A 287,437-nucleotide genomic window follows, 5' to 3' on the forward strand; every position below is an offset into this window, starting at 1 on the left:
TAAATGCCAACTCTGGTCTTGCAACTGTTTCAGTGGACTTTGACATACCATTCAGAGAAAGCAGGAAACATTTCTGTGGGCATTTCAATCCCTTTGCTGTTTCCTTTTGAATAGATGGCACAGTGTTGTCAGTTAAAATGGAAGCAGGAAAGCTAAAATTCCTGCTGGAGGCAAACCTAAATTTGAAATCATCTATTCTAAAAGTTGCTAGAAGCATTTGATATCAGTGTTGTCGTATTGGAGCGTTAAATCTTGGTGCAGCAAGACAATTTGATCTCTTTAACTGACACTCTGATAGCATTGCTCTGGACTATAGCACAGCCTATGCTAGTTTACCAAGTAGGGATACACATGTTAGCACACCTTAAAAATTCTATACAAGCACAAACAGAACAGATTTCCGTGCATTAATAAAAGTTGTAATGTATATTAAAATGTTTTATTACAACAAGTATCTGAAAAGAGCCACCCAAAAATCAAGACATGTTTTGTCAGTAGGCATCTGATTACCAAGAGCTTAAGGCAGGTGGGCAGCATTCTCCTCTCGCTGCGACATTAGAGAAATTCTGTGCAAGGCAGAAATTGAACAAACTCCCCTGGGAAGAGAGAGAAGGGACTGTTCTCTGCCAGCAATACAGACAGGCAGCAGTAGGCAAAGCTAGTACAGCTGTGTGGATAATGAATGACTCCATAGGTCCAATCTATTTCCTGCGTCATAAAACTCAGATAAGCATCAGTGTCCAAAGACTTGGGCTGCTCTTGCAAGACCGAGACCAGTCCAGGATTCTGAGCATTGTACATCTTACGCTTGGTACCAAAAGAGTAGTCCCACTTTGCACCAACATTGCAAGTGAAAGCGGATGCATCCTTTTGCTTTCTAAGCTTCTGAAAGAAAGACGGCCCCATAAGCACGTGCGCCCTTCTCCAACAAAGACATTGCAAAATGTCTTGCATGCCAAAATGTACGCTTAGCGTGCAAAGCTGGTCGCTCAGCTTATAGTTTCAGTTGCACATGTAATTTAATGTAATAATTGGAAACTAATTGGTATCAACGATAAATCACTGGCTATGATAGATCGTAATTGGCAATACCTAGCAGTTACCTGCACAATAGTTCATGCCCGAAGTCCATCACCGGGGGGAGGGGGGGAGGGACCTGGGAGGGGCACTGGCAGGTCAGGGGCACGCCCAGCACGTAAGCGCACAGGTTACAGAACACTAACATTTAGAGGCCTCACACCAGCCACTGAGCTAGTAAGCGCTTGTGTCATTCCAGAAGGATAACAGCACAAGGAATTACTGCTCGGCGCACATCGCCCCGATACCTAACATAGGCGATCTGTGATGATGTAATCGATGCAGATGCTGCCATGTGGAACTTCCATTCCTTTCTGCAATAACTGAATTAAAAAGAACGAATCCCTTTAAATAGAGCAGTCACACCATTCAGAAACTGCACTGCCATGTTACTATACAGTAATTCTGTAAATTTTCACCTGGAAAAGGTTCAAAAGTCGTTAAGGAGGAGTGTAAGCCTTACTGCCACTGAACAATGTACTGTGGTCCTCAATGGATTAGATTTTTAATCACAGAGAAGAACAAAATAAAGATGACAAAGAGTGGACTCCATCTGGTAATTAGAAAATCCATCCCACATTCTTTCATGAGTCCATGCTGCAGGATGTACCGGCTACAGGATCTGAAGAAGCACTGTCGACCATCAGGCTTTTGCGGCTTCCAAATACTTTTTGCACTGCAACAGAAACAAGTAGAGAATCAAGGACTGAATGGCGGGATGGAGAGGAGGGTGCCTCTAGGGGAGGGAACAGCATCGTCACTGTAATGGCCCTTACCCGCAGCAACACTGCTTATATCCCAGACTCTGAGTCCTTCTCTCTGGCCCCCAAAGGCGTACACAAAAGGTAAGTCAGGGCAGCAGGCACTGCAGAAAAGAACGCTCTGTAAAAGAAACACAAAACAGAGAAGGGCATTAACCTCATGTAATGGACTGCCCAACCATGAGGTAGATTCAAAGGGCTTTACCTTTTATGCAGATTTTGTTTATGCAGGTTTTGTTTATGCAGATTTTGTTCACAAGTTTTACCTGACCAAACCTCAAGACAATTACAATTTCAAATTTGTCAAATAACTCTTAAAAAGACACAATTATTTGACAAATTTGTAACCCAAGCTTCCTAATAGCTTTTTAAATAGTACATGTATTGTGTACATTCTAGAGATTGATGTATATTCGTTGCATGTTCAGCCTTATCTGCTGTGAACTGCCTAGAACCATTCGTGGTCTGGCGGTATATAAGAATAAATGATTATTATTAATAATACAAATGAAGCTTTGGAGTAATATGTACGAGAGTGTAGTACACAAAGGCAATTGCAGAGAAACACAGAAGAAACGATGGCGTTTGCAAGGGTCCTAGAGCTCATGAAGGAGTGGAAAGCACCAGACTCCAGGGAGAGGTTGGACTATTCAGGAATGCTTAACCCAGGCAAGGCACCACCTACGTAATTCCCCTATGTTTTATCCCTTCTTCGTTCTCTTTCCTTCCTATATTGATTGTAATTCCTCCCTTTACTTTCCTCTCTCTCTCAGTAAGTCAGTGTTTCCCCCAATAATTGTTTGTCTCCCCTATTTTTTATTGTACATTGCTTTGAAATTCTGAAAAGTGATTTTATCAAATTTTAAATAAACTTGGACTAGTTCCACAGTGCAGTAATGCAGACGCTCCATTATAAAATGTGAATCATCACTGTATGTGAAGGAAACCCCCCCCAAAGTAATGTGCTTGATATGTGTCAAAACCAGACATATCGTGGTGTCACTTTACCATTTTCATGTCTCGAGAATGCACCAAACTTGGTCTGTCTCCCAGAATGTCCCAAACCTTCACATGTTTGTCTGCAGAGCAGGTAACAAGGCATCCCTGGATTTGACTACTTAACTCCAGTCCTAGCAAAACAGATGGGAAAGATCCATTAGCTCTTATTCACCGTTATATGCAGGTGTCTCTGCCTGACACAGGATCTAAGCTCTGGCCTAGACCCTCACAGCTCTGCTTCTCTATCTGAATATACAAGACTCGAGGCATCATATCAAACCCTAGATTACATTAGAGTTGTCTCAAATAGCTCCCTACAAAGACAGCCCAAATGGTAACAAAACTCTTACATCAGTCTTTGAAAGAGTGAAATCTTCAATTGGCATTTAAAAACTATAGTTCAGTCAACATTTTTCTCTCTAGGGTAATCTGCTCCATTAGTCTGACGTAACCCTACTGAAGCCAGCCTTAAATCCCTTTCCTTCCATGGCCTGGGAAGGTTTATAGATATGAATTCTAGTTGAAAGGTATTGCACAGCACCTTAAATATTGTGTGCAATTCTGGACAAAAGAACTAAAAAAGGAAAAGACAGACGACGACAGTGTAGCAAGTCAGAAAGAAATATCTAATATAATAAAGCCCTAAGCGCGCATGCGCACTCCCACCTGCGTGCTCCCGTTTTCCATGAGCTGTAGGGACCCGCAGGTAGGAGTGCACATGCGTGTGGCAGTGCGAAGCCTGTCTGATGCGGCGGCTCTTGCAGTCTCAAGGATGTGAACTAGCCAGGGCAACGTCAGTGGGCACATGAACGGACTTTAATTGCTGCCTCCCAGGCTTCTCCTCCTGCTCCAGCTGGGCCCGCTTAAAAAAAAACAAAAACAAAAACCCAGAGCTCGCTTCGGGTCTGGCAAGGGCTGCGAGTCCTGAAACCTTCCGATTCTAGCAGCGTCTGCAGCACTCTACACACGCTGCTTTGGGGCCTTCTATTGAAGGCCCTGAAGCAGCAGTGTGTAGAGTGCTGCAGACGCTGCTGGAATCGGAAGATTAGGCGGGACTGCAGGAAGGGGGGGGCGGTAAGGGACTAAGGGAGCCGGCCAGACCGCGGGAAGGGAAAGGGGGGGGGTAGGGGAAACGCTGCTGCTGCACAGGGAAGTGGTGTGGGGGGAGGGAAATGGAGGGGGAGGGAATCCTGCTGTGGCTGCTGCACAGGGAAGTGGTGGGAGAGAAATGCTGCTGCATAGGAGGCAGGGAGAGAGACAGATAGAAAGAAAAGAAGAAAGACACAGGGACAGGGAGAGACACAGAAAGACAGACAAAGGGGGCCAGGGAGAGAGACAGACAGCGGGAGGGAGAGAGAGACAGAAATAAAGACACACAGACATATATTCTAGCACCCGTTAATGTAACGGGCTAAAATACTAGTGTAAAGAATAAAAAGACAAAAAAAATAGAAGAATTAGAAAAGAGGATAAAGGGAAGTTTGAACAGGCTGGGACTCTTCAGCTTTGAAAAGAGACAGGTAGGAAGATATGACAAATGTCAATAACATCATAACTGGAATGGATAAATGCAAGCTGAGTATTGGTCTTTCAGGAATGACAGACTAGAAGACAGTTCCTTTAAAACAAATACCAGAAACTATTTTTTTTTTTCAAATCAATGCACAATTAAATTCTGGAATTCATTACCAGGGGATGTGATAAAAGCATATTGTGTAACTGGGTTTAAAAAAGATTTGGACAAGTTCTGGATGAAAATGCTGTAAACCATTACTAAGGTAGGTTTGAGGAAGCAAGCATCATGAAATTTCGCTACTTTAAGAAGCAGGTAGGGGAGGCAAAGATCTGCTGACAAAAAGGTACAGTCAGATGGAGCAGTTCAAATGTTTTGAGTTTCTATATAAACATAAAACCATTTACAAATCTATAAAATTAGAGACCCATCTGTGGACAGATCAACATATAAAAACAAACAAACAAAATATATATATATATATATATAAATTATAAAAACAAATTTATACAAATAAAAAATTAAATTTTAAGACAAAACAGAAATGAACACCAATACTAAATCAATTTTGTAAATGCATGTAAAAAATTCAGAAAGATGTAACCCATCAATAAATATCTAACACAATGCATCCACTTTTGTAATTTTGCATTTAAATGAAGGAAAAAAACCTCAGTAAAAAAAAACAAACCATGAATATAAGAACAAATATAAAATGAGAAAACAGAGCAAAGATAGTCATGAGAATTAAAGGTCAAGTGAATATGTACATGGAGGGTATCAAAATGCTTCGTGGGAACAGAGTCCAATCAGGCTTCTTGGGATCCCATTTCTATGAATATGTCCAACGTGTGGGGGCTAAAAATAATAAGAACCCATGTATTTGCATTTGGAATGCATGTCTGTGAGAGATTGTAGCACTACCACAATGGTTCAACAAGGAAATCTCGGATCTCATTAAAAAGAAAAAAGAAGCATTTATCACCTACAAACATCTTGGGAAAAAGGAGGCAAAAGAAGACTATCTGGCCAGATCTAAGGCTGTCAAACAGGCAGTCAGGGAAGCCAAACTTCGAATAGAGGAAGATCTAGCACAGAACATTAAAAAAGGGGACAAATCCTTTTTCAGGTACATTAGCGACAGGAAGAGAAACAAAAATGGGATAGAACGCCTTAGGCAATCAGACGGAAACTACGCAGATTCTGATACTACCAAGGCAGAACTGCTAAACGAATACTTCTGCTCAGTATTCATCTGTGAAGCACTGGGAGCTGGTCCACAACTACAGATAAGAGACAGCCAAAATGACCTGTTTCATGATTACGAGTTTACACCCAGTAGCGTCTACCACGAACTTTCAAGACTCAAAGTAGACAAAGCCATGGGACCAGACAATCTACACCCCAGGGTACTCAGAGAGCTGAGTGAAGTTCTGGCTGAACCACTATCCGTGCTCTTCAATCTTTCCATGCGCACGGGAAAAGTACCCCTAGACTGGAAAACAGCTAACGTAATTCCACTCCACAAAAAGGGCTGCAGAACAGAGACAGAAAATTACAGACTGGTGAGTCTTACATCCATAGTGTGCAAACTCATGGAAACACTGATCAAACAGAATCTTGACAAAATTCTAGACGAAGAAAATTTACGTGATCCACACCAACACGGATTTACCAGGGGAAGGTCCTGCCAAACTAATCTGATTGACTTCTTTGACTGGGTGACCAGTCATCTGGATGCCGGGGAGTCCCTGGACGTGATATATTTGGACTTCAGCAAAGCTTTTGATAGCGTCCCACACCGCAGGCTGTTGAACAAACTAAAATCAATGGGATTAGGGGATACATTCACTAAATGGGTAAGGGATTGGCTAGATGGTAGGCTTCAGAGGGTGATGGTAAACGGTACCCCCTCCAAAACGTCAGCAGTGACGAGTGGAGTACCTCAGGGCTCCGTCTTAGGGCCGATTCTATTCAATTTATTCATAGGAGATTTGACCCAAGGGCTTAGAGGAAAGGTATCACTGTTTGCCGACGACGCCAAACTATGCAACATAGTAGACAAAAGCAGTGTACCTGACTTTATGACGCAGGACCTACGGCAGCTGGAACAGTGGTCATCAACTTGGTAGCTAGGCTTCAATGCTAAAAAATGTAAAGTAATGCACCTAGACAAAAAAAATCCACACAGAACTTACACACTAAATGGTGAAACCTTGTCCAGGACCACGGTGGAACGTGATTTAGGAGCGATCATTAGCAATGATATGAAGGCTGCCATTCATGTGGAGAAGGCTTCGTCCAAGGCAAGACAAATGATAGGCTGCATCCGTAGGGGTTTTGTCAGCAGAAAACCTGAAGTCATAATGCCACTGTACAGATCCATGGTGAGACCTCATCTCGAGTATTGTGTTCAATTCTGGAGACCACACTACCGGAAAGATGTGTTGAGAGTTGAGTCGGTTCAGCGAATGGCTACCAGGATGGTCTTGGGGCTCAGGGATCTCACATATGAAGAAAGGTTAAAAAAACTGCGGATGTACTCACTGGAGGAGCGAAGAGAGAGGGGGGACATGATTGAGACCTTTAAATATATCACGGGGCGTATAGAGGTGAAAGATGATATCTTCAGTCTTACAGGGCCCTCGGTAACCAGAGGACACTCGCTGAAAATCAGGGGAGGGAAATTTCAAGGTGATGCTAGGAAGTACTTCTTCACCGAAAGGGTGGTCGATCATTGGAACGAGCTGCCTCAGCAGGTGATTGAGGCCAACAGCGTGTCAGATTTTAAGAGAAAATGGGATATTCATGTGGGATCTATAGGGGAGTAAGAATCAGGGAGTGGGTCATTGGTATGGGCAGACTCGATGGGCTATGGCCCTTTTCTGCCGTCAATTTCTATGTTTCTATGTTTCTACCCGTTTATAGAAAGTCGTCAATTTCTCCTTCCAAACTCAACTTTCTAGATACCACAGTTTCCATCAACAATGGCTATATACAAACTTCTATACACAGGAAACTTGAAGACAGATGCAGCTTCCTCCACAACTCCAGCTTCCACATACAAAAAGAATCCATTATACACAGCCAAGCTGTATAATACCACCATATTTTCTCTGACCCAAAAGACAGAGAAACACCTCAAAACCCTGACTGAATCTTTCAAACAAAAAGGATACAACTCCAAAATCATTTCCAAGAATACTGCCTCCTCTTCTGAAATACCCAGAGAAAACCTACTGCAGTACAATGGCAAGACAACCACAAAATGAATCACCCTGATAGTGACATACAATCCAGAGCTGGAAAACAGAGAAAATTATAAGACCTACAACCTTTACTCCAGGAGGATGAATTACTGGTAGAAATAGCCCCAGCTCCACCCATGCTAGCTTTCCAACAGCCACTTAATCTGAAACAAAAACTATTAAAAAAAACCCCAAACAAACCCCCAAAACAAACTCCCAACATAAGTTCACAAAATGCCCATGCAATATACTAAAGTGAAAACTTTGCAAAAACATTTCACAGGACCTCATGGTCTCTCACATGGGAAAAACATTCCGCATAAGGGGTCCTTCATATGCTCATCTTCCAATGTGGTATATATCATTTGATGCAAAAAGTGTAAAGAAGGATGCTAGACTGGAGAAACAAGCCAGATGGAAAAGACTAGGATCAATTTACACAGATATCATATTAAAAATTGCAATGACAACCAGGATATCAGCTCTGTTGGACAACACTTTAGAAAACCAGAACACTGCATCAATGATTTTATGGTGAGACTACTAAAAGGGGCCAATCAGGTCTTAGGATTAGTAGGGATGGGTGGACCCACTATGCCTAAGGCCTGATTGGTCCAGGCTTCTAGAGCCTGGGCCCATCAGGCCTTAGATTTAGCGGGGATGGGCCGGGAAGGGGCGGGCCCGTCTCATTTCCACGAGGCGGGCCCGTCGGCTGGACGGCAGCAAGACACATCCAGCCGACCAACATGTAAAGGTTATTTGGGGGAGGGAGGTTAGTTTTGGGGAGGGGGGTTGTCAGGCTTTCTGGCAGGAGGATTGGGCATCCTCCTGCCCGCGATTACCAGTTTGGGGGGGAGGGGAGTTCCAGGGGGGTTCCGGCAGGAGGACTGGGCATCCTCCTGTTGGCGATGGGACAGGTGGCCGCGACTGCGGCCGCTATACTTATTGCAGCAGGGAGATCCCTTGCTGCCATAAGTATAGCGACCGCGTCTACTTACAATTTAGACCAGCATTTTGCTGGCCTACATTTTAAGCGTCTCTTCCTCTACTAGGGAGACACGTAGGGCCGCCTAGGTTCGCCTAAGGCCCTTAGGCGAGCTTAGGCATCTTGCGGGTCTCCCTAGGTTCCCGGAGGCGCCTTCAATATAGGCGGCCTGCCTGGGGAGCATTTTTTTTAAAAACATGCATCCCGATTGGCTGATTAGACAGCTGTAGGACGCCTACAGCTGCCTAAAATCGGGACGCACTTTGGAGAATCAGGCCCTAAGTGCCCAATAGAACTTAGCGTGACTTAGCACGGCTTTTTCTTATGCTAACATCGGGGATCCTGAGTGACTTCTGACTACATAAGCAAACAAATCAAACCAATAACTCACCAGATATTTCTCCATCGTGTGCCTTCAGTGTGAATAGTGGCTTATCTGAGCGGGCATCAAGACAGTACAGGAAGCCATCCTCTGTGCTAGCCTGAGATTAATCACAGTCAGAGTACACGTTAATAAAGAAGAAAAGGGACCCGGTGGAAAGGCAGAAAGAGCCACACCTTTAAGAGACATATCCCAGAGACAACTGAATGTTGAAGACAAGGATGGAAAAGTACAGGGAACACCTACCAACAGATTACATGGAGAGAAATGGTTCCATGCAACTCGCTCCACCTGCCCACTGAATCTCCAACGGCGATGGTTTCCCTGAGGGTTTCGGCAGTCATACAGGATGGCAGACCTAAGAGCAAATCCAAAAGTTCATTCGCATTGAAAGTCATCACCAAAGAAATCAAGCAAATGAATAGTGAGCAAGCTAAACAAACAAGGATGGGGAGGAAAGTGGGGGCACAGCAGCAGAGGAGAGTGAGCTTGCAGATGAGAACCAGGCCCAAAACATTGGGTACCAGGAGAGGAGAATTCAAATTTCAACCCAGGTATGGAGGGAGGTGGTCTTCTTGCATTGCCAATGGTGAGATTTTCTGTAGATGACAAGCCAGGAGTCCTATGATGACTTTTGCATCTTCAATCAATAATAGAATATTTTTCATTTTTCGCATTTGACCAAACACTAAAATATGCCATTTAGTACAGCTCTAATAAGAATCCATTTACAGTGTCTTATGCGCAAAAATGTTATGCAATTACTGTGTAATGAAAACCAAGGCACTAACTCAATCTAATTTGAATGAAGAATACTCTCATATACCAGTCAGTTTCAGCAAGACGTTACCTCACTGCTTTGCCAAACTTCATTCAGTACAGTTAAACGTTATTTTTAGTTCCTTAGCGGGCCACCACGCACTCAACTCATTTCATTGTGCGGGGCTTTATGCACCCTTTCGTCACTGGACCCATAAATTTTGTATGCGTTTTTATAAATATTAATTTTACCTTCATTTATTTAAATATAAATATGCTAAAAGTACTTAGCTTATATTAGATGCTAGTCGGGAGGGTAGAAACATCAGTCATCCAACATGTTTCGCCCGTCACAGGGCTTTATCAAGGCAAGGGAGAGGGAGCCTTGATAAAGCCCTGTGACGGGCGAAACATGTTGGATGACTGATGAGTGGGAGGGAGCCTTGATAAAGCCCTGTGACGGGCGAAACATGTTGGATGACTGATGAGTGGGAGAGGGAGCCTTGATAAAGCCCTGTGACGGGCGAAACATGTTGGATGACTGATGAGTGGGAGGGAGCCTTGATAAAGCCCTGTGACGGGCGAAACATGTTGGATGACTGATGAGTGGGAGAGGGAGCCTTGATAAAGCCCTGTGACGGGCGAAACATGTTGGATGACTGATGAGTGGGAGAGGGAGCCTTGATAAAGCCCTGTGACGGGCGAAACATGTTGGATGACTGATGAGTGGGAGAGGGAGCCTTGATAAAGCCCTGTGACGGGCGAAACATGTTGGATGACTGATGAGTGGGAGAGGGAGCCTTGATAAAGCCCTGTGACGGGCGAAACATGTTGGATGACTGATGTTTCTACCCTCCCGACTAGTGTCTAATATAAGCTAAGTACTTTTAGCATATTTATATTTAAATAAATGAAGGTAAAATTTATATTTATAAAAACGCATTCAAAATTTATGGGTCCAGTGACGAAAGGGTGCATAAAGCCCCGCACAATGAAATGAGTTGAGTGCGTGGTGGCCCGCTAAGGAACTAAAAATAACGTTTAACTGTACTGAATGAAGTTTGGCAAAGCAGTGAGGTAACGTCTTGCTGAAACTGACTGGTATATGAAATTACTGTGTGCATGTTTAATATGACTGCTGCAGACTTAGAAAATCCTTACTGTACCTGGATGTACCAGTATTTGGTTGCACAAGCAGTCAGTGGGTTGGGCCACAAATTCACTTTGTGTCTCTGGTTTTCAATAGTTTTTTGGGGGTTTGGGATCTGAGTTTGTATATTAGTATGTATAATCTGCTTTCATCATAGACAGAGTAGAAATGTTAAATAAATAACTGAAAAGGTTTCCGCCAAATCACTTTCCTTTGGATAACAAACAGGACAATTGGGTCAGGGTGTGTGGATGGAAAGGAATCCTTAATGTATATTCCTTACTTATCATAGGATCCAGAGACCAGAGTCTGGGGCTCAAATGGATGAAACTTTAGCGTTTGAACCTGAAAAATGATAAGAAATTCATGACATGAGGTTTATTCCACACTCACCAACACGAACGGGAGAGATTCAGGATGGGGAAGCAGAAACGTGTCTCACTAGGCTATGTACCGGGGGTTTGCTTAGGGAGGACACACAGATGGTGAGGCCACTAGCAGTATGGGATACAGTGCCCGGGCAGGTTTGAGAAGGAGAAAAGGATGGAGAGAAAACTGTGAGTCTTGCTATGGAATGGGGGAGGGGAGTATCTTTGAAAGGAGGCAGAGAATAATGGGAATGAACCTGCCAGGAGGTAGGGAAAGAGGGGGGGGGGGCAGCCACAGCCAGGAGAAAGCTGAGGGCATCAGATCATGGTCTTATCACAGGGGAATTCTACACAAGAAATTGCAGATATAGAGAAAAATAGACTTTTTTTTTTTTAATTTCTTTATTCTTTTTCAAACTTACATCAAGTGCACAAAAAGAACAACATGAAATACTATCGTACAACACTTGAACATCATACATTATATTCTTAATATGTAAATTAATTAAAAACCCTCCCATCTTTCTATACAATCATTAGAACTATCATATTCCTTCAAAATTTCAATTTCGCTACATCTTATCTTCCAATCCCCCTACCCCCCCTATGTATATTATCAAAGAAAAATGATGCCTATTCACTACAAAAATCAACCATCGGTCTCCATATCTTAAAAAAAAATTTATAACTTCCTTTCTGTATTGCAATTGCTCTTTCCATCTTGTAAATATGACACAGGGAATTCCACCAAAACGTAAGAATTTTACTTTTTTTTTTTTTTTTTAACAGAATTCCCCAAGTTTCTGAAGGTGACATCCTCCAAGCTGCATGGGGGAGGGCAAGCGAGGGGTGAGGTACAGAATGCGACACCCCCAGGCGGTAGAAGGTAGATGTCAAGGGTGAGGTAGAAAAGGTTAACATCCCCTACTGTGTGGGGGGGGAAGCATCATGTTAGAGATGAGGTACAGAAGGTGACACCCCCAGGCTGCTGGGTAAAGGTCTAAGCCCTGAAAAAGGAGAAGCAGAGGTGTTCAGTAGCAAGAAATAGCATCATGAAGTCAGCAAACCTTGTCTTTGTGCAGTGCTATGTCTGCAGCTGGTCTTCCCAAACTCATGTCCCAGAGGATGATACTGCTGTCGGCTGAAGCACTGGCCAATACATTCCTGATACACAGAGAAAAAGGACAAAAAATGCATTTCACAATGGATGCTTGTAGAGAACACTGAAGATGCTGGTCCTTGTTCTATATCAATCACATTAACACGGTTCTCCTACTCATGCCAAGTCGGACGCTGCTTTTTCAAAGTCAGCTTCCTGTTTATGAACACGTTACCTCCTGTAACAGGAGCAAATCAAATTGTTAAAAGTTCAAAGTTGCCTTTAATGTCATAGTCAGACATTAAATTTCTTTTTTGGGGGACAACAGCTAACATGAGTGGACCCTCCCCTCCCAACATAAAAAATTAAAAACACCCTGCCAGCTAAAGCACAACAGTCAATGGCACCATAAGCATGCCCGCAAGCCACAGCAGCCGAGCGCGCATGCTTAAGAGACGCATAGTAAGGATCACTGTCTAATGCTGAAAGTTTACAAAATCCAATGCCTGGGTGTCCTCGCAGCTCCGAGAACCAGGCGGCTGGTATTCAACCGGCAGCTTTGGCTCTGAATATCTGGTTATTTTTGAGCCAGTTAACACAAAGCCACTTAAGTCAATATTGAGCGCCTACGTGGCCGTGGATTAGTGCATAAAGATAGGACAGACATAGGCGGTTCCATTTGCACACTGAACTTGGCCACTTAAGGGCCGAAAATCATCACTTAAGCGGAAAAGTGTTGACTCTGCTTCCAGAATTTCACCATCACAGCCGGCTTCGTTAGGTGCCAACTGCAAATTTCAGCAGCACTTAGTGGCTAGCCCAGACCAAGCGATGTCATTGGTCAGTGGTTGGCCAAATTGCTTTGAATATCATCTGGCAAGGTACCAGAGTTAGATTGAAGTATTTCCCCAGAGTACTCGATTACTATTCAATGTATTGTAAACAGATTCATAAGAACATAAGCAATGCCTCCGCTGGGTCAGACCTGAGGTCCATCATGCCCAGCAGTCCGCACACGCAGCGGCCCAACAGGTCCAGGTCCTTTATCTATACCCCTCTATCCCCTTTTCCAGCAGGAAATTGTCCAATCCATTCTTGAACCCCAGTACCGTACGCTGCTCTATTATACCCTCTGGAAGCGCATTCCAGGAGTCCACCACACGTTGGGTAAAGAAGAACTTCCTAGCATTCGTTTTGAATCTGTCCCCTTTCAACTTTTTCAAATGCCCTCTTGTTCTTTTATTTTTCAAAAGTTTGAAGAATCTGTCCCTCTCCATTCTCTCTATGCCTTTCATGATCTTGTAAGTCTCTATCATATCCCCTCTAAGTCTTGTCTTCTCCAGGGAAAAGAGTCCCAGTTTCTCTAATCTCTCAGCGTATGAAAGAATCTCCAATGTTAGTGTTCCCGCTAAGGTGCGCTGGCCTGCGCTCGCGCACAAAATATTACATCGCAGCGCAAAGTTTCTCTTCACAGCGCACACACGCGTCGCAAAGGTAAGGGGAGGTAAGGTAAGGGGACGCATTGGGGGGATTGCACTTCCCCACAATTGCCATGCTTCGGTTCCTCTTCTTCCTTCCTTCCTCCCCCCCCCCCCCGCGGGACCCTGCGGCACCATCAACTCTTACTCCCTCTAATGTCGGCCCTCCCCCTTTGGATCGCTATTATTTTAAATGTTATAGCCGCGGAGCTGTATCCATCAGTGGAGATGTCTAACCTCGGCCTGCCCCGGAACTCTTACTGCAACAGTGACTTCCTGTTCCTGCCTAGACGGGCGGCTGCTGCAGTAAGAGTTCCGGGGCAGGCCGAGGTTAGACATCTCCACTGATGGATACAGCTCCGCGGCTATAACATTTAAAATAATAGCGATCCAAAGGGGGAGGGGAGAAGGTGCGAGGAAGTCTGGAGCTGCAGGGCCGACATTAGAGGGAGTAAGAGTTGATGGTGCCGCAGGGTCCCGCGGGGGGGGGGGGGGAGGAAGGAAGGAAGAAGAGGAACCGAAGCATGGCAATTGTGGGGAAGTGTAGAGCTGCAGGGAAGAGTGTTGCGGTACCCAGCTGGAGGGAGAAGGAAGATGAGGGAGGGAATTAAAGGAGATGCCAGGGCTTGGAGCATAGGAGGAAGGTATGCCAGTCTAAGGGAAAAGGAAGGGGGAGATGTGAGAGCATGGAGGGGGAGCGAAAGATGGAAGAAAAGGAAAGGAGAGAGATGCCAGAGAATCAGGGAAGGGGAGATACCAGACTATGAGGAGAGGTGTGGGAGAGGGAAGGCGAGGAGAGAGATGCCAGACCAATGGGGTGAAAGGAGAGATGGAAGGGGGAGGCATACAGTTTCTGGAAGGGGCATAGAAGGAGAGAAGATGCCATATAGGGGAAGAGAGACGGCAGACAGTGAATGGAAGGAAGAGAGTTACAAGAAGATGAGGAAAGGAGAAACCACAGAAGACAAAGGTAGAAAAAAATTTCTATTTATTTATTGCTTTAGGAGACATGTGTCACTGTTTCTGTGAAGCATTGTATGCAGAGTCCAGCTTCTTGCTGGTTCAATTTAACCTTTGTCTATGTATTTTTATTTTATCCCCCCTTTTACAAAACTGTGAAGCGTTTTTAGCACCAGCCTTGGTGGTAGCAGCTCTGATGCTCAGAATTTTATGAGCATCAGAGCTGTTACCTCCGTAGCTAAAATCCACACTACAGTTTTGTAAAAGAGGGAGGGGTTAGTTTGTGATTACATATTCCTTACTAGGCGAAGGTGTTTTCTGTGTTCTGTGTGTTCGAAAGACATGGTTTTCTGTTAGGATTGACGGTGTAGGATTGATCTGTGCTGGTCTGGCTTGTTTAGTTTTACAATGGGTGTATTGATGTACTGCTCACTGCAATATGTAAGATGCTGCCTTTTCCTAGGTACTCATGTGTGACGTGTGGTTTGTTACTAAAAATCATGTTTTTCTTACAGATGGGGGGGGGGTGCCAAAAAATGATGGGCCCCGGATGTTACCAGAAAGCTGGCGTAGCAAAAACTTCTAAGTTTTGAGTATTTAACCCTCCCACAATCTCACGGGCACTCGTTTCAAGTTTATTGAGATTTTGATTTAAACGCAATATCAAATATTTTCAATGCGTATAACAAAAATAAATTTGGGGAAATAAATAAAACCATTTGAACCAGTGTTCCCGCTAAGCTGCGCTGGCGTGCGCTGGCGCACAAAATATTACATCGCAGCGCACACGTTTCTCGTCACAGCGCACGATCGGAAGAGGTGTACGGCAGATGGCAGGGCGGCGAGAGGAGAATCGGGCGAGTTGGCTCATAACTTGCTGGCGCCCGATATTTTTGGCTCACGGTGAAAAATGTTTGCTCACAACACCCGCCCGCTTAGAGGGAACACTGATCTCCATACCTTTTATCAGATGTGTCGCTCTCCTCTGAACCCTCTCGAGTAACGCCATATCCTTCTTAAGGTACGGCGACCAATATTGGACTCCAGATGCGGACACACCATCGCCCGATACAATGGCAGGATAACTTCTTTTGTTCTGATTGTAATACTCTTCTTGATTATATCTAGCATTCTATTTGCTCTCTTAGCAGCCGCTGCGCACTGTGCCGTCGGCTTCATTGTCATGTCCACCATTACCCCCAAGTCCCTTTCTTGGGTACTCTCATTCAATAACATCCCCCCCCCCCCCACTGTATAGTTGTACCTCGGGTTTCTGCTTCCCACGTGTAATACTTTACATTTCTCTACATTGAACTTCATCTGCCATCTCGTCGCCCACTCCCCTAATTTGTTCAGGTCCCTTTGTAAATCTTCGCAGTCCTCTTTAGTCCGAGCTCCACTAAATAGTTTGGTGTTCTCTGCAAATTTTATTATCTCACACTTCGTCCCTGTTTCTAGATCATTTATAAATATATTAAATAGCAGCGGCCCGAGCACCGACCCCTGCGGAACACCACTTGTGACCCTCCTCCAGTCCGAGTAGTGGCCCTTCACTCCTACCCTCTGTTTCCTACCCGCCAACCAGTTTCTGATCCGTCAGTGTATGTCTCCTTCCACCCCATGGTTCTTCAGTTTCCGAAGTAAGCGTTCATGGGGTACCTTGTCAAAGGTTTTTTGGAAATCTAGATATATGATGTCTATGGGGGTCTCCTCTGTCCATCTGTTTGTTAATTCCTTCAAAGAAGTGCAATAGGTCCGTTAGGCACGATCTCCCCTTGCAGAAACCATGTTGGCTGGTTATCAGAAGTTTGTTTCTTTCAAAATGTTCATCGATGTTGTCTTTTATCAGTGCTTCCGCCATTTTCTCCAGAAACGAGGTCAGACTCACCGGTCTGTAGTTTCCTGGGTTACCTTTTGATCCCTTCATGAAAAGGTGGTTTATAATTCCCAATAAATAATAAATGAATAAAATAAATAATTATGAGGAGATTAAGCCAATTAGCAATCAATATCAAATCAATGCTATGACAATGCAATTTGTTCCTGGGCAGGAGATGACCAATGTGCTTGTGGTTTTCAGTTCCCCACTAAAAGAGTAATTTATGATGAGCTATTCCACGCCTCATTTTGGTATGTCTTGGCTGAGTCAAACAGTCCTGGAGGATCTCTCGTGTAGCCTTTGACTAGTGCTCCAGAAAAAGCCAGATGCAAGGTTACCGTTAAAACGATACTGTAAATGCTTCAGGCACTGCTATACGCTGCAAATTAAGTTGCATTATTTTGTTATTCTTTAAATGAGAGAAATCGTTCCAAATATTTTTACCTGATCAGTTTGTTCCACGAAAGGTCAAGAACAGCATCTGAGTGGCCCTCGGGTGTGCCCTCTGCACCTGCGTCCTGTGAACAGATAGAGAAAAGACCTTAGGGAATAGAGAATGACACGGTGACAAAATTCATCACCGTTCCCGTCCCCGCGGATAACTGCGGTAAACCATCTTCATGTCATTTTTTAAGGAGAGAGGGAAGAATCAGAGTATGAATGGCCACAACCACTGACCCGCAAGCTTTGCTTTGAAGAATGCTGGTGTAGAAGGACTGAGGCTGAAATAGACACTAAAAAATGACATGGGATTATTTCCCGCGGTTATCCGCGGGGACGGGGACGGTGATGAATTTTGTCACCGTGTCATTCTCTATTAGGGATCATGCGACATTTCTAGCCAGCCTTCTGCAGTCCAGTATAAAGTCAGATGGATCACAGGTTGCATTAGCCAACATGGCTGCAGCTCTGCTGGCTTTGATAATAAAGATACAGTCCAATTTCACCCCGTCTAAAGATCTTCATTGGTGACCAATTCACGCTAGAAGCTGTTTAAGATTCTCCTCATAACGTACAAAGTACCACATTCAGATCTCCCCCATTATCCTTCCACCCTATTAACTCCCCGTCAGCTTCTTTTGCAATGTATTCTCAGATGCGAATCAGTCACCTCTGCTTCTTCCCGCCCACCGTCACCTGGATGTAAATTCCCTACTGAAATTTTCACCTACTGAAATTCCCAAAACCACCAGCCAAAAAAAAACCTTTGTATTTGCCCAAGCTTTGGAGATTTGTGAAGCGACTCTAAGGAAGGAATCTATCAACATTTTCTCTCTCCCCCAAAATGTAAGTTCCACATGTATTCTCTCTCTCAAATTATTTTAAATTGTTGTCCTTCAGGCCTAAAGGCTTTATTCAAATGGGAAAATAACCTAAACGAAGCTAAAAATATCATCAAGGCATTTTTTTTGTCTTATAAGGGCCCCCATTCACCCTACGGGTAGGTTCCCAGATGCTCTTCCCATCCTTCTCCAGAACATTTCTTATGGTACCAGTATGATTCTTAGTAAATCGGAGCCATGTGACGCCAAAACTACCCCACTATTCTTGTGAGATTTTGAGATCTACTTAGGAGTTTGGCCAGTGCACAGCACAGAGTTGCCAAGAATTGTGAAAGCCCAAAAGAAAACAGACTATCTGCTCTGGATATGGTATGAGATGAGAGCACACCTCTAGTGAAGGTGAGAAGACATCAAGCTGGGGTGGGGGGGAAGGAGGGAGAGCCTGGTTGAAAGGGACAAGTTGTCGAATGCCAGCTAGGGGTTAAAAAGCACATTTGGGGAAGTGTGGTAAAAAGAGACCACATTACAGCTACTCATATTTGCTTCACGTCTGTTTGAATCAGACTACATGTTGAATTGAACTGAAATACCAGCCAAAAACAAATACAACCTGATCAGCAGCCATATGAGAATAAGATTTCCAAATCCTAGAGGGATCAAATCCAAAACTATTCAAGTTTCAAGTTTATTTAAAATTTCTTATACTGCCTAATCAAACCTTCTAGGCGGTGTAGAAAATCGTTAAAAACATTTGTTAGCTAGAATACAGTTTGAAAAGACAAAACATCATCAGGAATAATAATGACTTTCAGAGACATATAAAAACATTAACAAAAGGGAAAGAAGGGCTGGAGAAAGAAAACATGTAAGGAAAAAAACGATTAGGAGGGATGCTGATGGGAAAATGCTTCTAGGTTCTAGGTCATCCTTAAAAGGACTGGCCCCTCCCTTCGCCTAAAAGCCCTTGTTTTGGACTTTGGGACTTAGGCTTTTTTTAGGTTGATTATATGGTGTAAGTTTAGACGTAGTGGTGGTCTGGGCGTTCAAACAGCTGAACGTAGAGGCAGGCCATTATCAAAAAACTTCCTTTTGGACGTTTGTTTTGATAATGGACATTTTCCCTGCTTCTACTTTCAACATTTAAGGCCTTAGGTCAAAAAGGGACTTGGACGGGTTTTTTTTATTATGCCCCTCCACCTATTTGGAAAATACCTAACTCCCTTCCCACTAAACAGGCAATGATCACCAGATACCAAACAAGAAGGGGGGAGACATAATCGAGACGTTCAAATATGTCACAGGCTGTATCGAGGTGGAAGAGGATCTCTTTTTCCTTAAAGGACCCACGGCAACAAGAGGGCATCGGTTGAAAATCAGGAGTGGGAAATTTATGGCGACACCAGAAAATATTTCTTCACCGAAAGGGTGGCTGATCGCTGGAATAATCTTCCACAACAGGTAATTGAGGCAAGCAGCGTGCCAGATTTTAAGAAAAGATGGGATTGGCATGTGGGATCTCTTCATGGAGGTAGTTAGGGGGTGGGCCATTAGTGTGGGCAGACTAGATGGGCCGTGGCCCTTTTCTGCCGTCATGTTCTATGTTTCTAAACCATCTCTCCTATCTCGATAGATGACCAAGCTCCCTACAAACCAGGAAAGTGACACCTATACCAGAATCCATAATATCAAAATTATAACATCAGAAATAGCCAATCATTTCTCCAAACCACATGCCATAATCATATGCCACATGGACACAACCAATTCATCTGTGTGAAGAACCCTAATGAAGTAATATGATCCCTGGCCAGGCTCTTCCTAATTGTAAATCACATTGAACTCCTTCTGGGGCATATTAACGATCCATAAATACTAATGTAATGTAATATTACACTTTTTATTGGAACCTAAACAGAATGCACTGATTTGCTTTCTAAATAGGAAAACGCCATTCACCTTGCTTTTTTTCTTCTTCTTTTTGGTTTTCTTGTTGCCAAGTGAAAAAACTGGCTCCAAGCAGTCCACTAAATCCAGGTCCCAAATGTCGATAACTGGAGTCATGTTACCAACAGCCACATAGTTACCTGCCACAGAAGGAGAGACCAATTCAACAGGCTTCATAGCTGGTCTGGGTTTCTTTATCCACAATAAATACAATCAGATAGCCTAGAATCTAAACAAGTTTGTGGCCCTGATGTGTCACTAGGCCAAAATAGCATTTCACATTTCGCCCACATGGTCACCTCTGTTCACTGAGCACACAATGAGATGGGATCACGTTTGCCCATTGCTACTTCAATTGTATGTATTTCAAAATCTTATACTTCACAAATGTGAATGGCTTTTTACCTCTGTATGACAGCTAGATTGTAAATGGCAGGACGAATTATATTGCTTGATACGACCGTCTTCTGCTGCTCACGATTTTAAAATAGAACCATCAACTGGATTCCTTTAAAGCAGGGGATCTCAACCCAGTCAGGTTTTCAGGATACCTACTATGAATATGCATGAGAAAGTTGCATGCACTATTTCCATTGTATGCAAATCTCTCTCGTGCATATTTATTAAGGGAACCCTAAAACCTGACTGGATGATTTTGTCCCGAGGACCGATTTGAGCAACCCTGCTTTAAGGCTTATGATTCCCACATTTCAGAAGGCCACCCAACCTCCTAAGAGTGTCTTCTCCTGTCTCACCCACCACAAGTTCTGCACCCCAGTCGATCGGTATTGCCTGCCATCAGATACCTGAGACTTCCTCCGGATTGGGATCAAAGTTCAGCCACTCCACACATAAGGGGTACGCAGGCAAGAGGATGTCATGATGTACGTAAAATGAGTCCTCTTCATGATTATAAACTAGGAGGAGAGAAATTTCAGTCCATTACAGGTAAATACAATGTGTCTGTCACCTTGTACATAGATCACAATCACCCTCTCTCTTCCATTATCTATTATGTTGCAATGTTATGTTTAAGGCTTCTAGTTAGATTCAGCTTAGGCCTTATATTCAATTAGAAATTCAGCTAATAAACACTGATTAATTAGCCCTGATGGAAAACAAGTGTTTTTTGGATAAACACCAGTTCTTTTTCACCCCTTTTCCAGGCTCGTTTCACATCCTTCACTTAGTTTGTGTCCCTTTTCTTCACTAACTCCTCTAAATGACACAAATGTACACAGCAACAATATCCATGGTGCAAAAATGCTGGAAAATAACCAGGAATTTACAGGGGACAATATTCAGCAGACAGCGTTTCTTTATTTAGTGCCAGGCCCTACTGCATTGCAAACCCATTCCATTTATCTGTGGGATTTCTACAAAATCATAGAAGCAGGAAAAAATGAAACCAGAGAAAGACCATGTGGCCTATCTAGTCTGTTTGTCCATACCATCCACTATCCCTTCTTCTCCCTCAGACACCCTTGTCCCAAGCTTTCTTGAGTTTAGAACATATAATTTTATTTGTATACTGCAATACAGCGTGAAGTTCGATGAGGTTAACAGGAATCCTCTATCTTATCTCCCATCTCCCGCCTTTCCTCCAAAGTATACAGATTGAGATCTTTAAGTCCATCCTCATATGCATATACTATGACAAAGACCACTGACCATTTTGGTAGCCACTGTCTGAACTGACTCCATCCTTTTCATATCTTTTTGAAGGTGCGGTCTCCAGAATTGTACACAGTGCTCTAAATGAAGTCTCAGCAAAGACTTCTAGAGAGACTTTATGACCTCTTAAGGTCATTCCAAGCTCTCTTTATGCACAAGGACAGAGGGAACCAACACCACAGCAACGAAAGGAGATGTTCGCTACAGAATGACACAGGGACACATTTTCCCCTGTCCCCAAGGAAACTCATTTTCCCGTCCTGCGAGTTCTTTTCCTGTCCCTGCCCCATTCCTGCAAGCTCTGTCCTCATCTGCACAAGCCTTAAACACTTTAAAATCGTAAGTGTTTGAGGCTTGTGTGGTTAAGGCAGAGCTTACAGCGATAAAACTCAAGGGGGCAGGGACAAATTTGTCCCCTTGTCTTTTTCTAATTTGGACCACAAGGCAGGAGGAAGCAAGCAAACAAGTTGTATCAAGTTTCTTAAGATGCTTCAAGTCACCTTCCCTTGCCACAGCTCTCTCTGCCACACCAACTCACCATGCACCTCCAGGTTGCAATGGTCCTTCTCAGTCCTTCCACAAACCACCAAGTTATCACTGGGTTTGATGAAAAAATCTTCACGTTCATATTGATCCTAACAAGGGAAAAGTTGTTGAGAACCACAAAGATGTCATCCATTTCCTAACGCTTCCCCAACTGAAACACCAGCTTCTCTCTAGTAACTTTGCAACATTTCTACATCATTTACCAAAGCAGGAACTCAAAACATGGTTGATCAAGCAGATACATGCAGTTATTGCATTTCTATACAAAAATGACACTAAAGAGTTGGGAGAACGCCTGCTCATCTGGGGGTCAAACAATTCTCCAAAGTTTTTACAGAAGGGGATGAAAACTGGCATTGGCAAAAACCAGTGAAAAGGAAGTTGAAAACTGGCCACATTGGATGGGGAACAGAAGGGGTTCCAGAGGGAAAAAAGCCCCCTCCCCCTCCCAAAAATGGCCCACTGCATTTCAATAGGCAAAATTCCAGCTTTCAGCAGCACAGAACTAAGTTAAGGTCAAATGCAGTAGCGACAGAATTTGCTTCTGTCTCTACCCTCTCCACCCCCCCAAAACCACCCCTTCAAACTAACTCCCAGGTCATCAGAACCCCCTCCCAAACTCTACCCCCATAAATCTTTCAGCAATCTAAAATTCCCCTCCCCCCACAGACACAACACATGCACAGCACAGACAAAAACACATACAAACACACAAAAACTAGGCTTTTTTTCTCCTCCCTTTCTGCGCTCTGTCACATCCTTTCTTATTGAAATTTTAGATTATATACTGCCTTGATTTTATTTGAAAGGCAGTATAACTAGTGTGAAATAAACCTAAAGCTAAATAATTCATTATTGGTTATGGAAAATGAATTTATTCATTCTGATCCATATTTCCTTTGTCATTGTTTAATTGTATTATGAAAACTAATGACTGAAAACAACTTCCCTATGAAGAACGGCCAAAACAGCTAGGGCTCTTCAGCTTGGTAGGAGAGATGGCTGAGGGGAGATATGATAAGAGGACTATAAAATACTGAGTACAGTGGAATGGGTAGACATGAAATCACTTCTGCTTACTCTTTCCAAATATACAAGGACTAGAGGGCATGCAATGAAGCTACTAAGTAATAAATTTAAAACAAATTGGAGAAAATAATTCACTCAACGTGTAACTAAACACTGGAATTCATTGCCAGAAAATGTGATAAAAGCAGTTAGCTTAGCAGGGTTAAAAAAAAAGACAACCCCCCCCCCCCCCCCCCCCCGTTTGGATAATTTCCTAAAAGTCCATAAGCCATTTATTAAGTTATTAAGATGGACTTGGGAATATTCACTGCTTATTTCTAGGATAAGCAACATAAAATCAGTTTTAACTCTTTTGGGATCTTGCCAGGTACTTGTGATCTGGATTGGTTACTACTGGAAAAAGGATACTGGGCTTAAAGGACCTTCAGTCTGTCCCAGTATGGCAACTCTTATGTTCTGCCTCAGTGTGGCCTTTTCTTATGTTCTCATATTCTCTGCCACCACACTAGGCGTCAATGTACAAGCAAAGAGGCTGCAATAAGTGTTATGAGGGAAATATTAGTGCTATCTCCTGATCATTTCTTGGTCAGACAATTTGTATACATATCCACAAAGTGGTGAAAAGGAAAAACAGGTAATGTACAAAAGAGAACAAAACACTATGAGAAGCAGATCTTCAGTGCAGCATCTGGTCACTGGCTGATCTACTTTCCTTCTCTTGTCCATCTACTTTGGTATGAGAATGTTCTCTGTACATTCAGGAGAAGCAATGAAAGATGCATTTCTGTACGTACTGTATCTTTCAGAGTGATATATGGGTCATGTTCATTGTTGCCATATACAGTGAGGCCTGCCAAGCTGTCGCCAAGTCTCGCAGCATCTGTAAGAAAGGAAAAGTTACTCAGAAGTAAAGGATATTTCTTCACACAACGTACAATTAAACTCTGGAATTCAATGCTGGAGAATGTGGCGAAATCATTTAGCTTAGCGGGGTTTAAAAAAGGCTTGGTTAACTTCCTAAAAGAGAAGTCCATAAGCCATTACTGAATGGACTTGGGGAAATCCTATAAACTCCTATCCCAGCCTACAAAACTCCTGATTCAGAGAAATTTACTGCCCTCTCCCCAGAGAGAAATTCACTACTCTCCCCCCACCCCACCAATATAATAAAGAAATTCACTGCACCAGATCCATCCTCTTCATCGTAATTCTCCAAATCGTATTCTGCAAGTTCTCGAGAGTTTGGCTGATCTTCCTCTTCCTCCAAGGAAGCACCTGTCTCAGCTGCCGCACATGTGTCATCCTCCAACACTCCACTATCTCCGCCTTCGTCATTTCCTTCATCATCGTCGTCATCAACTGCTCTACAGTGTAGACACATCCCTGCATAGATTACTTTAACATCTCATCCAACATTGCCAAGCACAAAGTCTCTTAGTAAGGCTCACAGGGAAGATAACAGAAGGAGAGCGTTCTGTAAGCATGAACAGTGCTGAGACTACATTCCTGGTACAGTTGAAAAAAACTAGCTACAACATGAAGAGAAGCAGTACAGACGTCTCTCATACACACAGAGAGAGTGGTGCAACCCTACACAGACAGACGCTGCCCTGCCACACTGAGGGGGGCAGCCATGCCAGCTTCACATACACTATCAGAGCAAATGTCTCCTCACATATACTCCAGTTACACTATAGATCTTAGAGCAGCACTACATGTGACCCCGACACACACAAGAACATTCCCTTCCTCCCCCCCCCCAAAAAAAAAACCAACACCACACACCCCTTTGCAGCTTTTCCAGTTATCCCAGCTGAGACCTGGCACCACCAGAAAACCAGAACCAGTCAATTATATTACCTGTCCTGTTACAGTTAAATCATTTGCATTCCACTATTGCCAACAAATAGTTCATAGTGGATTACAGTATATACAAAGAACTAGCAGTCCCCCACCCCCCCTTTACAAAGGCGTTTATCGCAGCGGGCTGTGGAAATCGCTCCAATGTTCATAGGGATTCAATGGGCGGAGTGTTTGCCACAAGGCAGTTGCTAACATGGGTAGATTAATTAAACTAGTATATAAATAATGGGATAATGTCTTATTTATGAACTACTAAGATTGAATTTCTAAAAAAAAAGTTTTGAGTGTTTTTACAAAAAATGGTAAGAATTAGTATAGAAGAGCAACTAAAATGGTTAAGGGGCTGGAGGAGTTTCCGTACAGCGAGAGATTGAAGAAACTGAGCCTCTTCTCCCTTGAAAAGAGGAGTCTGAGAGGGGACATGATCGAAACGTTCAAGATAATGAAGAGAATAGACTTAGTAGATAAAGACAGACTGTTCACCCTTTCCAAGGTAGGGAGAACGAGAGGGCACTCTCTCAAGCTGAAAGGGGATCGATTCCTTACAAACGTAAGGAAGTTCTTCTTCACCCAGAGAGTGCTGGAAAACTGGAACGCTCTTCCGGAGTATGTTATAGGGGAAAACACCCTCAAGGGATTCAAGACAGAGTTAGACAAGTTCCTGCTGAGCCAGAACGTACGCAGGTAAGGCTAGTCTCAGTTAGGACACTGGTCTTTGACCTAAGGGCCACCGCGGGAGCGGACTGCTGGGCACGATGGACCACTGGTCTGACCCAGCATCAGCAATTCTTATGTTCTTATGCATTTGAATTGGCAAAATTGACCATACAGAGGCAGCCTGATAAGGAAAGGAGATAGTAAACAACCTTTTAGATACAATTCCCTTTAAACTGGAGAATCGTAATGTTAAAGTACATTATAATATTACAAATGTTTCCAGAGAAGTTCACAAAATAAGCCATATAAATAAGAACAATCACAGTACAAGGAAAACTCACTCCAACAATATAACCCCTGGACAAATCCAAACCGCCTCCTAAGCGGTGCGCTCTCTTCAAGACTAACCTGAGCTTCTCTTTCGCTTCACAGATCAGTCGCTTCAGTTCCTCTTTGCTCAGTTCCACCTACAAATGTAAAAAAAAAAAAAAAATTCTCTCACCTACTACCAACTTTCAAAGACAAACGTGCGAGCGAGTTTACCCAGCAACAAGTTTGCTGGCAACACCAAAAAATGGTTGTACATGGTACATTTCACAGAACTCTGCTTACTTTAATTCCTTTTGTGAAATAAAACCCGACTCCTCCCTATGACAGACCTGAATTGATGCCTCCCAGCCTTCTCCCTTACTCTCCACCCCCCCCCCCACCACGATCATGTGAAGCTATTTCAGCTTCTTCCTCCTCTTCTGTCACTCAGCTTTTGAATGCTGATTTGAATCAAATGGCTATACCAGGACCCACAAGGTTCACCCAACAAACAAAGAGAAGGTAGGTCAGAGCTTAAACAGAATGCAAGAAAACCCCCGTGTCCCACTTCCTGTGACACTGCCCCAGGAAAAGCCTTGCTGGAGGTTAAACAGATTCCTTTCCAATCTCATCTCACCTTATCTGGAGACTGTTTAGCAATTCCTTGCTGCACCCAGCACACACAGGTAATCTGACAGCTCATGGTCCCTCGATGTCAACGTACCAAGTGCAGAATCTAAGTCAGAGAAAGAATAGTAATTTCCCCGATATCGTTAGCTGGTTATAGATTGCACACAAATCCTGTATCACTAGAGGTTTCTGTTTGTGTGTTAGGGTCCGTGGAGATAGCATATGGCTCACTTCCTGCCCTCACATTTATTATCCTCAGGCTCTTACTCATACATACAAGTAGGGGTGTCAAACTCAAATCCTGAGGGGCTGGAAACCTGTCAAGTTTCAGGAGATCCCTAATAAATATGCATCAGTTAGATGCATGTACTGCCTCTATTGAAAGACGATTTCTCAGTACAGATACTCTGAAAATGTAAATTGCAGTCATCCTACAGTAACTGTACTCAGAAACTTGCCTGGTTAGTGAACTGAATAAAACCTGGCTCCACCCAGGCACTAAGCGGATAGAACCATGGCACTCTGTGCTGAAATTCAGCAGCTCTATCTGGTTAAATGCTGCTGATATTAAGCGGTACAGCTGGTTGGCAGAATTTACCCAATTAGGATTCATTCCAACCAGTTAAATCCCATTGAATATCTAATACAACAGGTTTTAGCAGTCTGTTGGAAATGAGCAGAGAAAGAGATAAGAGTCAAAGACGACCCAAGTGTACAAGCTGAGATGCTGGACCGAGAAACAGAGGGAAGAGAGAGATGCTGTTCATATACAGAGAAAGGAGAAAGGAGGCAGAGAGATACTGCATTACTGGGAGGGAAATTGAAAGACTGTTACCCTCTATATATTTCAGTAACCTTTCACAAGAGAAAATCTTGTTACATGAAAAACAGAAGGAAACAATTTTAAGAAATAAAGTTAAAACAATAACGTAAATCTCTAACCCTTTCTTAGACCTCAATAAGAAGGGAGTGGACATACCACAATATTGGAGACATTTAAGGCATAGATAAAGGAAAAGCAACAGTGCGAGTAAATAAGCTCTTCATTTATATTCTATTTCCCAATCCTTAATGATGGTCTGGATAAAAAAAGGTATTTGTATGTGAAAGAGGTACTTGGTATTCTGTTTATACAGAGTTTCTGTGTAGAGATCTGTAGTTCTACTTGTTCTGTTTTATCTGTAGTAGGTGCTTTAGGAGAGGCACCAAGGCTGGCCCATTGCAGAGAATGAAATTCACCACCACAATGAGCAACAAAACCTCTCCACTACCAAACAAACCCTGAAAATAATCCAGAATCAAACGTCACAGAACAATAGTACTGATCCCTAAGATTTGAATGCCAACAATAGGCAGCATTACAAATATTGCAGCCCAAGTGGCACTACAACTGCCTGGTCTCGCCTAATGGCTTGGCTGGCCCTCAGGGGACAAACCCCAAAACTTCCCAGCTGCTAAAAAGGACAACCAGCAAAGCCTAAGCACCACTTGCAGAAAAAGTCAAAGCATGTGCTAGAAAGTGATAAGGAAGGAGAGAAATATTACTAAGAAGTTCTTTGCACGTCCAGAGCCCGTAAGTCCTCGAGCAGAAGCAACGCGGAGAAGAACCCCGAGTGAGGCTTGGAACGCCAGGAGCGATGCCATTGGAGCACTAGAAGGAGGCTTCAAATACACTGACAGACACTATTGGAGCACCAAAATGAGGCTTAGAATGGCCCGAGAAAGGCTTGAATGAGGCTTAAAAAAGGCTATCGGATCACCAGAGAGAGATTTGAAACTACTGAAAACACCACCAGAGTGAGGCTTGGTAAGAACTTGGAAATAAAGCTATTGGAGTACCAGAATGAGACTTAAAAGAGGCTATTGGAGCACCAGAGTGAGGCTTGAAACCAAGAGGTTATTGGACTACTAGAGTGAGGCTAAGAATTCACTTAAAAGAGGCTATTGGGGCACCAGAGTGAGGCTTGCAACCACTGAAAATATTGGAGCACTAGAATGAGGCTTAGAAATTACTTAACAGAAGCTATTGGATTAACCAGAATGAGGTTTGGAATGCACTTAAAAGAGGCTATTGGAGCACCAGAGTGAGGCTTGCACCCATTGGACTACTAGAGTGAGGCTAAGAATTCACTGAAAAGAAGCTATTGGAGCACCAGAATGAAGCTTAAAAGACGCTATTGGATCACCAGAGTGAGGCATGCAATCCATTGAGAGAAGTGACCTGCTCAGGTAAGAGTGTTCATTTGTTGATTCATTTTTAACTCTTTTTATTAAATTTTGAAAATATAGATATATTTATTTCATGTGTATTTCCCAACAATAGAAATGTATCATTTCAGAATATCTTGACCATTACTGATACTTATTCCTGATTTCTATATGAAGTATTGGTGGTGAGAAGGAAAGATTATGGGGTAGTTAAAGAATGCCCTGCTTTATATTTATTGTCATTGTTTATCAAAAGCAAGATACATTGTAGCTAAAAAATGGAAAAGTAACTCTTCTCCTTTCCAGTGGCAAAGCTATGGGTGGGCACAGGCCCGCCCAGTGGCTTCACCATACTCCCTTCTTCCCCGCAACAATCTGCTTTCCTGTCTCTGGTCCCCATCTCTCCCTGGTATACCTTACATTTCTCTACACCCCTAGGCCCACCCCCAGCCAGCATGCGTAGACACATGACGTCACCATGTTGCATCTGTGCATGCCCCTTCCCAGTGTGATTTTGATGGGAAGCTTTTCAAAACCCGGACAAAGTGTCAGGTTTTGAAAAGATGTCCAGACCCCCAGTTATGTCCTCGAAAAGGTTCCAAGCCTACCTCTACCACATCCTGTCAACCAGGAAGCAGGAAGTGACAAGGGTACGATCTACCTCTTTGTAACTCTATACTGCTAACCGCCTTTGTAATCCTTTGCCAAGTTATGTTGTAGCTCACTGACTTTGGTCAGTTGTACCTCTTTTGTAAACCGCATAGAACCAAAAGGCTTATGTGATATATAAATAAAAATTTATGTTATGAGCAAGGGCATGATGTGGCAGCGGGAAGCCTGTAGGTGTCAGGGATGCATGTAGGGTACAATGGAGAGGGATGAGGTTCAGAGATAGGAGGGCAGATGCAATAAAGGAAAGATGCTGGATAGGGCAAAAACATTTTTTTAAATATCTCCAAGGGGGGGGGGCATCCAAAATACTGGATCTGGCTATGCCACTGCTCCTTCCATGGCTATGTCAACTCTCTGAAATCTATATGATGGAAAATATTTACTTATCAAATGAAAAAGAAAATGGAGAAATTCTGTTCTATATGGCTACCTTCTGAAAAATACTTGGCAAAATGAACATCTCACCTTGTTTAGAAATACTTAAACTGCCTATACTGTAAGCATGTTAACATTTACTTCAAGGTTGATAATGAAGAATAACGTGAAAGGGAGGGAAATTTACACTCGTATGAATAATTTCTCAAGAGATTCCAAACTTTTTCATTGAGACAATCTTTTTCTTACATTGCACGTTTTGCTTTAACTATAAAAAATCTTGGTTTTATCTTGAAGATAACATATTACCTATAAACTTCATACAGGGCAGCTTTTTACCAGCAGGTTTTGTTGCCTGTTAGTTATTAACCCAAACTATTTTTTCTAACTTCATCAATGTTTTGTTGTACAGTATCATGTTACAAAATTTAAATAAAATGTTTTGCAAACAAACAAAACAATAGCCCAGTTTGGTGGGAAATACGCCAGACTGGCAGCACTGATACCAGCTCCACAGAAAACAAACCAATGAAGGTCTATCTAAGTGTGGAGGGTAGTGTCTCAGAGTACCACTCAAGGGATCATAGTGGCTGTCACCTTTAGTTTGTGTGGTAATGGTTATCTTTCATTGACACTCACTACTCTATCGTAAATAACTTTGTTACTCTTAAATAATTAATCTTATTTTATTATCAAAACTTTTCAGACTAATACATTAATTTGATTTTTGTATTAAAACATTTTTTTGTGTGTGAAAAAAAAAAAATCAAGATGGCGTCGGAAGTGGACGCCTGAGAGGGGAGCTCCGTACCTTGTCCGGTCGACGCTGCCTGATAGTCTTCCCCGGTTGGGAGACATGGGGAAGAGAAAGGGAGCCTCCGTTATATCCCTCCAGCGGCGGTAGCCCATCAGCGTTTGGTCCAAACAACGATTGCAGAGGCTTTTTCCTGCTCGGATGACTCAGCATTGCCTAACTCGGGGGAGAGCCCGACTCGGGTGAACCCGTGCAAACAGGAAGGGCGTCATTGAGCCTGGAGCAGCGGACAACACCACCCCAACCCGGAAGCAGAGTAGAATCCTCTGATCCCGGCTTAGGAGGGAGCCAAGCACATGTCTCATCAGGAGAACAAGAGCAGGGAGAAGTTCAACAAAGACCCAGCACCAGTGTAGAGGTGAGAGGTGCTTCGGGAGGGTCCATCTTACTATTCGGGGTGTTGGAAAAGCCCGCAAAGAAAGACTTGGAGGCACTATGGCAAGCCATATCAGTTATGGATGCTAATCTAAAGTTATCTTTTTCTACATTATCAACTGACTATGGGACTATCTTTTCCAAAGTAGAACAACAGGGATTGACTATTACTCAAATAAAAGAAAAAGTAGAGAAGCAGGAGACAAAACTCTCTGAAATGAAGCAGATAGAGTTTGAACTGCTAAAAGGAAAGATCATATATTTCTAGGAAAATGGAGAGTTTTGAAAACCAATTGAGAAAAAATAACCTGAGACTTTTAAATTTTCCTAAATCTCCTCTGATTTCTCCTACAGAGAAGTATTATGCATTCCACCAGAAAATTTACCTCCTATTGTTAAGAGTAAATTACCTTCAGATTAAAAATCCTGTAGGAGTTTCTACTCCTAATGAGAATCAAGGAGATAAAGGGGTGGACATGGATTTAACAACTTTTTTGGAGAGCTCGTTGGAGGTTGTAACAGAAAGGAGAACCCTGGTAGTTACCTTAGCTTTGGAAAGTGATAGGGAATATATATTCCGACTGTATTTCCGCTATTTAAATGATCAGTTTTTGGGTTCTAAAATTCGTATATTTCCAGATATGTCTCAAAAGTCCCAAAGGCGGAGAAAGGAATTCTTGGCATTGAGGCCAAGAATCCTGGCCTTGGGAGGAATATTTTTGTTAAAGTTTCCGGTAAAATGTTTTGTTACTTATCAAACAAAGAATATCCCTTTTTTTTTTTAACCCAAACAGCTGATAGAATTTATTGAATCAAAGGAGAAATGATGCGTAACTTGCTTTACCGGCTTTAGGTAATGAAGAGTATTACCGCTTCCTTATAAGTTAATTTTCATTAAGGGTTAATTACCTGTTGATTTTCTCTTATAATATTGTGGACTAAATAATCAAATATTATCATTTCCTTATTATGATTTGTTTCTAAGGTGAACTATTTGATCTCTGTTCTAGTTATATTATGCTTGATTGTAAAATTAAGAAGTTATAAATAACTAAAATTTTAAAAAAACATTTTTTGTGTACTTTTTTGAGTTTTTATTTATTTTTGTGCCTTTTGTTTTCTATAAACCACCCCTTAAATCATGCCATTTGATGGGGAATTCATTTCCCTCGTGTCTGTTTTTAGCAGAGAACCTGGGAACTTGTTAAGGGCTTTGGGAACATTCCAAGAATCCGACTACAAGGCCCTGAGGAAGCCGCCCAGTGCGGTGAAACGGGGCCCATCGGTATTATCTATGTCAGCCATTTTTGGGTGAAAATGCAGGGCCTTTAGCGAAAACACGGAGCAAAGATAAGTAAAATCGCTCTTTTTGTATGTTGAAAATAATCAGTAGTTTGTATGTGAGGCAGCAAAATAGCTGATCCCCGATACGATTTACGGGGTGGTTTGAAGAAAACAAAAGGCACAAAAATAAATAAAAGCTCAAAAAAGTATACAAAAAAATTTTAATACAAAAAACAAATTAATTTATTAGTCAGAAAAGTTTTGATAAAAAAATAAGATTAATTATTTAAGAGTAACAAAGTTATTTATGATAGAGTAGTAAGGAGTGTGTGTGTGTGTGGGTGTCAATGAAAGATAACCATTAGCACACAAAGTAAGGGTGAAAGCCGGTTCATAGACAGTAACGCGGAAGACAAAAGGCACGCGCCGACAACTGAGCGCAAGAAGGAGGTGCGCGCCGAAGAAAAAGACTGTTTTTAGGGGCTGCGACGGGGGGTTTTGTTGGGGAGCTCCCCCACTTTACTTAATACATATCGCGGCGGCGTTGGGGGGTTGTAACCCCCCACATTTTAGTGAAAACGTAACTTTTTCCCTAAAAACAGGAAAAAAGTTATTTTTTCAGTAAAATGTGGGGGGTTACAACCCCCAAGCCCCCCACAACGCCCCCACAACGCAGCGTGATCTGTATTAAGTAAAGTGGGCCCCCCCACACCCCCCGTTGTAGCCCTTAAAAACAGTCTTTTTCTTCGGTGTGCGCCTCCGCACTGCGCTCAGTTGTCTGCTCGCGCCTTTGTCCTGGCGCGCTTTTGACCTGACACCGTGAAGGTTCAGACAGTAATGCGGAAGACAAAGGCCCGCACCGACAACTAAGCGCAAGACGGAGGCGCCTTTGTCCCGGCGCGCTTTAGACCTGACACCGTGAAAGCCACTATGAGACACTATCCTCCACACTTAGACCTTCATCGGTTTGCTTTCTGTGGCGCTTATTGATTTGGCAGATCAATTTTTCACTTAGTGTATTGATTGTTCAACACTGCTACCAGCCCCAAGACTAGAGCCCACCTTACACTAACCGTACCCTGACATTTTCCCACTGGCTAAGCCCTACACAGTCTCGCCCACTTGGTCCAGATGCTCTGCCACTGAGTGTGGGGACCCTACTTGTCTCCATCGCTGCAGGTCATTGAGTCCTCCTAGGCTATTGATTTCATTTGTATTTTTAGTAACTTTAGAATGGCTTCCCTGTGAAGAATTATGCAGAGAAATACAGAGGCCAGTGAGCAACAACAGAAAGCTATGGCAATAGGATCTAGGATATAGCCTTTAATCCATAACACTACTCCCTACTGCCCACCAAAACAGCCAGCAGATTAACCCTTCCCCTTAACTGTATCCATAACATCCTGTTTGTCTGTCTTGTCTGTTTAGATTGTAAGCTCTTTGGAGCAGGGACTGTCTTCTTTGTGACTGTACAGCGCTGCATGCGTCTGGTAGCACTATAGAATTCATAGTAATAGTGTGAAGAGTTTCAGTCTTCGGGAAGCAGAGCTGAGATTGTGATGTCATAATGACTCATTCCACCAATGCCAACCTCATCAGTGATGTCACAATGGCTTGATTGTCCTGTACTCCCCTCTGCCCTCCAACCCAGCAAGCAGATTAACCGTTCCCCTTTACTGTATCCATGACATCCTGTTTGTCTGTCTTGTCTGTTTAGATTGTAAGCTCTTTGGAACAGGAACTGTCTTTGTGACTCTGTACAGCGCTGCGTACGTCTGGTAGCACTATAGAAATAATTAATAGTAGTAGTAGTAACAGTCCTTCCTCCAATCTTGCTGTCATAAAAACATAATAGCCTTATTGGGTCAGACCAATGGTCCATTAAGCCCAATAGCCCGTTCTCACAGTGGCCAATACAGGTCACTAGTACCTGGCCATGGAGTAGCAATATTCCATGCTACCGCTCCAGGGCAAGCAGTGGCTTCCCCCATGTCTTTCTCAATAACAGACTAAGGACTTTTCCTCCAGGAACTTGTCCAAACCTTTCTTAAAACCAGCTACGCTATCCACTCTTACCACATCCTCTGACAACGCGTTCCAGAGCTTAACTATTCTCCGAGTGAAAAAAATATTTCCTCCTATTGGTTTTAAAAGTATTTCCCTGTAACTTCATCAAGTGTCCCCTAGTCTTTGTAATTTTTGATGGAGTGACAAATCGATCCACTTGTGCCTGTTCTACTCCACTCAGGATTTTGTAGACTTCCCTAACCGTTTTAGTCTTTCCTCATACGAGAGGAGTTCCATCCCCTTTACCATCTTGGTTGCTCTTCTTTGAACCTTTTCTAGTGCCACTATATTTTTCTTTAAGAAGCCTTCTATTGCACTTATCATGTTTTGTTTTTTTATTACCACATCAATAATAATAAAACGCTAGAGCGCGCATGCGCTCTCGAAAATTCGTGAGGTGTGGCGCCGTGAGGTGTGCTTCTGTGGCACTATTTTAACCTCACGGCGCATGCGGGGGCTGAAGGCGCGCGACTGTGCTCTCTCCCTGTCCTCGGCGCGTCACCGCCCGCCCTCGCTGCCTGCCCGCGTCCTCGCCGTGTCACCTCACTCGCCGCCGCTGATCCTCCTCTTCAGAGCAGCCTGCGATCGTGGCCGGCTTTAAAGAATCTCGCACGGGATCGCGTCGGAGGGAACGTGCTACCGAGTTGGAGAGCGGCCTGCTAGGTTCGCTAAAGCCGGCCACCAAGATCGCAGGCTGCTTTGAAGAGGAGCAGGCCAGAAGACACCGGGATGGAGGGGAGGGTAAGAAGGGGATCAATACCGGGAGCCAGGAGGAGAGGGAAAGGGAAAGGGGGCTGCTTTGGGGGGGAGGGGTGTGCTGGGGGGAGACAGAAGGGGTCATGGAGAGGGAGAGGGAAAGGGGGCTGCTTTGGGGGGGAGGTGTGCTGGGGACAGACAGCTTTGCTCTGGGGGGAGACAGAAGGGGCCATGGAGAGATGGGGAGAAGTGTGCTGGGGACAGACAGCTTTGCTCGGGGGGGGGGAGACAGAAGAGGGCCATGGAGAGACAGTTAGGGAGAGGGAAAGGGGGCTGCTTTGGGGGGGAGGTGTGTCCTGGGGGCAGACAGCTGTGCTCGGGGGGAGGGGGGGAGACAGAAGCATACAGACAGCGGCCAAGGAGAGAGAGATAAAGAAACACAGACAGACAGACACATCTATTCTAGCACCCGTTAATGTAACAGGCTTAAAGACTAGTAATAAATATATTTATATCACACTGATTTAAATAGCATATTACCAAACCACACTCTCTGTGAACAAATCACACTACACAACTGTTTTCTTTATAAAATAGCTAAATAGGAATATCACAATTGGGCCAGAAAACCTGGACTGAAGCAGGTCCTTTCAACACCACATTGTCCCATGTTTTAAATTATCACGCATTCTCTTGCTGTATTGCAAATTGTTACGTTGCTCAACCACAATGATTGTACTTTATGCTTTCTGATATCACCACTGGACTCTGCAATCAGGTTGTTCAGATGGCCCAACACAGGGATGCGTTTCACTGGATCAGTGTCTTCAGGAGCCACGATTGCTTCAGGTTTTCACTTCTGTAATAAATTTCAATTTACTAGTGTGGTTCCATCTGCTTATTATCTTAATACTCTACAGTTTAACTTATTTCAACATATAGGAATGAAATTTACCTTATCATCGTTCATTTTATCATATGACGACGGCAGCAGTGTGCGGTTCGAAACCTTCGTAGCAACTCTCTCCACCTCCAAACTAAAGACAGATTGCTCGCCTCCATTTACCTCAATTATCTCCACCTCATAACACTCCACCTCCTTGTTTAATCCTGCTGGGTCAACAGTTCTTTATGTAATAACACGTCAGTCACATTCCCTCCCCTAGTCAAATTCACATGACTCAGTACCACAAACTCACTTGATGACCTGCCTCAACCCAGTGGCTAACCAACGGCACATCAGCCTTACCAAGCCTTAGATTACTCAAGTGCTGAGCAATTCCGAGTTTAATTTTCCTTCTAGTTTGACCCACTTGCCACTTGGGTCTTACAATCAGTGTATGCTCACAACTGAAATCGCTTACCAGAAGAGGGTACCTACCATCACTTGATCACATTCCATGGCATAATCGCAATACACACAAGCATTACACTTGAAGTGCCCTGTGAGAGCCTGAGGTTGTGGGTTCAAGTCCCATGCTGCTCCTTGGGACCCTAGACAAGTCACCTAATCCCCCATAGGAAATCAGTTTTTTCCTCTGCCTGCATATGACCACCAGTAGCTTTTTAAATCTCACTTCTGACGCTGCCTGCTGCAGGAAGTGTGAGCTGTGAATTCTGAATTATTAGGAGTGCAGCTCAGGCAGAGGTGTTGAAGAAGAGGAAGACTAAGGGCAGGGCCCCCTTGGCATTTCTGCTACTGTAGGATTTCCATGGATATCACAATTGCCCTTGCTAGGGTCAGCCGACAAGGACTTGTGCTTTGGCTTAGACTCCGTTTCCCTGGGGGCCCTTTCAGTTCTGCGGCAATAGTTCATATCTGCACCATCTGCTGGAGACAGAGAAATACCGAGGAGCTCTGAGCTTTTTATTCTCTGTATCTGTGGCAGAGGGACATAACCCATTTATCTAAACTGGTCTGGTCTGGGGATATGAGAAAATTAACTTCTAAGAGAACAAGGTTAAGTTGCACTTTGGGAATTTTTTTTTTACTGGATGGATAATTTCAGAAGCAACTGACCAGGATCTGTCCTAAAGTATGTTAAACTGAATGGATACAATTCCTCCCAAAACTGGGTGGGAGATGTGGGTTCAAAGCCTGTGCCTGGCCATTAGGAACAGTTCTTATGTTGTGCAAGTACAGAGAAACCACATTTTTGCTGTATGATGTGAGGAAATTCATTTATTTATGGTCCTATAGACTTTTAGGGATGTTACCAAGTAACCATCTGAATTGCTGGAGATATTAGAGCTCTGTCAGATCTTTCTGGATGCTCCACAAGGTGTCGGCACTCTTCCTCAGCTGCGCTATCTCTTCATCCTTCAGTTTTTGATTGATGACACCGATGATCCCCTTGGCATTGAGTACACAGGGGAGACTCAAGAAGACTTCGTTCTCAATGCCGTACATGCCCTGTGGAAGGAAACGACACATTTAATGAATTTTCTTTAAGCTACTAATAAGATCAGCTATTTGGAGTGTAATTCTCGAAGGACTTCCTGGACTTTAGGCAGCAAGAACATATGTAAATGTCAGCATTCTAGTTGTTCCCATGTCCAAAGCATTAATTAAAAAGTACCGATCCCTGGGGCACTCCACCATTCATCTTCCTCCACTGACAGAATTGCCCATTTAACCCTACTCCCAAACCATAATAGGATATTGCCTCCTAGCCAGTGGTGAAGTGCGGGGGTGGGGTGGGGGATCTGCCCCAGGCACTGTCTTAGTGAGGGCATCAGTACCTCTCCCCTCCCCCCACCGGGTACCTCTTTAAATCTTCACCAGCACGAGCAACTTCTCCGGCCTGCTGCTCACCCCGACCTGGCTCCCCCCACATAGAAGCATAGAAGTAGACGGCAGATAAGGGCCACGGCCCATCAAGTCTGCCCACTCTAATGACCCTCCCTATCTATCTTTGCGGATAGATCCCACATGTCTATCCCATCTGGCCTTAAAATCTGGCACGCTGCTGACCTCAATAACCTGAAGTGGAAGACTATTCCAGCAATCAACAGACCCTTTCAGTGAAGAAGAACTTCCTAGTGTCACCGTGCAGTTTCCCGCCCCTGATTTTCCACGGATGCCCCCTTGTTGCCGCGGGACCCTTGAAAAAGAAGATATCTTCCTCCACCTCGATGCGGCCCGTGAGATACCTGTTTGTGCTGTGTGGGGCACGAGAAGCATTTTTCACCCCCTGTTCAGCCGGCCTTGGCTTCCTTCTGACGTCACTTACTGGTCGCAGGACCAGGAACTGACGTTGGAGAGGAGCCGTGGCACTGGTGAACTTTTTAAGAGACATACGGGGCAGGGAGGGGTGCTTCTATCATGAGGGCGATGTCGATGGCACTATTATTTTGGGGGTTATGGGGGACATAGCCCCCCTCAAGAAGTCAAATGCTGCCATGGATGATTATCGTGGCCAATTCAGCAATGAAATGGCTGCACTGAATCAGTCACGATGAATTGTCTTAGACCGGGTGATTGCACAATTGCCAGCTTCTGCACACAACTGGCAGAGCAAACAAATCCGTAGCACCTCATTTTTTGGCGTCCTTTGTAGAATTGCCCTGTACAACCACATCTGTGCTGGATATGCTAAAAGCTGCTACATCACAAGTGGTGTCTGTGCAGCTCCCAGAGACACTACTTTGCTTTCTTTCTGTTTGCCTGACTGAAATTCTTCCTTATGTCATCATCGTGTGTCTTTTCTTTGGCTCGCTAAAAAAGCCGACCCCCATTTCGATCAATAAACTTCCTGGCTCTTGCCCCGGTGAAAATTATCACGATTGCTGAAGGCAGGCGAGGAGGATCAAAGGTCTGCCACAAGCGCACCATCTCAAAACTTCAGCAACGAGCTCTCTGAAACGTCCGTGCTGTGTGTTACGATACTAAGAGCATTCATATGGTGAGCGGAGTTCTCGTGCCCCACAGAGCACCGTTTTGCCAAGCTCCTTCTTTTCCACTTCTTCTTGGTTTAAGCACATCTCAAGCTATCAGCCAGTTCCACTGCAACAGCAAAGCAGAGCCTAGACAGAGTTTAACTCTCTCGGTATGGCTGTTAGGACAGCTTTTCCTGAAGGGGTGTGTCACATCTGCTTGTAAGTACTGCAGCACATCTGGCTTGTAAAAGTGCTGATGTTTTGGGGTGAACAAGAGTTTCAGAGAATGGCCACCCGGATGGTCTCGGGATTCAAGGATCTCCCATACGTTGAACGGCTTCATAAATTACAGCTATACTCGCTCGAGGAGCGCAGAGAGAGGGGGGACATGATCGAGACGTTCAAGTATCTTACGGGCCGCATCGAGACGGAGGAAGATATCTTCTTTTTCAAGGGTCCCACGACAACAAGAGGGCATCCGTGGAAAATCAGGGGCGGGAAACTACGAGGTGACGCCCGGAAATTCTTTTTCACTGGAAGGGTGGTTGATCGCTGGAATAGTCTTCCACTCAGGTGATTGAGGCTAGCAGCGTGCCTGATTTTAAGGCCAAATGGGATCGGCACATGGGATCTATTCACAGGGCAAAGGTAGGGGAGGGACATCAGGGTGGGCAAACTAGATGTGCCGTGGCCCTTATCTGCCATCTATTTCTATGTTTCTATGCAGAGGCTATCATAGGGGAAAACACCCTCCAGGGATTCAAGACAAAGTTAGACAAGTTCCTACTGAACAAGGACGTACGCTGGTAAGGCACTGGTCTTTGACCAAAAGGGCCGCCGCGTGAGCGGACTGCTGGGCGCGATGGACCTCTGGTCGGACCCAGGAGCAGCATCTCTTATGTTCTTATGCAATGTAAAAACTGGAGCATAAGCCAAAGAAAAGGAGGAGATAAACGTCGAGAAACAAAACCAGTCAAAAAAGAAGAGGCGGATTCTTGCTCAGTCGTTATTTTGAATTCTCAAACGAGCAAGAGTGAGAGCTTTTGAGAATTCAAAATAAAGACTAAAAGAGATGTTTTTGGCATCTTATTCGTAGACTGCATTAATCTCATGGCTTGCACTTGCTCACTGTGGTTTCCCTGTTTTTTTCTGTTAGAAAGGACCAGCGTCATTTTGAGCTTCGATGAATTCCTGGCCAGAGATAAAGCTTGGGTGGAGTAAGCAGGCCGTTGAAAGATTGCTTGCAGTCCAATTCAGCCTCTTATGCAACTCCTGCTCCACAGTAACTAATAAATATTCGTCTTTCCTATTGCCCACAGCCTCCTATTGTGTCTCAGAAGAAGTGAGCCATCCCCAAGTGACTTACCTTCACCATGGTGGAGACTGGATGAACCCGTGAGAGGTTTTTCACAAGAGATTCGCTAAGATTCGCCACACTATTGCCAATGGCCCAGTTAGTATAGCCTTTCAATTTTATCACTTCGTAGGCACTGAGGGAAGCAGAGGACAATATACAGTTAGGGTATGTGAGGGAGAGACAGAGCATAACAGACAAACAGTAATGCAAGGGAATAAGTACGAAGAAAGGAACCCATGAGGTCAGTGAAAACCAGGAAGAACTCCTAAACAAATATTTTACTCAGTAATCACAGTACAAGGAGAGGCTGAAGGACCAAAAGCGAAGGGGCTGTGGCATGCTCACGCTGTCACTTCACCACTGAGCAGTCTCTCTCCTCTCCATTCTCTGTCTCAGCCCCTCATGCTGTCACTTCACCACTGAGCAGTCTCTGTTCTCTCCATTCTCTCTCAGCCCCTCTCGCTGTCACTTCACCACTGAGCAGTCTCTCTCCTCTCCATTCTCTGTCTCAGCCCCTCCCGCTGTCACTTCACCACTGAGCAGTCTCTGTTCTCTCCATTCTCTCTCAGCCCCTCTCGCTGTCACTTCACCACTGAGCAGTCTTTCTCCTCTCCATTCTCTGACTCAGCCCCTCACGCTGTCACTTCACCACTGAGCAGTCTCTCTCCTCTCCATTCTCTGTCTCAGCCCCTCATGCTGTCACTTCACCACTGAGCAGTCTCTGTTCTCTCCATTCTCTCTCAGCCCCTCTCGCTGTCACTTCACCACTGAGCAGTCTCTCTCCTCTCCATTCTCTGTCTCAGCCCCTCCCGCTGTCACTTCACCACTGAGCAGTCTCTGTTCTCTCCATTCTCTCTCAGCCCCTCTCGCTGTCACTTCACCACTGAGCAGTCTTTCTCCTCTCCATTCTCTGACTCAGCCCCTCACGCTGTCACTTCACCACTGAGCAGTCTCTCTCCTCTCCATTCTCTGACTCAGCCCCTCACGCTGTCACTTCACCACTGAGCAGTCTCTCTCCTCTCCATTCTCTGACTCAGCCCCTCACGCTGTCTCTTCACCACTGAGCAGTCTCTCTCCTCTCCATTCTCTGACTCAGCCCCTCTCGCTGTCACTTCACCACTGAGCAGTCTCTCTCCTCTCCATTCTCTGACTCAGCCCCTCACGCTGTCTCTTCACCACTGAGCAGTCTCTCTCCTCTCCATTCTCTGACTCAGCCCCTCTCGCTGTCACTTCACCACTGAGCAGTCTCTCTCCTCTCCTTTCTCTGTCTCAGCCCCTCACGCTGTCACTTCACCACTGAGCAGTCTCTCTCCTCTCCATTCTCTGACTCAGCCCCTCACGCTGTCACTTCACCACTGAGCAGTCTCTCTCCTCTCCATTCTCTGACTCAGCCCCTCACGCTGTCACTTCACCACTGAGCAGTCTCTGTTCTCTCCATTCTCTCTCAGCCCCTCTCGCTGTCACTTCACCACTGAGCAGTCTCTGTCCTCTCTCTGTCTTAGCCCCTCACGCTGTCACTTCACCACTGAGCAGTTTCTCTCCTCTCCTTTCTCAGCCCCTCACACTGTCACTTCACCACTGAGCTGTCCCTCTCCACGCTCATTAAGGCCACATTACGCAGAAAGAAGTTCAGCGCTCAAATTAATTCACACAATAGACAGCAGCATGCAGTAATTCAGGGAAGCTTCAAACCTGTGTTCTGATGTCCATAGTGGGAGAAATCTACAGTACTGCCAGATCTGAGGTGGTGCAGAAGGGTTGGGAGAGCTCCCCCCATCCTTTACCTGTTGTAGCACCCTCCTTCCACCTCTGACCCGATCCCTCTCTGTCCTTTCCTAACAGCCCCAATTTCCATTATAGCCCCTGGAAATCTAGCAGCCCCCCTCTTTCTGACTTTAAAGAGCTAAATCCCTACGTTCCTTTCATAGGATATGCTGCTACCAGGCCTCCCTGTTACAGTATTGCCTCACAGAGAGCAGGACTGCGTGGAATGCAGACTGGCAGCAGGTTTCTGGCACTTAGGACTGATTTCAAGGTTCTGCCAGCCAGGGTCCTCCCTTAAAACCTACCCAAGTAGCTCACATCTATCACAAGTTTACCATCATCTGGTGCATAGTTTGCCTGTGCATTAATTCTGCCCTGGCAATAAGCAGAATTTATAGATCTACTAGAAAGCAAACACGCATCAGGGGAGGACTGGTGCCAGCTTTCTGCTGTGCTCAAATACCACAAGCAGCTTGTGAAAGGCTGGTTGATCACCGCTGGCCCCTGGCAAAGTATTTCCTCCGCTGTGCCATGATTCATTCATAGTCACAAAGTAGTGACTGGGTGAGATTTGGCCTTTTGATTGGGAAGGGGGGTACGCACATAAGATCACGCATGATAGAAGGGGCACAGTTTTGGGTCAAATACTGTCATTGATTAGCATTCAGCATCGCACAGACATGGGCAAGTCGCTGCATGCCCTGGATCGGAAGCATGAAATGTTGCTACTCCTTGGGATTCCGGAATCTTACTATTCCTTGGGATTCTATATGGAATCTTGTTACACTTTGGGATTCCAGAATCTTACTATTCCGTGGGATTCTGTATGGAATATTGTTACATTTTGGGATTCTTGAATCTTGCTATGCCTTGGGATTCTGTATGGAATGCTACTACACTTTGGAATTCCGGAATCTTGTTACTTTTTGGGATTCCGAAATCTTACTATTCCTTGGGATTCTGTATGGAATCTTGTTATACTTTGAGATTCCAGAATCTTGTTACTTTTTGGGATTCCGGAATCTTACTATTCCATGGGATTCTGTATGGAATCTTGTTACTTTCTTTCCCAGGCCGCGGTGCTTTAAGGGGTGTGCATGGATGGCGAGCATGGGGGGTTTGACTGGAGTGTGGCTGCTGAGGTTGGTATGGTGTGTCTTGCTGGAAGGTACGTGTTGGAAGAATGGTTGACGTGCATGGGACATAGAGTCCATTTATCTTTAAAGGTTAGGCAGCCTTGCTTTGTTTCCCCGAGGAGGTTACCTCATCGACTTAGTTATGTATCTCTGTGGTAGACGCCGATTTTAAGCCACTATCAGCATTGCTGTTGTTTGTTTGTATTGTTTCTGCACACCATATTCTCGCTGAGGCTTCTGTGTTGGCCTTACCATGGTTGAATGTTACTGCTGCCCTCCTGGGACTGCTTGTTTTGTTGTTCTTTGTTCCCTCATACTGTTGTGCTGTAGCCTATGATTATTTGTTATGGTGTTGGCTGCTTTTCTAATAAAAATTATTCCCAAAAAAATAAAAAAGGAATCTTGTCACTTTTTGGGATTCCGGAATCTTGCTATTCCGTGGGATTCTGTATGGAATTTTGTTACACTTTGGGATCCGGAATCTTGCTATTCCTTGGTATTCTATATGGAATGTTGCTACACTTTGGGATTCCGGAATCTTACTATTCCGTGGGATTCTATATGGAATCTTGTTACACTTTGGGATTCCGGAATCTTGTTACTTTATGGGATTCTGTATGGAATCTTGTTACACTTTGGGATTCCGGAATCTTGCTATTCCTTGGTATTCTATATGGAATGTTGCTACACTTTGGGATTCCGGAATCTTACTATTCCGTGGGATTCTATATGGAATCTTGTTACACTTTGGGATTCCGGAATCTTGTTACTTTATGGGATTCTGTATGGAATCTTGTTACACTTTGGGATTCCGGAATCTTGCTATTCCTTGGTATTCTATATGGAATGTTGCTACACTTTGGGATTCCGGAATCTTACTATTCCGTGGGATTCTATATGGAATCTTGTTACACTTTGGGATTCCGGAATCTTGTTACTTTATGGGATTCTGTATGGAATCTTGTTACACTTTGGGATTCCGGAATCTTGCTATTCCTTGGTATTCTATATGGAATGTTGCTACACTTTGGGATTCCAGAATCTTACTATTCCGTGAGATTCTGTATGGAATCTTGTTACACTTTGGGATCCGGAATCTTGCTATTCCTTGGTATTCTAATGGAATGTTGCTGCACTTTGGATTTTGGCTAGGTACTAGGGACCTGGATTGGCCATCGTGAGAATGGACTTGATGGACTTTTGGTCTGACTAAGTAAGGCTGTTCTTATGCTCTCTGGCTACCACAGAATACCCACTAGGAATATTCATCGGGCATAGTTGAATATATTTGTTCTGAAAACCAGCTTAATTTCCAGAAAAGTGGTTTGAGGCCTCTGTGAACAAATAGCCTCTTCACATACCTCTCAATCACCATCTTATGAACTGACTTCCAGTTTTCTGGGTCTTTGTCGGAACCAAGCTGTGGATTCAGGGACTGAAGGCATACTCCGGCCACGTTAATGCCACTCCACACAGGCACTGCAAGGCAGATAAAAGGTCAGACAAAAGAGATTGTGCAAGGCAGGACATGGTTTTAGGGCAGTGTTTGTGAAATGCTATTGTCCCCACTCTCCTTAGTGTTCAGGGGATTCCAGAGAGAAAGATATCGTAATAAATATAATGTGGGTTCTCTTTACATCTACAAGAGGCATGAACTCATCTGACCACTCAGCTGCTGCCTCTTTTAAGGTGTACAAATCCATTGCCCAGGACAGGGGTGGGGGAGTTTGCGTGTCTGATTTATTCTATCTATGTGAGGGAGATTGCCGAATCGGAGAGGGCTAGAGGAGTCTTGTTCTGTAGTAAATGCTGGAAAAGCATCTAAAGCATTTCTGATGAACATAGGGGTTTCTCACTGATGAAATAAATCCTGTACAATCTGACCGCTCAGCTTTGCAGGTAGGAATGTGCCTTGGGTTGTTGCCCAGTTCCCGATCATTAATGCTTTCTTTTAGAGAATTTTAAGATCTGCTTCCTCCTTTTGTAATCCACATAGTATCGCTGGATATGCGGAATATAAATTTTTTAAATAATTAAATAAATAAGCACCTTAAATACCATATCTAATCGAATCTAAACCAATCCGAATATAAACTGAAGTGACCACCCCCCCCCCAAAAAAAAAAGGAGGAAAAAAGGATGACTCGAATATAAACCGAGATTAGAAATTTGGGTGATCCTGGTGAGCCAGTCTACAAAAACTTGGGAATAACCACTGCTTTTTTTTCTAGGCTACGCAGCATAAAATCTGTTTTATTTGGGGGGTTCTTCTCAGATAATTGTGACCTGGATACTGGACTTGATGGGCCTTCAGTTTGTCCCAGTTTGGCAACTCTTATGTTCTTCATTAAGAGAACAGGCAACAAGATCTGATGTCCCTTTCCATGTGTATTAGAAGAATAAAAGCCAGACCTGAATTCTATAATTACAAACACTGATTTACACCTAAGAGAAAACAATTAATACAACTTAAACATATTGGGGGGGGGTTTAAAATCAACCTAAAATCTTGCTGTACATCAATATTGGGTCGTTTCGATAGTCATTCAGTATTTCTGAGCACCGGACTTCTTTTAAAGACTTTTTTTTTTTTTTAAGTGTAATGGACGCTACCCCACTTCCTCTTTGTATTCTGATCAGGTGGGGGGGGTCTTTAGCATCTGCGCAAGCTCAAAAGCCTGCCAGCTCCCGCCTCCTCCGAGATTCTCAGAGAAGGCGGGAGCAGGCTGACTTTGAGCACGTGAAGATACTCAAGGCCCCGAATACAGCTTTGACGGCAGCAGCAAGTTTCCAGTACTAATGGTAAGCGCAATGCTGGAGAGGAGGGGGCATGCATGGAGGAGGGTTGTGTGTATGGAAGATAGCAGCGCCAAGGTTCATCAAGGGGAGCATAAATGGAGGATAACCATGCTGGTGTTCAGCCGGGGGGGGGGGGGAGGGGGGCAGGGCATTGTCCCATTGAAGATTGCAGCCCTGGTGGTCATCGGGAGTTGAATGGAGGACAGCCATGCCATCGGTCAGGTGGTAGCTCAAATATAAATTGAGACCCCCATTGGGCCAATTTTTGGGTTAATTTTTAGCCTACTGGAACTTGAGTGATCACTGCAGCGGAGGAGGCATGAACATGGACTGGCTGCCCTATGATCAAGCAATGCTGTGATTTCAAATATTAAGCTGTCCCCCAAGCCCTTGTTGTAGTAATAATTTTATTTTATATACCGCCATATCCAAAAAGTTCTAGGCGGTTCACAACAATTAATTGAAATACAAACATTGCAAATCATTGAAATCAACAAGTTATATGAATATAATGCAAGAAAAAAAACATACATGCCATGTAAAGAGGATACAACAATCTTAAAAGAATAAAAGATTATAATAATAAAATATATTAAGAACTTGGCCTGTTAAATAATTGAGTTTTAATCCATTTTCTAAAATCAAGATAAGAAGAGGCATCTAGCACAATTTGGGCAAGCCATGAATTTAGTTTGGCCGCCTGGAAAGAAAAGGTTCTTTCAAAGAACCTTTTATAATGACATAATTTTAATGAGGGAAAAGCAAAAAATGTATTCTTCGAGAGCTCTTATTGTTATAACTCAAAGTGAAGATAACCCGGTGACATACCAAATACTATTTTGTAGCAGATGCATGAGAACGTGAACAGAACTCTGGATTCCAATGGCAACCAATTTGATAGAAGGGGGTAACGTGTTCCCATTTCTTCAAGCCAAAAATGGGACGGATGGCCGTATTCTGAACCATCCTCAATTTCCTGATAATTTTCTTAAAGGCGCCCAGATATATGATGTTGCAATAATCAAGAATACTCAGCATGGAAGATTGTATTAACAGACGAAAGGAGGCATCGTCAAAGTACTTTTTTATGGTGCGGAGTTTCCAAAGCACCGAGATACTCTTCTTAAATACTAAGTTAGAATGTTTCTCCATTGTAAGATGTTTATCTAAAGTAACTCCTAGTATTTTTAAGGATTGTTCAATATAATAATCCATCCCATTCACATGTACTTTGTACTTTGCAAATATTCTTCTTACCACTGGAATCACCATGTTCTCCCAACACAAAACCATGGCAGGAAGATGGGTGGATTCCAAGCTTCTCAGCCATCAGGTAGCGAAATCGGGCCGAGTCCAAGTTACATCCACTCCCAATGACGCGATGCTTTGGCAGTCCACTCAGTTTCCAGGTGACATATGTCAGGAGGTCAACTGCAGAAGAAACAAAGACATGTATACTGGTCTAATCCTGAATGAAGACAGCCACAGAATGGCAGGAAATTAAGTGAGTTCTACTCTTGACCACAGGATTCAAGATGCTGAGTTTAAAGCTTTACATATAAGTACTTCCTCTTACCTCTCCTCTCTCACTAGATCGTAGGTTCCCTCACATTTTCTGTACTACCAAAATAATCACAGGTTAGTTCTTCCCAGACCCTGATGTGACAATCAATGCAATAATGCATTTTCTTCACCTCTTGAAATGGGACAGTGAAAGTCCTGATATGGGAGTAAAACTTGAATCATCCAACAGACTGGACGTGCTGAAAAAGGGTAATATTGGTGCCAATCTCTTGTGAATTTCAGCCCATCTATTCAGTTGGATGATTCAAGTTTTACTCCCGTGTTCTCAATTTTGGGACTTTTTCTTACTGAAGCCTTGTTGTATTGACCCCTGATGCAGATGTTTTTGCCAAAACACGGCCCATGTCAAGTCTTTCAATAAAGACAATTTCACTCCCATTTCAAAAGGCTCTTGGGCCTAGATTCACTAACCTCAATTGCAGGGCTGATCCGTGGCCAATCCGTGCAGGCCTGATGAATTCCCAAAACAAAAAAATTTAAATGAGGGCAATTGGAGGCCCCCCTCTGACCACACGGATCGCTAGTGTGCGATCCCAATGCATGCACAGAGCATCTGTAGATGGTTTGTGTATGCTTCTAAGACCTGTCTGAGTTGCGCCTTTTTTTTTTTTTTTTTTTTTAACTTTTACAGCCCAGTGAGCCCGTGGTTTTAACCCGCTTTAAACCCATGAGTTAAAACTACAGGCTCGCATTGCAGGGAAGGGCAGGACAGATTCGGGGCGGCAGGCAGGAGAGATTCTGGGCAGAGAGATAAATATTGTTGGGGCAGCAGAGAGCAGAGCGGCAATGGAGCTGGAGAGTCGGAAAAGACGTTTGCAAATGGTCCCCAGCAATCGCTTCTTGTGTTGATCAGCCAGCCCAGTTGGTTTGCAAGATTTCTTTAGTGAATCGGGTCCCTCCCTACTTTGCATGGCATTCCCCTTGGGGGTAATGGTGGACATGACAATGAAGCCGACGGCAAAGTGCGCAGCAGCCGCTAAGAAAGCAAATAGAATGCTAGGCATAATCAAGAAGGGTATTGCAACAAGGACGAAAGAAGTTATCCTGCCATTGTATCGGGCGATGGTGCGCCCGCATCTGGAATACTGCGTCCAATATTGGTCTCCGTACCTTAAGAAGGATATGGCGTTACTCGAGAGGGTTCAGAGGAGAGCGACACGTTTGATAAAAGGGATGGAAAACCTCTCATATGCTGAGAGATTAGAGAAACTGGGTCTCTTTTCCCTGGAGAAGAGGAGACTTAGAGGGGATATGATAGAGATTTATAAGATCATGAAGGGCATAGAGAGAGTAGAGAGGGACAGATTCTTCAAACTTTCGAAAAATAAAAGAACAAGAGGACACTCGGAAAAGTTGAAAGGGGACAGATTCAAAACGAATGCTAGTTCTTCTTTACCCAATGAGTGGTGGACACCTGGAATGCGCTTCCAGAGGGCGTAATAGGGCAGAGTACAGTACAGGGGTTTAAGAAAGGATTAGACAATTTCCTGCTGGAAAAGGGGATAGAGGGGTATAAATAGAGGATTACTGCACAGGTCCTGGACCTGTTGGGCCGCCGCGTGAGCGGACTGCTGGGCATGATGGACCTCAGGTCTGACCCAGCAGAGGCATTGCTTATGTTCTTATGTTTGCATGTGCAGATCGGAATCGGATCGGCAGAGAGGTAAGTGAATCGGGCCGGAGTAAAAATCGGTACACGATCGGTTTGCTTAGTAAATCTAGCCCTTGGTACTTTTTCCCTCTGGCTGTTTGAGTTCTACTTTTGACTCCCTCTCCTCACTTCTTGGCTCCATGTGGATTTGCAGCAATGACTAATTTTAATAGTGGCAAAATTGCATTTTTTTTGTTCTCCTAACTTTATTTGCATAGCTATCTGGCTAGTATCTAAATATCACTGACTACCCATAGAGTTAAGTAGAATGTTGACGCTCCAGGCTCTGTTCTAGCATGGTCTGGATAGGCCGAAATAGTGGCTGCCGCATAACCAGATAAAAGCTCTGGAATTTCAGGCTGTATGTTTCCAAGTTAAGAGGGCTGTGGATATTTGGTCCCTCTTCTTACTCGTGTGACAGACCCTTTCAGTGAGGTCCACTGTTCTTCCACTTCACCCACCTTCTTTGAGGCAAATACAGGACTCTGAGCTTTGTATGAGTCCACTTCCCCTTGGTTTTTCTGTCTGACCATACCATCTAATGCTCACTGGCAACATTAAAGACTCTTGTCTCCCTTTCCAAGTACCAGGTCCAGTATCAGCTTGCTTTGGTCCACGTTTAATTTCCTCTGCTCAGGAGTGTGTGGCGCAGTGGTTGAAGCTACAGCCTCAGCACCCTGGGGTTGTGGGTTCAAACCCCACACGTGGGTTCAAACCCCACACTGCTCCTTGTGATCCTGGGCAAGTCACTTAATCCTCCATAGCCCCAGGTACGTTAGATAGATTGTGAGCCCACCGGGACAGAAAATGCTTGAGTACCTGATTGTAAAACCGCTTAGATAACCTTGATAGGCGGCATATAAAATCCTAATGAAACTTGAAACTCCCCAGTTTCATAATTTCTCGGAATTCACTCATGGATTAATGACTCTGAATAATTCTGTGCAAATGGGATCGCTGTATTCCTTGTTCCTTCATCCAATTTAGCCATTTTCTCTATTTCTCAGTTTATTGTGGGAATTTACTGTCCTGCTTATCAAATAAACGTGTCTCAAAGGCTTATATTCTAAATTGTATGGAGGGGTATGTGAAGACCAGATGTGATAGTGAGGATGTATGGGAGGACTACGTGATAATGGTAAAGAAAGGGAGGGGAAGGCTCCGCGTCTCGGTCGTCAGGGGCACTGGCGAGAAGGAGTTAGATCAGCTATAGGCAGCCAAGAAAAGTTACGCTTTGAGTCCTGATTTGAAATTTGTCAGGGAGGTCTGAAGTCGGAGAGAGGACGGGAGCTGATTCCACTATGGGTGGTGTCCAGGATTAGTTCACAAAAGGGAGGGAATGATGGGACAATGATCTAAGGCTGTGTGATGGATGGTGGAGAATCAAAGGAGTGGATTTTGGATTTTGGCATCAATTCAAATCCCTGAGGCATTCCACTGCCCATTGCCTCCTGTCCTGAAACTTTTCAATTTTCTCAGAAATCTCTTGCTGGAGCCTGTCAAATGTTCCTGAAAATCCCGAGATGCACACTTGGTTACTTTCACGTGTTGGAAGGGAGGTGTCTCTTGGTTGGTGCATTTTAAGTGTTATTTTTGAATTTATTGGACTGTTAGATTCAAGAAGTGTTTCTGGAGGGGCAGGACAGACATCTTCCCCTTCCCCAGCAGTACCGCATGGTAGAGGGAAATCTCTTACCTGGATTAGAAACCACAAGGAGAATGCAGTCGGGACTATATTTCACCACCTGAGGGATAATGCCTTTAAAAATTTTCAAATTCCTCTGAATTAGGTTCAGACGACTCTCACCCTCCTGCTGGCGCACTCCACCAGTGATTATCACAATCTTTGAGTTTGCCGTGACACAATAATCTATAAAAATTGAAAGAAACAGGAATAAGTTTTGGATCCCCACCGTATGAACCCTCAGTACTTGAGGTGACGGCTCTGTATCCCCGAGTCAATCCACTGACCCCCCCCCTAGTCCTAGAGGTGACAGGCTCTGTATCCTGGGGTCTAGCCCCTGATCCCCAGTCCTAGAGGTGACAGGCTCTGTATCACTGAGTCCGTCCCCTGACCCCTAGTCCTAGAGGTGACGGCCCTGTATCCCTGGGACCATTCCCTAGTCCTTGAGGTGACAGCTCTGTATCCCTGGGACCATCCCCTGATCCCCTAGTCCTAGAAGTAACGGCCCTGTATCCCTGGGACCATCCCCTAGTCCTTGAGGTGATGGCTCTGTATCCCTGAGTCAATCCACTGACCCCCCCCCCCCTAGTCCTAGAGGTGACAGGCTCTGTATCCCTGGGTCCATCCCCTGATCCCCCAGTCCTAGAGGTGATGGCTCTGTATCCCTGGGTCCATCCCCTGACCCCTAGTCCTTGAGGTGACGGCTCTGTATCCCTGAGTCCATCCCCTGACCCCTAGTCCTTGAGGTTACAGCTCTGTATCCTTGGGACCATCCCCTGATCCCCCAGTCCTAGAGGTGACAGGCTCTGTATCCCTGGGTGCATCCCCTGATCCCCCAGTCCTAGAGGTGACAGGCTCTGTATCCCTGAGTCCATCCACTGACCCCCCCCCCCCCCAGTACTGTTGGTGACAGGCTCTGTATTCCTGGGTCCATCCCCTGATCCCCCAGTCCTAGAGGTGACAGGCTCTGTATCCCTGGGTCCATCCCCTGATCCCCCAGTCCTAGAGGTGACGGCTCTGTATCCTTGGGTCCATCCCCTGATCCCCCAGTCCTAGAGGTGACAGGCTCTGTATCCCTGAGTCCATCCACTGACCCCCCCAGTCCTAGAGGTGACAGGCTCTGTATTCCTGGGTACATCCCCTGATCCCCCAGTCCTAGAGGTGACGGCTCTGTATCCCTGGGTCCATCCCCTGATCCCCTAGTCCTTGAGGTGACAGGCTCTGTATCCCTGAGTCCATCCACTGACCCTCCCCAGTCCTAGAGGTGACAGGCTCTATCTCCCTGGGTCCATCCACTGACCCCCCCAGTCCTAAAGGTGACAGGCTCTATATCCCTGGGTGCATCCCCTGATCCCCCAGTCCTAGAGGTGACAGGCTCTGTATCCCTGAGTCCATCCACTGACCCCCCCAGTCCTAGAGGTGACAGGCTCTGTATTCCTGGGTCCATCCCCTGATCCCCCAGTCCTAGAGGTGACAGCTCTGCCCATACCATAAACTACCCAGTTCTCCTAGTGACAAATTCTGTATCCTGGGCCAAGTTTCTTATAAATGCAGTCTCCATTATAAAGCTACAAAGCTGTTTGAAGGAAAAATGCATATTCAAAAAAAGAAGGCAATCCAGAATGGAAAAAAATAAGATTAGTTAATGGGAAAAAAGAAGACTGTATTCTGGAAAAAGTGCCTTCCAAACGGGCACCTGCTGCGTCCAGAATCGAGTTTTTCTTCTATAGACACCTTAATTGTAGGTCAGCATTTATAGACCTACTTTTAAAGCGTCTGACTCACACCTAAGCATGCCTATGGACACCCAAGGTCACTTCCGGCGTAAACCACACCAACGCCAACCTTAGGCATCCGTGCATGAACAACGCCTACATTAGACAGCGCTAGGATGCCTACTGAGGCCATTTTTAGAATCTGGCCTCTATTGCTTACAATGCAATTACTTGTCTTTCTCCAGATTCATTAAACTAATGCTAGATAAAAACTCCTACATCCATTCAGTATTCTGTGCAAAGCATTTTTTTAGTTTAATGTGTCATCCAGCACTGTTCCTTGTGTAAAGAGGAGAAGTGAATTACTCGGTGCTTTGGTTTTCCCCTTCTCAGTCTCCTCCTGCTCAGTCAGAACCAGAGATCTGGCCTTCATGCACCCCAATTTCCTATAGCACCCTAGTATACCCCAACACACCTGATCCTTAGCCAGGTGCTATGCACTGGGGCTCTTTCTAAACCTCACAGTCATGAACACCGAACCCAGACCCAAGATGTCACTTTTAAACAATAAATTCCATCCTCCTACTACCCATAACCATCCTGAGCTGGTGCAGGGAGTGGAAGTCAGGACTCCCACCTACCATCCAAGACACCCATCAGGAGAAACATTATTCTCATTGTCATTCTTGTTCAGGTAAAGGTTAAGGAACCAAGGTTGAGGCTTACATCCCAGATGGTAGACTAGAAACCCACTGGAGAAGGCAAAGACTTAGAAACCTCGATGTTCTGAGCAGTTAGTCCTATTCAGTTCTGTGATGCCATAATTATACACCTACAAGGACACAAACCAATATATCTATCATGAACCCTAATGAAGTAATGTAATCTCAGGATACGGCCAGGCCCTTCTGTAAATCACATTGGATTCCTTCTGGGGCTATAAATACTAATGTAATGGAATATTAACAGCCATAAGGAGCGGATGTGGTCATTACCTTTGTCTGCCACAATCTTGGGGGTTTTAAGGAAGACACTTCCATGCAGCAAGTCCATCATCTCTCCTCGCAGTTTGTCTTCCAAGATATCAACCAGTGCCATTTCATCACAAAGAGCCTAAGAATAAAACGCTGTTAGCTCATGCTGAAAGATCACTTCACCATGCTACACAGACCTTTCTGACCAGCTTCTGCAGCGTCTCGGTTGTGTCTCAGGGTGAGGAAGGATGTGGGTAAACTGACTGTCTGAAAATTTCCTCCTCAAACTGCAGCTAAGACAATGTGGACTGTTTAGCTAAATTTAGGATGACAAAAGTCCACATGCGGATCACATGTTTAAATATGCATGCGAACTTTCAAGCAACATTTTGCTTCCACACAAAGCAGGTTTCAATGCGGAGAGCATGTTTGGCATTTCCTGAAGCATTAGAGTCACTGCCTGATGGGAAGAAAGTGCTCTGTATTCACGGTAACGGCTCGGCTACCTTCACAGATATAAGAAATTAAGGGGGAAATTCTAGAAATGACACCCTACCAGCACCTAAGTTAATTAGCAAACGCCGTTTAAAAATGGCAAAAAAATGCACCGTTAATGCACCTACCGGTGCTGGAATCACACCTAGGAGGCCTCCTAACACTGGAAATGTCATTAGGCAGCCGAAAGCACCCAAGTAGGTACAATTTATGGCAGATAACTGCCAGAAATGTAGGCCCAGAAAACCATGGCCTAAATTTCTGGTGCCTATCTTTCACGGAGGCGCGAGTCTCTACAGGGCCCGATCAGCGGCCGCCAATATTGGTGCCCTATTAGAGAATCGAGGCGTAAAGGAATGAATGTAGTTGGTTACATGACTTCAATCGAGACCATCTACAATTAAGCTGGAATCCCAAAGGTTTAGCAGGAATTTTTCAAGTCATGAAAAATCCAATTTCACTGTCTATAGCTTCAGTCCTCTTATTTCTATATTACAATCAATTAATGTATAAAAGGTTCTGAGGCTTTACAATCCCAGACTAAACTTGAGAAATAGTGGGACAAAGTCTTCTTCTATGGCTTTGCTTGCTCTTCTGATAGCCATTACCAGCATCTTCTGAGGGCTTTTACAATCATTGGCACATTACCATTTTTGAGCGGATGCTACTCTCAGTTACTCGTCAGTACATTCATTTCTATATTACTTGGGAACATGCCACACCTGCTGGAGAATGCTGACACAACAGGCCATGCCGACCTGTCCCACACCCACTATGGAGATCTTGCTGGTGGGGAGGGTGGTCTTGTCCTCCACTGTGGGAGTAATCAGTTTATCAAGGACAGTGGCCATCATGAACTGCAACAAAGACATAAAAATGCTCTTTAACATCACCATTCATGACCTTGCAGTATAATCCAATCAAAAAATACAATGATGCAAGTTATAAATGGAGGCTTGAACCTTGAGTTTAGCCTTAGGTTCCCTTCTGTTGGGATAAGTTGGCCATGCACAGACCATAAGAACATAAACATTGCTATACTGGGTCTATCAAGTCCATCATCCTGGCCCATCCAGATGACAAGTAGGGGTGGAGGAGTAGTTTAATGGTTGGTGCAGCAAGCTGAGAATCAAGGTAGAGAATGACACGGTGATAGAATTCATCACTGTTCCCATCCCTGGATAATCGCAGAAAACCATTCTACACCAGCATTCTTCAATGCAAGGCTTGAGGGTCATTGGTTAGACCCATTCATACTCTGATTCTTCCCTTCTTAAAAAATGACATGGGGATGGTTTACCGCAGTTATCTACAGGGACGGGAACAGGGACAAATTCTATCACTGTGAAATCAGTTAGCTTAGCAGGGTTTTAAAAGATATGGATAATTTCCTAAAAGAGAAGTCCATAGGCCATTATTGAGATGGCTTGGGGATATCCACTGCTTACTCCTAGGATAAGCGGCATAAAATCTGTTTTACTACTTGGGATCTAGCTAGGTACTTAGGACCTGGGTTGGCCACTGTTGGAAACAGGATACTGGGCTTGATGGACCTTCGGTTTGTCCTAATATGGCAGCTCTTATGTTAGCCAAGTATAGGACAATCGAGCCATTATGACATCATTGATGAGTTTGGCTCTTAGGCACTGGTGGAATGAGGCATTATGACATCACAATTTCAGCTCTGGAATATTGCTACTCTTTGAGTTTCTGCCAGGTACTTGGAACCTGGGTTGGCCACTGTTGGAACCAGGATACTGGGCTTGATGGACCTTCAGTCTGCCCCAGTACAGAAATTCTTTTGTCATTAAATCTCACTGCCACTTTTTGTGACTTAAATATGTCACTTAACCCTCCACTTCTTCAGTTTCAATTGTATTGAATATTTGATAGACCGCTCTGACAGTTCATCTAAATGATTTATAGTAATTAAAGCTAGCTAAATAGAGATAAGATATAAAAGAAAAAAAGAAAGGAATTTCTAAGGGAGTTGTGTATTTTGGCAGAGGAAAGAGAGCAAGAGGGTCCCAGGCGGGCTCTCTATCTCCTCTGGCTCTTGTCATATGTCTTCTTACCATTTTGATTCCTTTCCTCCAGGTATTTCTGCTAATTATGCTTCTTGCTACACAATCTGGACTGTGTGCATCGGCCTCTCCCCTCCTTTCGCCTACAGCTTCCTTGAGCTTGGGGGGGGGGGGGCACTTACTTTACTTGAGGTGTGTCCACTCGGTTGTGGATCTTTGTGTCGCCACAAAAGGCAGATTACTCCGTCTAACCTTTCAGGGATATTGTTTGCAAAATCAACCCCCAGGATTGACTTCTGAGGCCCTCCACTAGTCCATTCACTAGACCGCTTTTTCCTTATCACTTTTCTTATACTAGTCTTGACCTTTAGAATTCCACCCTCTTTGGCCATCTTTTCTTCTGTCCTAAAGGCAGTTCCATCTTTCAGATACATTTGGCTTGTATAAGGAGCTCAATGGTTCCTTTCCTCTGGAATTCAAAACCTCTGGATCTTTGGTTGGAAGTTTAAAATGTCCTCAAGCTGCCATGAGGACATTTGAGAGCTTTGAGTTGTCTGTCGGTGTAGAATTTTTTTCTTGCTTTGATTATTGCCTCAATTCCTCCATTACATGATACTCTATCCCTAATCTGGTGGACTTTGAATTAAGGCCTTGTAAAACCACACCAAAATGTTTTTTTTTGTCATATCTTCCACTGAACTTGACTGATTGTTATGAAATTTAGTGTGTCATGTCCTGAATGAAGTTGATGTAAAATGTTGTAAATATTTCCCATTGCACCACAACACTACCTTGGGATACGCTCAGAAGCAGACAATAGTTTGTAAATAGTCTCTGTATCAAAATGGTTTTCAGGGCAGAAGACCGAATTCTGCTAAAGAACTTGGCTCTGCTTGCTAAAAGGTTACAGCAATTGACGAAGGGTTGGAAGAACACCAGCCTTGATGGGCTGCTATGCAAGATCTGAGCAACGGGCACTGTGGATCGTAAGCCAGGCAGCAGATGACCTCGCTCAATTCATACACAAGAGCACAATGACGATGTACGCAATCTTGTACTGAGCCAGGAGGACATGCTACAAACACATCAAACAATTGGCCAAATAGCAAGAGAAGCAGGAATAAGTCAGACAACTGTGGTTAGGATAATTCATGACGATCTGAAATTAAAGTGTCTTAAAAAGTGTTGTGCCCAAGAGTTAACTTCACACAACAGGGGAGATATGATTGAAGTCTACAAAATCCTGAGTGGAGTAGAACGAGTACAAGTGGATCGATTTTTCACTCCGTCACAAATGACAAAGACTAGGGGACACTCGATGAAGTTACAGGGAAATACTTTTAAAACCAATAGGAGGAAATATTTTTTTCACTCAGAGAATAGTTAAGCTCTGGAACGAGTTGCCAGAGGTTATGGTAAGAGTGGATAGCGTAGCTGGTTTTAAGAAAGGTTTGGACAAGTTCCTGGAAGAAAAGTCCATAGTTTAGTATTGAGAAAGACATGGGGAAGCCTCTGCTTGCCATGGATCAGTAGCATGGAATATTGCTACTCCTTGGGTTTTGACCAGGTACTAGTGACCTGGATTGGCCATTGTGAGAACAGGCTATTAGCCTTGATGGACCATTGGTCTAACCCACTAAGGCTGTTCTTATGGTCTTATGTTATGTTCACAATAAAGGGAGCACATCAGCTTATTCTGGTTTACAGATGAAAAGATATTTACGGTAGCTCCACCTATTAACACACCGAATGATGGCCTGTACGTGCCTTCAACACTACTGAAGTGAAATATTGTTAAGTTTTAGATCCAAATAAAACTTCTCTCTTCACTAAGTGCTATCCATGTTGAGTGCACCTGAAGAAGCTGCCAGGTAAACATGGGTGGAGCCTGGCTTGGGGCAGATGCCAGAGTGCAACATGTCTTTCTTTCTCTGGGCTATTCTTAATGGTTTTCCTTTTCCCGTCGGTGAATTCTTGCTTTTTAATTCATTTTATATTTGTTTATAAACCACTCAAGGTAGCTAACTGAAAACCTGGAAAAGCAGAGACTCAGAGGAGACATGATAGACCTACAAGATCATGAAGGGCATAGAGAGAGTAGAGAGGAACAGATTCTTCAAACTTTCAAAACATAAAAAAACAAGAGGGCTTTAGGAAAAGTTGGAAGGAGACAGATTCAGAACGAATGCTAGGAAGTTTTTCTTCACCCAACGTGTGGTGGACACCTGGAATGCGCTTCCAGAGGACGTAATAGGACAGAGTACGGTACTGGAGTTCAAGAAAGGATTGGACAATTTCCTGCTGGAAAAAGGGATAGAGGGGTATAGATAGAGGCCTACTGCACAGGTCCTGGACCTGTTGGGCCGCCGCGTGAGCGGACTGCTGGGCACGATGGACCTCAGGTCTGACCCAGTGGAGGCATTGCTTATGTTCTTATGTCCTGATTTCTCCCAATCTTATGACTCTTTTCACTCAGGGGCAATTTCTCCAAGTGGTTTTTTTTTTGTGTGTGTGTGTATACAATGACAGGAATGAACTTCACTACACTGGTCACCCTCCAATATTTCGGCAGCAAAAATTATTTTAATGATAAGAGAAAATAAAGTTGGGAATACAGTGGGAATATTACCTAAGGGCCTATGAGCAGCCCTCGGGGTATATCTTGGAAGAGCAGCTCCACCAGCTCTTTGGATGGTGATGACCCTTGCAAGGACACTATTCCCTCCAAGCCAGTGGTCTCAAACTTGTGGCTCAGGGGCCACATGCGCCCGCCAGGTACTATTTTGAGGCCCTCGGTATGTTTATCATAATCACAAAAGTAAAATAAAACAGTTTCTTGATCATATGTCTCTTTAGCTATAAATGACAATATTATTATTAAGACTTGGCCAAAAGGAAAGATTTATAAACTATAAAGAGTTTGACCTCATGCAAAATTGTCATTTCTTTAATAAATTTCTTACTTAATAGGGAGATAAATCTTAATCTTCTGTGACAGAAATAACTGTATAATATTGTAATCACAGCTATAGTCTCTTGTTAATAATATTACTTTCTTTAATTTATTTTAAATATTATTGTGAAGTGCTCAGACCAAGTAACCCAAAATACAGTGAAGTCACCACAATGAGGCCAACAAGGGGACCATCATCGCCCTCACCTGTCCCCCGCCCTCCCTACGTGACCACGAACTAATACAGATCAACTAAATGTACTTATCTGAATAGGGGGGTAGTTGGTTTCGTTAATTCTCATTGGTGACCGTATCCCAATAAAATTCATGTGCTCCGTCAAAATCCCAGAACTGTTCGTTCATTCCTCCAATCCCGTCCCCCCTTGTTGGCCTCATTGTGGTGACTTCACTGTATTTTAGGTTACTTGGTCTGAGCACTTCACAATAATATTTAAAATAAATTAAAGAAAGTAATATTATTAACAAGAGACTATAGCTGTGATTACAATATTATACATTTCTTTAATAAGACATTAACTATTTTTTCTGCGGCCCTCCAAGTACCTACAAATCCAAAATGTGGCCCTGCAAAGGGTTTGAGTTGGAGACCACTGTTCTAAGCAGAACAGGAGTCCTCCACCTACAATCCCTGCTGGGGAGAGGGGGGGCTGTTTCTACCACATTTTCAGTAGTCAGAGTCTGGCAAACTCTGCAGGGAACCTACCTGTCTCTAGAAGTTGAAAACACCGCCTCCTACTGGCAGGAATGCAGTTGGAAGACTCCAGTTCAGCTTAGAGCAGGGGTATCAAACTCTGGCCCACGGGCCAAATTTGGCCCACAGGGTAATTAAATTTGGCCCGTGAGAGAATACCCTAATTTGGCCCGCGAGAGAATGCTTGCTCTCTTTGCTCAGCTTGCTCATTGTGGCGACAGAGGAAAGCAACCACCAGCTATCGGGTCAGAAACACGAAAGAAAGGACCAGCCACGAGACAGCAAGGAGAAGCATGGGCAAGGGGGTAGGGGATGGAGAAATGGAGGCTCCGGGCTCAGGAAGAGCACCCCCCTGCAGCTGTACCTCCGGAGACACAGTTAGCGTGTGACTCGCTCTGACAGCTAAGAAGCTAATTTGCCTCTCCCTGACTCCTCAGATTCCGATGCCGGCAGGGGTTGTTCATCAATACCTCCAGGCCTTCTAAAGTGGCAGCAGTAACAGCAGTGTCTGGCAGGCAGAGGCAGCACTCTGAACTAGAGAGTTGCGCGGGGACAGAAATCCCACCCGTCCCCGCCAGGATCCTCTCCGTCCCCACCCGTCCCCGTCAGGATCCTCTCCGTCCCCACCCATCCCCGCCAGGATCCTCTCCATCCCCATCCATCCCCGCCAGGATCCTCTCCGTCCCCACCCATTCCCGTCAGGATCCTCTCCGTCCCCACCCATCCCCGCAAGGAATTACCTCCATCCCCACCCCGTCCCCATAAAAAGCAGCAATTCCTTCTGACAGGATCAATTCCACAGTTTCTTTTGCTGTTTTCCTTGTGGAATCTCTTTGGTGGAACCCTTTTTTTGTTTTCTGTTCAGGTAAAGCACAGTTACTTACCGTAACAGGTGTTATCCAGGGACAGCAGGCAGATATTCTCACATGTGGGTGACGTCATCCACGGAGCCCCAGCGCGGACAGCCTCCCAAGCAAACCTGATTGAAGTTTCAAGTTTGCACACTGCACCACGCATGTGTGTGCCTTCCTGATCCACTAGAGGGCGCATACCCTCCTCATGGTCCTCAGTTCAGATAGCTAGCAAAGAAGCCAACCTCGGGGAGGCGGGCGGGTTGTGAGAATATCTGCCTGCTGTCCCTGGATAACACCTGTTACGGTAAGTAACTGTGCTTTATCCCAGGACAAGCAGGCAGCATATTCTCACATGTGGGTGACCTCCAAGCTAACCAAAAAAGGGATGGAGGGAAGTTGGCAATTCAAGAAAACAGATTACTCAAAACCGACTGGCCAAACCGGCCATCGCTCCTGGACAGAGTATCCAGGCAGTAGTGGGAGGTGAAAGTATGAACCGAAGACCAAGGGGCAGCCTTGCAAATCTCCTCGATAGGCGTCGACCTGAGGAAAGCTACAGAAGCCGCCATCGCTCGGACATATGTCCCGCAACTTGACCATGCAGCTCGAGACCAGCCTGAGCGTAGCAAAAGGAAATACAAGCAGCCAACCAGTTGGACAAGTTGCGCTTGGAACTGGGCGTCCCAACCGATTAGGGTCGAGGGACAAAAACAATTGAGGAACCGTCTGAGGAGACTGAGCGCGTTGAAGATAAAAAGTCAACGCCCTCTTACAATCAAGTGTGTAAAGTGCCACCTCGCCCGGAGGCGAGTGGGGCTACAGGAAAGAGACCAGAAGAACAATGAAATGAGGGAGCGGAAAGTCCGAAACCACCTTGGGCAAGAACTGGGGTTGAGTACACAGAACCACCGTGCATGAAAAAATACAGGAAAAGACGGGTCCGCAAGCAAAGCTTGTAGCTCACTGACTCGCGAGCAGACGTGAGAGCAACCAGGAATACCACCTGCCTGGTGAAATAATTCAAAGAGCTCTAGCAATGGAATCAATAGAGGTAGCACCAATTGAGTCAGGACACACAAAGATCCCAAACCACCGGAGGGGCTTTGAGCGGAGGATGTACATTGAAGAGATCCTTCATAAAGCGGGGAACCGTCGGATGGACGGAGAGCAGCGTCCCATCAAGCGGCCGATGACCGGCAGCAAAAGCACAGAGGTGGGCTCGAATAGATGTCAATTCGAGACCAGACCGAGACAAGAGAAACAGATAAACCAGCACTGAAGGCAAGGAGACAGAGAGCGGATCCATGCGGTGCTCAGCACACCACGCAGCAAATCAGGACCATTTCTGGGAATAGCATTGCCGAGTGGAGATCTTTCGAGAGGCCTCGAAAACACCCCCACCGACTTGAAACAGAAGGAGGGAGGCACGTTGCGAGAAACGAAGCTGATAAGAGTAGAGACTGCAGAATGGAATGCAATAGAAACCTCAACTCTGAGACAGCAGAGAAGTGAGCAGAGGTAGGAACAGAGGCTCCCTGACATGCTGGAGGAGCCGGGAGAACCGCAGCTGCCAGGGCCACCGAGGAGCCATCAAGATCATGGTGGCGCAGACCGACAGGAGGAGTAACAAAGTAAGGGAAGGGAACCCATAGAGGAACCTGCCCATCCAATCGAGAAGGAAAGCATCCACCTCGATGCGAACCCTGGGAGAACATCCTCGAGCAAGATCGAGGCAACCAGTGAGTGAGGGGCAAAGCGAACAGAACTACCTGTGGGGTTCCCCACCAGGCAACCACATGCCGCAGAGTCTGAGAATGGAGCGACCATGCATGCGGCTAAAAAGGGGTGACGCAACGTGTCCACCAGACAATGCTGCACGCCCCGAAAACACACCGCCCAAAGAAAGAAGTAGCGGGTTGACACCCCCTGCCAAAGACGAAGGGCTCGCCTGCAAAGTAACAGGGAACCTTGTCCACCGTGGCTTGGTCACAGGATACATCGCCCCCGGGATGACGGGACTCACCAGGACCCCGCAATCCATCGACCAATAACGAAAATCCGTCCCGGCATTGAAAATGGCCCGGAGCTGCAGCAGATTGATGCGGCTGCGACGGTCCGCACCCGACCAAAGAATCCGATCCAAGCGCTGGGAAGCGGGATCCCTATCCTGCCATCACTGAAATGCTCGGGTGCAGTGGGGAACACGAAGAGGAAACCAGGCGAACATCGGGACATGAACCGTGGAGACCCAAGATCCCAAAGCATCAGCTCGGCCGAGGTCGAAAACCGCTGAGTCACCAGCTGACTCAGGCGCAGACAGGCGGCCTGCCGAGGCAGTGGCCGAAAAGACCGGAGGCGGACCGAGGACAGAGGGACCATCGTCCGGTATAAACAGACAAGGCCCTCTCCATGAGGTCGAGACAAGAAGGAGCGCAGACAAACTGGGTCCAGGTCCGCCCAGACGGACTCCCGAGACCGGGGCGGACAGAGACTGAAACGCTCCCAGATCAGAAACTAGTGCAGGTCCCGAAGGGCCCGGACCAGACGTAGCCCGGAGGATGGGAAAGCCCAACCGACAGAGGCGAGGCTAAACTCCCAGTGCGGAGACACGGTGACACCCCTCCCGAAGGGAGGGGAGGAATCCCCAGAAGAGAGCAGCCCGGAGGCTATGCGAGAATAGTCCAAAAGACGGCCAGGAGTCGCCGAAGCCGGCTGGACCCCAACCCGAAGCCGCTGCCGCTATAGCGACTGCCGCGCAGGAGGCCGAGATAACCCAAGAAAGGTATCCGGAGGGCCCCTCCGGAGAAAGAGTCAAAACCACCAAGGAAGAAGGGATTCAGCTGAAGGCGTCCCGATAGGCGAAGGACCGGTCGCGGTCTGAAAGGTGGTTAGTGGCTTCGGCAAGAGAGGCCTCAAGGAACGCAGTACTCACGCAAGGAAAGGTGGTGAGACGAACCTGGAGGGTCCACAGCCCCACTCTGCCCCAAGCGAGATGACGCATGGCGGGAGCAATAGAGCGGGAGCAGGGAGAGAGTCTCCACCAGGAAACCAAACTCCGCACCACAACCAAATAGGAGCCGGAGACGCCGAGGCACAGACGAAGTCGAGGCACGAAGCCCCTGTCGAAACCGGGGCGCAAACCCGCAGTCGACGCCGAGGCCCAAAACCCCAGTCGACTCCGAGGCACAAGGCCACAGTCAACCCAAGGGCACAAAGCCCCAAGCGACGCCCAGTCACAAAGCTTCAGTTAACGGCGAGGCACAAAGCCTCGGTCGCCAGCCGACGATGAGGCCCCCCAGCCTCAGTCGACGCCGAAGCACAAGCATCAGGCGACGCGGAGCAATCGGCTCAGCCGACGTCGAAGGTACAAAGCATCCATCGATGCCGAGACACCAAGCCCCGGTTGACATCGAGGCAGCAAACCTCAGCCGCAATCGACATCAAGGCACAAAGCCTCAGACGATGTCGAGGCACAAGTCTCAGGAGACGTCGCGCCGGCGCCCAAGCCTCCGACGCCGCCGAGATACAAAGCCTCAGACGATATCGAGGCACCAAGCCTCAGACGACTTCGAGGCACCAAGCCTCAGTCGACGCCGAGGCACCAAGCCTCCGACGACGCCGAGGCACCCAGCCTCAGTCGACGTCGTCGAGGCACACAGCCTCAGTCGACGGTGAGGCACAAAGCCTCAGTCGACCTCGAGGCACAAGCCTCAGGCGATGTCGAGGCAGAAAGCCTCAGTCGACGGCGAGGCACAAAGCCTCCGTCGACGCACACAGCCTCAGACGACGTCGAGGCACAAAGCCTCAGTCGACGTCGAGGCAGAAGACTCAGTCGACGTCGAGGCACAAAGCCCCCGTCGACGTCCAGGCACAAAGCCGCCGTCGACGTCGAGGCACAAAGCCTGAGACGACGTCGAGGCACAAAGCCTCAGTCGACGTCGAGGCAGAAAGACTCCGTCGACGTCGAGGCACAAAGCCTCCGTCGACGTCGAGGCACAAAGCCCCAGTCGACGTCTAGGCACAAAGCCGCAGTCGACGTCGAGGCAAAAAACCTCAGCCGACGCCGAGGCACGAAGCTTCAGCCGACGTCGAGGCACAAAGCCTCCGTCGACGTCGAGGCACAAAGCCTCCGTCGACGTCGAGGCACAAAGCCTCCGTCGACGTCGAGGCACAAAGCCTCCATCGACGTCGAGGCACAAAGCCTCCGTCGAGGCACAAAGCCTCCGTCGACGTCGAGGCACAAAGCCTCCGTCGAGGCACAAAGCCTCCGTCGACGTCGAGGCACAAAGCCTCCGACGACGTCGAGGCACAAAGCCTCCGTCGACGTCGAGGCACAAAGCCTCCGTCGACGTACAAAGCCTCGGTCGACGTCGAGGCACCAAACATCAGTCGACGTCGAGGCACAAAGCCTCCGTCGACGAACACAGCCTCAGTCGACGTCGAGGCACACCGAAGTCGAGGTTCAGAAGTCGGCACCGTACCAATGAAACTGGTAAGAAAGGTGGAGCAGTACGCTCCATAAGGGCAACCTCGTGAAGAGTATTCCCATGAAAGGAGGCACGCATCGGAGGTCTCGTCGAGGCGGGCACGATCGCACTCGATGCCTGGAATGCCTGAGACTCAGCCTGTGGCGTTACCAAGGTAACGCACCTAGAAGAAGGAAAGAAAGAAAAACTTACCGGGGATCGAAGCTGCACAGTCCGATTCCAACGAAGGAAGAGGGTCCCGGCCATTCTGCTCACACAAGGTGAGCCCAGAGAGAGGCCAGGGAAGAAGAAAATACAGCTGCAGGCAAATGAGGCCTAGCCGCATGGCTGAGGCCCCAGAAAGGCCTGCCGGAGGAAAAACACAATAAAAAGTCCTTTTTTTTTTTGAAACAAAGAAATACACGATCAATTAACAAACGCACAGCGACTCCTTAACAAAATAAAGAAGCCGCGGTGCCAGAAAGGCACTTAGAAGAACGCAGAGAAGAGAGACAGGGTCTTTCTGGCTCAGCGGAAAACTAAGAACTGAGGACCATGAGGAGGGTATGCGCCCTCTAGTGGATCAGGAAGGCACACACATGCGTGGTGCAGTGTGCAAACTTGAAACTTCAATCAGGTTTGCTTGGGAGGCTGTCCGCGCTGGGGCTCCGTGGATGACGTCACCCACATGTGAGAATATGCTGCCTGCTTGTCCTGGGATAATTAACTTATAAACCCCCTCTTTTACTAAGGCTGACGTGTCCTTTATATTATATGGACGAACCCTGCTTCCAAAGCCTTCCATCCCCGTGGGAGTCCTGTTGGTGAGAGAGGGGTCCCCGTGGGAGTCCCATGGGTTAAGTGGAGATTTCTGCGGGACTCCCACCGGACCCGCGGGATTCCTGCGATTCCCGTTCCCGTGCAGACCTCTACTCTGAACAGGCTTCTTCTGGTCTGCCCTGCTGAGGCCTTTCCTCTGCCATGTTACTGATGACATGGGAAGAGGGAAGCATTGGCAATCAGGCTGTTCACGTTGCTGCTGTAGGAGGCCTGAAAGTTGATGTCTCACGGGGTGGGGGGGGGGCAATCAGGAAGTGCTGCACAGGGGGATAGGAGGGATGGAAGGCTGCTGTACAGGGGGATGGGAGGGAGGGATGGAAATCTGCTGTACAGAGGGAGGGAAGGAAAACTTGTACAGGGAGGGGGGAGGGAAGGCTGCTGCACAGGGGGATGGGAGGAAGGAAAGGATGGAAGGCTGCTGCACAGGGGGATGGGAGGATGAGAGGGAGGGAAAACTTGTACAGGGAGATAGGAGGGATGGAAAGCTGCTGCACAGGGGAATGGGAGGGAGGGAGGAAAGGCTGCTGCACAGGGGGATGGGAGGAAGGAAAGGATGGAAGGCTGCTGCACAGGGGGATGGGGGATGAGAGGGAGGGAAAACTTGTACAGGGAGATAAGAGGGATGGAAAGCTGCTGCAAAGGGGGATGGGAGGGAGGGATAACTTGTACAGGGAGAGGAGGGATGGAAAGCTGCTGCACAGGGGGATGAGAGGGAGGGAGGGAAGGCTGCTGCACATTGAGGGAGAGGAGAAAGGAAGAATTGTTGAACATGGGATAGAGGAGATGAAGGGAGAGATGCAACAAAGGTCGAAAGGGGTGAGGGAGAAATCTTGCATTTGGTGGAGGGGAGAGAGACATGCAGGGAGAAGAGAGAGAACGGTTGGACATAGGGGTGGAAGGCAGGGAGAGATGCATGGGAAGAAAGAGATGCTGCACATGATGGAGGGAGGGAAGGAAGGAAGAGATGCGGCATGGAGAATAGAGAGGTAGAAAAAATAATTGTATTTGCACTTTTGCGATTACAATGTGTCAGATTTGAAATGTGTTGTGTATCCTGCCAGAGCTGGAAAAGTCTTTTTTATTTATTTGGTTTACATCACAGAGCCGGGGTTGTAACCCTAGACTTCTACTAAGACTAAGGGGGTCCTTTTCTTAAGGTGCGCATTTTGTATCTCAATCAAAAATTCAGCCCGTCTATATTTTAGATTTCGGCCCTTCCTGGCTTAGAGGAAACAGTGGGTGAGAGAATAAGGAGAAGGAGAAAGTAGGAAAAGGCCATGTTTGTAACAGGGAAGAGAGGGATTTGGCTTTCTTTCTGAGGGATGAGGTGGAGGGAGCAGGATGCAAAGGAGGAAGAGCTGAGAGAGGAAATGAAGCCTCAGGAAACCATTTCAGTTTGGAACTGAAGAAACGAGAAGTGGCTCTTCAGCAACAATGTCTCCATTGTCAAAACGCGTTTTCTAGCTTTGGATCAAATAGTTGAGCCCAGATCACCAGGAAGGATCAAGGAAAGACTTTTTTTTTTTTCAACAAATGAACGATCCGGAGACGCAAGTGAGTCTCCCCCCCACCCCCGGACGATGCTCGTTTTGCAGGCGAGACGTCGGAAAAGAGGGCCAGTTGCACGGGGGGGGGGGGGCATTACAGGAATGCAAGAGCCAGACCCCCTCCCATGGCACAAGGGATGCTGCTTGGCCTTGCCGTGGAGGGATCTCCCCCCCCCCCCGCGCGTAGCTAAGTCGGATTCCAAGGAGCAGACGCGTAGATGCCCCGCGCGTAGCTAAGTCGGATTCCAAGGAGCAGACGAGTAGATGCCTCAGGCGCGCGCCCTCCCAAAGCATCCCCAGCCCAGGCCACCTATACGTACGATTGAGCTCCGATCTGCTGGTAAGAAACGTCTCCAAGGGCGGCAGCACCGTGTGCACAAGAGAGACAAGGAGGGGGAGGGGCTGGAGCCAGCCCCACACTGGTGTGATTGGCAAAGAGTGCACACACCCCCATGGTGCCAGGCAATCGCCTTCAAGGACAGGCTGGCAAGGTTGCTCTCAAGGCCACGGAGGAAAGCATCCCAATTTTGGGTATGCAGAGAAAGAGGAGGGGAGGCTGACAAGTTGGGACCAGTACATGGCACATCTGGAGTAAGGCAGAAGGCACTAGAAGGGGGCAGGGCAACTAAGCTCTGCCTGGGTACCTGGTCAAAGGCAAGCCAGACCCAGTGCCTGGAGGGCTTTTAGCTAGGACGGGTCAAGAGCCAACAGACTTTCTTTCACCCTTGACGTAACCCCTTAAGAAGGGTCAGACTGCGAGGTGTTAGCTAAATATTTCTGCAGCAAAGGCCTATTACCCCACTATTACTATCAATTATATCTAGAAGCAGCAGCAGCCGGGAGAAGAGAGGGGGCAGATGCTGGATGGAAGTGGAGGCAGAGACAGAGGGTGGCTCATGCTGGATGGAAGGGGAAAGGGGGCAGAGAAGAACATAAGCCCAGTAGCCCGCCCTCACGGTGGCCAATCCAGGTCACTAGTACCTGGCCAAAACCCAAGGAGTAGCAACATTCCATACAGAATCCCAAGGAATAGCAAGATTCCGGTATCCCAAAGAGTAGCAATATTCCATGCTACCACTACAGGGCAAGCAGTGGCTTCCTCCATGTCTTTCTCAATAACGGATTATGGACTTTTCCTCCAGGAACTTGTCTAAACATTTCTTAAAACCAGCTACATTATCCGCTCTTACCACAACCTCTGGCAATATGTTCCAGAGCTTAACTATTCTCTGAGTGAAAAAAATGTCCTATTGGATGCTGTGTAGAAGTTGGGGCAAGATTATGGGAAAGAAGAGGCGAGAGAGAGGGCAGATGTTGGGGAGGGAGATGATGGAAGGGTAAAAATAAAATGGAGATTCTGGATGGGAAGGTGTGAAGGAGAGAAGGGGCAGACATTGTATGAAAAGGGAGAAGAGAGATAGAGGGGAAGAGGCTGTATAGGAGGAGGAAGACAGAGGCCTAGATGGAAGAAGGGAGAGAGGGGGTGATAGTGTCAGAAGATCTAAAGGCAAAGAAACAGTGTAACAAGGCAGTGGCTGTTATACTGGATAGAGAGTGGCGTGACCAGCAGAAGAAAGAAGGTGTCGATACCCTACTACTACTGCTATTTATTATGTCTGTAGCTCCCTGCTCAGAAGAGCTTACAATCTAATTTAGACAGGAAGTTGCAGGGTTGGGAAGGTTATAGTGGGTCTAGGTATCTGACAGCAGTGAGGGGGAGTTTAAGTGTTGAAAGCGGTTTCAAAAAAGTGGGCCGTTAGCTTGGATTTGAACACTGCCCCTGTACAAGTCGATGGTGAGGCCCTACTTGGAATATTGTATTCAATTTTGGAGACCATATCTGGCAAAGGACATAGGAAGACAAAGTGGTCCAGAGAAAGGCGACAAAAATGGTAGATTTGCACCAAAAGGCATACGAGGAGAGACTGGAAGCCCTGAATATGTATACCCTAGAGCAGTGTTCTTCAGCCGCCGGTCCACGGTGCCATCAACGTGGCATCCTGAGTGCTGCAGTGCACAAAGCTGTGGGTAAAGGCTCCTACACGCATCATCGCAACATCAGAGAGAAGGCTACCAGATGGGACGCGCGCAAGGAGCCGCTGCCCACAGCTTTGTGCACTGCAGCACTCAGGGAGCTGGCCCGAAGACGCTGTGTTGATCGCACCGTGGACCAGCCCGAAGATAACACCAGGCCAGAAGGGAAGGCACAGCATGGAGGGAGAGAGACAACAACGGTAGGGGGAATGCTTTTATTTTTTTATTTAGTGATTGATTTGTCTGTTCTTTTCCTCTGGGGTTGTACTGCTTGCAGAGTCTTGCGTCTTAGTTTTTGGTCCTGCATTTGCATGAGGTTATCTGTTTTCTGGTAGGAATGAATGTTGAAAAGCATACAGTGTGCTTTGTGTATTTTAATTTTGTGGTTAACCATTATGTGTTGTTAATACAATTATATTGTGTCTATATATGAAAAATGAATGGAAAAAATGGTGTTACAATTAGTACTTTTATGGGGGCGGGGTCTTGGGTGGAGAATGAGTGGAGATGGGCACGACTTAGCCCAGTTCGCGGACCGGTGCCGGTCCACAAAATAATTATTTTATTTCCACCAGTCCATAGGTGTCAAAAGGTTGAAGAACACTGCCCTAGAGGAAAGGTGGGACAGGGGAAATATGATTCAGACATTCAAATACTTGAAAGGTATTAACGCAGAACAAAATCTTTTCCAGAGAAAGGAAAATGGTAAAACCAGAGGACATAATTTGAGGTTGAGGGGTGGTAGACTCATGAGTAATGTTAGGAAATTCTTCTTTACTGAGAGGGTGGTTGATGCATGGAATGTGCTCCCGAGGGAGGTGGTAGAGAGGGAAACGGTGACAGAGTTCAAACAAGCGTGGGATGAACACAGGATCTCAAATCAGAAAGTAATGGAGCAAGTTCAGATGAACATATTTTGTAAACATCTTGACTGTATTCTATGTATATTAACCTTTCTATGTATATTAACCTCTAGTATATGTTTAATTAATGCTTATGAAGTGTGCTTTGGTAAATTTTTACCCCACCTTTTGTTTTTTCCTTTTTACTTACCATACCCTATAATGTAACTATACCCGCTTCCCTCTCTTTCATGTTAGTCATAATTGGAATTTATTGTTACTACGTTAAGTTTCTTTATTGTATTTTATTATAATATGTACATCGCCTAGAAATTGAAATAGGCGATTTATCAAAAGCAGAAATAAACTTGAAACTTAACCCATTCTGAACTCGGGGAGAACAGGTTTTATATATATATATATCTATGTATCTACTGGAGTCTCCGTCAAAACTCACTCCAGCCCATCTAAACTATCCCAACCATCAAAGCCCTCCCCGGCCTATCCTCAACTGAATGTTCATATACAGGACACAGACTACAAGTCTGCCCAATACTGGCCTTGGTTCCTTTAAAAAAAAAAAAAAAATATATATATATATATATATATATCATGTTTGCATTATATGTATGATTACAGTTGGCCTTTTTTGGCCATAGCTTTAGTGTAATAATTTCTTGAACAGAATTGACTGGTAGCAGGAGTTCCCGCACCCTCTCTTTCTTCTCTTTTGTTTCCTGTTGTCATAGCTCTAGGTGGCTTTTCTACTAACTGAGCAAGTCAGGAAGCTCCCGGGCAGGTAGCCCAAAGGGGAGGGATCATCTTTTAGTGCCCTGCAGCTAAAGCGATCAGACATACAAGAACCTGTAGTTCAGCCTCCAGAGGAGATTTGCAAGAAGGAAGATTAGCAGAGGTAAGAAACCTAATCTTTCATTCAAATGACTCCAGTGGAAATATATCTTCATTCTATTTATATTTATTAATGTTTATAAACATGAGTACCACACCATTTGATCCTAAATTCAAAAATAAAGATTTTTTTCTACCTTTATTTTCTGACCCTTTACTTCTCTCGTTTCTGCCTTCCTCTATCTCAAGTCTTGCCAAGATTCCTGTCCATTTGACAGGTTTTTTTTCCTCCTCCCTTTTCCTTTCAACTTTCTTTAATTTATTTTGCTGCCTCTAGGTCCAGATTTAATTCATTCTTACTACCTCCTTTTTACTGGGTGTACCTGCAGCTTTCCATCTTTCCCTCACTCTAGCTCTCCTATTTTACATCCCATTATTCCCAAGCTTTCACTAACTCTGCCCTATTTCTCTCCCCATTCTATACAGTGTTTGCCTCCTATAGCTCCTCTTTCTTTCCCTTTTCATTGTCATCTCCTTCCTGTTTTCCCCCAAACATCTACTCCTTTCTCTTCCCTCTTTCATGCATCTGCCCCTCCTCTCCCCCTTTCCTTCCAGTGCCTCTGCTTTCGCTAACCATCAGTTTCTCCCTATTCTGTCTCTCCCCCACTTAACAGAGTAAATGACAATAGATAAAGACCCAAATGGTCCATCCAGTCTGTCCAACTATACACGCTCTATAAATAAGAACATAAGAAGTGCCTCTGTTGGGTCAGACCAGAGGTCCATCCTGCCCAGCAGCCTGCTCCTGCGGTGGCCCACCAGGTCTAAGACCTGTATAGTAACCCTCTATACCCTCCTATCCCCTTTTCCTTCAGAAAATTGTTCAGTCTCTTCTTGAACTCTAATACTGTACCTTGTCCTATTACACCCTCTGGAAGTGCATTCCAGGTGTCCACCACCCGTTGGGTGAAGAACTTCCTAGCGTTGGTTCTAAATCTGCCCCCTTTTAGTTTTGCCAAATGCCCTCTCGTTCTTTCAGATTTTGAAAGTTTGAAGAATCTGTCCCTCTCCACTCTCTCTATGCCCTTCATGATCTTGTAAGTCTCTATCATATCCCTCTAAGTCTCCGCTTCTCCAGGGAAATTAGCCCCAGTTTCTCCAGTCTTTCAGCGTATGAAAGGTTTTCCATACCTTTTATCAAACGTGTTGCTCTCTTCTGGACCCTCTCAAGTATCACCATATCCTTCTTTAGGTACGGCGACCAATATTGGACGCAGTACTCCAGATGTGGGCGCACCATTGCCTGATACAACGGCAGGATAACTTCTTTCGTTCTGGTTGTAATACCCTTCTTGATTATACCTTTTTCTTAAAGGAACCAAGGCCAGTATTGGGCAGACTTGCAGTCTGTGTCCTGTATATGAACATTCAGTTGAGGATAGGCCGGGGAGGGTTTTGATGGTTGGGATAGTTTAGATGGGCTGGAGTGAGCTTTGACGGAGACTCCATTAGATGGAACCTAAGCACACTACCTGGCAGAGCTCTGGGTTTCTGGCCCAGACTGGTCTGTGACTTGCTCAGTTAGTAGAAAAGCCACCTAGAGCTATGACAACAGGAAACAAAAGAGAAGAAAGAGATGGTGCAGGAACTCCTGCTACCAGTCAATTCTGTTCAAGAAATTATTACACTAAAGCTATGGCCAAAAAAGGCCAACTGTAATCATACATATAATGCAAACATGATAAAACTGCAAAACATAGGAAATTTTATGGAACACAGACACAACCTGAAGATCAGAAGGGGTACTGCCCCCTCCTTCCCCCCAGGAACCCCCACCAAACCTTAAACCTTACAAAGGGGAATATGCACGTAAATCTTAGGGAAGCTAGTCAAAGACAGAAATCCAGCTTACCAGTTACTGAAGAGGTGACCTGCGAATCAGACAAAGCAGATGGACGGAAGTTCAGCCTCCAGAGGAGGAGATTTACAAGAAGGAAGATTAAGCAAAGGTAAGAAGCCTAATCTTTCATTCTTATACAATTCCTCTGGAGGCTGAACTAGAGAGATGTATCAAAGCAGTCCCAAATCTCAGGGGGGGGGGGGCGATGAGCTGGCCGTGAGAACAAAAGCGTCAAAGGCCGCCGTATCACCCTTAGCCGCCACATCAAGCCAGTAAAACCTGGAAAAGGTATGAAGGGAAGCCCATGTGGTCATCCGACAAATCTCCTCAAGCATGAAATTAAGCCCACGAGGAAGCCATTCCTCTGGTAGAGTGAGCCTTCACCCCAAGGGTAGACTTCTTTCCCGCTGATACATAGGCTGCGGAAATGGCTGCACATATCCAACATGAAATGGTAGCCTTGGAAGCAGGTCGACCCCAACGTGCAGGGCTCTCCAGGACAAACATATGGTCTGGCAGACAGAAGTCGTTAGTGGCCTCTAGTTATCTCAAAAGGAGATGCCGACATCCAGAGACCGCAAAACATGGTCCTGAGATTTGGAACCCGAAGGAACAAAGGCTGGCAAACGAACTTCCTGGTTGACGTGGAAAGTGGAACCACTTTCGGAAGAAAAGAAGGCACAGTCCTCAAAATTACCGCAGACTCTGTGATGCGAAGAAAAGGATCTCTGCACGACAAAGCCTGAAGCTCAGACATTCGCCTTGCCGATGTGACTGCCACCAGGAACACAGTCTTAATGGTAAGATCTTTCAGAGAGCTCCCATCCAGGGAGCACAGGACCAAATTCAGGTTCCAGGACTGGCAAGGCAGGTGCAAGGGAGGCCTCAGCCTCCCAGCCCCCCCTCAAGAACCGGACAACATCTGGGTGAGAAGCCAGAGAACCCCTGAACGAAGAGAGACCTAAACAGGAGAGTCCCGCAATCTGAACTCGCAGAGAAAATACTGCCAGACGCTTCCTGAGGTCATCCTGCAGAAAGTCCAGAACATGAGCCACCGATGGTACCAACGGGTCCACCTGAATCCCCGCACACCAAACCTGAAACACCTCTAGGCTTTCGCGTAGGCCGATACTGTTGATTTCCGCTTGCTCTGCAGGAGCGTGGTGATAACCGCAGAGGAATAACTCCTGGCCATGAAGGCTGCCCGCTCAAGCGCCAGGTTGTAAGACCAAAATGGTCCTGATCTTGAAGGGCAATCGGGCCCTGCGCGAGCAACCCCCAATGGGAAGGAAGACTCAGACCTCCCTCCAAGCTCAACCTCACATAGTTTGCATAACAAGGTCTTCTGGGCCAGTCTGGAGCCATAAGGATCACTGGACCCCTGTGAAAGGACACACGGCGCAGCACGCGCCCTATCATGGGCGAAAAATGTATAGAAGGTCCCCCATGGGCTAAGGTTGAACCAAAGTTGCGCGTCCTTTACTGCCGATCTCCCATCTGTAGCTGAAGAATCTGTCTGCCTTTCTGTTCATTGATGACGCCATCAGAGCGAAGGCAATCGCCTCAAATGCCAGCCCTGACAGGGACCATTCTCCCTGGTCCAGAGTCTTGACGACTGAGAAAGTCTGCCTGAACGTTCTCTACGCCGACCACATGAGCCATGGATAAAGCCAAGAGATGACGCTCCACCTAAGCCGAGAGCATACTAGCCCAGCATAGGACTCCTCGGGTCCCTATGATGGTTGACATAGGCAACAGCCGTCGCATTGTCCGAGAACACATGGACAGCCTTCCGGTGGAGACTCCCTTGGAATCTTAGCAGAACCGAGATCACTTATAGCTCCAGTCGATCGATCGACCATCTGCTCTCCCTCAGCGTCCAGCGGCCCTGGACCGTGATGGACATTCAAACTGCTCCCCAACCGGAGAGACTCGCGTCCATAGTCAGGGTCACCCAATCCAAGACCCTTAGAGGGATCCCTTTGGTCAGAGTGACTGGGTTCAACCACCACATCATACTGCTGCACGCCGCTGCCAAGGCAATTGCATCCCCAGTGCATCTCTCTGGGGATTCCACCGCAATCAGCAGCGAAAACTGAAGAGAACACAGGCGAGCTCTTGCCCATGGAATAATATCTACGGTCGCCACCATGAGACCCAACACCTGTAGGTATTGCCAGGCCGTCGGTGTTGGGACCGCTAACATGTCCCGAATCGCACCCTTGAGTTTCAGTTTTCTGGATTCTGTAAGAAAACACCCGGTTCAGATCTGTGTGGAACCGGATTTCCAGGTCCAAGTCCTGGGTTGGCTCGAGGTAACACTTCTTCAGATTGATCACCCAATCAGAGACATTCCAGCAAAGACACCACTTGATGAACTGCCAAGCGGCCCTGCACCAACGAGGGAACTCTGACCAGCCAGTTGTCGAGGTACGGATGTAGTAGCACACTCAGAGATTGCAAATGGGCGGCCACCACCACCACGATCTTGGTAAAAGGGAGGAGAGCTTGCCTGAGAGAGACAGGGGGGAGGTAAAAGTAAGAAAGAAGGGCTACTGCTGGACAGGGGGAGCAGGGAAGGGATGCTGCTGGACAAAGGGGGGAGACAGAAAGAAAGACAGACAGACAGTAGGCCAGGGAGAGAGACAGAAAGAAAGACAGACAGACAGTAGGCCAGGGAGAGAGACAGAAAGAAAGACAGACAGTAGGCCAGGGAGAGAGACAGACAGAAAGAAAGATAAAGATGGAAAGAAAGAAATGCCCAAGTGTACACATCTATTCTAGCACCCGTTAATGTATCGGGCTAAAAAACTAGTTATCTTTATTAGTTGTACCTAATGTTTGATAATTCTGCTATAAACTTAAGGCCAGTAGAGCTAAAGCTTGGTGGTTATTTGGCAACCTACCAAAAATATTGATAGCTAAATTATTTTATGGCTGCCAATATCTCTGTTACATTACATTGCTGCAGAACATCACATGGCCAACAGGAAGATGCTGGACTGGTGAACTAGGGCTGACTGGAACTAGGTATTAAATATTTCTTTAATATGGTGTATTTTGGCATGCATTGTTTTGCTTTTTTTGTACATAATTCTCTGGCATATACACAGTGTACCTAATACCATTAGAAACAGAGCTACAGGGCCCCTCCCCTCCTTATTTTTTTTTTTTGCTCTTATAAGGGGAGCAGTTTTCTCTCTAAGCTGTGCTAAATGCCCAGTAGCATAAGGAGCATGGCTCAAAGAATTATCTCCAACTTCCCTATAAGTGTTTATGTATATTTTTGTGTGCATGTCTGTCTATCTGTATGAAGTGATCACAGGGTAACCTAAAATTTTTTTTGCTCATATCAAATTGGTCCTTAGAGGGAACATTGTGCCCTTGTCACTCAGGGGAAGATTCTCAAAACTTTAACGTGGTCACTAAACCAGTTCCAGCCGATTTAGCCTCCATGTATTTTAGCGGCGGAATATCAAAACGGCTTACTATGGTCTTTTCCGAGCTTCCTAGCAGTCCCCGACTCTGCCATGCAAATGTATTACAATGAGGACAATAATATTTAAAGCACTCTTCACCCAGAGAGTGGTAGAAAGCTGGAACGCTCTTCCAGAAGCTGTTATAGGGGAAAACACCCTCCAAGGATTCAAGACAAAGTTAGACAAGTTTCTGCTGAACAGGAACATGCGCTGGTGGGGACTAGTCTCAATTAGGGTGCTGGTCTTGGACCAGAGGGCTGCCACGTGAGCGGACTGCTGGGCATGATGGACCACTGGTCTGACTCAGCAGTGGCAATTCTTATGTTCACTCCGGATGATTCGCTATTATTTCTGGGTGATTCTCTAACCTCGCTGCCCAACATTTGCAAGCAAAATTTTCTGGCAGATCTGAGCTGTCAAAGCCTTACTCTTTGGTCAGTGCCTGAGCCCTGATTGGCTCAGGCACTGATAGGATAGTAAGGCTTGACTGCTCAGACCTGCCAGAAAATTTTGCCACTGCCAAGCAGCCCCCCCCTCCCACACACACACCCAGCAGCCATCCCTCCTGCCACAATGCAACAACCCCCAACACTGCCCCCTGGAAGTGGAAGAGATGCCCACTCCCTCTCGCTACCATTCAACAACCCCTGACACCCCCTGGCAGCGGGAGAGATGCCCATTCCCCCCTGCCGCCGCTGTATCCCCTACGAACACCCCCTTACCTTGTTTACAAAGGCTGGCCAGAGGGATGCCTATTCCCTCTGGCCGGCAGGCCTGCCTCTTCAAAATGGTAGGCCTTCCCCTCCCCAGTGCATCTTGGGATGTGCCAGGGAGGGGCCTAAGGCTCTGGATTGGTCCCGGTTGCTTAAAGTCCCTCCTATTGAAAAAGAAAAACTTTTGATGGGCCAAATGCTGCTGAGAGATGCCCGTTGATCATCCCCGATTTAAGCTAGGGCTGTTTAACCTAGAGAAGCAACATGTGAGTGGAGACAAGACAAAGGTTTATAAATCATGAGTGATGTAGAACAAATGAGTAGGAAACAGTTACTTACCTTTCAGATGAAGTAAAAACTCCATGAGCTAGCTGGAAACAATCAAGTGCTCATTTTACTCAGTGTACGATATAGCTGTCCAATTCTCATACCTTTTGATCAACCCAAGCCCTCTATGACAGACACACTACACAGAACACTAGAACCGGTAGTAATATGGATGAGAGATCATAAACTGAAGCTGAACCCAGACAAAACAAAATTCATCCTCTTCGAAAATAACAAAGTCCCATCCATAATAAATATAGAAATTAATTCAACCAATTACCCCATTCAACCCACCCTAAAACTACTAGGAATGACGATAAACAGATGCTGCACCATGCAACCACAAATCAATAAAACAATACAGAAGTCATTTGCAGTTATAAGAAACTTAAGACAAGTTCAAAAATTCTTTGATAGAACATAATTCCGGCTCTTAGTACAATCCCTAGTCCTAGGTCTTTTAGACTACTGCAACATTCTCTACCTCCCCTGCCCAGCAACAATGATAAAACAACTACAAACAATCCAAAACACAGCACTGAGACTTATCTATTCATTGAGGAAACACGACCACATTACAGAGGTATACCTCAACTCACACTGGCTTCCAATTCCGGCAAGAATACTGTCTACTATTTAAAACCATAAACGAAGACAGCCCAACCTACCTGAACAACCATCTCATCCAAAATAGACATAGGAAAACCCACACTCCATTCACGCACCCTCCAATCAAAGAAGTCAAACGGAAAAAACTATATGATGGCCTCCTAGCCACACAAGCAGCAAAACTCGACAATCAAATCTCCAATACTCTAATTATGACCCCAGACTACAAAACAATCAAAAAAGAAATAAAGACTCTACGCCTCAAGAAATTCCTGCAAGCGACTTAATGCCACTAGCTCCTTCCCACTTCCCAATACTTTCCCGATTCCCCAAAGCAACCTCATCTACTCCTTATCTCCTCTAGAAATTACTAGACATCTTCATGTAATTCTTTTGTAATCCGCCTTGAACCGCAAGGCAATGGCGGAACAGAAATCTCTAATGTAATGTAATATGTAGTCTGGATTAATAGCAACTGCAGTACCTCTTGCCATCAGACTGAAGGGGTGAAAGTAAAAAGCAGCGCTCTCCTTTAATGAAACAGCTTACTCCTGAGTTTACAATGCTAATCTTAATTCCCCAATTCAATAAGATTTTTGTAGTTTGGAAAAATCCCAAGTAATGCAGCGAGCAAAATGCCAACAAGTGGCCAACTTCTGCATTGCTCCTTTTCTTTCTCTTTTAAGAATTCTAAAATTTACATTTATAAGTAAAATAAATCAATTTCAAGGAAAAAATATCAATATAACAGAACTGCATTAAGAGGGGTTTAAACAGGCAACAGAAAACTATGGCGCCTAAAAACATCTGCTGATTGCGTGTCCATCACGCAACAGCAACGTTTCTAGGATTATGGCTTCGTAGAAGGTAAAGGCCAGAAGTGTTCGCCAGGGTTTTAAGGGTCTACCTTTGGCGAGAATCGCAGCTACGAAGGCGCATCGCCACTTTTGACATTAGCCACACCCACATTTTTAAAATCAGTTTTTAATTGGTTTTAAACAGCAGTCAATTACCACACTCCTAGCTTAGAGCGCTGTTACTAGAATCAGGGCCATAATGCAGAGTTAATGTGTGTTAAGGGGTTGTCTGGCAATTTAATCTGTCACCATACGTTAAACCATGCCTTAGTGTATTTTTCTCTGAGGAGGCATGGAAGTCATACTTAGCATGGGAGCACTTAGTAACTCCTATATCAGAGGAGGAAAGTGGTGTCACATACAGAACTGGCAAAACTTTTCAAAAAAAAAAGTTTGGTAAGGTAGTCAAATCAATAAGATAAATGATTTCCACATACTGTATATCAAGATCTTTGTGTTTTTTAATTCTTTATTTTTATTTGAATTAGGTTATTGGTTGTACTTGAAGAAGATTGGGTGGGAGGGGGGATAATTTTTATATTTTATGATTATTTATGTAAGATTTTCAAGTGCCTTTGCCTTTTCTCCAGATGAAGAGGAAACATTAGAATGAAATAGTTTCCGCTTTGCAAAATAGAAACAGCAACAATGTTGCGCTGGAGAGTTTATGAGAGACCTTTGGCGCTTTCCTGAAGAAGCCCCGAGTAACACACACGGGAGCGAAACGGAGTTCTTCCGTAGAGAGTCAAGAGAGTCAATAGAAAATCATAAGAGGAAGGAAAAAGAATCAATAAGCTAAGTAATTTGAAAAGTATTTAATGGCAAATGAATATTAAAATAAATTATTGAAAGATTATTTAAACACAAGGAATATTAACTAAAAATAAGAAAATTAACCACTACAAAATACAGAGAAAATAAACGGGATTGATGATAGCTCGATATATCATTCATTGGCCTTGAAGTATATCTCGGGCCTTTGAGTGGGAGCACTTGAGACCCCTGTTCTTCTCTTTAAAGTAGTGAGTATTGACTTGTGTGACAGCGTTTTGTTTGCAAGGAGATAGTGTTATTCACAATACGAATTAAGAGGAAGAGATTTTCAAGTGATACATGTTGTGATATATTGATATAATTTGTTACACTTGATAATGTATTTAAAATGAATAAAGAATTAAAAAAAAAAAAAAGATCTTTGTGTTTTTATCCAATACACTGGCTTTACTAATCTCAGAGCATTCAAAAAGAAGATTGCTCACTTTGACTTATTCCTGGATAAGAAGGAACAGACCTCAGCGGCTGCATCGGCACTAGTGAGAAGCTGTTACAATGCAGAGCTCATCGGTCATGTTTCCACCACCATATCCTTGATATATTTAGGATTTTACTTTTTATTTAATTTCATATACATTTTTTTATTAATTCAATAAGTTAGTTTAATAATATAGCTTTTTAATGCGTAGCTGAACAGGGCTCCGACATAGATCCACGTTTCGCTACTAAACTAAACTAAACCTTAAGTTTATATACCGCATCATCTCTACGGATGTGGAGCTCGGCACGGTTTACAAGAAATTAAAATATAGGACCAAAAAAAAACAACACAAAACTGTTGTAACTTCACTGGAAATGTCCAGTTAGCTCTTTTGTAATCCGCCTTGAACTGCAAGGTATAGGTGGAATAGAAGTCCCTAATGTAATGTAATGTAATTTAAAAAAAAAAGGTTTACATGAGCTTATATATAGAAGAGAAGAGTAAGGGGGGATAAAATTACATTTTAGTGAAAAGCCAGGTTTTCAGTTGCTTGCGGAATAATTGGAGGGAGCCCAGGTTCCGCAGCGGGGTGGTAAGGTCGTTCCAAAGACCTGTGATTCTGAAGAGAAGGGATTTTCCCAATTTGCCTGCATAGCAAATACCGTGTAGAGAGGGGAAGGATAATTTATACCTTTGGGTGGGTCTGGTAGAGTCAGGACTCGAGGAGTTATAAAATAGTGGGATTAAGGGAGGAAGGATGCCTTGAATTATCTTAAAAGCCAGGTAACCCTGTTTTATCAGACCCACTACCAGCCTTGTAACATTGTTGGAACATGACCAATGAGGAGGCTATCGTCCTTCAATGCTGCTGCAAAGACAGATGTGTTGTTTACATTTACAAGTGAAATCCCTACAGGACTGGAGGCCTTTACAGATGGTAGACCAGGGGCAGCAACACTGGCTCTGTCAATTTGCTTTTAGATCCAGGTTGCCTGTTGCTACTAAAATCCACTCTTCCACATCTTTCCCTTCTTAGTGAGTCAGTGAAAGGCCAAATAAGAGAGTAGAAAAAGTCCTTCAGTCTGAAAAGAACTCTCTCCGATGGTCACTTACATATAGTTTTATTGTGCGAGGAAATTATTCCATTTGACAGATTCTCTTACTCATGTACACTGTAAAAAAAATCTCCATTAAGAATCATCAATAATTTGTACAAGAATGATGTAGATCTAAATACATTACAATGTTTATTAATAGTGCAAATAAAGCCTTGTTAGATTTTTAATTCTGCTTTGAGGGAAGTCACTGGAGCAGGTTATGTGCATGAAGGCAGCTGGAACTCATCATTCTTTGTTCCATTTAGGAAAATGCATCATTTGGTCCCTTTTATTCAAGAATGCTTCCATCAGTGTACACCTTGTACCCTGCTCTCAGAAGGGAAGACCGAAAGAGGTAGAAACAGTGCTGGTGATGTTCGGTACAGCTAGGTTTGATTTCGGTGGGACAGTGCAGCAGTGTTCATGGCCCCCGCTGGTCTGCTGGGTTCTTAACTCTCAGTCACTGGCTGTAATTCTCTGTGACCAGAGGTGCCCCATAGCATCAAAAAGCTACTTTGTTCAGTCCTCATCAGCACCTCTGCTTTGCTTTTGGCAAGTTCAGCAGTCAGCAGATGTTACTGCTGCTCTGTCCTCTTCAAGCGATGCATCAGGCTCTCCCTTTCCAGCTGCGATTCCGCAAGGGCCATTTTTATTTTGGCTAACTCCTGCTTCAGACTCTCATTTTCTTCCAGAAGCTGAAATGAGAAAGTAGTAGTGAATGATTTGGAATGGCAGAGTGGGGAGAATATACAACCTTATGTCTGATGGAAAAGAGCAGGCACAGGGGCAGTGGATCTGAATCCCAGTGGACAGTGACTGTGGTTTGCCTTGTGGCAACCGGCCCACCATTAGCCACATGTTTATTCACACCAGCAAATTGGTGAGGCAAGATCTCCCATGCTGACTCTGTCTCAGCCGAGGGAGATTTTGCTTGACTTCTTTGAAGGTGTGAATAAACATGTGGATAATGGTGAGCCGGTTCATATAGTGCAGGGGTTGGCAACTCCGACCCTCGAGGACCAGAGTTGCCCACCCCTGATACAGTCCAAAATACAGCAATAAGATAACTCTTTCTCTGGCCTCCGGTTGCCTTACCATTTTCATTACTACCCATTTAATATTGGTTCTGGCTCCCAGTGTTTCTTGGCTAGTTGTCTCATTGACAATATTCAAATCCATGCTGAAAGCCCACTTTTTAAAAACTGCTTTTAAGTCCTAGCTCCATGTTTGTCGTTCCTTATCTCTGTAATTCCCTCCCTGAGCAGTGTCGCCCAACTCCGGCCCTAGAGGGCTGTAATCCAGTCGGGTTTTCAGGATTTCCCCAGTGAATTTGCATGAGATCTTTTTGCCTGCATATTGATCTCATGCAGATCGATTTGGGAAAACCTGACCTGGTCTGTAGATTCACCCTTTTTGTCCTGTTTGTCTGTCACCACTAGAGTGTAAGCTTTCTCAAGCACGGATCGCGTTAATGTACAGCGCTGCATGTGTCTGGTAGCACTACAGAAATGATTCGTCCTTCCCCAGAGAATCCTTAGGTCCTCTACTCAAGGCCTCCCTCAAGGCAAGTTAGTTTTGGAACTACTAAATGGTGCTGATCCACTGACTCTTTGGAGCCATCTTCCCCATAATATTAGGGCCGAGTCTTCATTTAATCAGGCCAGGCCTTCCTTTCTAAGGCTTTTCCTATTAACTCGAGATTACTAATCCTTATTGGCACAGGGCTCCTCTTGAGAAACTGTAATTCTTACCCCTTGTTCTCTCCTATTGTGTGCTGTAATGTATTCACATGATATTTAAAAGGTACTTTCTGTAATTTTTCAGGGGGGTCTGTATTTCACTTGATTGGGTCTTGCTGGGAGCTGGTGGACACAAATAACATTGCAAAACATTCCTATTTCATAGCTGTAAGGATATACTTGTGAAGCACTTAGTGGTTAATACAATTGGCAGTCTATCAAATAAAACCGACATTGACTGGACGTGTCTTTTAAAACCCTGGAGCGTAGAGATTACACCGGTACAGGTGCCTGCTTCAACACTGTCTTTGGTATCTCTAGGGAGGGAGAGGTCAAGGGCTTTACCTCTTCCATATTCATGGTATTTGGGGTCTGAGCTGAGCTGCCCATTTTCCGTCCAGGGTCTGGCATTATAAATGTATTGACTTGTGTCTGCGTAGTTCTCTCAATGTAACTCTTCTGCAAGACATCAGTTGTCAACCTCTGCCCCACAGTATCTCCACTGTTCCTCAAAGGAGAACCTGAGAGAGAGACAATTTGTTATGTTCACTTTTAGCAATATGCAAAGTATCAACTAATTTCAGAGAATCTCTGGTAAACTAAAATGCCCCTTACATCTTCAAAATAGCAAATAATCTTTTCTGGGTTCTGTGCAAGAGTACCGAATGCCCTAGTGAAAGCAACCTGCCACCTTACTTGCCATTCTTTCTCTAAGCTGCTGGAGGGAACTAGCCAATGTTCCAGTGGTGTGCAGATGGGGGTGCAGGTGTTCCTCTGGCTTGGGAGGGAGCAGTGGCTGATGTTCTGGTGGGGGTTGGGGCACGGGCAGGCATTACTCTTGCTTGGGAGGGAGGGAGCACTAGCTGACATTCTGATGGGGGAATACGCTGATCATAGCAGCAAAAGTCTGCCTGTTCAGAGGGGTTGCTGCAGCGGTGGAAGGGGAAAACTCTAATATAAACCGAGATCCCCATTTTTGGTCCAAAAATCTCAGTTTATATTAGAGTATATACGGAAATTCAGGCCCCAATATTCATTACTGAAATGCTGATAGGACCTCATTAGCACGATTTATACAACACTGGATAGCACAACATGAAATGCAATGAGATTATACATTTTATTCCCCAACACAGGGGTGCCCAAAAGGTTGATCGCGATCGCCCAGTCAATCGCAAAGGCAACGCGAGTCGATGGGTTCTGCGATAGACTCACGTTGCCTTTGCGTTCTCTCTGTTCCCCAACGCCACAACAGGCCAGCAGCGAATACGGAAGTGCCGGGCAAGCCAGCCTCCTCCCCCCCGATGTCAATTCTGATGTCGGAGAGGAAGTTCCAGGCCAGCCAATCGCTGCCTGGCTGGCCCAGAACTTCCTCTCCCATGTCAGAATTGACGTCAGGGGGAAAGCTGCTGGCCTGTTGCGGTGTCAGGAAACAGGGAGAACTCTGCGGCAACAGCGATGGTGGTTTGGGGGCCTGTTCCCAGACATCAGTGGTGGCTTCGGGGCCTGTTTCCAGACGACAGCCCCGGTGGTGGCTTGGGGAGAAAAAAGGGGAGACAGAAAGACAGAGAGGCAGAACAGGGAGACAAAAAGAAAGAAAGGGGAGCATGGAGACAGAAAGAATAAAAGGGGGCATGGAGAAAGTAAGAAAGGGGGGCAGGGAGACAGAAAGAAAGAAATGGGAAGGGAATGGAGTGTGGCAGGTGACAGGGGACAGGCAGGAAGAGAGGAAGAAAAAGTTGGACTCCTGGAAGGACAGAGATGTTGGTTGGGGAATGGAATGAGGCCTGGAGGAGATGAAGCATGCAGGAGGCAAAAAGGAGGGAAGAAATATTGCATGCACAGTCAGAAGAAGAAAGTGCAACCAGAGACTCATGAAATCACCAGACAACAAAGGTAGGAAAAATAATTTTATTTTAAATTTAGTGATCTAAATGTGTCCATTTTGAGAATTTATATCTGCTGTCTATTTTTTGCACTATGGCCCCCTTTTACTAAACTGCAATAGCGGATTTTAGCGCAGCGAGCCTATGAGCGTCAAGAACAGCGTGGGGCATTCAGTGCAGCTCCCTGCGCTAAAAACTGCTATTGCGGTTTAGTAAAAAGGGAGGGGGTATATTTGTCTACTACTCTATCCTGAAGCAAAAAAAAAAAAAAAAGAATTTTTTCCTACCTTTGTTGCCTGGTTTCTGCTTTCCTCATGTTCTCATTCAATTCCTTCCATCCACTGTCTCTCTTCTCTCTGCGTCTTCCATTTGCTCTTTTTCTGTGCCTCTCCCTTTCTCCCCCCTTCCAAATTGGTCTGGCACCCATCTTCTTCCCTCCGCTCCCCCCATAGTCTGGCATCTCTGTCTTCTTCCCTGCCAGCGTCTTCTCCCCACTCTCTCTTCCCCATTTCCTTTCAGCGTCTTTCTCCCCCCCCCATCTTCCCCATGTCCTGTCAGCATCCTTCTCCCCCTGTCTTCCACATGTGCTTTCAATGTCCTTCTTCCCCTTCTGTCTTCCCCATGTTCTTTCAGCGTCCTTCTCCCCCCCTGTCTTCCCCATGTCCTTTCAGCGTCCTTCTCCCCCCCGTCTTCCCCATGTCCTTTCAGCATCCTTCTCCACCCCTGTCTTCCCCATGTGCTTTCAGCGTCCTTCTCCCCCCTCTGTCTTCCCCATGTGCTTTCAGCATCCTTCTCCCCCCTCCCGTCTTCCCCATGTGCTTTCAGCATCCTTCTCCCCCTCCCGTCTTCCCCATGTCCTTTCAGCATCCTTCTCCCCCCTCTGTCTTCCCCAGTGCTTTCAGTGTCCTTCTCCCCCTCCTCAGTTTTACCCATTTCCCTTAAGCGTCTTTTCTTCTCCACTCCACCTTTCCTCCCTTTCTCCCTCCCTGCCCCTTATCTTTGTTGCGCTTCCCCACCTGACCGACAACAGAACAGGCCCGGTCTGACAAACCTCCCTGCCCTGTAGCCGCGAATCTAAATCCCCTTCTTACAGCAGCTGGAGTATCTCATTACAAGCTTATATTCATCAATCTAAACTAAAGAAAGAACAATTACGAACTATTGTAAGGCACTTAAATACTCTGTGTAAACAGGGCCAGGCCTCTGACTCCCATAGAGAAACATTACATCGGGCTAAGATACAATTGCAAGCCCTGGATCTTGTGGACACTATGATGCATTTACAGCATATTTCAAATTTGGTAATAAGGCTAGTAGACAAATTAAACTCAAAGAACCATATTCCCCTGATCTATGATCCATTGGGGAACCCCTTATCAGATGACCTGGACATTCCAAAAGAATTATTAGCTTATACTAAATTATATACATGCCATATGTCCGAATCAGACTTAGATGTATCTTTTGATTATGCCCCTCTATATATCTAGGAAAGCTAGCGATGATTTACTGTTGGCTGAATCAGTAATAGAACCAGGTATGTGCCTTGGTGTGACATTATCCTATTATGGACTATATAAATATCTGGGAGAATGGCATAAGCCATAATTATACTCATTTACAATTGTGGAAAATCTTTACTATCTTTCCGAGTACTCTACAGACAATCTTTAAGAGAAGCTCCTCACTGTGCTGGGGACACCATATTTGGTGGGACTGCCCTAAGGTCAGCTGTTTTGGTTAACCCCATTCAGTGGATACGTGCTTACTCCACCTTAAACCATCTCATGTACCCCCCATTAACCCATAAATTAGTGACATCTATTTGTGGTTGGAAAACCTTTGTAGGGGTTTCAAGACAAAATTGGACAAGTTTCTGCTAAACTAGAACGTACGCAGGTAAGGCTGGACTCATTTCGAGCACTGGTCTTTGACCCGAGGGCCGCCGCGTGAGCGGATTGCTGGGCACGATAGACCACTGGTCTGATCCAGCAGCGGCAATTCTTAGGTTCTTAACAGCCTCAAAAGAGAAGCACACGAGCAGTGCATTAAGGTGCAAAATCCAACTTGAGCAGAACTAGGATAAAAAGTTCTTTCCCTATATTGTCCCAGTAGCCTAATATTCTTTGGATGAGTATGCAAGAACTGTACATATCTGAAAATATTTTGATTAGCTATTTATGCATTTGATAGAGTGAAAGATTCAGCCAGTGAAGCTCCGCCTTATGCCCAGGGATTCAATGCTGGGTCATGTCTAAACCACAGCCAAATAAGTGTGATATTTAGCACTTCACAGCCTATGGCACACTACATGAAGAGAAGTCCGACTTTCATGCGGTTACCTTGGCCACTTAAGTGCTCAATATTGGCACTTAAATGGCCAAATGTTGATTCCGCCCCTGGAACAGCCCCAAAATAGCTAGTTTTGAGTTAAGCACTAACCAGTTAAGTGCCACGGACAATGAGTAGTTAACCCTAAACAAGCGATTTCACCAGCCAGAAACAGTTTCTAGCTGATTAAATCGCTTTGAAAATCGGCTTCCAAGGTTTTTCTCTTAATTTGACTCTCCCAGTCAGTAAAACAAGGAGAGAGTGCAGTTTGGCTACAGCACAAAGAAGGCCAGGAAAAAGAAGGGAAGTTTTAGAAATAGGCAGTCTGGCCATAAGAAAACGTGGAAAGATGGTGGAGATTAGAAACCAATGTAAAACTACCCACCTCTGATACGGAACGAGCCATCATCGAACCGCTCCACGAGAAGTTCCTCAATGTGGAATGTAACAGGTGCAGGGTCTGGGGCGGCAGGATTTTCCCGGGGACTGTCATCCTACATAGACACAACAGAGAAGTGACTCATTTATTTTAATTATGTACATATTTGGAGACATGCTGCAGTTATAAGATTTGTTAAACAGGTGAAGATGAAAGTGATAATCTGAAGGGCTGAGACATGGATGGAGGAGAGAAGAGACAAAGACAATGATATTTTGAGGATCAAGCCAGGGTTTAGTGGGGCTGGAGGCAGAGCTCAGAGAGAGAGGAGAGAGGCCATTAGTGAAAGTAGTAAAGAGTGGGGCAGGACTCAGTGGGAAACAGGTCAATAGTGAGGCTGAAGAAAGGGATCAGTGAGTAATGGATGGATGAAAGAGTTGAAAGATAGGCAGGGCCGGAACAATACAGTAAGCATGCTATAAGTGGCTGAGGGACAACAAAAGCAGCCGCAAGCCTTATAACTTCTCTCCATTTCCTTCCCCTGGTCCCATTGATCCCATTTTGCCCTGGATATCCAAAACACACCCCCTTCCCATCCAATGCATGTATACAGCATCTTCTCCTTCCCTTCTCCTATGGTCCCTTAAAAACATGCCCTATGTCACCAGCAACATTAGCCCTGAAGGCCTACCTTCAATCACATCCCAACTCCTCTGATGAAGTAAGGGTGAAACAGAAATGAGAGAAGGCCCTCAGGGCAGCACGGAAGCAGTCTGCTCTTTTTTTTTTTAGGTATGCCGTATACCTCCAAAGTTTGCGGGGTTGTGTTCCAGGAGCACCCGTGAACTTTGAGAAAATGCAATTATTGGATATGGGATTGGAGGCAGGAGAGGGCTGCTGCGAGTGCTGACGCGGGTCAGGCAGAGCAGATTGGGGGGGGCCGGAGGATGCACACAGTGGGGTCCCGGGTCGTGGGAGAATACTGTATTTACAGCAAGTGACACTACCAGAAGACATATCACTAATCTGCCTGACAAGAGGCAGACACTGCAAATGGTGGAAGGAAAAAACCGCGAACGACTGGGGCCACGAACTCAACCACGAGTTCGCGGGGAGTACTGTACAGTCAAAATCTCCAAACCACAGTATTCTTGTTTTCTGTTTATTCATCTTTAAGAAACTATTACTGGTCCAAGCTGTCAAAGGAATATTTTTTTTTAATGTCTGAATAGTTTCTTCAAAACCAACACAGGGCATAAAAGAAAAATATCAACTACGTAATAAAACCTCTCAAAGAATGAAGATCAACATTGAACAATAGGGGGTGGGAGCAGTGAAACCTGTGGGATGCAGGATGAAGATGGAATGGCCCCTTCTTACTCGGAGGGACCAGAACATACGCAGGTAAGGCTAGACTCAAATAGGGCAGCGGCAATTCTTATGACTAATCAAGTAATTAAAAAGTATGGATTGTGTCAAAAGCTGCTGAAATGTTAATTTTTACACAAGTATTTTCTCTCATATACTGACAGACTGAAAAAGCTAGGGCTTTTCTCCCTGGAAAAGCGGAGACTTAGAGGAGACATGATAGAAACCTTCAAGATCATGAAGGGCATAGAAAAAATAGACAGGGACAGATTTTTCAAATTAAGGGGATCAATAAGTACAAGGGGGCACTCGGAGAAATTGAAAGGGGAGAGGTTTAGAACAAACGCCAGGAAGTTCTTTTTCACACAGAGGATGGTGGATACATGGAACGCGCTACCAGAGGATATGATAAACAGAAGCACGCTACAAGGGTTCAAAGAAGCTTTGGATAGGTACTTGGAAGACAAAGGGATTGAGGGGTACAGATAAGAGTAAAGATAGATTATAGGGATGGGATTAGAGGTAAGTTACAAAATTAATCAGGGATCACTGTTCAGGCACTAGGCCTGATGGGCCGCCGCGGGAGCGGACCGCTGAGCAAGATGGACCTCTGGTCTGACTCAGCGGGGGCAACTTCTTATGTTCTTTCTGATGTTAAAACAAGCAATGATTTGGGGCTCCTTTTACTAAGGTGTGCTAGCGTTTTTAGCGCGTGCTAACCTCACGCTATGCGGCTAGAACTAACGCCAGCTCAATGCTGGCATTAGCGTCTAATGCGCACGCTATTCCGAGCGTTAATGCCCTAACGGAGCGGTCTGAATCCATGTTGAGTAAAATTAAAGAAAAAAACCCCCCCTAAATTCTATAAGTTTTGCAAGCCAAAGAATGCCAACTACTGGTCTAAAACTGCTAGATTTGTTCCAATAGCTTTGAGTATAATATTAGTTTGGAAAAGAGAGAGTTAAGGGGAGAGATGATTTTTCACCTTTTATAAAGTACAAAAACCAGGGGATGTTCAATACTTTTCAAACCAATAGGAGGAAATATTTCTTTTCTCATTGAAGAGAAGTTTTATTCAAATTTGTTGAAACGCCTATTATAAATTCTAAGCGTGTTAAAAACAAGGGGGAGACTTACAAGGGCAGTGGTTAATGGGCAGTAGTGGTGGTTAATGGTACCCCCTCTCTAAAACATCGGAGGTGACCAGTGGAGTGCCGCAGGGCTCGGTCCTGGGTCCACTCCTTTTCAACATATTCATAGGGGATCTGACTCAAGGGCTTCAAGGTAAAATAACACTATTCGCCGATGACGCCAAACTATGTAATATAGTAAGTGAATGCAGTTTACAGAATTATATGGCGCAGGACCTGCTTACATTGGAAAGTTGGTCCTCAACCTGGCAGCTAGGCTTCAATGCTAAGAAATATAAGGTCATGCACCTCGGAAGCGGAAATCCATGCAGGACGTACTTCTTGAACGGAGAAACTTTAACTAGGACTTCAGCAGAACGAGATTTAGGAGTAATCATCAGTGCAGACATGAAAACTGCCAATCAAGTGGAGAAGGCTTCATCTAAGACAAGGCAGATATTGGGTTGTATCAATAGAAGTTTCGTCAGCCGAAAGCCTGAAGTCATAATGCCGTTGTACAGGGCCATGGTGAGACCTCATCTGGAGTACTGTGTGCAATTCTGGAGGCCACATTACAGTAAAGATGTGCGCAGAATTGAATCGGTTCAACGGACGGCCACCAGGATGATCTCGTGGCTCAAGGGTCTCTCGTACGAAGAGAGACTGGACAAATTGCAGCTCTACACTCTTGAGGAACGTAGGGAGAGGGGAGACATGATCGAAACATTTAAATACCTCACGGGACGTGTCGAAGTGGAAGATGATATTTTCTTTCTCAAGGGACCCTCGGCCACAAGAGGGCACCCGCTCAAACTCAGGGGCGGAAAATTTCATGGCGACACCAGAAAGTATTTCTTCACAGAGAGAGTGGTTGATCACTGGAACAAGCTTCCAGTGCAGGTGATCGAGGCAGACAGCGTGCCAGACTTTAAGAATAAATGGGATACCCATGTGGGATCCCTACGAGGGTCAAGATAAGGAAATTGGGTCATTAGGGCATAGACAGGGGGTGGGTAAGCAGAGTGGGCAGACTTGATGGGCTGTAGCCCTTTTCTACCGTCATCTTCTATGTTTCTATATCTGCTATTGCGAAGGACATGGGGGAAGCCACTGCTTGCCCTGGTTGGTAGCATAGAATGTTGCTACTTTTGGGGTTTTGCTGCATTTGCTACGGGAGAATCGCTACTGTGGCTTTGTAAAAGGGGTCCAAATAAATAGGTTATTAGAAAATCCAGTGGCTTTAACATATGATACTATTCTATTTGGCATGTCAATGAGGGCGAAGAGTCAGATTTCTTCAAAAAACAATAAGCTTTTACTTATTCTGACAGGAGTTGCCATTCAACAGATTACATTTAATTGGAAAAATTGGTGCAGATTAAATTACAGTTTTTGGTGGAATTATTTGTCATTTATATAAAATGGAAAGAACATTAGCCATGTAATGTAATTTTTCATGTAATTTATTTCTTATATACCGCTACATCCGTTAGGTTCTAAGTGGTTTACAGAAAATATACATTAAGATTAGAAATAAGAAAGGTACTTGAAAAATTCCCTTACTGTCCCGAAGGCTCACAATCTAACTAAAGTACCTGGAGGGTAATAGAGAAGTGAAAAGTAGAGTTAGAGGAAAAATAAAAATAAAATAAACATTTTAACAAGACAGCATTGATCTAAATACTTTGGAAGGTAGAAGAGAGGAGAGAAAGGAATAGAAGCAGAAGGGGGAGCCGTTGAACAGTAGAATTCTGGAGAAATTTAAATGATAGAAATAGAACAAAACAAAGACAAAAGGCAAAACAATAGATAAGATTAAAGATAAATCATAAGCTGGAAAGAAAAATAAAATAAAACTTTGTCTTCAATCCATGGTTTCAGCGTCAGTGATGAAGTGGAGCAAGTAAGTTTAGGAGGAGCGATTGACGTTTCCAGAAAGGGCTTCTTCAGGGAAGAGACTTGGCACACAGAAAGGATATTTTAGTAAATTTTGAGATGTTTGGGGACCATTAACAGATTATTGTAATGAGTAGTTAACATTTTCCCGTAATAATACAATTGAAATGATGGGATAGGGATGGGGGTGGTTTCTGATTCTTTATTAAATGTTTGGATTAATAGGAAAGATTATATTGTATAATATATGTGGAGGGATAGGAGGGAGGGAGGGAAGTTATAATTTCATTAATTTAAGTTGATTGTAATAGAATATCAAGTGATTTTTTTAAGTTCAAATGTTATTTCTTGATACACTTGTAAGATGAAAAAATGAATAAAGATTTAAAAAAAAAAAAAAAAAAGGGGGTGTTAATACTGGAGAAAATTTAATCCAAGACCTTCAACTGAGGTGTTATTTAACAAGTAAAAAGTTAAACAATTTTAAGAATTAGAAGTAAATGTTTGCCTAATCATATTAATAATAATAATAATAATACCCACAAAAGATCTGGGCGGTTCACAAAGAAGAAGAACTGGACAATCAGTGAAATATACATATTAAACCTATTAAAATTGAAGTTAAGAACAATTATGTAGTAAATTTATCAAACAAATATGTTTTTTAAATCCTTCTAAAAGCAGTATACGAAAAAATTTGAAAGATCAAAGGAGTCGACCAAGGATTCAGTTTTCCTAATTGAAAAGCAAATGTCTTATTTAGAAATCTCTTGAATCGACAGGACTTAATAGAGGGGTACATAAACAAACTCATTACGGGTATTTTTTAACGATCTATAACAGGTAAATTGGGAAGCTAAGTAACATGGAGCCAGACCGAAAAGGGCTTTAAAGCAAAGACAACTGAACTTAAAAAGAATACGTGCTTCAAAAGGCAACCAATGTAGCTGCTGATAAAAAGGATTGATTAATTTTCCCATGTATAGAATTTGATTAGAAGAAAAAGAGATCATATCTCTAAATATTATATAATATATTAATACTAGATTTATAATATGAAATATGGATAAAATAACATTTAAAAATTTTATTCATGTATTACTGAATAGAAGGGAGGGGGGAGGGGATGGGATATTATTATATTAACTAAGAATTATATAAATTTAGTTTTCTGAAATATTAGTATGAATTTATATTGTTGATGTAACATATGAAAATGAATAAAGATTTCTCATTCAATATTGATAGGGAGGGAGAGAGGGAGGGGAGATTATTATATTCAATAATAATTATATTAATTTAGATTTCTTACATAATATTATAACTTTATAAAATATTGATTTTCTAAAGAAATTTTAAATTTGATATTAATCTGTAAGTTAATCAAGTGTGATTATTCAAGTTTATAATGAATTTATTTGAAACACTTGTTGTAACATAAGAAAATGAATAAAGATTTATAAAACAAAAACAAAAAACAAAACAAAATATCTTTTTAATAGTTTGTAATTTCCAAAGAGTCCAAAAACATTTCTTTATCATGAAGTCCGTATGCTCTTCAAATGCTAATCGACGGTCTAATATAACCCCCCAAATCTTCTGCATTAGGCAGAAAAGATTCAGGAACTGAAATAACTATCTGTATTGATTCAAGTGGGGAAAAAAAAATCTTAAAGAGAGATCTAGAAGAGTTCTCAGGTTCTTTTATTTTTTTGTTCCAAAGTAGCTTTTGCCTCTTTTATAGCCAATTCATATTGTTTGAGCTCTCAATCTTTTAATTTTTGCCAGATTTGGTCTAAGAGAGATGCAGGATGGGAGAAAAAAGGAAGTTGCTGGATTCGGGAAGGGGAGGGAAGAGAAAATAAACAGGAGATGCTGCACAGGGAAAGAGGAAGGGTAGAGAAAGAAAGAGAGGAAAGCACTGATTTGTAGGTTTCAGGGAGACATTAGACCTGAGGAGAGGCCAGCAACAACAGTATGAAGTGTATGGCAGAATTAAGCTACAGATGAAAGTAAAATCATGGAAACGCTTTTAAAACAGAGAATGGTGACGTTTCTGGAATCCAGTGGATTACAGGACCGGAGGCAACATGGATTCACTAGAGGTAGGTCTTTGTCAGACAAATCTGATCAATTGCTTTGACTGGGTGACCAGAGAACTGGGTAGAGGGAGTGCGCTAGATGTGGTAGATTTAGATTTTAGCAAAGCCTTTGACAGTGTTCCACACAGACGTCTACTAAATAAACTGAGTGCCCTCGGGATGGGTCCCAAAGTGACGGGCTGGGTCAAGAACTGGTTGAGTGGAAGGCAACAGAGGGTAGTGGTCAATGAAGATGGCTCTGAGGAAAGGGAGGTTACCAGTGGTGTGCCTCAAGGTTCTGTTCTTTTTAACATTTTTATAAATGATATTGCTGCAGGGCTGTCGGGTAAGATTTGCCTCTTTGCGGATGATACCAAACTCTGCAATAGAGTAGACATCCCTGATGGCGTGAAAAACACGAGGAAGCTTTAGGAATGGTCTGAAATTTGGCAGCTAAGATTTAATGCTAACTTTGTGGCTGTTTCCAGGTCTAAGGCTTGTTAGCAGTGCTGCGAGTAAAGTTACAGTGGAGTTGTATAGTGTGTACTGATATTTTTTATTCCTTCACTCCCTTTTGATTATTGTAACTATCTCTAACAATAATGCTCTATGACCTCACAATGCAAGTGGTAGTCCTTTCAGGACCAAGGGACATATTTGTCCCATAACTTTAAAATCCTATAAATTTTGATTAGGATAGTCTACAGTTCTAAATTTGATATGTACGGATTCCATATGATACTGCCTTTATGTAAACAAACTGGTTCCGACATTCATTCATTAGCGTCGTTGCCAGATTGACGAGAAGATTCACTTGCCACACTGTCCATAAGCCAGAAGTTTGATTTAAAAAAAAAAAAAAATAATGATATTTCACAAAAAAAATCAATTTTTTGGCATCTGCAAACCCTTTTTACCATAAAAATGTCGTCAAAACCACAAAAATTGGCCTACGATCCTTATGGTCCTGAAAGGGTTAAGAGCCTCAGAGGTAGTGGATGCTGCAGATGGGCAGACTGGAGGGGCCATTTTGCCTTTATCTGTTGTCATGTTTCTATGACTTAAGACAGCAGCAATTAGTGCAGCACAGAATTCTAACAAATAGATTGGGAAGAATAAATAGAAATGTTATATAAAAGAAAAGCAGTTGCGCTAGCATACTTTTAAATGTATCCTGGTATCAGACAGGCTTAACTTCATGGGAGTCACATCAGCTATAGATTCATCATCCAGAAAGCGCTGAATATTCAGAAGAGAGGAGGTGAGAAACTCGGAGCTGAAGTGCTGCAGTTGGCCTTGAAGGAAGCCATTCTCAGCAGCAAGGGGAGAGTATATACTAGCACTGGGTCCACTCTCCAGTCTCAGCTTAATCTCAGGGGCTGACTCAGTGCACTCGCTGTGTTTTTCATCTGAGCCTGAAAGCAAAATATCACAGACAGTAAAGCAACATTGCTCTATGCGAAGAAGGAGATCATGGCATGACATCAAAGCACAAGTTTTATAACCTTCATATAAAGTGAACTGGCAGAAATATGCATCTCATTTATTGCTTTTATCTTCTTCCCTTTTCTAGTTGTATGTTCCCTTTGCAATTGCTAATAAAGATATTTAAACAAAAAAAAAGTAACATCACATAAGCTAAGTACCATTTACTGTATTTCAGTGTTTTTCAACCTTTTTACACCTATGGACCGGCAGAAATAAAATAATTATTCTGTGGACCGGCATCGGTCCGTGGACCAGCGGTTGAAGAACACGGGGCTAAGTCGTGGGCCAGACTCCGCCTATCTCTACCCAATCTCCACCCCCATAATAGTACTAATTGCACCTCGCATGTCCCATGCTTCATCTGGAAGCCTTCCCTCTGACGTTGCAACATCAGAGAGAAGGCTTCTGGTTCAGGCGCAGGATGCCCGTAGGAGCCACTGCCCGTGGCTTTGTGCACTGAATCAGTTAGGAAGAGGGAGCTGGCTCAAAGATAATGCTGCATCGATCGCACCGTGGACCGGCAGTTGAAGAACACTGTTTTGGGCCTGATGCACGTGCTGGCCCTGTGGACCGGCACTGGTCCATGGACCGGTGGTTGAAGAACACTGCTGTATTTCATTTACCAAAGCTGCAGTGAATGGAACAATTTGAACTAAAAGCAAAAAGAACTGACAGGTTTCTTTCATTACTATTATAGGTAGAAATATTATATAAAGAAATAAAAATATATAAAGAGAATAGACATATTAGGCAATTAAAGACCAGTTCACATTAGGTTGTCTGGGTAAGATTTATTCAAACCCAGTCAGCTGTGAACACTTGAGGTCTTTCAGCCTATAAGAAAACATATCATTCCACGTCATAAATTAGATTTTGGGCCGTGTGTTAAAAAAATCTCTCTATATTCATCAATTTTCAAGTGTCTCATTTATTACTGACAAAATAGAGGGAAGTGATTCCAGAAAGCTTTTCTTACAATCTTTCATTAAGATCAGATCTACCAGGGAGCAGGAGTTTATCTGTTTTGTTTGGATTCCCCTGTATTATTGGAGATCGCGTTTGGCATCTCATTCCTGAGCTATAAGAACAGTGTGCCACTGTGTTGTGTGGTCATAAGTGCCTGGTCGCATGGTATGGAGAACCAAGGAACTTAGGAGTATGGCTTGGTCTCACAGGCAGTTGATATTTTTCATTTGGTGAGTGGATTTTGTGAGAAAAAAAAGGTTAAGGTAGCTATTGTAGACACAATCACAGCCGTAATTAGAAGCCCTTTAGACAGGTATGTATTGCTAGGTCCAAAAGTACAGAGCTCACTATCACCCTCACTGAGCCCTAAGAACATAAGAATTGCTGCTACTGGGTCAGACCAGAGGTCCATCATGCCCAGCAGTCCACTCACGCGGCGGCCCCCAGGTCAAAGACCAGTGCTCTAAATGAGTCCAGCCTCAACTGCGTACGTTCCAGTTGAGCAGGAACTTGTCCAACTTTGTCTTGAATCCCTGGAGGGTGTTTTCCCCTTATAACAGCCTCCGGAAGAGCGTTCCAGTTTTCCACCACTCTCCGGGTGAAGAAGAATTTCCTTACGTTTGTACGGAATCTATCCCCTTTTAACCCTCTCGTTCTCCCTACCTTGGAGAGGGTGAACAGTCTGTCTTTATCTACTAAGTCTATTCCCTTCATTATCTTGAATGTTTCAATCATGTCCCCTCTCAGTCTCCTCTTTTGAAGGGAGAAGAGGCCCAGTTTCTCCAATCTGTACGGCAACTCCTCCAGCCCCTTAACCATTTTAGTCGCTCTTCTCTGGACCCTTTTGAGTAGTACCTTGTCCTTCTTAATTTATGGCAACCAGTGCTAGACGTAGTACTCCAGGTGAGGGCGCACCATGGGCCGGTACAGTGGCATGATAACCTTCTCCGATCTGTTTGTGATCCCCTTCTTTATCATTCCTAGCATTCTGTTCGCCCTTTTTGCTGCTGCTAAACAAATCCCAAGGCATGAGGGTCAGGTAAAAGTGACTGTAAACTCACCTCCTGTCCCTTCTGTTTAGATTTGGTAACTGAAGCTTCCACTTCAACACAAGAAATTAAAATATAGCTGTACACACAATCTGTACTGAAGAATGTAGTTCTTCAGTTATGTCATTTTACCTATGAAACTATCGCTAAAATTTAAGGAAGTGGATAAAAAATTGGCACTGTCTCTTCTCAGGTGTAAAATACTGAAACTTAGATTCCTCTTTACAAAATACTAGTGTTTCTGTAATTAAAGATAGCCTCTATTTCACAGCTGAGGATGCCCAAGGATTCAGCAGTTGTGATCTTCTGGGAATACCACCTTCCACTGATTCCTCAAGCGATTTTATTTGGGAAAGCAATCAGCTGTGGGGGTCTTTGAAAAGGGACGTCATCTGTTCCATACAGCTTGCATGATGGGCCACAAATGTATTATGCAATACTGGCTTCAAGACCAGCTAGCTACCTTCTGATTGGTGTTGGGTGGTATATCAGCCGTGGAGGCAAAACCCCGCTCATAAAAATACAAATCCAACAATACATGGATCATCTATAATAGAACAATATAATCTCCATAATTACTGCCTAGGTTCCAACCCCCTTCCCCAAAAGGTGCGAATGGTCAGGCTGATGGTGCTCTTAGGCACCTCAACTATATAACAAAGTCTTATGGATTTTCCCCCTAAAAACGAAACCCCAGCCAACCCCCCTTAACCGATGTGGGTATGCCTAGCAAGATTAGTGTGTGACTTTGTGCTCTCGGTGAAAGAGTTTGTATACAGAGCAAGTCCTCTTTGAGCAGTGATCTCACCTCTAGACTAGAGGTCTGCACGGGAACGGGGATCATGGGAATCCCGCGGGTCCTACAGGAGTCCCATAGGAATCCCCTCTAACCCACGGGACTCCCACAGGGACCCCCTCTGGCCCACGGGACTCCCACGGGGATGGAAGGCTTTGGAAGCAGGGTTCGTCCATATAATATAATGCACACGTCAGCCTTAGTAAAAGAGGGGGGTTTATAAGTTAATTACCTGAACAGAAAACAAAAAAGGGTTCCACCAAAGAGATTCCACAAGGAAAACAGCAAAAGAAACTGTGGAATTGATGATCCTGTCAGAAGTAATTGCTGCTTTTTATGGGGACGGGGTGGGGATGGAGGTAATTCCTTGCGGGGATGGGTGGGGACGGAGAGGATACTGGCAGGGATGGGCGGGGATGGGTGGGATTTCTGTCCCTGCACAACTCTCTACTCTAGACTTGTTAAAGCACTCGAAGATGCATGCACGTTTTATTAACGCTGATATACAGTTTCAATTTGCTGATTTTGAGTTTACCTCGTTCATTGTATTTGTTTATATTTGGCCTTTTTATGACTGTTATGCCGTTAACAAAATAGTAAGTTTTAAGCTGAATTGTACTTGCTGTATACATACACAACCCCCACCTTCTAGTTTAAACACCTAGAAACATGGAGGGGCATAATCAAAAAAACGTCTAAGTCCCTTTTTGGCCTAAGTCCTTAAACGTTCAAAGCAGAAGCAGGGAAAGTGTCCATAACCAAAATAAACGTCCTTGTTTTGATTATGGCCTGCCTCTACTAAACGCCCAAATCACCACTACGTCTAAAAGTACACCCCCCAAGACGTCTACACTTTTTGGTTATAATGAACCAAAAAAACGCCTAAGCCCCAAACGTCCAACAGAAGGGCTTTTAGGCGAAGGAGGAGCCAATCCTTCCCCTAAAAGCTGGATTCTGTCAAAAACAACACCGGTTACAGAATCCCCCCCCCCCACAATGATCCAGGCAGGAGGGTGCCCAAGCCCTCCTGCCATGTCGAACCGCGAACCCCCCCCCCTCACCCCTGACAACATCGGGGCAAGAGGGAGCCCACGCATCTACTAGTATTCTGTTGTCTTTATATAATCTAGGCATTTTGATACTGAGAACATGGCATAATCGCAGAGGAAACATGAGTCGCCATTCCAACCATAACCAATCTGGGGTCCGGCCCTTCTGTGAGCCCTGCGTCTGCGCTGCTTCGTCTTCCGGCGGTCCCGCCCTTTCTCTGATGTCAGAGAAAGGGTGGGACCGCCGGAAGATGAAGCAGTGCAGGGCTCACAGAAGGGCCGGGACCGCCAAGAGGAAGCAGCAGGACACCGGTAGGAGCTTCTACATGATGAGCAGGGGGGGGGGGGGTCGGGAGGCTGTGGGGGTGCGAGCGGTCCTTCAGGGTGGGGGTGCGGGTGGGAGTGTGTGCGAGCGGTCCTGCGGGGGGGGGGGGGGGTTGAATCGGACGTCGGGGGGAGGGGAACTATGTAAAAAAAATTTGTAAAATGCGCTCACGCGTATAACGCGCAAGGTTATGCACGGTTTGTAAAAACCGTGTATAACACGCGCGTTATATGCATGAAAATACGGTAGTTATTTTACTATAACATTCTTTGTGGCTGGAAAGACAACCAACGCCTGTTTTGCTGTCTTCAAGCATTGCTGAATTTCAGATACCATTACCCAAGTTTTGACGACTATGGCATAGTAAATTTTAGAGGCTCTTACCTGTGGTGCGATTACTGAAATATTGGCGAGCACTAACATTTCCCAGTTGCTTTGGTGTCACTTGGTTTATCTGAAGAGCAACTGCGGCATCTTCTCCTTTGATGTCAACTCCACAGTTAATGGCAAAGATTTTGAAAACCACAACCGACATCTGCATAGAATAAAGAGACATTTCCTATCTGTCTTATTTTGAATTTAATTTAGAAGACATTATTTGCGTTTCTTATTTGTATGGTTATTTAGGATTTTGTAATTACCGTATTTGCCGGCGTATAAGACGACTTTTTAGTACCTTAAAATCCTCCCCAAAGTCGGGGGTCGTCTTATACGCCGGGTACAGTTTACATGCCCTTACTTGCGGGGCTGGATGTACTCAGTCGCGCGGCTCTTCTTCTCCCTACCTTCTCTGCTTGCAGCACAGAGCCGAACGGAAGTCTTCCCGACGTCAGCGCTGACGTCGGGAAGACTTCCGTTCGGCTCTGCTGCAGGCATGGCAGGTAAGGAGAGAGAGAGTACCAAGAGAGAGGGCCGCCCCGCCCCGCCCCGGTTGCAGCACAGCCGGCCAGGTCCCCTTACTTTTGTGGCACTTCCCCGACCGACCGATAACAGCCCGGGTCCGACAATCCTCCCTGCCCTGTAGCCGCGAATCTAAATTACCTTCTTACAGCAGCTGTAAGAAGGTAATTTAGATTCGCGGTTAAGGGCAGGGAAGTTTGTCGGACCCGGGCTGTTGTCGGTCGGTCGGGGAAGTGCCACAAAAGTAAGGGGACCTGGCTGGCTGTGCTGCACCCGGGGCGGTAGAGAAGGGGGGGGGGGAGGACTCTGAAAGCACTTGAAGACAGAGGAGGGAGAAGAACGCTGAAAGCACATGGGGAAATACAAAGGGGTGGAGAAGGAAGAAGGGGTCGTCTTATACGGCGAGTATAACACAAAACTCTATTTTTTAACTAAAAGTTGGGGGGTCGTCTTATACGCCCAGTCGTCCTATACGCCGGCAAATACGGTAAGTCCTTGTTGCAACTTGAGTGACAAAGTTGAAGTTGTGGGTTTTTAAGCACATCAGAGAGTGGGTTGTACTACAAGTGTTAGGCTTGATATATTGCCCTTCCTGCAGGCCTTTATTTATTGGGAAACTAGAGGTAGACTTAGGAGTAATGTTAGGAAATTCTTTTTCATGGTTTTACAATTAGAACGGAACATTAAATATCACAGGTAAGGAAACATTCACAAAAGACATGCCCACAAGAATATGTGGCTGGGATCAGTGAACACGAGTTGCTGCATTAGAAACATAGAAAGATGACGGCAGAAAAGGGCTACAGCCCATCAAGTCTGCCCACTCTTCTGACCCACCCCATCAAGTCTGAGTGCTAATGACCCAGTTCCTTAGCTCAACCCCTGTAGGGATCCCACGTGGATGTCCCATTTATTCTTAAAGTCGAGCACGCTGGTGGCCTTGACCACCTGCACCGGAAGTTTGTTCCAGTGATCTACTACCCTTTCTGTGAAGAAATACTTCCTGGTGTCACCATTAAATTTCCCTCCTCTGAGTTTGAGCGGGTGCCCCCTTGTGACCGAGGGTCCCCTGGGGAAGAATATATCGCTTTCCGCCTCGACACGACCTGTGATGTACTTAAATGTCTCAATCATGTCTCCCCATTGTTACTGAGAGGAAAGGGATGGTCACCAAAGGCCTTACGAAATAAAAACATGTTGGCTAGGCTAATTCCATCTGGAAGAGAGTTCCGCAGAGAAGGTGAGGCAAAGTAAAGAGTCTAATCTAGCCTCACATATGGCAAAAATTTAGCAACCTCAATCTCGTTGGAGTATAAGAGGCAACAACAGAAAAAAAAGAGGAGGGAAAAACCCAACCGTAAATTTTGTGTGCGAGGAGAACATTTTTGAACTGAATGCAGAAACAAATAATGATGTTGGACAACAAGGGAGGTAACTCAATCAAAATAGTTTGCACAGGAAAGAGATCTTATCACTTTGTTCCATATAGTTTATATTATATTGCAATGAGTAGATGCCATGTTACATTATAAATACAATCTAAGGTAGAAGGGATGGGAGGGGGGGGGATTTGAATTTATTAAATGATTAGATCATTAGGAAAGATTATTGATGTGAAACATTTGATTGAATGAAAGAATGAAAGGAAGGGTGGGATGGGATAAAATTATTATATACTAATATCATAAATGATAGAATTTCAAATGATGTTTTAATTGCCAAATGTTTAATATATATGTATTTGTTAACCTAGGTTGCAGAAGATCTGACTAGGGGCCCTCCATGCCACTGAGCCAGGTTTCCAGCAACTTCACAGAGTCCAGGAAGGGATCATTTGCACCTCCTATGGTTTTCAAAGTGAGTAAAAGTACTAGGTTAGGTGAATATACTATTAATTTTAAAAAACCATTTTGGTTTCAAGCTACTGAACTATTCTAGCCTTCCATAGTAGTTTCATCACTTTGCCTCCTCATGTCAGACGAACCCTCTTAGATAGACTGAATAAGCTCAAAGTGGGTCGGGAATTTCAGTTCAGGTCCTTAGAGTCGGCCTTTAAGAGTGATTGTTCTAAACAAATGTTCCCAGATTTTAGCCACCAGACATTATTTAAATTTCAGGCTATATTAGTGAATTACTTCAGCAGGCTTTTTGATTCCCTTACTCTGAGCATTACAGAATCTGTTCATATACACAAGGTAACATGCTAAATATTAGAGTCACATGTCTGCCAATGTTAGGAAACCCCAAAAATTCCTAGTTAAGTGAGTGGCAGCGTACATAGCGAACTCAGATTACCATATCTTGACTCGTCTCTTGCGTGCTCTCAGAAGCAGCACTGATCACATCTGGAGACGACCCTGCAGAACTCTCATTCCACTGTGCAACATCTGTAAGAACTTTTGAGGTTTGGATACTTGTGATCTCTTCAACTCCTGCATCTAGGAAAAATGCTGATAAGTTATAAGAAACCATTAAATGTCATAGCCATAAGCTCTGAAACAAACTATAGCTTTATCAACTGAAATAATTTCTCGTTACAAATAACATCTAATAATCCTTATATGTGGAGAAGCAGCCTAGTGGCTACAGAAGTGGTCTGAAAACCAAGGAATCCAGGATTCAAATTGCACTGAATGCCCTTATCAGACAAATCACTTTATCCTATAGAGCAGTGTCCCGCAAACTTTTTTACTCAGCGGCACGGTAAACTCCAGGTTGCAGCTGGAGGGCACCCAGAAATGCGTGCATGTTGATGTGATGACATCATATGCATGTGTGATATCATCACGTCGACGTCTGCGAATGCGCAAAGGCCCTCCTGATTGGGCCTTCAGCCCCAGTGGGGGGTGCTGGAGCAGGAGAGGCACCAGCGAGGCAAAGAGGAGCGGGTGCCCGGTGACTGCCTCGTCGTGAGAGGCACGTCCTGTAGGCTGTCAGCTGGCACCTCTTCTCCTCGCCAGCATCTTCTGGCATACCCAGAATCTCGCCGCGACACACAGTTTGCGATACACTGCTATAGAGGTTATGTGAACCTTATAGGGGTGTCTGGCTGTTAATAGTGGATTAAACTGGAAAATAAAAGCATGCAAGGTGATTAACATAAATTTGCTAACGTAACTTGTAATGATCTTTACATATTATAAAGCCCAGAAGATGGAAGAATTTCACTTTTTTATCATTTCTAATGTACTTTAGAAACATAATTTCCTTATCGAGTAAAAGCATGTGTCCATCTGGAATAGCTGCTACTTTGTTCCTCGTTATCTGCTTCCTTAAAAATCTTTGTCCTAGCTTCGTCACATAACAGCATGTTTTTTTCACCTCTAAGTCTGGACTGTTTTTTCTTTCTGTGAACTTCAGCTTACAAAACTTTAATTTTTTATACATCTTGATTATCTGTCATAGCCAGACTGTTCCATGTTCATCTGTGTTATCCACCCATATAATTTCAAAGTTTCTCTTCCCAGACATAAATGACATTAATAAACATTAATTTTATCGCTATACAACCTTCATGTCTGATTTGAAATTGCAGAATGGGAACCCTTGCCTAATCATACTGGGGGAGGGAATTCATTCTGGAAATTCTTTCTGCCCCTCTGTTCAAATTTTCAGCCTTGGATTACAAAAGTTGGATAGCTCTAGATCTAATAGATGCTGGTACTGTAATTAGAAGCAGGGACTTTGAATCATTTAATATTTTATTGTCCCTGTATCATGGTCTTTTGGAAATCAATTTGGTCTCAAATTAATTCTTTATTAGAAAACCATGTAGCTCTATCATATGAAACTATTCTATTTGGACGTCAATGAGAATAAAAAGTCAAATTTCATCAAATAATAACAAACTTTTATTGATAATGACAGGAGTTGCCATTCAACATATTACCATGAATTGGAAAAATTATTCTAGACATAATTACACTTTCTGGTGGAATTCGTTGTCTCATATATACAAAATGGAAAGAACAATTGCCATGCAAAAAGGGAATTATAATAATTTTAAAAAGATTTGGGGGTCATTGATAACCTATTGTAATGATTAGACGCCTTTTTACACTGAAAGTATATTTATAATTAGGGGAATGGAGGGCGGTTTTTAGTTGTATTAAAGATTCAATTAATAATTATGAATGTAATTTTTATATGATATTTTGACTACAATATCTGTGGAAAGGGTGGGGGGGTGAAGGAAATAAATTTATGTATGTAAGATGATAATATTAAGAATTTCAAGTGATGTGTATAAGTTCAATTGAAATAATATTTGTGCACTTGATATAAGATGAAAAAATGAATAAAGAATTTGAAAAAAAAAAATATTTTCTCCACTTTGTTTTAAACTACTACTTAGTAGTTTCATCACATGCCCCTTAGTCCTAGCATTTTTAGAAAGCTTAAACAAGCAATTCACATTTACTCGTTCCACTTGACTCAGTATTTTATAGACGGCTATTATGTCTCCCTTGAGTCGTCCCTTCTCCAGGCTGAAAAGCCCTAGCTGCTTTAGCTTTTCCTCATGGAAAAGTTGGCCCAACCCTTTTCATTTTGATTGCCCTTCTCTGTACCTTTTCTACTTCACTACATATTTTTACAGATGCGGCAACCAGAATTGCATTCGGTATTCAAAGTGCAGCCACTCCATGGAGCATTCGAAACATTCTCATCTTTGATTTCCATTCCTTTCCTGATAATTCTTAACATTCCATTTGCTGCACACTGAGTTGAGGGTTTTGACGTATCCTCAATGATGACACCTAGATCCTTTTCCGGGGCAGCAACTCCTAACATGGAACACTGCATCAAGTAACTATATAGTTCAGGTTCCTCATTCATTACTTTGCACTTGCTCACATTAAACATCATCTGTTACCTTGTTTCCCCGAAAATAAGCCATAGTCGCTAGCAGCAGCGCTTCCCCCTGCTCTCCCCCGCTAACACTTCCATCTCTCCCTCCCATCAGAATGCTGCCGACTGCGAGACCGATATACCTTGCAAACGGAAGCGTCGGCAGCAATCTAATCAAGCTGCTTCGCAGCCTTCTCCCACCGGGGTATTCCATGTACCGCGTTGCTGATGACATCATCAGTGATGCAGCATAGGAATGCCCCGGCGGAAGAAGGCCGCAAAGCTGCCGATTAGATTGCTGCCGTTTGCAAGGTATATCGGTCTCGTGGTCGGCGGTGTTCTAATGGGAGGGAGAGATGGAAGTGTCAGCAGGGATTCGGCTGCACAAGGGGAGGATAGAAAGATGCTGCACTGGGGGGATGGGAGGGATTGAAGCTGTGCAAGGGTTCTGCTGCACAAGGATAGAATGATGCTGCAGAGGGAAGGCACAAGGGGATGGGTAAGAGGGAAGGAAAGATGCTGCACATGTGGGGAAGAGAAAGGAAAGAGGAAGAATTAGGGTGAAGGAGAGGAAGGGAGAGATAATTGTACATGATAAAAGTAAGACCTACCCAGAAAATAAAACCTAGTGAGTTTTTTGGGCCCAAAATAAATATAAGACAGTGTCTTATTTTCGGGGAAACAAGGTATTTTGAGTCCCAGTCTTGCAAGGCCCTCTTGCAATTTTTCGCAATCCTCTTATGACTTAACTACTTTGAACAACTTTTGTGTCATCAGCAAATTTAATTATCTCACTCGTTATTCCTCTCTAGATCATTGATAAATATGTTAAAAAGCAGCGGTCCCAGCATAGACCCCTGGGGATATTTACCCTTCTCCATTGAGCATATTGGCCATTTAACCCTAATCACTGTTTTCTATCTTTTAGTCAGTTTTTAATCCACAATAGAAGACAAAAGGAAAAATCTGCAGAGATGATGTACAAAGTGTCAGGCTACTTTATTAAATATTAATAAAATATAGTAATCTCAATAGTGGTTTTCATATGTGAAGTACAGGTCCCGACACGGGCCGCGTTTCGGACAAAAATCCTTCCTCAGGGGTCCAGATGAAATAGAATCATGATTATGGAGAACCGTGAGTATTGAGAAGTCAGTACAATAAATCAGTGGACAGTGAATACTGCCAGATTATGTCCTGCTGCGACTATTAGCTTCACGTTGTGTAGCTGCAGGAGCGTTTGTCTGAAACACGGCCTGTGTTGGGTCCTGTACGTCACATATGAGAACCACTATTTAGATTGCTTTATTTAATTTTTAATAAAGTAGCCTGACGCTTTGTATATCACCGCTGCAGTTTTTTTTCCTTTTGTCTTTCTTCGCTTGACTGTTCACTGCAGACTGGTTGGATTGCTTTTTGGTTTTGGTTTAATCCATAAAAGGACATTACCTCCTATCCCATGACTAATTTCCTAAATCATCTGTCATGAGGTACTATCAAATGCCTTTTGAAAATCCAAATACACAATATCAACCAGCTCACTTTTATCCACACATTTATTCACCCCTTCGAAGAAATGTAGTAGATTAGGCAGACAAGATTTACCTTTGGCTAAATCCATGTTGGTTTTGTCTCATTAATTCGTGTTTATGTAAATGCTCTATAATTTTGTTCTTTAGAATAGTTTCTACCATTTTACCTGGCACCGATGTCAGAGTCACTGGTCTATAATTTCCTGGATCACCTGTAGAACCCTTTTAAAAATTGGCATCTCTTTGGCCACCCTCCAGTCTTATGGTACCATGCTGGATTTTAAAGATAAATTACTAACAATAGCTCTGCAAGTTTATTTTTCAATTCTATTAGTATTCTGGAATGTATACCATCAGGGCCAGGCGATTTGCTACTGTTCAGTTTGTCAAATTGGCTCGTTATATCTTCCAGAAATGTGTTTTGAGTTTCTTTGATGCATCAGAATTAAGTACCGTTTCCGGCACTGGTACCTCCCACAAAGACAAAAAAAAAAAAGAAAACTGCAGACCACTGTACAAGATGCAGGCAATGTTTATTACAATAAACAATTTGTTGCATACAGAATGACCAACTTGGGACAGGTAAAGGGACCCAACAAGGTCCGTGTTTTGATCAACACGTCTTCATCAGGGGTCCCTAAGATGGTGGTAATAAAGTGTGCTCGCAACAAATTTGCCTGATCTGTGTGATGTGGTGTCCGGTAAAGCAAAGAATTCATTTAATGTCTCCACAATGGCCTTGTTTTCCTTTGGTGCCCCTTTTACCCCTCGGTCATCTAGCGGTCCAACTGATTCTTTCCTGGCTTCTTGTTTTTAATATGCCTAAAAAGTTTTTACTGTGTTTTTGCCTCCAACAAAATCTTCTTTTCAAGGTCTCTCTTTGCCTTCCTTATCAGTGCCTTGCATTTGCCTTGCCATTCCTTATGCTGTTTCCTATTATTTTCCTTCTTCCACTTTCTGAATGATTTTCTTTTAACTCTAATAGCTTCCTTCACCTCAACTGTCAACCATGCTGGCTGCCATTTTGTTTTCCTTTCTCCTTTTTCAAAACATGGAATATAGCACCTGAAAACATTTCTGGGGACTGAATGACAAGCCTATTTTCTCCTCTAACATGTGTGATTGTAGTACCATTGAAAGAAGCAGCACAGAGATTGAGTAGAAGCAGGATACAAGTCCCCTAAAAACCTAGGAGAAAGGAGGCCTGGCTAAAACATAACAATGCACTTGTAGAACTCACTGTTTTCCATTTACCTTCCTGTAGGATAATGTGGCTGTCACTTGCATCAGTCTCCGAGAGCTGCTCCTCTAGTGTGTTGCTGTCAATAGAAATAGTGTCTAGCGAAACCTGGGATGAACTCTTCATATTCTTATAAGAAACAGAGAAGGTAGGCAGGTTGGACTGGCAGCGTTCCTTAGACTTTCCACTTTTTGATATACAAAAATATTAAGGAAAAATTATTGAAAAAGAACCAAAGCCCAAATGTCCCCTCCCAAACAAAGGCAATCATAAAACAGGATGCAAACTAAACAGTGTTTCTTCCAGAACCCAAAGACTACATTATCCTTGTTATGTTGCACAATATAAATTGCATAACACAAAGCAACCAGTCGCTCACAGAGTGGTCCATAGGAGCCAGCTCTGGGGGTGCTTGAGCTCCCCCAATATCGAGGGATAACTTATAATGGGATTAGTACTCCTAATAATTCTGAAAATTTGGCTCCTGTGGAGTGGTCCATCTTATCTTGTGGAGAAATGCTGATCTAGAAAACAAAATGACAGAGACTGGAGACATCTGGTAGTTTTCCAAGACAAGAGTCCACTTCGTCCTCAAAAGCTCATGCCTCAATAAATTTGGTTGTTTTAAGGTGCCACCAAACTGTCATTTGTTATACTCCAGACTACTGTAGCACTCTCTGGAAGCTATATATAGGGAGGAAAACAAACTTTGAAATTATATTTAATACATTTATTTTTTTCTCTTTATTATAAATCATTTTGGGCAACTGGTGCGAACAGAAAGTCCTTTCAAATATAATCCCTTTGCTGTATTCCATGTTACACCACTGCTTATGGAGCTATACTGGTTCCCAGTAGACAAGCGGGTCGAATTCAAGCTATGCTGTTTAACATTAAGATCTTGTATGGAGAAACTCCCAACAGTTTCCCCAGATTCACTGAACTACTTTTGCTTACCAAAACTTTCCTCTTGTGAAACCACAATGGCAGATGTAGATGGCACCTTACAGACCAATCAATTTATGAAGGCCGAGATTTTTGAGGACCAAAGTCCACTGATGCTGTAACCTGCTGGCTTCAAGGTAGAGAGTTGCGCGTGGACAGAAATCCCACCCGTCCCCGCCAGGATCCTCTCCGTCCCCACCCGTCCCCGCCAGGATCCTCTCCGTCCCCACCCGTCCCCGCCAGGATCCTCTCCGTCCCCACCCGTCCCCATCAGTATCCTCTCCATCCCCACCCGTCCCCGTCAGGATCCTCTCCATCCCCACCCATCCCCGCCAGGATCCTCTCCGACCCCATCCATCCCCGCCAGGATCCTCTCCGTCCCCATCCATCCCCGCCAGGATCCTATCCGTCCCCACCCGTCCCTGTCAGGATCCTCTCCGTCCCCACCCATCCCCGCAAGGAATTACCTCCATCCCCGCCCGTCCCCATAAAAAGCAGCAATTACTTCTGACAGGATCATCAATTCCACAGTTTCTTTTGCTGTTTTCCTTGTGGAATCTCTTTGGTGGAACCCTTTTTTTGTTTTCTGTTCAGGTAATTAACTTATAAACCCCCTCTTTTACTAAGGCTGGCGTGTCCATTATATTATATGGACGAACCCTGCTTCCAAAGCTTTCCATCCCCATGGGAGTCCCGTGGGTTAAGGGGGATTCCCGTGGAACCCCCAGGATTCCCACGATCCCCGTTCCCGTGCAGACCTCTACTTCAAGGTCCTCCATTATTCTACCCTGCAATGACAAAAAGAAGTAAGGCCAGGAGATGCCCTATTGGCACCTAACTTAAGCTGAAAATGCTGTTTAGAAAAGAAAAAGAAAAACATGGACACTTATAAAACAGCACCTGAATCATGCCTATGGAAGCATTTTACAATGCCTAACACCGCTGTAGGTGTGGCTAACACAGGAAGCGCTGGAAATGTAGGTCTTCAAAACCCTGGCCTACGTTTCCCAAAGGCGCAATTCTCTAAATGGCACCATCACATGATTGACACAAAATCGGTGACTGTTTTAAGAAACCGAGCCTAAGTGCCCATCTTTGCTGCAGCATTTACTTATTTTTGCCATTGCAGAGCAGTTTGTCCTTCAGAAGTATTTTTGTTACTTTAAGCACCGGTGATATCAATCTTTTTCCATTTCCTACTTGTTCCCACCTTTGTGGAGTGATATCTTCTCTAATTTCTTGGAATTTCTTGGGATTTCTGTTTTAACCAATCTGTCCTCAGAAGTCCGATTGAGCGGTATAAAAATTGAATAAACTTGAAACTTTTTAAATAATAAACTTGATTAAGTGACAGATACTGTCAAAAGTACAAAAATACGTATATAAATGAAATGTCTGCTGAACTGAGCTTACCTCGAAGATGATGGCAGCAGCTTTTGTTCTGGGGTTTCTTTGATTTCCGTGTCTTGGAGAGACGAGGTAGATTGTGGCCTGAATTCGGAGACCTTGTGAATAGGTTTATTAGTCCTGTTCTCCTTGCTGGATACTTCACTTGAGAAATCCTCCTTCGCATATACTCTCTCGGCCTGAAACTCACTGAGGTCTTCCCTATTAGGATTTCTATCCTGCAATTTCAAGGAATACAGCGAACTGTTCATCTCCAGAGAAACCTCTTCAGAGTCACTCCTGGTAACAAAGTCATCTTTGCACAAATCGGTATCACTAGCTGAGCTGCCGTGGTGTGGATCTAACAAAATAGCCTTATTGGGCTCAGTGGCGACAGACCTGTTGTCACTGCTTGCATGGCTAATAGGATTGGTTACCAGTTTATCCCTTTCACTTTCTGAAGGCTGGTCCGATTCTGGAGACTTGCAATTGTTTGCTGGAGGTAGTGGATGCAGCAAGAGCGCAACTTCTGCACTCTTCAGAACAGCACCCAGGCAAATATTGGTTTCCTCTGCAGGTTTTCCTGTCACTGCTTCCACATCTTTCCTTAGGTTATCCACAACCTGCTTTATGGATCCACGCAACAAAAGTAAAAAAATGTATTGGTAGTGATTGATTTGTACGTTGACATGTTTCTGAGCATGAACAAGGACATGTATGTCTGCATCTGAGGAAGAACTGATTATTGGAGGTTCTGAAACATTCTCTAAAGTCTTAGTTTTTCGAATAACATTGGTTAAGTGTTCAGATTCTGAACTATAATATTCTTTTAAGAGTTTTTTTCGCTGCAAACGACTAACTAGGTCCAAAGATTCACTCTTTGAGATGTTAACTCCTGTGCAACAAAATGAAAAGGACTCTCTCTGGGACTGTACAAATCTCTTTGGCTGGCAAACCCAGACTGAAAGTGGGAAGGAGTCCACAAAGCTTACTGGTCGCCCTTTTCCACTTTTCATTCCCTCAAAGTCCATCCAAAACTGGGAGAAATGAAAAGCCCAGATATCCATCCCAGCAGACACTTTCAGTGCACGGGCACTCAGCGTTGGAGCAACATGTCCTTTATAGATGTCATGTATCTTCGTGTCTTGCTCATAAGCATGCCGCTGGAACACTGAGTGGAGAACATCAAAGCTTTCACTGGACCTGGGGAAGTCTGTGAATGTCCTACTGAAGAACGCACAGTCTTTGAAGTCTTGGAACACAGCTTCAAGGTCTGATCGTCGACAGTTGGGGGACTGCCTTGTATTGGTAGCAATCATTTCAGCCGTCTGGATGGAAATTGCATGTGGCTGATCTAAATGGCTATCTAACTTCTTTTCTAATGGAATTATGAACTGAAAGACAAAGATATTCATCATTGAATGAATACAAAGGGATACTCTGCAGGTTGTCCACTTTACAAAGCATAAAAAATAACTTTTTTAATGTTTTAATTAGCCAGACAGTTCCACTATTAGAATGTATTTTTTTTTTTGTTTGTTTTTTTTTTTTAAATTTTTATTTATAAAATTTTCATTCTTACAATAAATGAATAGCATATTTAATTTATAATAATTATAGTTGTATGTATAATATCATATCATATATATTGAATCCCTTTCCCCTGTTATTTGTTTTTTCATTTTTTCTCATATTAATTTCTATATTTCCCTCCCTAACCCTATATTATTATTATCAATGTGTTAAGATATCTGATCTTTAGAATATTTTGTCAATGGATCCCATATTTTCTTAAAATTTTTTATATTTCCTTGTTGTAATGCCAATATTTTCTCCATTTTGTAAATGTGACACACCGAGTTCCACCAGAATGTATAATTTAGCTTGGTATAATCCTTCCAATTTTTATATTAGAATGTATTAAAAATGAAGTATGAATGTAGGTTCCTTTCAGAACAAACTACAGAGAGAGCTGAAGCAAGCAATGGAGCAGGCTCTGTCAAGGGCACAGTTACCGTACTTCCCATTGAGCTCCCCTGCATCTCTGCTATGCAGCTCATCATTACGCCTGCAAACAAGAACCCACAGGGCAGACAGACAGGATTACCAAGTGGGAAACATCATCTGACAGCTATCCCAGAGCACAGAACGAATGGAAAATTCTAAATATGTATGCCTCGTCCTGCTTTGCTTTCTCCATCAATAAACAGACCTGAATCAGGCACAAAGCTGGGTGACTTCCAAAGTTCTGCATTGCTCAGTATGTGAGTGAATTGTCTTCTGGTTGATGAGTGCATGGAAAAGCTGAACAAATCTCCAAGGACTGGTCAAGGGAAAACAAGAGAGTTGTTTAGACAGTGGCGTAGTAAACGGGGGTGGAGCGGAGCGCCCCAGACACTGACTTGGCAGGGCTGCCGGCATCTCTCCTCTTCTCCGTCTCCCCAGTCGATAGGAAAGGTCTCCGACAAGCACTCCCACCCCCTTTCCTCTTCAAATCTTCACCGCCAATGAGCAGGAAGTAATGACACCAGCTTGAGCAGGGATAGGACAGTCTGCTCACTGCCAGCAAAGATTTGAAGAGGTGCGAGAGAGGGGGGCACCTCCGCTCCAGGCACCAACCTCCACTGTTTCCAGAGATTAAAAGAGCAGAAGTGGCTGGAGAGAAAGTATCGGCTTTTTCAGGGAGTATGCAAGAGGTCAGATGACTATGAAACTTAGAAAAGAAGGTATTGATGCAGAAAGATGGTAGACGATTGGTTCCTCCTCGTCGCTATCAACTCAAGTGACCTGTGCTGCCACTCTCTGAAAGGCTCATGTAATCTTTACCCATTCTCTTTGGTCCCACTTAAGTCTCTGCTTTCATGCCCTAGCTCAGGATGTAACTTTTGATCCCACTGGGTCAGACCAGTGGTCCAGCTAGCCCAGTATCCTGCTTCCATCAAATTCAAGGCAAGATCACACCATGGAGCATTACAGAGGCATTATAATGTTCTTGATCTTATTTACCATCCATTTCCTAATAATTCCTAGCATCTTGTTTGCTTTTTTTGGCAGCTGCCGCACATTGGGCAGAAGATTTCAGCTTATTGTCTACAATGACACCTAGATTTTTTTTCTTGGGTGCTGACCCTGATGCTAGGGTCCACTTTAGGAATCAGCACCCAAGAAAATGATCCTTACTTTTCCTTTCCATGTCAAGTTACATCAAGTTCTTTTGGGCCCAGCATTCAGTCTCCAACAGTAGTCAATCCGGATGACAAGTATCCAGAAGATCCCAAAAATTTAGAATCTGATTCTATGTATGAACAATGACTCTCCCAAATCTGTCTGGCTAATAATGTTATGAACCTTTCCTCCAGGAACTTGTCCAAACCTCTTGAGTCCCACTATATACTCTGGCAAAAGACTACACAGTCTAACGATGAGCTCCAAAACCAAAAACTCCAGTAGCTTGATTTCTATCTGTTGTTTCAGTATCCTCTTGTTTTGTGTAGTTGAAAAGGCTAAATAGCTATATTTCACCCCATTCAGCTGTTTTTCTTCAGGTACTCCCTTTATCATTTTTGATACCCTTCTAGACCTTTTCCAGTTCGATGCCAGGCACCGATACGATGCTTTGCTCTCCATTCCTTTCTAAATAGCTCCTAGCATTCTACTTACTTTTACAGCAGAGACAGCACACTGCGCTGAAAATTGCAACATACTGCCCACGATGATTCTAAGATCTTTTTATTGGGTGCTAACTCCTAATTCACTAGGACCTACCATTTGTACTTGCAGTTAGGATCAGTTTTCCCCTATACATTGCTTTGCACTTGGCCAAGTTAAATTTCATCTGCCATTTAGATACCCAATATTCTAGTCTCACAATATTCTGTAAATACTTGCAATCCTCTATTGTTTTAACAACCTTGATCACCTCCATATCACTCCTATCTCAATATTATTTATGATTATACCCCAGGTACATTAGATTGATTGTGAGCCCAACGGGACAGATAACTGAATATAAAACACTTTGACAACTAATAAGCACAGGCCCCAATATTTACTCTTGGGGCACACCACTGGTGACTCTTTTCTATATGGATAATTGACCATTTAGTCTTACTCTCATTTCCAATAACATTACCGGTATATCAAGTGGCTCACTGCTCTCATCTTGATCATTACACCTTCAAAATAGTTTAATAAATTGGTATGGTTAGATTTGCCTTTGCTGAACTCATGCTAATTCATTCCCACTAAGCATTACTCCTTTGGGATCTTGCCAGGTACTTGTTACATGGATTGGACACTGTTGGAAACAGGATAATAGGCTTGTTGAACCTTCGTTCTGTCCTAGTATGACACTTATGTTGTCAATAATCTAAGGAAATACTTTCTTACAGAAAGTGGTGGATGCATGAAATGGCCTCCTGATGGGGGTGGTGGGTTGGGAAGACTGAATCGGAATTTTTAGAAAATGTGGGACAAGCACGTGGGATTGCTTAGGGACAGAAAGAGACAGTAGATGTTACGAATGGGTCTTTACCAAGCACCATTTTCTAAAATACTTGTTGAGCACCAGGGAGGCTGAGTCAAGACTGAAAACAAGGACCTTGCAATGACAATGACAGGTCTGGAGTGTAAAATGAAAATACTATCTCCAATCAGAATGGATGGGGAACAGAGCTTAAGATCCATTCATAGACTCTGTGGACCAATATATTTCCTGAGAGAGAGATAGTAACGTAAAGTCAGACTCACAATACACCTCTCTCTCAAAGGAAGAATAATGGTTCTTTAAGCACTTGAGATTTTGGAGTTCCCCTGAAGAAGCCACTTTGTGGTGAGATCTGTATGCCAGGTCTTTGATATAAGTCGTCTCTGTGTTGATTGATATTTGTAGTTTCTTTCTGACATGGGGATGAGATGGTATGTTCAAGGTCTGCTTGGAAACATGTGTATATGTGTTGCATGGTAAATAGTGTTTTGGGGTAGCAGAAATGGATAAAGGATATGTGTATGGATTGTGAATTCTTTTGGAGCAATTAACGTTTTTATTGGGGCTCTATGTATTTGTAGAGAATCCTCTGTTAAAAGAGTTTTATTTGTGAAAATTTTGGTGGGTTTGATTTATTAACTTAGGGGTAGAAAATGACATGGGGACAAATTTGTCCCCATTCCAGCAGGATCTATGTCCATCCCCATGATTTTAAAGTGTTTGAGGCTTGTACAGATGAGGATAGAGCTTGCAGGGATGGGGCAGGGACAGAGCTCACAGGGACGGGGATGGAGATTGATCCCACGGGAATGAGGACAAATTTGTCCCCGTGTCATTCTCTACTTGGGGGATCTTCTACTAAAGATTCTCTCATGTAATCTGCAGCAGGGCCCAAAGGAATACTCTAAAAGACCCCCTTAATATTTGGTATTGGCATTACATCAAAGTGGACGAGAATTTAAACCTTTCGCCACGGTAGCAATGCTGCTGCGGTAAATGCACCAAAGCCCATAAGAATTGAATGGGCTTCGGTACATCTATAACAGCAGCATCACTACTGTAGCTTTTCCAGTGCACTAGGACTTCTCACTCCCAAGTAACCAAAGACCATATGGCCTATCTAGTCTGCATAACCCTGTATAGATAAAGGGATGGCACAGTACTGCATGACCAGGTGTTCCAATGTGATGCCACTCTAGCTAAGGATATTTTCCAGTGATCAATCATACGAGAAAATCAATCCTTATCTAAGTAGTTTTTGTCGTCTTCCCTCCTCAGTCATCCACCATTTTGTGTAGCTCAACCTGGGAGAATTTAGGGAGCCCTTGTTTAACGGACAAAGAAATGATGCTATGTGCCTTGCAGAATGCCATGGGGGGAAGGACAAAAGTATCCATATGGTTACGCCAAATTCCATAAAAAATGGAGGACAGCACATCACTCATAGGAATGCATATTTTCTTACCTTCAGCATTAATCCATCCACCCTGATATCAATATGCTCATCAGACTTGGAGTTGTCAGTCAACTTGTACATGGCCATGAACTGATGTAGTGACTGTGTCAAATCCAAAAGAAACTGGTTGAGCCACAAGATGCTCTTCTCATCCAGAACTAGCTGCAGTGCATTCAACTGCATGTACAGGTTGGGACATGGAACTGGTGGGAAAAATGCAAATTATATTGAGAAAAAACTCACTTTGCACTTCTTATATATCAGCAGCCATACTAGGTCAGACCAATGGTCCATCTACGCCAGTGGTCTCAAACTTGCGGCCCGCCAGGTACTATTTTGAGGCCCTCGGTATGTTAAAATAAAACAGTTTCTTGATCATATGTCTCTTTAGCAATAAATGACAATATTATTTAATAAGACATAAACAATTTTTTCTGAGGCCCTCCAAGTACCTACAAATCAATAATGTGGTCCTGCCAAGGGTTTGAGTTGGAGACAAGTTTCAAGTTTATTAAAATTTTTGATTAATCGCTTAATCTTGCTTCAAAGCGATGTAGACCACTGATCTACGCCATTATCCTGTTTACAACAGTAGCCAATCCAGATCCAAGTACCTGACAGAAACCCAAAGAGTAACAAGATTCATTGCTATGGATCCCAGGGATAAGTAGTGGCTTTCCCCATGTTCACCTTTAATAGACTTTTCCTCCAGGAATTTGTCCAAACCTTTTTTAAACTCAGATGTACTAACCATTCTTATCTTATGAGAGGCATAGAGGGGTATGGGTGACTTAATTTACGCCAGGTGTACACCTGGCAGGGCCTCCACGTGTGCGGATCGCCGGACTTGATGGACCAAAGTCTGATCCGGTAATGGCAGTTCTTATGTTCTTATCTACATTACACATCATCTGCTGTTTTAAGTATCCAGTCACCTAGCCTTGCATGGTCCTTTTGCAAGTCTTCTCAATCCTCAATCCAATTTTGAATAATTTGATGTCATCTGCAAATGTAATTACCTTGCTATTCCCATTTGCAGGTCATTTATAAATATATTAAAAATTATCAGTACATATCCCTAGAGCCCTCCACCTTTTACCTTTCTGCATTGAGAAAATTGACCATTTTCTTGAACCAGATCCTACTCTACAAAAGGACATTACCTCCTAACCCATGATTTTAGTTTTCTCAGAAGCTTCTCAAGGTATTTTGTCAAATGCATTCTGAAAATCCAGAAACATGTATCAACTGGCTTACCTCATACATGTTTATTCATGCATTCATAAAAATGTAGCAGATTGGTGAAAAAGACTTCTCATGGGTAAATTTATGTTGGCTTTGTTCCATTTAAACCATGACTAAACAAGATTCGAATTCTAGGTGTTATTTTAGATGAAAACCTAACCTACCACGACCACGTTAGTTATGTGGTTAAAGCTACCTTTTACAGACTATGTCAAATACGGTCTATTTCAAAATTCTTATGTCCCAAATCATTGAATATATTAATTCATTCAATGATTATTTTGAAAATTGATTACTGCAATTCTTCATTCAAGGGAATGGCTCAAAAAGAAATTAGAAGATTGCAGATAATTCAGAATGCCTCTATTAAATTAATTAAGGGGGCTAAGAAGTTCGACCATGTTACTCCATTACTTCAAAAGGCACATTGGCTCCCAGTATCATACCGTATTTTATACAAATTATCTTTACTTACATTTAAATCGTTATTATACAAAACCCCTGCTTTTATTTACAAAGTTTTAATTCCATATAATTCTCCTAAATTTTTAAGATCTAATGACCAACTTTTGTTGGTCATTCCTACTCTTAAAATTATTAACACTCTGAGGCAATTCATTTTTACTGTAACGGCGCCACAGACATGGAATTCACTTCCACTATATTTAAGAGAGGAGAAGAATTTAGAAAAATTTAAGAGCCAACTTAAGAGCTTTCTTTTTAAAGATGCGTTCAATACCTAATTGAAATGTTAATTGCTCTTTCATCATTTGCTCTTGTATGTATTTTTATCTCCAATTACTTATTTGTCCTCCCATTCCTATTGTGTTTTACCTTTAATTGTTGATCCTTTCCTATCGAAAATTGTATTTCTTCCCCTTCTGTCCTATTGTTTGCTTGTTTTGTTTTAATTAGTTTGTTTTGGTGATTTTATACCGTTGTTAACGTTACTATCTATTTTATGTACATTTTAGAAATTTATTTTATTATGTGTACATCGCTTAGTATTTGTAATAGGCGATTAATCAAATAACAAATAAACTTGAAACTTGACTACTGTTATGTTCCGTAATTTTGTTCTTTATAAATAGTTTATACCATTTTGCCGGACATTGACATCAGACTCGCTGCTCTATAGTTCCCCAAATCACTGTGGAATGCTTTTTAGAAGTTGGCATTATAGTGGCCAGCCTTCAATCTCCAGGTACCACAAACAATTTTAATGTTAGTATACAAATTATGAAGAATTGGCCTGCAAGTTCATTTGTGGGTTCTTTCAGCATTCTGAGGTGAAATACCAACTGGTCCAGGTGATCCACTACTCTTTAGCTTGTCAATTTTCTCTATTACATCTTCCAGGTTAAGTGAGATTTGCTTTTCTTCCAAGTTGTCATCTTTCAATACCACTTCTGGCAAGGGTAGCTCCCTTAAATCTTCCTTGGCAACAAGAAAATGACAAACTTTTATTGATAATGACAGGTGTTGCCATCCAACATATTACCAATAACTGGAAAAATTATACCAATCTTAATTATTCATTCTGGTGGAATTCCTTATGTCACATATATAAGATGGAAAGAGTAATTGCTTTACAAAAAGGGAATTATAATAACTTTATAAAGATTTGGGGACCATTAGCAAATTACTGTAATGAATAGACATCATTTTTCACTGATAATATATTTCTTATTTAGGGGGTAGGGGTTGGGTATGAATTAGTATTGTATAATTAAATATATAAAAGTTATATGATATGTTCCTTTCAATTAATTGAGTAGGGGTGGGGGAGAAGGGATTTAAATTTTTATCTGTATATGATAAGAGAAAGTATTTCAAGTGTTTCTGTAAAAGTTTGTAAGGAAGTAATTTTGTGCACTTGTTGTAAGATTTAAAAATGAATAATGCCCATATTATTCATACATAATATGTTATATAATGTGAATATGGTGATTGGAAAGCAATTGAAGGGTGGGTGGTGGAGGAGGGGTAAAAATATTATTAGAATTTTATGTAGTAGATATAAAAGTGATATTGTGTAATAATTTGTTGTAATTTAATATTTTGTGCACTTGATGTAAAATATGAAAATGAATAAAGAATATTAAAAAAAAAAAAGAAAATTAAGGCTGATAAAGACCATTGAAGCCCATCCATTCCATCTACTATTGCCAAGCTTTCTTGAATTCAGACACAGACTTTGTCTCCATCACTTCCACTGGGAGGTTATTCCATGCACTCAGTATTTTCTTCAGTTAGTCCAGAGTCTATCAAAGAAATAATTTAGGCTTGTCGACCTCGGTGTGGTCCAACTCCCTCCCTCACAGCCTTCCTGCTTTGTTTTTTTCTTTCATTTATAATTTTTATTCATTTTCAAATTTTACATGAAGTGTACAAAATATTGAAATACAATTAATGAATACACAATATCACTTTTATATCTAATACATAATATTCTAAACATATTTTTATCCCCTCTCCCTCCCCCCACCCTTCTAGTACTTTCCAATCATTCATTACATATTGTATATCATATTATATCATATTGTGTAAAAATTATTTTCACTACCCTCCCCTTCATGTGTGTCACAAAGAAGATATTGAAAAGAAGAAGAGAAATCCTACTATTTATTCATTACAATATTTTGTCAATGGCCCCCATATTTTTATAAATTTAGTATATGTCCCTCTTTGTATTGCTATTGCTCTTTCCATTTTGAATATATGACATATTGTATTCCACCAAAATGTATAATTTTAGTTAATATAATTTAGGTTACTATAATTCTTCCAATTGTTGGTTATATGCTGAATGGCAACCCCTGTCATGATTAATAAAAGCCTTCCTGCTTTGAATGTACTTGAAAAGTTTTTATTTTGAGTTTTTGCGTCTGTGGATTTCTTTTCACATTTTTGGGCCTGCCTTATTAACGATTTCCATCTAAGTTGCTAGTGCTTATGTTCTTTTCTATTTTCACCACTGCTAACCTTACAGGGACCACCACTCTGCCAGGAGTTCCCAAGTTGTATTAAAGCTTGATATACTGCTCTTTTGATAAGGTTTCAGAGTAGTTTACAAATGTCAATAAAATAGAGAAGAGGAAAGAAGGAAAAATTAGAGCAGCTACATTAGAACATAAGAATAGCCTTACTGGGTCACACCAACAGTCAATCAAGCCCGGTAACCCTTTCTCACAGTGGCCAATCAAGGTCATTAGTACCTGGCCAAAACCCCAGCTGTGGCAATATTCCATGCTACCGATCCAGGGCAAGCAGCCGCTTCCTCCATGTCTTTCTCAATAATAGACTATGGACTTTTCCTCCAGGAACTTGTCCAAACCTTTCTTAAAACCAGCTACGATATCCACTCTTACCATATCTATTCTATGAGTGAAAAAAAATTTCCTCCTATTGGGTTTTTTTTTTTTTTAAATTTCTTTATTCATTTTTTCATATTACTACAAGTGTATCAGAAAAATACATATAATCTTATAAACACACACTTCATGAATACTTTAAGTACAATATATCATATTTATATTCATATTTTTATAATGTTTTAGATAATATGTAAATCATTTAATATGTATGACAAATATAAATAAAATAACCCCCCCCCCTCCTATTGGTTTTAAAAATATTTCCCTGAAACTCCATCGAGTGTCCACGATGGGGAAGTTAGGGAATAAAGATGATAAAATCACTCTGGCTGTAACCCAATCTATTTATTTATTTATTTATTTTTTTAACTTTTATTTATAGATTTTTACATTCTTACAATATTTGAATTGTACATATTATATTCAATTAATACATGAAAATTGTGATTGCAAATAATTCATCTTATCATATAAAATATAACCCTCCCCTTTTTTCATTTCTTATTTCAACATAATATACATTCCCCTCCCATTCTAATATAACTATTACTAATGTGCTATGAAATCTGATCATTGGAATAACGAGTCAATGGTTCCCAAATTTTCTTAAAATTATTAATATTTCCCTGTTGTAATGCTATTGTTTTTTCCATTTTGTTCCACCAGAATGTATAATTTAATTTGGTATAGTCCTTCCAATTTTGAGTTATTTGTTGCATGGCGACCCCTGTCAATATTAATAATAGTTTGTTATTGTTTGCTGAAATCGGACTCTGAGTTCTCATTGTTGTACCAAATAATATAGTATCATATGAGAGTCCTACATGATTTTCTAGTAATTCATTAATTTGGGGCCAAATTAATTTCCAAAATGCATTTACACAGGGACAAAAAAAAATTAAGTGGTCTAACGTCCCAACTTCTACTCTACAATGCCGTCGAATGCATCTTGGAAAAGGTAAGTCTTTAGAAGTGCCTTGAGCTTATCTAAGTTTTTTTCTGCCATTAAATGTATTTTATCTTTACTTTTGGATTTGCCCTTGTATAATTGATTTAAGTTTAACACACTGCTGTTGACCTTCTTTAAAGGTACTCCTTCATTTTATTTTCAAAATTTATCATCTGCTCAAAAGCTACATAAAAAACATACATAAAAGCAATTCTAAAAGAGTAAAAAAATACAACTATTCCACTACATAACATTTGTTCGCCATTTCCTCCTGTTCATATATTCCTCCTCTGTATGACCAATAAATTAACACCAATGCCTGCACAAATAAATATGTTTCTTTAAGTGCTCTTATAAAACCACATAATACCTAGGCCGCCTTTTTCCAGCTGCAATTGAGAAAGCAGATTGGGCCGTTGTCACATAAGTAGCGTCTTCAACCACTAACTGATCTTAAATTGCTTCTTGGAATGTACATAGCCAAGACTTGCTTCAAATACCAACGTGCTTGATTATTTAAAACATGAAGCCCGATTGTCAACACCTTAAACTGAACCCGCCACACATCATCGAAATCTACTCTAGCCGCAGCATTTTCGATCACTTGCAATGCCTGCATTTGACATTTCGATCATCCCCAAATCTAATACAGTGGTGCCTCACACAACGAACTTAATTGGTTCCAGGAGCAAGTTTGTTATGCGAAAAGTTCGTTATGTGAAACGCGTTTTCCCATAACAATACATGTTAAAAAAAATAATTCGTTCTGCAGCATAAAATATGCTAAGATGACATAAAAAAAAGATAAATTTTTTGTTATTATTTTTATTTAGATACATCTAAAAACATAATTGTTTTTTAAAACAACACACATTTTTTAAATTTAAAGACAGACTAAGTAGAGTCTAATTTTACAGTGAGAGAGGGCAGAGTCTCAGCGGCAAAAACTGGGACTTAACTGTTCATTTTTTTTTTTTTCCTTAGCATCGGGGAAGCGGCGAGAGTAGCTCCGCCCCCCCCAACGCATCAGCAGTAGGCGCCGGGCCCCTGCGAGCCGACGGTCCGCCACTGCACAGGGAGCCAGGCGGAGAGAGGGCAGTTAAGCGCGGTGCCTGCGCGGAAGGATGCAGCTCGGGCGACTTCGTTGTGTGAAACAAAGTTCGTTGTGGGAAGCAAGACCTGAAGTTCGTTGTGCGCAGTGTTCGCTGTGCGAGGCGTTCGTTATGCGAGGCACCACTGTACATTACAATAACCGATTTTACAAACATTTCAAAGGTCCTTCTTAGTTAACAGTGGTTTTAATCTCTTTCGTAAGTGCAACTGAAAAAAGCCGACTGCACAACTTGCACTGTTTGTTTCAGTCTGATATCACTCCCAACACACAGGGATCAGTTGGCACAAAATGCTGCCACGTGTGTGATTGTGGATGCTTCAAAGTTTGATCACAGTACACCCATTTTGCGTGATCTTCACTGGTTGCCTATTGCCTCTCAAATAGAGTTTAAAACTGTATGTTTGATGTTTAAGTTGTTGGTCATAGTGTCGAGTTCTCTGTTTAAAGGTTCCATCTATAAAGCATGCAAAGCTGGCTGGCATTTGTCACTCCATTGCCATTGGAAATGGTTAAAACTCTGTTAAAGAAATGGTTTTTGTAAGTGACTGAGTTCGGGAAAACGTATTATTTTGTAGTCATGACTTCTGAGGATTCTGTGTATGTTTATTTTAAAATTATATATGTAAATTATGTAAACTGTTTAGTTTTAAACGGTACATAAATCTATAATAATAAAATGCTAAGCGCGCATGCGCACTCTCGCCGCGTGTTCCCTGATCTGTCGCGCTGTGCCGGCAAGAGTGCGCATGCGCGCTTACTACGTCACCACGGCCTCCCTGCTCTCCACCTCGCACCGCTGCAGTAACAGCCCCACACTCGCGACTCGCCTTCATTCCGGAGCCGGCAAAGAAGAGCTCTCCCCAATCGGAAAAGCTACAGGCAAAAAGTTTGGTTTCAAGTATAATGAGGGGGGTTACAACCCCCCACCACGCCAGCGCGATGGCTGTTAAGTAAAATAGGGGGGTTCCCCACCAACACCCCCCCCCCGTTGGAACCCTTTAAAATAGTGCTTTTCTTCGGCGTGCCGTCACCCTTGCACTCCGTTGTCTGCGCGATTTTGTCTATGAACCGTGCAGCAGCACCCTGACAGAAGGCAACAAGTAGCTTCGTGAGGGAGACTTGATTTTAAGAAGCAGCCTGATGATGTCAAAGTGTCCACTCTCCTCACTTTCCCCTATATTCAACCTATTAATCTCTGCCGTATCCTTTCGCGTCTGCGTTTTTGCCTCCAAATGCTATGCAAAACTATCAGTATCAGAACTGACAATAGCAACATCAGCCCTTTCATAACCGTTTCACTCTGATTGATAGTTTTCTTTGAGAGCTATAAGAAAGGAACAGATCTTACTAGGGAAATCCTTTGCATCTGGAAAGTAATACTCTGTGAATTCAATGTGAATAGCGGACATCTCTTTTGGGAGGTAGAGAGTCTTCTTATTGCAAGAAATCAATGCTTTAGGGGAAGAGCGGCACTGGTCTGCTGTGGAAACCTACAAAAAAAATTATGTGAAAGAAACATAGAAAACAGAGACTGACGACAAATAAGGACCATACGGCCCCAGTAACTTCCCTTCACCTCTTCATTTCTTCTTTTACATCTCCTTTAGAATTTAATGTACAACTTCTAAAGCATGTACACTAAGATATTTTTATATTTTAGCCACTGGATTCAGCCTCCTACCAAGTCATCTAAACCTGCACATCTTTTTAATGAAAACAAAGATGGAAAAATCTTCTATCCATATCTCTGAAACTATAATTAATTTCCTCTGATTATGTCTCAAGCAAAGGAAAATTAGTAGAACTTGATGAATTTATTTTAGAAAGAGACTGAGAGCATCTTGCCACCAAAGTTAGTTCCCTCTTAATGAGGGAGCATCACAAGATGACTGACAGAGGGGATCTCACGAGTGGCTATATATATAAGCAGAAAAGCTTTTGGCATCATTAACATGTGACTCATGCAGTCTGCTTGTACCTGGAAAAACAACGATTGCTCTCTAGGAAACACAGCAGTCTCCTTTACCACTATTCACTAGATAAATCATGAACAAACAGCTCTTGAAATAAGACAAGAGGAAGAAGAAAGTCAATTGATTCCAAAGTTGCACCTTCACATGAATCTACCTGGTAAATATTAAAGTCTGCAAGTTGAACCACCACAGAACTGGACATCAGTTTGGCCTCTGATTGCTGGAGAAGGGAGGGATCTGCAGATGTTCCTTTGGCTTCTTGCTCTTTACCTGCAGAGTAAAAAGAGGAGAAATTTTAGGAGGACCTAGGGCTTGGGGGCTGTGTGCCTTTTTTTCGAGAGGAATGGGGTCGGGTATATCCTCCTACTACTTATTTTTATAGAGCTGCCAGATGCATGTAGCACTCTACAGGATAACTGGGGTAGGGAGCTACAGAGGAAGTGACAAAATAGACGCGGGTTGGAGTTGGGAGTTAAAAGCAGCATTAAAAAAAGTGGCTCTTAGCCTGGAGATGATGAACTTATGAAAGCTACAACATTTGCTCCTTCACACACCTCCAGGACAAATATGTGGCACCATATGGTGGCGCTCAAGAAAGTGGAAGAAAGAAGGGAGGTTTGTGGACAAATTGGGTGCGATTGGATTTATTATTCAGCACTGTCCAATTCAAATTATCTAAATGCAAAATACATCATGTGCAGAGCACAGCTGGGGGTGCAGTATTGGCAGAGAAAAACTGAGATGCAAGATGCATGACTGTTTGAGGACGCACACAACACCCTAGTAGATATGGGACTTCAAGAAATATTACATCACTGCTACATCAATATGGTGAAGAATTACAAACTGGGGCTAGTTGCTTCTAAGGAATATATACAATATAAGGAAGGCAGGGAGTGTATGAAAATGCCTTCCCAGGGGAGGGTACTGCTGTTATGGGATCTTTCAGAACTGGGGAAGAAGGGGGCCAGAAAAAGTTTCTTAATATATCCCTGCTGCTGGCATGGCTGAAATGAGAGCCCACCATCTGTCTCCTCTTGAGCATATGCTGGCCTTATTGATGAGGATTACTATGATGACACCCAAAAGGCATTAGCGGAGGGGGGTACACAGCAGCGTGGGTTTCTGAGAGGTTCGGGAGAGGGGTAGGCAGGAGTATTTGTGAGTGGGCATAGAAGGGGGGTTTCAGGGATAGGTGCTGCAGAGGACCAGTAATTATAAAGAGAGACAAGGAAATGTTCTATCTTTCTGTTTCTTCACTAGGTTGGGCATTGTAGCCCTTTTGTAAGTCTTTTTTTTCTTTATGTTCTGTAGCTTTCATATGTGCACAATAAAAAGATTTATTTAAAACATTAAACAAAGGGGGGGGCGTGGCTTCGCAGCGTTCTAAGATGGACGGGTGAATGTGAGGCTCCATGAAGAAAGGCTATTATTGGAAAAAAAAAAGGTTGTAAAGTGGTGTAAGTCGGGTTGTAAAAGTGATTTCGGATTAATTATGGCTTCGGGCAAACATAGTAAGAACAGTTCGGCGGCGGGAGGAGGAGCGGGAAGTGTAAAACGCTCAAAGCTGGAGTCGGTATCCCTGGCAACGGTCCCCTTGCCGGCGGAGGACATTGAAAACAGGGATTTGATGAAAGAATTACAAGCTATTAAAGAAATTGTGTTAGAAAGTGCTAAAAACATTAAAGACCTTAAGGAAGAAGTGGAAATCCTAACGAAGAGAATGCAGGCAGCTGATTTCAAAATAGAGCAGTTAGAGAAGCGTGCTGAGAAAACTGAGGCAGAGATTCTTATAAGTAAAAAAGACCACAAAGGATATTTTAATAAATTTAAAGATGTTTGGGGGCCATTAATAGATTATTATAGTAAATAGATTATTATAATAAATAAATTGTATTTAACCCCATTTATTATGTATGTGTGGAGGGTGGGGTTAAAAGTGTTGGATATTTATAAAGATATATGTATGGGGTTGAGGGAGATAATTCTTGTGGTGTGAAATTTGTAATAATTTCAAGTGGAAATGTATATTATGAAGTGATTTATTGTACACTTGTTTGAGAATTTATAATGAATAAAGAAATAAAAAAAAAACAAAAACATTAAACAAATAAAAAACAGTAAAACTAACAAACATCACTGATGAAACAAAAGGATAAACCTGATCATACACAAGTGATACCACAGAAAAGACACAATCGGGATGGCATCAGCTAAAATAAAAGGAGTTTGCACATGTTGATTTCATGGAGGCTTCCTTTTAAAATGTAGTTTGCAGAAAATAAGTAGCCATGGTTTTAAGAAGTATGTTGATCGGATGTCTGTTTATTGAAACCTGCTTCGATTTTATAGATAATATACAGAATAGAAATGTGATTAATAAATAAATATGGCCATCGTTGTAATTAAGACTTGCCCCTCCAGTCAGCAGCACAATAAGTCCAAGGCTGAGGGTCGGTTTTCAAGTACCTGCATTCACGTGCTGTGGGGATTTCGTTGGAGACCTTACACTTTGATCCTTCACAGCCTGTTTAAGCATCTCGGTACTGCACTTGAATTCCTGGAATAATTCTTCTGCCCAGCCACATCGAGTTTTAGTAGCATCAACATAATGCATCCAGTGGCTGCAGCTGTCACCTGTAATAGTTACATTTTGCAGTGAAGGCTAAAAACATTTTCTGAAGAATTAAAAATGTCAAATCATTTTAGCCAAGAAAGTTCTTCAGTGCAGTTTCAGGCCTATTGTATATACATGTGCGTAAGTCAACAGATAATTTTGAGTCAAGGCTAAATTTGAAGATTCATCTCCCTCTCTGATGGGGCAGGCAGTACAAATTGTATTGATTTATATCTCCTCTCTTGCTGGAGGAGAGAGTATGGCGTAGTGGTTTGAGCTACAGCCTCAGCACCCTGAGCGAGTCACTTCTACTGCTCCAGAAACATTCGATAGAATGTGAATCCACCGGGACAGATAGGGAAAATGCTCAATTGTCAACTGCTTAATACACCTTGTCCAAGCAGTATATAAAAACCCCAATCCCTTTTTCCCTTTCTTTGGGCCATGAAACAGCTCCGGGAGGAGTAGGCAGGTGCTGGGCACCCGGGGTTGGGTGTAGAAAAGGTGACGCTGCATGCAATAAATGGAAACTGCTTTGTTTGTACAACAGAATGGTAGCATATTAGATCCATGACCCTTTACCTAAAGAGAGGTGGTGGGAGGGAAGAAGGTGACCCTTAGAATCTCCTCAAATTCAAGGATTTTAAGGTGAAATTTAAGCAAGGCCTATACATGTCAAGCAAAGTTTTGGGGCAAAAGATTCTATGATTTATACATGAGTATATACAGTCATTTTCTCCTAAATTAGGAAAACCGTTACTAAAGCCCAAGACCACAAGTAGAGGTTTCCGCACACTCCAACAGCAAAAGCAAGGATTCAAATGAATATAGAAATTTACTTGTAATCAATCTTTAAGTTCCACCCAAAGCTTCGCACATGTCTGTCCCATACAGATCACTGACCAGTGTGTACTATTTTGGCAGCTCATCTCTGGATTGTCTTTACCTGGTCTCCAACCCTCAGATAGTACAGTCTATAATTAGATAAAATATTCCAGGGTTTGGACTCATCTTTTTGTTAAACTATTGTATTCTTTTGGTTAGCAGAAGGATCCCAGTCTTAGTCCCTTCATTTTAGGGACTGTTGGGTTTGACAGCTGCAGCACCTTAGCTGGGGATGCTCAACATCATGGACAGATGGTCCTCTAGAGGGTTTTGTGTTCCTTCACAAAACATTTCCAGGGACAGAGGAGTGTGTTCCCGAGATGACGCAACAGTTTTAATATTTATATATGGTATGTAAGCATAATTCATTCCAGAAGCATGGTCATAATCCAAAGCGCTCGTATATCAAAGTGAGTTTCCCCACAGGAATTAATGGAAACTCGGATGATTCATTCCACATCGCAAAAACCGGCCTTGTGGTCCAACACTTCTCCCTCTTTTCCCCTTCCCAACCCAGCATATGTACTCCCCTCTCTTTTCATCCCCACAGACCATCTTTCCCTTTTTTTCATCCTCCCACCTGGTGGGACCATTAACAGGCCTTGCTCTCACCTCAAGGCCTGCTCCTCCGTAAAGCATCCCTCTCAGCCCCCAGTCGCTCTGAAAGTGTTAAAATTCCAGCATCATCTCACGGTGCCCGGTATTGCTCAAGGTTCTGGTCCCACTTCACGGGCCCGTTTCATTCCAGTTTCCCGCTACCGCTATTACTATCGCCAGTCAGCATTTCCTCGGCCAAACTCCACCCCCTTTTGCTTCCACTTCCTGCATAAGCTCCTCCCCGTCTCTACAGAGTAGCAGAAGGAACCAAGATGCCTTCTTTCCTGCCCGCCCTCCGCCAATCAGGGCCAGAGGGCGGACCTTCGCACAACTCTCCCCACCCAGGGATATCCAGGCAGCAATGTCAGGAGTAGATTGCAAGACAGTGGTGCCGGCGTGAGTTGGTGCACGGTGTTTGCAGGCTGGAGGTAATGGTTTGGGGGTGAGCCGCGGGGGGAGAGAAGCTTGTTCCCAGGGTAGACGTGCTCGTTTTGCGAGTTAAAGTTTGCTCGAGTGTTTTGTTCGTTTGCAAAACACTTGCAAACCGGGTTACTCACAAACCGAGGTTTGACTGTATTTTTGAATGCTGAACTATAAAGATTTTGCAGCACTCTGGTTCATTCAAGAACTGTCCTGGGCATAATCCAACATTTCACAGATTTTACAACTGAAACATTACTAAGGTTTAGCAGACAAAGCTAATCAGAACCAGCATTTAAAATGAACTGATTCAGGAAACCATTAAGTTTTATGAATTTGTTTATTCTTTGGACCAGCTGGGCGATTTCAGTGAGGGACCCCTGATGAAGGCAGTTCTACATGCCGAAACACGGACCATGAAGGGTCCTATCCGTCTATTTGGTTCCTAATTTGCTACACCATTTGCCGTATACTGTGTCTGTGGACCCTATTGTATATGTTAAGGTGGATACAGATGATCGTTTTTCTTAACAGACTATTTGTCATTATTGCCAGCTGAAATTGCTTTTATTTTATGTTATCAATCAACCTGGGAGTTTGGTTTACTGTTTTGTTTGTACAGTGGAGTACTGAGGTTCCTTGCTTGTTGTAGCTATCGAGTTCCCTACATATCTTAATGCTACAGAGTGTCCGTCTCCTCCTGCACTATACCTCCATCACATAAGCAGCTGCGCTTCAGGTATCTAAACTGATTTTATTCATTTTCACCTACATACTTTGGGGCTGATATTCAAAGTGACTGAAGTGGGCAGTAGCCTCTCCTGTCCGCTTAAATCGCTTTCCATCACCAAAGGGGAAATAATCAGTGGCATTTAACTGGATAATGCCCAACTAAAATTACGAGCAATTCACAATATATGCACTTCTGACACTTCTGAAATCTTCCTAGTAAAATATCCTTTAAAATAAATCCATGTCATACCTGTCCTGTGGGAAGGATAATAGTCCACAGTCAATTGACTAAATGATAGCTGCATAGCCCCTCCTGTAATCCGCCTGTTAAATCCTGCAAGAGATCACAGTAGTTAAGATTCAGCCCATCTACTACTACCACTGCTATTAATTATTTCTACTAGTGCTACCAGACGTACGCAGCGCTGTACAGAATCACCAATAAGAAGACAGTCCCTGCTCCAAAGAGCTTACAATCTAAACAGACAAACAGGATGTCATGAATATAGTTAAGGGGAATTTGCTAGCTGGGTTGGCGGACAGTGGGGGCTAGGGTTATGGATTGAAGGTACAATGTAAGTTGGACCACGTGCTGAGAAAAAAGGCGAGCAAAAAGAATCCCCCAGAAATGAGTGAAAAGCTGATCTTCAAAATTATGAGCCTTATATTCAAAATTATTTAAATGGCCAGAGGATTAAATCTCATGTCCAGAACTAACCAGGCATCGGAAAGTGCGCTGAAAATGCCTGGATAGCACTCAGGCCGAAACTGCTATTTTGGAGGCATTCTGGGGGGGGGGGCAAGAGTTGGCACTTATTCAGAACTTAACTGGTTAAAATAACTGCATAAAATGCAGTCCTATGATCATGCAGTTCCTCAAAGCCAGTTAAGTATCAAATAGTGCAGTAAGTCAGATATATTTTAACTGACTCTCTAGACCCTGAACCCCTCCCAGACGATACTGCGGGACGAGAACTGGTGGCGGCCATTCAGAGAGCAGCGCGGGGCCGAGCAGGAAGCACGAAAAGCTCAGCCCTGTTGGGTACGCAACATGGGAACCAGGGACAGAGAGGCTCAGCACGGGGCAGGGCGTGGAAAGATCGCTCCTGCCCCGTACACCGCTGGACCACCAGGGGTTAAATATGGCGTAAAAGGTAAGCGCGGGGGGGGGGGGGGGGGTGTTAAAAAAAAGTTAGTCGGCCGGGATGGGAGACAGGTGGCCTCCCTCCCGTCCCGGCCTACCATTAGACCACCAGGAGTACAGGGTAGGAAGGTAAGACAGGGTGCAAAGCCTGACATGGAGTGAGGGGGGCTGGGTACAGAGCCTGGTAGGGCAGGGAGGAAAGAAAGAGGGCTGGGTGGAGAGCTTGGCAGGGAGTGAGAGGGGGCTGGGTACAAAGCCTGGTATGGCAGGGAGGGGGCTGGGTGCAGAGCCTGGCAGGGCATGGCACTTGAATTTTAAGCCCCCGTCTTATATTTGAGTCAACCATTTTTCCTCATTTTTGAGGGAGAAAATGGGGGTCTCAACTTATATTCAGATTGACTTATATTCGAGTATATACAGTATTTGCGTTGGATAGGTTTAAAACTTTGTGTGGGTGAAATGTTACTCAGCAATTGTTACGAAAGAAGCAACAGATGACACTTGGAGAACTAAAGCACCAACCACTGGGACTAAAGTGGACTGCACATCTATAAGTGTAATTTGGGACATGCTGGGGGGAGGGGGGAGTCTGTACCTAAAGTAATGGAAAAGGGGACATAACCTTGTCATTCAAATTGCACAGATTGGTAAAGTAACTCTTTCCCTATACTGGCGTTTCAGAATCTTTTTCTTCATTGCAGGTGAATAGTGGATTCTAAGCAGAAGCAATGTGCCCTCGAGTTCTTGACGAAGGAGGGTGAGGGCTGTTCGACAGGCCCGCCCAAAGGTATAAACTATCCTTCCCCTCTCTACACGGTATTCGCTATGCAGGCAAACTGGGAAAATCCCTTCTCTTCAGAATCACAGGTCTTTGGAACGACCTTACTACCCTGCTGCAGAACCTGGGCTCCCTCCAATTATTCTGCAAGCAACTGAAAACCTGGCTTTTCACTAAAATGTAATTCTATCCCCCCTTACTCTTCTCTTCTATATATAAGTTCATGTAAACCTTTTTTTTCCTTCTCTTCCTATATTTTAAGTTCTTGTAAACCGTGCCGAGCTCCACATCCGTGGAGATGATGCGGTATATAAACTTAAGGTTTAGTTTAGTTTAGAATTTGTACAGAGATGGAACCATTGACAAGAGCAAGGTGCATAGATGGATGAAGAAGTTTAAGGAAGGGGAAACAAGCATTGAGGACAAACCAAGCAGTGGGAGGCCATCAATTGTGACCACTGACATGAATCGTCAGCGAGTGAATGAATTGATTCGCGTGGACAGATGAGTCACAGTCCATGAGCTTCCTGCACAATGCCATACAGAGGATGGTGGAAGACTTAGGGTGTGCAAAGTGGGTACCTCAGCAGTTGACCCCTGATTTGAAGGAGAGAAGGGTGAACGTTTGCTCTGATCTTCTGGAAGCGTTTGAAGCCAATTAAGACATTTTTTCCCCAATCTGGTGAGGGGTGAAACATGGGCGTATTTTTTTTAAAAAAATCTTTTATTTATACATTTGAAAATACATAACAAGCAAAAAACATTTGTCAAGAGAAAACCAGATTAATTACAAATATAACCTTATTGACTCCTTCTTAGACCACAATATAGAGGAAGGGAGGCTCTTATTAGGAGAGAAAAAAGGAACAAATAGCTAATTCTCAATTCCCCTGGAGAGATTCTTAAGGTCCACAAAAGATCTCAATTGGTCTGGAATAAAAAAAACAAACCATACTTATTACCAAAATATCATATCATACATTTACATGGATATGCTAATAAAAAAATATTCCCCCAGTCTCTTGAAAGAACTTCTTTTCTTCTATCTTGTGTCACTTTCATAACATCCAGATAGATCCAAAATTTGTCCACAAAACAGTTTTTGAGAATTGTGGAAATATAATTTCATTATTGCATTTAGATCTCGCTCAAAAACTAGTGAAAATGGGCATATCTTTATGGTCCGGAATAAAGACTCGGTCTGTGGAATGGCGTCACACCTCTTCTCCAAGGCCTAAGAAGTTCAAGAGCCAGCAATCAGCACAGAAAAGTCATGGTGACTATTTTTTTGAGATGACAAGGGCATCATTCTTCTTGATTTTCTGGAAGGTACCATGACCAGCAAGCAGTACATTGAGACATTTAAGAAGCTTAGAGAAGCCATTAGGAGGAAGAGACCGAACAAGAATCTGGAAAAGGTCCACATTCACTATGACAATGCACAATCACACACATCTTTGGCAACAAATCAGGCCTCTCCTGTCTCCAAGGAATTCTCAAACAATCTCTAAGAGAACTCATCAGAACCTCAGTGAGCTCCCTCATTATTCTGGGATGGATCCTTTGGTTTTTCACATATACAGTACTTTCTTTGGTGAACAGTGCAGTATTTACTCCATTTCCATATGTTCTTTTGTCAGCTGACCAAGGACTTTCTCCAACATTTTCTTCCAAAAATACAAAAGTATTTCTTTAAAATAAGAACAGCTATACTGGGTTAAACCAATGGTCCATTTAGCCCAGTCTCCTGTTTTCACAGTGGCCACTCCAGGCAAAAACCCAAACCAGGCAAAACCCCCAAATAGTAGCAGCAATCCACGAACCTGTTATAAACTGAATTATCAAGCTGCTCTCAATTTTCTCACAGAGCGATGTACATTTGAAAAGATTTGTAAAGATAAGAAAAAACAAAGTATTTTCATACAAGTGTTTGAAAGACTGTAAAGACATTTATTTATTTATTTACTTTTGTAATCAAACTTGGAGCGTAACCAGAACTAATAAAGTTGCAACGACTGAAAACTAATCCAGGGCAAGCAGTGGCTTCCCCATGTCTCCCTCATTAGCAGACTATAGACTTTTCCTCCAGGAACTTGTCCAAACCTTTTTTTTTTTTTTTTTAAAGCAGCTGTATTAACTGCTCTTACTACTTCCTCTGGCAATGTGTTCCAGAGCTTAACTATTTTCTGCGTGAATATTTCCTCCTATTGATTTTAAAAGTATTTCTCTGTAACTTCATCAAGTCTCCCCTAGTCTTTGTAAATTTTTGATGGAGTTAAAAATCGATCCACTTGCACCCATCCTACACCACTCAGTATTTAGTAGACTTCAATCTTATTTCCCCTCAGCCCTAACCTCTTAGTCTTTCCTCATATAAGAATGTCCACGTTATCCTCACCATTTTCCACATAGCGGTTTTCAGCGTCTTTCAGTCCTACAACTTCATTTCCCTGTCACGAATAGATCTGAAAAGAGTCTCGTCACCTCTTTACATTTCTAGCCAGCCATATTTTTCTCTTTGTTTCTTTGAGTGTCCTCCAGCATTCTTCTCGGCGTTTCATGAAAGCCATTTCTTTTGCCTTTAGTTTATCAGCCCCTGTTTGGAGAACCATATCACTTGCTTTGCCACTTTAGCACCTGTATTAAACCATTCCATGTGATAACTACTGTCCAGATATTAGATACACTTTCCCCATTTGAGAGATCCCTTTGAAAGGGATCCGCAAGCTCTCTACGTTTTTTTCTGATTCAGGAGACGAGACAGGACATGCCCATGTGCATCCAGCAGTTACAGACTTTTGTTTGTAGTGGAGAAAATAAAAATACTTGTATCGGTGAGCCTGCAGCCCATCATCACTGAACGTGATGAGCCGAGAAGCAAAGCAAACATCAGCACAGCGAGCATGAAGCATCAATCCCCAAGAGCATAATGACTAAAGGGAAAGGCATAAGGTGACTAAGGCATAAGGTGGCATAAGGTGACGAAGGGAAAGGCATAAGGTGATGTGGTTATGCAATATATTACAAACAGATGGCTAGGAAAGAGAATGAGAGACAGTAACCTTGTTTTATGTACTGTGCGGTTTTATTATATGTTTCTTTGGGAACCAAGCGATATATAAATTTTTATAATAAATAAATAGTATTGTGCAAATATGTATAGGCTATTTGTGTACAAATTAATTATTCTATTGTAAACCACTTTAAAACCTTGGTATAAGACAGTATATCAAATAATGTAATCCAAGAGTTCATGCAGAAGAGGGTGAAAAGCTCAACAGATGAAAAAGTGAATTTGGAAAGGTTTTGGATCAGATGAAGCTGGAGATCATTAGGACACCTTTACCTTTCTCTGGTGAGTGAATATCATCACAGATATGAAGGTCCAGATGCGATATGAATAAGTGATGTGACGTTTCCTTCACATCAAAGGCACTGAAGAGTTTCACAAGTGCCTGGTTTTGTTCCAGAGTTGCTGCTGGATGTTGGGTTCTAACTTGTTGAGAGTTGGCAGCTGGAACAGAGCTCTGGAAAAGGAGGAGGAGGCGTTGCATTAAGATTTCGGAGGCAGCAGGACTCGGTACGATTTAGTTCATGCCTTTCCAGCGCTAGCTCAGGACAATCTGCGTTCTAATTATATGCCCAAGAGCAACACAAACTACAACTGCACCCTTTCGCCCACCTATGGTACCAACATAGTTTGTTTCTCACTTTTTACCCCTTTCTCAAACCATCCTCCCCTTCCCTGTAATAGTCACGCTGATGAACCCTCCCAACTCTTAGGCCTTAAAAGTTTCTTGTTTTAATCTGCTCGGTCAATCTCCAGTCCTGCTCCACTACTCACCAGCATGGCCAATACCTGTCTTCTCCAACATCTCAACTCAGTTCTTCCCTCTCTGAAATCACCATGCCCAACAATCTTTGTGTGATCACCACCACCAAATTTAGGAATCCTCAAGCTTTCTCTCACCATAGAATCTATGAAAAGGCAGAATTGGTGTTAAGAATTTGGACTTTTCCATTAATATTTGGGGACCCCCTGCTTCTTACATCCATTATGTAAACCACTTCTGTCAATGAAGCAGTCTCTTCCTCTCCCCTGCTTCAGACACAGTCCCTCCTCTCATTCCCTGTTCTGGAAGGTTTATTAACTACCAGCCTTGGCTGATCTCCAGAATCCACTGCCTACATTCCTGTGCCTGCTCTGGTTAGAATCTCACACCCATGCTAAATGCAGACATTTCAAATTGAAGGTGACCTCCTTCCAGTCTGCTTTTGTTCTTGCCAAACAAAAGTACTATGGCCATTTGACAAACTCTCCTGCTTGCAATCCTCACCATCTCTTTGCCACACTGAATGCCCCTCTACAAAATGCCTTCATCTCCAACCCTTCTTAATTTTCACCCACACTGTGAGAGATGGGCTAGGACTGTATGCAGAGAAGCATAAGGTTAAAGGTTAATTCCAGCTATTTGGGCAAAAATAGAAAAGCCAATCTTGGATCTATAAACTTGCCATCCAAATGATTGATCGGATTATTTTTCTTCCTTTAGCAGGCAAGGAATGGAGTAGCTGCCTAGTGGTTAGAACAAGGTGCTTGAAACCAGAGAAATCAGAGTTCAAATCCTGTGCTTTTTGGTTAAGTCAATTCACTCTCCATTACCCCAAGTACAAACTCAAATTGTTAAGTGCTCTGGGAAAGTGAAATACCTACCTATAATCAGATTTTTTAAAAATAAAGTAATCACATCCAAATCTCTTTCTTTTATGAGCAAATTTATATATTTTCTTATTATGTACTTTTGCACAATTAAATCAGAATGCATGCATACAAAAATGTTAATTAGTTCATAGTTCGTCTTTATTTGATATACCACTTGGGGAGACACCATTTGGGCAGTTTACAATAATAATAATAATATAATTAAAACAAGAAACAGACAGCTGGAATAGCAAATTGAGAAAAGAAACATAACTTCCACTCAGAGGAAAACAAAAAGATAAACAGGAAATACTACTGTACTTTATATGTGGCACAAGCTTAGTGCTCCAAAATGGGCATTAACTGCATAGCAAATAGAAAAGACCCTATCCAGAACTTCAGCTGCCTAGGCCAGAGCCCCAAAACCCTGCTAAAAAAGACAGGTCTTCATGGCCACCTTAAACTGTTGCTGCCAAGGACAGCATTCGTAAATATGAATATAAGAATAGCCTTACTGGGTCAGACCAATGGTCCATCAAGTCCAGTAGCCCGTTCTCACGGTGGCCAATCCAGGTCCCTAGTACCTTGGCAAAAGCCAAATACTAGCAACATTCCATGCTACCGATCCAGGGTAAGCAGTGGCTTCCCCTTGCCTTTCTCAATAAAAGACTGGAGGAAGAACATTTAATAAATTAGGATCTGTAACAGTAAACACCGAGTTGCAAGAGACATCTAAAAAAAATCTGATGAAAAGAAGGAATCAGTCAAAAATTGATTGTGTAGAACATAGGAATTGACCACTGAAATAAGGGATCAAGTAGCAAGTCAGAATAGGAGGCTGTCCTGTGAGAAGAATCTTGCAAACCAATCTTAAAATGTAAAGACAATTCACAGATCAACGGGAAGCCATTGATTTGAGCTGTTCTTTAAAGCTATAAATATTCAAAGTTATTTTTGATGAAGTCCTTTCAACAAGGCATTACGATAATCCACATGGGATATCACCAAAGAATGCATGAGAATACAAAGAGATCCGAGTTCCAATAAAAGTCAAATTCAGCGACTGACAGTGTGCAAAAACATTTGCTAACTATGGAAGATATATGAGAATGAAATGTCAAGACACTACGATTACTCCCAAGATCTCAACAGAGCCAGATTGCCTGACATGGTGGTGCAGGTCAGGGTTCTATGAGCAGGACTGCAGGAGGACAAGACTGTTACCGTCTTTATAAAACTGGGTTGCATTTTATTGATCTTCAGCCAGTTTCTAGTTTGAAATTAAGTTTTGAGATCTCTGTGGGACAGCTGGGATCCAGAATTGCAAGAATCTGGATATTGTATGCATAATTGTAAGGGACCAATTCTAAAGACTGAATGAGTGTCGCAATGGGACAAGGAAAATGTTGAAAAATATAGGGACCAATAAGGAGCCCTGAGGCACTCTGCAAGTAAGTCAGAGGGATTCAGACAACTCATTCTGGCAAAGAGCATGATAGGTACGATTGGACAGATAAGACTGAAATCACAACCACACCTTACTAGATATGTCAATGATCTGCAGTCAGTCTAAGAACAGTTCATGACCAATGAGGTCAAATGCCATAGAGAGATCAGTGGACAATAAAACGATGGTATGATTCTACCAAGGGCAATTTGAATGGTGGCTGACAAACCAATGAGAGCTATTTTAGTATTGTAGCAAATGCAAAACTAGTCTGGTTAGGATGGAGGATTTGAACACTGTCAATACAGTCATGCAAATGGTCCAGAACTATATATTCCACTATCTTAGAAAGAAAAGGGAGACATACTATAGAACAGTGTTCTCAAACTCGCAGCCCCCCAGGTGCTATTTTGTGACCTGCGGTCTTGTACCTGATCTCGCACTCTGGGTAGGAAGAGAGGCGCTGGCGTCAACTGACTTGCAACTTCCTGCAGCCGTCGCATATGCCGGGACTCCTGCCTTCGCGTATCTGCTGGATAGGCGAAGGCAGGAGTCCCGGCATACGCGAAGGCAGCAGGAAGTTGCAAGTCAGCTGATGCCAGCGCCAGAGTCTCTCTTCCTGTCCAGTGTGCGAGATCATGTACAAGACCGCAGCTTCAAAATACAGGTATTGCTAGACAGGGGAGGAAGGAAGAGAAAAGGGGTACTGCTGGACAAGGGGGAGGTAAAAGGAAGACAGAAGAGGTGTTGCTGGACCTGGCAGAAAAGGAGGGAAAGAAAAGGTGCTACACACTGGAGGGGAGGGTGAGATGGTGCAAGGGGAGAGAGCATGTTGGGTCGAGGGGGTGGGATGCCACTGAGGGAAGAGGCAAGAACAGAGAGAGAAAGCGTGCAGGAGGCAGAAAGTGTTGGACTCATGGAGACGGCAAGATGGATGGGGAGGACAGAAAGGAGGGAAGGAGATATGTTACACTGGGAAAGGGGGAAGAGGGCAGAGAGTGAAAAGTTGGACTCATGGAGAGGGAGAGAGAGAGAGAGTTGATTTTTGGTTGAGGGAAGGAGGACCAGATGAGAAGCATGCAGAAGGAAGAGAGAAAAAAAAAAAGTTGGCCTGGTAGAAAGGAGGGAGAAATGTTGGACTGGGAGGGGTGTCAGAAAGGAAGAAGGGAAAGGAGATGGACTGCAGGGGGCAGAAAGGAGGAAGGGAAAGAGAAATGTTACACTAGAGGGGAAGGAGAGAGATGTCAGACCATGGAAATAAGGAGGAAAGGAGAGAGAGAGATAGGAAGGGAAGGGAAGACATGGAAACATAGATTTTGAGACGCATAAAAATAGAAAACTTGAATGTTAAGTTAATGCCAAAGATGGATGTAAGGCAGAAAGTGAAGACCGAGAGAAAACCAGTCAATGGACAAGAAGGCCCTGGAAACACAGTTAAAAGCACAGAAAAATAAAGTCACCAGACAACAAAGGTAGGGAAAACGATTTTATTTTCAATATAATGATTGAAATGTGTCAGTTCTGAGAAAGGAAAGATGTTAAACTTTAACGGTGAGGGCTGCAGAAAAAATAATTAATATCTTATAAACTATAAAGAGTTTTATCTCATGCAAAATTGTCATTTCTTTAATAAGACATTAACTATTTTTTTCTGCGGCCCTCCAAGTACCTCCAAATCCAAAATGTGGCCCTGCAAAGGGTTTGAGTTTAAGACCACTGCTAGAGAAGATAGAGACAAAATCCCTGGCAAGATGACAACCCTTCCTTCTCGGACATATAGTTAACTTGCTTCCAGGTGGCTGGAACAAAGCTTTCCATAAGGGAACTGGAGATCATAGCATGAATGAAAGGACATAGTACCTCACAAACTAGACCAACAAGGATCGTGGGGCACCTTTGTTACCCACACTGATCTAATAACTGACCGTTACAATTTTATTTCCAGTTGTTTTATGGTTTAAAATAAATTAAATTTAAAACATCCAACGTAAAACTCGTATGGCTAATTCTACAACATAAACAGCCTGTTCTCACACAAAGATGGATTCTGAATTAGTAGCACCAGAAGTTTCCTGCACTTAAGTTTATTGTGAATTTGATTGAACACTTATCAAATGCTAAGATTTTTACAATCAAATAGGGGTAAGAACAAAATTAAAAACAACAATGATAAACAGACCAATTTTACTCAGACAAACACAAAGCAGGATGGTCTCCGGGCTCAAGGATCTCCCGTACAGAGAAAGGCTGAACAAATTGCGACTATACTCTCTCGAAGAACGTAGGGAGAGAGGAGACATGATTGAGACATTTAAGTACATCACTGGTCGTATTGAGGTGGAAGATGATATGTTCTCTCTTAGGGGACCCTCGACCACAAGAGGGCATCCGCTAAAAATCAGGGGCGGGAAGTTTCATGGCGACACCAGGATGTATTCCTTCACCGAAAGAGTGGTTGACAATTGGAATGAGCTTCCAATGCAGGTGATCGAGGCCAGCAGCGTGTCAGATTTTAAAAACAGATGGGATGCCCAGGTCGGATCTCTAGGAGGGTAGAGTTAAGGGGATGGGTCATCAGAGCACGATATCTGAAAGGGTAGCTAGGAGGGAGGATCAAAAGAGTGGGCAGAGTTGATGGGCTTTGGCCCTTTTCTGCCGTCACTTTTCTATGTTTCTAAAAGAAGCGTACTAAGAACGAGCAGGAGAGGGGGGGAGAAGTACAAAAATACACGCAAAAGGACTAAGGGGATCATTAGTCAAAAGCTCCTTTAAATTTTTCTATAACACATTCCAAAGTGTAGGTGCAGTAACTGAGAATCTTAAGGATCTATCAGATTTTTGTTGAGGAAAGCCGGTTCTTTAGTGACTAAGTCAAAAAAGATATACAGGGGTAACTCTTTCAAATCAAGGTTACTGCCGAGTGACTAAAGAGATTAATAGAACAAAATAAAGTCACCGCACTCATCAATACACTCAGTAAACTTATTTTTTGTTTAGAACTCTGCTCAGAGACATGAAGGCTGATTACTCGGCCTCACCTACCAATCATTGCAGTGTTCAGAAAAATTTTTGATTTGAAGTTCCTATTAATAATGCGCTAGCCAGAAGGCTATGCTGAAGATATAAATGCTCTCATGAATTCTATGAATTATACAAAATGACTTAACTTTAAATAGTGACTGGTTCCGACGTGCACGTTTCGTTGCTGCGTCAGGGAACCGACAATACAGCTAGGTTTAAAGCTGGTAGTGAAGTCACTGAAAGCAAGAAATAAATACTGTAAATAACAATTCTTTAAAATAAATGCAAGTTATAGAATACTATAGCTCTATCTTATGGCTATTAACTGGAAGAGACCTAGCTTTTTAATTTCATGGTGAGTGCGCTCTTCCAGTTAATAGCCATAAGATAGAGCTATAGTATTCTATAACTTGCATTTATTTTAAAGAATTGTTATTTACAGTATTTATTTCTCGCTTTCAGTGACTTCACTACCAGCTTTAAACCTAGCTGTATTGTCGGTTCCCTGACGCAGCAACGAAACGTGCACGTCGGAACCAGTCACTATTTCAAGTTAAGTCATTTTGTATAATTCATAGAATTCATGAGAGCATTTATATCTTCAGCATAGCCTTCTGGCTAGCGCATTATTAACAGGAACTTCAAATCAAAAATTTTTTCTGAACACTGCAATGATTGGTAGGTGAGGCCGAGTAATCAGCCTTCATGTCTCTGAGCAGAGTTCTAAACAAAAAATAAGTTTACTGGGCTCTTTAGCGACGGCAGTGTTTGGTATTAAATGAAGGTGCCTAATGTCTTCCGGACAGATTCCCTTCTAGAAAGAGTTACCTGGGTAGGCTCAGATGCAATGCTTTTCCTCTGCTCTGCCGATTTCTCAATTGCTTCACTGAGCGATTTTGCGTACTGCACCATTGCTTTCAGCTGGGAATCGGTCAGGACCCAGAGCAGGTCATCCAGCATCAACAGTAGCTTGGAGGCCACTACATTGCAATCCTTTAACTGTTGGGGAATGGAAAAGATCATTTGGACAAAAGGCCAAAGGAAGTACTGAACATGCAAACCCACTCTTGCCTCTCGTATTATCAGCATTGCTAAACTTTTTATTAATACTCACACCAGCTGTTGCTGTTTATCATTTCTATGGCATCACAAGTCCTAAGCAGCCCTTACAGACACACATGAGAAAGAAAAAGTCCAAGAGGGGCTGCAGGAAATTTAGGGGGGTCGATATTCAGTGATTTAAATGGCCAGCAGAGGCGCCTCGCCGTTTAAATCTGGGGAAATTCAGTGGCACTCAATCGAATTGTGAAGCTGAACATTCCCTCTAACCCAGGGGTGTCAAAGTCCCTCCTCGAGGGCCGCAATCCAGTCGGGTTTTTAGGATTTCCCCAATGAATATGCATGAGATCTATTAGCATACAATGAAAGCAGTGCATGCAAATAGATCTCATGCATATTCATTGGGGAAATCCTGAAAACCTGACTGGATTGCGGCCCTCGAGGAGGGACTTTGACACCTGTGCTCTAACCACTCATGCCAAAACTAGCTAATTTGTAGGTGGTCAGAGGGAACAGTGGAAGCGGAACAGAAACTTAGCAGTTAGTGGCAATCTTCAGTCTACTAACTGGTTGAGCAACAATAACAATAATAATAATAATTTATTCTTGTATACCGCCATACCCAGCGAGTTCTTGGCGGTTCACATCAATTAAATTAGGATCCACGTTGACATGCAGATTTACAACAATTTATCAGAAATTGAAAGATGAGGAAGGAAGAGGATAGAAGGTAGGGAAGAGAGAAGATATCATGAAGGAGGAAAAGAACAGTGCGAGGGGCGAGGTGTTATTGCAGGAGGGGGGGAAGGTTAAGGGTCTTGTTCGCTGAATAGGTAAGTTTTGAGTAATTTTCAAAAGTAAAGTTAGGACAGAAAAAAAGACTGTCCCTTACTGTTCGAATTTCGGCCAGTGCCCAGTTAACTTCTGCATCCTGGCCAAATGTTTTGCCATCCCCCTGCCACAAGAAGAGAAGCAGATAGCATCCTAAGACGCACACTGCCCCCCCCCCCCCCGATGTGTCCAGGTAGTCCAGTGGGATCCAAAGGGCAGGAGCAATGCCTCCTTAAAATGACAGTCATGAGGGAGGGAGGGAAGTGGGTTCAAAAGGGGGCTGTGAGGGAGAGACAGGGATTCAGAAAAGGGAACTGCTTCTATTCTTCCAAGGGGGGGGGCTGCTTCTCTGGGCTGGGAATGAGGAGGGGTCAGGGAGCAGAGAGTACCTGTATCCCTTATGCAGGTCCCAACTGATATTAAGTATCTTATGCATGTTATGGATGAATATTGAGTAAGACCCACATAAGCTCTGGCAGCTAGCACCTGAAGAATTAGCCGTGGATATTCAGGGCCAGTGCCCAGATCCAAAAACCTGATCCAGGAACCAAATTCAAGGATTATACAGTACTGAAGTAGATATACTGCCTTTTTGTAGTTTACCACCACGCTCAAAGCGGTATTTCAAACCTTTTCCCTATCTGTCCAGGTGGGCTCACAGTCTATCTAATGTACCAGGGCCAGTGGAGGATTAAGTGAGTTGCCCCGGGTCAGGATTGGAACCCACAACTTCAGGGTGCTGAGGTTGTAGCTCTAGCCACTGCGCCACACTCTCCTCCACATACAGTGCTATATAAGGCCCAGCCACTGCCAGTGTTTGTTTTTTTTGTAGAAAAAGGGTAGCAGTACTCATACAGTATTTATTTCTCCTTATTCTATGGACTAGATCTACACAAATACGAGATATTTGACTATAAGAAATCATGCATATTGTACATACATCCGAGCATTTATCAATCAAGTAACTTTTCTGTATTTGTTCAGCCTTTTAGCCACTCACCCTTCTCTTGAGAGTAACTCTGATCTTTGACTGGTTAGTGATAAGTCGCACTGGGGCACTGATGACTTCATGGTCACTGTTCTGGATACAATCGGCTTCAATTCTGATCATCTGCCAACCAATTTCCTTAAATGTTAACACCTGGAATAAAGAAAAAAAAAAAAAGTTATTCACTTTCTATAAACTGAAAACTTCCTGAGCAACGCTTATCTACTTTCTTCCCCACTCTCTTACTCCTGGGCTAGTAAGTACGATCGTACTTCCACAAGGAGTCCCATGTTAATCTCCAATAGCAAAAATGGCAGAGGTCTGATGTCATTATGCCATTGTATAGATCCATGGTGAGACCCCACCTGGAGTACTGTGTGCAGTTCTGGAGGCCGCATTACCGCAAGGATGTGCAAAGATTTGAGTCGGTCCAAAGAATGGCCACCAGGATGGTCTCGGGACTCAAGGATCTCCCGTACGAGGAACGGCTGGATAAATTAAAGCTATATTCACTCGAGGAACGCAGAGAGAGGGGTGACATGATCGAGACATTCAAGTATCTCACGGGCCGCATCGAGGTGGAAGAAGATATCTTCTTTTTCAAGGGTCCAGCGGCAACAAGGGGGCATCCGTGGAAAATCAGGGGCGGGAAACTGCACAGGGACACCAGGAAATTCTTTTTTACTGAAAGGGTGGTTGATCGCTGGAATAGTCTTCCACTTCAGGTTATAGAGGCCAGCAGCATGCCTGATTTTAAGGCCAAATGGGATAGACATGTGGGATCTATACAAAGAGATAGGTAGGGGAGGGTCATTGGGGTGGGCAGACTAGATGGGCCTTGGCCCTTATCTGCCGTCTATTTCTATGTTTCTATCTAAGCTAAAAGATTTGTCATTTGCACCTAGACTATGACAAGAGAATGTAATTACCAAGTTGGATCAAACTGAGAATGATCAACTCAAGTGACCATGAATGAGATTAAAATTATGGATGTTTCAACTCAAGTGGAAAATTTGGAGGGCAAACAGAATGAGACATGGGAAGTCCAGGATAAGATTATTCAAGATTGTTTGAATTTACATTGTAAGTGGAGAACACCTTGAGGAGAGTTAATTTAAGAGCATTAAACTTTCCCCATGTGGCTTTGATGACGAGATCTTTTTAAGAAATATCTGATGGAGATTTTAAAGCTCCTGGAAGTAGCTGTTCCTCCCAATAAGAAGTGACAGGTTGTGAGTCAGCTTTCAGGTGAAGGTTTATCAGCTGTTTCACCCGATATTCTCAGAGTTACAGTTTTGTTAAGAGTCCTTTGTGAAATATAGAAACATAGAAACATGATGGCAGATAAGGCCAAATGGCCCATCTAGTCTGCCCATCCGCAGTAACCATTATCTCTTTCTCTCTCCGACAGATCCCACGTGCCTATCCCAGGCCCTCTTGAATTCAGACACAGTCTCTGTCTCCACCACCTCTTCCAGGAGACTGTTCCATGCATCTACCACCCTTTCTGTAAAAAAGTATTTCCTTAGATTACTCTGGAGCCTATCACCTCTTAACTTCATCCTATAGTTTCATAGTTTATTAAAATTTGATTAAACAAAGCCCCTGGACCAGACAGCTTTCGCTCAGAGTTTTATAAATTGCTTTTGATGGAGATTATACAAGCGTTGACTTTTCCATTTAATGCCTATGTTGAGCGGGGATCTTTGCCGCTGTCTCTGCGGGATGCACATATTTGAGTGCTTTTGAAACCTGGTCGGGATCCCACTTTGCCGAGCTCTTATCATCCTATATCACTTCTCAATGCTGAGGCAAAATTTTTTGCTAAGATTTTGGCTAACCATCTAGCCCGAGTTCTCCCTGATCTTTTCGCTGATCCTCAAGTAGGCTTTGTTCGAAATCGTCAAGTGGCCCGTAACATTAGGCACATTTTAACATTTCTGGAATACGTCACTTATCGTTAAGTGCCTTCTTTGTTGGTCAGCTTTGATGCGGAAAAAGCCTTTGATAGGGTTTCTTGGTCTTTTACGTTCTCCACTTTAAGACATTACGGCTTTGCAGGCTTTTTTCTCGATGCTATCTCAGCCCTGTATGCTTCGCCTCTAGCAGCGATTTGGGTTAATGGTTTTCTCTCGGATCCTTTGAGAATCAGAACGGCACAAGGCAGGGTTGTCCTTTATCCCCTCTCTTGTTTGTTCTTACCTTGGATCCTTTGGTGCTGGACATTCTGCAGATGCCAGATGTTACAGAGGTTCGCATTGGCATGGTGGAGTTTAAATTGTCCGCCTTTGCAAATGATCTTCTAATCCATCTTATTAATCCGGCAACCGTCCTATCCACTCTATTGATGGTGATGCTGAATACGGTGATTTTTCGGGTTTTCAGTTAAATCTGGAGAAGTCCTTAGCCCTTCCCACGACCTGTATGGTCCATGATACTTGGGTGGGTACCTTTCCGTTGAAGTGGGCGGATTCAGCTTTTTGTTTTTTGGGCATCCAGTTGACCCCCTTCCGTTGCCTCTATTCGACACGTTAATTTACAATTGCTTTTTGATTACACCCGCAGGCACCTGGATAGTTGGAAGTTTTTTCCCCTTTCTTTGCATGGTCGTATTCAACTTTTCAATATGATTATTTTCCCGAAATGGCTTTATGTTCTGCAAGTGTTGCCTCTTCGTCTATTGCAAAAGGATTTCCATTCTCTCTCTCAGCTCCTATCTCATTTTTTAGGGGGCAGTATTGGGGTCAAGGTCACGAGGGGGAATGGGTGTTCCTGATTTGCGGCTGTATAATCAGGCCTGCTTACTCCACTATCTTGGGGATTGGATCTTAGAGCAGGATGTCTATACCTGCTTTGACTATGAACTGGCTTTCTACCAGCCATGGCATTTGTCATCTTTGCTTCATGCCCTGAGGAATTCCCTTCCCTCTTATTTATGTTCTAGTTTTCTCTTGGGATCCCTCCGGGAGATTTGGAAGATCTACCTCAAGATATACCTCTGCTTTGAGTAATGCATACATGCTTGTCTCTATCTATCCTAAATTACCTTGTACTGTTTCTTTGTGAGGCTACTAGTAACCACAACTATAAATGTATTCTCTCTCCAAAGTCTACTTATGTTGGTACCTCGTACAGATCTATTGTCCCTGATTTTTACTTGGAAGTGCTTAAAATCTAGCTCCATATCTAGTAGGTAATATTTGTCAATTTAATCACTGGCATTAACTTCTGCTAGCATTACTTTTCAATGATAGTTCTATTATAACTCCAGGTTTTTTTTATATTTGAGATGGTATTGCCCTTATGTGTTACTATAGATTGCCAATTCTGATATGTTTATATGCTGTTATATGCTATTATAGCATATCCTATATCATCCTGGAGTTCTACACTTTTCAACTCTCTTCTGGCTCACATCTTGGGTTTATACATCTCTCTCATACACTCTTCACGCTGTTTTTTCCCATTGCCTTTCCTTCCCTCACTTCCTCCAAGATTATCCTTACCTAGCTAATTATCTGTGGGTTCAGATCTTCTGCAATCTATAGCCTGCCTACACTCTCTCTTTGTTACACTGCCTCTCGTTCCTTCTTTCTGATGATATTACAGTTTGAGAGTATTATCCCAATCTGTTGCACTAAGTATAGTGCCGCAGGGATATTATTCTGGCTGCTTTCTCTCCTTATCTACTTTTGACCTGTTTATGTACCTCTTCCCTACACTATTAATATCTAAGCATTCTTTACTCTAATATGCTACACTCTCTCTGAACTGTAGAGGAATGTGGTTTAGGTCTTGGCAACATAACTATATTTAGATATAGGTTATATCACTCCCTTACCTACTACTAAGCTATTTTTATTTTGCTTTGTGGCACATTTACTATTTTGTGCTCTCCCAAAGTTGCACGCATCTTAGGTTGCGAAATTTAAGACTTTTATATATATCAAGTTCTGTAGTTCAATTTCAATATTCTATTGTATTAATAACCAAATTTCTCTCCAGAGTGGCTTCACTTGGCGTTGTGGCCGTACTTCCCTGTGGACCACTAATCCTTGATTCTCCTATAGGATGTGCTTTTATACTGTTGTTGTTCATAGGCCCTGAATCGCGCAAGAGCATTTACGGTTATTCACCGCTGTTTCCAGTTTTTATACAGTTGTTATCCATCAGGTTACTTTGTTCTGATATGTGTTAGGACCCCTGAGGAAGGAGTGTTTCTTTGAAACACGGACCGTGTTGGGTCCAGTTGCAACAGTCCTTTTGGAAACAAATCGTTTTATGTTTTTTAGGATTGTCTAATAAAGTCTTGCCATCCTGTACATCATCACTGCAGTTTCTGTTTTTTGTTGTTCATAGGTATGACATATTTTTGGAAAGATTTATCTACAATTAGGGCAATATGCGATATCATTGCATGGTTTTTCATAAGGTACACTCTTAGAATTTTACCTGTAACATACTTTTCTTACTCATGTCTATAACCTGTATTTCACTCAATGTGAAAGGATTCAATAATCCTATCAAACGTAAAAAAAATCCTAGATTATGTTTCCAAACTTCACCCGGATGTTCTTCTATTTCAGGAGACACACATCTCTCCATTACAAAAGCTCAAAAAATTACAACTAAATGGGCATTGCCACCATTATTTTCACCTTCCCTAGGTAAACGTAATGGTGTACTTACCTTAATTAGGAAAAGGCCTGATATTCAACTAATATCTCATGTAAATGATACGCAGCGTAGATGTTTCAAGATCCACCTAGATATTAATAGAGTACCCCTTATATTAACTAACGTATATGGTCCCAATTTGGACGACCAATCCTTTTTTGATGAATTAACTGAATCTTTAAACACTGATACTGGTAACTGGAACTTACTTGGGGGCGACTTCAACTTAATTCTTGACCCTTTACCTGACAGAAAATCTACAGCACCTTTCAAAAAATCCAAATCCTGGTTGAAATTACAAGAGTTAATCTCTAATTTTAATCTAGTTGATCCGTGGAGGTTAACTCATCCACAAGACCAAGATTACACATTTTTCTCCCCTCCACTCATCATACTCGAGGTTAGATTTCTTTCTTATTAGTCTTACATTATTAGCCACTCATATAGACTCTGCACAAATTAAAGAAATCGCTATTTCTGATCACGCACCCATCATATTATAACTCAGTAACATCGCTAAGCCCCCTTTACAGAGGCAGTGGAGATTCAATTCCACTTTATTGCAGAAACCTGGCTTTATCCCTTATATTACAAAACATATAGAAGATTATTTTCTCTTTAACAAGCTTAGTGACGTTAAATGGTTCACCTTCTGGGATGCATTTAAGAGGAGCCATTATTTCCTTCGCTTCATCTTTATTGAAAAAACATTCCAAGGTGTCTAATGAACTGGCTAAGGAGCTAAAACGTTTAGAAACTTTACATCATAAAAATCCCACTAATATGAAGCTTCTTAAACAAATACAGTTTACCCGACTCACATATAACGCAATGCTATCTCGGTCTACCTCACATCAAATATTTGTACAAAATGCTATGTATTACCCTGAAAATAACAAGTGTGGACATCAACTAGCCACACATTTAAAAGGTAAATCAGAAAGAAATATCATCCCTGGTGTTAAAGATCAAGCTGGTAATGTTTTATTGGAGCATAAAGATATATTACAACAATTCCAATTATTCTATAGTAATTTGTACGCATCGGAACTGGGCCCTGCGACGGATTTCAGGGAATTCCTTAATGATATGTCACATCCCTTGCTCAATATATCACAACATAAAACGTTAACTCCTGATATATCGCAGACCGAACTCTCAGCAGCTATAAAGTCAATGAAAAGAAATAAAGCCCCATGATGGAATCTGGTCTGCACTTTACTACAATATGAAGGTATTACTGCTAAAAAAAACTTCTGCGAACCTTTTCATAATATACCGTATTTTCACGCATATAACGCGCGCGTTATACGCGTTTTTACCTACCGCGCATACCCCTCACGCGTTATACGCGTGAGCGCGGTATACAAAAATTTTTTTTACATAGTTCCCACCCCGCCCGACGCCCGATTCACCCCCCCAGCAGGACCGCTCGCACCCCCACCCCGAACGACGGCTCGCACGCGCTCCCACCCACACCCGCATCCACGATCGGAGCAAGAGGGAGCCCAAGCCCTCTTGCCCGGCCGACTCCCCAACTCCCCGACAATATCGGGCCAGGAGGGAGCCCAAACCCTCCTGGCCACGGCGACCCCCTACCCCCACCCCGCACTACATTACGGGCAGGAGGGATCCCAGGCCCTCCTGCCCTCGACGCAAACCCCCCTCCCTCCAACGACCGCCCCCCCCAAGAACCTCCGACCGCCCCCCCAGCCGACCCGCGACCCCCCTGGCCGCCCCCCACGACACCCCCACCCCCCTTCCCCGTACCTTTGGTAGTTGGCCGGACAGACGGGAGCCAAACCCGCCTGTCCGGCAGGCAGCCAACGACGGAATGAGGCCGGATTGGCCCATCCGTCCCAAAGCTCCGCCTACTGGTGAGGCCTAAGGCGCGTGGGCCAATCAGAATAGGCCCTGGAGCCTTAGGTCCCACCTGGGGGCGCGGCCTGAGGCACATGGGAAAGTCACGGAAAGTCAGGGCGGGTGAACGGAGAGTCGGGACAGCGCACAGAGAGGCGGGGCAGTGCACGGAAAGTCGCCATGCAACAAATCACTCAGAATTGGAAAGACTATACCAAATTAAATTATACGTTCTGGTGGAACTCTGTCTGTCATATCTACAAAATGGAAAAAGTAATAGCATTACAACACGGGAACATTCATAATTTCAATAAAATTTGGCAACCATTGACTAATTATTCTAATGATTAGATTTCTTAGCACAATTATAATACTTATATAGAAAAGGGGTGGGATATATATAATTTTTAGAATCATTAATTGAAAAAAGGGGAGGGATGTATAACTTTTGATTATATATAATATATACTGTTTATAAATTAAGTTGTATTAATGATAGATACAATGATATATAGAAATTAATTATATCACTTGAATTTCAACTATTGTAAAAATTGAAAAATTTAATAAATAAAATTAAAAAAAAAAAAAAAAAAAAAATACTAAGCTCCTTCCTGAGCTTGATTGTTCAGATAACTTTTTGGTAGGACATTTTGTTTTGGTTTGTCATCTTCTAGCTACTAGGTCAAAGATGAACCTTTTACATAAGCATATTGTCTCTTGCTGACAGGGAGAAATGATTCTTTCATTATTCAGAAATCTGCATGCAATTCAATAGCACAATGTCTCTCTTAAAAATATCCTTTGGGGGTCTCATAGGAGTCTTCACCTTCATTTTCATGAAGGTCTTATTCCTGATTCTTCCTCATTTCCTAGAAATATGGGAACCTCTAATTAATCATTGTAAATCTCAGCTGCCCTCATCCTTCTCTCAGTTATTCCCTATAGACCAGGGGTGTCAAAGTCCCTCCTCAACGGCCACAATCCAGTTGGGTTTTCAGGATTTCCCCAATGAATATGCATGAGATCTATTAGCATACAATGAAAGCAATCCATGCAAATAGATCTTATGCATATTCATTGGGGAAATTCTGAAAACCCGACTGGATTACGGTCCTCGAGGAGGGACTTTGACACCCCTGCTATAGACTAACATATCATAGTCACTAAAGGTACACTAGACATCGAGCAGATTTCACATATCTCGATCTGTATGCATATCTCATGTTACACTATCTTACATCCAGATTCATGTTCAATATAATGTTTATGTACTTTGTATGCGATTGTACATCGTTGCAATGACATCTGCTTTATGTATTTCTGACTTTTTATGTATTTCTGTCCACATTGCCTGACATGGCTATATACATTGTCATACCTATTGCTGTTATGTATATCTTATATTGTTATTATGTTTTATTTCTGAAACTAATAAAAATAATGAACAAAAAAAAAAAGAGTAAACTAGACTGATCTGGATTTTCTTCTAAAAAGATAAAAACTATTTATATTGACTGGGGTAGCAGTACAACAAATTACATATAACTGGAAAAATTATGATAGGTTAAACTATAACTTCTGGTGGAATTCCGTATGCCATATATATAAAATGGAGCGTGCATTAGCAACACAGAGAGGTTATTTTGGCAAGTTTCAAAAGATCTGGGGACCATTAGCAGATTTCTGTAATGAATGAAATCATTTTCTCATAATAAAAATCTTATTAAGAAGGGAGGGGGGTGGGTTTCATTTTATTTATCTCATAAAATATTTGTCATTATTTTTATTATAATTGTTATGTGTATTGGGAGGGGAGGGAAAAGAAGGGTTTAAATTTTAACAATTATTATACATATTAGGTAATACAGATATTTTAGGTATTATTGTGTATAAATACAGAATAATATATTGTATTTACAGTGATACATGAAAGGAATTCAAGTGGATGAAGAAAAACTTCCTTGCATTTGTTTTGAACCTATCTCCCTTCAGTTTCTCCGAAGGTACGAGGGGGCATTCGGAGAAACTGAAGGGAGATAGGTTCAAAACAAATGCAAGGAAGTTTTTCTTCACCCAAAGGGTCGTGAACACTTGGAATGCACTACCGGAGGAAGTGATCAGGCAGAGTACGGTACATGGATTCAAACAGGGATTGGACGGATTCCTGAGGGATAAAGGGATCGTGGGATACTGAGAGAGGTGCTGGGATGTAACACAAGTATAGAAAGCTAACCAGGTAATAAGTATAGAAAGCCAACCAGGTCGTGCATGTGCAAGACCGGAGGGTTAGGACTTCGATGGGAAGATAGGACTTTAATGAGAAATCAAGGTGGTAAGGGGCCCCTTCTGGTGATTCAGACAGGTCGTGACCTGTTTGGGCCGCCGCGGGAGCGGACTGCCAGGCAGGATGGACCTATGGTCTGACCCGGCGGAGGCACTGCTTATGTTCTTATGTATGTTTTATGTGATCTTTTAAAATTTCTATGTTACACTTATTGATATATGAAAATGAATAAAAAATTTAAAACTAAAAAAAAGATAAAAACTCAGGAAAGTATCCAAGCTTTGGGCAGAAATAATTACACCACAAACATTGCACCTGTAAATAGCACATGAAATGCAGAAAATCTCTTTATAACATGCAACTCTAGTTGCAATTAGTTCTTACTTTTCCTTGCTGCATGCAAAACAAGTAGAGCACTGTCCTTACCTCTCCACGCTGAGGATCTTGGATTCGAGTGGATTTCAGGTCTCCATGCTGCCAGTTTGCATTCACACTGTATATTCTTAGCTGGGAAAGCTCAAAAGAAGCATTAAAAGCCTTTGCTCCAATTCGGATTATTATTGAATTCACAGAAAGGGAGATCCCTTCTACCACCTTTTCAGCAAAACCATATTCACTGTAAAAAAAAAAAAAAGACAAGACTTAAAGGTCAATCATTCAAATACAGTCTCAGTAGGTCATAATTAGATAGATATAAACATTGAAGCAGACTAAGTTGTAAGGAATTTTTATACATGAAGAAGGAATAAGCAATGTTATAGTAACTTCTGCTTTTGAATCAAAACTGTTTGAGATTTTTTGCAAACACATTATCTGTTTACAATCCAGCAGTTTTCACCCATTCCACTGGACCTCCAGTTGAATTAGATCTTTCATGGGTATTTATTCACAGCTTGTATATACCTTCCACTTAAACTCAATGTCAAGATTTAAAGCGTTCCAAAGTTTTCTAGTAAATACGAGTAATAGAGAGTATTAAAAGATGGACTCTGCCATGTGGTGTACCTCAAGGATCACCTATTTCGATATTACTATACAACTTCATTAAGTCCACTCTAAATTCAATTATTCTAAGCCCAGGGGGATGGCTATTCTCATATGCAGATGGTATTTTTCTTTTAATTTCTACGAATCCAAATTAACAGGTCTGTCTAGAGCAGGGATCTCAAAGTCCCCTCCTTGAGGGCCGCAATCCAGTCGGGTTTTCAGGATTTCCTCAATGAATATGCATTGAAAGCAGTGCATGCACAGAGATCTCGTGCATATTCATTGGGGAAATCCTGAAAACCCGACTGGATTGCGGCCCTCAAGGAAGGAATTTGACACCCCTGGTCTAGAGCATTAACTAGAGTGCAAGAATGGTCGGTAAAACACTAAACAGACACATTTGATTCCATCTACTATTATGCTGGCAAATGATATTAACTTAAACACTTGAGAAATGCTCCAGGGTTATGAAAATCACTCTAGAAAGCTCATTGAGATTTGAAACTTATGTTAGACCCTCGGAACAGGTTCCATGTTAACATACATAGCATAAAGTCAAAACTGGTTACAAATCATTACACTTCCTAACTCAATCTATACAGAGGATCTAGTTCCAATATACATTTCTTTCTTTTTTTTTTAAAAGGTAACAGCCACAGTACAATTATCCAGAAACAAATCAATCAGCTAAACAGAATCCCTACCCTCTTCCCCCCACCATCCATGTTGCCCCCACCCTCCTCCACAAACAAAATGAAGGCAATTATTAAACCAATCATAATTTGTTTAGTAACAAACTGTGCCCTCGAGCAGAAAATGGGCTAGATTCACTAAGGACACCGATCGTGTCCTGACCATTTTGCGACCCGATTGTTCCCCGACCCGATTCACTAACCTTGGTGCCGAGCAACCAGTCGCTCAAGTGCTTTCCGACTGCATCTCCTGCTCTCTGCCTGGATTCTCCTGCCCCAACTCTCCTCTCGCCCACTCTGCTCTCTGCCCCAAGTTTCCTCTTGCCGCCCCGACTCGCCGCCCAGCTCTCTGCCCTGAATCTCTCTTGCCACCCCGACTCGCCACCCTCCTCTCGCCCCGAATCTCCTCCTCATGCCGCCCCAACTCGCTGCCCTGCTCTCGCCCCAACACTCCTCTTGCCACCCCGACTCTCCTGCTCTTTCCCGCAGTGCCAGCCCGTGGTTTTAACCCACAAGTTTCAAGTGGGTTAAAATCACGGGCTCGTGAAGTATTAAAAAGTTTAAAAAAAAAAAGGTTTCCAGGCAAATAAGATGGTCTGCGCACGCGTCGGGATCACTGGAGAGCAATCCATGCGGTCAGTTGGGGCGTGATTCCGATCGCCCTCATTTGCATGAGGGCACTTCGTGAATCAGCCCCCAGGCCACAGATCAATGGCCTTAGTGAATCTAGCCCAGTGACTGCAAATAGGGATCCCATGTATTCAAAAACAGCAATTTCCTTTTCCTGGTTCCCCTAGCATCAAGAGCTTCCCAGCTGACCAACTGATGTAGCTGATTCATAACGAATGCAAGGAAGTTCTTCTTCACTCAACGGGTGGTAGACACCTGGAACGCGCTTCCCGGAGAGGTGATAAGACAGAGTACAATTCTGGGGTTCATAGAGGGACTGGATGGCTTCCTGGAAGCGAAGGGGATAACAGGGTACAGACAGAGGTTTACCTTACAGGACATTGAGCGAATAGGGTATGGACATTTTAGGCTAGGTAGGGAACACTTTCAGGTCATGGACCTGGAGGGCCGCGGACTGCCGGGCACGATGGACTCCTGGTCTGACCCGGCAGAGGCAATGCTTATGTTCTTATGTTACGCCAGTGCCAAGAGGCTGGGGCATGGGCCACCATCCAACTTTGCAAGATACATTTGCGAGCTAGCAAACACATTTTACGACACATCAAATGATGTCCTCTAGTTAACCTGCCATATGCTGTAGGTGTATCCAGTACCAGCTGAAACACCATGCCCGTGAGGGGCCTGTCCAAAATGACAGTCATATAATTTATCACACACTGCAAGAACCTCCGAATTGTAGGGCAGGACCAGAATGCATGCCCAAAAGAGTGCTTCTGCTGTCCACATTTAAGATAGAGCGGGGCTGGGGCTGGGACTGCCCCCCCCCACACACACACACAACAACACTCTATAGTAACATTCCCGAAGCCAAGCATTCTGCGTCAGCTGGGGTACAGTCTTAATATTGGCAGTTCTATCCCAGATGCTCAAGTCATCACTCGCATCCCTTTCCCATGCTCTGCGACAGCATTTCTTTCTTTTTTATTAATCATACGGCAATAAGCAAGGGATGAGGTAAGCTTTTATTGCTTTCCAAAAATCCAGGAGTCCTTCCTTGGGATCTGATCTACAGGTGTAGTTGATTCCAGCAGCTTGGTAAGAAATGGGAGTAGGATCATCGTCTGGCATTCTGTAGTTGAAGGGCACGACCAGGGGGCGTTGGGAGGTGTGTTTCCTACTGGGAGTGGAGTGGTCTGTTCAGCACGTATGGAGGAAGCTTAGTTGACATGCAGTCTGGTGCCATTTGTACGCTAGCATCAAGCCCTTAAAGATGCAGCATTTGGCTAGGGGTAGCCAGTGTGCTGATGATAGAGCCTGGGAGAAAGGGTCTTGGGCGTGAAGGTTCTTTAGAAGTCCAATTGCTGCATTTTGTACACTGCGAGACCGTTGAACAGTGCATTGCAGTAGTCCATGCGGGAGAGGACGAAGGCATAGAGAAGTCCATTCCAACTACAGGAGTTACCATCTAAGCTCCCTCCAACCTATCCAAACTATCTTGTCATGTGTGAGACACAGAGACTATAAAAGTCTGCCCGACACTGTCCTCACACTCCAAGTAAGTTACTGGAGTTTCCACTGAAGCCCTCTCCAGCCCATCCTAAACCAAATTGCCATATATGGGGCATAGACCGTGCAAGTCTGCCCAGTACTGGCCTTAGTGCACCCATTTAAGTTGTGTTTTAATTACTCTAAATCAAATGTCCAACATGCTGAAACACTACAAAAGTTGTACAATACTGACCTTTGTCCCGATCCAGTTACTAAAGGTGAGGGGCCATTGCGAGCTCGGGGCTCTTCACAGGTGCTCATTTCCATTACTACTTTATCCAGAGACTGGAAAACAAAAATGGCGTTAGAGTATGGAGGAATGAATCAAGGACACTGAGGATGGAAGTGGTCAAAGGAATTTTATGCTAGATCTGATGTTGTAATGGTTACGTGATCGTCTTTGTTATATGATTGTTTCTGATTCTATGTTTTTATTGCAAACCACCCAGGATTCTAGACAGTACAATCTTGAAAAGAAATAAAGTGGCAAAGTGAATAGAGGAAATCAGTCAACAGAACAAGGATAAAGGGAGGTCTGGTTCTGAAATGTGAGCTCCTGGGATTTCACAAGGCTGTTAAAATCAACTTATTTTAAACTAGTATATTGGTGTGAGGAAGAGACTGAAAGGCTGGAACTGTTGTGTATTTTCACTGTGTCTTATTTGTTGGACTGTTCTATTTTTTATGAATGTTATTTTATAACCCATTCTGAGCATTGTCTGGGGGAATTGTGGAATGAATAATAAATAGCTAATGGAGGAAGGGCAAAGGAACGGGCAGAATCATTTGAGGGAAAAAGGGCAATGTATGTATATTGAAATTTTGTGGAACACATTGTATACTCTCCTGGGAAATTATGGCATATCAAACAAAATAAAATAAGGTCTAAGCCAGGGTAAGGGAGGGTCGAATGCTTGGACTGGACAAGAGAGAGGAAACAATCAAGGGAGAAAGGACTTGAGGTTATGGAAGAGTTAAAAAGAGCAGGAATGTTTTTTATCTGATGACAAACACAATACACTAAAGGGGGTTAATTTCATAACAAGTCATCTCTGTAAAATGTTCATAAAGCATCACGTACATCACACCTTCCTCTGAATTACACTCGTGACTCCACAACTGCAATCTCAAAGTTTTAACATTATCAGTGCTGTGTACAGGTATAAGCAGGGCAGCTCTGGCTTTCAGAGCTTCACAACAATAGGGGAGAAAAAAGCTCCTACACCTGGGTCTTCATAGGAACCACAGACTGCAGGCACCTCTGGAAACTGCCTAGGAATCCAGCAGCTTCCAGAAGCCTAGGGGAAAACATTAAGGGCCCAATTCACTAACCTGCCCGATCGTGACAAATCCGGGCAGGGCCAATCGATTCTGGAAGCAAGAATATTCTAATGGGGGCGATCGGAGGCACGCCTACATCCGCCGACACAGATCGCTAGGTAGCGATCCCGATGCATGCACAGACCATCTACTTTGCCTGTAGATGGTCTGCGCATATGTTTGCTGTCTTTTTTTTTTTTTTTTTTTAACTGGCCCTGCAGTGCGAGCCTGTGGTTTTAACCCGCGGGTTTAAAGCGTGTTAAAACCATGGGCTCGCACTGCAGGAAAGGGCGGCAGAGAGAAGGAGAGTCAGGGGAGGCAAAGAACAGGTTTGCTGCAGGGCTGACAGGACAGTCGGAAAGGAGGTGAGCGATTGGTCCCCAGCAGTCGCTTCCTGTTGATCGGCCAGCCCAGTCGGTGCTCAAGATTTTTGTTTAGTAAATCACATCCCTGCCTACTTTGCATGCCGTTTCCCTCATTTGCATGCACAGATCGGTACACAGGTCAGTGAATCGAGTCGGAGGGAAATCGAGTCGCAAAGGGCTCGCAAACCGATCGGTACATAATCGGTTTGCTTATTGAATCTAGCCCTAAGAAGTCAAGCCAGTTCTTGGACTTCTGGAAGATGGTCTCAAATTGTGACCTCACTCCAGAAGAGATTTAAGATCTGGCTCTGAGCGGGAAATTTGTCTTTTGGTTTGGCTTTTGATCTGTACCACTGAGCAACAGGGGGACAGTTTGGACTGTGTTCTTCTACTAATTGTTTCCAATGTTCAAGAAAGCACCTCTTTTCATTAAGTTTAAGTTTAAGTTTATTAGGATTTTATATACCTCCTATCAAGGTTATCTAAGCGGTTTTTACAATCAGGTACTCAAGCATTTTTCCCTTGAGAAGAGTAAAGTTTATCTTTGGAATTTACAAAACTGGTGTGGTCTTCCATTATTTCAGGAGAGAGTGGATTGTCTGGTGCTTCCTTGATGTGGGACTCCACATTTTAAGTTGGTCCCAGCTCTGCCCCTTGCCAGCATCAGGGAGAAACAAGGAGTTACAGATACAAAAGAAAAAAGGAATGAGGAGCAGTAACATGACTAGAAACAGTGGGTAATCTGTACTTATAGGATTAATAGTCCAAATTATTTAATGAGGGGGAAATGCCTTTCAGAGCCTGCTTGAATTCTTCGACTTATAAGCAGAAAAAAAAGTTTTATAAAATTAGCCCCCATGTGTTTTACTGAGCAATTATATACCAGCCCTGTGCCAGCCTGAAAGAAAGGCAATGCAGAATTAGAGCTGAAATAACTTAGGTTCAAATATGTTGACATAGGAGCCAGCTCCTTCTTATACTGAACAAACTCCTTGTTGTGTCCAGGGAGAGGTAATTTCTGTTCAGTTTAGTACCCCAATAATTTTGAAAGCTTGGCTCCTAAGTATGTTGTTGCCCCCTTTGACTCAGAACCTGTTTGAAACCTATCCAAAACAGCTTATGATCACTACGTGCATAGGATATTGTAAGCATTTGCTTGCATAATACATTTCAAAAAGTGGCTTTCAGCACGCACCAGAACAATTGGATGTGTCTTCAGTTTGGTCCATGGGATCTGCAAAAGACAAAAAAAAAAAAAGGCAAATCAGAAAAGACTGCAAACACCTTGTAATAGCAGGACAGATAAGACACAGGTGGGATAGCTCAGAGATCAGAAATAATTAGAAAAAAAAAACCCTTTCCTTTTGTTTTATTCCTCCTTCCCACCTAAGTATGTCTGTCGCGCCTGAAGATTTTAAAAGCTCCCCTGCATCGGTCTGCCCAGCTCCTTACCTTAGTTGAAAGACGCGGCGGCGGCGGCGCCTCTTCGCAGGAGCAGGGCAGACCGAAGAACAGCACGGCCGACAGCCGCCGCGTCCGACATCCGCCTCGGGGGAGGAGAGAGTGTTTCGCGTGCATGCGCACTCCTATCTGAGGTGCCCTACAGCGCACGGAAAACAGAACACGCGATGGGAGTGCGCATGCACGGCTTAGCCTTTTATTATATTAGTTAGCCTATGCTATCCTTGTATTATACTACAGGACATTACAGCATCATCATTGAAAGTGTTTCCTATTTCATACAATTTGTTTTCATGACATCTGAGTCATTTGTGACACGTCTGTATTTATACAGCTGATGAAAATACTTTATTGCAATATAAACTAACTTCCCTTTTAACAGCTCTAGAGATAACGACTTATTTGTGATTCTAGAACATCTTATTGGGAAGATTACCGTATTTTCTCGCATATAACGCGCACGTTATACTTTACGTACCGCGCATACCCTTGCGTGTTATACACGTGAGCGCGTTGTACAAAATTTTTTTTACATAGTTCCCCCCCCCCCGACGTCCGATTCACCCCCCCGCAGGACCGCTCGCACCCCCACCCCGAAGGACCGCTCGCACGCACTCACACCCCCACCCCGAAGGACCGCTCGCACGCACTCCCACCCGCACCCCCACCCTGAAGGACCGCTCGCAACCCCACAGCCTCCCGACCCCCACCATCATGTAGAAACTCCTACCGGTGTCCTGCTGCTTCCTCTTGGCGGTCCCGACACCCGACACGATCGGAGCAAGAAGGAACTCAAGCCCTCTTGCCCCAGCCAACCGCGGCACCCCCCGACACGATCGGGGCAAGAGGGAGCTCAAGCGTGCGAGCGAGCGGTCCTTCGGGGTGGGGGTGCGAGCGGTCCTGCGGGGGGGGGGGTGAATCGGATGTCGGGGGGGGGGCATCAGGCTTTCAGGGTGGGGACAGGACTTCAAGGGGGAGAGGAGAGTCGGGGCGGGCGAAAGGAGAGTCGGGCAGCATGCGCGGTATACGGGTATGCGCGGTATATAAAAATTTCTGTACATAAATTTGTGTTTTTCGCGCGCTATACCCGTGTGCGCGTTTTGCATGGGTGCGCGTTATCTACGTGAAAATACGGTAGTACAATTTAGTGCAAAAATTGGAGGATCACTGATATCTCGCTCAGCGAGACCAAAAAGCTTTGAGCATGCGCAAATGCTCAAAGCCTAGTCCAGCCCGGCACAGGAAGAAAGAGGATCTCTCCCGCACCGCCCAGCCCAGCCCAGCCCAATCCAACGAGGGAGGATCTTCGGGCACTGGCACTGGCACATCCTGTGCATTGGTGCTGGTGCCCAATCGGGTAAGAGTTGTCTTTGCGGTGCTGGGGGGGGATGTAGGATCGCGGGGGAGGGGGGCTGACGCGAGCGGGGGGGAGGATACCGATTCGCAGGGGGAATGCCGGAGCCCATCCCAACGAGGGAGGATCTTCGGGCACTGGCACATCCTGTGCATTGGTGCCGGTGCCCAATCGGGTAAGAGTTATCTTTGCGGTGCTGGGGGGGGGGGGGGATATAGGATCGCGGGGGAGGAGGGTGACGCGAGCGGGGGGGGGGGGAGGATGCCGGTTCGGAGTAGGCGGGAGGAGGTTTTAGCTTGCGCGGTATAAGCGTGTGCGCGCTATATTAAAATTTTATTACATAAATTTCTGTTCCCCGCGCGCTATACCCGTGTGCGCGTTTTACACGGGTGCGCGGTATATGAGTGAAAATACGGTAAATTCTTGTATCCTGCATAATACCTCAACAGCTGAAAGTGGGTAACAATACACAAGCAGCTAGAACATTCCAGGAATTAATTTAAAATTCTAAAATACAACGAATATTTTCTAAAAAGATCTGATTTTACCAACTTTCTAAAACTTGGATAAACTGTTAATTGTCTCACCGAGAACAGCAAATCATTCCAGGCTACTATTGCTTGATAAACCAAGGAAGGTGCAAACACCTTAGTTGATTTAATACCCTTAACAAATGGATAATGTAACTTTCGAAAATCTCCAAGACCACATAGAATACATAGATGGTACTAATAAACGATATTGAGGAGCCAATCCGTGGTAAATTCCAAATACTATCAGACCTAGTTTAAATCTAATCGTAGCCTCTACAGGCAACCAACGTAGAGAAACTAGATAGAGAATGACATGATTATTTTTTCCAATGGAATGGAAAAGTCTAAGTGCAGTATTGTAAACCATCTGCCATGTCTTCAGCAAAGACTTAAAGGAGCTCATATACACACACAATTACAATAATCCACCCTGGACAGCATAAGAGCCTGCACCACCAGTATAAAGTTTTGTACATTCAAAAATCTCCTAATTCAACTTAGTTGCTTTAGCAATAAAAAGGATATCGTAACATCGTTAATTTGTGATTCCAATGAAAGCTGGTTATTTTACCTGACTACCAATATTATTGCAGAAAAATCAAACCTATCCAAATTATTTGCTATGGAAAATTGATTATCAATCCTTGGATGGATAAAAGAGACTAACAAAAAAATGATGTTTTTTCTCTGGTTTTAACCTGTGTGATGCTACCCATTGATCTCCTGTATCTACTCAACAAGTGATTGGTTTCAAGCTATTATTCCAATCCTCTAACACTGGAAGCAAAACAGTAATATCATCTGCATAAATAAATGATGTGCATCTCAGAGATCCTAATTTAGCCCCCAGTGATCTTAATAATACATTAAACAGTTTAGGGGATAAAGGCAATCCCTGAGGCACTCTACACCGTGCCATCCAATATCTCACCCTGCATCTTGACTCGAGCTTGATGATTTGGTTGGTGATAGACTAAACTTGCCACAAAACAGAAGGATGACATCAGAAAGAGTCTGAGACAATGTAAATAATGATGGATTTTTATTTTAAATATAATGGAGCCCTGTCTGCAGCTGAGAATTTTAAGTATTGCTCTCAACTTCACCCATGAGGTCAAAATGTCTCTGGTAGAAAGCTTTCAAACCTTAGAAGGCTGCTGTTTCCTTTTGAAGTCAAATTACTGTATATGCTGATTAAATATTACCTCAGCTACCAAGCAATGAACCCAGGAAAAAAAAAATCAATCTGCCTTACCCTGAAAGTTAGACTTACATAGAAGCAACCAACTAAATTACGCTAATCTAATCTAAGGCTTGGTTTTATATACCGAGACATCAATCCAAGAATGCTCGACTCGGTTTACAATTCTTACCTTAACAAATAAAGACCACGAGGAATGAGACTAAGTTTTGGAAGATTACTTTTCAAAGCGTTTAGCAAATAAAATGTTTTTTAAAGATTTACGAAAAAGTTGAAGTGAACCACAACTCCTTAAAAGTAGTGGGAGATCATTCCAAAGTTGAGAAAGCTTAAAAGTCAAAGACTGAATGAAAATCTTGACTCCTTTTATCCCTTTCTTGGAAGGAAGAGATAATTTAAATTGTTGATTACCTCTTGCAAAGGAAAATCTGTAAACGTTACAAGATAAAGGAAGGAGAGGGGTAAAGATAGAGATCTGGCAAGTAAAGTTCTTATCTACCTGAAATGAGGTCACCGCCTCTGGAAGAAAGGACATGATTGTTTAAATCAGCATGCCTGCTTCCATAACCAGAAAAAGGGATCTGTGCATTTTAAAACTTGTAGCTCAAAATTCTCTTAGAAGCAGATAAGAGAGAAACCAAGAATAACTACAATAAGGGGAGACTGTAAAGGGGGGCCAAAGGATGCACCTTAAGCAGCAGAATCAAACTCACAGGATGAATGAAGTATAGGGTCCCTCCCACTGGATGTGGAAATGCTCGAGAGAACCAAGACAAAAGGTGCTATTTTTACTTGGATTCTGAACCGAGGAAAAGAAAAACGTGAGTGAAAGATTCAACAGAGGGAGAATTGCCTCCTCTGACACCACTTGTCTCAAATACATTAAAGAGAGAAGGTGATTAAGAAAGCATGGCAAAGTCCGGTGCTTGACGCATGACTGCTCGAGAGCCAAACTGAAATAGAAAAATGGAGACAGATGTTCTGAGGTGGTTCAATTCACAGTCATTTTATTATTTGTATTTTAGTTTTGTATTTTTTTTTTGTTCTTTTGTTTCTTTTCTTACTCATAGGTAAATATATATACGATGGTGTCCATCTTGCAAAACTATTTCAAATTGTCCCAATACAGGGATCTTCAAAACTTTTCTGCACTTTTATTTTCTTAAACGCTATTAAATATCTCAAAAGCCAACGACATCACTTTTCCACATAATCACAAGACATTCTAAATCACGTCCTCTTACCTCTTCTCCCGCCTCAACCCTTTCCCGGGAAAATATGAAAGTGTAGAAATGTTTTGAAGAACTCTCGTATATTGACTTCAATAAAGTTCTGGGATAAAAACGTTAACAGTAGTTGCATTTATTGTAATCCCAGCACTTTGTACTTTTACTCAGGTCAATTTTTTGTGTGTTCTTTGCTGTACTTTTACTTAAGGATCAAAACATCCATTTCCCTTTACTTTAACTTAAGTACTTTGACCTAGTACTTTAAATAGCACCGATCAAGGTGGATACAGGGTGCCCAATTATTAACCATAAAGACACCATTGAACACTTACAGGACTGGCCTAGCAGACAATTACTAAACCGGCAAAGGAGGATGAGCCACTGGATGGTGTTCATTTTTGCAAGGTAGGTCTGAGTACCTGGACTAAGAAATAACCTGCAGACGTGTAGCTTAGTAAGCAGCCTTACTTTATAACCTGTCATTTATATGCTTGCTTATTTAGCTTAAATTTTTTATTCTAGATCTTATTAGGTGGGAGAGGGAGGGGCTTGGTATGGGACAGCTGAACAAGTAGAGGTAAAGGGAAGCAAAGTGTTAGGGAAGGGGAGGCAGGTAGGAGATGTCTTTGGAAGCAGCTGGTTGAGGGGATATGGAAATGTATTGGGTGTTGTGTAAAGCCATGAACGGGAAAGAGAGAGCCCACTTGAGATGAGGACGCGCTTAGCAGAAATGGCATTTAGGCTGGGGATCACAGTGACCCATATCCTTTCTAAAAGAAACCAGTAAACAGCTTGCTGAGATCTTACTGAGAGGTAGCAGAGAACCTGGACAATGAGTACAGTCAATATTGTCACACATCATACTGATGGCATTCATTTCTTTATAAATAAATGAAATTAAACCTGAAGCCTTTCTAACTTTTAACCCAGCTACTAATTCTAAGTAACTCACAATAATACAATTACAGTATTTAAATCCAAATGGACCACAATCTGAAACATGGAAAACAAAGACTCTAAGCATATATTACAATTACTAGTGTTTAAGCCCGTTACATTAACGGGTGCTACAGTACATGTCTGTCTGTCTGTTTTTTTAAAATTTGTCTCTCTCTCCTTGGATGCTGTCTGTCTGTCATTCTTTCTGTCTGTCTCTCCCTGGCCCCCTGTCTGTCTATCTTTATTTCTAAATCTATCCTCTTCCCTCAATCCTACATGTGCCCTTTTTTCTTTCTCCTCCCCACTTCCTTCCAAAGTCTGCTCCCCCAGTCCCTCAGATTTCCATTCAGCGGCTGTCCTTCCTCTCCCCCACACTTCCATTCAGTGTCTGTCTCCTTCTATCTACTGTTCACCCTCTGTCTTGCCCTTTCCATTCACTGCACTGTGAAGGTGTTGGCGGGTGGCGGCGCTCCACGAAGCCCTTCTCCCGGCAGTCACCGCCAGCACCAATCGGGGCGGCGAGGACGCGAGAAGGGAGAGAGCTTGCCTCCAGTGGTTGGTGAGTGAGGGCGGGAAGAGGGGAGTGGCTAGAATGATCCCTGCCGCCGCGTTCTAAAATGGAACACGGCCACGGATCATAAATCACAGCGGCAGGGATCACGCAGTTTTAAAAGCGCATGCGTGGGTAAGGTTTTATTATATAGGATAAATACTTTACTTTCTCCACCCATTCTAAATAAAAGGCCTGCTAATTAAATATCTCTTTAATTACTGGCACTTGGTAAACCCACTATAAACCCACTTGTCTCGTATCAATATTCTACTTGTCCCATTGCCTCTTGCAGCTGAATCAGGGCCTAAGTACTGAATCGCTGCTTCATAGACAAACCTCAGCGAGGTAATTGTGACTATCTCAAAAAGTCCAAATTCTAACAGCCTGGTGAAATTTCTTCCAATAGAAGAGACACTCTTGACTTTACATCAGAGGCTTTGCAGCAGTTAGACACCCAGGATATACACACCCTAATAGAGGCCTTGTTACAGAAGACCTTGTTGATGGCCAGCCATGTTGGAAGGTCCAGCATGTTTTGCAGCACCTCCTCATCCAGTTCCAAGTTGGTCAGTTGACCTTCTCCTTTCAATGTGCTTAGATTGATCTTGTCAGGAGACAGGTTTTTAGTGAACCTAAAATAGGAAAAGAAACAAAGTGACATATAATTTTCCAGCAAGATCACCTGAGGTCCATGAAACACCTGCTCAACAGCTTTCACTATGAGACAGAGAATACAGGAGAGTGTGGCGTAGTGGTTAGAGCTATAGCAGAGGTGGGCAACGAGAGCCGCAATCCAGTCGGATTTTCAAGATTTCCCCAAAGAATATGCATGAGATCTATTTGCATGCATATTCATTGGGGAAATCCTAAAAACCCGACTGGATTGCGGCCCTCGTTGCCCACCCCTGAGCACCCTAAGGTTGTGGGTTCAAATCCTGGGCAAGTCACTTAATCCTCCACTGCCCCAGGTACATTAGATCAGTGTTTCTCGACTACTTCAAGCCAAGTACTCCCTAAGTCTAACAAATAACAACCGAGTACCCCCCTCCCTCCCTTCTGTGTCCCAAGTTCATGCCCCTCCCTTCCTCCATCCACATTCATCTTTTCCCCTCTTCCTTTTCCCTTCCAGCCATGTGCATCTCCTCTCTCTATTTCCTTCCATTCCACTTCATCCATGTGTACCTTCTTCCTTTCTCTTCCTCTTCATCCATGTGCATATCTTCCCTTTCTCTTCAGTTCCTCTTCCCACTCTACAATCCATGTGCATTTCTTTCTTTTTCTTCTTTTCCTCTCCATCCCATAAGCATATCCCTTCTCCCCTATCCATGTCCAGCATTTCTCCACACCCATCCATCCATCTAGCCAACTAGCCTTACCAACTCTCTCCATTTCCCCACATCCCTCAGTCCAACATCACTCCCTCTCCCGCCTCCCCCCCCCCCCCGGGGCAAGTCAAGCGTTTCTCCTCCTTTAATCTTCTGCCTGACCTGGAATCTGGATTCCATACAGGGCCCAGCACTGGTGCTAACTTCAATGAAAAGCCTTCATGTCCACGCACTTGGGAAAGTCCTGTTGGCTCCACCCATTGACACGTTTGTGTCAGAAGGGCGGTACCAACAGGGCCTCATGAGCAGATAAGACTCGAAGGCTCGTGTCAGTTAAGCTAGTGCCAGCGATGGGCCTTGTATAGACTCCAGATTCCCTGACAGGCAGCGAGAGGCCAACCTGGTCAACTGGCCTTCATCGCTGGAGTTAGCTTGGTGTTGTCCAGACTGTGGGGCTACCCCAGCTGACCCTGGTCGTCAGCCTGGTCTGGGAGACCTCAAATGGTGTCAACTCCTGAAATTGTTGACCATGTCCATGATCCGATTTTGGCAGATCAGTGAATGTTGGCTAAAACAATTGGCAAGACATTAAAAATATCCAGAGAATATGTTGGATGTATAATCCAATAGCAACTGGGTATGCAGAAGCCGTCAGCCAAGTGGGTGCAAAAATGTTTAAATGCTGAAGAGAAATTACATCAAGTAGACACTTCCAAATTGATTTTGCAGCATTTTCAACAAGCTGGTGCCAACCTTTTGGAACAACTAGTTACTGTTGATGAAACATGGTTACATCACTATGATCCTGACACAAAAACAGTCTATGTAATGGTGGCACTCAGGTCCTCCAAGGCCAAGGAAATTCAAGACCCAAAAGTCCGTAAGAAAGGTCATAGCCACAATGTTTTGGGATCAAGAAGGGTTGTAATGACCGACTATCTTCCAAGGGGCCAAACAGTTAATGCAGAATACTTCTGTAACTTGCTGTGCTGATTAAAGAAGGCATTGAAAGAAAAAAGGAGAGGGAAGCTGTGGAAAGGAGTTCTCTTCATGCAAAACAATGCACCTGCTCACAAGGCTGGCAAAATGATGGATGTTTTGATACAGTTGGGATTTCAGTGCCAGCTGAACTGAAAATCAAAATCAACGTTGCTACCCAGCAGTGGTGTGTTTGCATATCACCAAGTTAATATAACAGTTACTAACAGCTTAATAGATTCCTACAACATTTACAATTGGGTCTCCTGAGGCAGAAATCGAAACGGGGCCACTTTGGGACCCCTGGAACTTTATTTATAAGATAAGTGAAAGTATTACACCTCATTAACAACAGTGATGGTTGCATTTCTTATAAGAAGAGAAGATATTACTTTCTATTAATGAATGTTTCAGACGGACTTTGACACTAATTTATTTTATTAAACATGGCTTGGAGCGTGATCTTTGTTTAAAGCAGTTGCAATGACTGGAAGGTGAACTCTTACAACAAGGGGGATTTTTATCCTTCCCTAGAGAGTTTCATGTTTCTGAGCAATTAACATATAATTTTGATCACCCTCCATAGACTGGTCATTTTATTTTTGTTGCATTTATACTATTTTTTCTGACTTCTTTCTTTTCAAATTATTATCCCTGAGTTCTCTGAAAGAAACAAATTTCTGCCCTGTATTGGTAGCATGGAATATTGCTACACCTTGGATTTTGGCCAGGTACTAGTGACCTGGCTTGGCCACTGTGAGAATGGGCTACTGGACCATTGGTCTGACCCAGTAAGGCTATTTTTATGTTCTTCCCATCTCTAGATTACTGATAAATATTAAAAAGCAGTGCTCCCAGCACAGACCCCTGGGTCACCCCACTATTTACCCTTCTCCATTGAGAATATTGACCATTTAAACCTACTCTCCATTTTCTGTATTTTAATCAGCTCTTTGCTGTGATAGAAAGACTTTCACTTGAGTCTGTTCCAATTGCAGTGATGGGCTTAGTTGGAACATGGGATACTTTATGACAAACCCCAGGAACTCTGGCACCCAGGTGGTTATGCCTCTCCTGCTACACCTGAGACATTTGGGTCCATATTCTATAAATGGTGCCTTAACTTAGGCACCTAAGTTAAATGTGGTTTATAACAAAAGAAAGATTCTAGGCACCTACCTAACCACAACAACAACAAAAAAAAACCACCAGTAACTACATCGCGCCTATGGAGGCACTTTACAATGCCTAATGCCACTTTAGGCACGGCTTAAGTCGGTAGTGGTGATAAGCGTCATAAAGCACCTCCGTAGGCACAATTCACATAAAAGGTAGGTGTGGGAAAGGTATATAAGAATATAAGAATTACCATACTGGGATAGACCAAAGGTCTATCAAGCCCAGTATTCCGTTTCCAACAGAGGCCAACCCAGGTCCCAACTATCTAGCTAGACCTCAAGTAATAAAACAGATTTTATGCTGATTATCCTATGAATAAGCAGTGGATTTCCCCAAGCCATCTCAATAATTGCCTATGGACTTCTCTTTTAGGAAATGATCCAAACCTTTTTTAAACCCCGCTAAGCTAACTGATTTCACCACATTCTCTGGCAACAAATTCCAGAGTTTAATTACATGCTGTAGGAAATATTTTCTCCGGTGTGTTTTAAATCTACAGTACTTCTTAGTAGCTTCATTGTATTTCCCCTAGTCCTAGTATTTTTGTAAGAGTAAACAAGCGATTCACATCTACCCTTTCCACTCCACTCATTATTTTATAGATCTCTATCATATCACCCCTGAGCCATTTCTTCTCCAAGCTGAAGAGCCCTAGCCGCTTTAGTCTCTCCTCATAGGGAAGCCGTTCCATCCCTTTTATAATTTTTGATGCCCTTTCTCTGTACCTTTTCTAATTCTGCCATATCTTTTTTGAGATATGGCGACCAGAACCACACAGTATTCGAGGTGCAGCCATGCCATAGAGTGATATAGTGACGCCTAACACAGAACCCTGGCCTACTTTTCTGGCACCTACCTTTCTCAAAGCCATGATTCTATAAATGGCCCCGTTGTGCGACTGATACATGATCAGCAGCTGTTTTTAAGGCAGCCAATGACAATGGTGCTGTTTATAGAATCCGAGTCTTGGTGAATAATTAAGGAACTGACTTAAGGCCAAATGGTAGAACCCAACAGTGGCAGCAAAAGAATCACAGAAAATGACAGCAAAGAAAGACCACATGTCCTATCCAGTCTGCCCATCTGGGCAATCTACCCCTTAGAGGTCTTACATGCTTTTCCCACACAGTCTTTGTCTCCACCACCTTCGCAAAAGGCTGTTCCACACAGCCACCTTGCTTTCCATAAAGAAGTATTTCCATAGTCTTTCCCAGGGCTTTTCACTTCATTGCATGTCCTCTCATTGCAGTTTTCTTCCAGTTGAGGGAGACTATCCTGCCATGCATTTATACCAGAAAGATATCTAAGTCTTTATCATAGCTCTTTCCTTTCTTCCAAAATACACAGGTCTTTTAAGCTTGTCCCCATACACTTATAACAAAGGCTACTGACCAGTGCTGACTCCATCCTATTAGGAGGTACATTCTCCAGAATTGTACACAATACTCAAAAATTAGGACCTCACCAGAGATTGTTAGCCGGACCTTTAATCTGGAGACCCGTTTGATGACTCTACACTGCAAAGTTTATGGCCAATTGCACCTATGACTACTCTTAGTTCAGGAATTATTTGAAAGGCTAATGTTTCCACCAGTTAATCTTCAACTTCGGTATGCGAGTCTCCTAGCTCCGGATTATGCAGAATTTAGTTGCGTAATCTTCATTGACTCCCTATGTTGTTTTGTCCCTCACCAGGATTTAGTGGAAACTCAATATCTACTAAGTTCTAGGGCACAGGCTCTCAAAGTAGTAGCTTCTTTTCTCAGAACAGCCTTTAGAAATGAGCAAGGCACTTACAGTAACTACATGATGTTCCAATGAACAGAAAAGAACAAGAGAGTCCATTTTTTTTCCCTTCAGCGCCTCTTTGAGTTGCAAAGAATGGTTGGTAGGTAAAAACAGCATTAAAACAAAGTATTTATTTATTTAAAAATTTATATACAGCATATTGGCTATGAAGTTTACAAATTACATACACATTATCTTAAGCTCCCTTCAATCAATTAAAAAAAAAAAACAGACGAGTAACACAGGAAAGCAAAATAGACACATTTTTAACAAGTTCTTAAATGTCATCCTCCCCACACTGTATCAGAAAATTTCAGGACATTGGCAGGTCAGACATTAATAGTCAAATTCATTTCAAAATATTCTTGAGGATTGTATCATAAAATTCCAGAAAAGCAGTATCAACCACAGAGAGGGATTACCAGAGAAAGACATTAACGAATAGCTGCCTTTTCAACATTGCAGAATACCAGGCAAGGCATTCCAAAGTTTAGTGCCACAGACTAGAGGTCTGCACGGGAACGGGGATCGCGGGAATCCTGCAGGTCCTGCGGGGGTGCCGCGGGATTCCCCCTCTAGCCAACGGGACTCCCACGGGGATGGAAGGCTTTGGAAGCAGGGTTCGTCCATATAATATAATGGACACGTCAGCCTTAGTAAAAGAGGGGTTTATAAGTTAATTACCTGAACAGAAAACAAAAAAAGGGTTCCACCAAAGAGATTCCACAAGGAAAACAGCAGCTCAAACACAAAAGAAACTGTGGAATTGATGATCCTGTTAGAAGTAATTGCTGCTTTTTATGGAGATGGGAGGGGATGGAGGTAATTCCTTGCGGGGATGGGTGGGGACGGAGAGGATCCTGACGGGGACGGGTGGGGATGGAGAGGATCCTGGCGGGGACAGGTGGAGATGGAGAGGATCCTGGCGGGGATGAGTGGGGATGAAGAGGATCCTGGTGGGGACAGGCGGGGATGGAGGTAATTCCTTGCGGGGATGGGTGGGGACGGAGAGGATCCTGGCGGGGACGGGTGGGGACGGAGAGGATTCCGACGGGGACGGGTGGGGACAGAGAAGATCCTGGTGGGGACGGGTGAAGATGGAGGATCCTGGCAGTGATGGGTGAGGACGGAGAGGATCCTGGCGGGGACGGAGAGGATTCTGATGGGGACGGGTGAAGACGGAGGATCCTGGCAGGGACGGGTGGGGACGGAGAGGATCCTGGCGGGGATGGGTGGGGACGGAGAAGATCCTGGCGGGGACGGAGAAGATCCTGGTGGGGACGGGTGGGGACGGAGAGGATCCTGGCGGGGACGGATGAAGACGGAGGATCCTGGGCGGGGACGGGTGAAGACAGAGAGGATCCTGGTGGGGACGGGCGGGGATGGGTGGGATTTCTGTCCCCGTGCAACTCTCTACCACAGTCATCAGTGTTGCCCCAATCCTAATACATCATTGACATCTTAGCCTCTAGTCTCAACTTCACCCTGTTTTCTGATCTTAGATACCTACTAGGTTGGTAGATTTGGGGAAACATGAGTGATTGCAAGAATCTTCCAATCCACTCTCTGCCGTTTGGGTAACCGACGTCCTTGAACCCCCCAGGAATTAATCTGATGCTTGGGCTTTAGCCCGGTGATGGCATTTGTGTACCCTGCGTTCATTCATTCTTCTGTGGTATTTATGCCCTACTTAGCCCCTCCTGCAACGAAGGCCCCCCAAATGTGCCCCAAAGAGGCCAAGTTCTCTCTTCTCACAGTCCCAGATATCCCGAATGAATATGCAGGAGAGAGATTTGCATACATGCAATGAATATGCAGGAGAGAGATTTGCATACATGCAAATTTCTCTCCTGCATATTCATTCGGGCCCTGCCGCTCTCTCTCGTGGCCCCCCCTCGCGCTCGGCTGTGTTTCGGGCCGGGGGGGGGGAGCAGTTTCCTATCCCCTCCCCCTCCCTCACCTGGACAGATGCTTCAGGATCTGCTTCTTGATGAGTCCGGCCATGGCGGCGTCTCGAGCGGCCTCCGCTCCTCTCACTCCGCCGCCGCCATCAGCGGGAGCGCGCGGCGCGGGACGGGGACGGGTTCAGGGACGTCGCACACGGCGGAGCTTAAACCATTGCCATGGAAACCACGTAGAGCGCCCGCGACTCGGCCCGCTCGCGTACACGTATCAGAGAGAGGGGAGGGGGCGAGGCCGGACGCAGCGCGCTGGTGATTGGCTGCCAATGACGGCGACAACCCGTCGCCAAGACCCCCTAGTGGCAATCACGTGGTATTGCAGGCTTCTGTAGTCCAAATGCATGAGCAGCCACACTGCTAAGCAGTTCAAAGTGCCCAGAAATGAAGGTTAATAAAAGCAAACAACACGTCAGAGCATTCAGACATCCGCACTGTCGGATCCCTGAATGCCTGGTAGTCATGGCATGCACATATGCATGGAAGCTCCGCCCACTTGGATGCACCTCTTGCAGCTGTGCATGATGCAACCGACAGTCATGCACCATTACACAATAGTGCTTTAAAAATGGTATTCTTTCTCATTACTTTTACAGCCATCTAGAACTCAGCAGTTAGTGATCTTCTTTCTAAGATGTTCATTAATAAGTTATTTTCTCTCTAATCGAACTACTTTCACTTTGATTATCGATTTTTATGTGAACCCCAGTCGAGCTCCTTTTGGGAAGATGACACAATATATAAATCCAAGATTTAGATGAGATTATTCTGTGCAATTTGGGGAGGAAGGGGGAGCTAAAACCCCTTCCTCCAGAAATCTTAGCTAGTCCAACAAAAGTGATCACCTTATAATGTGTTTCTGTTTTGATTTCTTAACCTTTATTTCTGGACATTCAGTTGGACTAACAAGATTACCACATCAGGGTTCAGTTTCTTTATTTCTAATATGCTTCCACCTCCTGACCAAGCAGAAATCCCATGAATGCAGACCAATAACACCATCTGCAGCTCTCTTCCCTCCATACTCTGTGGACGTGGCAGGCTGAGGTGGGGAAATAGGCAGTAGCAGCAGAAAGAAAGGCGTGGAGTCATGGGAGGGGGCTTGGTCTGCAATTGAGGAGTTTGAATGGAGTGGGCCAGGGGTTTGGGAGGGGAGGAGAATGAACCCAGCCTGAGAGTGGGTGGGCCAGCAGTGGAAGCTTCTGCATTTGATCTGTGCTGATGATTTGATTGACACACTGGAGCAAGCAGCAAAACTTCTCCTGTTCTGGAGACAAAGTATCCGTGTTTTGTTTGAGTTCAGACATGTCTACTGTAAAGCACAGGAGCAAGGGGACGGATAAAAGTGCCCCCTTCCCTCAGGCTCCCGATGACGTGGCGAAGAATAAATGTGGCAAAGGAAGCAAAGCGGGCAACTCCCATCCCAGGGCAGCCCTGAGGAGAAGCTGCAGCAGTGTGGTGCTCTTCCTTGTCTCGGTGGCGGCTGTGGCAGGGGCAGCTTTTCTCATACACTGCATGTATCATCTCTTAGAAGAAGTCCGCACACTGAGCAAGAGACAGGAGGCTATGACAAGGCAGGAAGAGAACCTGGATCAAGCCATGGAAAGTGCGCTCAAGCAGGTATAGTAAGCCTTGAAGAGCAAACCCCAGAACAAGGTTTGCATTAATTCGATAAAAGGGTGCATCTGGGCCTTTATACTCACACACTCTGAAGAAGGTGTACATCATCTCAGCGTGTGAACATATGAAGGAGGTTTCAGAAAGAGTGTGTGGTGCAGTGGTTAGAGCTACAGCCTTGGCACCCTGAGATTGTGGGTTCAAATCCCGCACTGCTCCTTGTGACCCTGGGCAAGTCACTTAATCCTCATTGCCCCAGGTACATTAGAAAGAGTGGGAGCCCACTGGGACAGTTAGGGAAAAATGCTTGAGGACCTGAATAATTTGTAATCCGCATAGAATTGTAGTATTAGCGGAATATAAATGATAAAAGAAATGAAGAAAATCAAATCAAAACTGAGATATGTCAAATCCTGGTAGTACTTTAAGGTTCAAGGTTTATTAATATTTGATTTATCGCTAAATTTGTTTACAAAGCGATGTACATAAGTAAAAAACATAAAATATGGAGATACAAATTAAAACTCAGTAACATCAGTTTTAAGACAAGACAAACTTGAAATGGAGGGAAAAAAGGGCAAAGATTACATCTGTTTTAAATAGAAAAACAAATACGGGGGAAAACATAAGGGAAAGGGTTTAGTTAAAAAATTAAAATATTAAGAAAAGATTATTTAATATTGAGTATTAAAAGCATCTTTAAAAGGGTGAGTTTTCAAAGATTTTTTAAAAGAATGCAAATCTCTTTCAATTGTAATATGTTGTGGTAGAGAGTTCCACCATTGTGGGCCCATGACAGAAAACATGTCTGCTCTTCTTAGAAAATAAGCTGCTGACAGAGAACCTTTTCCAAAATGTATGCAGGAACTGACGTGTGTATGGGGGGAGGGGTATATTGCGGTGGCAGAACCCATTTTACATAAGTAAATATCAGCAAGGCCAATGTGTCTCTGCGGTTTTAGAAGCCTACGTGTCTCTGTTTACTCTGAGCTATCACAGAGCCCAATATCAATTGCCAGGACCCCCCCCCCCCAACCCCCACCACTATATAACCCAGACATCCCTGGGAGATGTATTTCCCTTCTGGGGGGTGGGAGAGCTTTTAAGGGTAAAACAGTTACACGGGTGCTGGCCTAATTCAGCTGGCACCCGATTAACTCTTTTGCGGCCTCGGATGAATATCGACTGGGCCTGCATATTATTTTCTGATTCTAAATCTTCTGTGTTCATCCCACGCTTCTTTGAACTCAGTCACAGTTTTACTCTCCACCACCTCTCTCGGGAGCGCATTCCAGGCATCCACCACCCTCTCCGTAAAATAGAATTTCCTAACATTGCCCCTGAATCTACCACCCCTCAACCTCAAATTATGTCCTCTGGTTTTACCATTTTCCTTTCTCTGGAAAAGATTTTGTTCTACGTTAATACCCTTTAAGTATTTGAACGTCTGAATCATATCTCCCCTGTCTCTCCTTTCCTCTAGGGTATACATATTCAGGGCTTCCAGTCTCTCCTCATACATCTTCTGGCGCAAGCCTCCTATCATTTTCGTCGCCCTCCTCTGGACCGCCTCAAGTCTTCTTACGTCTTTCGCCAGATACGGTCTCCAAAACTGAACACAATACTCCAAGTGGGGCCTCACCAATGACCTGTACAGGGGCATCAACACCTTCTTCCTTCTACTGACTACGCCTCTCTTTATACAGCCCAGAATCCTTCTGGCAGCAGCCACTGCCTTGTCCCAGAAGGCAATGGCAAACCACTCCTGTATACTGCCTTGAAACAGCACAGGGAGGATTCTTCACTGTGCATGCAACAATGGATTGGTGGTCAACCCAAAGGCGTGCGAGCACGCACACACACGAAACCTGGGCTCTGCTCCCAACTCACCATTGTACAAGTCCTGAAGTCAACCTGTTATTACTTGTCTATGTTCAGATAAATGCTAATTTTCGTTTTGGGAAACATATTGTATGATAAATTATTGTTTTTCCATTTTAGGTAAATTCTCTAGAAGTGACTGTTGGAAGTATCCAGTCAGTTTTGAAGGACGTTGAGCAGAAACAGGATGAAAGTGAACGAGTTTTTCGGGAAGGTGAGAGAGAAACAAGGAAGATCAGCGATGTTCTTAAAAAGCTGCAAGATGAAATTTTGAAAGACCTGTCCAATGGCATTCAAGATGTGAAAGATGCAAGGGAACGGGACTTTCCCTTTTTTGAAAAAAACATAGAGGAAAAGCTCACAGAATTGACCACATCTATAAATGATAACATTGCTCTTTTTACTTCAGTGCAGAAGAGAAGCGAAAATGAGATAAACAGTATGAAAGCAAAGGTCGCTTCACTTGAGGTTTCAGATTTACTAACATCTGAGCTGAAGGAAGTGCAAGATAGCATTAGTGAATTACAGACTAAGCTGGAAGATAAAGACAAAGTAATTGAGCTGCTAAAGGACACCATAAGTTCTGCAGATAACGTCTCCCTACTCAAGCAAGGCCAAGAGATTTTGAACGAGAGAGTGGAAACACAACAAGGTATGCTGGACACTTTAATAGATCAAATCAAGAGCACCCAAGAGACTTTCATGTATCTGCCTATTGACGTAGCTAGTCTCAAAGAAGAGTTTCTACAGACTCAGTCCACTCTGAAGGAACAGAAACAACACTTCTCCGAAAGCATTGAGGGAAACAGCAAAAACTTTGACTCCAGATTAGAACTCATAGAAATGAATATGCATGAATTAACATTATCTGCTGCTCAACAGTCTGACAATATAAATTCCATTCTGTCTGACTATAAAGACTTGGATGGTAAATTTGCAGCTATTCAGGAAGCTATAGATGTGATGAGATCATCAGTTATCAATTCAGACAATAACAGCCAGTTGGAAATAGATGCTGTGCAGAGTCTAAGAGAATCACAAGACTCATTAACCAGTGAGGTAGAGGAGCTAAAGAGAGACATTAGTACACTGCCCCATATGACTGCAGAGATTCACAGACTCCAGGAAGAGCTTCAGAAAGTGAATGACCTGGAAGCAGAGAGGCCGGGTACCCTCAACTTTCAAAAGTCCCAAACATTTTCAGACAAAGTGTTGTCGCTGGAAAGATTTGTCAATGAGTTACAGTCTACTGTTAGTGAGGCCCAGTTGGACCTGGGCATGCTCAGAACTGCTGTAGATAATTTGGTTACTTACTCTGTTAAAATTGAAAATAATGAGAACAACATGGTGGTGATGAGGGAGTCCTTGCAAGACCTCAGATATGAATATGACAGACTCCTGGAGAAAATTGAGAAAGTTCAAGAAGCTGTGTGAGAGTCCTCCAAAATTCATCCACACCATCACTCCCTTCATTTACTTGTTTGGGTTGCTTTTTTTGATCTGAGAGTTCCAGTACGTGACTGCCAAACCTTTTTTTTTTTCCACATGAAAATACCTTAAGCTGGCAGTATTCTCAGGATCTCACTTCTTATTTAGGACCAAATTTCTTTGCAGTACTTTACCAAACTGAAACGGACCTCTACAAAATAGACCCGAGAGTAGAGCAGCTTCCTTTTCTTATTCCACCGGACAGGTCAAAGTAGGCTGTAGTAGGGCTGACCGTAAAGTTGGCTCATGACTGAGGAGGTTCCAATGCTGTCGTCCAAGGTCTGAGCTCTGCTCCCTGCAGCGTATGAGTGTGTTGTTTCTCCGGACCATACGGGCAATTTTGACAAATTCAGACTACATGATTTTTTAACTGCTTTTAAAAACTGTTCACAAAAATATTTTAAAAAGACAATAGTAAAAATAAAGAAGTGAAACATGAGAATAGTTGTTGGTTCATCCAGCAGAAACATTAGAATAGGGATGAGCAGACTTTGCTGGTGGACCACGTTCACGGCTCCATCTCCTCCTCTCTCAGCTCCAGGGCCTCCTCCCTCTCACACTGAAAGTATAGGCCAAAAAAACAAGAATTTCAGAAAGAGGCCATCTTCTGAATGCCAGTGCATCAGGGAGAGGAGAAAGGATCTGTTTTTTTCTCTCTTTGCCTGTATATTTTATTGGAAGAGGACCCCACCTCCAAGGCAAAAGCACTGCAGGCTATACATTTTCTATAGTCCCAGTCAGTGGATCGTGTTTCTCAGGTTCTTAGGTAAAGCAACTGTAACATTGCCTTTAGATGCAAAAAAAAAACAACCCTTGAAATTCCACTGCCACCCCTAAACCCTTTGCCCCTGCTTGCTCCGATTCATTCTGGGTCCAGCTCTACGCAATGGCAGAGTGGCATGACAGACACAGTCCCTGCAGAAAGCTCTGCCTCCTCCCCGTGCAAGCTGCCAGTAGGTCATGGAGAATTGATTTTTTTACTCCATCAAAAATTAAAAAGACTAAGGGACACGTTGAAGTTATGGAGAAATACTTTTAAAACAAATAGGAAGAATTCATTTTTCATTCAGAGAATAGTTAAGCTCTGGAACGCATTGCCAGAGGATATGATAAGGGAAGTTAACGTAAGATGGGTTTAAAAAAGGTTTGGAGAAGTTCCTGGAGGAAAAGTCCATAGTCTGCTATTGAGACAGACATAGGGGAAGCCAGAGCTTAACTATTCTCTGAGTGAAAAAAACTAAGGCTAGTATTGGGCAATCCTGCATGATCTGTGGCCCTTATACCTGTATGGTGATTTGGTTTAGGAAGAGCTGGGGAGAGCTTTGATAGAAGTTCTAGTGACAGGATGGTTAGGATAGCCTGGAGTGGGTTTCAATGGCATCTCCAGCAGTGGGAACCTAAAGACAGTACCAAGGGGACTTCTGTGGTCTAAATATTAAAGATTGGATGGACCGTCCAGGTCTTTATCTGCTGTCTTTTACTATGTTACATCACTAGAAACAGGGCAAAGTGGCAACACTGCCCTGAGCCGGCCAGAGGTAGCCACCACACTGAAGTATGCTGCATTATTTCTTTCCACTGTTGCATCCTGTGACATGTGCTCTGAAACGTCAACGGCGGGCCACTAGCTACTATATGTGGTTTAAAAATCTGGCAAGTGGATGAAAAGAACTACCCTTGCACCATTAAATCAGAGCTCTCCTTGAAGCTTGTTATGCAGATTTGCAGCTGATAAATGTTTGTCGTAGATGGGACTTGGGGTAAATGTTTTCAGTCTCTACTTTTTTACTCTCAATATACTGTAGAAACTAATCTAGCTTTTAGGAAAGATACATTTTTGCTTCAGTCACATCATGGAAGTCCAAATGATAAAAGGGATGGGACGACCTCCCTATGAGGAAAGGCTAAAGTTTCAAGTTTATTTATATTTAATGGTTCGCTTACAAATTCTAAGCGAATAACATAACAATAAATATTGGGGTAAAAACAGTTAAGAATATTTTTGTAGCTTAAAAACATTATTAACTTGAAAATAAGAAAAACATGGTCGTGACAAACTAACAAAACAGACAATACTGGAGTGGTTGGAAAAAAACATAAGGGGATAAAAGTTACAAAATTGTTGTTTCCCCGTAGGGGGGAGAAGAAAACTGGATTAGGTAGGATAGAACATTGGGGTTGGGGAATAAGTAAAGTAAAATCTTTTCACAATTTGATTATTTTAAATTATCGAAGAAAAATTCCTCTTTAAAGATTGAAAGAAGCTTTAAAAAGATATGTTTTTAGGTTGGTTTTAAATAAAGTGAGGTCTTTGATGTTTCTAATATATAAAGGGAGAGTATTCCAAATAAGCGGGGCCTTGACTGAAAAAATATCGTGACGCCTGGTTCCTATTATTTTCAATGAGGGGACCATAAGTAGCTCCTGGGTGTTAGATCGAAGAAGACGATTTGAAACGTGAGGGATTAGTAAACGATTAATAAACTGAGGTTCATTTGTAGTTATTGTTTTGAAAACTAATAATGCTGTGTATGGCCGTTTGGAGGAGGATGGGCAGGGGAGGGCTTCAATGGCTGGGAGGGTGTAGATGGGCTGGAGTAAGTCTTAACAGAGATTTCGGCAGTTGGAACCCAAGCACAGTACCGGGTAAAGCTTTGGATTCTCGCCCAGAAATAGCTAAGAAGAAAAAAAAAAAAATAATAATAATTTTAAATTGAATCAGGTTGGGCAGACTGGATGGACCATTCGGGTCTTTATCTGCCGTCATCTACTATGTTACTATGTTACTATTTTGTATGTTATTCTTTGATTAATGGGTAGCCAATGAGATTCTATCAAATATGGTGTCACGTGATCATATTTCTTTCCATGATGTATTATTTTTATGGCAATATTTTGTATTATTTGTAAACGTCTTTGTTCCTTGTATGTAATGTAAAGCGGCTAGGGCTCTTCAGCTTGGAGAATAAGTGGCTCAGGGGTGATATGATAGAGGTCTATAAAATACTGAGTGGAGTGGAAAGGGTAGTTGTGAATGGCTTCTTCACTCTTTCCAAAAATACTAGGACTAGGGGGCATGTGATGAAGCTACTAAGTAGATTTAAAACAAACCAGGGAAAATATTTCTTCACACAATATGTAATTAAACTCTGGAATTCGTTGCCAGAGAATGTGGTGAAATCAGTTAGCTTAACGGGGTTTTAAAAAGGTTTGGCTCATTTCCTTAAAGAGAAGTCCATAGGCCTTTATTGAGATGGTTTGGGGAAATCCACTGCTTTTTTCTAGGATAAGCAGCATAAAATCTGTTTTACTACTTGGGATCTAGCTAGGTACTTGGGACCTGGGTTGGCCACAGGATACTGGGCTTGATGGACTTTTGGTCTGTCCCAGTAAGTCAACTCTTATATTCTGCTTAACATGAAGGAACAGAAATGTTAATGAAACTCTGATAACAGAGATAGACTGCAAAGGGAGAAGTACAGAGGAACAAAGCCTTAGAGCTCTGCCACAGCATAGCCACACTACCAGGCCAACTCTACTCACTTACAATTATAGAAATAATGAGGGAGCTAAGGAAATTACAAAAGGTGTATGGAGATCTGGTTCCAGCATTCCCCAATCGAGATCTGTCCCAGGGATCTTGAGCACTCAGACAGGGGCATTGCCCCTATCATGTCTGTCACCACTGGTCATCCTATTCAGTTCCACTAGGTGGCTTCCTGGCAGAACTGAGCCCACCCACATTATCACCATTTGGAAACAGGCCCCTGGATGGGTGTCAGGTCAAAAGCGCGCCGGGACAAAGGCCCGCGCAGACAATTGAGCGCAGCGTGGAGGTGCGCACCGCAGAAAATTACTGTTTTTAGGGCTCCGACGGGAGGGCGTGGGGGGGAACCCCCCCACTTTACTTAATAGAGATCGCGCCGCGTTGTGGGGGCGTTGTAACCCCCCATATTTTACTGAAAACTTCACTTTTTCCCTGTTTTTAGGGAAAAAGTTAAGTTTACAGTAAAATGTGGAGGGTTACAACCCCCCAAACACCCCATAACGCCGGCGCGATCTCTATTAAGTAAACTGGGGGGCTCCCCAACAAAACCCCCCGTCGGAGCCCCTAAAATCTGTAATTTTCTTCGGTGCGCGCCTCCGTCTTGCGCTCAGTTGTCGGCGCGCGCCTTTGTCTTTCGCGGGGTTGTCTATGAACCCCCTGGATGCTACATAAAATGTAAAAATTTGGGTGCGCACCTAATGTAATTGCTTAACCATCATTATTGATTGAAATATTCAAGAATGGGAAGTTTTGCTCAAAACTGGAAACAATTTGAGGGGGAAGGGGAAGTTTGGAGGAGTGGGAGTGGGAGTTTAAAGTGGGTGCATTGAAGGAATCACATGCATCTGCTTATGTTATAGATGATCTGTAACTGTTTTCTGTGTTGTGGGAGTTTATTGCTATTATATATAAAAGCTCAATAAAGCTTTCAGTTAAAAAAAAAACCCATCATGACTGACGTTTATTGGCAACAATCAGGTTTTCCATATACAGATCCCATAGGCTGTAACACCAAAGGAGGCGTGGCCATGGAAGGGGCAGACTGGATGGACCATTCAGGTCTTTATCTATGTTTTCGGCTATAGAATCCTGAGCGCTGATTTCAGAAGACGTTAAGTCTGGCGCTCAAAGTTTGGGCGGGGAGATCGGCAATGAGACCGATTCTCTGAAGGACACACCTCCTTGATAGAGTTGGGCTTAACACCAATGTTTCGGGTGACCATTTGCAGGACTTGGCCTTTGTATCTCCCTCCTGCACAGAACCAGAGGACCAGATAGAGTCAAACACAAGCTTCCAGAAAACAATAGAAACCAGAGAGCAGAATTAAATATTGAATATCGTCAGTGGGGTTCCACTGCTGCTCTTTTCCATATTTATAAATGATCTGGAATAACAAGCAAAATGGCATTTTGGGGCAATTCTGTACAGGGTCCTAAAAGATGACCAAATCCGAGCACTACCATTGTAGAAGGGTATCTGAGTGCCATATTGGCAGCTAGGCACACAGCTTAAGCTGAGGACCCCCCTCCCTCTCTAAACCACTTAAGTGCTACCTTATTAAGCTGCACCTGAATCCCATTTCTAGGTCCAAAGTGCTAAGTAACTTATGGCACATTATAGAGAAAGGCCTTGTGCATTCAGGGAAGAAGAACCCAAAGATTACCTAAATGATGCAGGTTCCACATTAGGAGTCACCACCCACAAAAAGGATTTAGGCGTCATCGTTGATATTTTAAAATCCTCTGCTCAGTGGCGACCAAAATATTAAATAGAATGTGAAAGAATTATTAAGAACGGAATGGAGAATATTGTGTCTCCGTATCCATATGCAGCTGCGTAGCAAGAGGTGGCCCCCATCCGCTCCTTCTCCACCCCCCCACTACTGCGCACACTCCTTTCCCTTCCCCCACACCTGCTGCTGGTGCTAGCGTCGGCTCGTCCTCTGAAGTCACTTCCTAGGCAGAGGAAGAGCCAACGCTGGCGCGAACAGCAGATTGGGGTTGCTGCGAATGTTAAAAGAGGTACCGGGAAGGAGCACGCGTGCCGGCGCCCCCACCCTCCCTTACTACGCCACTGACCATGTGCAATTCTGGTCACTGTATCCAAAACAGATATAGCAGAATTAGAAAAGGGTTAAGGGGATGGCATTTGATATGCTGTCAATCCAAGTGGTTTACATATTTTTTAGACAGGTCCTTAACTTGTACCTTGGGCAATGAAGTGTTAAGTGACTTGCCCAGAGTCCCAAGGAGCTGCAGTGGGAACTGAACTCATCAGCTGCTCTAACCAGTAGGCCACTCCCCCACTCCAAGTGGCCTATGTTACTAACTTCCCCCCCTCCCTTAGTGTGAAGAGTTTGAGTCTCTGGTGACCAGAGCTGAGATTGTGATGTCATAATGCATCATTCCACCAATGAGTCAACCTCATCAGTGATGTCACAATGGCTTGATTGTATACGGTAAAGGACTTGCTATATTGCTTTTTCCGTGTGGGCAATAAAGTGTTAAGTGACTTGCCCAGAGTCCCAAGGAGCTGCAGTGGGAATTGAACTCATCAGCTGCTCTAACCACTAGGCAACTCTTCCACACAAAAGATTCAGAGAAAGCAGGAAATCAGCGCAGAAGGGGGTGACATACAGCAGAGAGCAGGCTCGGGCAGCCGGTTTGTGTGAATCACTGCCACTGCTGATTACAGAGATGTGCTTTGTGTTGGTGAGGGTGGAAGGCAGTCCACCTTTGCCATGGCATCAGGACTAAAAACACCATACCACACCCCAAATGCAAAGTGATGCATTTTGGGAAGAATAACATGAATCAGTTACAGATGCTAGGGTCCACTTTGGGGGTTAGCACCCTGGGTGTCATTGTAGACAATACGATGAAACCTTCTGCCCAATGTGTGGCAGTAGCCAAAAAAGCAAATAAGATGCTAGGAATTATTTTTAAAAGAGATGGTTATCAAGACTAAACGTATTATAATGCCTCTGTATCGCTCCATGGTACAACCTCACCTGGAGTATTGCGTTCAATTCTGGTCTCCTTATCTCAAGAAAGATATAGCGGCACTAGAAAAGGTTCAAAGAAGAGCGACCAAACTGATAAAGGGGATGGAATTCCTCTCGTATGAGGAAACACTAAAAAGGTTAAGGTTCTTCAGCTTGGAAAAGAGAAGGCTGAGGGGAGATATGATTGAAGTCTACAAAATCCTGAGTGGAGTAGAACAGGTACAAGTGGATCAATTTTTCACTCCGTCAAAAATTACAAAGACTAGGGGGACACTCGATGAAGTTACAGGGAAATACTTTTAAAACCAATAGGAGGAAGTTTTTTTCACTCAGAGAATAGTTAAGCTCTGGAACGCATTGCCAGAGGTTATGGTAAGAATGGTTAGCGTAGCTGGTTTTAAGAAAGGTTTGGACAAGTTCCTGGAGGAAAAGTCCTTAGTCTGTTATTGAAAAAGACATGGAGGAAGCCACTGCTTGCCCTGGAATGTTGCTACTCCTTGGGTTTTGGCCAGGTACTAGGGACCTGAATTGGCCACCGTGAGAACGGGCTATTGGGCTCGATGGATCATGGGTCTCACCTAGTAAGGCTATTCTTATGTTCCACCACAAATGGTGGACAGTGGTCCACAGTCTGGCAGGCAGAGCCTTGTCAGAATGGAAGACAGGGAAGCCCCTGAGGCTATCTATGGCTTTCTCTATGGCAGTTTTCAATGTTTCCTATTATAAACATTTTGTGATCTAAATGGTGTGCCAGCTACTTTACTGGTTGTTTGTACTGAGGATAGCTAGGGAAGGTGTCTAGGAAAAGGACTGATTTTTTTTTTTCTAGGACAAACACCTTCCATGGCTCCAGATGTTTCTCAGCGAACAAGCCTGACGTAAGGCAGTTTTGGCTTTGAGATTACAGGCTGTTCAGAAAGCTCAGTTTGTTTCACATTTTCCCTGGAAACGGTTGTTGAAATTCATAAAAATTGTCGTGAAAGTGCCAAAACGCAGTCAGAAGACATAATTATTTAATGACATTAATCTGAAATATGACTCACTTCATCTCTCATATTGTTCATATCACTTCTAACTGCAGACAAATTGGTAATTTTTTTATTTAGTGAAGTTATTTCAGTCTCTCTCTGCAACAAGTCAAGAGCCAGTTTCCCAATTCTCAGTGTAAGCTCATTTATCACTGGCTCCAAAAGAGAAAATTCACGTTTCAGATTGTATACTGTAGGTTTCAGGTCATTTGCAAAAGTCACAGTTCTTAGAAGCTTCATCCGGTCGCTTTCTAGGTCCAAGAGTTGTGTAGCATGTTTGCTGGATTGGCTTTCTAGCTCTGCTAACTTTTCATCCAACAGGTTCATTTTTTCTTCGTTCCTCAGAATGGAGCTCTTGAGTTGCATGACTTGCTCAATGCTGCCTGCCAGCATATCTCCGATACTGTGTACGGTCTTTCTTTCCATATTTTCCATCCTCATCTGCAGATCCTGCAAAGAGTCTGCCAGCGTTTTTGCATCCAGCTCCAGGCCAGAGATTCGACGCACATCAGTTTTCACAGCGGTGACTTTCAGAGACACCTCCTTAAGGCTGGATGTGGTTCTTTGCTCAATGTCAGTAGACAATTGGAAGAGAGAAGTCAGGTTCCGCTGCAGTTGCAATCTCTCAGCTGTAATCCTGCCCGACCATTTCCCCAAGTCAGTTACACTTTGCTGCAGACGACTTACCCGGCTCAGTGTCTGAAGGTCAGGTAAATGCTCCAGTGTGTTGTGATACTTCTCACACTACAGGGCAAGAAAGAAAGCATTAGCATAATACACACTCAAGTAAGACCTTGTTGGCCTATGCAGAGTAGGTACCGGATGGTGTGAATAACATGAAGAAAGACCTGGTGAAGCATGAAGAATGGTCTGAAATTTGGCAGCTAAAATTTAATGCTAAGAAATGCAAAGTCATGCATTTGGGCTGCAAAAACCAGAGGGAATGGTACAGTTTAGGGGGTGAAGAACTTGTGTGCACGACAGAAGAGCGGGACATGTGATAATCTTAAGGTGGCCAAATAGGTTAAAAAGGTGACAGCGAAAGCTAGAAGGATGCTAGGGTGCATAAGGAGAGGAATGGCCAGTAGGAAAAAGGAGGCATTGATGCCCGTGTATAAGACTCTGGTGAGACCTCATTTAGAATATTGTGTACAATTTTGGAGGCCGCACCCTTCAAGATGATATAAAAAGGATGCAGTCGGTCCAGAGGAAGGCTACTAAAATGGTGTGTGGTCTTCATTATAAGGCGTATGGGAACAGACTTAAAGATCTCAATCTGCATACATTGGAGGAAAGGCGGGAGAGGGTAATAAGATAAGAGATATTTAAATACCTACATGATGTAAATGTGCATGAGTCGAGTCTTTCATTTGAAAAAAAGCTGTGAAATGAGAAGGCATAGGATGAAGTTAAGAGGTGATAGGCTAGGCTCCGGAGTAATCTAAGGTGATAGGCATGTGGGATCTCTTAAGAGAGAGGAAGAGATCATGGGTACTGCGGATGAGCAGACTTGGATGGGCCATTTGGCCTTTATCAGCCATCATGTTTCTACGTTTCTAATCTGTAAATTAATGCCACCAATATGAGTTGCTGGGTTAATAGCAATTTCCAGTTAAAAAGTACTTGCATTTATTTAAAATTGTTTCTAAACTGCCTATCCACAAATCTAAGCGGGGAACAATAATCACATACAAAATCACACTAAGAGAGACAAACAAACACAACACAACAAAAAAACACAGCATAAAAAACATAGAACTGCACATCCTCAAGCTGTCACATGGCTTGCACCAAAAAAGTGCTTAAATAAAGTTTTAACCCCCCATACGTATATTTCCTCAGAAGGGACTGGTTGGATTCATTGTCTATTGCAATGCTTAATAAATTTATTTATTTATTTTTAGCTGTGGTACCATTTTAAAGTGATAAACCCCTCCTCCTGTGACCTCAGTCCTCTGAATTTCAGACTTTACTATCTCTAATCCCGATTCTATCATTCTTGGAGATTTCAACATTCATTTTAACTCTCCCAACCATCACAATACTTCAGAACTCTTAACATTAATCTCCGACTTATCTTTAATCCCCCTTATTACTATGCCTACCCATTCTGCCGGTAATACTATAGATATGATCTTTTGCCCAACTTCCATCAGCCACCTTTTTCAAAATTTCCAGCCCCATCCACTTCCCTGGTCTGATCATATCCTTATTACCTGGAAATTAGACCTCCCTATACACTCATGTTATACACAACAAAAAAAAAAACTTACAAGCTTCAAAATACTAAGGAACTAACACTCTCTGCTATTCAGAACTCCTTTAACATAAAACTCGAAGATTTCTCCTCCCTCCCTATTGATGAGCAATTCTCTCTCTGGGAAACCTCTACAAAATCTTTAATAAACTCTCTGGCCCCCCAACAGGAAAAAACCCATCTTAAGTCAGACTCAAAACAAAACAATAAAAAACCTTGGTTTAACGATAAACTTGCCCTTCTTCGTCGTCAACTTCGTTCAATAGAACAAAAATGGCGTAAAACACGCTGCAATAATCTTCTTAGCCTCTTTAAGGAAAAATCCTCCTACTACAAATCTGTCATTCAACAAACTAAGAAAGAATATTACTCTAAATATATCACCTCCACCCGCAACTCTTCTGCTCTCTTCAATTTAGTTCAATCGCTTTCTTCATACTCTAAAAAGAAACCCTTACCCTTAATCACACAGCAGACTGCTACCGAGTTGGTACTCTTCTTCGACACAAAAATCAAAGATATCAGATCCCATCTTGGATCTCCTCCTCCTGTTTCTCCTCTTACATCACCGATGACTCCACTCATGTACCATTTAGCACCTGCTCAAACTTCAAACTGCCCTCACTAGCAAATCTCCTTTCAATCCTTCAATCTTTAAATATTCCAAACAATCTCATGGAGAGCATCCCCCCTTCGCATCTTAAAAAATTATTTTCTTTCTTTGGTCCATTCATCCGGGAAATGGTATCCAAGTCTCTTTTCGATTGCCTTGTGCCTATAGCTTGGAAAACAGCCCTTGTTATTCCAAAATTGAAAAATCATAACTCAGATCCCTCACTACCAGCAAATTTTCGCCCTATTGCTAACTTTCCTATGATTTCTAAACTAACCGAAAAAATCATTCATAACCAACTTACAGAATTCATCGATAATACTCATGCCTTACATCCATGTCAAACTGGCTTCCGCTCTTCACATTTCACTGAACTGTCACTGCTAGGCCTAGTCTCAACTATACACTATTATCATGATCACCAAAAATCTGTTCTCCTTGTCTCTCTTGACCTGTCTGCAGCCTTCGACACCATCAACCACTCCCTCCTTATCAACCGACTTAAAGACTGTGGCATCACAGACCGGGCTCTTTCATGGTTTGTTTCATACTTTAACGAACGTTGTTTCAAAGTTCATGTAAAGAATGAAATTTCTTCCTCTATTTCACAAACCTATGGTGTTCCGCAAGGCTCCATTCTATCTAGAAACATAGAAACATAGAAATTGACGGCAGAAAAGGGCCACAGCCCATCGAGTCTGCCCATACCAATGACCCACTCCCTGACTTCTACTCCCCTATAGATCCCACGTGAATATCCCATTTCCTCTTGAAATCCAACACGCTGCTGGCCTCAATCACCTGCTGAGGCAGCTCGTTCCAATGATCGACCACCCTTTCGGTGAAGAAATACTTCCTAGCATCACCTTGAAACTTCCCTCCCCTGATTTTCAGCGAGTGCCCTCTGGTTACCGAGGGCCCTGTAAGACTGAAGATATCATCTTTCACCTCTATATGCCCTGTGATATACTTAAAGGTCTCAATCATGTCCCCCCTCTCTCTTCGCTCCTCCAGTGAGTACATCCGCAATTTTTTTAACCTTTCCTCATACGTGAGATCCCCGAGCCCCAAGACCATCCTGGTAGCCATACGCTGAACCGACTCAACTCTCAACACATCTTTCCGGTAGTGCGGTCTCCAGAATTGAACACAATACTCGAGATGGGGTCTCACCATGGATCTGTACAGTGGCATTATGACTTCAGGTTTTCTGCTGACAAAACCCCTCCGGATGCAGCCCATCATTTGTCTTGCCCTGGACGAAGCCTTCTCCACCTGATTGGCAGCCTTCATATCATCGCTAATGATCACTCCTAAATCACGTTCCACCGTGGTCCTGGACAAGGTTTCACCATTTAGTGAGTAAGTTCTGTGTGGATTTTTTTTGCCTAGGTGCATTACTTTACATTTTTTAGCATTGAAGCCTAGCTGCCAAGTTGATGACCACTGTTCCAATTTCTGCAGGTCTTGCATCATAAGGTCAGGAACACTGCCTTTGCCTACTATGTTGCATAGTTTGGCGTCGTCGGCAAACAGTGATATTTTTCCTCTAAGCCCTTGGGTCAAATCTCTTATGAATAAATTGAATAGAATCGGCCCTAAGACGGAGCCCTGAGGTACTCCACTCGTTACTGCTGATGTTTTGGAAGGGGTACCGTTTACCATTACCCTTTGAAGCCTACCATCTAACCAATCCTTTACCCATGCAGTGAATGTGTCCCCTAATCCCATCGATTTTAGTTTGTTCAACAGCCTGCGGTGTGGGACGCTATCAAAAGCTTTGCTGAAGTCCAAATATATCACATCCAGGGACTCCCCGGCATCCAGACGACTGGTCACCCAGTCAAAGAAATCAATCAGATTAGATTGGCAGGACCTTCCCCTGGTAAATCCATGTTGGTGTGGATCTCGTAAATTTTCTTCGTCTAGAATCTCGTCGAGTCTCTGCTTGATCAGTGTTTCCATGAGTTTGCACACTATGGATGTAAGACTCACCGGTCTGTAATTTTCTGCCTCTGTTCTGCAGCCCTTTTTGTGGAGTGGAATTACATTAGCTGTTTTCCAGTCTAGGGGTACTTTTCCCGTGCGCATGGAAAGATTGAAGAGCACGGATAGTGGTTCAGCCAGAACTTCACTCAGTTCTCTGAGTACCCTGGGGTGTAGATTGTCAGGTCCCATGGCTTTGTCTACTTTGAGTCTTGAAAGTTCGTGGTAGACACTACTGGGTGTAAACTCGTAATCATGAAACAGATCATTTTGGCTGTCTCTTATCTGTAGTTGCGGACCAGCTCCCGGCGCTTCACAGGTGAATACTGAGCAGAAGTATTCGTTTAGCAGTTCTGCCTTGGTATAATCAGATTCTGCGTAGTTTCCGTCTGATTGCCTAAGGCGTACTATCCCATCTTTGTTTCTCTTCCTGTCGCTAATGTACCTGAAAAAGGATTTGTCCCCTTTTTTAATATTCCGTGCCAGATCTTCCTCTGTTTGAAGTTTGGCTTCCCTGACTGCCTTTTTGACAGCCTTAGATATGACCAGATAGTCTTCTTTTGCCTCTCTTTTCTCAAGATGTTTGTAAGTGATAAATGCTTCTTTTTTCTTTTTTATGAGGTCCGAAATTTCCTTGCTGAACCATTGTGGTTTTTTGTTTCTCCGGCGTTTGCTTACTGTATTTATGTAGCGGCTAGATGCTTCGTTCAGGATGGATATTAGATTTGACCACATAGTTTCTGGATTGTCTGTTACTGCATGGTTTTGCAGCTCCTGATGGACAAAGTCTCTCATGTGGTCGAAATCTGCGCCCTTAAAGTTGAGGACCTTCGTTGCTGTGTTTGATTTAGAGAAGCCTATCCTGAGGTTGAGCCATACCATGTTGTGGTCACTGGAAGCCAGCGTGTCTCCCACTGATACTTCCGAGACACTGTCTCCATTTGTGAGTACCAGGTCCAGTATTGCTTTTTCCCTGGTGGGCTCTAATACCATTTGCTTGAGTTGTGCACCCTTAATGGAGGTTAATATTCTTCTGCTGCCACTCGTAGTCGCGGAGAGGGTGTTCCAGTCTGCGTCTGGCATGTTGAAGTCCCCTAACAGTACTGTGTCACCACGCAGAGTGATGTTCTCTATGTCCTCAATCAATTCCTTGTCTTTGTCTTCCTGCTGTCTTGGAGGCCTGTATACCACACCGAGGTAAAGGCATTTTTCTTTCCCTCTGGCCAGGTTTACCCAAAGTGATTCCCCTGTGTATCTAATCTCTGTGATCCTGGTAGTTTTGATATTATCCTTAGTGTATAGTGCTACCCCCCCTCCTAATTTGCCCTCTCTGTCCCGACGAAGTAGATTGTAGCCTGGTATAACCATATCCCACTCATGCGAGTCCGTGAACCAGGTCTCGGATATCGCTACTATGTCAAGGTCAGCATTCCTTATCTCTGTTTCTAGTTCCAGGATTTTGTTGCCCAAGCTGTGTGCATTAACATACATTGCTCTCCAAATTTGTGATGAGATGCCTATCCCCATTCGTGTGTCTCCTGTTTTTATGTGTATACTATGGGCACTTACCTTAGGCTCGAAAGTGTGGGATTTGCTTGCTTCCCCAGGGTGGATCCTTGCTGCCCTTGTATGTGTGTATGAACCCTCCCCCAACTTACCTAGTTTAAAGCCTTCCGAAGTAGGCGTGCTAGTCGATGTCCAAAAACTTTCTTGCCCTTCTTTGTTAGGTGTAGTCCGTCTTGTCCCTGTAGTCCTTGTAGCGCCTCTCCACTCTTATTCAACATTTTTCTCTCCCCTCTTCTTACATTAGCACAATCTATCGGATTCACAATCTTTGCCTATGCAGATGACATACAACTACTTCACCCTATCAATACCTCAAACATTTTAGAAATAAATGACATCAACAATAAATTGGACGCAATAAATGACTGGCTTTACACAAATAAACTCTCCCTCAATATCGACAAATTCTGCGGTCTTCTACTCCCAATCAACAACAGTGAGACTTTATCCGGTAAAATTTTTATCAAATCCATCCCTATAAAAATGGAATCAAAAATAAAACTTCTAGGAGTCATTATCGACAAAGAGCTCACTTTCCATGATCACATCAGTTCGGTAGCAAAAATTTGCTTTTTTAAACTTCGCCTTATCCGTTCCCTCATTTCAATTCTAGATACGGATGCAATTAAGATTTTAATTCACTCTCTAGTTATCTCCCACCTCGACTATTGTAACTCTCTTTTCAATGGACTCCCCCAAAAAGAACTCCGACACTTACAAATAATTCAAAATACAGCAATAAAACTCATCTATAAAACTGGCAAATTTGACCATGTTACTCCACTTTTGAAGGAAGCACACTGGCTCCCTATTACACACCGTATCACCTATAAAACCATTCTGCTCACCTTTAAAATAAGACTTTCCCCACCAGCCTTTATATCTTGATAAGCTTCTTATCCCACAAAGCCCAACACGCCTACTGAGGTCAGCAGATCAGAAACTTTTGTTAATCCCTTCCATAAAAGACTTCTTCTACACTAGGAAAATAAACTTCGCAGTAGTAGCTCCAACTCTGTGGAATGCTCTGCCACAGCAACTCCGATTCGAACATCAACTTGATTAATTCAAGATAAGCCTGAAGACTTTCTTATTTAGTGACGCCTTCTCCTGTATTTAGAGACCCTTTTTTTTTCCTTTCTTTCTCTTTTTTCTCTTTCTTCTCATATTTTTCTATTTTTTTTCTTTCCTTATTCAGCAAACCGCTTTTATAAAGCGATCCCGCCCTACATGTTTTACCCTCTCCCCTCTCTCTCCCTTCTTCTTTTAATATGTAACTCTCCCCTCCCATCTCCCTTTTTCCCTCACTTTCATGTCTGTCCTGTTTATGTCCTTCGTGTGCACTTTTATTAATTTTTAATTATTTATCTTTTTAAATTTTTATTGTAAACCGGCCTGATACTTGCTGATGGTCGGTATATTAAAACTCAATAAACTTGAAACTTGAATTCACACTTGAGCCTGTCATGTTGGACTATGCAGACCCATGATGCCAGTGTGCCCATTTTTTGGCTTGTGAGAGGCATTTAATGAGTTATAAATATGGGATAAGAGCTTCTTAGAATCCAAATTGCCTAACAGCAAGCATTCATATAATGTTTGCTCCTATGGAAATCTGTTCAGCTTTTCCAGTTTGAAGGTAACGCATAAGCTGATCCTCAAAACCATAAAATACTTCAGCCCTTTCAAAGAGCATCATATTTTAGCTGTACAAAACTGAGCCAACATTCTCTGCCTCTCTCAGCCTAGTATACAAAAATCAGAGATGCCGACCCTAGCTTGAGCTCGCTGGCACTATACCTGAATACTATTTCCCTGGTATAAGACTTCCTTAAAGTCCTGCACCAAGTCTAATTACTAATTCTTGTATGGGGTCTCCTCTCCCACACGTGATTTGAGCCTGTGCACAATCCAAAAGTGATGTGTTTTTAAAATCTGCACTTGGATGATCAAAAAGACAGGTCGTCCTATAATCGAACAGGGTTTTAGACGTATCTAAAACCAGCTTAGGCCTTTTCCCTGCCTCTGTGCGCCCAGAGCAAAAAGGGGTGTTTTGGGAAGAGTGGGCAGGGTGGGAGGTGGGCTGACCTACACTTAGTCATCTGGCAGCCATAATTGTAAATTTTGACAGGTTGCCTGGACGGAACTTATACATTTTGACTTAGACCTGATCGCGATTGCAGCAGGAAGGACGTCCAGCCCTCCTGCCCGAACCCGCGAACTCCCCCGCAATCTTCACCGGCAGGAGAGATGCCCAAATCTCTCCTGTCGGCACTCGTGAACCTCCCACCCCACCCTGAAAGTTCAACAGGAGGGCTGCCCAGTCTCTCCTGCTGACACCCTCTGAAAGTTTTTCCCCACCTGGGCCCCCCCCCACCACACCAAGGACACCCCCAACCTCACCCGGACCCCCCTCTAAGGAATCCCCTAACCTCATCCAGACACTGCCACCCGGACCCCCCTACCCTGGTTTAGTTGGCCAGCCGGCTCCAGCCTGCATCCAGCCTTCTGGCCCATAGGAGGGGCCTAGGGGATCTGGCCAATCAGAATCTTAGGCCACTCTCAATGCATCCTAGAATGCACTGGGAGATGGACCTAGGATTCCGGTTGGCCCAGGTGCCCAAGGCACCTCCTAAAGAAGAGCCATCTCTTCTCCAAGCTGAAGATCCCTAGCTGCTTTAGCTTTTCCTCATAGGAAAGTCGTCCCATCCCTTTTATCATTTTTGTCGCCCTTCTCTGTCATAAGAACATAAGCGTTGCCTCTGCCGGGTCAGACCAGGGGTCCATCGTGCCCGGCAATCCGCTCCCGCGGCGGCCCCCCAGGTCCATGACCTGAAAGTGTTCCCTACCTAACCTAAAATATCCATACCCTATTCGCTCAATGTCCTGTAAGGTAAACCTCTATCTGTACCCTGTTATCCCCTTCGCTTCCAGGAAGTCATCCAGTCCCTTTTTGAACCCCAGAATTGTACTCTGTCCTATCACCTCTCCGGGAAGCGCGTTCCAGGTGTCCACCACCCTCTGAGTGAAGAAGAACCTCCTTGCATTCGTTATGAATCTGTCTCCTCTCAGTTTTTCTGAATGACCTCTTGTTTTAGTTGTCCCTGCTAGTCTAAAGAATCTGTCCCTCTCCACCTTCTCTATGCCTTTCATGATTTTATAAGTTTCTATCATGTCCCCTCTCAGTCTCCGCTTCTCCAGGGTAAAGAGCCCCAGCCTGTCCAACCGTTCGGCATATGAAAGGTTCTCCATACTCTTTATCATCCTCGTTGCCCTCCTCTGGACCCTCTCGAGTATTGCCATGTCCTTCTTGAGGTATGGCGACCAGTATTGGACGCAGTATTCCAGATGTGGGCGCACCATTGCTCGATACAGTGGCAGGATAACTTCTTTTGTTCTGGTAGTGATACCTTTTTTGATAATGCCCAACATTCTGTTCGCTTTTTTTGAGGCCGCTGCACATTGTGCCGCCTGCTTCATTGTGTTATCCACCATTACCCCCAGATCTTTTTCTTGGCTGCCTTCCCCGAGTACCCTCCCTCCCATCGTATAGCTGTACATGGAGTTCCCCTTCCCTATGTGCAAGACCTTACATTTCTCCACATTGAAGCTCATCTGCCATTTTTTTGCCCACTCACTCAGTTTGTTCAGGTCGCTCTGCAGTTCTTTGCATTCCTCAACAGTTCTGGCCCTGCTGGAGAGTTTTGTGTCATCCGCGAACTTGATAACTTCGCACTTTGTCCCCGTTTCTAGATCATTAATAAATATATTGAACAGCAATGGTCCCAGCACTGACCCTTGCGGAACACCACTTGTGACCCCTATCCAGTCAGAGTAGTGCCCCTTTACTCCTACCCTCTGTTTCCTGTCCGCCAGCCAATTTTTGATCCATCTGTACACGTTCCCTTCCACCCCGTGACTCCACAGTTTCTTCAGTAAGCGTTCATGGGGCACCTTGTCAAAGGCTTTTTGGAAATCTAGATATATAATGTCTACTGGGTCACCTTGGTCCAATTGCTTACTTATCCCCTCAAAGAAATGCAGTAGATTTGTCTGGCATGATCGGCCTTTACAGAAACCATGCTGGCTCGATCTCATCAGATTATTTTTTTCTATATGCTCATTGATACCTTCCCTGATCATTGATTCGACCATCTTCCCCGGAACAGAGGTTAAGCTCACCGGTCTGTAGTTTCCCGGGTCGCCTCTCAATCCTTTTTTGAAGATCGGTGTAACATTCGCTATCTTCCAGTCCTCTGGGATTACCCCTGTTCTCAAGGACAGGTTGCAAATATGCTGCAGTAACTCTGCTGTTTCATCTCTGAGCTCTTTCAGTATTCTCGGGTGGATCCCGTCTGGGCCCGGAGCTTTGTCGGTTCTTAATCTATCTATCTATCTGCCTGAGAACGTCTTCGAGGCTTACCTCCATGCATGATAATTTCCCCTCTTGGTCTCCCCTGAAGATTTTTTCCGGTTCTGGCACACTGGATGTGTCCTCTATTGTAAAGACCGACGAGAAGAACTTGTTTAGCCCTTTTCTGATTCCGCTATATCTTTTTATTTGATACCACACGCCACACTCAATCCATACATAATACTAAGCCACCTTCAGCAAATGATCTAGCACAGCATTTTGATTCAAAAATTATAAACCTAAGAAACAACTGTTTGACAAACAACATAGGTGCACAACAAATAGCCAACATACAAGGAAACGAAATACCAGCGGGTATGAATAATTATATCAAACTATATAACAAGTACACTAAATCACACTGCATTCTGGATCCCTGTCTCCCTGACATTATGAAAGCAGCCCCATTAAACTTTAAACAAACATTGTGGAACTATCTGACCGATAATTTTAAAAATGGAAAATTCCTAACTAATCACGGTCACATTATAATTACCCCAATTCCAAAAAATCGTAAACAATCCTTAGCATTGGTAACCAACTATAGACCAGTAGCATCCATCTCACTCTTCGTAAAAATCATGGAAGGTCTGGTACATACCCAACTGATGGAATACCTTGATCAGTTCTCTCTTTTACATGAAACCCAATCTGGCTTCAGACCTCCGTTTAGCACCGAGACAGTGATTGTGGTGATCCTGGATTACTTACGCTCCTTATTCAGCAAGGGCCATAACGCCCTGATCATACAATTTGACATGAGTTCAGCCTTTGACTTAGTCGATCATGAGAAATTGTTACAATGCTTAGACGCAATTGGCATCAGAGGTGAGGTATTAGACTGGTTCCAAGGTTTCCTTATGTCCCGCACCTATCAAGTACGTTTCAATTACAACCTCTCTAAAACCTGAAGAAACCCATCTGGCGTTCTACAGGGGTCACCATTATCCCCACTGCTCTTCAATGTTTACATGTCATCACTAGGCGCACAGCTGGCCCAGCGAGGCATAAAATTATTCAGTTACGCAGACGACTTTAAAATCATTATCCCGTTCACTACTTCTCTCTGAAGCTAACTCCATGGCAACAGAAGTACTAAACTTGATGGAACAATGGACAACAGAATTCAGACTGAAGCTTAATCTAGAAAAAACTAAATTCTTTGTGGCCTCGCCACACCCACTTGTCACACAACATCACTATGCATCAACAAACTCAGCTACCCTATTCAACCTACAATGAAGGTTCTGGGGATAATACTGGACCAAGGCCTAACCATGAAAGACCAAGTGAGCTCCCTAGTCAGAAAGGATTTTTTTACTCTCTGGAAGCTTAGGTCTATTAGAGCATACTTTGATGCTTCATCATTCAGAATTCTGGTACAATCCCTAATACTAAGCCATCTCGATTATTGTAACAACGCCCATCTGGCAATCTCCCAGAAGAACATGCAGAGACTGCAACTGGTGCAGAATGCGGCGGTCAGGTTGATCCTTGGGTTGAAGAAGTCCAATCACATAACTCCTTCCTACCGACTCCTACACTGGCTGCCAATGGAGGCATGTACGAAGTTCAAGCTAGAATGATTTTGCTTTACGGTACTATCCGGTTTAGTCCCTAAATATATAATTGACCTCTTCTACTTCTCAACCAATAGACATAAGAGAAGTACACACCTGAAGTTCATCTCCTGAGGTTGTAAATTTAAAAGACACCATCAACATCTTCTCTCTTACCAGGCAGCATTATGGGCAAAGACCTGGAAAAACTAATTATAAATGCAAATAACTATGGTGAATTTACCTGTTCTTGAAATACCTAGGTAGCGGATCTGCACAATCTCTCCCATCACAATCTCCAAGTGCCGTACATTGAGAGATTGAAGAAACTGGGCCGCTTCTCCCTTGAAAAGAGGAAACTGAGAGGGGACTTGATCGAAACGTTCAAAATACTGAAGGGAATAGACTTAGTAGATAAAGACAGATTGTTCACCCTTTCCAAGGTAGGGAGAACGAGAGGGCATTCTCTAAAGTTGAAAGGGGATAGATTCTGTACAAACATAAGGAAATTCTTCTTCACCCAGAGAGTGGTGGAAAACTGGAATGCTCTTCCGGAGGCTGTTATAGGAGAAAACACTCTCCAGAGATTCAAGACAAAGTTAGACAAGTTCCTGCTGAACCAGAACGTACGCAGGTGAGGCTGGACTCATTTAGAGCACTGGTCTTTGACCTGAGGGCCGCCGCGTGAGCGGACTACTGGGCAGGATGGATCACTGGTCTGACCCAGCAGCGGCAATTCTTAGGTTCTCAATCCCCCCCATTACAACTGTTCCCTTAAACAGTTAGCCACTATTCTTCAATTATGTAAGCTCTACTCAATTTGTAGCATTTTTCTAATCATTGTAAACCGCATAGAACTTCACGGTCCTGCGGTATATAAACTGTTATTATTATTACTGGGCTAGATGGACCATTGATCTGACCCAGTATGGCTATACTTATGTAGAGAATGACACAGGGACAAGGTTTGTCCCCATCCCCGTGAGCTCTGCCCTCATTTGCACAAGCCTTGAACACTTACGATTTGACATTTAAATCGTTTTATTAAAGTATGAAAAAGCACAATATTCTGTACAACTGTTCATAAATCACAAATAAGAGCCTTCCATTTCAATCTGGTTTTGGTACAACTTTCCCAAAGATTTGGTTACATCTGCTTTTACATCATCTGGGAAGGTAATTGGATTGTCTTTCAGACATGGGGTAGAAGAGAACCTAAAATGTGTAATGGAGGAACAGGAAAATAAGTGTCTGTCTAATATTGGAAATGTTCCTCACTTTTTTTTTTTGTTTCCAATTGTGCCACTGTGGATTAGGGCTTTTTTTTTTTTTGGGGGGGGTGGGTCTATAAGAATCCAAGACCTTGGCAGGGATTGGTTTTGATGCTTTGCTCTCTGCTGTGGATTTTCAGGTAGGCGGGGGGGGGGGGGGGAGGGAGATTTTTGGATTCTACTTCCAGGGAGTGGGAGTTGGGGGGCTGTTGGCTTTATTCAGTTACGAAATTTGATGATATAGGATTTCTTTACCGTTCTGTATTGTTGAAGTTCTGTTCGGCTGGAAGGTCTCTATTTCTGAATTTGTGACCTCAATAAAAAAATTGTGATCGTCAATAAAAAATTGTTTGAAACTAAATGCTGGAAATGTTCCTTGATGCCAGCAATGATGGCTGAATCTGTTGCAATAACAGTAAGATGCTTAAGCAGCTGGGCACATGATGGAAGGACGTTGGAGATGGTAGGAATCTGATCAGCAGACAAGACTCTTATTGCCACATCAATGGCTTGACAAGACACAAATGATGTCATTTAACAGTAGTTCATTTAAATCCAAAAGCAGTTTCTGCAAGGTTGGTTTTTTTTTAATCAATTAATTCCGTTGCCAGTTGGCTAAGAAGTGTTAAGATTTTACATAATGACAAGGGGACAAAGTTTGTCCCTGTGGGCTCTGTCACCGCCCCATCTCCACAAGCTCTGTTCCCATCCCTGTGTAATTCTCTATTCTTATGCTCTTAGGTAAAAGCCTTTGGTCTCAGAACACCAGAATTATAAACTGAAGGACAAGTGGCTACAAATGAAGAGATGCCCAGAGAAAGAATAGAGGCCCCTCCAAAGCCTGAGCATGACCTGCTCTTTGAACAAGCTCCTATGGCAAGGAACTACAAGAGTGAAACAATTTAAATCAAAATGGCAGCGTCTGAAGTCACCTTGTCAACCAGGTACCTAAGTAGCTGTCAGAGTTCAAAAACCAGCAAATTCAGGCCAGGGGGTGGAGCTTAGGAGTACGTGGGGCAGGTCCATCACCCCCAGAGCAGCTGTCATCAAGGTGCAGAACCCAGGGACAGCAGACAAGGTCATGGAGGTCAGCGTACTGGGAGCAACAGTAAGCAGGATACAGAACCCTGTAATAGCAGACATGTCTACCCGCCCTGAGAGGTTACAGAGTACCAAAAATATTTAAGAAGCAAGCACCTCCTCTTTGGTACTGACATATTATTCAATAGAATACTACGGGACTTCCTTTTTGCAGCTCGTTATCAGTAAGAAGTATCTAGCACTTGTCTTCTAGATCAGTGTTTCTCAACTTGGTCCTGGAATACCCCCTTGCCAGACAGGTTTCCAGGATATCCACAATGAACGGTTGGACAGGCTGGGGCTCTTTACCCTGGAGAAGCGGAGACTGAGAGGGGACATGATAGAAACTTATAAAATCATGAAAGGCATAGAGAAGGTGGAGAGGGACAGATTCTTTAGACTAGCAGGGCCAACTAAAACAAGAGGTCATTCAGAAAAACTGAGAGGAGACAGATTCATAACGAATGCAAGGAGGTTCTTCTTCACTCAGAGGGTGGTGGACACCTGGAACGCGCTCCCCGGAGAGGTGATAGGACAGAGTACAATTCTGGGGTTCAAAAAGGGACTGGATGATTTCCTGGAAGCTAAGGGGATAACAGGGTACAGATAGAGGTTTACCTTACAGGACATTGAGCGAATAGGGTATGGATATTTTAGGTTAGGTAGGGAACACTTTCAGGTCATGGACCTGGGGGGCCGCCACAGGAGCGGACTGCCGGGCACGATGGACCCCTGGTCTGACCCGGCAGAGGCAACGCTTATGTTCTTATGTTCTTAATATGCATTAAATTGGGTTCATAGACAGTGGAGCGCAAGACGTCAGCACGCTGACAATTCGGCGCAAGACAGAAGCGCGCTGGGGAAAGAGTAATTTTTAAAGAGCTCCGACGGGGGGTTTGGGGTGGCAACCCCCCCACTTTATTGGTTAGTGTTTGCGCTGCTGTTGGAGGGGGGTTCGGGGGGGTTGGAAACCTCCATTATAGTGAACACGGAACTTTTTCTGATTTTTTTCAGGAAAAGTTCCTTTTTCTCTATAATGTGGGGGGTTTAACCCCCTACACCCCCCCGCAACGGCAGCGCGAACACTAACCAATAAAGTGGGGGGGGGGGGTTGCCACCCCAAACCCCCCGTCAGAGCTCTTTAAAAATTACTTTTTTCCCCCGCGCGCTTCCGTCTTCCACCAAATTGTCAGCGCTCGATTGTCGGCGCGCTGGCATCTGGCGCGCAATTATCCCGTCACCATTAAATTGATTTGCATACATTGCCTGACTGGCAAGGGGTGGCACTCCAAGACCTAGCTGAGAAACACTTATCTAGATAAATGGTTTGGGACGATAACTTTAGCAAGAACAGGAACCATCCATGTAGGGGAAGGGAGTGAAGGAACACGGAATAGATCCATGCAGGCAGGATGGTGGCTATGTACAGGATGGTTTATTAATCTTGTTATACTGCTCATTCATTTTACTGGTCCAAGCGGTTTACATGATACAATCAAAAAAACAACAACAAAAAAGAACTCCATTGGTAGATAGAATAGACCTAACTCACGCAACAACAAACATACAGGAAAACATTCACTTCTAAATGAAATGATAATGTGAAAATTTCACATTATTGCCGACTGAGAACACACAAAATTATTTCAAAAACATGGGTTAATGCAGATTGGATTGAATCTTGTCCAAATGCTTCTTAAAAAAAACCCGTTTGTACTTGGTGAAGTCTGTAAATTATTGGGCGTACAAAGATTACAGGGCTCGGACTGGGAAGGCTCAATATTCGGGAGAAGCCGCATTACTTATCAATTTCTCAAAGTTCTCTGGTGGACCCTTCTTCCAAAAGCACAAAATAAAAAGCAGAATTGACATTTTCTAAACATTTCTGAAAGTTCACCGATATTTTCTCTCTCAAAAGTCCTTATGTCTTTGCTTTTACTGTTATTCTCACATCGGAAAGTAGCAGCAGGAGGCGAGGAAAGAAAGCCCAAGCCAGTGGCACCCTTCAGCTCCTGCTATGCTCTTTCCAGGGCCCTTTGAATGTTCGTGGTCTCGGCCACAGCCCTCCGCATGTTCTTCTCCATATTCATTGTCTGGCTGGCGATGTCATCTGTCCTCTTCTTCATGCCCATTAGCTCCTTAGACACTCGTAGGATGCTGAGGACAGCGTGTTCAATAGTTGTGAAATGATTTCTACACTCAGACTCTTTGGGCCCAGATTCGGACAGTCTTTGGGTCAAGTCTGTGTCTCTAGCAGTCAAAGTGTTCTGTTCTGCTTCCAGCTTCTTAGCCCTTTTACTACCTTGCTCCAGCTGATTCTTTACCTGAAGCAGCTCATTCTCTTCCTGCCTTCTTATTGTCTGAATATTTCTTCTAGTTCCATCCTCCAGTTCTTTAATCCTTTCAATAAGCAACTTCACGCCTTGCTCTACAGTATTGATTTTGGAAGTGGTGTGGTTGTGGATGCTTTTCACTTCCGATTTTAAGTTGACAAGCGAGAGGTCCACTTTGTCTTGATGAAGTGTGCACGTGTCTGCAGTATTATGTAGCTTTTCTTGCAGGTTCTGGAGGTTCTGCAATATCTTCTCCTGTGAGGCTTGGAATCCATATATGGTGCTACGGACACGGAATACATGATGTTCCAAATGACTGACTAAGGCGGCCGAAACTAGAACTTCCTGCATGTGGTCTTCTGAAGCCCCCAACTGCAGTTATAACACAAAACAATGGCCAGGATGCTTAGTACTTTTTGCAATTAGAAAGCTCAAGGACAAACATTAGAGAGAATACTCATATATTGACAGCACTGACATAACCCTTCCTTGATGCAAACCAAATGCTATTCCAACTATTTTTGAGATCTGGCTTGTATTTTTCAAGAAAGAAAATTCTTCAGAACAGCTCTAAGTACTGTTAATCAGCAAATGAGTAAGTGTCTAATCACAAGAAGGTGAGTAAGGAGTCAGAAGGTTATGCAACTATTGCGGAAATCACCATAGAAGGCCTTTTGAAACAATATTAGTACCTCAAATTTAATCCGATATGAAACTGGTGGGCAGATTTAAGCAAAGGGGCGAAGCATTATTTATCAGTTTCACCCTTGTGGGAGCGAGTGGCCATCACCCCCGTCCCACTAAACCCCAGGGACTCCAGTAAGCCCAGGGAGGGCTGGAGGTCTGCCAGGGAGAACACATTTTGCCAGGTTAGACCCTTAAGGGCGGGCTCGGGCCTCAGGGGGAGGGTACAAGTTTCAAGTGTATTAAAATTTGATATTCCATCTTATCAAAATCCAAAGCGGTTTAACAAAAATTTTAAAATAGTATATGAAAACATCATATAGGGGAAAAGAGCACAACCACATGTTCGGAACTTGCCCACCTATGGGACAGTTGCTGTGAGGGGAGGGGGGGGCAGGCACTGATGCTGGGATTGGTGAAAAGCAGAACTGCAGGAAAAAAAATAGTCCTGGAGGCATGATAGACATCAAGTCATTGCACAAGACTATATTTTGAGGACTTAGCTAGACTGGAGGTAATATGGAGAGTTTAAAAAAGTTGTAGCAACTTCAGTGCCTGATATTTTTGGTGTTTCTTTAGAGCTAAGGGCGATTCTGGAAGATGAGCTACTGTGCTTCCTCTTCACATAAGGATGAGTATGAGGATAACATGGGGAACAACAGGCTGGTTAGTCCGACTCCAGTAGTAAGCAAATGAATGACACATGTGTGCTTTCTGGAATCCAATGGATTGTGGCATCCAATTCAACGTGGTTTCACCAGTGGCAGTTTTGGTCAGACAAATCAGTTTGAGTGAATGACCAGAATACAACCGGGAGAGATCACTAGATGTGGCTTACTTGGATTTCAGGAGAGGTGTTTAAGGACACTTTTGTAGAAAAGCAACTTATAAATAAACCAAGTGCCTTCTGCCAGGTCCCAAAATAACTGTCTGGTTAGTAAATGGTTGTGTGGGAAGTGACAAAAGGTTAACACCATTTCTACTGACCGTCACAAGGCTAAACGCAGTTACCGTGGGTTGTACGCAGATTTTACTGGCCGAGCAAGGCAGAAAGGGGTCGAGTATAGAAACATAGAAAAAAGCAAGAGAAAAGGGCTATAGCCCACCAAGTCTGCCCATTCCAAGTATCCCCTCCCCTGAATTTCCTCCCTTAAAGATCCCACGTGAGTATCCCATTTTCTCTTAAAATCCGTCACGCTGCTGGCCTTTATCACCTGGAGTGGGAGTCTGTTTCTATAACCATAAAGCCCTATGACCTCACAATGCAGATGTAAAGAGCTTTAGCCAATAGGAAGAGGAGATGCAAATGTTAAGAGCCTTAGCCAATAGGGAGAGGAGGAGATAGTGGATGCTGTGGCCATTTGGCCTTTATCTGCCATCATAGAAACATAGAAAAAGCAGCAGAAAAGGGCTATAGCCCACCAAGTCTGCCCATTCCAAGTATCCCCTCCCCTGAATTTACTCCCTTAAAGATCCCACGTGAGTATCCCATTTTCTCTTAAAATCCGTCACGCTGCTGGCCTTTATCACCTGGAGTGGGAATCTGTTCCAATGATCCACTACTCTTTCGGTGAAGTATGGGCACATAAGAGCATTAAAATGAACCGTAATGAGGCCTTCCGCAATTTCCTGGAGGAAACAGTTACTTTTGACATATGCAGAATGTGAAAACATTTCTGGGGTAGTGTAAAGGGTTGGATGACAGGATTTCATATCCTTTGGATTTAAAATGCCTTATTTTGCTTTTTCCTTCAACTAAACAGTACCTGTAAGTTTAAAACACAGAACTAAAAGCAAAAAGTGCCAACACACATCTGTGGCTATTACACATTACATTTTTGTGAGGCTCATAAGCCACTGACATGTCTCGGAACTTTTGTTTTCACACGGACATTTGCCACTGAACTTTTGTGGGCTTGTGTCCAGCAGGTATCCCTCGATGAATGTGCAAGTTCTGCTTGGCAGTTGGAAGCTCCCAGTAGAAATCACAGGCAGGACCCTCAAATTTGATGGAATATAAATTTGCCTTAAAAAAAGAAATCTTGCAAACATTGGGGGAAAAAAAGTCTAGAGTTTGGCAACTATGCTCTAACGCAGGGATCTCCTTGAGGGCCGCAATCCAGTCGGGTTTTCAGGATTTCTCCAATTAATATGCATTGAAAGCAGTGCATGCAAATAGATTTCATGCATATTCATTGGGGAAATCCTGAAAACCCGACTGGATTGCGGCCCTCAAGGAGGGACTTAGAGACCCCTAGATTAGAGTGTCTATGTCAGGGATGGGCAACTCTGGTCCTCGAGGGCCGGAATCCAATCGGGTTTTCAGGATTTCCACAATGAATCTGCATGAGATCTATGTGCATGCACTGCTTTCCAGGGTTTTTCTGGGCGATTGGATCAGAAGGAGAAAAGGAGGCTGGTGAAAGCTCGTTTGAAGGGTTGTGGAGAAACTTTCCAGGGAAGGGATGGAAAAGAAGAGCCTCTTTCAGGGCCATTTGCAATTACCTTTTCGGAGACAACGTGGAGCCTCTCCTTCAGCGCCTCCAATTGCGATTCTTTCGTCTGCAGCAGCTGGAGGCGATTCAGAACATCTGCACAACTGGCCGACCGCTGGAACATCAGCCTGAAAGAAAGCAGAGAAAGTTGAGGCAGCAGCACCGAAGCTGCCCCCCCCTTGCATGTTGCAGGAAGAGGAGCAGCTCTCGGGGGGGGGAGGGGTCTCGATGCCACTCACCCGGCCAGGAGCCCGCAGGCCGCCACGCTGAGCAGGCAGAGCACCGTGCTCGGCTCCAGCCCCCGAGAGCCCCCCGCCGGATCGCCGCTGGCGCCCTTCGCCGCCCTCCGCCGTCGCCCCTCCGCAGACATCGGGCAGCCGAGCAGAGTCCCGGGAGCAGCGCGCGCGCGCGCGAGGGGCGGGGCCGCGTCGAGGGAGGGGCGGGGCCAAGCCACGTAAGGCGTAGAGGGAAGACGGCGAGGCGTTCCGGCTCCGAGAAGAACGTGGCGGCTCCGAAACAGCAAAAGGAATCGCCTCCTTGCAGCGTTTGCCAAGACCGGCAAAAACGTCTCCTTACGTTTGGAACCTGCGTTGTCTGCGCGCGTCGCGCCATGCAGACATCGGGCAGCCGAGCAGAGTCCCGGGAGCAGCGCGCGCGCGCGAGGGGCGGGGCCGCGTCGAGGGAGGGGAGGGGCGGGGCCAAGCCACGTAAGGCGTAGAGGGAAGACGGCGAGGCGTTCCGGCTCCGAGAAGATCGTGGGGGCTCCGAAACAGCAAAAGGAATCGCCTCCTTGCAGCGTTTGCCAGACCGGCAAAAACGTCTCCTTACGTTTGGAACCTGCGTTGTCTGCGCGCGTCGCGCCATGCAGACATCGGGCAGCCGAGCAGAGTCCCGGGAGCAGCGCGCGCGCGCGAGGGGCGGGGCCGCGTCGAGGGAGGGGAGGGGCGGGGCCAAGCCACGTAAGGCGTAGAGGGAAGACGGCGAGGCGTTCCGGCTCCGAGAAGATCGTGGGGGCTCCGAAACAGCAAAAGGAATCGCCTCCTTGCAGCGTTTGCCAGACCGGCAAAAACGTCTCCTTACGTTTGAGCCTGCGTTGTCTGCGCGCGTCGCGCCGTCCCAACCCGGCTGCCATACCAGGATGGACGGGGTAGGCGCGGCGCGCCGACACGGGACGAAGAAGAAGCAGATGATTACGGTGGAAGTTAAGAAGGAAATCATCCAGAAGCACGAAGGAGGTATGCGAGTGGCCGACCTCGCCAGGTGTTACAACAAATCGACCTCCACCATTTGCACCATATTAAAAAAGAAGGAAAAAATAAGGTGGCTGGATGCAGCCAAAGGAGTCACCAGAGTATCAAAGCAGCGGCCGCCGGTTCTGGAAGATGTCGAAAAGTTGCTTCTCGTATGGCTAAATGAGAAGCAACTGGCGGGTGATATCGTGACCGAGAACATTATCTGCGAGAAGGCAAAGGCCTTGTACACCGACCTCGTAGCTAGACGGCCAGCTGTGCCCGCGGGCAATGAAGAAGGCTTCAAGGCGAGCAGGGGATGGTTTTATAACTTTAAGAGGAGAAGTGGCATCCATAGCGTGGTGAGGCAGGGAGAGGCTGCGAGTTTGGATGCCCAAGCGGCTGAGGCGTTCGCCGCTGAGTTCCAGGCGCTCATCGTTTCGGAGTGTTACCTGCCGCAGCAAGTTTTTAACTGCAACGAGACGGGGCTTTTTTGGAGAAAGATGCCTAAGAGGACCTACATTACAGCAGAAGAGAACGCCTTGCTCGGTCATAAGCCCATGAAAGACCATCTCACCCTCTTGTTCTGCGCTAATGCAAGTGGGGATTTCAAAGTCAAGCCCCTGCTTGTGTATCATTCTGAGAATCCACGAGCCTTCAAGAAATGCAAGGTGCAGAAAAGCCAGTTAAACGTTATGTGGAGATCCAACAGCAAGGCTTGGGTCACTCGTATCTTGTTCATTGAGTGGATCAACGAGGTCTTCGGTCCCGCAGTGAAGAAATACCTTTTAGAAAAGAAACTGCCACTCAAAGTCTTGCTGATTATGGATAATGGTCCTGCTCATCCTCCAGGCCTTGAAGACAACTTACTGGAGGAATTTGAGTTCATTAAGGTCAAGTTCCTTCCTCCCAACACGACTCCACTACTCCAGCCCATGGACCAGCAGGTCATTTCAAATTTTAAAAAGCTTTACGCAAAAGCACTGTTTCAGCAATGCTTTGAGGTAACTGATGGAACAAACCTTACCCTCCGAGAGTTTTGGAAAAATCATTTCCACATCGTTCACTGCCTCAAGATCATCAATAAAGCCTGGGATGGGGTCACTAAGAAAACCCTTAATTCTGCTTGGAGAAAACTCTGGTCTGATTGCGTTCTTGACTATGACTTGGAGGGGTTTGCTCAAGAACAGGAGCCACCCATTGTCAATGAAATTGTGTCCTTGGGGACGACCCTGGGACTGGACATGAATGAGGATGACATCCAAGAGCTGATGGAGGAACGTGGCCAGGAGCTGACCACCGATGAACTGATGGATCTGAATCTTGTGCAACAGCAAGAGTTTATGAAGGAGATCTCATCTGAGGAGGAGGAGGAGAAAAAGATGGAGGAATCTCTCACTTCAAATGAGATTAGGGAGATGCTGAAAATGTGGGAAAGAGTGCAAAATGTTGTGGAAAAGCACCACCCGAATAAGGCTGTTGCAATGCGAGCGATGAATCTGTTTAATGACAATGCAATGTCACATTTCCGCGAAATCCTCAAAAGGAAGCAGAAGCAACTGTCATTGGATAGGTTCCTTGCTAAACTCACACAGAAATCATAGTAAATGTCAAATATAGGTCAAATGATGGGATCAATTCATTTAGATGTAGTTTTCGGTTCATAGACAGTAACGCGGAAGACAAAGGCGCACGCCGACAACTGAGCACAAGATGGAGGCGTGCGCCGAAGAAAAAGACTGTTTTTAGGGGCTGTGATGGGGGGGTTTGTTGGGGAGCCCCCCCCCCACTTTACTTAATACATATCGCGGCGGCGTTGTGGGGAGTTTGGGGGGTTGTAACCCCCCACATTTTAGTGAAAATGTAATTTTTTCCCTAAAAACAGTGAAAAAGTTAAGTTTTCAGTAAAATGTGGGGGGTTACAAACCCCCCACAACGCGGCGCAATCTGTATTAAGTAAAGTGGGGGGGTTCCCCCCCTACATCCCCGTCGTAGCCCCTAAAAAGTCTTTTTCTTCGGCGCGCGCCTCTGCGCTGCGCTCAGTTTCTGCTCGCACCTTTGTCCCGGTGCGCTTTTGACCTGACACCGTAGTTTTCACAGGGAGGGGGGGATTAGATTTTTTTGTAAAGAGCTCTGAGAGCAACACATTATAACATCAAGGGCTTCTTTTTTAAACACATTATTATTTTTTAACTCTTTACAAGTATATTGTTAGTTTAGCTGTTATTTTAGTAGAAAGGGACTGTTTAATTTTTTAGGAAGCTTTGCCTGGAGCTTTCTTCCTTTTTTTTTTTTTTTTTTACCTAGGAGAGCTGATTGAAAAGTAATTAAACTGTCTCTATTTCTCTTTCCAAGAAGCAGATGTGGCAAGGCTGCGCTGGTTCTTGTGAAGTTCATACATCAATGTTTCTGAACCTGCAGTTGGACTGCCATAGTCTTCATTATTGGGTCGCATCGAGAGAAAGAACTTCATATGTTTTCTGATGGCAATTGAGGAGTCTGTGAGAGTATGCCAGAGGGGTGTGATTTAATTTTGTGTGAATCTCTTGAAATGATACGCCAAGCATATGGTGGTGTGCAGAAAGTTTTCCTCGGTGCTACTTGTGATGTCGCAAAACAGTCTACTGCATGTCTTTGAATCATTTTTTAACTGCTGCAAAAATGTATTGAATGCGAAGGACGCTACTTTGAACAAGAAAAATGTTCTGATCCTGTGGAGTCATCTGATTCTGAATAAAAAAAAACCAAAACAGTCATGTCACTTTTCAATCAGCCCTCATAATTATATTTGAAGCCTCAACTGAGAAGTATCTGTGACAAAAAAAAACAAGGAATGTGAAAAGTTTGGTAAATAAGCAGGTTAAACAACATGATCTCTATCAAGGGCTATACACTTAGTCCAGCCGAGTTTCCAGTTTATTGTAAGCTATTTTTCCTATGATACAGAAAGCTGTTAACTTGCTGGATTAAGTGTATAGCCCTTGATGGAGATCATGTTGTTTAACTTGCTTTTATTTTTACCAAACTTTTCAAACCACCTTCTTACATAAATGAAATGCTTCTTGGAGATGTTAAGAACATAAGAATTGGCGCTGCTGGGTCAGACCAGTGGTCCATCGTGCCCAGCAGTCCGCTCACGCGGTGTGCCTTATGTCAAAGACCGGTGCTCTACCTGCGTACGTTCTGGTTCAGCAGGAACTTGTCTAACTTTGTCTTGAATCCCTGGAGGGTGTTTTCCCCTATAACAGCCTCCGGAAGAGCGTTCCAGTTTTCTACCACTCTCTGGGTGAAGAACTTCCTTACGTTTGTACGGAATCTATCCCCTTTCAGCTTTAGAGAGTGCCCTCTCGTTCTCTCTACCTTGGAGAGGGTGAACAACCTGTCTTTATCTACTAAGTCTATCTTGAATGTTTCAATCATATCCCCTCTCAGTCTCCTCTTTTCAAGGGAGAAGATGCCCAGTTTCTCTAATCTCTCACTGTTAAGATCTGCAGCAAAGGGAAAGATGTCCTGAAAGAGGACAGCTCTACATACATCACAAAAGCCTGCAGAACTGTCTTCCTGACTTCACTTTCTCTCAAACTGAAGAACAAAAGGAACTAGGGCTCAAAATTCCCAAAATTACTGGATCAGTAGGATATGAAAGGTAGGGTGATACAGAGGCATCCATCTGCTGATCAGACATCGGAGGTATTATTACTCCTGGTGGAATTCTGTGCAAAAAAAATTCAAATTCTGCAAGTTTATTTGACATTATTTAAATAATAATTTTGCTAATTATCATCCAGAATTTCAGTACAATTCAGTATTTTCATTATACTAGAGAAAATAAAGAGCCAACATGTCTCTCATCCCTTCCCCCAGTTAGAATATCTCTTACCCCTGTCTCCACCCAGCCAACATCTCTCTCAACCCTGTTCCCCCCCAGCCAGCATCTCACTCCTGTCTCCCCAGCCAGCATCTTTCACTCTCTTCCATTGTCTCCAGTCCAGCATTCCTCTGTGATGATTCTGGCTAATGGCAAGCTGCTGCTGGCTTTGCAAGCTTCCCTCTACTATAGTCCCAATGAAAAAGAGGAAGCGACTTAATCGAGGGTGAGACTGTGGTAGAGGGAAGTCTACAGAGCCCGCGCAGGCGGTTATTGCTGGCAGTGATTCAGGCTGCAGCGATGGAATGCTGACCCAACACCAACAGTTACACAGACCTCAGGTAATTCTAAGTCCCTGGGGAATTCTGCACAAATTTCCGCCAGGAGTAGTATTATAGTTACAAAAGGCTTAATTGGTGCCGATAATTGGCAATTAACAACTCATAATTGACACTAATTGCACTTAATTGATTGGTAGGTGCCTACCACTTTCAGGCAAACGTCTACTCCAAGGATCCTACTAGAATGTAGGTGTGGTTAAGGAGCGGATCATGGGCATTTTTGTTCTGTAGGGGCCTGTTTTGGACTTAGGCAGACTCTTTTAGGACAAGAAAACCCTGGCATAAATAGGGTATGCCTAAGGTTTGGATACCTACCGACGCCCAAGCCCACTTTCGGCATCACTAAGCGTAATTCATAAAGTGTGCCTGGTAATAATGAAGGCAGACTCCGCGGGGGCCTTCCCTCTTGCCAAACTGATAAAGCCTCTTCTGACCACGATCCCGCCCCTCAATCAGAAAGTAACTTCAGAGGGGGGGTGGGATCAAGACCGGCAGAGTTATAATGATTTAGCAAGAGGGAAGGCCCCCAAGGAGTCTGGCTTCATTATTGCCAGCTGGTTTAGCGGGACCGGGACAGGACCGAAGGCAGGGCTGCTCACAATCTGGATGCACCGCTGACTCCTCACTCCCCCTCCTCCTGGGGACTGGCAAATAGCATGGAGGACCACTGCAGCCACTACCAGGAGGAATCAGCTACCTGCCTCACATGTCAGTCCTGCCCCTGACCCGCAACTCTGTTGGAAGAAGCAAAGGTAAAAGGTGATGGGGAGAGATCTTGGATGTAGGTGGAGGGAAAGAGAGATGAGGTGTTGGAAGAAAGAGGGGATAAGATATGCTGGATGGAGGGGGCAAGACAGTAGATACTTGTTAGAAGAGTGAAAATAAAGGGAGAAAGAGAAGATGCTGGAAGGGGGAGAGAGGGAATAATTAGCAAAAAAAACCCCAAAAACTGGAGAAATGAAGACAGGAATGAGAAGAGGAAGATAGACTGCAGACTCTGGAAATAAAATTAAGAAAAGATAGAAGAAACCAGAAACTGGGCTAAATATGAATAAATTGTCCAGACAAAAAGGTACAAAAAATAATGTTATTTTTAATTTCATGAACAGAAAATGCAGTTTTCCTGTAAATTTCCACTGCTTTCTTTTCTCTGGTGTTAAACTGAATATGGCTTCTGTTTTATTTCTGTCTACATTTAAGTTTGTGGTTGTTTTTTCTATGTAGGGGCCTTGTGACTATGTTAGCTTTGGGATATATGCATCACAGATAGTTGCATTATGTTTAGTGACTTATGAGATAGCTGATGGGGAGGGTGAACAAATTTCTAACCTCGGTTTATATTCAAGTCAACCTTTTGGGATGGGGAAGTATATCTCGGTTTATATTCAAGTCAACCTTTTTGGATGGGGGGAAGTATATCTCGGTTTATATTCAAGTCAACCTTTTGGGATGGGGGAAGTATATCTCGGTTTATATTCTAGTCAACCTTTTTGGATGGGGGGAAGTATATCTCGGTTTATATTCAAGTCAACCTTTTTGGATGGGGGGGAGTATATCTCGGTTTATGTTCAAGTCAACCTTTTTGGATGGGGGGGAGTATATCTCGGTTTATATTCAAGTCAACCTTTTTGGATGGGGGGGAGTATATCTCGGTTTATATTCAAGTCAACCTTTTTGGATGGGGGGGAGTATATCTCGGTTTATATTCAAGTCAACCTTTTTGGATGGGGGGGAGTATATCTCGGTTTATATTCAAGTCAACCTTTTTGGATGGGGGGAAGTATATCTCGGTTTATATTCAAGTCAACCTTTTTGGATGGGGGGGAAGTATATCTCGGTTTATATTCAAGTCAACCTTTTTGGATGGGGGGGAAGTATATCTCGGTTTATATTCAAGTCAACCTTTTTGGATGGGGGAAGTATATCTCGGTTTATATTCAAGTCAACCTTTTTGGATGGGGGGAAGTATATCTCGGTTTATATTCAAGTCAACCTTTTTGGATGGGGGGGAGTATATCTCGGTTTATATTTGAGTATACATATACAGTAAGCCCCCAGTCCAGCCCTGCTGACCCTGCAGCAAACAGCCAACCAACATGATCGGCCTGTATTATTTATTCATTTTTACATCTCCTTATAATATCATAGGGTCCCTGCCCCAATTTGCAGAATGAGGTTGAGGCCCAATTGCCATATAGAAAGGCTATTTTTAAGTAAATACACTATGCAAATTTTCTTCCTGAGGGTTTTTTTAAACATTATTTGTTAATCAATGTCTATGTGGTCAGTGGTTTGGTGATTTGGTGCTTTGGAAGGAACCCAATCTGAGGACTTTGTTAATGATACTATTATTTCTCTTTGGGCAGAATTTAATTCTTTTTCCTCCCTCACAATTAACCACACTTACCATATCCTAGGGAAGTAAGCAGAGAACATAATCAGGTTACATAGCTTTGTCAGTGCTTCTCGGATTTTTATATTTCACTTTATATTGCTTTTCTGGGTTTAACCACCTGGAGGCATTCCTATATAGTTATAGGGGGGAGGTTAGAGGTGTTTGACAATCTGTTCATTTTTTCCAACAGATTTGGTTCCTCTGGAGATATTTTTTGATCTTTTGTGAAAGTTTCAGGAAGTGCTTAGTCCAAATTTTAACATAATCAATGCAGGAGATAGGTTTGCATACAATAGACAGTGCATGCAAATTTCTCTCATGCATATTCAATATGGATGTGTCTTGACTGAGTTGAGAACCCCTAGGTTAGAGTAGTGGTTCTCAACCAGAGTGTCAAGACACATTGTTGTGTCACCAAAGATTTGGCCGATGCATTATGTGTGCTTTCCTTAACAATAGGTTGAAGAGAATGGGGAATAATGGAAACTTGACGACATAAATCATCTCTACTATCGCCACCCCAACTGGAAATGCCCTTCTGTTGCATCGTTAGCCACAATGAAATGATAGACCGAGTTTTTCATCTGTTCAGCTGTAAATGGGTTAAAGGAATTGCTGAGCTAGGTAAACATACAGTCATGTGAACAAATTAGGATACCCCATGAAATATTCACATATCGATGTCAAATCTTAGTTTTTATCTCTAGAAAACAACAAAAATTGTCCTTGATTTACTCGTGAAATAAAAGATACCTTCTGTTGATCCTGTGCTGTTTGTCAGTACAGCAGGTTCTGATGAAAATCTGCAGCTTTTTGTGTTCTACCCAATAGGTTAATCTTCAATTTTTAAGGGTGCAACAGGATTAAAAAGTGGGCGTGTTTTGGTCATTTGGATTTTTCCATATTTGTCTTCAAATTCCTTCTTTGTCCCAGTCAAACTTTCCAGATTTTGATTTTTGAAACTATAGCCAAGCACTGATAATTTTTTAATCCTGTACTGCACAATCTGAGGGGTCAATTCCAACACAGTCGGGGTCATTTTTATCTGCTCCAGTGAAATTCCTTCTTTCATCAAACACTCAAACCGTTCCTTGAGAACAGGAACTGGGTAGTACAACATGGCTGGGCATTTTAAAACTAGCTGCTTTAACTCTTCATGGCTACATTTAAAAATGTTCTTGGAAAAGGAAATAGCATTCTCCATGTTGTCTGGACCAAGGTTAAAAAGAAACCCCTTGAGCTTGGAAAGCAGATGCAGAAGCTCAGAGTCTGTGAATCCCACATTACGTAGAAACTCTAGGTTACTCTTTACAGTCTCTACAGACTTTGAAAGGATAAACGGGTTCTGGGTCAACAATTTCAGCAACCAGATTTTCACGTCAGCATGGGATCCTCCTAAATTCAGGTACTGTTCCTGCAGTGTTTCAATCACTAGTTGATTTTTCTCAACCATATTGCAAAACACATGGGGCGAGCTGCTCAGAAGTTTGATGATTATTCTATTCTTAAATCCAAGCTCTTGGAAGTATTCAATATTGGCTTTCTGATTCTCTTGGTGCCAGAAGGAAAAGAATGACTCTGGGAACCGTGCTATGACCTGGACAAGTTCTTTCTCGTCAGGGCATAATAGTTGCCACAGATTTCTCCGAGCATTGATATCTGCAGGAGCGTGGAGCACAGCTTCTGGACAATGCTCTAAAATACTGGCAATGATTGTCCTGCTGGCCCCCATCTCTTTTAACATATTAGCAGTTTCATCAACATATGAGACATCCTGTACAAGGACCCAGCTTTTCAGTCGACGGATTTTTGTAATGTCAACACAAAGCCTATTCAGGCTTTCTACAAGTTTTTTGTTTTCTTCTTTCAGCTTCTGTTCACTGATGTAAGTGCAATACTTGAAGAAGCTTCCATTACTCCTTGGATTCCACGGGTGTGATGACGCCAACCACATTGTGCATCGATGGCATCGCAACAAGGAAATGGTACACATACCTACAACAGAACCAATGGTGCCTCCCAGCATCATGCACTGTCCCACTGAAAAAAAAAAAAGAAGCAAGAAACTCATTATCAGGCATTTTAGCTAATTTGGCCTACAAATTTCTGAATCCTGTTGGTATATTAGCTATAAAGATGTGCAATGCAGAAAAACTATAGAGGTTCTATGAGACAAACATTGCAGCTCTCCTTCTACATCACTCTCCCCCACCAGGCAGAAGCATTACCAGTTACAAAGACTGACTCCCTAGTAGTGCGTTGCATTACACTGCTGGAGTGCGGGTGCCGCCGTTTTGAAAGAGGGTGGTGTCAGGGGTAGAAGTGATTGGGCTTTGCAGCTGCCGGTTGGGGATGTCCTAGGATCCCCTCTGAGAGGCATCTGTGGGGAGTCAATGGGGGCTGCCCTTGGCTCGCAGATCTTGTATTGAAGAACAGTGTGGGGAGGGAAATTTTACAAAGCCCTTTCCTATATGTAAAGCATGTTTTATGTGATCAAATAGACGCATATAAAAGATCGTGCCTGTTGTATGATATGCCTGTAGGCATTCCCAAGGTGGTTGTGGTGAGTTGTTTATGTGGCACCCTTTATGTGAACTTCACAGCAGTGCCCCACTGCTCTGTTGCCATGTCTAGGTGGCCAGTCCATCACAATACTGGCCCCTCCCACATCCAAAAGGTCTTGTTCGGGATGAAATTTGGGTTGAGAATGTGGTATATAGACATACTGGCAGTCTGGACAATCAAATACCTGGTCGTATAGATGATGTACTTTTTGAGATTGGACATTGGGCGACTAGCACCCTACCTCCAAATTGATTATGCCCTTCCATGGATTTAAGGGCTCCTTTTCCAAAGGTGCGCTAGCAGTTTTTAGTGCGTGCTAGCCGCTACCGCCTCCTTTTAAGCAGGCGGTAATTTTTCAGCTACTGTGCACTAAAAACGCTAGTGCACCTTTGTAAAAGGAGCTCTAAGTGTTGTATTGAAGACAGGTATTTGTTGCTAGAATTATCATGGATGAGATTTCATTATTTGGTCTTTTGATTTTCATTTGGCAACAGTCCAGTCTGCATTCTAAATTTGTGCCCAGTACTAACCTTAAGTTCTAGCTACTGGAGTTCCCATCAAAGCCCTCCCCAGCCCATCCTAAACAGAATTGCCTTGTATCGGGAATGCCTGCCCAGTACCAGCCTAACTATTCTTCTGCTCTCCCTGGAACCATTCTCTGTTCTTTCAATTGCTCAGCTAATTGTATCGATGCTAGTACATCCTATACCCTTGATGCTGGCAGTTGTTGAAATATGTTGCATTTATTTACTGTAATTTAGACTGATATTTTTTGATTTGTTGTTTTGTTTGATATTTGTATTAAAAGTTTTATAATTCCTCTTTTGTGCTATCCAGTGTTAATTTCAATTATATTTAGATTAATTTCCTGTGCAAACTTGCTTTTGTTGATATTTGGTAGTAGAGTTCACCAGTTTTTGTCCATTCTGTTTTTCATAATTAGATTGTAAGCTCATTTGAGCAGGGACCTTCTCTTGTGTATTTGATGTACAGTGCTGCATGCGTCTGGTAATGCTCTAGAAATAATAAATAGTGGTAGTCCAGCCTCTCTGGTGCTGCTGAAGTCAACTTTTATCCATCTTAACACATTAGACCAGTGTCTCTCAAACTGTGTGTCATGGCACAGTGGTGTGCCCCAAAGAGTTTCCAGATGTGACACGAGAGATTCCAAAATTTTACTTTATCTTTAAAAATTCCCTTCATAAGTATATACTAGACTAGATGGCATGTACATCGCATACGTAAGGGGCTGTAAATGTTATGCACGTCTGTGTGTGTAAAAATACAACCGCCCAGACAAGCATCATTCTTTGACGTGATTAGTCCTTGCAAACTAACGGCAAGTAATTTTAGTTTTTATGCAGTACTTATCCTAACTTGAGCAACAAAGCAATTGAGGCTTTGTAACTCTTTGGATCTTCTTATCTTTGTGAACTTGGATTTTCAGCTCTGACAGAAATTAATTTAAAAAAAAAAGAGAACGACTGCAGATTAGAGAATGACACGATGGTTGTTACCTGCGGCTAGCCCGCCGAAAGAGTGATAAAAAAAAGGTCACCGCAAATATGGGGACAAGGCCATTCACCACTCTGTGGAGTGGTGAATGGTCTTGTCTCGCAGTTAAAGGAGTGAGCACGCATGGTGAACGAGCACACACGGTCCGACAGCCCCCTCTCCCCCGCCGGCCATGCATCTCCCTCCTTCCCTTTCCCTTCTCTTCGTGGCAATTTCTATAAGGCTATGCGTTATATTGCAACTGGAGCCTTGAAGTCGCGTCGCGTGTGGCTGCTGGAAAAGTCTCCTCTGACGCAACTTCCTGTTTCCGGTTGCATTGTAGGAGACTTTTCCAGCAGCAACATGTGACTCTTCCCTATCAGTCTCCTCTGCCTTTTCTCCTTACCTCCTCACCTCCCTTCCCCAATCCCATCCACTTTGGTTAATTCATTCTACTTAAAGAACAACCTTCTCTCTAGGTTTGTGGGGACGGGGTGGTGACGGGGACCGAGCTCATGGGGCCGGGACGATGATGGAGACCGAACTCGCCGGGACGGTGATGGGGTCCAAGCCCACGGGGATGGGGACAAATTTTTTCCCCGTGTCATTCTCTACTGCAGATGGTGGATGATAACATGTGTGTTTTCTTGTCGACTATCGAGCCATAGTTTCAGTTAATTTGCACTCAAAAACAAGCACATCCATCGCATTGATTAGCAATTTGATTCTATCTACTTGTTTCACCGTTGTTACAATTACCCATAAATAGTTTAAAGAACTAAATAAATAACTCTTTGTTGGTTTTGCAATTTTATGATGTCAATTATGTGCTGCAAAAAACATTTGCTCCGTTTAGTGTGCAAGAGCTAAAAATGTTTTGAGATACTGCATTAGACGGTTGAGATATTTCAATTTTTACAGTTTGTGCTATGTGGTCAGGTGCTGGTCATTAGCAGAATATATTCTATAATGCAGACTTTCAAAGAATTGATTGAAGCACAGGTTTCATTTATTGCAGAACACAACCCTTTTATATGTGTTTAGCCCATGTCAGAAGTTTTCCATTGGTTGCCAGTAGAATGTCATCATTGGTCGGCTGCTAATTACTTCACATACCTGTATGTCATTATGTGCATTCAAATGCTAAGGAAAAAAGTGCAGGGAGCTTAGTGCAGAGTTTCTCAAGTGCTCAATGCACAAGTATTTGCAGTATCATGGCTGCAGAAAGGAGTTGGAATGCACAAGAAAACTGTGCACCAATACTTGTGGAGGCATCAGTGCTGTGCTCATTTATATCCCATGATAACATAAGCACATAAGCATTGCCTCTGCTGAGTCAGACCACAGGTCCATCATGCCCAGCAGTCCGCTCTCGCGGTGGCCCCCCAGGTCAATGACCTGTAGTGATCTATTACTCAAGAGCATTTTGTCTTGTATAGTAACCCTCTAATTGTACCCCTGGATTCCCTTACCCTTCAGGAACTCGTCCAATCCCTTTCTGAAACCCAAAACCGTACTCTGCTCAACCACCCCCTCTGGAAGCGCATTCCAGGTGTCCACCACCCTCTGGGTGAAGAAGAACTTCCTAGCATTTGTTCTGAACCTATCTCCCTTCAATTTTTTTGAGTGCCCTCTAGTTTTTGTTGCCCCCGCCAGTCTGAAGAATCTGTCTCTCTCTATCTTCACTATACCCTTCATGATCTTATAAGTTTCTTTCATATCCCCTCTAAGTCTCCACTTTTCCAGGGAAAAGAGCCCCATCTTCTCCAGCCTCTCAGCATACGAGAGGTTTTCCATGCTCTTTATCATTTTTGTTGCTCTTCTCTGGACCCTCTCGAGTATCGCCATATCTTTCTTTAGGTACTGCGACCAGTACTGGACGCAGTACTCCAGATGCGGTCGCACCATTGCCCTGTACAGCAGGAGGATAACTTCCTTGGTTCTGGTAGTGATACCTTTTTTGCTAATGCCCAACATTCTGTTCGCCTTTTTTGAGGCCACTGCGCATTGTGCTGCCGGTTTCATTGTTTTATCCACCAAAACCCCCAAGTCCTTTTCTAGGTTGCCTTTTCCCAATGTCATCCCCCCATCGTGTAGTTGTACATCAGGTTTCCTTTCCCTATGTGCATAACTTTACATTTCTCCACATTAAAGCTCATCTGCCATTTATCTGCCCACTCACTCAGTTTGTCCAGGTCCCTTTGGAGTTCTTTACATTCCTCTACAGATCTAACCTTACCGGAGAGTTTTGTGTCATCCGCAAATTTTATAACTTCACACTTTGTCCCTGTTTCCAAGTCATTAATAAATATATTGAATAGGAGCGGTCCCAGCACTGACCCCTGTGGGACGCCACTTGTGACCCCTTTCCAGTCAGAATAGAGTCCCTTTACTCCTACCCTCTGTTTCCTGTTTGCCAGCCAGTTTCTGATCCATCTGTGTATGTCCCCTTCCACCCCATGGTTCCACAGTTTCCTTAGAAGGCGCTCATGGGGTACCTTGTCAAAGGCTTTCTGGAAGTCTAGGTATACTATGTCTATGGGGTCACCTTTGTCCAAAAGTTTGCTTATCCCCTCGAAGAAGTGCAGCAGGTTTGTTTGGCAAGATCTTCCAGTACAGAAACCATGCTGGCTTGTTCTCATCAGCTTATTTTTTTCTATGTGCTCACTGATACTGTTCTTGATCAATGATTCGGCCATCTTCCCCGGAACTGATGTTAAGCTGACCGGTCTATAATTCCCTGGGTCGCCTCTGGTTCCCTTCTTGAAGATAGGTGTAACATTTGCTATTCTCCAGTCTTCCGGTATTACCCCTGTTTTCAGGGATAGGTTGCAAATCTGCTGCAGTAACTCCACTATTTCGTTTCTAAGTTCTTTTAGTATTCTTGGGTGAATTCCGTCCGGGCCCGGGGATTTGTCAGTTTTTAGCCTATCTATCTGTTTGAGTACATCTTCGAGGCTTACCTCCATGCACGATAATTTTTCCTCTTGGTCCCCCTTGAAGAATTTTTCCGGTTCCGGAACATTGGATGTGTCCTCTTTCGTGAAGACCGACGAGAAGAATGTGTTTAATCTGTCCGCCACTTCCTTTTCCTCCTTTACCACTCCTTTCCTATCCCCCTCATCCAGGGGTCCCACCTCCTCCCTCGCCGGCTGTTTCCCTTTCACATATCGAAAGAAAGGTTTAAAGTTCCGTGCCTCCTTTGCAAGCTTCTCTTCATATTCTCTCTTTGCTGTTCTGACTACGCGGTGACATTCTTTTTGTGCTTCCTGTGCTCTTTCCAATTTTCCCCGGTTTTATCCTTTTTCCACGTCCTGAAGGATTTTTTTTTATCTTCTACCACCTTCTTAACTTCTTTTGTTAACCATGCTGGGTCTTTTGCTTGATTCTTTCTGCACCCTTTTCTAAATCTGGGTATATATCGGTTTTGCGCCTCGTTCACCGTGTCCTTGAATAAAGTCCAGGCTTGGTCCACTGTCTGTGCCCTTCTGGAGCAGTTCTTGAGTTTTCTCTTTACCATGTGTCTCATAGCATCATAGTTCCCTTTCCTGAAGTTGAACGTTGTTACAGTGGTTCTCCTCCCCTTTGGCATACTTAGTTCCACTTTGAATTGGATCGTGTTGTGGTCACTGTTCCCTAAAGGTCCCGCTACTTCTACTTCTTGGGCAGGTCCTCTCAGCCCGTTGAGGATTAAATCCAGAATAGCTGCCCCTCTCGTTGGTTCTTTGACGAGCTGTTCCAAGTAGTAGTCCCCTACAGCCTCTAGGAACTCCAATTCCTTTGAACAATTGGAAACTCCATGGCTCCAGTCTATCCCTGGGTAGTTAAAATCTCCCATAACTATGATGTTTGCGTTTTTACATTCTCGCCTCAACTCGGCTCTCAGTTCTTCATCTATTGCTTCTGTTTGCCTGGGCGGGCAGTAATACAGCCCCATCTTTATCTCGGTTCCCTTTCTTCCTGGTATTTTAACCCATATTGATTCCAGTTGGCCATTGTTGGTGTGTTCCCTGCACTTTCCCCACTCAATATCCTTTTGGGATACTGTCTTCCGAATCATCAACACCTGGTTGACTGTCGGCTTTCCCCTTCCTCTCAGTTTAAAGCTTGCTCTATTCCTCTCTTGATGTTGTTTGCTAGTAGTCTAGTTCCCGCCGTGCTCAGGTGTAGTCCATCTCTCCTGTAGAGCTTGTTCTTGCCCCAGAACGTTGTCCATTTCCTCACGAAGTGAAATACCTCTTCTTCACACCATCTCCTCAGCCAAGCATTTATTGATTGTAGTTCCGTCTGCCTCTTCACATCAGCCCTCGGTACTGGTAGGATCTCCGAGAACGCTATCCTCTGTGTCCTCATCTTCAGCTTCCTTCCCAAGATCATGAACTGTTCGGTGAGTGCCTTCCTGCTGTAGTCTCTCCTGGCGACATCGTTCATCCCGACATGGACCATCACTGCCGTCTCTTCCGTCTCTGCTCCCTCCAGGATCCTTTCAATTCTGTCGATGATGTCCTTGGTTCTTGATCCTGGGAGACAGGTCACCAGCCGATCCTCTCTCCCTCCTGCTATGTGACTGTCCACCTGTCTCAAGATCGAGTCTCCCACCAGGATTGTAGATTTCCCTTCTTTCAGTCTCCGCTGTGGTCGCATATCAGTGTCTTTGGTGGTTCTCATTTCTTCTCCCTCTAGGTTCTAGTAGGATCCAGCTTCTTCCTCCTGCGAGTACCCTCCATGGGATCCTTCATCCTTGGTGTCGGATAGCTCGTGTCCTCCGCTCGGCGCATCCTCCTTGTGCGTGCGCTGCTCGGGTTCTTGTTCTTCTGCTCTCCTGTAGGCGTCCTCGATGAACTTCTCAAGTTCTTTGACCTGTTCCTCGAAGTGCCTCTCTCTCGTGGGGTAATCGGCTGTCAGGAATGGGTCTTCTGAGATGTAGAGTCCCTCTAGTTCCTGGATCCTGTGCTTCAGGTGACTAACCTTACTCTTCAAGCTCTTCAGTTCCTGACATCGTCCGCACACATACAACTGTCTCCCCGAGGGGAGGTAGTCGTACATGTGGCAGTCCGTGCAGAACACTGGGAAGCTCAATCCCTGGGCTCCTGCAGCTTCCATGCTTGTCCGCCTTCTAGAAGTTCGTATACTCTTTGCTTGCGTGCTCACTCTTGATCCTGGCTCTTCCTGATCTTCTTTGTCCTTTGTTTCCTTCCGCCTGTGCGTGCGTGCTGTCCTGTTCTTCATAGCCCTCTCTGCCTGTCAGAACCTTTTACTTGAGTTTGCCTTTTCCTAACCCTACACCACTGCCTTCTGCTTTTGTGAGTTCCCCCTGTTGGTGTTTGTTCTCTTTTTCTAGTGTGCGCTCTCTCTGTGAATGTTACCTCTTAGGTTTGTCTCCTGGGCCTGCCCTTTATCTGTCTTCTGTTCTTACTACTACACTTCTGTGCCCTCTGTGCCTGTCGCTGCTCTTTTGTTTTTGTGTGGGTGCGGCCCCCCTGGATCTATCTGATTTCCTGTCTTCAGTGCCTTCTGTCCCTTTTGCTTCTCTTGTCTGTATGTGGCTTTCCTCCTGTGACCTTGCTACCCTTTGCCTGTGTGCCTGCTACCACTTACCGTGCTGCCTCTCCTTGTGCTCTAGGGTGTAGCGGTCTGGCTCCTCTTACGGCTCTTCGCAAAGGCGCTCTCGCTAAGGCGAGCACCAAACGGCTGCGTGCTGTTGGCTCCGACGCGGTGTGGGTGGGGGGAGCTAACTCTCGCCGCTACCCGCTCCTCGTTCCCACTGTGCCCTGCTTCCTCCTTTGCTAGTTCTTTACCTGCCTCTCTCCCAGCTCTCTCTTCTTCAGCTACCGCCTGCTCTGCCTGCCTCCACGCGGTATTCGGCATGAAACCAGATGTAAAGAACTATACAGCAGATCAGGCTAGATAGACAATTTTCTAAATTTAGAGTTTTAAAGCAAGAGTGGAGAAGACATTCATTTTTCTGCAGCTAATAGGGTTGCAGTATTTTTACCACCTCATCTCCTCTTCTTCCTGGAGCTGGGGGCCATGTCTGGAATGCCTGTGAGCATGCTTGGAGGTGACTCAAGTGTGTTCATGCTACAGCCCCTCAGTGTCTCTCCTCAGATAAGCCGCTCTTAGCTGTCCCTTATGCCTGGAATAAGCTACCTAAGTGTTGCCCCTTCCCTTGTTTAAAAGTAGACTGAACCCCCCCCCCCTTCTTGATAGAGCCTTCAAATCAAAAGCTTATTCCACCCCGCTCACTAGCGTAGCCAGCAGATTAACTATCCCCTTAAGTCAGGGGTCTCAAAGTCCCTCCTTGAAGGCCGCAATCCAGTCGGGTTTTCAGGATTTCCCCAATTGAAAGCAGTGCATGCAAATAGAGTTCATGCATATTCATTGGGGAAATCCTGAAAACCCGACTGGATTGCGGCCCTCAAGGAGGGACTTTGAGATCCCTGACTTAAGTGAATCCCCCGCCCTGCATCTTGTCTGTTTAGAGTAGACTGTAAGCTCTTTGGAGAGGGGACTGTCTCATTTGTGTCTGGTAGTGCTGTCGAAATAATGAATAGGAATAGTGGTAGGTTTCCATGGCAACTGCGGCGCTTTTTGCAGCACTTGGTGGAGGAAGGAAGTTGTGCGCAGACTCCACACGGGACAAGGCCTGGCGGCCCCTTCCGCTGCTCTGCCCGAGTGTTTTGGTGTGGGAGCGAGGAGCAGAGTTTTAGCAGCTGTTTTCCTAATTCCCTCAAAGCTTGGGGTCCTACCGTCACTCACGTCCACGGCAGCAGGAAGTGACGTCGGCGTGGCGGAAGTGGCGCGAGGAGAGCCAGGGACGACGCAGACGTGGCAAGAGCGGGGAGGGAGTCGCGGAGACGTCACGTCCTGTCCCGCCCCGCCTCTTGGGCTGCTCGTGCTCTCACTGCGCGCGCACTTGTGCAGTAGCCCTACACGCGCAGAGATGGTTTAATAGCGGCTTCCTATTGAAGTGCAGCAAAGGCGTGGGGGAGGAACATTAACTTCTATACCATTGCAAAGAAAAACAGATTCATCACTGGCTTAATGTACTAAAAGTAGCAACCTACTCGACTAAAGAGAATTTGGACCAGTGGCTGCTCTCTACAAGAATTCTCAGGGAATAGCCTTACTACCCCTAGGTTCAGGAAAGCACAGTTGCTTACCATAACAGGAGTGATCCAGGGACAGCAGGCCAGATGTTTTCACATGTGGGTGACATCATCCACGGAGTCCGGTACGAACAGTTCATAGACAACCCCGCGAAAGACAAAGGCACGCGCTGACAACTGAGCGCAAGATGGAGGCGCGTGCCGAAGAAAATTACAGTTTTTAGAGGCTCCGACGGGGGTTTTTGTTGGGGAGCCCCCCCAGTTTACTTAATAGATATCGCGCAGGCATTGTGGGGGGTTGTAACCCTCCACATTTTACTGTAAAGTTTCAAGTTTATTGACTTTTTAATATACCGACCATCAACAAGTATCTGGCCGGTTAACAATAAAATTTTAAAAAGAGAGAAAAAAAAAAGGGAAAAAGTGAAGTTTTCAGGAAAATGTGGGGGGTTAAAACCCCCCAAACCCCCCCACAACACAGTGTGATCTCTATTCAGTAAAGTGTGGGGGGGGGTTCCCCCCCGTCAGAGCCCTAAAAACAGTAATTTTCGGCGGCTTGCGCCTCCGCGCTGCGCTCAATTGTCTGCGCGTGCCTTTGTCCCGGCGCGCTTTTGACCTGACACCGGTACGAACAGTGCTAAAAGTGTACTGTCACGTTATACTTCGAGACTTCCCGCACCACACACGAGTGCCTTCTTGTGCAACATCAGCTCGAGGCTCCTCAGTTCCGTAAGCAAGCTAAGAAGCCAACCAGGGGAGGTGGGAGGAATGTGAGAATCTCTGCCTGCTGTCCCCAACCTTTTGTTATGGTAACTGTGCTTTATCCTAGGACCAGGGGTCGGTACTTCCTGTCCTCGAGAGCCACAACTTAGTCGGGTTTTCAAGATTTCCACAATGAATATGCATGAGATTGATTTGCATGGACTGCTTCCATTGTATTCAAATCAACCAGGGGAGGTGGGAGGAATGCGAGAATATCTGCCTGCTATCCCCAACCATCTGTTATAGCAGTGGTTCCCTGGAGGAACACCAGGCCAATTGGGTTTTCAGGCTAGCCCTAATGAATATGCATGAAGCAAATTTGCATGCCTATCACTTCCATCATATGCAAATCTCTCTCATGTATATTCATTAGGGCTAGTCTGAAAACCCGGTTGGCCTGGTGTTCCTCCAGGACAGGGTTGGGAATCACTGTGTTATAGTAACTGTGCTTTATCCTAGGACCAGAGGTCGGTAATTCCTGTCCTCAAGAGCCACAACTCAGTCGGGTTTTCAAGATTTCCACAATGAATATGCACGAGGTTAATTTGCATGGACTGCTTCCATTGTATTCAAATCAATCTCATGCATATTCATTGTGGAAATCTTGAAAACCTGACTGGGTTATGGCTCTCGAGGACCGGAATTGCCTACTCCTGTCCTAGGACAAGAAGGCAACACATTCTCAAATGTGGGACGCCCTAGCTTATAGAACGAGATGGAAGGAGAGTTGGCCATTAGAAACACTGCTTGACCAAAACGACCGTTTCATCTGGAATACGATTCTAGACAGTAGTGAGATGTAATTATTGCTTTGCAAATATTTTCAGTGGGAGTAGAATGCAAACAAAAGTCACCGATACTGCCATAGCTTGGATCTTGTGTGCTGTAACATGCCCCTCAAGCTGCAGCCCAGCCTGAGCATAGCAAAAGGAAATACAGGCTGTTAACCATGTGGAAATAGTTTGTTTAGTAACAGGCACTCACTCCTAATGTTAGGATGAATAGCTGATGGAAAGACCTTATGTGGCTTAGTCCTCTGTATGTAGTAAGTCAAGGCACATTTACAGTCCAATGGATGAAGAGCACTGTCTCCAGAGTAAGAATGAGGCTTTGGAAAGAACACAAGTAACACAATAGATTGATTCAGGTGAAATTCTGTGACTACTTTCGGAAGGAATTTAGGATGAGTTTGAAGAATCATGTTATCGTGATAAAATACTGTAAAAAGTAGGTCACTAACCAACACCTGTAGTGCACTCACTCGAAAAGAAGTGACAGAGATCAAGAAGACCACTTTCCAAGTGAGAAACCTAAGATGAGTAGTTGCTAGTGGTTCAAATGACAGAGTCATCAGACAGGTGAGAACTACAATGAGATCCCAGATAACTGAAGGTGGTTTTAGTGGAGGTTTTGAGTTTGAGTCCTTTCATAAACTGGGAATCAAGCAAATGAGTGGCTAAAGGTTTATAGTTGAAAGGAGCATGGCAAACACTAATAGCACTGAGGTGAACTCTAACTTGAGGAGTAGTGGCTCGTGGCCAGTAGGGGGTGATGTCTATGGTACAGTAATGGAATGGACGTCAGGACATAATAGTGCAATATTTTGTGGAATTTTTCTACAAAAAGTGCCTGTTTTTCGTATGATTCTGGGTAACTCTAGTTAGATACAAGCATATGTGTTAGTTAAGGCCACACCCAATAGAAGCGTACCAAAAATTGGTGAATAAAAATCTGAATATGGATGTAGCCAAGGCCAGAAAAACACACTACAGATTAATATTAAGGAAAAGCATAATAATATTCTTTTTATGTACTTTGCTATTAAGCTAGATCATGGAGGAAATCAGGATATACATGGACTCCAATTTTGTTCTCTGTCTTTCTGTATCTTCTGTTTGGTTTTACTCCATTTTGTGTTCAGCCTGTGTCCCTTTTGTTTAGTTTCCCGCTTCTAGCCTCGTGGTTCTAATTGATACCAGATGTGCCTTAGGCTGGTTAGGAATAGCATATTAGATTACTTATCCCAACCTGAGATATAACATGCATTAAATATGAATGAAATACATGGTATGAATAGATGAATGTTTGGGGTCCCTGAATGTGTGATATGTGTATGGATGTGTATTGAACAAAAGAATTGGTTTTGAAAAAACATATTATATATATTTGCAACCTAAAGAAATTTAAAAGAAGCCTGAGCACAACATCTGGAAATAATTAGAGTCAGGCACTGCTGGAGCAGTCTCAAGCATAGGAAGGGGGCATAGGAGAAGCCCACGCTTAGGACTGTGTAGGTGTAACATGAAGCTGTCAGCTCAGGGAGAGGGGGAAACACCCCCTCCTTCTCCTTTGCAGGAAGGCTGAGAATTTGTCAGCACTTAACAAATGCAGGTTCTCTTAATATACCTTTTGTGAAAAGGTCAAAAAAAATATTGGATATGTAATAAAATGTTAATGTATATTCTGAAATGAATGTAAACAAAACAACGTACAGTCAATTTAATATCCAATTTGCAATTTCTTCCTGAATTAATCCAGGTACCTCTCCTTCCTTGTAACCAAACAAAACGCAAAACTGTTGTAACTTTACTGGAAATGTCCAGTTAGCTCTTTTGTAATCCGCCTTGAACTGCAAGGTATAGGCGGAATAGAAGTCCCTAATGTAATGTAATGTAAACTATGATTTCTGAAACTTTTAAACATGTAAAGGAATTTTCTTTGCACCACCTCTGTTATTTGGGTAGGCCCACAACCAATGATGTCATACTGGACTAAAGATATATATTGGGGAGTTTCAAAGTATCGGGTTGAGTTCCGTTATCAGAAGATCTGCATTTTGGCAACTATAACAACCTCCCGCTAACGCAACTAGTCTTTTGAGTTCCATGATGGAAAAATAAAAGCAATAAATAATTATATTTTGGTGAAACTTGCGTTATGCGTCATTTCCATGTTTTTGTTATTTTGCACACCTTGAGTGAAGGCTAGCAGCTTAATTGGCAACTGCAGCTTTATGAATGCGCTGGCGTCCAATTAACCATGCTCAAACTGAAGTAGTTTTAAGTCCAGAGTTGGATAAGTGGAGAAGGTAGTTGAGCACCGAAGGAATCGAAGATGTGGAAGGATCCAGGTTATGGAGATTACACTAGGAAGTAAAGTGTATCCACTTGAATCGATAGCATTGCTGATTAGAAGGTTTCTGGAAGCAGCTATAATAGCTTGTATTGGTTCAGAAAGATTGAAATCTGCTGAAGTCAGGTTGAGAGGTACCAAGCTGTTAGATGTAGAGATTCTTGACGAGTGAGTAGAGATGGAAAGATCTGTAATGGAATTGGATCCTTGACAAATGAACCAAGGTTGCTGGGCCACCGAGGAGCTATAAGAACCACGGTGGCCAATTTTTGTTTGAGCTTGACCAGCATCTTCAGAACAAGAGAGATTGATGGAAATGCATATAGAAACTTGTATGACCAATCCATAAGAAACATATCAGATTCCAGGTGATGAGTACTGTGTGGAGAATTGAGGTAACATGTGGTTGTGGGGAGATGCAAACAGGTCTATCTGAGGAGTCCCTCAAAGCAAAAAGATGTGGCGCAAAATTTTGAGAGTTAAGGGCCCACTTGTGTGGCTGAAGAAATCTGAGTTTGTCAGCCAGAGCATTTTGCTTCCCTTGCACATATAACGCCTTGAGAAATATATTTTGAGAAATCGCCCAGTTCCAAATGGTAGTGCTATAAAAATAATTAATAGCAGTAGTATGACTAAGGACCCTTGTGTCCATTGTAATGAGAGTCCAGCATTGATGATATAAAAGGAGTCAGCCTCCGATGGGTTGGGGGGGAGGGTGAATTGAAAATTGTGGCTATGCTCTCTAGTAGCATGTCAAAGACTGGAGTTGATTTCTGTGGGGCAGAAGGCTGGAGTTCCTGAGACATCTGTGTTTTTGTCTCTTTTGTGGCAGAGGTTTAGAAAAGGACGAGGTTGTTGGATAACATCTCTTGTACAAAGAGAAGGTTTCTGGGAAGATTTAGATGGTCGAGTCTTTGACTTAGACCCCGCTAAGGTAGCCCAACTCTGTTCACGTTGAGTAAGTCTTTGCGTGGCACCTGCAACTTTGTCTCCAAACAGCTCCTCACCGAGACAAGAAATATTTGCTAAACGGTCTTGAACACTGATATCCAGATCAGAGACGTCTCATGGCAATAGAATTCAACCAGCAAAGACTGGTGCTGTAACTGTGGCTTATCAAAATCTGGACACGATTGTATTCTGTATAGAGTTAATTTTCTTGGAGCTATGGAAACGGTGAGAGGAGATTCTCTATAGGAAGGAGATGGATTCTTCTTGGTTCAAGGAATAGGATGATGGTGAAAACATCGAGAAAATGTCAGTACCGGGAAGATGAAGAAGTTAGACGTTGAAAATGTGTAGATCTTGACTTGCATCAAGGTAAACGTGAACTCGTACCATGCGATGCTCTCTTAGATTTGCTAAGAGACCGAGCATCAGTACCGTAGGATCTTGCTGTCTGTCCAGATTTACTGGGAGAACTAGATTCGGTACTCTTGGTCTCGATATGCCATGCTCAGGCTGGAACAGTAGCAAGAGAGTTTGTGTAGGCACCGGTGCCACATGTGCTTTAAAATAGCAAGCTCCCTCTAGAAAAATTTCTTAAGCTGGTCCTGGAAGGACTGCACCGGTACTGTTGGCTCAACAGCCGGTACCATTGCTGCTGCAGGGTGTCAAGGGGTGGGTGACCTCGTTGAGAAGGCACGCCCTAAAGGAAACACTGCCTGCCTTGAAGGAGAGCGGTGATGGCATCACTTGGCATGCATCGAGAGGGACTTGATGCAGAAGATGCCTGCGACACTGGGTGAAAAATGGACAGCTTCTTAGCAAGTTTACCTGATGCTGGAATGGAGTCTGATGTCGATGCCAGTACCGATTTGTCACTGGAGGCCATGGCCAGTCTAAAAAGCTTCTCTTGCTGGATACGAGCTTTGAGAGCATTTTTTGAGAATAGAATGGAAGATTAGGTTTATACCTTCAATAATCTTCTGTTAGTCCCTGCAGTCTGGGTATTGCAGAAATCCACAACTTCTGAGCACATGCTTCACCCCCCCCCCCTTAGCCTGAGAGCTGGTAAACAAATCCAGGTTCACTTTCTGTAAGTAGTCCGTGCAGAAATCTTTTGCAGTTGCTCTGCTTCTATTTCTTATTTTTTTGCCTAAAGTTCATTTCTCGGTGGCTTCAGTGCCTTGAGACCCCTTCCCGGTGGTCCCCTGTCAGAGGAAAGGGTGCCGGACTGCAGCTTCACATTAGCTTAGGATTCTTGGTGGCTACTACGATGATTGGTAGCTGCCACAGAGAATCCTTTTGTGTAGCTGTCTGTGCCAGTAAGAGTGCTTTACGACTGAAAACTTCTGAGCATCGAGGCCTTAGTCCTTTATTTTAGACTCAAACAGCGCACTATCTAGGGTTTAACAGGTTTTTTTTTTTTCTATGAAAGAAAGGTATTCCTTAAGGATATTGCATTGTCATAAATTAGAGGAGAAACTTGTACAATTTCCATAGCTCATACACCATCATTAAAACTGGTCCAATGAAAAGGCATCAAAACCTAAAAAAAAAAAATCAGTTAGAGAAATAAAATGCACCATCCATCTTTAGAGGGGCATAAATATTTGCAGAATTATATTCCCCTGCAGAACATCAAAGGACAAAACACACAAATGTAAACATGACAAGATATGTGACAATTAAACCCACTAGGGACACACATATTAAGCTTTACATCCTCAAAATCAAAATATATTGTGATAGTGCAATTGAAATCATAAATAGTGAATGGTCCTCGGTATACACAACTCAAAGGTGCCTGCCAAGCGTAAGAGTTGTCAGCTGATTAGCCCAAAAGGGTCTACTGAGCATGATACATCCTTGGACCCAAGGTGCTAGTTAAGGTGCAAAAAAAGCAAAAATCAATGTAACATTATCACAATAGTGTAAAGTCCCTGTGAGGTAATACGCAAAATCAATATAGTCATTTGTCAGAAGGGAAAACCCCATGATCCGAGGACCATTCACTATTTATGATAGTGAATGGTCCTATCACAATATATTTCATTTTGATTTTGAGGATTTAAAGCTTAATGTGTGTGTCCCTAGTGGGTTTAATTTACTTAACCATTCTTTCTTATTGGGTTCTTTTTTGCTAAAGATACGTGACAAAACATGCAAAGCTGAGCATTTGGTAGTTTATGTTCTTTTATTAGGAAATTCTTTATACCGTAACAGTTTCTAACTTGAGACCAGCAAAGAGGATCTCTTCCTAGGCACTAAAAGGCATATTTGATTTATACCAATGTGCTTGAAATCAGACATCTCAAAAATTCACATTAACCTGCTAAGTGTGTGTGTGTGTGTGTGTTTATGAGTTACACCAGCTAAAAAATGTTTTATTTCTAGTGCAGATGTTATGGTATATAGATCAAATTCCTGATAAGATCTTGAATAAGCAGTATTGTTCAGTACTAATTTAAACTCATTAAGTTCAACAATATAACATATCCAATGCTAGAATTGCAGCACAAAAATGGTAAGGACCTCATAAATAAAGGTTTAGCACCACTGTTTGTAACTGGAAAGTTTTCATGATGAAAATGCTATACTGGAATGCACATAGGATTCAGCTGATTATCCAAGAACTGCTCATCTTTTTAAGAAATATTCTTTATTCATAGTGTATTCTTCTAGTTGTCTTTAGCACTACATATCTGCTTTTGAGCTTGCAGTTTTAAACATCTTTCCCAAAGAGCAAGTAGGAAACATACTACAAGGTTTGCACAAATGTCATTCTTTATCAAAAGGTACTACCAGAGGAACCTCAGAAAAAGGCAGCTGGCATATCATCAAGTACAATATACGTACTGCAAAAGCCTGCACAGTAAATTTAGAGATATTCACAATTTCAGTTCAAACTTGAGAAGGAAACAGCAAATGAATAAGCAAAATAAGTCTTCTTTTCATCTGCATTTGGAAATAAGCCTCATTACTTTTAGTGACCATTCATACTGTGCACAGATGGGCCTCTTGTACTGCTTCTAGGTAAAAGCACGTCATGGACTAGGATGGTCCTGGTGTAACTGTCATAAAATGCACAGCCTTCCTTTAGTCCGTATCTGAGCATATTTGAGGCCAAGCATGTGATATGAGGTAAGACTTGTGGCTGTCAAGTCATTCCTTCAGTCAGATTTGTCCTTCTTTTTTCCAGTCAAAGGTACTTTATTTGAGACCGCAGTTCCGATCGCACTAACACCACCAGTGACAGCAGACACCCCTCCTTTCACAAGGCCCACACCCATGGCAGGTACAGATGTGACAGCTGTTTTGGTCACCTCAAAACTTTTCCCTCCAATCCAAGCTACACCTCCAATGGTGGCTCCTACAGCTCCTTTGGTTATGCTAAAGATGCCACCAGTTACACGAGTCAGCATTCCAGGTTGTTGCTGAGGATGGTCTTTCAGGACACCTAATGCATAAAACAAGAATGCCAATACCCAACATCAGAAGAGAAATGGAAGGTTTATCTGCTATTACTAAATGCTAGGGTGGTAGATACAGCACCTTGTAAAGTCTTCCAACAGTCCAAGATTAGCACAGTCTTATTATTATTAGCAACATTCAAGTATCTACCATACCACTGAAGCAGGGATTGTGGGAACATGGCTGGTGGGGGTCACTGGATCTCTACATGTTTTGAATAATCTATCTTTACCATAACAGGATGTTTGTTTTTGTTTCTAATCTCTTTGACCAAGATTTGTGTTGGTTTACTATGTAAGTTTTATGCCCTTCTGTGTTGGTTTCATGTAAAAGACTACACCCTTTAATATTTTTCACATTCTATGAAATATAATTCAAAATTAAAGTAGGATTGTCACCGATTTACACAACAAACTCTACACCAGTGCTTCAACTTTCTCCTGGAGGGACACCTAGCCAGTTGGTTTTTCCAGGAGTAACTATATTTGTTTTTGTTGCCTATTATTGTAAATTAAATTGCCTTTTTTGGACAATTTGCAGTATATCAAGTGCCAATAAATTGGAGAATGTTTGCAGACCTCATGTATATTCATTACATGATTGCTGAAAACCTTACCGTGCCTTAAGGAGAAGTTAGAGAAGTACTGCTCTATATTTTCTTTATGAAAGAATTTAAAAAAAAAGGTGACGATAGCTCCATGTTCAGTTGTGCCCTCCAACACCATGGCCTTATCTTCTTTATTTATTCATTTACTTTTATAGCCTGTCCTCCGAAAAAAGCCCAGAATGGGTTACAGTTTTAATTACACAGCATGAGACATAATAGATAATACATACGTTAAGGTTGAAATTGGATTACTTCATTTCAGACTGATTGGGAATCTCATGTTAACAATGTAAGAACGAGAGCGGAGGAATTTAGAGAACCAACCTAGGACTGTGGAGTTGATACCTATCTCAGAGAGTTGGTAAACAAGAATATCATGGTGAACAACATCGAAAGCAGCGGAAAGGTCAAATTGTAGGAGGATGGCGAACTTGTTTCGAGAGTGAAGTTGTTGAACCCTTGAAATCAGGGAAGACAGTAGGGATTCGGTGCTGAAGTTAGGACGAAAGCCATATTGACAGGGTAAAAGAATAGAGAATCTCTCTAAGTATGATGAGAGTTGGGAAGAAATGATGGACTCTATCATCTTGGTTAGGAGAGGGATATTTGCAATTGGGCGATAGCTGGATGGTATGGAAGGTCAAGGTCAGATTTTTTCAGTAGTGGGGTCAAGGCGATATGACCCATTTCTGGGGAGAAATGGCCCGACTGAAGGGCGGAGTTTATGAGAATGGTGATAGAAGAAATAGCCTGAGCGGGAATGTTCTCGTATAGGTAGGAGGGGAATGGGTCCAAGGAGCAATTACAAGATTTCAGTTTGAGGCAGAGATTGAGGACCAGGGATTCAGATACGCGCTCAAAGGTGGTCCAGGATCTGTCAGCTGGGATAGGGTTGGAGACCATTAGGGTGGGGGTGGAATCGGTGGGCACTAGGGAGTTGTAAGAGACTGAAGGAGGGAAAGAGCATCTCAAGGAAGAAACCTTATCGTTGAAGAATTTTGCTAGAACATCGGCTGAGGGAGAGGAGGGGAGCAAGGTGGGGTCTCTTTTGGAGGTTAGGGAGCGCCAGATGTTGAATAGAGTACTGCTTTGATTGTTGGACCTGGAGATTTTGTCACCATAGAAGTTCTTTCTTGCTTTTTTTAGTGCTGTATTGTACAGCTTGATATTGACTCTCCAGGACTGTTTGTCTATAGGACATTTTGATTTTTTCCATATGCGCATGTTGAAGAGGATAAGCACTGTAAAAACGCTAGAACAAGCTTGGTCTCTTTTTAAGGACACAATCACCGAGGCACAAAATCTATATATACTGCGTATCAACAAGGGATCCAAGAGGAAAAAGAACAAAGAACCGGCGTGGCTCACTGTAGAGGTGAAGGAAGCGATCAGAGACAAGAAAACTTTGTTTAAGGAATGGAAAAGGTCAAAGACGTATGGAAACTGGAATAAACATCAATGCAGGTGCCATAAGGCAGTAAAAGGGGCCAAAAGAGACTACGAGGAAAAAATAGCCAAGGAGGCGAAAAACTTCAAACCGTTCTTTTGATATATTAAGGGGAAACGACCTGTGAAGGAAGCAGTGGAACTGTTGGATGACCATGGAATAAAAGGAGCACTAAAAGAGGACAAAGCAATCGCCGACAAACTGAACACATTTTTTGCGTCTGTATTTACCAAAGAGGATATACACAGTAGTGCTGCCCGATTCACCGATTCGAATCAGGTGAATCGATTCGAATCGTTTCAATTAAAAAAAAAAAAATTGGCCTCCCGATTCGATGACCGACCCTTCTCCCGTGCCTTCCTAAAGCAGGAGCGGCAGCGCTGCCTCTTGCTGGCTGCCGCTCCTGCTTGAGGGGGGAGAAAGGCCTGCATGTTCCCCCAGCTTCCCCGCTCTTACCTTAAGCAGCTAATGCGGCAGCCTGCAGGATCGCTGGTGCTATAGTGATCCCTGCAGCTGCCCGTCTTCCTCAGCGGCACGTTCTTTCTGCTACGGTCCTGGCCCTGCTCTGACATCAGGGGCAGGATCGCGGCAGAGAGAACGTGCCGCTGAGGACGACAGGCAGCTGCAGGGATCGCTATAGCACAGCGATCCTGCAGGCTGCTGCATTAGATGCTTAAAGTAAGAGCGGGGAAGCTGGGGGAACATGCAGGCTTGTGGGAGGAGCAGGTCTTCGCAACAGGGAGGAGGAGGAGGAAGAGTGTCTTCGTGGCGGAGAGGGAGCAGGCCTTTGCGGCGGGGAGGAGGAGGAAGAGTACCTTCACAGCGGGAGGGGGGCATGCATTTGTGGGGGGAGCAGGCCTGTGCAGAGGGAGGAGGAAGAGTGCCTTTGTGGCGGGGGGGGGGGCAGGGCTTCATGGCGGGGAGGCAGGCCTGTGCAGAGGGAGGAAGAGGAAGGAGTAAGAGAGGTGAGGGGAGATGCCAGAACTGAGGTGAAGTGAAGGGAGGGACCAAACCAAAAAGAGGAGGAGGAAAGCAGAGGAGAGGTCCTGGACTAATGGAGAAAGGGAGAGAGAAATGCAAGACTACAAGGGGAAGGGTACAAGAGGGACAGATAGTGCTCCAAAGTAGGTGGGCAGGATGGCAGGAGAGATAGTAGGAGAAAGCCTGTACCTGGGAAAGGGGATACAGGAGGTAAGGAAGAAGCTGGACATGGATATGGGGAGAGATAAGATGCTAGGCATGGAGGGAGCATAGGAATAGGGACACAAGGGGGACAGTACTGGAGAAGAGAATAGGGACAGGGATACAGAAGAGAGATGCTGGATGAAAGGGTAGTTGAGAAAAGGAGAAATGCATCTGTGGATGGTGGGGTCCATTAGTGCAGCTGCGGGGGGATAGAGATGAACAAATGGAAAAATGCCAGACCTCAGGGGGAGGAAAGGAAAACAGAAGGGGAGGACAGAGATGGAAGATGGATGGTTAGCACGGAGAAAGAAGGAGAGCCTGATCAAAAGACAACCAGACCAACATGATTTGAAAAATGACCAGACAACAAAAGGTAGGAAAAATAATTTTATTTTCAGTTTTGTGATTACAATATGTCAGATTTGAAATGTGTATCCTTCCATAGCTGGTGTTAGACCGCGAACATGAGCTAGGATTTAACAGAGAGAGGAAAAGTATTTTTTTGTTTGTTTATACCACAGGATCAGTGTGAGTAGGAGAGAACAAAGGGGGTGAAGAAGCTATAAAATAAACCCACCAGGATGTTTGGAATAAACCACCCAATTGGGTAGGAAAATCGAATTGAAAAATCGATTCAATACGCTGAATTGAACTCGAAATTTTTTTGCCTGAATCAGGCAGCACTAATACACAGCACACCAGAACCCATCAGGCTATAGGCTGGAAATAAGACGAGAAACTGGCAGGATTCACAGTCAGTCTAGAGGAGGAATGTAGGCAGAATGATAGGCTTAAGAGCGATAAATCCCTGGGACCGGATGGCATCCATCCGAGGGTCATCAAGGAACTGAAAGGGACCATAGCTGAACTGCTTCAAATAATAGCCAATCTGTCGATCAAATCGGGAAAGATTCCGGAAGACTGGAGGGTGGCAAATATTACGCTGATCTTCAAGAAAGGTTCGAGGGGAGATCCGGGAAACTACAGACCGGCGAGTCTGATTTCGGTACCGGGAAAGATGGTAGAAGGCGCTGAAACAGGCTGATGAAGACCAGTCAGCACAGTTTCAGCAAATGCAGATCGTGTTTGACCAACTTGCTGCACTTCTTTGAGGGAGTAAACAGGCAGACAGACAAGGGCGACCTGGTCAACATTGTATATCTGGATTTTCAGAAGGCGTTTGACAAGGTTCCACATGAACGACTACTTCGGAAAATTAGAAGCCATGGAATCGAGGGGGAAATACTGGCTTGGAAATACTGATGTGGATTAAAAACTGGCTTGAGCTTAGGAAACAGAGAGTGGGTGTAAATGGACAATACTCGGACTGGAAAAGCGTCACCAGTGGGGTGCCGCAGGTCTCGGTGCTTGGACCCGTGCTCTTCAACATCTTTATAAACGATCTAGACATTGGTACAATGAGTGAGGTGATTAAATTTGCTGACGATACGAAGTTATTCAGAGTAGTGAAGACGCAGGGGGATTGCAAAGATATGCAACGTGACATAATCAAGCTCAAGAAATGGGCATCGACATGGCAAATGAGGTTCAACGTGGATAAGTGTAAAGTGATGCATTTCGGTAACAAAAATCTCATGCACGAATGCAGGATGTCCGGGGCAATACTTGGAGAGACCTCCTAGGAATGAGACTTGGGAGTTCTGATTGACAAGTCGATGAAGCCATCCGCGCAATGTGCAGTGGTGGAAAAAAGGGCAAACAGAATGCTAGGAATGATAAAGAAGGGGATCACAAACAGATTGGAGAAGGTTATCATGCCGTTGTACCGGGCCATGGTGCGCCCTCACCTGGAGTACTGCGTCCAGCACTGGTCGCCTTACATAAGATGGACATGGTATTACTCAAAAAGGTCCAGAGAAGGGCGACTAAAATGGTTAAAGGGCTGGAGGAGTTGCCGTACAATGAGAGATTGGAGAAACTGGGCCTCTTCTCCCTTGAAAAGAGGAGACCAAGAGGGGACATGATCGAAACATTCAAGATACTGAAGGGAATAGACTTAGTAGATAAAGACAGATTTTTCACCATCTCCAAGGTAGGGAAAAGGAGAGGGCACTCTCTAAAGTTGAAAGGGGATAGATTCCGTACAAACGTAAGGAAGTTCTTCTTCACCCAGAGAGTGGTAGACAACTGGAACGCTCTTCCAGAGTCTGTTATAGGGGAAAACACCCTCCAGGAATTCAAGACAAAGTTGGACAAGTTCCTGCTAAATTGGTACGCAGGTGAGGCTGGACTCATTTAGAGCACTGGTCTTTGACCTAAGGGCCGCCGCATGAGGGGACTGCTGGGCAAGATGGACCACTGGTTTGACCCAGCAGCGGTAATTCTTATGTTCTTATGTAATTTCAATTGTATTGGTGGCTTAATCCAGGGGTTCTCAGCCTAGTCCTCAAGACACACGTAGCCAATCATGTTTTTAAGACAGCTACAATGAATATGCAAGATTAGAGGTCGACTGAATTTTGGTTTTGGATTCAGCACCGACACCCAGAACAATCAGTCTCTTTGGGGGCAGGAATGAGCACCCAATTTGTCATTGGTGGGTAGCAGGCTCAAGAATGTCCCTACTTGCTCCTGTGCACAGCCAGTTCCAATTTCAAAATGGCAGATAGAACCCCCATCAGCAGTCTCGTTACACTACTGCTGGAAGTTCCAGAAGCCCTTTTTTCTCTCTCTTTTATTCTTGATTTGTTATACCACTACAACTGAAAAGCAGATTTCAGCAGTTCACAGACTAAATAAAGGAGGAAAGGAACTATACCATTGATAGAGAAGAGGGTAAATCATGCACACAATTTACAAGAGAGATCAGAAGTGGAAATTAAGGGGGAAGAAGGGAAGGAGTCTGGTACCATAAGAAAACATGGGAGCAGGTTTACGATTGAGTGAGAACACTCCTGTGCCCACTGCCTACCAAGGTAGGCCCAGGAAAAGACCACCACCAGGGTGGACGGTTTTCTGGTCAGTGGTGGGTGGACAGTTTGGTTTTTGCCAAAACTGAGCTCCCAATTTAGGCCATAGATTCTATTTGGCAAAAAACTAAGATCCTGCACTACCTCCATTCTATGCAATTCTCTTTGTGGCTATCCTGAAAACCTGACTGGATGGGCTTAATTATTACCTTAGCATATTAACATTCTAAATATGAAATATGATTAAACCAATCTTCAGACTACTGGCATGCTGTTATAGCAACTTAGCCTATATATGGTATTGTGTTTCAAGATGGCATCATATATAAATTGTCCATATGTGATTGGCATGGTGGTGAATTGCTGACTGCCCTGTATGATACCAATATTTAATCATTAAGGAATATAATCTGTATGGAGTAGTGGGTATGGCTCTGTCCATCATGTTGGGCAGACCGAATAGACTCTGCAGGTCTTCATCTGCCATAATTTATAAACTGAGAACTCTACACACAGCTGTGTTCTCAGACGAAATGGGAAGTGGGCTTCACCTTGATCCAGTGTTTACAGTAGGTATACATAAAAACACATACTTTCAGGGGGCTCCTCATGAAGACAGGAGGGAACTTCTTCCAGCTTGTTTGAGGAGCTCATGATGCCTAGAAATAAAGACCAGATGTTAAATTCTGGGATTGTCATATGCTAAAAGAAAGTGGGTATTTTGATCCATTATATACACGAGATTGCCCATATCTCTTCAAAACATTTATTCATTCTTCCAGCTTCCTCATATTCCCAATTATTAAAGCAACATTCAAACCTTCTGAAAAGTCATTAATGAATTCTTCCGAAAAGTTACAATAAAAGGATGCATTTGTGGCTTGGTTGGAAAAAAAATGTCAAGTCAATCAAAATCAACTTTCTTCAATATGATGGTAGTTGATCCAAAGGAAACAAAAAATGCCAACCAATATTAAGTAATTAACAGTTTCTAATCATATTTTCACATTGTTATGAATAGTCAGCCTATTATGAGGATATTGTAGGACCATAAACAACTCTAAATTTGTCCCAGACTATTTCAAATTTTAACCATATCTTTTCTACATGAAGTAGAACGTATTCAGACTTGTGGAGGCATGTTCTGATTAGGTTGAATTTATGATTCAACAATTTTTATTGAAACCTGCACCTTGAGACCAGCAAATACAAAAGCTAGGCAAAAAATAGAAAACAATGTTAAGATAACAGGTTGACTTTCAGGATATCAATCGGGGGCCCCTTGCTGGAAGTAACAAAGAAACCCAAGGTTGCAGTATCATTATTACATATCAAATACTACAACCCCCCATTCTTCACCCTCTACCCTCCCCCCCCACAACTCTAGGAAACAACCCAAGAGTATTCTATATTTGATATACCAGCCACAGCCCCTATAGCAACCATCTCTAAAGCTCTAACCGAAGACCACCCAAATCCCAACCAGCTCCACTACCATAACCCAAAGTATAGGATCCTAAAGTTGTGGATGGAAGAGAAATAACCAAACCAACAGTGGATGCTATTATATTAGAATCAAAGTCTGGCTGCACGTTTTATATGAAAGGGAATTTAAGTAGGGGTCCCAAATACCTAAAAAGGGCATCTCTTGCTTCCCACCCAGCAACTCTTGAATACTTTATTCACCACCCCCAATAAGAGGGAGAGCTATCTTGAGGTCCACTCTATTAAGATGGCCTTCTGTCCCAATATACTCAGCTTCCTGACCCAAAGTCTAGGCCCTCTCCCCTGAATACCACCTGATCCCGGCTGACTCAACAAAAGAGCCTCAGGAGAGATTGCCAGTCTCTGTCCCATTATCCGTGTAATATATGCTTCAGTCCACTTGCAAAAGGTTTGAACAACTGTACAGAGTCAAAAAGCATGAAAAAAAATTGGCCTCCTCCAAATTACACTTCAAACGAACATCGATGTGACTGCAGATAACCCATCTTGTGCATCTGGGAAAGTGTGATTATAAGCCCTGTGAAACACTTGAAAAACACATTATCTTAACAGAGCACTGCAGACCTCAGTGGGACACCAAATAATAATAACTTTATTTTTCTATACCGCCAACACCCAAAAAGTTCACAGAATAAAGAGGACTGGACATTCCAGTGATGATACAAAGCATACAGAAAAGCAGTACAATATTTCAAGTCTCCCAAACAAGAGGGAAAAGTCTTTAAGAGGTTCAGAAATAGTTATAGCTTTATGAGTACCAGAAATAGATATTATCCCCAAGGAAATAAGGTCAAAGAATTGTTGCAGTCTAAACCCCAGAGGAAAGCCCATGACATCCTTATCTAGAGAAAGAAAATAATGTTTAAGTTTTCAGAAGGCATAACAATCACCCCACCCAAGGGCTACCCTCCAAGAAAATTCTGTATAAGTAATCAAAGTCCCCGTGGGGTCAAGTAGATTACATTACATTACATTACATTACATTAGTGATTTCTATTCCGCTTGTACCTTGCGGTTCAAAGCGGATTACATAAGAAGAAGCTGGACATTTCCAGGATGGTACATGACAATTAGGGTAAGACATAGTAACAGAATGAGTATAGACTTAGTAACATTGGACGAAGCAGTTATATTGCATTACATATCAAATCTTTTCCAGGCGTTGGTAGGTAATATGATTCGGAAGGATGAATTAGGTTCAATTTTTTTTTTTTTTTTTTGGTCGGTTGAGGGTATGGTGCCAGGGAGTGGGTAAACCTGGTCGGTGTACGTGGAAGAGGAGAGGGAGATTAGGTGTTTTGAATATGCTTTTTGAAAAGTAGCGTTTTGATTTCTTTACGGAATGCTTTGAAGTCAGATGTTGAGGTTAACAATCTGGTTATGGAGGGTTCGAGTTTTGCTGCATGTGTTGCTATGAGGTTATCATAAAGCTTTTTACGATGAGTACCGTTGAGTGGTGGGTATGAGAATGGTGTCAGTGTTCTTCTTATTCTGGGTGGAAGGTTACGGTTTAGGCCAGGGGTGTCAAAGTCCCTCCTCGAGGGCCGGAATCCAGTCGGGTTTTCTGGATTTCCCCAATGAATATGCATTGAAAGCAGTGCATGCAAATAGATCTCATGCAGATTCATTGGGGAAATCCTGAAAACCCGACTGGATTCTGGCCCTCGAGGACCGACTTTGACACCTGTGGTTTAGGCGATCGATTAGATAGGCAGGTGCTGTACCGTACTAGATGTTCTAAAAGGCCAATACCTGCTTCCTCCCAATGCAGAAATGCCCTGTTCTCCTGTCCTGGCAAAACACTAAATTCCCCCTGATGGGCAACAATTGGATACATTCGGTTTACCCCTATGCAAGACACCAAGAATCTCTATGCCTCTCATAACGGTGTAATCACTCAACTACGCTTGAAGTCAATAAGTAAGAGCTTTATGGGGACCTGTAGAATTGAGTAAAAATGATAAGGGGCTACAAAAACACGCTCTAGCAAGAGAGGGCTATAGTGCTAGCTACCCCTTAACCAATTATTAACATGGTGAAGAAGCCAGTCAATACTGTAAGTTCGCATATTTGGAAGGCCCAAGCCTCCCAAGTGCCAAATAAAAAAGGGAGATAAATTTTTGATTTCCTGTTTGCCCAATAAAATTTTCAAATCATCTTATGAATAAGTAAGATATCTCTGGCCTTCAGCTTCATAAGGAGAACCTGCAGCATAAACAGCCATTTGGGGAAAACTATCATTGTATAAAGAATGATCCTTCCTAGTAAGGACATTGGAAGATGTGTCCAATTTTCTAAGAATTGTTTAGTGTTTTTCATCAGAAACTGAACATTAATCTTATATAATAAAACCTTAAGCACGCATGCGCACTTCTACCTGCGTGATCCGTAGGTCCGTGGCAGGTAGGAGTACGCATGCACGCTTAGGGTTCTATTAGCTTGGGAGGAAATACAACGGGCCCACACTCACGGACCTCTGGGGTCTGGTCGGCTCCCTTACATTTCCTGGCTGAACTTATTTTTAAGTTCAAAGCCACAGTGACAGCTCCTCTCATGAGCCGCACCTGCGTCGGAGAAGACTTCCGATGCAGTCGGGGATCATGAAAGGAGCCACCACAGCAGCTTTAAACTTAAAAATAACTCCGGCAAGAAACTAAGTGAGCCGTTTTAGCTGCGTGCTGCTGGGAAGGGAAAGAAAGGGACAGGGGAGGGGGAATGCTGCTGCGGCTGCTGCACAGGGAAGTGGAGGGGGAGGGAAATGCTGCTGCTGCACAGGGAAGTGGGGTGAGAGGAGGGAAATGCTGCTGCACAGGGAAATGGAGGAGGGAATGCTGCTGCTGCAGTTGCTGCACAGGGAAGTGGGGGAGGGAAATGCTGCTGCACAGGGAAATGGAGGAGGAGGGAATGCTGCTGAGGCTGCTGCATAGGGAAGTGGTGGGGGAAGGAAATGCTGCTGCTGCACAGGGAAGTGGGGGGAGGAAAATGTTGCTGCACAGGGAAATGGAGTGGGAGGGAATGCTGCTGCTGCTGCACAGGGAAGTGGGGGGGAGAGGGAAATGCTGCTACATAGGGGGCAGGGAGAGAGACAGATAGAAAGAAAGACAAAAGGGGCCAAGGAGAGAGACAGAAAGAAAGAGACGGGTAGGGAGAGAGACAGAAAGAAAGAAAGACAGACAGACATATATTCTAGCCCATTAATGTAACGGGCTTAAAGATTAGTAGTATATAAATCTCTGATATTTTGTAGGAGCCAAATGCTTAAATATCGAAATGAGCGGTGGGCCCGCCGAAGTGGGAAAGATACCTCCCATTCCTGTCTCAAATTCCCCATTGGGGCCTCTAACTTATCCAGCAAAATCCCCGTATTCCTGAATAACCGATGGTAAGGATGATCTGGGGTCCTGAAGGTATATCAAAAAGTCATCTGCAAAAGCTGCTATTTTGAATTTCTGGTCTATCTCCCCCCCTTTGCTTTCTGAAATGGCTACTATTTCTCTGATTAGAGGGTCCTAAGTGAAAATAAACAAAAGGGGAGACAGGCGACAGCCTTGTCTAGTCCCTCGACAAATGGGAAACTGAGCAGAACCACAGCCATTTACCCAGAGAAAAGCCAGGTGCAGGAGACGTTTTTGGCGTCCCATTTGAAAGAAGTCTGATCGGTTGGGATACACCCTGAGGCAGCAGAATTGTGAAACGCTGGCCACCGTTGGTGTAACAATCAGCCGAAGATAAGTGGAAAGTTTTTCTTCTATCTTTTTTTCATTAGTAAAGCACAGCATAAAGCTCTTATTTCATTGAAGGTCTTTTGCCAATGAGGTGACCGCTCAAACACCTTTAGTAAACCACTTCGGTGGAGGTGGGAGGGCCCTTGTCTGAGGCTTTTTCCTTCATTTTTAGTCATTTAATAGCCTATGCTATCCTTATATTATACTACAGGACATTACAGCATCATCATTGAAAGTGTTTCCTATTTCATACAATTTGTTTTCATGACATCTGAGTCATTTGTGACTACGCCAAATACATACATAAGTTTATAACCCATTCAAATGCATACTTGAGTGCTCAGAAGAAAAGTTGCCAGACTGCAGGACAAGCCCGCTTGGTGTGCTATGATTTGAAATCACTACTTCAGACGCTCCACCAAGCAGGCTTGTCTCGCAGTCTGACAACTTTTCTTCTGAGCACTCAAGTATGCATGTGCATTTGAATGGGTTATAAACCTATGTATATATTTGGCTTCCAAGTTTATGTTTTTGCAAATACAAAGCGATATGGACCTGGGAACATAAGAATTGCCGCTGCTGGGTCAGACCAGGGGTTCATCGTGCCCAGCAGTCCGCTCACGGGGTAGCCCTTAGGTCAAAGATCAGTGCCCTATTTGAGTCTAGCCTTACCTGCGTATGTTCTGGTTCAACAGGAACTTGTCTAACGTATTGAATCCCTGGAGGGTGCTTTCCCCTATAACAGCCTCTGGAAGAGTATTCCAGAACTCTACCACTCTCTGGGTGAAGAACTTCCTTACATTTGTATGGAATCTATCCCCCCTTTTAACTTTAGAGAGTGCCCTCTTGTTCTCTCCACCTTGGAGAGGGTGAACAATCTCTCTTTCTCTACTAAGGGGTCCTTTTACGAAGGCACGTTAGGGCCTTAATGCGTGGAATAACATGCGCTAAAATGCCACACGCGCTAGCTGCTACCACCTCTTCTTGAGCAGGCGGTAGTTTTTCGACTAGCACGCGCTAATCCGGTGCTAGTGCACCTTCGTAAAAGGAGCCCCAAGTCTATTCCTTTCATTATCTTGAATATTTTGATCATATTCCCTCTCAGTCTCCTCTTTTCAAGGGAGAAGAGGCCCAATTTCTCTAGCCTCTCACTGTACGGCAACTCCTCCAGTCCCTTAACCATTTTTATCGCTAATCTCTGGACCCTTACGAGTAGTACAATGTCCTTTTTCATGTACGGCAACCAGTGTTGGACCCAGTATTCCAGGTGGGGGCGCACCATGGCCCGGTACAGCAGCATGATAACCTTCTCCGATCTGTTTGTGATCCCCTTCTTAATCATTCCTAGTATTCTGTTCGCTCTTTTTGCCGCCGCTACCGCGGCGCATTGCACAGACGGCTTCATTGACTTGTCTATAAGTATTCCCAAGTCTCTTTCCTGGAGGGTCTCTCCAAGTACTGCACTGAATATTCTGTATTCGTATATAAGATTTTTGTTACCAAAATGCATCACCTTGCACTTATCCACGTTGAACCTCATTTGCCATTTCGCGGCTCATTCCGCGAGCGTGTTATGTCTTGTTGTAGGTCTTTGCAATCCTTCTGTGTCCTCACTACTCTGAATAATTTTGTATCGTCCACAAATTTAATCACCTCGCTCGTCGTACTAATTTCCAGGTCATTTATAAATACAGTGGTACCTCGGTTTATGAGTGCACCGGTTTGCGAGTGTTTTGCAAGACGAGCAAAACATTTGCAAAATTGGCACCTCGGAAACTGAGCTTGCCTTGATTTGCGAGCGGCGCCCCCCGCGATCCAACATCCCCCGCTCCCCCCGACCGCGATCTGGCATCCCCCAGCACCCACCCAAACACACTGCTTACCCCCATCTGGCACCGGCACAGGACATGCCGGTGCCAAAAGATCTGCGTCTTCTTGTTTGCTGGGCCTTGAGCATCTGCGCATGCTCAAGGCCTTCAAGTTCATGCTCTCTCCGGGGTCCCAGGGATTTATCGTTTTTAAGCCTATCAATCTGCCCGCATACCTCTTCTGGACTGACCGTCGACCCTGTCAGTTTCCTGTCTTCGTTTCCTGTGTGTAGCCTGTTGGCTTCTGGTATATTGGAGATATCCTCTTCGGTAAATATACACGCAAAAAAAGTGTTCGTCGGCGATGGCTTTGTCCTCCTTTAGTACTCCCTTTATTTCATGGTCATCTAACGACCCCATTGCTTCCTTCGCTGGTCGTTTCCCCTTAATATATCGAAAGAATGGCTTAAAATTTTTTGCCTCCTTTGCTATTTTTTCCTCAGTCTCAATTGTCCCCTCTCACCGCCTTATGGCACTTGTTTTGATGTCGTTTATGCTTTTTCCAGTTTTCGTTCATTTCTGTCCTTTTCCATTCCTTAAACGAAGTCTTCTTGTCTCTGATCGCTTCCTTACAGATTTTGTGCCTCGGTGACTGTGTCCTTAAAAAGGGACCATGCTTGCTCTAGTGTTTTTACAGTGCTTATCATCTTATCTTCTTTCCCACCATGACTCTCATCCCTTCGTAGTTCCCTTTTCGGAAGTTCAGTGCCATCATTCTGGATCGATTTTTTGTTCCTGTGTCCAGGTTGAAGTGGATCATATTGTGATCACTGTTTCCCAGCGGCTCTTCTACTTCTATACCTTGTGGCGGTCCTCGTAATCCATTTAGAATTAAGTCCAGAATTGCATTGCCTCTCATATTTTCCTTGACAAGTTGTTCCAGGAAGCAATCGCCTACAGCATCCAGGAACCTGGTCTCCCTACTGCAGCTGGAGGTGCCTCGGTTCCAATCTATCCCCGGATAATTGAAGTCGCCAATGATAACTGCGTTGCCGCCTTTATATTTGTGTTTAATCTCATCTGTCATGTCTCCGTCAGTTTCTTCGGATTGCCCTGAAGGTTGGTTTTAGATGCTGATCTTCGTATCCGTTCCATTTGTTCCCGGTATTTTGGCCCATAGATACTCTACCTTATTGTTCGTTTCCAGCGTGATCTCCGGTAGACTCAATTCCCTCTTTTATGTAAAGGAGAGTTATGCCTAGTAATTATGCATGCAGGTTATAGAATACTAACAGGCGTGAGCCACTGAGCTAGTGGGCCTACAATAAGACATCGAACTGCAGACTTACAGTATTCTGTAACGTTAATTGCATGGGCATTGCTGATACAGAAGTTGCGTTCAGCACACATCATCCCTGTGCCTATCTTTAGGCAATGTAGCAATGAAAATAAGGGAGTGATTTATAAAGTATTTCTGCTGGAAAAAAGACCTCTTGTGCAGAAATGTTTGTTTTACACCTTTGATATGCAACCTAAGCAAATGAATGCTTGAGAGCTGTACTGTACTTTAAATTTATAAAATAGTCACGTGCTTGTGAATGAAAATGGTTCATCTGAGAAGACATGATATATATGCCATATCGTTGGTTGACTAGGGTCAATTTCCTCCATGTTCAATGTAGCCAACAGACTCCTCTTTGTAGTTGAAAATGTGTGCATACCTCAGGCAGATGTGTATATGTACCTTCATGGAATAATTTTTTAATAAACTGGTAACTTATGTGCACATTCTGCAATGCATACAAGGGAGTATGTTATAAACTATTTTATTTTAAGTTGATACATTTTCAGTAGTAGCTCATTGCAAGTTACAACATATTATAAACTCTCCAGAGAAAGGAATATACCTAGGTTATCTGAAATAACGGAGAGTTATACTCTTAGATGTTTGTTAATCGAGTCAGAAGATGATATCTTCTGGCTCATGGGACCCTCGACCACCAGAGGGCATCCGCTGAAAATCAGGGGAGGGAAGTTTCATGGCGACTCCAGGAAGTACTTCTTCACCGAAAGAGTAGTGGATCATTGGAACAGACTCCCACTCCAGGTGATAAAGGCCAGCAGCGTGACGGATTTTAAGAGAAAATGGGATACTCACATGGGATCTTTAAGGGAGTAAATTCAGGGGAGGGGATACTTGGAATGGGCAGACTTGGTGGGCTATAGCCCTTTTCTGCTGCTTTTTTCTATGTTTCTATATGATTAAGGCATTCTTTTCTCAAGTATTTTATTTTATGCTGCTTTGATTTGTTTTTGCAACAAAGACAGTTTTAGAGGAATTTGATTCTCAACCTGTTGCTCTAACCACTAGGATATAGTAATACTAGACAGAGAAAAATGAAGACAGATAAAGACCATACGGCCTATCCAGTGTGCCTTTCACTCCTTTAGAGATCCTATGTACTTGACCCAAGCTTTCTTGAATTCAGATAGTTTTGTCTCCACCACCTTCACTGCATATTCCAGATATTCATCACCCTTTCCACAAAGCAGTACTGTATTTCCTCAGGTTACTTCCGAGTCTATGCCCTTTCACCTTCATCCTATGCCTCCTCATTCCAGCACAGCATAACTGTACCAAATACATTTGTCCAACATGACAGAAAAATCCAAGATCACAACAGAAAAGACAGGACAAATGTCTTATTGCTCCTTGCTCCAGGACAGAACATCACAAAGCCAGACATGTAAGACCAGAGACAAGACAGGTCAGAACTAGATGACAGGAATTGTCTGTATTATGCTTCTATCATGAATTTTTCTTATTTTAACCATTTTACAAGTTACTTTGCCTACACCAAGTACAACTGTCATATTAAAGTTAGAGTGCAAGCAAAAGCAACTTTTAAAGGATAACCAAAAATACCTAATGTAGGGAAGCCCTATTTCAAATCTCACAGATACCTAGGGTAAGAACATGTAGCTCCTGAGATAAATGGGGTAGGGTGGAAGAGAATGTAGCACTTAAGACACTTCTGGAGAAGGTACTCCTTAGGGAATTCTGTGCAACTCCGTAAAGCAGCATTTGTAGAAAATTCTACATGTCGTCTGTACTCCTCAGCCGGTGTTCCATTGAAATATGGGCCACACTGGACCAGGGAGAGTCAGGCTTGCAATTTGAGAGGGAATGTAGTAGAAATAGAGAGGCAGTAGCACATACCAAGTGTCGGCTGCCTGATCCATCTTTCTAGTTTTGTGCAAGAGGGAAAAGGGAGGTAAAGATGCATCACCAGTTTCCCTTTCCCGCCCCCTTGTGCAAAGAAAGTAAGAAGGCAATGATACTGGAGAGCAAGGGGAAGATGGTGATTGGGGGAGAGAAAGAAAGATAATGGGGAGGCGAAGAGATGCTAAGAAGTGGTAAGGAGGAGGAGACCATGTGGAGTCCTCAAAGTACTGGGCTTTCAGGATTTGTATAGTGATGGTGTATAAGATCTTTCTAGTTAGATAGGGAAAATACTGATTCTATTCAGTATGTTATAAGATGCTCTGAGTGAATTTCTGCATGGGTGGCTGGTGGACATGAGGATTACTTGGTTATTTACCTGACTGGTGCGAAGGTGGCGGACCTCACACGCCACCTAGATAAGATTTTAGGCAGTGTTGGGGAGGAGTCCACCGTCTTGATACATGTGGGTACCAATGACATAGGGAAATTCTGGAAGCCAAATTTAGACTCTTAGATAGGAAGTTAAAATCCAGAACCTCCAAGTAGCATTTTCAGAAGTGCTCCCTGTTCCCTACACAGGACCCAAGAAACAGACAGAGCTCCAGAATCTCAATGCATGGACGAGGCAATGGTGCAAGGAGAAGGGTTTTAGTTTGTTAGGAATTGGGTGACATATTGGGGAAGAGGAAGCCTATTCCGCAAAGATGGGCTCCACCTTAACCAGGGTAGAACTAGGATGCTAGTGTCAACATTTAAAAAGGAGACAGAGCAGCTTCCAAACTAGAAACTGGGGGAAGGCCAACAGTCGCTCAAAGAGCATGGTTTGGATCAAGATATCTTTAAAAGATATCACGATAAAAGACAAAGCATCCCGAGAGCAAGGTTGAAATACAGGCCACTGTAGACCAGGTTTCCTTAAATACCAGAGCAATCTGATTTTAAAGATTGCAAATTATTCATGCCAACTGCTGAGCAAATTGTAAATAGATATGACAAACATTGTTTCAAAGGTCTGTATGCAAATGTCAGAAGCCTAAGAAGCAAGATGGGAGAGAGAGAATACATTGCACCAAATGAAAAGATAGATAAGATAACCAATGAGACCCTGTCATACCAGGGTACAAACTATATCACAGTGATAGGGTGAATTGAATTGGTGGAAGCTAGGGTTAAATATTAAGGAGGACCTTGATTCAAATGGACTGAAAATTCTATAGGAGCAGAAACACATTTTGGAATCCGTACCGGTAGAAATCCCATGTGTAAAGGGGAAAAGGTTAGTGATAGGAGTATATTGTTCTATTGATCACTCTCTCCTCAAAAATGGATTTCCTGTCCTATTAACCCTCTTTCTTCCTCCCCTCTTAAAGTCAATCAATTTGTACCTTTGCTTAATCCTTGCATAGAACTTCACGGTATTGCGGTATATAAGCTGTTATTATTATTATTATTATTATTATTATATTACTGACTGCCTGACCAGGATGAATGGGCAGACGCTGAAGAAATTAGTGAGGCTAACAAACTGGTTAACAATAATAATGGGAGATTTCAAGTACTCCCGATATCCCTCCAGGCATGCTAGGGAGATGAAATCAAGGACTGCTTTATGGAGCAGCTGACAAGAGAAGAAGCAACACTAGACCTGGCTGGGGATAACTGGTAATGGCCTTTCATGGATTGAGAACTGGTGGGTTTAAATGGGGGGTAGATTTCCCCAATGAATATGCATGAGATCTATTTGCATGCGCTGCTTTCAGTGCATATTCGTTTAAATGGTCCATAGTCTAAATCAGGGGTCTCAAAGTCCCTCATTGAGGGTCGGAATCCAGTCGGGTTTTCAGGATTTCCCCAATGAATATGCATTGAAAGCAGTGCATGCACATAGATCTCAAGCATATTCATTGGGGAAATCCTGAAAACCCAACTGGATTCTGGCCCTCGAGGACCGGAGTTGCCCATCCCTGACATAGACACTCTAATCCAGGGGTCTCAAAGTCCCTCCTTGAGGGCCCCAATCCAGTCGGGTTTTTTAGGATTTCCCCAATGAATATGCATTGAAAGCAGTGCATGGACATAGATCTCATGCATATTCATTGGGGAAATCCTGAAAACCCAACTGGATTCTGGACCTCGAGGACCGGAGTTGCCCATCCCTGACATAGACACTCTAATCTAGGGGTCTCAAAGTCCCTCCTTGAGGGCCGCAATCCAGTCGGGTTTTCAGGATTTCCCCAATGAATATGCATTGAAAGCAGTGCATGCGCAGAGATCTCATGCATATTCATTGGGGAAATCCTGAAAACCCGACTGGATTCCGGCCCACGAGGACCGGAGTTGCCCATCCCTGACATAGACACTCTAATCTAGGGGTCTCAAAGTCCCTCCTTGAGGGCCGCAATCCAGTCGGGTTTTCAGGATTTCCCCAATGAATATGCATTGAAAGCAGTGCATGCACATAGATCTCATGCATATTCATTGGGGAAATCCTGAAAACCCGACTGGATTCCAGCCCTCGAGGACCGGAGTTGCCCATCCCTGACATAGACACTCTAATCTAGGGGTCTCAAAGTCCCTCCTTGAGGGCCGCAATCCAGTCGGGTTTTCAGGATTTCCCCAATGAATATGCATTGAAAGCAGTGCATGCACATAGATCTCATGCATATTCATTGGGGAAATCCTGAAAACCCAACTGGATTCTGGCCCTCGAGGACCGGAGTTGCCCATCCCTGACATAGACACTCTAATCCAGGGGTCTCAAAGTCCCTCCTTGAGGGCCCCAATCCAGTCGGGTTTTTTAGGATTTCCCCAATGAATATGCATTGAAAGCAGTGCATGGACATAGATCTCATGCATATTCATTGGGGAAATCCTGAAAACCCAACTGGATTCTGGACCTCGAGGACCGGAGTTGCCCATCCCTGACATAGACACTCTAATCTAGGGGTCTCAAAGTCCCTCCTTGAGGGCCGCAATCCAGTCGGGTTTTCAGGATTTCCCCAATGAATATGCATTGAAAGCAGTGCATGCGCAGAGATCTCATGCATATTCATTGGGGAAATCCTGAAAACCCGACTGGATTCCAGCCCTCGAGGACCGGAGTTTCCCATCTCTGACATAGACACTCTAATCTAGGGGTCTCAAAGTCCCTCCTTGAGGGCCGCAATTCAGTCGGGTTTTCAGGATTTCCCCAATGAATATGCATTGAAAGCAGTGCATGCACATAGATCTCATGCATATTCATTGGGGAAATCCTGAAAACCCGACTGGATTCCAGCCCTCGAGGACCGGAGTTTCCCATCTCTGAAATAGATACTCTAATCTAGGGGTCTCAAAGTCCCTCCTTGAGGGCCGCAATCCAGTCGGGTTTTCAGGATTTCCCCAATGAATATGCATCGAAAGCAGTGCATGCGCAGAGATCTCATGCATATTCATTGGGGAAATCCTGAAAACCCGACTGGATTCCGGCCCTTGAGGACCGGAGTTGCCCATCCCTGACATAGACACTCTAATCTAGGGGTCTCAAAGTCCCTCCTTGAGGGCCGCAATCCAGTCGGGTTTTCAGGATTTCCCCAATGAATATGCATTGAAAGCAGTGCATGCACATACATCTCATGCATATTCATTGGGGAAATCCTGAAAACCCGACTGGATTCCAGCCCTCGAGGACCGGAGTTGCCCATCCCTGACATAGACACTCTAATCTAGGGGTCTCAAAGTCCCTCCTTGAGGGCCGCAATCCAGTTGGGTTTTCAGGATTTCCCCAATGAATATGCATTGAAAGCAGTGCATGCACATACATCTCATGCATATTCATTGGGGAAATCCTGAAAACCCGACTGGATTCCAACCCTCGAGGACCGGAGTTTCCCATCTCTGACATAGACACTCTAATCTAGGGGTCTCAAAGTCCCTCCTTGAGGGCCGCAATCCAGTCAGGTTTTCAGGATTTCCCCAATGAATATGCATCGAAAGCAGTGCATGCGCAGAGATCTCATGCATATTCATTGGGGAAATCCTGAAAACCCGACTGGATTCCGGCCCTTGAGGACCGGAGTTGCCCATCCCTGACATAGACACTCTAATCTAGGGGTCTCAAAGTCCCTCCTTGAGGGCCGCAATCCAGTCGGGTTTTCAGGATTTCCCCAATGAATATGCATTGAAAGCAGTGCATGCACATAGATCTCATGCATATTCATTGGGGAAATCCTGAAAACCCGACTGGATTCCAGCCCTCGAGGACCGGAGTTGCCCATCCCTGACATAGACACTCTAATCTAGGGGTCTCAAAGTCCCTCCTTAAGGGCCGCAATCCAGTCGGGTTTTCAGGATTTCCCCAATGAATATGCATTGAAAGCAGTGCATGCACATACATCTCATGCATATTCATTGGGGAAATCCTGAAAACCCGACTGGATTCCAGCCCTCGAGGACCGGAGTTGCCCATCCCTGACATAGACACTCTAATCTAGGGGTCTCAAAGTCCCTCCTTGAGGGCCGCAATCCAGTCGGGTTTTCAGGATTTCCCCAATGAATATGCATTGAAAGCAGTGCATGCACATAGATCTCATGCATATTCATTGGGGAAATCCTGAAAACCCGACTGGATTCCAGCCCTCGAGGACCGGAGTTGCCCATCCCTGACATAGACACTCTAATCTAGGGGTCTCAAAGTCCCTCCTTGAGGGCCGCAATCCAGTCGGGTTTTCAGGATTTCCCCAATGAATATGCATTGAAAGCAGTGCATGCACATAGATCTCATGCATATTCATTGGGGAAATCCTGAAAACCCGACTGGATTGCGGCCCTCAAGGAGGGACTTTGAGATCCCTGGTCTAAATGGAAAAGGGTAGCTCGTGGGTTCCCCCAGAGTCTCTGCCGGCACCGCTGCCTTTTTAACAGAATCCAATGGCACAAAGTGGTCGAGGGTAGGTTTGGGAAGCAAAGAGAAGGAAACGGTACCTGGAATGCTGTGGGCCGTTCTGGCGGCCGGGCCAGGAAGCTACTAAGTGGCAGCCGCTGAAACGAGGCTCGGGCGACTCACCTGCTGCTCCCGGCTCGGCGCGCGCCCTCCCTTTAACGGTAACGAAAGACTCGCTGGCAGCGCGGCTGCTGCTGCTGCTGCCGACGTGGCGCCTCCTGCGTCACTGCCGAGCGACCAATCAGAAGGCGGGAGGGGGGACGCAGCACGTCGAGCGCGAGCATCCCATCTCTCGCGCCGCGTCTTCTCTGCTTGCCTTTAGCCATTGAGCTGGACTATACTTCTTCGTCCCCTGGGCTCACAATCTATCTAATGCACCTGGGGCACGAGGAGCAGCATAAGGGTTTGAACCCACATCTCTAGGAAAAAGGGACAAAGCTCCAGAAATTACAACCAAAGTTCATAGAGTGCATTGGGGAAATTTTTCATTTGATTTGGCCTATTGGATTGATTTTCCAATTTCATTCACTTTTCTTGCCCAATTGGGTGGGGTTTTTTTTCCCAAATGGTTTGGCAGGTTTATTTTGTAGCCTCTTCACTCCCATTTGCCCTCTCCAACCCCACACCAGTGCTGTGGTGTAAACTAGAGAATGACACGGGGAAAAAATCTTGCCCCGTCACTGTCACTGCCATCCCATTCACCGCTCCGTCACCGTCCCCGCAGCATCCATATAAGTCTCAGTACTGCAATATTTAGCTTTTTCCTTCCTTATAAATTAAAGTTCTGGCTGCTGAACTGGAGAAAGAGATGTTCAGCTGTTTATAAATTTTTATCAACACAACTAATATACTACTTTATCCTGAAGCAAAAAAAGAAATAGAATTTTTTTTGTCTGGTTTCTGCTTTCCTCATCTTCTCATTCAATTCCTTCCATCCACTGTCTCTTCTCTCTGTGTCTTCCATTTGCTTTGTTACTGTGCCTCTCCCTTTCTCCTCCCCTCCAAATTGGTCTGGCGCCCATATTCTTCCCTCTGCTCCCCCCATAGTCTGGCATCTCTGTCTTCCCTGCCATCATCTTCTCCCCACTCTCTCTTCCCCATTTCCCTTCAGCATCTTCTCCCCAATCTCTGTTCCCCATTTCCCTTCAGCGTCTTCTCCCACTCTGTCTTCACCATGTCCTTTCAGCGTCCTTCTCCCCACTGTCTTCCCCATGTGCTTTCAGCGTCTTCTCCCCACTCTGTTTTACCCATTTCCCGTCTGTTCCTCTCCACCCTACCTTTCCTCCCTTTCTCCCTCCCTGCCCCTTACCTTCGTGGCACTTTCACCCCCCCCTGCAGCGAGAACACCTCTTAGCCGCTTCCGCAATGCACTAGTGCCCCTCCCTCTCCAGACAACACGCCTGGTCCGACAACTGTGCCGACAAACCTCCCTGCCCTTTATCTTCGTGGTCGGCGATGTCTAAACTGCCTTCTTACAGCAGCCGGAGCATTGAAGTTGCATATGGCTGCCAGAAAGGTCGTCTCTGATGCAACTTCCAGTTGTGTCATATATGACCTTTACGGCAGCCACACGCAGCTTCAACGCTCCAGCTGCTGTAAGAAGGCAGTTTAGAAATCGTGGCCATGATGGTAAGGGGCAGGGAGGGAGTAGGGAGCTGTTTAAACTCAGCGGCGGCAGTAAGGAGGGAGGGAGCACAATAGGTGACCGCGCGCATTCCCTCCCTTAACTGCGGGGACAAGGCCATTCACCGCTCCACGGGGCGGTGAATGGCCTTGTCCCCGTAGCTTGAACACAGGTTTTTCCTCACCATTTTGGCGGGTTACTCGCAGCTACCCGCGGGTAACAGCCACCGTATTATTCTCTAGTGTAAACAAAACTTTTCCTCTCTGTTAGGTCCTACTAGTTCACACTCTAACATCAGCTCTAGCAGGATACACATTTCAAATCTAACATATTGTAATAATAAAATTATTTTTACTACCTTTTGTTGTCTGCTCATTTTATTATTCAAATCATGTTGGTCCCAGGCTCTGGTTTCTGTTTGTCTTTTGTTAACTCTCTCTCCAGGATCTTCTGCCTATTTGACATTTTCTTCTTTCTCTGTGCTCACCATTCATCTTCATCTCTGTACCTTCCATTCCATTGCCATATCCAACATTTCTGTTTCTTTCCTACTCTCTACCATCTCTCTCTCTCTGGGTGAAACTCTCTATTTCCCTCCATGCAGCATCTCTTCCTTCCTCCCCTCCATTATCATGTGCAACATTTCTTTCTCTCTCTCATGCACCATCTCTCCTTGCCCTCCACCCTATGTACAACATTTCTCCCTCTCTTTTCTCCATGTATGACTCCATCCCCTCCATCATATGCAGAATTTTTCCTTCTCACCCCTTTCTACCTCTGTTGCATCTCCCCCTTCTTCTCTTCCCCCCCATACCCAACAATTCCCTCCCATTCACCTGTGCAGCACCTCCCAACCAACACCCCTGCCAATTGGGGGGGTATCTACTGCCCACCATAGCCAGCCAAGCTGATCGCGGCAGGGGAATTTAATCACCTCGCTCGTCGTACCTATGTCCAGATCATTTATAAAGATGTTAAAGAGCACGGGTCCAAGCACCAAGCCCTGCGGCACCCTACTGGTGATGCTCTTCCAGTCCGAGTATTGTCCATTTGCCCCCACTCTCTGTTTCCTATGCTCCAGCCAGTTTTTAATCCACGTGAGCATTTCACCCTCGATTCCACGGCTTGCAATTTTCTAAAATAGTCGTTCATGCGGAACCTTGTAAAATGCCTTCTGAAAATCCAGATATACAATGTCAACTGGGTCACCCTTGTCTATCTGTCTGTTTACTCCCTCAAAGAAGTGCAGCAAGTTCGTCAAACCCGATCTTCCTTTGCTAAAACCGTGCTGACTGGTCCTCATCAGCCCGTGTCCGTCAAGGTGATCAATGAAGCGGTCCTTTATCAGCGACTACCACCTTTACCGGTATCGAGGTCAGACTCACCAGTCTGTAGTTTCCCAGATCTCTCCTTGAACTTTTCTTGAAGATCGGCGTAGCATTCACCACCTTCCTGTCTTCTGGAATCGTTCCCGATTTGATCGACAGATTGGCTATTAGTTGAAGCAGTTCAGCTATGGTCCCTTTCAGTTCCTTGATGACCCTCAGATGAATGCCATCTGGTCTCATAGATTTATCCCTCTTAAGCCTAACAATCTGCCTACACACCTCCTGTAGACTGACCGTCAATCCTGTCAGCTTTCTGTCTTCGTTTTCAGCATATAGCCTGATGGGTTCTGGTATGCTGTGTACATCTTCTTCAGTAAATACAGCCGCAAAAAATGTGTTCAGTTTGTCGGAGATTGCTTTGTCCTCCTTTAGCGCTCCCTTTTTTCCATGGTCATCCAACGGTCCCACCACTTCCTTCCTGGGTCGTTTCCCCTTAATATATCAAAAGAACGGCTTGAAGTTCTTCGCCTCCTTGGCTATTTTTTCCTCGTAGTCTCTTTTGGCCCCTTTTACCGCCTTATGGCACCTGCGTTGATGTTGTTTGCTTCTCAACATTCATTCCTACCAGAACACAGATAACCCCTATGCAAATACGGGACCAAAAACTAAAAATACTAATATATACAAATGAAATCCTAAGATTCAAGGCTCTGCATGCAGTACAACCCCAGAGAAAAAGAAATAAATGTATTTCTTCCTGAGCAGTGCAAAATATAGACAGCAGATTAAAATTCTCAAAATTGACACAATTCAAACACTAAATTGAAAATAAAATCATTCCCCCTACCTTTGTTGTTTCCCTCCCTCCATGCTGTGCCTCCCTCCGACGGATGTCTAACCTTCTGGCCATTTTATGCGGCCCGCGGTCCGATGCTGGCTCCCTCATCCTCACAGACACAGTGTGCACAAAGCCGCGTGCAACACACGCAAAATATCTGTGCCATGGAAAAAAATGAATAAAAAAGACAGGCAGGCCTGTCAAAAAGCCTGTAGACCTGACGGTAACTCAGTTACCGACAGGTCTGCAGCAGTCGGGTTTGCCAATAGTAAAACCCAACTCAAAATAGCTAAGCAATTGTTAGTGAATCAATCGCTTGGCTATTTTGCATGGGGTTTTACTAATTTGCATGGGATGATCGGGATCGGATCACTACAGGCTTTAGTGAATAGCGCAGGAGGGAAATCTGGTCGTAAAGGGCTCGCAAATCAATCGGTACATGATCGGTTTGCTTAGTGAATGTAGCCCAAAGTTGTTAAATTGCAAGAATATTGTGACACATTGCAAGAGGACCTTGTGAGACTGGAAGATTGGGCATTAAAATGGTAGATGATGTTTAATGTGAGCGAGTGCAAAGTGATGCCTGTGGGAAAAAGGAGCCCAAACTATAGCTATGTGATGCTGGGTTCTGTGTTAGGAGTCACTGCCCAGGAAAAGGATCTAGGTGTCATTGTTAAGGATACGTTGAAACCCACAGCTCAATGTGTGATGGCTGCTAAGAAAGCAAATAGAATGTTAGGAGTGATCAAGAAAGGAATGGAAAGCAAAGATGAAAATGGTATAATGCCTTTGTATCTCTCTATGGTATGGCCACAACTTGAATACCGTGTGAAGTTCTGGTCGTTGTATCTCAAAAAATATATAGCAGAATTAGAAAAGGTACAGAGAAGGGCAACAAAAATGATAATGACTTCCCTATGAGGAGGGACTAAAAAGGCTAGAGCTCTTCAGTTTGGAGAAGAGATGGCTCGGGGGGGGGGGGGGGGATATGAAAGTGGCCTATAAAATACTGCTTGCCCTGGACCGGAATGTTGCCACTCTTTGGGTTTTTTCCAGGTACTGCTGACCTGGATTGGCCACCTTGAGAATGGGCTACTGGGCTTGACGAACCATTGGTCTGACCTAGTAAGGCTATTCTTATATTCTTATGAGTGGAAAGGGTAGATGTGAATCGCTTGTTTACTCTTTCCAAAAATACTAGGACTAAGGGGCATGCGATGAAACTACTAAGTAGTAGATTTAAAACAAACTGGAGAAAATACTTCTTTACACAATGTGTAATTAAACTCTGGAATTTGTTGCCAGAGAATATGGTGAAAGCAGGGTTTAAAAAAGGCACGAATTATGAGAAGGCTTGGGAAAATCCACTGCTTATTCCTAGGATAAAATACCAAAGAAAAAAAGACAATTTAATTTAATCAGGTACGTTAGATAGATTGTGAACCAGCCAGGACAGATAGAGACTGATTGTAAAACCGCTTAGATATTTGTAAAACCGCTTAAAATTTGTTTTACTACTTGAGATCATAGAAACATAGAAAGATGACGGCAGAAAGGGGCTATAGCCCATCTAGTCTGCCCACTCTAATGACCCACCCCATTAAGTCTGAGTGTAAATGACCCAGTTCCTTAACTCGACCTTCGTAGGGATCCCACGTAGATGTCCCGTTTATTCTTAAAGTCAAGCACGCTGGTGGCCTTGACCACCTGCACTGGAAGCTTGTTCCAATTGTCTACCACTCTTTCCGTGAAGAAATACTTCCTGGTGTCCCCATTAAATTTCCCTCCCCTGAGTTTGAGCGGATGCCCCCTTGTGGCCGGGGGTCCTTTGCGAAAGAAGATGTCATCTTCCACCTCGACACGTCCCGTGATGTGTTTAAATGCCTCCATCATATCTCCCCTCTCCTTGCGCTCTTCTAGAGTGTAGAGCTGCAGTTTGGGAGATCTCGCTAGGTAGTTGGAATCTGCCCTTCAAAATCCTAAAGGGCATAGAGAAAGTGAATAAGAACAGATTCTTCAAACTGTGGGGAGCCACAAGCACTAGGGGTCACTCGGAGAAATTGAAAGGGGACAGGTTTAGAACAAATGCTAGGAAGTTCTTTTTTACCCAGAGGGTGGTGGACACATGGAACAAGCTTCCAGAGGAGGTGATAAGCCAGAACTCTGTACAGGGGTTCAAGAAAGGTTTGGATAGGTTCCTGGAGGATAAGGGGATAGAGGGGTACAGATAGAACTTGAGGTAGGTTATAGAAGTGGGCAGTAACCACTTCACAGGTCGCGGACCTGATGGGCCGCCGCGGGAGCGGACCGCTGGGCAGGATGGACCTCTGGTCTGACCCAGTGGAGGCAACTTCTTATGTTCTTATGTTAATCTGGGTTGGCCACTGTTGGAAACAGGATACTGGGCTTGATGTTCTTATTACTTCCTGTACAAAGGCCCTGATGCACAAAAGTTTTCCTTGCAAGTAAGACTGATTTTAATTAGTCTTATTTGCGAGGAAACTCTCCTGCTGATGCACAAAAGGGTTCTCTGTGGCTGCTACCGATTGTGCAGATATGACAGCATTTAGCCGCATCCCTCATAAATAACACCCTCCCCCCCCCACACACCTTTTTACAAACCTGTAGCATGGTTTTTAGTGCCGGCCATGGTAGTAACAGCTCCGACACTCATAGGAATTCTATGAGTGTTGGAGCTGTTACCGCTGCGGACGATGCGCTATGGTTTTGTAAAAAAAATAAAAAATTTAAAAAAGGGGGGAGGGGTGGGTGTAAATGTTTAAAAAGATTATTGAAATTCAACACATGCCTAATCCGTGGTAAGGCAATTCAGAACAATCTGAGACAAATTAACTGCTATTAAGATTAATTTTAAATCAGAAAAAATGACTTAAACATTCTGAAAATAATGTCCAAGTATAAGGATGTAGAAAAGATGCAGGAATGGAAGGGAAATGTCTAAAAACTGACTGGCACAACTATTTTCTCAATCAGGCTTCAAGAGGGTTCCTTGCCTTCCAGAACTTGTTCTGCTTTATCCCCAGGAGATTTATCAGACGGGAAAAAAAAAAAAAAAAGAGAGAGAGAAAGCTTCTATTTTACCTTTTTGGGCTATAAATCAGGGAAAGGGAAAGGGCACTCACATAAAATCTCGTGGTCATTAGTTCAGCAGAAAATCCATTCCCTGCCATTAGGTGGCGGTGTAACCACATTAGAATCCTTGGACTGGATGAATGCCTCATTTGTAAATCTGATTCTTGCAATATTATTATTTCAGTTTAATTTAGTTCAGCTTTTTGCCACTTCGGTTGTGTCATGAATCTCTTTTAGCACTTTGTTTTTTGGAGAACTGTTTTCAAAATTTAAAGGAGAAATCTCGGACTACTATTACTATTTTTCATTTCTATAGCGCTGAAAGGCGTATGTTCAATAGACGGTCCCTGCTCACAAGAGCTTACAATCTAATTTGAACAGACAGGACAGGACATCTCAGGGTTGGGGAGATTCTGGTAGAAGAAATGATACAGTGGGTCTAGGTATCTGACAGCAGTGAGTGGGAGTTAAGAGTTGAACGCAGTTTCATAAAAGTGGGCTTTTTAACTTGTATTTGAAGACTGCTAGAGACAGAGCACGATGTACTGATTCAGGCAGCCTGTTCCAAGCATACGACACAGCAAGAAAAAAGGGATGGAGTCTAGAGTTGTGTTATGCCTATGGTTGGCCAGGGCATGATGGGCAGGGCATGGCATATGTGGCCATATGAATCTTCATGTCTGCTTCTCTGCTTTAATTCTCTGTTTTAACTCTCTGTATCTGTGCCAAACTTTCAGGGCATATTATGGGAGTTTTCCTGTACTGTTTCATGTCTGCTTTTAACTTTATTAACAAGAAAGGATTCTCATGGTACTGTGATAAGGGAGGGTTCGAGCAGCGGCCAACATTCCAGCTGTGAGATAAAGTGGGACACCTGTTGTTTATTACAGAAACAGCAGTGTGTGTGTGTGTGTATGAGAGACAGACTTGTAAAACAACTCAATTCAGCACTTTCTGTGCTATATAAGACTGAGAGTCACATCCTAGACTTTGAATCCAGATGCAGCCAAGGGAGTCCCGTGAACTGTACTGACCCATCAATCGAAAGGGTTCCCGATTGTGAGGGACAGATATGACAGACATGGTGAAGTTGATGTTTTTCAATATATATATGTATATAATCTGTTTCTGTTTTATCTGGTGTTTATCTGATGTCTATGCAATAAAATATCATATTCCTCTGATGCTTTCTTTGAATGTTACTATTGCACACCCTTGTTAGATACGTGGCATTACAAATTGCCAGTGGAGGAGAAGGGTACAGATAAGAGGATCTAACCTGACGAACGGAGTTCACGGGGGGGGGGGGGGGGGGAGATAAGTGAGGAGAGATATTGGAAGGCTACAGAGTGAATGCACTTGTAAATCAGTAAGAGACGTTTGAACTGTGTTCGGAAAGTTGTTTTCCCCTCAGCAATCAAAAATATACATGAGAGGATATGAATTTGGCCCACAGCTGAAAGGGGCAGAATGGAGGCAAGGAAAGGAAACTCTGCTGAGTGATTTACTGTCATTTGGAAGTCCTTTCATCCACTTACTGTGAGCTCTGCATCTGCTGAACAGCACAGGTTTTGGAGGGTGCTTGGTAGGGCCTGTTTTATAAGGAAGATTTGTCCCTCTTTTCCTTCACAGAATACAAGCACTCAACCAGCTCCCGCTGTTTAATGCGTGCTCTGACCGCTGCGGCGCTAGGCTGTGTAGTGCTGGGGCAGTCCAGAGCAGTCAGGGTGAAATTGGGACTTCCTACTACAGCTTCTAGGGACCCTGGACAAGTTATATTACTCCCCCCCCCCCCCCCAGTCTAAGTTAAGATGCTTTGGTGCTTCCTTCCTTTTTGTATCTCATAGTAACATAGTAAATAAATGACAGCAGATAAAAAACCAGAATGGTCCATCCAGTCTGCCTAACAGGTGCATGCATTATAAATTCATGATCAAGTTCAAGTTTCAAGTTTATTCGGATTTTATATACCGCCTATCAAGGTTATCAAAGCGGTTTTACAATCAGTTACTCAAGCATTTTCCCTATCTGTCCCGGTGGGCTCACAATCTATCTAACGTACCTGATTAAATTAAATTGTCTTTTTTCTTTGATATTTCTGGGCCATAGACCACCTGGTACTGTCCTTAGGTTTCAGCTTCAGGGTAAATCAGAATATAAATGTTTAAATTAAATTTAATTAATTAATTGATTTACTCTGTTATCCGCTTAAAAAGACTAAACGGCTTACAATGAAATGGATCCTTGTTCATCAGGAATTATACGACAGTTAGTTGATAAGACGGCTCCAACAGTTATAAAGATGGTGAATAAGTCACTGCAGGAGGGACTTTTCCTGAGAGTCATAAGCAATTCAAAGTCAGACCAATTATGAAAAGGGAGGGTTTAGATGTTAGAAACAAAAAAGTATCCAATGGAACTGCAGTGAAATAACAAATCAAAGAACAAGAGCAAAAACTGCAGTGATGGTGTACAGGACGCCAAGAAGGGCCTAATCGAAAGGAACGTCTACGTTCGTTTTTGCCTAAGTCGCAAGTCGTCCAAAGTAAAAAAACAGCTTAGGACACATTTTCGAAAAATACGCCCAAATTTTTTTTCGTTTCGAAAATCGTGTAAGTATACATCCTGCCGATCTGATCGTCCAAGTCACTAAATCGTCCATCTTTATACCACATTTTCATCCAACTTTTCGCCCAAATCAAAAATGCCTAGAACAAGCCCTGTTGGATGTGGGAGGGGTCTGCTAAGTGATGGACTTAACATCCAGACATGACACCTAAATAGTGGGGTACCTTACAGGGCACTGCTGTGAACTTCACAAAAAAGGTGTCATATCATCATATCACTATAGCTCCCTTATAGGTCATGGTGAGCCCCCCAAACCACCTCCAGAATCCCCCTAGTCCCACTTATCTACCACCCCAATAGCCCTTATGGCTGCAGGAGCCACTTATATGCCAGTAAAAAAGGGAGTGCACATGTTTCAATATTAATGCAGTGATTACAGGGGTTTAAGGGCATGGGTCCTCCTCTCCATGGGTCCCTAACCCACCCCCAAGATGGCTTAAGACGCCTCTGTGCAACACAACTAGGCTTTCCTATGCCAGGCTGCCAGGTGATGATGTTCTGGAGGCACAATTTTCAAGTTGTGATTAATATTTTTATGGGGGGGGGGTTGGTGATCACTGGGGTAGTGCATGGGGGTCTGTAGTTTGTGTTTGCAGTGCTTATCTGGTGACTTTAGGTGGGTTTTTGTGACTTAGACCATGTTTTAAATGATCTAAGTCACAACATCCATGTTCCGTCAATCCTGTGCTGTATAACTTTCGGTTATACATGCAGTACGACTAAGTTTAAGCCGGCTCACGTCCTGCCCAAATCCCGCCCTTGACACTCCTCCTGAAATGTCCCGTTTAGCTCTGGTCATTCAGGGGCACTAAGAAGGCCTAGGTCGTTTTCAAATACATCCAAAACCCGTTTCGATTATCGGCACTTGGATGTATTTGACTTATGATCGTCCAAGTGCCAACTTAGGCCGGTTTTTGGACGTTTTTTTTCTTTCGATTATGAGCCCCCAAGTCTTTATTGGTCAAACGTAAAAATAAAATCATAAAACAGTTTGTATTCAAAAGGACAGATAAGGCCGGACCCAACACGGTCCGTGTTTCGAAGAAACACTCCTTCCTCAGGGGTCCTAATCTGTAATGTGTCAATGCAAGAAAACCTGATGGATAACAACTGGATAAAAACAGTAAATAGCTGAGGAAGGAGTGATAAATTGCCAGGACTGGATTGTATACATCCTAGGGTATTAAAAGAACTCAAAAGTGAAATTGCTGATCTGCTGTTAGTGATCTGTGTAACCTATTGCTAAAATCGTGTGTAGTACCTGAACATTGGAGGGTGGCTAATGTCACGCTGATTTTTAAAAAGGGCTCCAGGGGAGATCTGGGAAATTACAGACCGGTAAGCCTCACTTCAGTGCCGGGCAAAATGGTAAAATTGTGGAACACGTAGAAAAACATGATTTAATGAGACGGAGTCAGCATGGGTTCAGCCGAGGGAGATCTTGTCTCACAAATTTGCTTGACTTCTTTGAAGGTGTGAATAAACATGTGGATAAAGGAGAGCCGGTTGATATAGTACATCTAGATTTTCAGAAAGCTTTTGATAAAGTTCACCACGAGAGGCTCTTGAGAAAATTAAAGAGTCATGGCAAAGTTCAGTTGTGGATTAGGAATTGGTTATCGGATAGAAAACAAAGGGTAGGGTTAAATGGTCATTTTTCTCAATGGAGGAGAGTAAACAGTGGAGTGCCACAGGGGTCTGTACTGGGACCGGTGCTATTTAACTTATTTATAAATGATCTGGAAATTGGAATGACATGTGAGGTGATTAGATTTGCAGATGACACTAAACTGTTCAAAGTTGTTAAAACACATGCGGATTGTGAAAAATTGCAGGCAGATCTTAGGCAATTGGAAGACTGGGCATCCATATGGCAGATGAAATTTAATGTGGACAAATGCAAAGTGATGCACATTGGGAAGAGTAACCTAAATCACAGTTATCGGATGCTAGGGTCTACCTTGGGGATTAGCGCCCAAGAAAAAGATCTGGGTGTCATCGTAAACAATACGATGAAATTTTCCGCCCAATGTGTGGCGGCGGCCAAAAAAGCAAATAGGATGCTACGAAGGGATGGTTAACAAGACTAAGAATGTTATAATGCCCCGGTATCGCTCCATGGTGCGACCTCATCTGGAGTATTGAGTTCAGTTCTGGTCTCCTTATCTCAAGAAAGATACAGCGACACTAGAAAAGGTTCAAAGAAGAGCAACCAAGATGGTAAAGGGGATGGAACTCCTCTCGTATGAGGAAAGACTAAAATGGTTAGGGCTCTTCAGCTTGGAAAATTGAAGTCTATAAAATCCTGAGTGGAGTAGAAGGGGTACAAGTGGATCGATTTTTTAACTCAGTCAAAAATGACAAAGACTAGGGGACCCTCGATGAAGTTACAGGGAAATACTTTTAAAACCAATAGGAGGAAATTTTTTTTCACTTAGAGAATAGTTAAGCTCTGGAACGTGTTGCCAGAGGATATGGCAAGAGTGGATAGCGTAGCTGGTTTTAAGAAAGGTTTGGACAAGTTCCTGGAGGAAAAATCCTTAATCTGTTATTAAGACATGGGGGAAGCCACTGCTTGCCCTGAATCGGTAGCATAAAACATTGCTACACCTTGGGTTTTGGCCAGGTATTAGTGACCTGGATTGGCCACCGTGAGAACGGGCTACTGGGCTTGATGGACCATTGGTCTGACCCAGTAAGGCTATTCTTAGGTTCTTATGAAAACCGAGATAGAGAAGGCATTACGCAAATGATTTGGCTGGGGAGCGGTGTATCGGGTGTTCCTCAGGGAGGATCCATTTGACCCTTATAAGGTACAATTGGAGGCGGACTTGGGTGGGGGGAGTTTAGCCCCTCACCGGGTTCACATCTATAAATCTTTATTTGCAGCCCCTATCTCTGCCTCGTTAATAGAAAACGGGTATAAGCTATATTATTGATGGTACTTGACCCTAGAACGGTTGCTTCACATATACGGCCATTCTTCAGGACTTTGTTGGAGGGACTGTGGTCAGTAGGGTGATTTTTGGCACATCTGGTAGGCCTGTCCCTACGTGAAAGCGTACTGCATGGTAGGTCCACTTTTGGTACAGATTACTGGTAAACATTGCCCCATGCTGACACAATGCTGCCTAGGAACATCATCTGGCAGGGTTTATATTTACTGTAGCCCATTTGGCATTAGCTCAATGTTGGTGCACTCCTAGGATACCTAAACAGCAGTGTCTGATTCGTAGGCTGGATTATGTTGAAATGATGTGTAAACTGACAGCCACTAGATGGCAGGCGATGCTCCCTTATCATAAGGTTTGGAATAACTATGAGAACTGGTCATAGTGATTAAGTGTCAGTGCTTGCTTGACCTATGATTCTTCCTGTGCTCTCGCTGTTGGCTGCATTGTGGTATGGGGATTATGGCTGGGGAGAGTAGAAGGGTAGGGGTTGAAGGGTTCAGTTTAGGAAAGTGCTTATTTATATGCCAAAGTTTGTACAGTTATGTTTCCTTTAGAGAGCTCAGGGATACTAATTTTGAGATGAAGGTCAGAAAGAGGTTTGAATATAACAAAGTGAACTGACCTTGATTATTTAACCTGTCTATAGAGGGTGACCAAAAATGTATGCAGAAAGCACAGAGACATGAAACTCTGAAGGGAAGGCTAGAAAACCTCCCTATTGTAAGAGTTCACCTTCCAGTCATTGCAACTGCATGAAACATTGATCACACTCCGAGACTTTGGTAAATAACTTGAATTCATTATAAAGTCTTTTAGTAGTTCAAAATTGATGAGAGTGATATCTTCTCTTCTTATATCAACATGCAATCATTACTGGGTAACAGAGTAATAATACTTTCACTTAGCTTGTAGGTAGGATTATACAGTGGCTGTTGACTGTTTGGAGATTTGAGAATAATTAAAAAAAGAAAAGGGAGTGATGATTTACCAGCCAAAACAATCGTTACAATCAGAAAATGTTGCATTATTGAGAAATAATGTTAACCCAAGATAGGTGGAAACCAAAATATTGCATTATTGAGAAATAATGTTAACCCAAGATAGGTGGAAACCAGTTTGACAGTCTTTTGTCAAGCAGGGGTCAACTTTGGAACTCCGTTTTGAGTCAGCTGAGGACGTCTTCTGATCGAATGGGATTTCGAAAATTATTAAAGACCCAAAATTGAGTCAGAAGCAGAAAGTATTATGGATTTCTTTTATTTTTATGATTTATTGTATTGATTTTAACCTTTCTGTATGTTTTACTCTTGGAAACCGCCTCATCCTAGAAGGTATATACATTTTAAAATAAATCAATAAAATCCATATACAAATTGACATATCCGTTTTGACCTTACTTTCAATACCTATTGAGTTTGCTGTCCTAGTTTAGCAGAGAATTAGCAACTATAAGAAAAGACATGTATCAGCTACGTAGTTCTAGGAATATTATGTAAAGCCAATGAAATATTTCTAATATTTAAGATTGTTGGCTGATTAATCTGATGATTTAAAAAATTAACCTCCAACTTACTCTCCCCGCCTCAACCATGTAACTTGTTTTGTTTCTTTTTTAAGACACTTTTTTTTCTGTACACCGTCTAGAAATTTGATTAAGCGGTATAAAATTTTTTTTTTTAATAAACTTGAAACTTGTGCCAGTTCTCTCTCTCCCCCTCTGGTTATTTTATAAAATTCCCTGGGTCATAGTCAGCATCTACAATGCAAACACTTGGAACATCCCTCCTCTTCGGGATCACCGAGCTGTGGAACAGCTTTACTGCCCATCTTTGGAGTTCGACCTCCCTCCAACACTTCAGAAAACATTTGAAAACTTGGCTTTTCTCCAAAATGTAACTACTCCCTCCCTCTCCATTATACTAAGTCCCCTCTCTTCCTTCCTTTTTACCAAGCCCTTCTTCTTTCCATTGGAGTTCCTTTCTTTATTAATTCCTGTAAACCGTGTCGAGCTCCACTTCTGTGGAGATGATGCGGTATATAAACTTAAGGTTTGGTTTAGTTTCGTTTTCTCCGCTGGCCCTGACAGCATTCCAACAGCTGCGTCCCACCTCCTTTGACACAACTTTCTGTTTCTGAGAGGGTGGAACAGGGCTGCAGGAAGGATCTTGAGGCCTGCTTGCATCGCAAATGATGCCCAGTACCCAGGCAAATTTTTGGATGGGGAAGACAATGTGAGCATGCCAGCGGTAGACCTTGTCTCAAGGACAGAAAAGGATGTGAAGTGCTCCCAGCTGTTGCCTGCTGTCTGCACTCAGCAAACTGAAGCCATACACAGTCTGTACTAGACGAATTTCAAGGCTTAAACAAACTTTGGGCCTCATTTACTAAGATCTTTTTCCAATTCAGTCTTTGAGAAGAAAGCATAGTTGAAATCAGGCTCTCTGTGTGCATCTTCCTAGGAACGCCCTGTGCAAAAGAAAGGCTCATCCTAGAGATGCCACTTGCAAATTCTGCAGTGAGCTGGCTGTTGCCATCCCTTCCCCATAGTTCCTCCGTATCCTAGTAACACTGTTAGTTTTTCTGCTCTCCTAAGTTTCTGCCTGGCTAGTTAAGATTTTCTTGTAGTGGACAGGTCTTATACAACTGCTGGCTATGAGCCTGACCTTTTAAACAGTCTGGGGCAATGTTAGCATAAGCATTTCCCTAAAATGTCTTTGTGGAAAGACTCCAACTGAGAATGTTTGACCGAAGCACAGGGAACCTTTTGGAAATGAAGTTTAGAAGAAAAAAGAACGGCATCAATCACTAATTTTTAATATTGTATAACATTAACACGATCAGGAAATGTCCTCGGGAGATTCGATTCTTTGGTGAAAAGTTTAGTAGGTAAATAAATTTTTTTTTTAATGCAAATAAATAAAGTCTAGGCTTAATGTTTTTTGTAGTTTATAGTTCTTCTTTTCTAAATAAATAAAGAGCAGTTTCTCATCTCCAGAAGACTTTAGGATTCTTCTCATGCTTTCTCTGAACTTATACAAGATCTGTGTCATGGCTTTCACATGGTGCCCCTTCAGTTTATTTTTGTTCATTTCCCAAAAAAGTGGTGCCCTTTTCAAGTGATTTTAATGTCATCAGCCTTTTTATTCACTTGGGTCTCAACAATCTTGGCCTATGTTCTCTCAGCTGGCATTGTGCTTGTAGCAGGTTTCTGGGTCTAACTGCGTCATGGCCTACTTCATCCTGTTATGGATGGTCATTAGATTTTTCAGCTTTATGAAGTTTTTTTTCGGCTTCAAAGGTAGCATTCTGGGTAAGTAAAAGCCTCAGGTAAGTCAAGCTTTAAATGCCTCTATAGAAATAGGAAAAAAGGGCATCTGGAAAGCAGTGTTAACGAAGGCTTCCTGAACTGTGGCTTATGATACCAAATCTGCATTTGGGGTTGTGATCTGGGCATACTGGGAAAACCCCTGCATCATCAGCTTGTGTCCTGATGAGTTCACACTATAATAAAGCCCATAGGCACCAGAATAGGGGGGGGAGGGGCACAGGGGCCATGGCCTTCCCAAAAATTACCACTTACTTTTATCCCTGGTGGTCCAGAAGTGCAGTGTGCAAGAGCGAGCTTTCCGTGCTCCTGCCCCGCTAATAATCTGGTCTGTTGCAGCTGGTTTCTTCTGCCACTAAGCAGCAATAAGCAGGAGCGTGCTTTGGCGCTCCTGCTCGGCGCTCAGTGGTTTGACTGGCTTCCGCAAATTCTCCCTGACAGGGGAGGAGGGAAGGGGGCTGGGTGCAGAGCCTGACAGGGAGAGTCTGGGTGCAGGGGGTAGGGAGTTGGGAAGGTAGAGAGGACAGATGTTCAGGGGGTTGGGAAGACAGATACTGCACATATAGGGAGAGGGTTGGGAAGGACACATGCATGGGGGGGGGGGTTAGGAAAAGAGAGATGCTGCACAGGTGGAGTAGTAGGGAGAGAAAGGAATGCTGCCGGGGGGGGGGAGGGAAAAAGAACAGAGAATTGTTGGACATAGGTGTGTGGTGTGAGAGGGAAAGAGATGATGTATTTGGGGAAAGGAAGAAAGAGGGAGAATTATTGGCCATGATAGTGGTGGAGAGGAAGGAGGGAAGGAGAAATGTTACACTAGGAGGGAAGAGCGATGACCTAAAGAAGGGAGAGATGTCAGACCACTGGAATGGGAAGGAGAGAGAGAGATGCCAGACCACAGGATGGAAGGGAAGGAGGGGAGAGAGAGAAGCCAAACCACAGAAAGGCGAGGAGAGAGATGTTAGACCTTGGAAAGAGGAAGGGAAGGAGAGAGAGATGCCAGACCATGGGAGAGGAGAGAGATTCCAAGCCATATGAGGGGGGAAGACAGAGATGTCTGACCATGGGAGAGGGATGAGATGGTGCATAGGGATGGAGGGGAAGGAGAGACAGATGGAGGAGATGGTGCACAGCAATGGGTGCGACAGGGAAGAGATAAGAAGAAATGCTTCTTATGGATAGATGGGAGTAGGGGAGAAGAAATAAGGAGGAGATGGTACACATGGATGGATGGGAAGGGAAGGCATAGAAAAGTAGATTTTGAGAAGAAAGTTGAATGTTAAAAGTTAATGCTAAAGATGGATGTATGGCAGAAAGTGAAGGAGAGAAAACCAGCACATGGATAAGTTGGCCCTGGATACACAGTTAAGAGCACAGACAGAAGGAAGTGCAGCCAGAGACTGGGAAAGATGGTTTGAAAACCAAAATCACCATAGAGGAAATATGCCAATGAAAATTAAATAATATATATATATATTTCCTCTATTATTTAATTTTCGTTGGCACATTACAGCACAGCATAAGACTTTATCATACAATGAAGGTTTTTTGCCAGTGAGGTGAACGCTCGACCACCTCTTTGAGCCGTTTTGGTGAGGTGGGAGGGCCCATTCTGAGGCTTTTTCCTTCATTTTTTGGATTGAGTTAGGTCTATGCTGTTCCTGTCTTACATTTTTGGACATCTTCACATATTCTTGGTATGCCACTGGTGGAATATGGTAGCTTTGGGATATGTGCATCACATATTTTTGTATTGTGTCCGATGGCTTACCAGACAACTGATGGGGGGGGGGGGGGAGTTGTGAGGATGGGCAGTGGCCCTGAACCCAAAGTGGTTGGGCACTAAATTTTCTTCCTACCATGCCTCCTTTCCAAATGAAAAATATAAATACAGGCAGTTCCCGGGTTAAGAATGAGTTACGTTTTTAAAGCTGTTCTTAAGTCGGATTTGTATGTAACTCAGAACTTGTAGATTTTAAATTTATTGCTGCTTACCTCTGCTCCAAGCTGACAAAAAGGCCAACTGTCCCTTCCGGTGTTCCCTCTAAGGTACAGCATGCACAACCACACACTGTTCTTAAAGTGGCCGTGCGTCATTCCTGAATCTGCTACAGGAGAAGTGTAGCAGTCTAGGCCACTGGAAATACTGCTCAATGAAATCAAATGAAGCCGCAACCACGTTCTTAAGTACGAGTCATACATTTCGGGCATCTGTAACTCGGGGACTGCCTATACCTAGGTTGGTGGGTTTCCCAAAGCCCTTCCAGCTGAAAATCCTTTCCTCCAGTCTGGTAGCCAGAACTCTTCAAGCTCTGCAGCTGGTGGCAGCTCAGAGACACAGCGGCTAGCTGCAGAGCTTGGGAGATTTCTGGCTGCCAGACTGGAGGAGGTGGTCTTCAACTGGCAGGATTTTGGGATCTCCACCATCCAGAGCAAGGGAGGTGGCTAAATTTTGGTGGACCTGGGCCTTATGTGTTCAGTACAGACAGAAAGTGCATATCTGATTTTATTTCTCCAGTTCTGTAATACTTGCTGAGTTTAATTTCTTGGGGTTCCCAGTTCAGTTTCTACTTCGGGTCTCTTGTTTTGCATTTGGTAAAGGTCGGTCCGTGTTTTGTGTGTGAAGAAGTCATTTAAAGTTGTTTTATGTGTGGTATTAATGGGAGGTAGGGATTTCAGGAGGAGGGTGCAGAGAGGGGAAGGGATCAGGGGCCCCTTCCTTAATTTCTGCCCCGGGCCCCAGTATGTCTAAAACCGGCCCTGCTACTAAGTAGTAGATTTAAAACAGACTGGAGAAAATATATCATCAAACAACCTGAATTAAACTCTGGGATTAGTTGCCGGAAAATGTGGTGAAATCATCTTAGCAGGCTTTAAGAAAAAGGTTTGGATAATTTCCTAAACGAGAAGTCCAAAGACCATTATTGAGATGTCTTGGGGAAATCCACTGCTTATTCCTAGGATAGAAAACATAGAACATAGAAAGATGACGGCAGAAAAGGGCTATAACCCATCAAGTCTGCCCACTCTACTGACCCATCCCCTTAAGTCTATGCTCTAATGACCCAATTCCTTAACTCGACCCTCGTAGGGATCCCACATAGGTATCCCATTTATTCTTAAAGTCTGGCACGCTGCTCACCTTGATCACCTGCACTGGAAGCTTGTTCCAATGATCAACCATTCTCACCGTGAAGAAATACTTTCTGGTGTCGCCATGAAATTTCCTGCCCCTGAGTTTGAGCAGATGCCCTCTTGTGGCCGAGGGTCCTTTGAGAGGGAAAATATCATCTTCCACCTCGACACGTCCCGTGATGTACTTAAATGTCTCAATCATGTCTCCCTTCTCCCTACGTTCTTCGAGAGTGTAGAGCTGCAATTTGTTCAGTCTCTCTTCATACGAGAGACCCTTGAGCCCTGAGATCGTCCTGGTGGCCATCCACTGAACCGATTCAATTCTGCGCACACCTTTACGGTAATGTGGCCTCCAGAATTGCACACAGTATTCCAGATGAGGTCTCACCATGGCCCTGTACAACGGCATTATGACTTCAGGCTTTCGGCTGATGAAACTTCTATTGATACAACCCATCATCTGCCTTGCCTTAGATGAAGCCTTCTCCACTTGATTGGCAGTTTTCATGTCTGCACTGATGATTACTCCTAAATCTCGTTCTGCTGAAGTCCTAGTTAAAGTTTCTCCATTCAAGGAGTACATTCTGCATGGATTTCCGCTTCTGAGGTGCATGACCTTACATTTCTTAGCATTGAAGCCTAGCTGCCAGGTTGAGGACCAACTTTCCAATGTAAGCAGGTCCTGCGCCATATTATTCTGTAAATTGCATTCACTTACTATATTACATAGTTTGGCGTCATCGGTGAATAATGTTATTTTACCTTGAAGCCCTTGAATATGTTGAAAAGGAGTGGACCCAGGACTGAGCCCTGCGGCACTCCACTGGTCACATCCGATGTTTTAGAGAGGGTACCGTTAACCACCACCCTCTGAAGTCTGCCACTTAGCCAATCATTGACCCATGCAGTCAGTGTCTCTCCTAACCCCATCGATTTCATCTTGCTTAGTAGCCTGCGGTGTGGGACGCTGTCAAAAGCTTTACTGAAGTCCAGGAACACGACGTCCAAAGACTCTCCCAAGTCCAGCTTTCTTGTTACCCAGTCAAAGAAGCTGATGAGATTGGATTGGCAGGACCTACCCTTGGTGAATCCATCTTGACTGGGATCCCGAAGATTCTCCTCATTCAAGATTGTGTCTAGTTTATATTTAATTAGTGTTTCCATGAGTTTACATACTATTGATGTGAGACTCACCGGTCTATAATTCGCAGCCTCTGCCCTGCAACCCTTTTTATGCAGAGGAACGACATTAGCTATTTTCCAGTCCAAGGGAACTTTCCCTGTACTTAGGGAGAGATTGAAGAGCACAGCCAACGGTTCCGCCAAGACATCGCTCAACTCTCTGAGCATTCTTGGGTGCAAATTGTCTGGTCCCATGGCTTTGTTCACCTTGAGTCTTGTCAGTTCACTGTAAACTTCACCTGGTGTGAACTCAAAATTCTGAAAAGGGTCTTCTGCACTTTGCTTTGCCTTCAACTGTGGACCGTGTCCCGGTGCCTCGCAGGTGAAGACTGAGCAGAAGTATTCATTCAGTAGTTCGGCTTTGTCGGAATCTGCTTCCACGTAACTTCCGGCCAGTCTTCTAAGGCGTACTATCCCGTCTGTGTTCCTTTTCCTATCACTAATATACCTGAAAAAGGATTTGTCCCCCTTCTTAATGTTTATTGCCAGAGTTTCTTCCACTCGAAGTTTGGCCTCCCTAACTGCCGTTTTGACCGCTGTAGACCTGGTCCTGTATTCTACGTTAGTTTCTCTTTCCTCCGTCCGCTTGTAGGAAAGAAATGCTTTTTTCTTCTCCTTAACGAGGTGCGAGATCTCCGCGGTGAACCATTGGGGTTTATTGTTTCTTTGTCGTTTATTTACTGATTTTATGAAGTGGCTAGTTGCTTCGTGTATGGTTGATTTCAGGGTCGACCACATAGCTTCCACATTACCGGTCTCTGCTTGGTCCTGCAGCATCCGATGGACGAAATCTCCCATGCGTGCGAAGTCAGCGCCCCGGAAATTGAGTACCTTTGTTTTTGTGTTTGATCTAGGGAAGCCTTTCCTAAGGTTGAACCATACTATGTTGTGGTCGCTGGAGGCTAGCGTATCTCCTACCGAGACCTCTGAGACGCTTTCCCCATTGGTGAGTACTAGGTCGAGGATTGCCTGGGCCCTAGTGGGCTCCGTTACCATCTGTTTGAGACGTGCTCCCTTTATGGAGGTTAATAGCCTCCTGCTGCCGCTGGTTGTCGCTGAAAATGTGTTCCAGTCTGCATAAAATCTGTTTTACTACTTGGGATCTAGCTAGGTATTTGGGACATGGGCTGGCCACTGTTGGAAACAGGATACTGGGCTTGATGGACCTTCGGTCTGTCCAAGTATGTCAATTCTTACATTCTTATGTTAGCCAAGTATAGGACAACAAAGTCATTGTGACATCACTTTTGGGGTTGGCTCAGGCATTGGCGGAATGAGGTATTATGACATCACAATCTCAGCTCTGGAATGTTGCTACTCTTTGGGTTTCTGCCAGGTACTTGGGACCTGGGCTGGCCATTGTTAGAAACAGGATACTGGGCTTGATGGACATATCTTAACAATATGTACTTCTCAATATCTGAACTCCTCCTGCGATACCAGAAAATGTTCAAACTATTCCCTAAGTACTTCTTAATATCTTAACAATTCTTATGTAATCCGCCTTGAACCGCAAGGTAAAGGCGGAATAGAAATCACTAATGTAATGTTATGTAATTTGCAGTTCTTATGTACAACTGAGTATGATCTGACTATAAAAACATTCAAAAGCCAAACTTTTGAATGAGTTGTGCTAGCCGTTGTAAGTAAATGTTAAAAAGCAGCAGGACATCTAAGGGCTCTGAGGAACCCCCATCCCCCAATAATTCCCAATGACCAAGTACCAGCCTTTACTTGAAAATTTCTGTCCAAAAGAAAGCTGAAGAGAGAAATAAGGGCCGCAGAATTTGACATGTTTAACCCCAAATGGTAGATTACATTAGTGATTTTTATTCCGCCATTACCAGAGGATTTCTGGACATGTCCAGAGGTGTTACAGAGTAGAGCGGGTTGCTTCAGCCTATCAAGGAGAAGAGTGAAGTTTCCGTACCGCTGCCTGGCCTAACACCACCTGAATCCTACTTCGTTTTGAACTATGTCAACAGAATCGGCCAGAGTCTTCATTTTTGCAGGATTGGAAGTGGTGCTTGCATCTCTGACTTCCCTCGAGGTCAGTTTTACCCATTTCTCTTGGCAGTTGTCTGAAAGCTGAAAAAGATGACCTTTTCCCTTTAAGCCATTCTCCTTTCAGTCCCTCCTCATTCAATTCCACCTCCCTGTTTAAAATAGAATGATCATTTATCTTGGTCCTTTCTAAAATGTGGAGGCTTTTCAGGAGCCTTTTTCCCCCTTTCCCAGCTGTATTTGTTGACACATAGTCAAACTGCTATTTTTTTCCCTCTTCCCCTCCCCTGAAAAGCCATAAAGCCCCCACAGCTGTGCCCTTTATTAGCATAACTATTCTCGGTACAACAAGAGGGAAGGCAGGGGATATATACAACACTCATTATCTCTGTCAAGAGCTGACAATGTTGAAACATTTTCGCTTTTTTAGGAGGAGAGCTCGCACCACAAAGGAGGGCACTATAATTTTATTGTAAATGCTTTTTAAGCGGGAACATCACTTAGGCTGCAATTAGCAATCAGGATGGAAAAAAGTCAAGACGGATAGGGCTCATCTTTAATGAGAGGAGATGGGCAGTGTAGTTGCATGGATCTAGATTTCTCCTGAAAAATCAAAAGGCCGGGTTGGTCATTTTTTAGTGCCCTGATAAAAAGCATCTTGTAGGTCTCCAATATATAAATGCACCAAGAGAAGAGCTGGACGAGTAGATTCAGTGTGACAGAAGCCTAATGCAGGGGCAATTATCGCAGCTCGCAAATCAAAGTCCATTTATAGACCGCAATACCTTTCAGGTATTAACAAATACCTTCTTTCTTCTTTCTGCATGCTAACCATCCATCTGCCAACTCTGTCCTCCCTTTCCATTTCCCTTCCCTCCCCAGGAAGTCTGGTATCTTTCCTTTTTTTCATCTCCCTCCACAGATCCACCTTTTCTTAACTACCCTTTCATCCGGCATCTCTCCCTCCTTCCCCACCACCCGAGTCCACCATCTCTCCCTTTCTTTTCCCAATTACCCTCCTATCCAGTATCTCTATCCCTCCTCCACACCATCCCTTGTGTCCAATTTCTCTCCCTTTCTGTTCCTTCCCTCCCTAAATCCCATGGTCCATCATCTCTCTCCCTCTCCTCTATTTTCAGACCCATTATTTCTTCCTCCCCCCCAAAGTTTGGCATATGCACGTCTCTTTGAACACCCCCTTCCCTCCGTGTACTTCTAAACCAGGGTCCCCCCCAAAGGCCTGTCCCCCCTGTCCCCCCTGTCAGCAGTTAACAAATGAAAATCAAAAGGCTGTACATAATAAGCTCATTTATAAAATTTCTCAAATAAGTTTTTAACGTCTTTCTAAAAACTTGATAAGAACTGTAGCCTGATATCAACTTACTGTAACTCTTGTCCCAAGAACCCACCTAAGAACATAGGAACATAAGAAATGCCTTCACCGGATCAGACCGAGGTCCATCCTGTCCGGCGATCCGCGCACGCGGTGGCCCATTTAGGTACTCCTTTTTGGAGACCCGGATTTCCCGTATCCCTCAATATGATTTGCAAGAAGGTGTGCATCCAACTTGTGCTTGAAACTCGGAACAGTAGTCTCCGCCACAACCTCCTCCGGGAGAGCATTCCAAGCGCCAACCACTCGCTGTGTGAAACAAAATTGCTTGTAAATAAAACCTTTTACTGTAGACGATGAAAATATAGTATGTTTATGTAGTGTAAATTTCAAATGGTCAAGACCAGACAATGGGCTCCTTTTACTAATGTGTACTAACCATGCGTGCATATTGGTCTATGGACGCGTTATCGGTTAGCACCTTAGTAAAACAGGGGAAAAGTCTTTTAGCAAATGCAGCCCAATTGAAAGAGTAGTCGTGCTTCAATTGGAAGCCAGTGTAACATCTGATAATATTTCGCCAAGTGATCAGATTTGTTCAGGTTAAAAATTAATCAAGCTGCTATGTTCTGAATATTCTTTCTATAAGAGGCTAAGAATCAGTGATTTGTACAAGAAGTCTAAAAGCTGAGAAATTAAAAGATGGTTTGATTGTTCAAAGTTTTCATAGCATGAAGTAGCTTTTCTTAGCCTAAAGCATTCATTTGTGCATCAAATGACAAATTACGATCCAAGTGGACTCCTAAATTTTTAATAACTGAGATAATGGGGTAAGTAATCCCATTCGTTTGATTGGGTCCTCCTTGATTTTATCATATGGTGAGGATAGAAAAAATGTAGTTTTTTCTGTATTAAGCTTCAATTTAAAATCTTTCATCCACGATTCTATAGTCTGAATGATTGCTGTTAGAAATTGTAAAGTATCTGGATAGCTCTTTTAGGCCCACACATAGAATTCATATGTTCACCTATCCACCAATAAAGACCTGCCGTTATAAAAGATTCCTGGACAGAACTCTCGCTTTCCAGGCAGGTAAATGGAACAATTGGCTGGGTAACATTATCATGCATTCCTCAAACTACTTAAGTTTTAGAAAATCAGTGAAAACGAAATTGTTCAATCGATTTGTAACCTAAAAAATTCTATAATTTTTACTTCTTCTATTCTGTATGCATGTATCTGACGACTCTATATTGTGACTATTTCTCTGATTGTCCAGCACCTCTTGTTGTAAACCGCCTCAAACTATTATGGCTTTGGCGGTAATATAAGAATAAAATTATTATTATTATACTGATGAAACGGGAACAACAATAGTTATGTCATCTGCATAGCTATAGAATTTAATTCTGAGGGCGAGAGGCGGAAGGACCCCTTCCCGTCCTCATCTCCTTCCCCTGCCACGCACGCCCCCCCCTTCCCTTCATCGCCGCGAGGAATAACTTCAGTGTGCTCCTTGCAACCCTGGCGGCTCTCCCTCTGATGTCACTTCCTAGGCATGGCAGTGATATCAGCGGGAGAACTGACGCAGTCATGAGGAACATGTCGAAGTTGTTGCTTGGGGCGGTAAACATCTAGAAGGGAAAGGGTGGCAAGGGGAGGAGTGGGGAGGGGCGGATATGAGGAAGGATGCCAGTGCCCCCACCAGAGGCTACATAAAGACTGAATAGCACAAGGGAAAGTGGGGAGCACTGTGGGGCTTTTGTAATGGGTGGATGTATGATTGTGTGTGGGGAAGAATTTTATAACTAGTCGTCATCTGCACTGAGAGAGCCAAAAGGTGCCTACCTGCAGCTCTATTTCAGCAAATCGCACAGGTGTCTTTGTAAAATGCCAGCACAAGTCCTGCAGCCATAAACACTTACACCAGCTGTAGAGCAGACGTAATGTGCATGTGTACGCTTATGGGACATGATTGGCCCAATTATCCTGGCGTTGCGCGCTGCCCACTAGCTGCCAATAGACAAACAATGCATATTCAAAGGCGTAGTAATGGCCTTCCACAACATGGTACCAGCCTTTATGGCCTCCAAACTTCCACTCTATGCCCCGAACCTACTGCTTCGCTTGCAAGAAGAAAAGCGAATATGCACACTCTCAGGATGCGCCCTCTATCTTGAGAACGTCCCAAAAAGATCCTACTCACTCTACCCGCTGCGTTTCTGGGACAAACTAACCACATAAGATCATTAGAAGGGCTACTGAACTTCAGGAAGGCCATAAAAACTCACCTGACCTTCCCCTCTCTCGAGTCTCAAACTCCGATGTGTTTTGTCATACAGTGTTCTACCACACCCTGGCCTTCTGTTCACCATCCTTGTCCTGCTGTATTCTACCATATGCCATACTGTGTCCGCCATGCTACGATCTCTCATGTCGTGTTTGCCGTTTCATGTGTTTCATGCTCTGTTTTGTCATGCATGCTTGTCTTAACATTTTTGCCAAGTCGTGTCATACTACATTAGCCATGCTTTGTAACAGTATGTTTACCGTGCTATGTTTTGCCAAACTATGCTCGCCATGCTATGTTTTTACTATGCTTTGTTAACTATGTTTTTTGCCATCTCTGTCAGACAATGTTTACTGTGCTATCTTTTATCATACTATGCCTGAGAGTGTGGCACAGTGGTTGGAGTTGCGGCCTTGGCATCCTGAGGTTGGGAGTTAAAGCCCATGCTGTTCCTTGTGACCCTGAGCAATTCACTTAATCCTCCTATTGCCCCAGGTACAATAGATAGATTGTGAGCCCACCGGGACAGGCAGGGAAAAGTGCTTGAGTTCCTGAATAAATTCACGTACACCGTTCTGAACACCCCTGGGAGAACGGTAGAGAAAATTGAATAAATAAATACTAGTGGGAGTTTATAAAGTACGCATGCAGACCAAGACTTCAGCTATGCTCTGCCAAATCTCTACTGCAGACCACACGTGTATACAGGTAATCTTTCCGTCACACAAGGCAAACCTTCTTTGGCTTGAAAATCTATATATTGTAAACCAGTGGTATTCAACCCAGTCCTCAGGGACCATCTGGCCAGTCGGGTTTTCAAAATCTCTGTCATCCATATTCATCGTGGATATCATGAAAACCCGACTGGCCAGGTGGTCCCTGAGGACTGGGTTGAATACCACTGTTGTAAATCACAGCTGGCTGGCAGAGAGATTTCCATATGTGATGAAATTAGTTATCCTATAGATTAAAGGGTCAACAATGACTTTGCATGTTAATATTGTGATTCATGCATTTTTTTTTTCAAACTGAAGAAGTTGCATCAAATCAAGCTCTTTAGAGATCCTATTCTTTTTCAGGTTCTTATCCAAGCTATGGTTTTCTCGCTTATTGATTACTGTAAGATTGTGTATCTGGATCTTCCAGATAACAATTAAAAAGATTATGAAATTATTCAAAATGCAGCAGCAAGGAAGCACCTGGTTTGAGCATGAAACCACTTTGGGCTAGATTCACTAAAGCCGTGGACGAGTCTTTCCCGGGTGACCGATCCACCAAGCCTCCTCATGCAAATGACTGCGATTGGAGGCCCGCCCCGCAGCGACTGCACGGATCGCAGCAGAGTGATCCCGATGCATGCGCAGACCATCTTCTTTGCCTGTAGATGGTCCGCACATGTGCTTGCTGTCCTTCTCGCGAGCCCATGGTTTTAACCCACAGATTTAAAGCCGGGCTGAACTGCGGCGTATTCTGGAACAGAACAGAACACGCCGTGGTGCAGCCCCACGTTAAACCTGCGGGTTAAAACCATGGGCTCGCACTGTGGGGAAGGGTGGCAAAAGCAGGAGAGGCAGAGAGCAGGGTTTTTTCAGGGCTGCAGGGCTGGGATTTCAGGGCGGCCGAGAGCAGGAAAGGACATTCCCAGCAGTCGTTTCTTTTTTTGATCGGCCAGCCCAGTCGGTGTTCCTGAACAAGTTTAGTGAATCGAGGCCCTTCCTACTTTGCATGCCTTTTCCCCTCATTTGCATGCACGGATCGGATCGGGTGCAGGAGAAAGGTTAGTAAATCAGGTTGGGGTCGCAAAGTGGTCGGGACACGATGGGTGGGCTTAGTGAAGATGCATTGAGATGGTTGTGTATTTGTATTTCTGGGAGTTGGTTTTTATTACTGCTCACCACTTACAACTTTTTAGTTAAGTGGAATATAAATGTTACAATTAATTTAAAAGATTCAGAAAAGGGTGACAGAAATGATAAAGGGATGGAACACTTCCCATATGAAAAAAGGTTAAACAACTCAGGGCTCTTCAGCTTGGAGAAAAGACAGAAGTTTGTTGTCATTCCCTCCTTACTCCCATACCTCCAGTCCTTATATTTCCACCATCTAAGTTTGTCTTAATTAGACTGTAAGCTCTTTGAGCAGAGACTGTCTTTTGCATGTTTGTTGTACAATGCTGTGCGCGTCTGGTAGCACTTTATAAATAAAGAGAGAATGGTTAAGTAGGAAACAGTTGTTTAACCTGTCAAACAGCCCAAAAAACTAATGATCAGCAGAATGAAAGAAAATGTAGACATTTGCATAATTAATTTAGTTTTATTTTAAAAACTTTCAAACCATTTGGTAAAGCAAAGTGATTTAAACAATGTACAATAAAAAGAAGACAAGAAGTTACACATAAGCAACTAAGAGGATGGTCTTATTTTAAAATCAGAGAAGGCAGGAGGGGTAAAGAAAGAGGCTACTCTTGTCCCTCGGGATCTTTGTGCCACCAAGGTAAACTCCCCTTGAAGCTCAATAAATAACTAAACTGTGGAAACCGTATCCGGAGGATGTGAAATCTGGAGGTGATAAGGTCTGGCAAGTTCCTGGAAGAAAGGTTCATAAAAATTATTAGCCAAGTGGAAGAGCCAAGGCTCATCCCCAAGATGAACTATTAGAAATAGGAGTAGATCTATTTTGGGGATCTATTGGAGAAAGCATGTTGGGCTTTTATTGTTCTTATTCTGCCAAGTTGAGTTAATAAAACCACACACCACAAGGTGGCAGTGTAATGTAATCTATAGAAAATATTAGTGGCATTGCTTTGTCCTGACACAGCTGTGAGGTGTTCTGCAGTAGTTTTCAAAGATCGTGCTATAACATTCTCTGCACACAACAGAAGCAGGGGATCCGGCTATCTGGAAAACAAGGTTGCATTTCATGACATCACAGAAGCATGAAACCTGATGGTCTCTGAGGACAGAGGTGAAGAGAGTGGCCTGGGATCGAGTGCTAGGGTGCGGCAGGGTCAAAGGGGGCGGGGCTTAAAATAATTTCCATAGAATTTCACTGGATGTAACCTAGTAATTTATAATTAACAAAACAATAAAATATGAAATAATAAAATCTCCCGATACTATTTTTGGTGAGCAAATCTGGGAGCCTTGATCCAGTGGGACTAGTTGAAATGCTTCATCTGATTTTGCAGTCAAGCCAGGGGTCCACATGAGCTGTTTCTATCATAGAAATACAGAATATTTAACACTGCTGCCAACCTACCTCCAAGTCCGCTTTCTCCTTCTTTTCTCACTTCCATATCTTTTATAAATCCTGTTATTGTTATTCTTATAACCATCTCTTCTACTTCTTATCATTTCTACAGTGTTGCAGATGTACGCAGTGCTCTCCATGAAAACACGCAAGAGAAAATATCTGCTCAGTAGAGCTTACCATCTAATGAATGGACAAACAGGACAAGTAGCTGGTTAAGGAGTTTCTCAAGCAGGCCTGGGTGCTTTACAAGGAGTTAAAAGCAACCTCAAAAAAGTGGGCTTTTAGCCTGGATTTAAATACTGCCAGGGACAGAGCTTGACGGAATGACTCAGGCAGTTTGTTCCAGGCCTGTGGTGCAGCAAGAGAGAAGGGACGTAGTCGGGTACAGATAAAATGAATGGAGTTCGAATTGTATGTGAAAATGGTCAGGAAGCCAATGAAGTGACTTGAGGAGAGGGGTGATGTGAACATAGTGATTCTGGCGGTTGGCCTTGGGCGCCGTCTTGGCGAATGTGCCAGCACTCCACCCCCCTGCTCTCCGTGCCTAGGAAATGACATCAGAGGGAGAGCCGACGTGGCACGAGCAGCAGATTGGACTTGCTGCTCACGCCAGGGAAATTTTAAAAGGCATGGGTAGGGAAGGAGTATAGAGTGATTATTCTAGGAACTGTGTGGAGAGAGAAGATCCTCCTAAAATGCAGTTGGAGACCAAGAAAATGTGCCAAGAAAGATACAGAACTATTTTCTGTTTTTTTCTAAGCAGATAAAATGAATTTTCAGGCACCTTAATAAGTTACCTATACATGTTCTATCTTATTGAACTCCAAAATGAAGCTCTCTAGCTCGATGGTGAGCTATAGCATGAATTTGAGAGACTGAGATACTACAGAAATGGGCATATAAAGTACAATGAAGGCCAAAAGGCCCATCCGCAGCATCCACTATCTCCTCCTCTCCCTATAGGCTAAGGGGCTCATAACCGAAAGAGAAAAATGTCCAAAAACCAGCCTAAGTCGGCACTTGGACGAACATTTCCCAAAAACATCCAAGTGCCGATATTAAAAACAGGTTTTGGACGTATTTCTAAACGACCTAGGCCTTCATAGTGCCGCTGAATGACCAAAGCTAAACGGGGCGTTTCGGGAGGAGTGTCGAGGGCAGGATGTGGGCTGGCTTAGACTTAATCATACAGCATGTATAACCGAAAGTTATACAGCCCAGGATCGACGGAACTTGGACGTTGTGATTTAGACCATGTAAAACATGGTTTAAGTCACAAAAACCCACCTAAAGTCACCAGAGAAGCACTGCAAACACATAAAACAGACCCCCACACACTACCCTAGTGATCACCGACCCCACCCCCCACCCCTATAAAAATATTAATCACACCTTAAAAATTCAGCCTCCAGACCATCATCACATGACCGTCTGGCACAGGAAAGCCTAGTCGTCCAGTACAGAGGCGGCTTAAGCTATCTTGGGGGTGCGTTAGGGACTCATGCAGAGGAGGACCCATGCCCATAAGCCCCTGTAATCACTGCATTGATACTTAAACATGTGCACTCCCCTATACACCCCCCAAAACCCTTTTGTATTGGCATATAAGTGGCTCCTGCAGATGGTAGATAAGTGGCTCTAGGGGACTCTGGAGGTGGTTTGGGGGGCTCACCATAACCTATAAGGGAGCTGTAGTGAGGAGAAAACATGGCACCCTTTTTGTGAAGTTCACAGCAGTGCCCTGTAAGGTACCCCACTATTTAGGTGGCATGTCTGGATGTGCAGGCCATAACTTTGCAGACCCCTTCCATATCCAACAGGGCTTGTTCTAGGCATTTTTGACTTGGACGAAAAGTTGGATGGAAATGTGGTATAAAGATGGACGATTTAGCGACTTGGACGATCAGATCTGCATGACGTATAATTAGACGATTTTCGAAAGAAAAAAAAATTTTGAATGTATTTTTCGAAAATGTGTCCTAGGCTGTTTTTTTACTTTGGACGACTTGCGACTTAGATGCACCGGACTTAGATGTCCCTTTCGATTATGCCCCTCCACAGCTTTTTACACTGTTTTGTTCTGAATTATCTAAAGTGATATAATAAAAAATAAAAATAAACCAACGCACTTCGCAAAATGTCGCAGTACATCTGATTTTCAATCTGAAAAAAAGAAGATCATTTTACATCTTACTATAAAAGGCTCCATTGGCTCCCATTTGAATCCTGTGTAAGGTTTAAACTGGGAACACTTTGCTATAAAGTCTTGCATGGTCAAGCGCCAGAGTACCTATTAGAATTATATACTTTATTCACACCAAATCATCCACTACGTAATATTGCTTTATTTGTTGCTCCCCCAGTTCGAGGTTGTATCTATAAAATGTTCCAGCAACGCTTGATTGCTTTTCAGGCAGCTGGTTGGGACAAAGAATTACGCATTTTATTCGGAAGGATTTGCTCTTAAACACATTTCAGAAAGTTATTAAAATCATTCTTATTCACAAAATTTTTTGAGAACTAAAATGATTAACAATTATTCTGCAGTTCACTGGAAATGTCCAGTTTTTTTGTCTTTGTGAACCGCATCAATCCATGAGGTTTTGCAGTCTATAAATGTGATGTAATGTGATGTAATCTATTTCTATTTGTATTTATTTTCTATGGTCCTACTCCAGGCCCTTCATATTTGTTAAGCAATTCAGCCTTATCTTTTTCTTCTTCTACATATTCCTCCCCTTTACTCTTGAATCTCACAATACCACATTTATAGTTCCTCCTTCACTAACATATTTAAATAATTATTTGTCTCCTCCATCCCACCCCCCTCTGTTTTACCATGTTGGCTATTTTTTTCTTCCATTTGCATCTTTGCTTTCCTGACTACTTGACCAGCTTCTCTTAACTTTTCCAGATATTGTTGCCTGTCTTCCTCTTTCTGCAATCCTTTGAAGTTTATGAAGGTTAACCTCTCTTTCCTTACCTTTTCAGCTACTACTTTTGAGAACCAAAGCAGCCTCCTTTTCCTTACAAAATGGTTTCTTGCCCTTACAAAAGCTCCTTTCAGTTTTGCCCACTTCTTTCCTACTTCTTCCAGATGTTCCCATCCAGACAACAACTCCTTGAGGTAATCCCCCAACTGAGCAAAGTTAGTTTTTATGAAGTTTAGCACCTTCACATTTGAATGAACCCTCTCCACCCCAGTCTTAATTCTAAACCACACTATCTGGTGATCACTGGATGACAGTCATCATAGTTTTATACCCAAAAACACCTGCAACAAAAGAATAACAAAAGTATCACCAAGAAAAATTTCTTTCTATGAATTGAAACAGGCTATCGATACTCAATTGAAATATTATGATAATTTACCTCAGGGAAATAATATGAAATTTAGTCTCAAATAATAACAATATTTTTTATTTCATTGTTATTATTTGAGAGTGAGTTTCACGTTATTTCCC

General features: G+C 43.8%; 8 protein-coding genes across 16 annotated transcripts; 2 read left to right on the forward strand and 6 right to left on the reverse strand.

Moving 5' to 3' along the window:
* Positions 1-413: 413 nt before the first annotated feature.
* On the reverse strand, positions 414-28,283 carry PWP1 (PWP1 homolog, endonuclein). 2 transcript variants are annotated; one of them, XM_033953380.1, is made up of 16 exons: positions 28,139-28,283; positions 26,601-26,699; positions 26,063-26,121; positions 24,320-24,498; positions 23,929-24,014; positions 22,098-22,194; positions 20,692-20,802; positions 19,898-20,025; positions 17,103-17,176; positions 12,310-12,406; positions 11,158-11,219; positions 9,212-9,323; positions 8,975-9,065; positions 2,847-2,968; positions 1,854-1,959; positions 414-1,753 (listed from the first exon to the last, which is right to left on the reverse strand). In XM_033953380.1, exons 2-16 carry the CDS (start codon positions 26,664-26,666, stop codon positions 1,662-1,664), a joined length of 1,482 nt encoding a protein of 493 aa, XP_033809271.1. In that variant the 5' UTR covers positions 26,667-26,699; positions 28,139-28,283; the 3' UTR covers positions 414-1,661. The 2 variants fall into 2 exon arrangements, with proteins under 2 accessions (XP_033809271.1, XP_033809272.1); XM_033953381.1 differs by lacking the exon at positions 28,139-28,283 and adding an exon at positions 27,573-28,067.
* An 8,963-nt stretch (positions 28,284-37,246) lies between these two features.
* Positions 37,247-67,971, reverse strand: LDHB (lactate dehydrogenase B). Its single transcript, XM_033952936.1, has 8 exons — positions 67,839-67,971; positions 54,845-54,979; positions 53,649-53,766; positions 50,951-51,124; positions 47,277-47,450; positions 44,582-44,699; positions 40,330-40,453; positions 37,247-37,497 (listed from the first exon to the last, which is right to left on the reverse strand). The coding sequence occupies exons 2-8, from the start codon at positions 54,974-54,976 to the stop codon at positions 37,330-37,332; spliced, it is 1,008 nt and encodes a 335-aa protein (XP_033808827.1). The 5' UTR covers positions 54,977-54,979; positions 67,839-67,971; the 3' UTR covers positions 37,247-37,329.
* Positions 67,972-81,487: 13,516 nt separating this feature from the next.
* UHRF1BP1L (UHRF1 binding protein 1 like) lies at positions 81,488-173,698 on the reverse strand. Of its 3 annotated transcripts, none has more exons than XM_033952933.1 (21): positions 173,502-173,695; positions 166,741-166,903; positions 160,197-160,235; positions 157,510-157,601; positions 153,886-154,075; positions 144,648-144,788; positions 142,586-142,756; positions 135,934-136,114; positions 130,916-130,999; positions 127,884-128,051; positions 125,569-125,684; positions 124,790-124,931; positions 116,766-116,959; positions 110,842-112,208; positions 108,498-108,670; positions 103,159-103,301; positions 100,348-100,498; positions 95,452-95,705; positions 87,822-87,930; positions 83,565-83,740; positions 81,488-82,175 (listed from the first exon to the last, which is right to left on the reverse strand). In XM_033952933.1, exons 1-21 carry the CDS (start codon positions 173,543-173,545, stop codon positions 82,056-82,058), a joined length of 4,218 nt encoding a protein of 1,405 aa, XP_033808824.1. In that variant the 5' UTR covers positions 173,546-173,695; the 3' UTR covers positions 81,488-82,055. The 3 variants fall into 3 exon arrangements, with proteins under 3 accessions (XP_033808824.1, XP_033808823.1, XP_033808825.1); XM_033952932.1 differs by having other exon boundaries at positions 103,159-103,313; XM_033952934.1 differs by lacking the exons at positions 81,488-82,175; positions 83,565-83,740; positions 87,822-87,930; ... (1 more) ...; positions 100,348-100,498; positions 103,159-103,301 and having other exon boundaries at positions 108,498-108,612; positions 173,502-173,698.
* Positions 173,699-174,690: 992 nt separating this feature from the next.
* CKAP4 (cytoskeleton associated protein 4) lies at positions 174,691-179,323 on the forward strand. Its single transcript, XM_033952935.1, has 2 exons — positions 174,691-175,119; positions 177,118-179,323. The coding sequence occupies exons 1-2, from the start codon at positions 174,805-174,807 to the stop codon at positions 178,429-178,431; spliced, it is 1,629 nt and encodes a 542-aa protein (XP_033808826.1). The 5' UTR covers positions 174,691-174,804; the 3' UTR covers positions 178,432-179,323.
* A 6,710-nt stretch (positions 179,324-186,033) lies between these two features.
* Positions 186,034-207,032, reverse strand: IKBIP (IKBKB interacting protein). 3 transcript variants are annotated; one of them, XM_033952940.1, is made up of 3 exons: positions 206,900-207,032; positions 206,334-206,451; positions 186,034-186,809 (listed from the first exon to the last, which is right to left on the reverse strand). In XM_033952940.1, exons 1-3 carry the CDS (start codon positions 206,941-206,943, stop codon positions 186,060-186,062), a joined length of 912 nt encoding a protein of 303 aa, XP_033808831.1. In that variant the 5' UTR covers positions 206,944-207,032; the 3' UTR covers positions 186,034-186,059. The 3 variants fall into 3 exon arrangements, with proteins under 3 accessions (XP_033808831.1, XP_033808829.1, XP_033808830.1); XM_033952938.1 differs by lacking the exon at positions 206,900-207,032 and adding an exon at positions 206,563-206,888; XM_033952939.1 differs by lacking the exons at positions 186,034-186,809; positions 206,900-207,032 and adding exons at positions 202,227-203,516; positions 206,563-206,893.
* A 429-nt stretch (positions 207,033-207,461) lies between these two features.
* LOC117363662 (tigger transposable element-derived protein 1-like) lies at positions 207,462-209,156 on the forward strand. Its single transcript, XM_033951763.1, has one exon. It carries the CDS (start codon positions 207,462-207,464, stop codon positions 209,154-209,156), a length of 1,695 nt encoding a protein of 564 aa, XP_033807654.1.
* A 4,569-nt stretch (positions 209,157-213,725) lies between these two features.
* On the reverse strand, positions 213,726-225,084 carry MTERF2 (mitochondrial transcription termination factor 2). 3 transcript variants are annotated; one of them, XM_033952726.1, is made up of 2 exons: positions 224,965-225,084; positions 213,726-216,196 (listed from the first exon to the last, which is right to left on the reverse strand). In XM_033952726.1, exon 2 carries the CDS (start codon positions 216,183-216,185, stop codon positions 214,989-214,991), a length of 1,197 nt encoding a protein of 398 aa, XP_033808617.1. In that variant the 5' UTR covers positions 216,186-216,196; positions 224,965-225,084; the 3' UTR covers positions 213,726-214,988. The 3 variants fall into 3 exon arrangements, with proteins under 3 accessions (XP_033808617.1, XP_033808618.1, XP_033808616.1); XM_033952727.1 differs by having other exon boundaries at positions 224,975-225,063; XM_033952725.1 differs by lacking the exon at positions 224,965-225,084 and adding an exon at positions 223,814-224,372.
* A 7,849-nt stretch (positions 225,085-232,933) lies between these two features.
* On the reverse strand, positions 232,934-255,278 carry TMEM263 (transmembrane protein 263). 2 transcript variants are annotated; one of them, XM_033950842.1, is made up of 3 exons: positions 255,113-255,278; positions 240,397-240,462; positions 232,934-233,620 (listed from the first exon to the last, which is right to left on the reverse strand). In XM_033950842.1, exons 2-3 carry the CDS (start codon positions 240,455-240,457, stop codon positions 233,334-233,336), a joined length of 348 nt encoding a protein of 115 aa, XP_033806733.1. In that variant the 5' UTR covers positions 240,458-240,462; positions 255,113-255,278; the 3' UTR covers positions 232,934-233,333. The 2 variants fall into 2 exon arrangements, with proteins under 2 accessions (XP_033806733.1, XP_033806732.1); XM_033950841.1 differs by having other exon boundaries at positions 255,031-255,274.
* Positions 255,279-287,437: the final 32,159 nt, after the last annotated feature.

The sequence above is a fragment of the Geotrypetes seraphini genome, chromosome 7 (assembly GCF_902459505.1).
Source record: "Geotrypetes seraphini chromosome 7, aGeoSer1.1, whole genome shotgun sequence".
In the NCBI taxonomy this organism is placed as follows: Eukaryota; Metazoa; Chordata; class Amphibia; order Gymnophiona; family Dermophiidae; genus Geotrypetes; species Geotrypetes seraphini.

Bases quoted from the DNA above. Each gene is read 5' to 3' on its own strand.
- TMEM263 (XM_033950842.1), bottom strand. From the start codon at position 240,457: ATGAGCTCCTCAAACAAGCTGGAAGAAGTTCCCTCCTGTCTTCATGAG. The intron at 233,621-240,396 runs GTATGTGTTTTT...TTTATGCATTAG, and splicing joins TCATGAGGAGCCCCCTGAAA to GTGTCCTGAAAGACCATCCT.
- PWP1 (XM_033953380.1), bottom strand. From the start codon at position 26,666: ATGAGCTGTCAGATTACCTGTGTGTGCTGGGTGCAGCAAGGAATTGCT. The intron at 9,066-9,211 runs GTAGGTGTTCCC...GATTAATCTCAG, and splicing joins TCTCTCCATGTAATCTGTTG to GCTAGCACAGAGGATGGCTT. The intron at 1,960-2,846 runs GTAAAGTGACAC...TTTCTTTTACAG, and splicing joins ATTCTCGAGACATGAAAATG to AGCGTTCTTTTCTGCAGTGC.
- UHRF1BP1L (XM_033952932.1), bottom strand. From the start codon at position 173,545: ATGGCCGGACTCATCAAGAAGCAGATCCTGAAGCATCTGTCCAG. The intron at 136,115-142,585 runs GTAACTCTTTCT...CTCCTTTTCCAG, and splicing joins TTGCATCTGAGCCTACCCAG to AGCTCTGTTCCAGCTGCCAA. The intron at 103,314-108,497 runs GTAAATGGAAAA...ATAACTTATCAG, and splicing joins CCACATTATCCTACAGGAAG to CATTTTTCCTAGATGCAGGA.
- CKAP4 (XM_033952935.1), top strand. From the start codon at position 174,805: ATGTCTACTGTAAAGCACAGGAGCAAGGGGACGGATAAAAGTGCCCCC. The intron at 175,120-177,117 runs GTATAGTAAGCC...TTTCCATTTTAG, and splicing joins TGGAAAGTGCGCTCAAGCAG to GTAAATTCTCTAGAAGTGAC.
- IKBIP (XM_033952938.1), bottom strand. From the start codon at position 206,693: ATGTCTGCGGAGGGGCGACGGCGGAGGGCGGCGAAGGGCGCCAGCGGC. The intron at 206,452-206,562 runs GTGAGTGGCATC...GCTTTCTTTCAG, and splicing joins GCCTGCGGGCTCCTGGCCGG to GCTGATGTTCCAGCGGTCGG. The intron at 186,810-206,333 runs GTAATTGCAAAT...CTTGCCCTGTAG, and splicing joins TCCACGTTGTCTCCGAAAAG to TGTGAGAAGTATCACAACAC.
- MTERF2 (XM_033952726.1), bottom strand. From the start codon at position 216,185: ATGATGCTGGGAGGCACCATTGGTTCTGTTGTAGGTATGTGTACCATT.
- LDHB (XM_033952936.1), bottom strand. From the start codon at position 54,976: ATGATGGCCACTGTCCTTGATAAACTGATTACTCCCACAGTGGAGGAC. The intron at 47,451-50,950 runs GTAAGAGATTTC...TTTCTTCTGCAG, and splicing joins CCTTGTGGTTTCTAATCCAG to TTGACCTCCTGACATATGTC. The intron at 40,454-44,581 runs GTATGTGAAGAG...TGCTTCCCTCAG, and splicing joins CATAAGATGGTGATTGAGAG to TGCCTACGAAGTGATAAAAT.
- LOC117363662 (XM_033951763.1), top strand. From the start codon at position 207,462: ATGGACGGGGTAGGCGCGGCGCGCCGACACGGGACGAAGAAGAAGCAG.